This window comes from Opisthocomus hoazin, chromosome 26, assembly GCF_030867145.1.
Source record: "Opisthocomus hoazin isolate bOpiHoa1 chromosome 26, bOpiHoa1.hap1, whole genome shotgun sequence".
NCBI classification, from domain to species: domain Eukaryota; kingdom Metazoa; phylum Chordata; class Aves; order Opisthocomiformes; family Opisthocomidae; genus Opisthocomus; species Opisthocomus hoazin.
Window position 1 is genome coordinate 6453303 of NC_134439.1, and position 234200 is coordinate 6687502.

The following is a 234200-nucleotide window of genomic DNA, read 5'->3' on the forward strand; positions in this document are numbered from 1 at the left end:
AGCTGTGGTCAGCTCCGAGTGGGGTGTATGGAGAGCACTGCACTTCGGGGCGGGTTCGTGCTCTGTCTGCTCCTGCGCTTAGGCAGCGCACGTTGTGGTCGCAGAACCTGAGATCCAGCCCAGCTCTGACGTTCCCTGAGTAAAGAATCATCCTTGTGTTCAAGCAGTGGGAAAACCTCAAGTGAGGAGGAGTTGCAGTAATGACTGGCCACATCTTCTAAAACCTTGCTTGCTGTCTCCTGCTCACTTAAAGAATGTGGGATGTCTGCTAGTCGAGACAAAGAACAATCAGAGAAGCTTTTACAAGGCGATGCTTTTCAGGAGTCGAAATAATTTGGCAACAGTTCCGCTTTAAAAATCTAAGGGAGTCTTCGGTAGGTTATTTTCGCCAGAGTAGTTGTGGTGATCAAAATGTTGCATTCAGAGGTATTTATGACCTCAACATTTTTATCACAGTGGAAAGAAGATAAAACAAAACTTTTTAAACAAATTAAAATGGACCTTAATACTCATTTTGTGAGTTTTGAAGAAGCCACACTTTCCACTGAAGTTACATTCTGTAATGGCTTTCTGCAGAGGGCAGGCAGGAGGTACGCAGGACTGAGGGCCTGAGAAGCACACAGGGAACCTGTTACCAGCCCGGGTTCAGTACTGAAATTCAGAACACTCTGCTTTTCTTTTGTGGTAAAGTTACGTGAAATGAATAAATGGTCTCAATCAGCTTCCCAGTAGAGAAGTTTGTCCCTCCTGAAGCTCTGATGAGTGTCTTGAAAGCAGAAACAAAGTGTAAATACTGTAGTAACTCTGGTAGAGCTCTGATAAGTGAGGAGTATTCATGGTGTAGAGTAATAGCTCAAAGAGTCCGTTAGCTGGGAGTGACCCGAGCAGGTACGGATCTGTCAGAGCCCTCCTGACACCTCTCCAGCAGAAAAAGCGCTTCTGGCGCAGGGTGAGAGCGCAGCGTGCCTGGCCCAGCGGAGCAGCAGCAGCCCGGCGTGTGGAGGCAGGGCTGGGGACGGGCACTGCCCAACTGCTGCTCTGCCCCTGCGTAGTTCCAGGGCCGCACACAGCCAAGCTCCGGTTTCTATTGCGGCAATAAAACCCACAAGTAGTTGTCAACGTGAGTACAGATGGAGCGAATGCAAATACAACTGTGTTCCTATTTATGTAAATTGTACAGGGAGTATCAGTTACTCGATTTGGCGAGTTGACACAACGAGTTGCATTAATAATTGGTGCAAACTATGCATAGCCCTTCCTTTGGGTGACCCACTAATGTCAAGACCAGCTTCTTGGAATGCGTGTGGTGATTATAGTTGCAGCCCAGAGAGCACAGTTGGTTTCACAAAAGGCTTTTTGTTGCTGCCTGGCTTGATTTCAGTGATCTACTCTGGGATCACCGACCAAAAAAAGCTTTGAACTTGGGTGTTTTCAATCTGATATTCCAAGTTTGGTGCTTGCTGCGTGTGTAAGAGCCAAGAGCAGCGTGTGACCAATAGCGAGTTGTAAAGAACTTGAACCAGGCAGTCCTTTGGCAACGTGAGCTTCAGTCAGGGTCTAGAGACGGGGACGGCTCATGCCACCACAGCTGATGATCTTCAGCCTCATCCCACCAGCCCAGCTCCAGCCCCTGTGGCATGTCGCTGTTTTAACAGAGGAGAATTCTGACCGCTTTACCTCCCCCCTGCCAGCTCCAACTTTATGCAGCTACAGCCTGTGCTCTCTCATCCTCATCCGTTTCCTAGAAATCTGGGTCCAGCCGTCGTGTGCCCCGCTGAGCTCCAGCACAGGGGGGTGGGCGTCTCTGCCGTAGTGCCTTAGGTTGCTGCTGGCTTTCCCGGGGTCGCTTGTCTTGGCTGAAGGTCACCCCTCGAAATGAGGATCCCCTGCTTCCATCAGAGCTGAGGTTTGGTGCCCGGCTCTGGGCAGCTCCCCTGGAGCGCCCGTGCGGAGTAACTCAGGGGCTTGGGGGTGGCCTGGAGAGCGGCATCCCCCGGGAGCTGCACGCCTGTCAGAGGGTGACCCGGACAGGGCACGGTGCAGGTCCTGCTGGGAGGAGCTCCTCTGGGACGTAGTGTGGGTAACGATGGTGGAAATGCTCCCTTAGTGTGGATGGGAAAGACCTGAGCTTTGAAACCCAGCGTAACTGGGCTCAGACCCTGCTTGTTTCGCTGTGGCATTCAGAGCCAACTAGAGCCAGAAAGTGTAAAACGGGGTTCTCGGCTGTTTCATTCTTCAGAACTTCAACCTGAAGCAACCGGCTGAAAACTTCACCATTAAAAAGTTTCACTTCCCAAACAGCGCTGCTCTATAAATACCCGGTGCAGTGGGATATGACATTTACTCCCACACACGAGACACAGCATGCTTTGTAGCTTGCATACTCCGGGCCTTAACCCTTGAGCTGTCTTTGAGCAAACACAAGGTAAGGAGCCCGCCTCTTCCACGGGACAGACTCACCTTGCAGCCTGCGAGCTGCTGCGGGTTGCAGTGGAGTAAACGGCGGTAGAACTGCACCCAGGATTATTGTACTTCGTATGGAAAAACTTCTTCAAGCTGTTTGGGTACCATGTGGGAAAGATGTTGCCGTAGGAGTAGCAGTGCTTTATAAGCACTCTTACCGACAGATCTCAGAGCACTTTCCTGCCCAACCCAGAAGATACACTGAAGGTAGTTTGCTTTAGTTTCCAGTTCTGCTATTGATTTAAGATCCTTGGCAAATTTCTTAGCTCCCAAGTTGCAGTCCCGTGTAAAACAGGTGATACTGCCTTTCTCCCGTTCTTTACATGTTGTGTAGATACGTACTGGAAACTCAGCCGGCAGGCTCTGTCTTCGCAGGGTGCGCTGACTGAAGTGCTCAGGTGCTGGTGTTTTATAAGTATCCTGTATAAATAGATAAATATCCTCTCTCTATAGATACATCTGTATATCTCAGTGGGAGTACTTTGTAATGTCCCTTTCTTACTGAGAAAGAGAATGGTAGATTTAAAAATTAATGGGTCATCTTATCTCATCTTCTTGCGCAACAGAACTTCAGGCAAGCCGTCTATCCCAGTCAGACTTGAACTTGAGCAAGGTTAGCAAAGCAGTCTCGCGCTGCTGCAGCCGTACCGCTGAGGGAAGAGGAACCCAAGATTTTAAAAGCCCTCGCTTGTAGAATGTTGGCACGTGGCTGTTTCTCCAGTGCCGAAGGACTATGCAGAAGGGGGTCCACAGAAATGAATCCTGACATTGGAAGTAGGCTGGCTCCGTTATCTCACTGGAGACAGGGAAACAAATTTAGGCCTGTGTGGAACGGGTCTGGCTCTGATCTGGGCTGCACAACGCTGAGGTGGTTCCCTTCAGGTGAATGGCATATTCATGGCTTGTGTCAGTGAAAAATAAGAAACAGCCTCGATGCCTCACAAAAGTTTTTCATCAGCTCTTTTGAATACTGAGCAGTTCCAATTAACTGGAGTTTGGCCCCTGCAGGGAATACGCTTGTGTACAGCTTCCTCTTGTCTTTGCCAAACTATGATCAAATTGCTTGTCTTTCTGAACAAGTTCTGCTTTTGGCTCTGGTCTATCATCAGGAAACACATGTCAGCCTTTAACAGCTGTGTGTCCTGTTCAGAGCGAGCTCTCGGTCCGAGTCGGGTGCGTACGGAGCAGGGCTCGGGCTTGCTATCGTTTGCTCACTTATGGTTGGGAGTAGCGGGTAAACATTGATTTTTGCCTCTCTGCTGTTGAGGTCATCTGAGGATGTCAGCGCTCGCCAAACCAGCTTTCATGAAGCTGAATCTCCATCAGACTCTTCTGCAGGGGCACCGGCTCTAGCGTATAAAAAGAGGAAATGGGTGCTGGAAAGATAAAGCCAAGACTGTTAAAAGCAGCTTCTGATTTTGGGTCTTGGCTGCTCAGTTAAGGAAATTTGAGCATTTTTTTTCTTGTAGATTACAAGACTTCTCTTGTAGTGATGACTCCTTCTTGGGAGGGAACTTAAAGGGTTTCCAGAATCACTTCTCTGAGAGTGGCAGATTGCATTAGCAACAAAGATGCCACTCACATAAACCTTATAGCATCTCAGATATTAAATGACATGTTAGAAAATAAGCACAAAATCTTTCTGAGAATATTACAGTATTCATGTTTTGGGTTTTTTTTTTAAGCCCCAGCTCTGATAGTTAAGCAGTAAATGAAAAATTCAAATATTGCTTTTTTTAAAAGAAATTTTTTATATATAGTTTGAGACATCTAGCTCATGAATTCTAAGAAGTTGAGAGGTTGACAGTACTACTTTGATTGAATACTCCTTGCTTTAACCGGTAACTCCTTAACCCAAAATGAGCAACAACTTCCTCCGCGGGAGCTGGCTGTAATTCAACTTATTGTAGCCGTTTGTCAGAAGTACACCCCAGCCACAACTTTTATTCATGAGCACTTAGATCTACATACCCAGTACTTTTAGGGGGGGAAAAATTGTGCTGGATTTTCAGCCTATCTTCTAGAGGGGCTTTATCTTCACGGATGTGATGAGATCAGTAAGCGAGAAGTTAGTGGGGACGCCTGTCCCTAGCAGCTAACAGGTCAGGGCTGAAGCGAGAGTGGGTATTCGCTCTGCAGGTTTTGCTTTCTGCATAAAGAGGACTTTGTCCTTAGATAGCCGGTCTGGTCACATCCCACTGTAATTTTGCTACGTGACACAATGCAGATAAAATGTTAATAATTATTATTAGATCCCTGGCAGTTAATGTTATCCGCTCCCAAGCTAAGAAGCGGCAGGCAGAGTCCAAAAGCCGCGTCGACTTGCTGGGTTTCCGAGCGGTGGAGTGCAGGTCGTTCCACAATAATACGCGGCTTGTTGCGAGCGTGACGCCTGGCAAAAAGAATTTGGCTTCACATTGCAGCCAGGGGACCTGGTGGCTTACCTTTCACTGCAGCCCTGCAGCGCGTCTGCGCAGTGCTCCTCACGCTTGAAAGCGGTGGTTCTGCTGCAGTACATCTGCAGGCTTGCTCTTTGCGCGGCAGAACGCGTGTAGACACAGGGCTACCTGGGTACTAGCGCGTCCATTTGTAAGAATTAATCTAGTTAGCCATTTTTAAAGTCCATAGGATGTGGACAAAAACTGGTTGGCTTACTCAGGTTTCACAGTTGCGTCCTCCCCAGACTGCAGTAGTCGATAAATGACCATTTTCGTGTCCATTTCTCTCTTTCCTCGGTATGTAGGGAGGGTAGGAAGGTGCACGGCATTGCATCTGTACTCCTGCATCTCAGACGAGATTCTGTCAGCGTACTGGGACTGATCTCTGCTGGGCAATTAAGCCACATGAGGCTGAAGAAATTGTGCCTTTTCCCAGCGGTGAGGGCGTGCAGGGGGGCTGTGTTACCTGGAGCAAAGCCTCAGCCAAGGGACAGAGGGAGGCGGAGGTGGGCAGGGCGGTCGGGTGATGGGCTGTCAGACCCAGGCTGTCTCTAGCAGGCAGGGCGCCCGTGTCCTGCGATGTGCGGTGTCTGCAGGTGCCGTGACGAGAGGACACCGTCCCCCTTCTCTCATCGTGCCCAGTGGTTCCGTTCCCTGGCAGGCTGAAGGCAGCTGTCACCCCCGGGTCTCGCCTTAGTGAAGAAAAGGGGCTTGCTCTGGGTGCAGGAGCTTGGAAGCACTTCTGCTCCCGACACTAGGCTTTGGAACAAACTCTCCAAGGGACAAATAGCGTGGGCTTGAACCCAAACTTCTGCTTCAGGTGTTTCAACTCTGCACCCACCTCCCTACGAGGAGAGGCTGAGGGAGCTGAGCTTGTTCAGCCTGAAGAAGAGAAGGCTGCGAGGGGACCTAATAAATGCTTATAAATATCTGAAGGGTGGGTGTCAGGAGGATGGGGCCAAGCTCTTTCCAGTGGTGCCCAGTGACAGGACAAGGGGCAACGGGCACAAACTGAAGCAGAGGAAGCTCCAGCTGAACATGAGGAAGAACTTCTTCCCTCTGAGGGTGACGGAGCCCTGGCCCAGGCTGCCCAGGGAGGCTGTGGAGTCTCCTTCTCTGGAGATATTCCAGCCCCGCCTGGACACGGTCCTGTGCAGCCTGTTCTGGGTGACCCTGCTTCAGCAGGAGGGTTGGACTAGATGACCCACAGAGGTCCCTTCCAACCCCTACTATTCTGTGATTCTGTAATTCTGTGATTCCTGCAACAGGAATGGATCCAGCAACATGGTATGGGAGCGGAGAGGAAATCCTGAGAGCGTTGGGACAGGGAGCCCTCGTGGAGGCTCAGCTGTCGGTGGCTGCTGTTGTGCAGCCTCCCTTCTGGAATGTCCCCTTTCATCCCAGCCCTTGTCCTCCACTTGAACCTTCAGAAATCCCGAGCAGTCGATAAGCTCCCTCCTCTTACAGGCATTCAGATGGTCTGAATTAAAACCCAGCAGCTGCTGCCTGCTGTGTTGCGCTTCCACCCCGTTTCTGCAAAGCAGCCGTGCCCTTGCCTTGCGAGGAGGTTGGCGTAGCTCCGTGTTCACACCTCCTCACAGCCCCACCACGAGCTGCAGCAGCGGCAAGGAGCTGCCACGCTCTGTATCCTCTTAACAGATTTCTTTACTTGGCTGCTACATCCCAGTCCCCCACCCAGGTTCTTGTACCACTCCAGACTGTCATCCTGCCCACACACCCCTGCCACCCACCCGGGAGCTCCACTAGCTGCTTTCAGTGCTGCTCTAGAACAAATTAACAAAATGGCTACATGCAGTTCTAATGCAATTGCACCCATCCACCCATCCACCCACCCACACACCCACCCATCCACCCATTTGTCCATCCATCCATCTGTCCACCCATCCACCCACCCATCCACCCACCTCTCCCTCGCTTTGTTTCCCAGTGAAAACCCTGCCCATAAGAGAAGATAACCCTCACAAGCCTCAGAGCTGTAACTCCCTCTTTGTGATGCCTTTCATTTTGAACTTCCCAGGTGAAGGACAGTCTTGGGGGAGGGAGCCCAGTGTTGTCCTCATCCCTACCGCTATATGTGAAGAGAGGTGGAGAGCAATCCATCCAGGGTTCCTTCCGCAAGGTGTGTCCCTGGGGGGAGCAGCACAACTGCAGGGCCAACAACTGGTGCCCAGAGCTGGGCATGAAACAAGGTACAAGGCAGGTCCAAAGTCAGCTCATCTGCAGGACCGTACAAGAAGACATTCCTCCTCCTGAAAGAAAACACCTAAAAAAGAGAATGATTTCTTTCACCAGGCTTTATGGCTAGAGGGGGGGGGTCGCTACCTAAATATTTACAGACAGATCAACCACAGAATCACAGAATATGAGGGGTTGGAAGGGATCTCTGGGGATCCCCCAGCCCAACCCCCTGCCCAAGCAGGGTCACCCAGAGCAGGCTGCCCAGCACCGCGGTCAGGTGGGGCTGGAACATCTCCAGAGAAGGAGACTCCACAGCCTCCCTGGGCAGCCTGGGCCAGGGCTCCGTCACCCTCAGAGGGAAGAAGTTCTTCCTCAGGTTCAGCTGGAGCTTCCTCTGCTTCAGTTTGTGCCCGTTGCCCTTTGTCCTGTCGCTGGGCACCACTGAACAGAGTCTGGCCCCGTCCTCCTAACCCCCACCCTGCAGATATTTAGAGGCATTTCTAAGGTCCCCTCTCAGCCTTCTCTTCTTCAGGCTCAACAAGCCCAGCTCCCTCAGCCTCTCCTCATAACCTCATAATTGGGGTTTATTGTAGGCAGGCAGACCACAGCTAATATTAGGACCTGGCAAAACATGCAAAAACCAACACCTGGAGTATCTTTGCTTTCCTAACGCAGGAAGTGCCCTTTGCAAAATAGCCTGGGAGCACACAGGCACCATTTGTCCGTGCTGATAAACGCAAGGCCTGCGGTTTCGCTCTCTGTGAGCACCCTTTAGCGTCTGTGCCAGTAGATGGGACTTCTTCAGAGTACCCAGCAAGAGGAAACAGGCAGGGCCTCTTGCCTCTGCTGTTTGCTCCAGCCTTGGAAATTCTGGTAGCAACAATTAGGCAGAATCCTCGTTAGGCAGACCACAGGATGGAGCAGGGACATATCACAAAGTAGGTCTTTACACAGACCTGACGCTTTCTTCCTTAGAGCAATAGTGCTCCAGCAAAAGCAGCTGGCTCGGTCTTTGCTTATGAAATTAATTATGATAAATCAAAAGTGTCAGGGACTGGAATTTCTAATCAAATTAAGCCAGACTGTTAAAAAAACTATTTAAATGGAAATGGATAAAAATTCAGTTAGACATTTGGTATTAATCTTACAGAAAAATGCATGCAATGCTTTAAAGTTAATTACATATTAATCTGCTGCAGAATGACAAAAGCCCTTAAAGCACGCTGTAGGACAGAGATTTTGTCTCTATTTATGACCAATCCAGTAGATAAAAAGAGAATTCGTACCAGCTAAATGGCAAAGGCAACACCAAGCCACCTCCCCTTGCTTCCTCCAGGACTGCCCGCCCCACACCTGAGACCTGCAGCCCCTCAGCCACGCGTGGGGCAGCAGTGGGGCACAGGGAGAGCTGTGGCACCCCGATACCTCGTGCTGCTGCACCCCTCAACCTTCTGCCCGGGGACAGAGGCAGCGCCGGGCATGGTCTGGCTCACTCACCCCCTATGGATCAGGCTGCCCAGCACCCTTCCGCCTGGCACCGCTCTGCTACGCCGGAGCCGGGCAGTTTGCCACCTCGCACGCTCCCAGCTTCAGCAGGAGCCAGAGCTTCTCCCTCCACAAGTGGCTGTCTCCCAGATATCCCATATCTCTCCCTGGAAACATCCAAGGCCAGGCTGGACGGGGCTCTGAGCAACCATGTCCCTGTCCATGGACTAAATGACATTTAAAGGTCCCTTCCAGCCCAAACTGTTCTACGATTCTATGATATAGCCCGGGCATGTTTCAGCACGATCGATACCTGCGAGGTGGGTGCAACATCTCAGCCTTTGCCAACCTTTGAAGTTCCTCCTCTTGCTCTTTGAAGCACTGCTCAACACATGCCTACCCGTTCTGATGTTAATAGTGCAGGTTAGAGTCAGCGGGGAGATCGAGATGCGCTTGCTGCAAGGTTGCACCAGAGAGGTGGTTCCATGATCTGTCGTGTTTTCCAGACGAAGCTCAGGGCTGGTCATGCCTGCAAAGAACAGCCAAAAGCCTTCAAGCTGCAGCATTCCAGCCCACAGCCAACGCCCGGCCTCTAGACTTCAGCCAAAGGGGCGATGGTTGGTTCCCCACAGTGCACACACACGGGTGAAGTCACACGTCGCTCTCTGTCGCTGGGCTTGGCAAAGCCGAGGTGCTCGTGTTTGTGGGGCGTGCTGTTCGCTCGAGGAACCCGGTAGCAACAGCAACAAAACGGTAATGGGTTTGAAAAACACGACGAGAAACCCTGTGGTGAGTCTGCTGGATCTCCAGACAAGCAAATTCACACTCTTCAGAGGACGTGGTATTAGCTCGAGGGCTAAACCTACCCATTCCCACACCGTTTCTGTTGTCCTGACTCATTGGACTAACCTCTCCTCCGCAGGGAGTTCTTTTGTCACAAAAATGGTTCCCCATAAGGCCAGCTGGCATCCTGAGGCTGTCTGAATTTTTTGGTCACTGAATAAAATGAGAAAGGAGTCAGCTCAGACTGTTACAAATCCGAAGCCTTTGAGTAGTCCTAGACATTTGCTGTTTGCTGTAAACATTTGCCACACAGTTTTCGTGGGGAGTCCTTTTCCCAAGATCAATATTTGAAAAGAGGGTGAAGCCCTCACAGCAAACATTGCTGGCCTGTAGCATGGAGAAGCGAAGTGGTGCTGCTGGGTTAAATTCCCCCAGTCTCAGTGGAAGCACCCAGGATGTCTCCATGCAGTTCTCCAGGCAAAGTCTAGGAGCAGCATTTGTATTTGATTCATTCCCGTTGTAGGCTGGACTTCGGAAGATTCAAGCTGAGCTTTAGGGAACCTCTCTGAAGGTCACCGTAACCTCAAATTTTCCATCCAGTCCTTCGCAGTGGTCGAGGTGATGTTGCACCTACTGGGTGCAGGCAGGGAGGGGAACAGAAGCTCCTGCTGGGGTCTGGCAGATTGAGCTGCTCCTTTTCTGCCCGATCTGTGCTTTTCTGTCGGTCACATCAGAAGGAAGTTTTGGAGGAAAAGGAAATGGAGTCAACAAGAGCTTTCTGGACAGCGGCGTGTACGTGGCCCGAGCTCCCTCCCTGTCTCCGGCTGGGTTCCTGTCCCCACACTGTTTGGACACAGAAAGGCAGGGTGTTCTTGGAGGTGGTCTCCGGACCATGAGAGAGGCCCAGGTGTGTTCGCTGATGAACTTCTGTTGCTGTCAGATGCTTGAAACAGCTTGAGCCTCACCCTTGAGTATGATCAGAAGGGACCTGGTCACACGGTTGTTGGGATGAGGGTGTGGGTCTGGTGCTGCCACTGCGAAAGGCAAACTGGGAGGAGTTCAAAAAGCCTTCCAGGAATGATTGGAGGTGGGACAGACGCGCCTAACAGACTAAAGCAAGGCTATGTTGAGTTTGTTTAACTAAGAAAAGGTTAAGGAGTGACTCAGTCACAGTCTCCAATGAAGATTCTGATGTTAGAGGGTAGTTATTTTAACAAATAGAAGAATAACAAGTGTCAACAGCCAGAACGAGAGAGGAGGCAAATTCAGGCTAGCGTGAAGAGCAGGATTGGCGCGTTGGAGCCACGGCAACAGCTCTCCATCAGCGAAGTCCTGAAATCGAATCCAGTGTCTGTCCAAGCTGTGGGCTCGACCATCTCCCGCAGCTTATCCTGCGTTAAAGTGAATGGGTCTTGTCACAACATGGAATTGCAACAGAAGATAAAGTGATCGTTATATCCTGTCCCTGCCTCGCGTCCTGCTGCCCTGCCCAGGGTCTGACTCAGAGACTGGCTCTCTGTGTTGGCTGGTGCCACACCAGACGCGGAAAGAGCCCCATTCATCGGCGGGATCCCGAGATGCTCTTGCAGCAGACGGCACTGGAAAAGTTGTTGCATTGCCAAGTTCAGATGGGAGCCTGATTTTGTTCTCCCTGTACACAGGCTTAGACATGTCTTAACCCAGCAAAGAATTATTACAGATAAGAGAAACAACTCTCTTATTCAGTAGAAAGCAGCTTCTACCCTGTGAAGAAATAGGTTCTTTTTTAATACAAACTTTAAAAAGTCACCTCTGGAAAAAAAGAAACCAGTGTCTTTCACAAGAAAAACAAGTCTAGGGAGACTATAACGCATCTTTCATCCCCTTCCTCCCACAGGACACTCATTTCCCTCCCCCACCACGTGCGTTCTCAGGGTTCTGGATACAGGAGCCTGTGCTGCCAGCTCGGACAGGGCTGCGTCCCCTGGAGCCACACATGCCCTCCCCCATTCCACAAGCAGAAGGCAGCGTTTCTCTGCCGGTTTCACCAACGGGCTGCGGAGGCTGTTGTAAAAAATCCAGAGATCGCTTGTGCCATTTTTAGGACTGATCCCTCTGCTCCTGGGCTTCGGGAACAGCATCACAGCATCACAGAATCACAGAATCACAGAATCCCAGCACGGTAGGGGTTGGCAGGGCCCTCTGGGGGTCCCCCAGCCCAACCCCCTGCCCAAGCAGGGTCACCCAGAGCAGGCTGCACAGCACCGCGGCCAGGTGGGGCTGGAATATCTCCAGAGAAGGAGACTCCACAGCCTCCCTGGGCAGCCTGGGCCAGGGCTCCGTCACCCTCAGAGGGAAGAAGTTCTTCCTCGGGTTCAGCTGGAGCTTCCTCTGCTTCAGTTTGTGCCCATTGCCCCTTGTCCTGTCGCTGGGCACCACTGGGAAGAGTCTGGCCCCGTCCTCCTGACCCCCACCCTGCAGACATAAAGAGGCATTTCTAAGGTCAATCAGCCTTAAGATCTCAGCCTTCTCTTCTCCAGGCTGAACAAGCCCAGCTCCCTCAGCCTCTCCTCGTAGCAGAGATGCTCCAGTCCCCTCCTCATCCTCGCAGCCCTCCGCTGGACTCTCTCCAGTAGCTCCTCATCTTTCTTGAACTGGGGAGCCCAGAACTGGACTCAGTACTGCAGATGGGGCCTCACTAGGGCAGAGTAGAGAGGGAGGAGAACCTCCCTCGACCTGCTGCCCACACTCCTCCTAATGCACCCCAGGATCCCATTGGCCTTCTTGGCACCCAGGGCACGCTGCTGGCTCATGGTCACCCTGTCACCCCCAGGACACCCAGGTCCCTCTCCGCAGAGCTGCTCTCCAGCAGGTCCGCCCCCAGCCTGTCCTGGTGCCTGGGGTTGTTCCTCCCCAGGTGCAGGACCCTGCCCTTGCCTGTGTTGAACTTCATCAGGTTCCTCTCTGCCCAACTTTCCAGCCTGTCCAGGTCTCACTGAATGGCAGCACAGCCTGCTGGTGTATCTACCACTCCTCCCAGTTTTGTGTTGTCAGGAGACTTACTGCACTCTAACTCTTCGTCCAGGTCATTGATGAAGATGTTATCTCTGTCATCTGCTCTGTATTCATCCAGTTAATGGCACAGAGCCCACCGTGGACATTCAGACGAGTGGCAGCCAGCGGGATGTGTTCTCCTACCCACCGCACAGGCAGCATCGCTCACCTGGATTCATTCAGTCCACGAGCCGGTCTGGGAGTCGGACACTGGAACCACACGGGCTGCGTCTGTCCCAGGCTGCAGGCACGTGGCACGAGGACTTGTTCCAGGGTTGCCTCGAGTTTTTCTTGGAGAACTGTGGAGGATTTACCTTTCAGGGAAGGCGTAAGGACGCCTTGGGCAGGACGGCGCTAGAAAGTCAGGCGAGCTTCTGAGCTGTGCTCACTCCAGCTCTCAAGCAGAGGTCTGCTGGAGCAGGCAGGGTTGATTCACCTATTGCAGGGTTCGTTTCGTGGCCTGGATGTTGAGTTTGTGGACGCTGCAATGGCTCCAGACTGGGGCACACAGGGGTCAGCGATGGCAGATGGGTGGCCAGGCCGTCCTTCCCTGTGCTGCCGCTCTGCATCTCGAGGGGGTGAGGACAGACACAGTACCCCTGGGAACGGCAGGCAGAGGTGGATGGGAGGTCGCACCCCAGCTCAAGCTCTTGGCCGTTAAAAATAAAATGTTGCATTAATGAGGCAGATCGAAGACCCCTCTGGCAAAGCACCTTGTCACCAACCGGCATCAGGGCGAGGACTCCCCATCTGTACCTTCTGGAGCTGAGGGATGGGTTTGCTACGGCTGCTCCACCTGTACCCTCTGGTACTGCTGTGCCGGGGGGGAGAACCCTGAGCAGCCAACAGGTCCGTCGGAAGGAGCCCGAGAACAGGCCCTTTCCCAGCAAACCCTCCTGCTTTCCAGCCATCTGCGGCTTCGGGACTTTCTGAACTGGATGTTGTCTCTGGACAGGAGCTTGTCAGCCCCCGTGGGAGCTCCCGCTTTTCGGGGCGAGCACACAGGAGCAGACTGAAAGGTCTCTGCGACCCTCCAATCTCCAGCATCGCTGCGCCCACCAGCCGCTCTCAGCAGCTTCCTTTCTGCAGGAATTATGAAAATTGGCACTTGCGTGTTTTCACCGGCGCGGCAGAGTCAGCCGGCTCTGCTGGCAGTGCCAGGAGGGGAGGCCACGCTGGTCACGGTCACGGTCACGGTCCCGGTCCCGCCGCCTGCCCCTTCCCAGCGTTGGTGTGTGCCTGAAAAACAAGCAAACCCAACCAGCTCAGGTCTCTTCCAAAAACAATGACCTCATGTGGAAGCCATCAAGCATGTGATTTCCCAGCCCTGAAAGCGAAAGGAGCCTCTCTCCGGGAGAGGGAGAGAAGCTGTGCGAGAGCCAGCGGGGACGCGGGAGGAAAGGCTTTATCCGCTCCCCGGGGAGGCTGTGTTCGAGCGGGGCTCCTGCCACGGGAGGTGGGACGGCAGCTCGGGACTGCTGAAGCACCGTGCAGGAGGAGAGCCTGCGGAAAACACTGAAAACTTTGGATCTGTCTTCAGATTTTGAGCCCTTTTCCTGGGAAGTTGGCTTCTTTCTCTCAGAGCCGTGAAAGTGTTGATGCACGTTTCCAAAGAGGGTGTTTAACGGGAGCGGAGTGGTTCTGCCCGCCCGGTGTAGTGTGTTAGGGCGAGGGGACGCCAGGACTGCTCAGCTTGGGTAACCCCACGCACCGCAGAGCCTCCAGCGCCTGGCTCCCACGGCCGGGCGGCGCAAACGGCGCTGCCGACACCCACAGCAGCAGGACGAGGCTTTCTTCCACACCCAGGTTCTCACCAGTGCCGCCGTTCCTTGTCCCGTTGTCCTGCAGCCTGGTGATTCCGGGGAGGGAGGAGCGGCGGGGGGACAGCAGCTCTGCTCAGGCGCTGAGTGCCTGGCTGGACTCCCGGCCCACGTGGACATCGCACAGAGATCCCCGTTGAGCCGTGCCCTGCGAGCAGGCTGCAGGAACAAGGACAGAGGCCACAAACGCTGCAGAATAACTAATCTCAGTGAGGAAACCCGCTGGGATCCGTTGTCTGAGACAAATCCCAGTCTCGGGAGGCTCAGGTGTGCTTCCCCAGCCGGGACAGGCAGGTCTGCGACTCGCAGAGCGTGGCTGGGAGCAAGGTTTGCTGACACCTTCCAGCTTCTCTTTCCTGAAAGCTGATTGCTGCGGATTAGCAGATGTCTTTGTTGAAAGCCTGGGTACCTGCCAAGGATTACTGTAAACACTTGGCAGGGTGCAGCCTCTTGGCACGGAGGCGCGGTGTCGGAGAGGGGAGCCGCAGTTCACCTCGCCGGGTGGCGGCTTTGGTGCTCACACTCACAAATAATCTGTTAACTGGAAACGGCGGTAACGCAGCAACAGCGCTCGTCCCTGAAACGTCGGGTGGATTTTGATTTTCCCACCTTTCTGACCAAGAAGGGATCACAGAATCACAGATTCCCAGCATGGCAGGGGTTGGCAGGGACCCCTGAGGGTCACCCAGCCCAACCCCCTGCCCAAGCAGGGTCACCCGGAGCACAAAGGGGTTACGCGCCCATTTACTGGGAGCGGGGACGGCTGCTCCCAGACCGCGGGGTTGGACACAGACCCACACGATGGCCAGCATAAAGACACTGTGGGCGTGGTGCTGGGTGTCAAAACCAAGAAGAGACCGTGACAGAGACGGATAGGTGATCTAGGGGCTAATCCAGGCCTGGTCGGCCATGGCCAGGGGTTGCTGCTGTGGTGCTGGGCACAGCTCACGCTACGTAGCCTCAGGAGAGCGCTCGGAGAGAAAACTGAACGGGTGCCTCTGCTGTCACTTGGTGAGGATCTTGGGTGCTTGCAACTGCGCTGGGACTAAGCGAGAGCGCGAGAGGACTCCTGCACTTGGGGCTGGAGCAAAGACCTGCGCCATGCATTTGTCCACACGTCGTCACTGGAGGACACTGTGCTCCCAGGCAGAACGCCTGCAGGAGCATCACATTCAGCCCTGACCCCCGAGCACCGAAGGCCACCCTTAAACCCAGTGTTTCACCCCAGAAGAACCGACCCTGAAGAAGACAGCTGGGTGATGCAGGACAGCCCTGGATTAACTCATGTTTAAAGAAAAACATTTTACAGAAAAGGCGTGTAACCCTATTTCAGACTGCTAGTGGCTGAGCCTGCCAACACCTTAATGAGTGACTCCAACAATTAATTACCTCCCTGTTAAAAATGTGTGCTGTGTTTCCAGTCTCAATATGCCTCGGTCAGCCAACAGTGCTGGCTTGGATTTTTCTCTTCTCTGCCAGGTGGAAGAACCCTCCAGTGTCAAACTTCTGTTCCCCCATGGGTGCTGCCAGAGATCATGTCTTTCTTGAGCTGTGGGTAGCACCACGGATGAGGGATCCCAGTCCCGCTCCAGATTCCCCAACCTGCCAACATCGAGCTCTGAGGCTGCCTGTGATCCCTCATCCCACCTTCTAGATCCCAATTTCCCCATCCTGCATCACAGAGAGTTGGGTGCAGAGGAACCTGATGAAGTTCAACAAGGGCAAGGGCAGTGTCCTGCACCTGGGAAGGAACAACCCCAGGCACCAGTACAGGCTGGGGCTGACCTGCTGGAGAGCAGCTCTGCAGAGAGGGACAGGGAGTGCTGGGGACAACAAGTTGACCATGAGCCAGCAGTGTGCCCTGGTTGCTGAGAGGGCCAATGGTCTCCTGGGATGCATGAAGAGGAGTGTGGACAGCATGTTAATGGAGGTTCTCCTCCCCCTCTACTGTGCCCCAGTGAGGCCCCATCTGCAGTGCTGTGTCCAGTGCTGGGCTCCCCACTTCAAGAAAGATGAGGAGCTACTGGAGAGAGTCCAGAGGAGGGCTACGAGGATGAGGAGGGGATGGGAGCACCTCTGCTATGAGGAGAGGCTGAGGGAGCTGGGCTTGTTCAGCCTGGAGAAGAGAAGGCTGAGAGGGGACCTTAGAAATGCCTCTAAATGTCTGCAGGGTGGGGGTCAGGAGGATGGGGCCAGACTGTTCAGTGGTGCCCAGCAACAGGACAAGGGGCAACGGGCACAAACTGAAGCAGAGGAAGCTCCAGCTGAACCCGAGGAAGAACTTCTTCCCTCTGAGGGTGACGGAGCCCTGGCCCAGGCTGCCCAGAGGGGCTGTGGAGTCTCCTTCTCTGGAGATATTCCAGCCCCGCCTGGACGTGGTCCTGTGCAGCCTGCTCTGGGTGACCCTACTTCGGCAGGGGGGGTTGGACTGGGTGATGCCCAGAGGTCCCTTCCAGCCCCTGCCGTGCTGGGATTCTGTGATTTACACAGCAACTCCCCCATCCTGTATTTAGGCACTGTGTGCAGTTCTGGGTCCTGCCAGTTAAGAAGAATGTGAAGGTCCTCGAATGCATCCAGAGGAGGGCAACAAAGCTGGTGATGGGGCTGGAAGGCACATCTGATGAGGAGCAGCTGAGGACTCTGGGCTTGTCTTGTTCGAGAAAAGGAGGCAGAGGGCTGACCTCATTGCTCTCTGCAGGTTCTGGAGGAGGGGAGGTGGAGAAGGAGGTGCTGATCACTTCTCCCTGGGATCCAGGAGCAGGACATGTGGAATGGTTCAAAGCTGCACCAGGGCAGGTTTACCTTGGCCATTAGGAAGCATTTCTTTACCAAGAGAGTGGTCACACCCTGCAACAGGCTTCCTAGAGAGATGATCAGTGCCCCTGCCTGTCGGTGTTTCATTTGTTCAATGCCTTTAACACCACGCTTTAACTTCCGGTCAGCCCTGAAGTGATGAGGCAGTTGGACTAGATGATCGTTGTAGATCCCTTCCAACTGAAATATTCATAGAATCAGAGAATCATCAAGGTTGGAAAAGACCTCTAAGATCACCAATTCCAACCGTCACCCCAGCACCACAATGCCTGCTAAACCTTGTCCTCAAGTGCCACATCCACACGTTTTTTGAACCCCTCCAGGGATGGGGACTCCACCACTGCCCTGGGCAGCCTGGTCCAATGCCTGACCACTCTTTCAGTAAAGAATTTTTTCCTAATATCCAATCTGAACCTCCCAACACAACTTGAGGCCATTTCCTCTTGCCCTATCACTGGTTCCTTGGGAGAAGAGACCAACCCCTCCTCACTACACCCTCCTTTCAAGTAGCTGTAGAAAGTAATAAGGTCTCCCCTCAGCCTCCTCTTCTCCAGACTGAACAGCCCCAGCTCCCTCAGCCTCTCCCCATCAGACTTGTTCTCCAGACCCCTCCCCAGCCTCGCTGCCCTGCTCTGGACACGCTCCAGCCCCTCCATGTCCTGCTTGTGGTGAGGGGCCCAAAACTGAACACAGCACTCCAGGTGCGGTCTCACCAGTGCCCAGTACAGGGGCACGATCCCCTCCCTACTCCTGCTGGCCACACCATTCCTGATCCAAGCCAGGGTGCCGTTGGCCTTCTTGGCCACCTGGGCACACTGCTGGCTCATGCTCAGCCGGCTGTTGACCAACACCCCCAGGTCCTTTTCCGCTGGGCAGCTTTCCAGCCGCTCTTCCCCAAGCCTGGAGCGTTGCATGGGGTTGTTGTGACCGAAGTGCAGGACCCGGCATTTGGCCTTGTTGAACCTCGTACAGCTGGCCTCGTCCCATCGATCCAGCCTGTCCAGATCCCTCTGCAGAGCCTTCCTACCCTCCAGCAGATCGACACTCCCGCCCAATTTGCTGATACTGAATGAGAGACTACTGATTGCCAGTAGTGATTGTATTGTAATTGTAAAATAGTAACCGTAATTGCAAAAGTAGTAATTGCTATTCTATATGGCCTTCATTTGTTCTTCTGTGCTACGCAAACTTGTGTATGACCCTCTTAAACACCTTCTCTTTGTTCACGTCCAGTGACGGAGGTGGCACCGCTCTCGTTTCCAACCTCCAGCCTCCGGCTGCCGCGCAGCGTGGATCCCAGCTCGTCCCTGGCACCCCGGTCGCCATCTCCAGCTGCCCTTTGCCCCCTGCTCCGGCCTCTCGCTCGGGGGCTGCTTGGGGATGCTGCTGGCAGGAGCAGACCCTGGTTCCCCGATGGAGTGGCTCCATCTAGTGCCACCACTGCTTGTCCTCGGCCCGGTGGGACAGCGGGACCCCTGCCCGGCGTCGGGATGGGGTGGCCAAGCCGAGGACCTGGGTGCAGCTCGGCTCCTGGTGTCATCTCCTCCAAAGGTCCGAGCTCAGCTACCGTGGGTTGTATCCCTGCGGGCATTATGGGCTGGCAGAGAGGTCTGGTGCCGAGGAAGAGGCAGCGTGAGCTTCTCCTGATGCTTTTAGTGAGTATGAAGGCTACCAACCATGCGACATTCTCCCTTGGCCTCCCTGAACATGGGAGAGTGTCAGGAGGAGGGACCAGGGTGCTGGGGAGCCGTGGGGGGTCTGGGCCTTTGCTGGTCACTGCTGTGTGGTGGTTGGACTGGTATCGGGGGAGAGAGACGGGAGGGAGGAAGAAGCGTGGGGAGAAACTCTTACTGGGCATTTTATATTGGGAGCTGATATCTTCCAAAGTGCTGTGGGTGGCCTTGCTCTGGTCAGAGCATGGTTGTTGGACAAGAACAGGTCCCTGAATAGAAGGCAGCCGACAGGGATGGGGACACTGGGAAGCAGATGCCTGTAGCAGGACCCAGGGCAGTGTGGTGTCAGCCGCCTGTCCTGCCTGTCCTGCACAGCTCGACAGTGCCCAACCCTGCAACCCCAAACAGAGGAGCTGGGGGGAGGCTGTAGGAGTCACTGGCGGGGCGGTGGCAGGACTCATTCGCTGACTGCTCAGATAGTTCTGGCTTTTCTGGAGCACAGCAGCCCTGTACCCTCTTCGTGACTCCTACTACCCAAAGCACTTCCCTCCTGCTCTTCCCTGGAGCTTCCTGCAGAGAAAATATCTTCATTACTGGTCTGGATGATGGGGCACAGTGTTTACTGACCACACAGAACTGGGCGAGTGGCTGATGCACCAGAGGGTCATGCTGCCATCATGAGGGACCTGGAGAAATGGGCGGGCAGGAACTTCATGCAGTTCAACATCTCTTTTCTCGTTCACTTTCCCTCTGACCGTCGGGTTCTTCTAGATCAAACTCACCATCCTTGCGTCCTTTTTGTACCACGCTTTCTGTCCTTGCTTTATCTGGTGACAGCAGGCTCTGGCTGCCTCACTCGCGCCGACGGAGACATGGCGGAGGTGGGCAGGTGGGGCTGGGGAGGCTGAGCCCAGCTCCCTTTCAAAGGGGCTCACTGTGACCTGGGACAACAGTGTCCCCTCAATCATTTCACTGCTTTAAATCCATAAACCTTCTCTGTCCGAGCCCATCACGGATTCGGTGATCACAAATTCTGGTAGCCAGAAGTAAAGTCAGGCAAGTCCGGAGCTCCAAGGTCCAAGGTTTCATGCCGACCTGGCTGGAAACCATGGAGGTGCGCATCCAGGACCTCGCTTTGCCTGTTCCATTTCTTCCAAATCTCTGCGAAGCCACACCCAGCTCCAGTCCTTGGTTTTGGGGTGGGTTTTTTCAGTTCTCCCATGTAGCCATTCATGGCTTTCCCAGGAACTGGAGCACAGAGGGACCGAAGATCATTGCCAGCAGCCTCCGCTGCGCTTGGCCGTGGTTGACTGGTGCCTGGGACTGTTCTCCCACAGCCAGGAGAGCTCCAGGCTGGCGGCTGCTGTGCTTGCAGGAGTTGGAAGGAAGCTGGTTAACAGTTGCAACACATTTTTTCACGACTGATTGGGAAAGTTCATGCCCTCAGGGGTCCTTTTGCTAGAATGGCACCATGTCTGATGATGGATGGGTGACGTGTTGAGTAGTGCTGATACCATCCAGCTGAAGTCACTGTGACAGGTTTTTAAAGATGCAGGGATTAAAAAGATTTTAAGATAAAAGGAAATACCTATGCAGATTTTTGACATTCTTTGGCACTGGGAGCCCAGGTATCTAGGAGGGATCTTCCCAGGCATTTCGCTGCGTCTTAAGTACCTGGAAACCTGCCCCTAAAACTAGAATGTCCAGGTGGAAACTGTGTCCCATTGCAGCTGGGCTCACTTGGAATGGAATGGAATGGAATAGAATAGCATAGCATAGCATAGCATAGCATAGCATAGAATAGAATAGAACAGCATAGAATAGAATAGAATAGAATAGAATAGAATAGAATAGAATAGAATAGAATAGAATAGAATAGAATAGAATAGAATAGAATAGAATAGAATAGAATAGAATAGAATAATCCAGGAAGAAAGCAACACAAGGAGATTGTAATTAGCCTTCAGTACCTTTTTTTGATAAGTACACCAGGAGCTGCTTTTTTTTATGGTCAGGATAAGCAGCCCCGTATCAGGGAACTGTGGTGTGGTCTGGGCCCCTTCTCCTGTCGCCAAGAGGAGGGCAGGGAAAGCGGCTGCTGCTGCGGGTGAAGGTGCTCTGGTTTGTCGCTTGAGACATCTGCAGGAAGCAGGAGAGCTAGTGGATAAAGAAGACTCAGTATATCACCCATTTTCATGAAAGCAACCAAGTTCAGGACCCTTTGGGTCACATCAGTAGGGACAGGAAATTCTGACGGAGCAGGTTGTTTATTTGGTGCAATCCGTTTGGTTTCTGAAGGCTGGACAAAGGTGGTTGGTCCTTCTAAAACTCTTTCTCTGCTGCCTTTGCTCACTGTCCTGCTGGCTTCTCTCCTAGCTCCGCGCTCTTGCAGTGCTCACACGATGACAGGCGAGTTTGCAATCCCTCGGCAGATCCTGCAGCGGGGCTTCCTCACCTCCAAGGACTGGGCACTTGCTCCTTCCTTGCTACGACTGGTCCTGAAAAACCTGCCTTTGCTTGCTAGCATTAAGGATCAGCGGAAATCTAGAAAATATGATCTGCGAGGGAAGAATTGGGTTGTTTGGTCGAGAGAAGCGAAGCCTCAGGGAAGATGAGACAGCTGTGAACTCACTGACCTCCAGACTCGCCTTCGGCAGCTGCGTCTCCGGCACTGCTGCGATCACCACCCTCCAGCAAATAAACGGCTGCTGCGCGGAGGGAGGGAGTAAACTCTTCTCTGTGTCTGCCTGGAGAGGATGAGAAATCGTGGGATGAAGCTGCGGTAAGAGAGCTGTAGTTCGAGGTTTGGGGACTAAATGTAAATACAGCGATGCGCCAGAACAGATTGCCTGATGTCAAAGCTCCATTAGTGGAAGATTCGGGGGGGGGAAGCCCCCCACCGATCAGACAAACATCCATCAGGAAGGGTTGAAGTTCCATCCTGTGTTGGAGCAGGGGGATTAGACAATTTGTCAAGGCACCCCTCCAGCTCTGTGTCTTCTGCTTCTCCACTTCTGTTTTCAGCAGCCGCGCGGCTCCAGGCAGTCATCTACCTGCAGTCGGCTGTGAACCAGCTCCTGCTCTCCAAGAGCGGATTTCTGGACACGGTGTTTGCTCCCATCAGCGCGACAACCCAGCGCCGTGCGGCAGGGGAAGCAGTGCTATGCCAGGCTGCCTTGGGCCCAAGGTGTGTGGAGGGAGGATGGAGAACCACCCTGGGAACATGTGGAGGGACCATAGAGCTGGCTGAGCTTTGTCAGAGGTCTCCACACTCCAAAAAAGCTTCCTTTTCTTTTTTTTTTCTTTTGAGGAGTTTTAATGAACACCATTTGGATGTCATACAATGGGGTAACAGGGTAACTAACCCCCGCCAACACGGCGCGTGAAGTCGGAGTTCAGGAGCTTGGGATTTCAATGGTCAGCCTGGGGTTCCATCACTTCTGTGCTTGTCAGGGCTGGTTCAGGCTCAGCACCACATCTCCAGGTGAGGAGGGATGAGATTTTTATCCAGGCTACTGCAAAATCGGCTGCAGTTGTAACTGGTGAACATCTCAAGATGTTTCCCTTCTGCTCGGATGGCTCTGGTGGTTTTGCCTGGGTTCTCTTGTCTCATCAGCTTGGGGAGTATCAAGCGTATATGTAGGTACGAAGTGGCTCATAGCGAAGCTTTTGCCATAGGGCAAGTTCCTTTCTCCCCAGGAAGGTGAAAACAAAAATGTTGGATGCTGCTGAGGGAGAAGGCAGTCCCGTAACCCACCACGCTGCCTCCGGGTCCTCCGGCTCCTCCACCCAGAAAGGAGAACATCCTCAGGAGGATTCCCAGGAACAGAGTTGGGAAAGATTTCCCTCTATTAGATGCAAAGGCCTTATGAAGTCTGCTTTATCTGCGTTCTTCTGCAGGATATCGTGCTCTGTCGCACTCTGTCCTGAAAGGGGATGTGAATGGTGTTCTCCCATTATAAATTGCTATGAATTTGTGCAACAGTCACGCTAGAGACTCGGGAAGTCTCATTTCTCTCTTCATAAAGTTTCCTGGAAAACTCCATATAAGAAAACACAGTGTCCACTTTATATGATTACAAAAAGCCTGGGAACTCAATATTGCACTTTGTTTACAGTTGAACATCCTCCTCGTTGGCCAAAGACCAGAACGTTACTGTGTGTGTGATAGACTGGAAATTTTGATGTGATGTGTGATTTTCTTTTCTACTTCCCTTTTCAAAAAAATAGAGAAGAGGGAGCAGCATACATTACCCACCAGAAGTGATTAATGCTGGGGAGGCCCACGGTAGCCATTTACCAGCAGTGAAACTGTAGAAAGGAGGAAGGTGACCTGCCTAATGAAACAGAAGAAGAAATATCAGGGAAAACTAAGAAAGAAGAAATGAAGTATCAATATAATTTATCAAACGCAAACCTCATGCTTTTAAAGGGAAATCAGCCAGATGAGTAGTTAAGGCATCAGAGAACATCTTTCAGAGGAATCTCTGTTTAAGCAATCTGTGTTGGCCTCAAGTCCATCCTTCCACCTCGGGGAGAAGCCAGGTCGCAGGGGAGTCTCTGCCTCATCTCCGGTGGGCTCCAGAGATGTGATTTGGATGTGTCCAGACCCACCTGGGTGGACTTTAAGACAGATGTCCTGGCTGAACTCAGATACGCACTGGCACGCAGCTGCCGTTGTGTGCACTGGAAATGCCCGAGCTCAGCCCCGCTGGTCCCCAAGCCGGCTGGGTGCGGGGTGGGTTCAAGCAGGGAGGGGCAGGCAGGGATGCTGCACCCCACGACCCCTCATCTGGGCACCGCAGTGATGGGGGACGTAGGTGCCCTGGCTGCTCCTGGCTGCTTTGCATAGGCAGGATGGCATCAAGCCAGGTCCCTTTTGCTGTCCCCAGCAACCTGCCGGCCGCCGCACGGCTCTTTGCCAGTGCCTGGCGTCGGCACACGGCCGACACGCACCCCCCACCCCGACCCGCTCCAGCTCCGGGAGCCCAGAGCACCCACAGCCCCAGCCCTGCCCCACTGGCTCTCTGCGATTAGCTCAGACGCCATCAAATCTCTGAAAGCAAACCCTCGGCTGGCTCTGACTCCCCGGCAGGACTCCTGCCCCGGCACGGGGGTGTGCTCCGCGGCTGGTTCTCAGTTCATCGCCCTGCAGCACCCCGGCGAGGGGCAGCGTGCTCGTCCCTCCGCACGCCTGGGCCAAGGAGAAGCAGCTCTTCAGGGTTTTTCCCCGTCCTTTCACACTGAGCCACGCCGGAGCGCGAAGCGGCCCCGCTGCTTGTTTTTCCAAAGCTGTTTGCTGCCGAACTGAGGATCGTCTGCTTAGAAGCCTCCAGCCGGAGCTGTAAAACCCACAGCTGTGTTTTGCAGATGAGAGACTTGGGTTGGTTTCAGATCTTGTTTTTGGAAAGGCCGCTGAGATCCCGAGCAAAGGCAACACAAATGGCACGAGTCCATCCTTTGGAGAAGCAAACTGTGAGAGCCGTGGTCCTGCTTCACAGCTCTTGAAGGACACAAGTCTTTCTCTGTTGATTTTGGATCTACAGACTGAAAAAAGCACCTCTTTTATGTTTAACCCTTCCATTTCTTCAGTCCGCCCAGGTTTCTATCACCAACATAGTTAAAAAAAGACAATAATAGACGACAGTTAAAAAAAAACCATCCTGAAAAGCCCTTTCAGGCCCAGTCGCTTGGGGTTCAGCCTCCTGCTTCTACCAGAGCTGCTTTTTGGGATGACAGAGGATTTTTAAAGGGTGTCCACACGGTGCGTGCAGTGTCAACAGGGCGCTTCCCCTCTGGGAATAAATCATTGCATTCCATTTTCGAATCAAGGCTTTAGATCCTGATGTTTCCCTGTTAATAGGCTGGAGGGAGGAGGCTGAAACTGAGAACAGAGAGTGCAATTGCAGAAGAAACAACAAATATGGACTATTACGTGTAGCTGCTGGGGTCTGGTACACAGAGTCACAGCATTTCGAAGGTCCCCTCTCAGCCTTCTCTTCTCCAGGCTGAACAAGCCCAGCTCCCTCAGCCTTTCCTTGTAGGGGAGATGCTCCAGTCCCCTCCTCATCCTCGTAGCCCTCCGCTGGGCTCTCTCCAGTAGCTCCTCATCTTTCTTGAAGTGGGGAGCCCAGCACTGGACACAGCACTGCAGATGGGGCCTCACTGGGGCAGAGTAGAGGGGAAGGAGAACCTCCCTTGACCTGCTGTCCACACTCCTCGTGATGCACCCCAGGATCCCATTGGCCTTCTTGGCACCCAGGGCACGCTGCTGGCTCATGGTCACCCTGTCGTCCCCCAGGACACCCAGGTCCCTCTCCGCAGAGCTGCTCTCCAGCAGGTCAGCCCCAGCCTGTGCTGGTGCCTGGGGTTGTTCCTCCCCAGGTGCAGGACACTGCCCTTGCCCTTGTGTTCTTGCCCTTGGCTTCCTCCTCTGCTGAGCTTTTGGGACAGGTCCAACAGACCCTGGCCAGGAATGCTGTGGGGAGAGTCACCATTGCCTGGGGCTGTGGGGCAGCCTGGGTGTTTAGTCAAGGTCAGCTGCAGCTCTTACTTCTACCAGAGCTAGGACTTTCCTATCGGAGTTTACCCGAAATCCATGGATTTGAGCCAACCCTATCCAACCCAAAGAATCAGGGCTGCTAGAAAACAAGGGCTGGGGCAAGCTGAAGCCCCTCAGCGTGGGGATGACAACGAGGAGTGCATCACAGGCAGCACAGGCAGCAACCAGGGCATCAAAACTCAACCTTCTCCTGGGCAGCAGCTCCTGAACCCTCAGTTCCTGGACAGGACTTGCTCCTTGAAGGCAGCCGTTATCCTGATATCTAATATGGAAACAGCCAAAGCCCATTGGGAGGTGACAGCCCATCGTGCTACACTGGTCTAGGTACACACAGGAGAGAGCAGAGAGCAAATAGGAGCAGCCTGGGGACACAGCCAGAGCTACCATCACCCACACCCATGAGCTGCTTTACACCAGTGACGCCCGCTACCATCTCTGCCACCACGCGGTCCAGCAAGTCCCCCAGACACTGATGGTGGCCCACCAGCTCGGAGGCAGGCAGACCTGTCACCACCTCCCACTGCAAACCCACTGAAGAGGCATTGCACAACCTTCAGCTCATGCCAGCATCACAAGATGGTGAGGGCCAGGTCCCTCTGGAAGGATCTGTCCCGTTTCCAGCCTCCTGCCCGTGCTCCTGGGAGGAGCAGCTCAACAGCTGGAAAGGCTGAGGCAGGGAGGGTGTTCCAGCACTGCCAGGAGCTGGTGGCACTTAGCTGGGGCTGAGAAGCCCCACACGGGACTGAAGGTGGCCAGGCATTGCCAGGCATCCCACCCATCCCCATGGCTGGGTTTGGAGCTGCAGGCAGGAGGCACAGGGGGACCGGCACGTGAAGGGGCTACAAGGATGAGGAGGGGACTGGAGCATCTCTCCTATGAGGAGAGGCTGAGGGAGCTGGGCTTGGTCAGCCTGGAGAAGAGAAGGCTGCGAGGGGACCTTAGAAATGCCTACAAATATCTGCAGGGTGGGTGTCAGGAGGACAGGGCCAGACTCTTCCCAGTGGTGCCCAGTGGCAGGACAAGGGGCAACGGGCACAAACTGAAGCAGAGGAAGCTCCAGCTGAACCTGAGGAAGAACTTCTTCCCTCTGAGGGTGCCGGAGTCCTGGCCCAGGCTGCCCAGGGAGGCTGTGGAGTCTCCTTCTCTGGAGATATTCCCGCCCCGCCTGGCCGCGGTGCTGTGCCCCCTGCTCTGGGTGACCCTGCTTGGGCAGGGGGTTGGGCTGGGTGACCCCCAGAGGGCCCTGCCAACCCCCACCATGCTGGGATTCTGCAGGCTCCATAGAGAGCCTGGAAACAAATCTCTCAGTGCCACCACCTAACGAGCATCACCAGGGGACGCGGCTGCTCTCCAAGCTTGATGTTCCCCCAGGACTTGGAATAACGACCCCTTTCTGGGCCAGATCTGGTGCCAGGAGGCCTCCAGCTGCCCCCGGGCTGTCAGAGCAGGGAGGTTTCTCTGGCAGGGCAGTGCCCTTCGGACCTCCCAGGGTGGCTCACCCGGTGGCAGGGCTGCTCTGCAAATGTTCACCGAGGCGGCTGTGTGCAAGCACCCTCCCTCTGCACCCTTCCTGGGGCACACGGGCCACCAGACCCATGGTGGTCCAAGGCCAGCTGCTCCTCTCGATGCTGGCAGCTGCCAGCCCAGGTAGGAGGCTCCGCTAAACAATGCTAATAAATACTTTATTTACCAAAACCACATTAAAATACTCTTAAGACTGTCCTGTCTTGCCGGGTTCCTTCAGTGGTAGCTCACAGCTTGGGGATCCTGGAGGAAGCTTGGAGAGCTCACGCAGCAGCACCAGCTTCATGGCCAGCAGGACGTCCCGGTGGCTGAGGTGGCCTCTCTGGCCGCGGCGGGACAGCCAGGTGGCCTCCAGCGCCACGTCCCTGAGCAGCTGAGGGCTGCCCAGGCCAGCGAGGGCGGCAGCAGCCAGGCAGGAGGCTCCGGTGGACGGCGTCTGTGTGGAGAGCAACCATGAGAGCATCAGCACAGGGGGCTGCAGGCAGGGCTCAGGCAGAGCCCCCCCAGCCCCATCCACCGCACCCTCATTTTAAGTCAAAAGCTTCCAGGTTCAGCTAACAGATGAGCATCCAGGCTTGGATATGTGGAAGACCAAGCTAAGCTGGGGCTGTTTGGTCTGGAGAAGAGGAGGCTGAGGGGGGACCTTCTCGCTCTCTACAGCTGCCTGACAGGAGGGGGGAGTGGGGGGGGGGTTGGTCTCTTCTCCCAGGTAACAGCGATAGGATGAGAGGCAATGACCTCAAGTTGAGTTGGGGGAGGTTTAGATTGGATATCAGGAAAAATTTCTTCACTGAAAGAGTGGTCAGGCCTTGGACCAGGCTGCCCAGGGAGGTGGTGGAGTCCCCATCCCTGGAGGGGTTCAAGCACCGTGTGGATGTGGCACTTGAGGACATGGTTTAGCAGGCGTGGTGGGGTTGGGGTGACGGTTGGACTTGGGGATCTCAGAGGTCTTTTCCAACCGTGATGGCTCCAAGCTTGGAAAGCAGGTGGTTGCACCCAAGCCCAGCTGGAGCGTACCTGGTTGAGGAGCTTGTGGATGTAGGTGGAGTAAGCCACCTTCTTCTTCTGCCTGCAGGGACGGAGGCAGAGGAGGCTCTCCCAGGCACGCCCGGCCGCTGCCTTCGTCCTCATCCTCGGGAGGGCCGAGGGGTCCGGCTCCATCGCTGCTGCCCGCACGCAGCACTGGTTTCACCCCGCTCTCTGCGCGGGGGGAGCGGAGCTCGGCCCCGGCAGCAGCACCCCACCTTCACCCCGGCACCTCGCCCCACCCCGGCTTCCCAGGCCGTGCAATTAGCGTCATGCAAATTAGGCACTCGCAATCACAGAAAAATCATTCAGCATGGGGCGTGAAACAAGGCTGGAAACCTCCCCTCCCGCAGAGCTGAGCGCACCCGGAAAGCAAAGCACAAAGAAGGGGTTTGGGGGTGTTCCCCCCCCCACCTGCAGGGGCTGCCCCAGCCCTGTCCTCCCCCGGGAGCAGGGGGGGATGGGGGGGGGGGGATGCTGTCAGCTGGGGGCTGCAGCCCCTGGGCACCCACCTGGGGATGAGGATGGGGACTGGGACAGGGAGAAGGACAACGATGGGGACAAGGATGGGGACGGGGACGAGGGACAGAGAGAGGGGATGGGGATGAGGATGGGGACAGGGACAGAGAGAGGGACAAGGGACAGGGATGGGTACAGAGAGAGGGACGGGGATGGGGACAGGCAAAGGGATGAAGGACAAGGACAGGGATGGGGACAGAGAGAGGAACAGGGGACAGGGATGGCCACCCCACCCCGTGGCTCCTGCACCCAACCCAGCGATTCTCACCCAAAACGCTCCTCCAAGCGAAGCTGTGTCTGCTCCCAGGTCTTCCCCCGGCCTTGTTGCCCTAATTAGTACCCTGACCCTAATTAGGGAGGTGAATTGGAACCAGGCGGCTGGTCCTGGGTTGGCAGCAGACCTCGAGGTGCCCAGGTGCTCCTGCGGGGTCTTTTGGGTGGTTTTTTTCTGGGCTTATTTTGGGGGGTTTCTGGGGGTTCTGGGGGTGCTGGAGTGAGCGGGGTCTGGGAGGGCACCCAGGGGTGCTGGGGGCAGGATCGGGCCCTGGGGTGGGGGGTTGTCTCCAGGGTGCAGGACCTGGCCCTGCCCGGTGGCACCCAGCGGTGGGGGGGGGGTCTCTGGGTGCAGGACCACCTTCTGCGGTGCAAGGCGTTGGGGTGCAGCGAAAGGGGGGGGCAGTGGGTGCAGGATGTGGCCCCACCCTGAGGAGGATAAGCTGGGGGGGTGTCCCCGCAACACCCCACCGTTCAGGGTGTTTAGGGGGGGTGCTTGGGTGCAGGACCCGAGTGGGGGTCGTTCCGTGCAGCCCACGGAGAGGCGCGGGGGGGCCCTGGGGTGCGGGATCTGGCCCCGCTGCACCCATCCCCCCGACCTTGGTATTCAAGACCCCCCCCCCGGTAGGGGCTCCGCGGGGTGCAGGATCCATCCCTGAAGCACCCTGAGGTGGGGGGGTGTCTCCTCGGGTGCAGCCCCCCCTAGTTGGGGTGCAGTACGCGCCTCTCTCCAGCAGAGGGAGCGCCTGATCCCCCCGGCGCTGGGCGAGGGGCGGGGCCGGCGGAGGTGGGCGGGGAGGGGGTTGCGTGCTCTCCGCGGGCCGGCAGGGGGCGCATGGCCCGGGTGCCCGCCTGGCGCCCGCCGGGGCCCCGCCTCACAGGTGAGGCGGGGCCCCGGCGGGCGCCAGGCGGGCACCCGGCGGAGCGGCGCGAGCCCGGGCCGTCCCCGGTCCCCGCCGCCGCCGCCGCCGCCATGGCGGAACAGGAGAGCCTGGAGTTCGGCAAAGCCGACTTCGTGCTGATGGATGCCGTCACCATGCCCGAGTTCATGGCCAACCTGCGGCTGAGGTGAGCTCCGGGGAGGCGGGCGCGGTGTGAGGGGCGGGAAGGGCGGTGGAACGACACCCCCTGCCCCCCCCCCCAAGTCTCCTCAGGGTGTGTGAGGGGTTGGGAGGCCTCGTCCTCCCCGGTTTTACCCCCCCCCCCCCGGTGTGGGGGTGTGTTGTGCCGGGTTAGCGAGCCGAACCGGCGCTGAGGGAGGTGTGAGGGCAGCGGCCCCCTCAGCTTCAAGCCCCCGCCTCGCTGCCACCAAACTCCTCGAAAAGAGGGGAAATTCGCGTAAAATCTGAAACTTCGGAAAGCTGAGTGAGTGCGAGGGTGCCCGGGGTGCAGACGGGGAGCACCAACCCTGCCTTTGGGTCGGCGGGGGGGGTTTGTGTCACCCCTTTGGAAAGCCTCCATCTTCTTCTCCCAGGCCTCGGCGCTGCAGCCTCCGGCACCGACACCTCCGCGCTGACAGGTGCCTCGCCTGTGCTGCCCTGCGTGCAAAGTTGAGAGGGGAAAATAAAACAGCAATAAAAGTCACCAAGTCCAAGGTTGCTCCAGCCGTTCGCTGGTGCGGATTCACGGCGTTAACGTTTCGTTATCTTTGTGGTTTTATTTCCCTTCTAGAAGCGATGGGCTTTGGGAAGATCTGCGTTTTCCTCCCTGTTTCCTCTGTGAAGTACGACTCAATCCCGAGCAGCACTGATAGAGAGCACAGCCGGTGGGGACCCTAAGTCTGCGGCTGCCTTTCACTTTCCATTATAAAAGATTCATGTGAGCTCTTCCTGATAAACTCTTATGCCTCAGCTTGTGCAAGGATTTGAGAATTGCCAAAGGGAAGCCTTTGGGATAAAAATGTGACTTATTGGTGGTGCCTCATCCCATCCCAGTTTTGCTCGGGCTTTACCGCCTGTTCCTCTCCTGCCCCTTGCATTCTGGTGGGGGTGGAAATCAGTGACTTGTCAGGGCTGGGCGGTTGTTGGACGTGCCTGTGAGTGGCTGTGGCAGTAGCCAAGGGAAGAGAGGTGGGCTAAGCTTCCTCAGCTGGCATAAAACTACTGAGTATGGAGAAAATTAAGCTCTTTCAGGCAATTGTATGTCTCCTCTGGATGAAATCTGTGGATTTTGAGGTTTGGCTGCGTCACTGAGTGCTCAGGAACCTTTGTGCTACACAACTGGCTACGGGAGTGTACCCGTCTTCTGCCGTGCTGCAAGGTCAGGGCTCAGGTCCTGGGAGTGTGCGATGTAATAACAACCAGCATATTTTGTATTATTTTTTATTTTATGTTTTGGATTTCTATTTGAGTAGGGAGGGCATTTGTGTTTAAATATTATGAAAAACATAATGTGAACTGTTGAGCTTTGAACGTGAGGAAGTGTCAGATTTAAATAAATTTTGCGGTGCCTCTAAAAGCTTAAATTTGTTTCTCATTTGTACATGCCATGACACTCTAGTTGTGTTACAAAGGGCTTACAAACAAAGTCATTAGCAGGAAACTTGCACGTAACTTTGTTCTTTGGTTAATGTGTACTAGGAATCTAATTGGAAATGGATTGGTAGATAACTTAAAAATCAACATAGCGTGCATTTAGGAATGAAATTAATTTATGGAGAGGTGCATTGCATCAGCAAACTTTGCTAATTTTGTACAAAAGAGGACAAGTAGAACAAGCTGGCAATTCTGGATCCTACAATTGATACGTAGTTTGATTCCACCCCCCCACCCCACCCCCCCGTTGCATGCAGTCTAATGCACCATCAAGTGTCCCTTTAGCTCCAGTACCCTGGTCACTGGTACTCAAAACTGGGCTTCTCCTTGTGACACCAGTTCAAACTCCGGTTTCTTTTGCACGGAACACGTGTTACTTTGGCCGTAATCTGCAGTTTGCAGGCAGAGTTCTGCCTGTGCTTCAAGGGTGTCTCGTGTCTGCGCTGTGGGCAAGAGTAATCTTTTGTTAAAACAAAATTAATACCGTTAATGTTTCTAACCTTGGTGCTGTCATCATCCCCTTTAGGCTTGTGTGCACTGGGACATCTGGGAACGCTAATCTGAGTACACCAAAAGTGTGGCTTTTCAGTAGGACAGCGAAACTCTGCTAAGCCCAGTTTGGTGCTGCTGGTGGAGCTGTGGCCCTGGCCTGCGGCCCCCGCTTCGCTGCTGGTGTTACTACAATTCTAAGCAACATTTGCTTCTCTTATTTTTACCTGTTTGGAGATGGTAATTAACTCTTGCTGCTGATACATGTTAAATTGTGTCAGACCCAAATTACACTGGAGATTCTGACCTGTTCAAGGGTTGATTATGTCACGTTGTGTTTTGTCACATTGCACGGACGGCAGGAGTTGCCTTTGTGCCTGTCGTGCGCTGAACAGAATGGAGAAATTGTTGCTTCTGTGTCATTAACTTCAAGTGGCGGGTTTGTTCAGTTTACATTTGGATGGACTCCACCCTGTTCCGTAAATCCAGATTTCTGCCAGAGCTATTTTTGTTCGGGGTCACTGCCTGACCCGAGACGGGTTGTGCTGGATTTAGTTCCCAAGTGAGCCCAGATGTGGGTGGAATTGAAATCATACCAGTTTCGGTGCATGCAAGGATATTTCCCCAAGGATGTCTCTAGTGGGAAAAAGAGAGATGGTGAAGTTGCACTTTTTATTACTTTAATATTTGAATTTAGTGGTGTTGACATGGGCTGGATTAGTGTGGCTGATTTGTGCGTCGATGTGAGTACCCGCCTGGGTAGGTGGATGGACGCAGTGTGAATTTACTACCTCATTTCCTAATCCCTGCCCTTCATGCCCTGTTGTTTTTAGGTTCGTGTACTGATTCAGCCAGGATGTCATGGTGTTTGTATTTTTTCATGGCCATGTTTTACAGCTACTTAGTAAACTGGCCATTTCAGGTGGACACTCAAGCAGTCACTGTGTGTTACACATTAATTGTAAATAAAAGTCATCTGGTCCTTGAATTCCTCAGTTCTGAGTGGGCTTCGTCCCAGCGTCTGGCTGTGATTCTTAGTCATCAGAATAATTAAAAAAAAAAAAAAAAAAGGCAGGACTATTGGAACAGTTAGTGTGGAGTCAGTAGCTGGCTTGCTTTCTTTATAGAAAAGCTCCAAAGCTTTGGCAGATAATTGTTCCTTAAGTGGTTGTAAGGGTGAATTATTATTACCAGCCGCATTTGAGCAGTCTGCACTTGAGCAGATCGTCTGGCGTTCCCTTCAACCAGCTCGCTATTGACCTTCCTGGGCAGGCTGATAACTGCAGCAGTAGTGGGCATTTCAATTCCTATCAGAGGATGTAAGGTTGATTGGAAGACTCCTTAAAACACGGAGTCTTTATAATGTCAAACAGCTCTCCGGTCCTCGCACTGGCGTTCGAGAGCCAGTATTTAGCTCTGCTCCCAGTGTTACCCGCCTGGAATGTAAGGGAGAACGTCCTGCTCCGGACTTGTGGAAGCGCTTTCATTTCAGTGGGTGGTTGGGACTTAACGTGGCTGTGACTGTTCCACAGCAGGTGGAGGGGGACGGTGCTGGTGGAAAGGGAGCAGTGGTCCCGCAGGAGTTGCTCATGTTTTGCAGAAATTGTGGCGTAGATGAAACTTGCGATGTGAACTTTTCGGTAAGGAAGAGAAACACCAAACTGTACATCACCTTGTTTTTCATCACACCATAATGAAAATTTCAAGTGATAACAGTTATCATTTTTAATTTATTTTCTTGTAAGGAAGAGGGCAAGAAGGTTATTTTTCACAAGTATGAAATACTGTGTTTTGTATATGATTTTCATGTATTATCCTGCAAAGACCACTTATTGCACTACCCTGTACAACTAGCATTTATCTTCATAAACAAATCAAAACTCAGAGCTTTAACACTGGTATCTATGGCGTGCAAAGAGGTAGCTTGAATTATCTGTTCTGCAGTCTTAGTAATAACTTCAGGAATAACTTCAGACTAGCTTCTCCTCCCAGGGTCTCAGATGCTTTGCAGGAGAGTAAGACGTGATGCGCGCCGTGCCGGGCGGTGAGATGATGTGTGGGTAAACCCAACGCCTCTGCATCGCAGCCGAGGCGCGGAGTGGAAAGCCACGTTGAAATGCAGGAAGAAAGCAGACCATTCTGTATCACAGCGGCAGGGCAGCGTTCCGGGTAGTCCCATATGAGCTGTGTGCTCAAGGGCTTGCTGTTCTCCCATCTAATTTGTGAGCAGGTGCTGCTTGACTCATCTCTTCCTGATTTCTAGCGAGTTGCTCATTTTTCATAAGCGTTGTGCAAATCCCCTCCTGGGAACATAATAGACCTTTGTTGAGGTTATTAAAGAATTCAAGGATGCATAAAAGGAAGACGCTGAAGGCTCCTGGTAAGGTGTAATGATCATAACATGAATTTTGTGTTGTTTTCCTCCTGTTTTTTTGAACTAGTTCCAGCATGAAACCCAATGTGGAAGGCTGTGCTTGCTGCTCAGATATCCTGGTCATCCCAACCCGCCTGAGGATGTGGTGCGAAGAACTACAGTTTGATAGTCCTTGCAGTTGTCTCCCTGCACACATTGTGATTTCTGACCTCTTAAAGCAACACTTAATAAAAACACAGCTCTGTATTTAGTTAAAAATATGCAAACGTGTTTTTTCTACTGTTTCTCAACTATTTCTTACAGTGCAAACTCCAGCGTTTTCAAAGCTATCCTAAACTAAGGCAGCCATTCTAAATTCATATTTATTGCAGATACTTTTGAAAGACAGATAATATTTGTTGTGATTAATAGTATTTTTGGTATCAAGAATCTGTAAAGAAAATCTATTTCTCTGAGAATTTTCTGTAAGTGTTTGCTGCCGAGGCAAGTGTTTGCTGTGCAGGCAAAGGTGAGGCGTAGGCTGTAGTCCTACAAGAAAGTTGTAGCAAACGGAAACAGGGAACTGAGCTTCAAATGCTGCAGAGGGCTACCTTGAAGGGATTTTCTTGAGACAGTTACGTGTAGGCTATGCCTTTCGGGCCTCTTTCTCAAAAAAATAAAAAAAGAAAAAGATTAAAAAAAGACATATTTTTCTTCTGAATGATGTAGTGGGTTGAATCTGTAGTATCTGTCAGTCTTAAAAATGATCCAGCTTGTGTTTTGGATGGTCGGTGAGAATAGCTGTTAGCCTCTTGGGCTTACAGCAGTCTCCTGAGGAGGCAGTTTTGGCTACAAGAAGCTGAAGATGGTGCTGAAAAAGTATAGACTTTGTAATTGCCCCCGTGACCTGAAAAGGAGCTGTTATGCAGTTGTTAGCAGCCCCTTTCAGTAGGTGATATCAAAGGGCGGATTTTGTGTAAATACGCAAAATTCACTGATCTTGCAGTTCTGAAAGGCCAAACTTGTTTTGCAGTTTAGTATCCTCTGGATCTGGAGACTGGGTTATTTTCCTTCTATCTGTCCTCAACAGGTCTGGCAAAACACACAGAAGTTCTGGGGTTGACCAAACACTTTTATTTGTTCCCGTCTTCAGAGGATCAGTGTCCCCATAAATACACTGGAAACAGTCCTTTCTCAGCAGGATGTGGATCGTTGATAGCATTCGGTTCTTCACCTGTATAGCACCCTGTCTGCTTTTCTGTTGAGTGAATCTTACTTAAAGCATTGGAGCAAAGGGTGCTGTCAATATTGTGTTAATGTTTTTACACCAGCTTTCTTATCTTTTGAGCACCATCTTACACATTCATATTTTTGGTTGAGGTTGTGGTGGGAGAGGTTTGGCTTCACACTGTGTAATAAAGTATCTTTAATCCTGGCAGAGGAAATATTATGTGCATGCTTGGTTTCCTTCATGCTTTTGGTAAGGAAATATTCATGCTTAATGAACAAGCTTTTCATGCCTTTAAGCCATTTTGATTTCCTCATTTTAAATAGATATGAATATTTGAATTGTTCATGTGGTGTTGAATTAAGAAGCTGCTGGGAAGAGTTTGCTTTCTTGCTGGAGAGGGGTGCCTGCCACCACGGGTGCTGCAGGACGCTCCCCACTGCTGCTGGGACGGCCGGTCAGCAGTGAAGTCTCATCAGGGCTTCTTGGCTTCTGCAGAATTGCTCAGCTTGCAGAGAGCTGTCGTGTCAGAATTCGGAATGAATGGAATGATAACTCCCCTTAGCCCATCAAAATTTGACTTAGGAGCTTGGACAGGGTCCAGCTTGATCTTCATAGATGGAAAAGGCCATTGATCTCGCTTACAAAGCAAATCCTAACTACGTAAGTAGCAAAAGGGAGGATCACGGCCAGCCTGCTGATTTCTGCAGGGACTTCCCGTTCAGCTTACGGAAACCGATAGCTGCTGCGGGTGGGCTCTGTGTTTCCCGACAGCGTTCGTATGAACGAAGCATTGAATGAGACGGTGTCCCGCCTGCAATTTGTTTTGCCTCCAAATGTGCTGCGTTTACATAGTTTCACTGAATCTTCTTTTGCCACGTCTGTCCCTCCGTGACTTAATGAATACCTTCGTTTCTCAAGAGTGAAATTTTACAGTAGTCTTTTTATAGCGGCGTGGGTGAGGTAGTGTTTAATAATTTTAACACGTGGGTGTTGAATAACATACGAGGTCAGATTTATGAATGAGATTAGTCTTTCGGGTAACTTACAGTTTTAAATTCTCATGCTGGTAATGCTGTGCACCAGACCCGGCTGGTCTTGGCTTGCCAGCTGACACCGAGCTGCATTTATGGTACTTGTCAGAGCACAGATAACAAAATGTGATTGTAGCTAGCTAGCTAGCAGTGAGCTGGGGAGGAACATTCACATCACACGGCATCAGGTGTGAAGAAAAAGCCCGACAGAATCAGTTTTGTAACCAGAACTGTTTTGAACTACTCAATAGGAGACGCTCCTTATTGCATCTTTTTTTTAATAATTTTTTTTCTGCTATTTACACAAAGGATATCTACAAAAAGTCAGCTGGTAATTTAGGAATTCCTCAGCAGCCTTTTTACTTTCATCCGTGCCTCTTCTCTATGATTATTTTGTAGATTCTGATGCAGTAATACAGGTCCTGAACATCCTCAGAGTGGGTGGTGCATCTGTTTGTGCTATTGTAAAGTAAAATTCTGTTCTTGGTTTTGACTACCACAGGTTTGAGATGGCCTGTATAACCTGCATCGTCTTAACTAAAGTAGTTTATCATCACCTTCTGAATTTCACTAGCTAAATGTTGGCTAAGATCTGCCAAATTCTTGTAGTAAACATTAGCTAATATTTCCAGTGAGTCTCGTGGTGTTCTTTAGTCAAGAGTCCTTTGTATTGACTTATGTTCAAAAATCTGCCTCTTTAGGTGGTTTTACTGGTCTGCTGCTCCACCAACCCCTTGCATTCCTTTCAGGCTGAGCAGGCGTTTACACTACCTGAACATGTCCCCTTCACTCACTCAAATTCCTTTGAGAGATGCAGATCTCGCTAGATATTTGACTGTTACATCATCACTCTTCTTTCTCAGTCCCTGGGTCATGATTGCATCTTTTTATGGAATGAAGAAGTTCTGAGAGGGGGGAGAAGAAAGCAGATGTCTGAACGCTGGTTTGCCTGTTGCCTGTAAGCGTTAAACAAGGGAGCTGCGTGTCCCTGTGTAGCAAATGCTCATTTCCAGTTCTCAGCAGAAATACAATTCTAGAAGAAGATTTCTGTTCCTTTCGGGGCTTTTTGGTTAGCGCCGATGAGATCTCAGCTCAGCTACTGCTATCACGTACTGATGTTTCTCTTAAACAGACCAGGAGAAGAAGCAAGTTTGCATTGTGGTGCTTTCAGATGCTAAGAGAACAGCTTGGGTATGAGGCTGTTCTATCTTCGGGAGTGAAAAAGGAGCACTAGATAGATTTAACGTGTTGAAAAGACTTTTTTTCTTCAAATCTAAACCATTAAACTGTTCCTCAGATAACCTCTGTCTTTTTCCAGGAATGAGGTTTTTCTCGTTCCTGGGAGTTCTTTCAGCTAGCGTTCTTCTCACCTGCCCTGCGCCGGGCCCAGCTGCTGCAAGCTGACTTGGGACGGGTTCTGTTTGTGGGAAGGGGTTTCGATAGATAACAGGTAACATAATGTCAGAGCCCAGCAAGGAGAAGGTGAGGGAGAAGGGGGTGGGAGGATCATGTGAAGACCTTTTAAATAAAACAGTTGTTAATGGTAAGCCGGAAGACCCACCACTGTAATCATAGGAGGTCTTGCAGTGCCTTACTTCTCGGGCTCATGAGTAGTGTGACTAGTGTTGGGGCGTAACAAGTCTGTTCTTGCTTCAACTCTTGGTGGTGATGGTGCTTTCTTTTCTGCCCCCTCTAATTTCAGAGCATTTTTCTGTGCAGGCTTTAAATTTTCTCCGTGAACACTGTTGGAATATTTGTGTCTCATGACTATTGTGTTCTGTCCTGTTTACCTGTCTGCTGAAGTGTTTTGCAGCACGTGTTTCCTGGTTGCTGTGATGTTGCTAGCCATCCCCTCTGGATTTAGAAGTTGGCAGTGGTCTGCCCTGTTGCTGCCATTTGCCTGCTTTGGTCTGCCAGCCTTGAGACAGGTGGAACTTCAGACAACGGTTGGTGTGTGACTGTTGGGCTGGCCTGATCCAGAGCATTCTTTCCAGAAAAATGTACCATTGGCTGTTGGGTGAAAATATGGCATTAAACCAATTACATGGTCCCTAGACAGCCGCTTACCAGCCTTGATATCATTTCTCATCCTTGGATGTTTCTTGCTGTGCTCCAGGGTGTCAGCTGTTGACTCTCGGTGTCCCTCCAAGAACCGCTGTCCCACCTGACCCTGCCTTTCTCCTCTTGCTGACTTCCTGGCTATTTTTTTTATAATTGCAGTATCCTGTTGGTCATCCTTGGTGACTTCTGTCTCTCAACTTGCCTTCAGTACCTTCTTTGTACAGATGGACACCTCTGCCCAACTTTCCCCCTTGCTGAAGTGTCTGTTCATGTGCCTTCAGCTCTCCCAATGGTGGAGATGTCTTCTCTGATCTCCATGTGATCTTTTCAGCCTTGCTCAGTGAGTCAGCTGGAGTTCCTTAGGCTGGAGCGAGTGAGCTCTTCTGGACAGCAATTCACTTGGTCTGCCTGCACCAACTGACTTGGTCCTTTCTAGGCCTTTGCATTCGAAGTCAGATCTTGTTCTTTCCCCTGCAATGTGTCAGACCCCCGTCTGAGCTATACACAGAGCTAAATCTCTTGCCTAGAGTCACTTTTGCACTGATTTTTGTGCTCACTCCTTGTCTTACACCTTGGCAAACCCCCCTTTCCCACATGTGCTTGTTCAAAGTATATCTGCAGAGATTGTTTCTGCTTTCTGTTTTATCTGCCTCACATATCTCTCTGCCTCTTTCCTGTTGACCTCGGAAACACAGCTTATCCACTGCCAATGTTTACCAATTTCTCCCACAGCACTGATCTGTTAACATGTCTGAGAACTTTCTGACAAGCATTCGTGTACTTTCTCCCCAGTTCCTCCTTCTGACATGGAAGAAATGCCATACAAATTTCAACAAAGACACTGCCTCTGTATTAAATGTCTAATTTATGGAGCCTACACAAACTTTGTCATGGTAGGAGGTTTGGTATGCTGTATCTGCTGATTATCGTGTTGATCTGTTCAAGTAGTTTCCTGGTTCCATACTGGGTCCATGCCTGGGGGAGTTCGTGCGCTCTTGGGTTTGGACAGAGCCTGGCCCCATGCCATCCTGTCTGAGGTTGTTCAGGTGGAGAAGAATTTGCTTATAGTATTCTGATTTCTTCCCATCTGAGGCTGATGTAACTTAATTTGGGAAGCCTTGAAGGCTTGCTACATCTTCCTGTGAAATAAAGACTGGAGAAGATTTGTGGCAGGACCCTCTGCAATATGTGGTATTTGATGTGCTGCAAGAGGTGAATGTTTAGTATGTCTAACTCCATCTCCAAACATAATGTTTTAAGTTTGCATTTTTGTGCTTGCCCCTGTACACATGCAATCTTGCGTGCTCTATTTAGAGCAAGCTGACTTTAGCAGTGTGTCACTGGAACTTCTGAGGACCTTTGCATAAGTCTTCTTATTATGGGGCTCCTGATGAAAAGGTTTTCAGTCTTCTTCTGGTGTAGAGGAGGTGTGCATTGCTACCCCTCAAATGAATTATACTTTGGACACCAGCTGAAACTGTCTGAAAAGGTTCCCTTTTCATATCCGTCTTCCATTATAAGCATCAGACTGGTCAGTGCCTTCATCATTGTACTGGGTTTTATTTGTAGTGCCTATGACAATCTTGCAGTAGGGAAACTAAAGGGGGCTCAAGCAATGTACTGCATCGTTCTGTCTGGGAAGCAAAACAGCCAAGGAGTAATGAGAACCCGTATTTTAGCAGCTTACTGGATGGCAGTAAAGGCTGTCTCATGATGAACAGCAAAGAAAAACAAACCAAAACAAAAAATTCTCTTTTCCTACTGTATGAACAGTGCAGCTTTCTTTCAGGAGAGCTCCTCTATGGTATATTGAGGTGGTAAAATCAGGCGTGTCGGCCTCCAAAAACTCTGATGGTTGTAAAAGCCTTTACATCATGGTTATCAAGAGCACAATGAAGCTTTCATGTGGCTAGACATCTTTCAGCTGTTTACAGTAAAACTTTTAGTCATATTGCTAAGCTTCAGCTAAATAGGCTATTTTGTTTACAAGAATGAATGATAGAGTAGATTTCACCTTCAAAGGAAAAATCCAGCTACCATTGTTTGAAGGCCTCTCTTCCCATGAACTGTTTATAAAGCAACTGGATAGCGAGTTTATAAACTTCTGAGGCTAGATATAGTGTCTTCCACTTCTTACTACCAGCATGTTTTCTGTTTTCTTCCGTCTCGATCCTGGGTGTAAAGACCAGGGGAGCAAATGAAAGAAGACTCAAAGAGCCTTAAGTATAATTTTGGGCTCCAGAAAAATCCCAGAACACCAGACCCTGAGCACCGGGAGTCTTTCAGTGAACTTGCTTAGAAAAACTGTTGCCTCTGCATATTGCAGGGAATATACTGTCTTTTGTGTGCTTCTCAAAATATCAAAAAGATGCCGTGCTGCTTTTCCTTTTGCTTGCAGAGCCATAAGTACCCCGGTATTCTTTTAAAGCTGGATGTAAACAGCTCCTTGGAACAGTAGCTATTAAACTTTGTTGAAAAGTGCTTAGCAATGACAAAAAAATGTTATTTCCGAAAGGATTGCTGTAGCACTGAAGGTTTTTTTTGCAAATGAAAGTCCAAATTTACCACAAAAATGTCCCTGTAACCTCTTATAATTCAAAACATATTACTTGCTTTTTCAAAAGCACAGACAAATTACCAAGGAGACTTTCTAAAATAAGACTGAGGGTTAGATGTATAACTTTGTGGACAATACTTCTTGATAATAAAGTGTTTCCTTTTTGGAGTTTTGTCTGTGTCGCAGTAAGAAAGTAACTTTGCTTTATGTGGTTTATGCACTGACCTCTTTTAGGTGAAGAGAACGCTAATGATGTTTTTGTATGCCTGCAGGCATCGGTATGTAAAAAGCAGTGTATTCACTTCCCTTTTTTTCCTATTAAATGTAGCATTTATGTCTCTAGCAAAACAAACAATAGAAATCTTGTCTTCGTTTGTTCTTAATGTGGTTTTTGGGCCATAGTGCATCCTGGCTTTCAAGGATGCAGACATTCCTAAGTTAGACATCTCCAGTCTCTGGCAGCTAATTCTCCGAATCTTTTATTAGTAATACTAAACTTAAACCCCTCTGAGGAAATGCCAAGAAAAAGTAGATACGTGTAAACCTTTTTAAGCCTGGTATAAAACTATACAAGCTGGGCTTGATAGGAAACTGAAGGCAAGTTGAACAATTTTGCAATAATTGGGAATAGTTTGCTTAATTTTTCCAATCAGTTGATAAAAAACATGTTTTCCATTAAGGGCTTACATTTTTGGAGATCTACAGGGGGGCTGCTTATTGTCAAAATGAGTCTTGCTTTTAAGCAAAACGTTTTGGCTGCCTGCTTTATTTTTTAGGTACTGTCACTCCATTCCTGTGGGTAGTGGAGGGGTGACTGGTGCCAGTCGCCCCGAATGCCTGAAGCGACGGCTGTTGCGGGGTTTGGATGCTGAGCGCTTCTGTCCCGAGGAGCAGAGCAGCGCTGGACTGCCGGCTGGTAGGCAGGAGTACAAAAGCCAGGAAAGTGTGATGGTGGACACTCATCTTTTAAAAGATGCTAGGTGTACCGTGCCCCATCATGCAGGAAACAAGCAGCCATGTAAATCTCAACGTTTTCATTTACTTAAAGAATGCCTGATTAGTTTTCTCCTGCTTTTCTGTTCGGTTTCTGGATCTTTGATCCTCATCAAAGAGCCAAGGTGGCACCTGCTGCTCCCAGTACCAAGGAACAATTGAAGCAGCTGGCTTAGAGCAGATAGACCTTCACTGTTTCTGTGAATTCTCTGAAGTGATGACATTGTTTTGGGGCTGTGGTTGTTGTCCCAAAAATCAGGGTACGTTTACCTGGTGTACAAAATCCAATCCACACAGAGTCGAGATACTTGTTTAATTCATTTCTGCGCAGAGGGGGGTGCTAGGTGGTAGCTCCACAAAGCTAGCACACCTGGTTACAGTCGCATCACATATTTATAAGGTTAAAAATGGTAGTTCCGCCTATCAGCCATACCCTCCTAACTACTTGGTTAGTTCTCTTCTCACCTTTGTTTAAAGATACAGTTCTCCTTAAATTTCCTATGCATGCTCGGTGAGTAAGAGTCTTCATCTGGGGAGGGGGTGTTTTCAGCACTGGAGATGTGGTTTTCACATTATAATGAGATAGTTGACTTTAGGGGCATTGATTTGAGGAATTTTGCTGATGCCCAAGTATGTCTGTCCCCTTATCGTGACAACTGTTCCCTGGTTGTGGATTTGCAAGGATGCACATCACCTTATCTTGAGGCCTGATGTCAGTATCCTGTAACAAATCCTCGAACAGTTAGTCATCAGTACCCCCTTTGAGACTTACAGAAGGGGACCTTTATGCTTTTCCTTGTATTAGTCTCACTTTCTCATAACTTTGTCTTCTTGGACTAGAACAGCCTTTCCAAACACATTGCATTACTATATACATACATACAACAATTAACAAACTGATAATTAGTATACAAACTAACATTTTATCCATTTTCTTGATCATTTTTTGTTCCATATCTAAAGAGTTCAGTATGTTTACAAATGTACCTTAAAACAATAGGAAATAACAGCAGTATCTTCTACAAAGAAAAATTAATCCCTGTGAGGACTCTAGCTCGAGATAGGCCTTTCCTGAGCTCTAAGTGTGATTCATCACACCCTAGAAAGCTTTAGTCTGAGATCTCCTGCTGGTTCCGCAGTCCATGGTCCTGCTGCTGGCGCTTTCTTTACTCGAGTAGAGTGGGTACACGAGTCGACTCCGTTCACCTTCACTGGTGTAAGGATAATAAAACCCACAGAAGAGATAACAGATAATTCACCATTTCCCCCTCTCCTTCCCCGTGCACCTGATCACCATGTGCAGTGATAACGTTTACAGGATAAGGTTTTCCATACAAAATCTCAAAGGGTCTCGCCCCTTCCCTTACTCTTGGTGTTGTCCTGATTCACAGTAGTGCGGTAGGTAGGACATCTATCCATATAAGATGTGTTTGCTGGCACAGTTTAGAAATCTGTCTTTTTATAGATGGATTCATTCTCTCTCCTTTCCCTCTGGACTGTGGTCTCCAGGGGTATGCAAATCCCAAAGTATTTGTAAAGATTTAGACACTCCCTGCGCTATTTCTGCAGTGGAGTGGGGCCCGTCATCAGAAGGTGCTCCCTTAGGAATCCCAGATCTTGGGATTATCTCTTTTAACAGTTTTGACAACTTCTCTTGCTCAGTTTGTATGACAAAGGAAACCTTTGGGCCAACCAGAAAAAGTATCCACCAGAATTAAGGAGACACTTATATTGGTTGCATTTTGGTAATTCAGAAAAATCTATTTGCCAGTATTCCCCTGGGGTAATTGCTCTTTCCACCTTTCCAGCTGGTGGTTTTCTTTGTATTTTTCAGATTGTTTGCACAGCAAACCTGACATTTCCTGGTTACAACATTAGCTAAGTTTTGTGGTTTGGGGCCCATGGCATATCTTTTAATACTAGTTATCATTGTGTCAGTGTCCCATATGTCTTTCTTCATGTAGTTTCCCAAGGAGATGTTCCATCATTCTAGCTGCCACAAGAACGTGTTGATTCGGAGTTACTTACCACCCACCAGCACTTCCAGTGCATTGCAGGAGCTCCACTACTTGATCCTTGTTCTCTGATTATTGAGGGGGTTTCATGTCAATCTTTTTGCAGGGTATCAATGCTCCCCTTATTTGACCAGCTAAGGCAACCCTCTTTGCTGCCATGTCAGCTCTCTGATTCCTCCCGTCCCTTTTGATGAGCTTTGCAAGGTATTATGGCCACCTCTTTTTGTTTGAGAACAGTGTGTAACAGTGTTATAATTTCTAGGCCATATTTGATGGGGTTTCCTTGTGAACTGAGCAGTCCTTGTTCTTTCCATGTGGCTCCATGAGCATGCACCAGCCCAAAGGCATAACTGGAATCTATGTATATATTTACTCTAAGTCCTTTATAAATTTCCAGAGCTCTCGTCAGGGAAATGATCTCTGCTTTTTGTACTGACGTGTTAGCTGCTAATAATCATGTTTCCAGCTCCTCCTGTAGTGTCACTGTGGCATATCCTGCCTTCTGTTCTCCATCCGCTGCAAAGCTGCTCCCATCCATATATATTTCCAAGTCTGGATTTAGTAATGGGATATCCATTGTCTGGCCTGCTAGAGTATACTTGCTCCATGGTGGCTGGCTAAGCATGTTCCAGTGGCTCTTCTTCTTTAATTGGAGGACAGCCTGAGATTTAGCCAGTGTGCTAGGGGAAATCCAATGATGTACCCAATGTGGTACATAGGCCGTAACTGATTGTCCCAACGTCAGCTTTCGAACTTCCTCTGTGAGCAAGACCACCACTGCCACTGCCAGAAGGCAAGCAGGCCATGCTCTGCTGATTTAATCTGATTGTCTGGAGAAACAGGCAACTGGCCTTTTCCAGGTTCCCAAAGTTTGTGTCAGTGCTCCCAGAGCAACATGTTGTCTCTCAGGGACACACGACGAGAAGGGTTTTGTTAAATCAGGCAGTCCTAATGCCGGAGCCTTCATCAGTTCCCTTTTTATATCATCAAACCCTTTATGGCATTCTGAGGTCCACTCCAGTGTATTTTCTGGACCTTTTATAGCTGCATACAGAGGTTTGGCCATTAAACCATAGTTAGGTATCCAGAGTCTACACCATCTAGCCATTCCCGAAAATCTCCTTAGTTCTCTCTTAGTTCTGGGAGGGGCTATTCTGCAAATAGCTTCTTTTCATTCCACTCCTAGTTCTCTGTTTCCTTGGGATATTTCAAACCCAGAGTAGGTCACCTTTTTTTTCACTGCTTGGGCCGCCTGCTCTGAAACTCTGTATCCCACTAATCCTAAAAAGTTTAGTAAACTAGTGGTTGCTTTTTGACACCCCTCCTTTTGATCCAATTAATAAATCATCAACATATTGTAAAAATGTAACAGACAGGTTATTACCCTGCCAGGTTTCCAGTTCCTTAGCCAATACGTTACCAAACAGAGTGGGATTGTGCTTGAATCCTCCTGGCAGCACCGTCCCACATAGTTGTGTCTGTCTTCCTGTGGCAGGGCTTTCCCACTCAAAGGCAAAGATAGTTTGGCGTTGCTCCTCCACCAGAATGCAAAAGAAAGCGTCCTTCAAATCTGAAACTGTAAAATACAGGTTATTTTCTGGTATTGATGACAGCAAGGTATATGGATTGGGTACCACTGGGTGCACATCTGCTGTTATTTTGTTAATCTCTTGAAGGTCTTGCACCAACCTTTAATCCTGAGTCCGAGGTTTCTTCACAGGCAAGATCATAGAATCATTAAAGTTGGAAAAGACCTCTAAGATCATGAAGTCCAACCGTCAAAAGATAGGAGTATTAAGTTCAGATTGGCATTCCTTTAACTGTCCACAATCCAAGAAAGTATTTATTAAGGGTCCTGACCCCAGTCCCATTTCCGGTTTCATTGGATATTGTTTCCTTCTTACTGGCTGTGCTCCCACCTTTAGTTCTGTTTTAACTGGAGTTGCATTTTTGGCATGCCCAGGTTTCTCTGAGGCCCACACCAATGGAATTACCGCATCCAAATGTCCTCTGGTATGCTAGAATCTCTCGGTACTTCACTGTTCTTGTCCGTTAGTAGAAAAAGTTGGGCCTTCCATGCTACGTCCTCTGGTACATGCAGTTGAATGGACTTGTCAGAAAAAGTTACTTGTGCATCTAATTTGCATAATATGTTGCATCCTAATAAGGGTGAGGGGCATTCTGGCATACAGAGAAATTCATGAGTTAATTTCGTATTTCCAGTTGTACATTCGATAGGTTTTAGAAATAGCCTCAAAGTCTGCTTCCCCATTGCACAAATCATTGGTGTATAAGCCTTACTCAAAGGTCCCTTAGCAACTAGTGATCACAGGAGGAGTAGCCCCGCTATCTGTTACAAAGTCTATTGTTTAGTTCCTCAGCCTTACTGGAACCAGGGGATCGGCTGGGGAAACTTCCAACTTTGTATCTTCTTCCCCCAGTCCCCTCCAATCCTCATCAACATCCTCCAAGTGCAAGATCTGCGTCTCTCTTGTCCCCTGATCCATTCCTCCCCTGTTGAGTAGGACACCTTTCTTCCAGTGTCCCTCCTTCCTGCAAATGGCACACTGGTTTGGACCTAATGGGGGGCGTCTAATTGGAGTGCGTCCACATCCAGTCCCATTCCATCCTTCTCTTTCTTGACCTCTTCCCCCACCCCTCCCTCTAATACTGTTTCCATTTATTGCTGCCGCTAGTAAAAATGCCTGTAATTTCATTCTATTCTGTTTTTCTTTCTTCTCCTTTTCCTCCCATGGTTATATACCTTGTAAGCAAGCTCCAGGAGTTGACATTGACATTCCTCCTGCACCCTCTACCTTCCGTAGTTTCTTCCTAATGTCCAGTGCTGACTGTCCAATGAACAGTGTATTAAACATCTTCCGATTCGCCTCCTCATCTGGATTCAAATCTGTCCCCTTCTTTGCTACCTCACATAATCTTTCATAAAAGGCTGAGGGATTTTCTTCTGGACCCTGTCTAACTTTGTTAAGTTTAGATAATTTTTTAGGTTTTGCTGTTCCATGCTGAAATCCATACAATATCAGCTGTTGTTACTGTCTTAGCGTAGCCTTTGCTGCAGCTGAATCAGCATTCCAGTCAGGCTGTGTTTTAGGCGTGTAATTGTCAGGGTTCTCCCTCTCGTATCTCCTTCCCCCTTCCTCTTTTGCCTTTTCTATAACCACCCTTCTTTCTTCAGCTGTAAAGAAAGTGTTCAAGAGAGCCTGCTGGGTTAAGATGATAGTTTCCAGAAGCTGGTGCATTCCTTCTGGGTTCTCTCTGTATGAGCCTGCTGACTGCTTCCAGTTTAACAAATCAGAGGTAGTAAATGGGACATGCACAAAAACCAGCTGTCCCTCCACTCCTACCGCTTGCTGTAGGGGTGGCTGTGTCACAGGGTGCTGTCTCCTTATTCTGCCAGATACCGGGCTAAAATTCGCATTCCCCTGGTACACATCTTGGGGTGGGGAAGGTAATACCAATTCACATCCTCTGCTGCTTCTGTGTCCCCCTTACAGCCCTTCCCTTTACTGCAGCCCTCGCATCACTTTTCCTTTTTGTTTTCTTTCCTTGTTTCTGCTCCCAACACATATATTCCATTACTTTCCACATTTAACAATTTACTTTTTTTGTGTGTGTTTCATGATCATTTCTCAAAGAAAAGAATAAATTGACACATGATACTTCAGCCCACTTATTCATCCTTTTACAAAACAACATCAACTGCAAAATAGTGTTACTTCAGAGTTCCGTTTTCTGGCCACTTTTCCTGATCATCCAGATCGTATGTAGGCTGCCATTGCCTAAATACCTCAGCGATTTTTCTTTAGTTAGGGCATCCTCACCAAACTTATTCCCGTATTTCAGGATGCATCCAAGAGGGGAACACTAGGAAACCTCTGTGGAAGTGGTCGTGGTCACACACCATGGGCCGTGATTAATTTCAGAGGCCAGCCCGGATTTGTTGCTACTGAATTTGGGGAGAAAACTCGTTAGTCAGTCTTGGTCTCCTCCTGTCTTTTTTTTTCCCCGTAGCTTATTCGTAACTGGTAATTCAGCTGCTTTGCTAAGAGGCTGTTTACTAAAGTTAGTGACTAGACCCGGTACAGGTAGACAGGTCAGAGTAATTTCACTTGTTTTATTGTACAACTAGTGTGGGAGCAGTACAAATGTATTGTGTAGCAAACATTGTAGTTGGATCATGGAAGCTGTTGAATTGGATCATAATCTTTTAGAATGTTAAACCCCATCTGATGTGACATTTTAACCTTCTGCCTTTCCTGTGTTGTCCTTGTAGCTAGAAAAATGTAACATAAGTTATATGTAGTAAATTTAGTGAATTTTGAAGACATTTTGAAGTGCCTTGACTAAATTAAAGGAAAAATATGCTAGGGTTACATTTACTAATGTACACTATTAAACTAAAATAAATTGCAGGGTGGAACAAATTAACAGGTTCTTACTGGGTTCGTCTGTAGGTCTGGTTTATGTCGTACCAGGGATGTGGGAAGGCTTTGAAGAGCTCAAACACTCAAGTAGTCAGGATCAGTATTATGCGTTTGTTTTATCAAGACACTTTTCCTGCCTTTTTGAAGTCTCCTCCATACCTGTATGTCAGTTATGCATCAGAAATGTTGTGCTAGTAGTAATTCCCACACTACTTTCACATCCTTTGTGCAGTGCCAAAGTATTTTTCACCTCAAGTGCCAAATTCTCCACTGCCTTGATGAGCATGGTACGCCCCATAACCAATCTGGGAAAGCTTCGGGAGGGGGGGACGGGGGACGACCCCAACCCTTTTACCTTTCATTTGTAGATATATTGGCTTGTCTTAGTCCAAACCAGTTTAAGATAAATGTGCAGCCTCTGTTTATCTCAATGAGGCATTTGATGTAGAAGGTGATAGCGCTAATGGCCAGATCCCAAGTAATTTGCTGTGTAACAGCCTGTAGGAAAATTGCGCAATTGTGCCCACCCGTCTGGTCATCACCGGGTGTCCACGTGTGTAGTGGGAGCCTTTGAGACACTCCCATTTTGACATTCTCTGAGCACTAGAGCGCAATGGATATTTTGCAAACTAAAAATTCCCATCACTCAAGACAGCAATTCCTGTGTAGTTTTGACCTAGGTTTTGGTGCTCTTTGTGCACTCCAGTGCCATGAGTGCCAAATAGTCCTCTTTTTGTAGTGCAGTGATGAAAGAATATGAAAAAAACATCCTATCCCTTATCATGTACAAACCATCCGTCTATCAGCGAGGACACTCGCTGTGTGTGAGTGGTGAGCAAGCGGCGCTGACAGACTCAACCATTCACAGGTTTTGCTTTCTGACATAGAAGCCTTTGGGATATGCTGTGGTTGCTTTCAAACTTTACAGTGGTGAAAGCTAAAAACCTCTCTTACTAAGAGTGAAGACGGTTGTATTCATTTTACTCTAGGAGGATGTATTTAAAAAAAACCAAACAATAGTTATCAGGAGACCCACGAAATAAATCGCAAGTGAATATTATTTCTCAGTCTGTAATCTTGCCTTGTGTTTAACTCCCTGCTCAGTGCCACCGACCCCTTGGGTTGTCCAGTATTAACTTGTCCTACCATAGAGTTTTCGCACCAAGGATTTTGCCTTTGAAATTATGTTTTTCACTCGGAGTGGAAGAGTGGATTGGTTTTCAGTCTCACAGAAATTCTATGTGAACTCGGGGAACATATCAGCAACAGAAGGATTCTGTGGAGCAGGTAATGTCAGAATTCGCTTTCACAGGAACTTTAATGTGATGCAAGAACTGAGGGCTTTCCGTGGGGATGTCTCTGCCCTTAGGTGCTTTCAGGTGCTGGTGCTAATGCCTGGGAACTGCTTTGGCCAGAAAAAGGATCTGTTCCTTCTCTGCTCAGGATCCCCAGGAATTTCCAGGGTGGGAACCGGTGGCACAAGGTGTTGCCGGGGTTCCTGGGACTCCTGCTCACGTGGGGTGACAGACCTGCTTCCTCCCTTACCCCTTCCTCAGCACTCGATTCCCACCATCTGCTCACGTAATGCTGCTGTCCCATCAGAGAGCTCATAGAAGGTGTCAACTGAAATGCTCTTTTCTGAGAATGTTTGTGTTAAATTTTTCTTTCTGGCATAGGTACCTTACATGTCAGTCTTCAGAAATGTTCTTAAGGGCCTTGCTGTTCAGCCAGCACTCGACCCTCTGGAAGCCACAGAAGCATTGCTTGTGTTACCGTGGTGCAAAGTCGTTGCTTTGCTGTTACGTTCGGTAATTATGCTCACCATTAATCATTTTCTGGTGCTTCTGGATCCCGCTGCACTCTTTTGCTTTTGGATTTTGCATTCTCAGAGTGTAACTAGCTGTTCTTCATGTGGCTTGGATTTTTCTTGCTATGTTTGCCTTGAATTACATCACAGAGAAGAAGTTGAAATAGTAATAATGAATCATTTTCCTATTAAGTAGATAGCATCTACTTTGTCGTGGTTTGACTTGCTTTCTTACCAAGTGTATTTTGGGATGTCATGAAAACTTATTTATTAGATCGTACTTGTATGATCATGTATGAGATTGTTCCTCTTATTCCAAATATAACTGTCCTGTGTCCTTAATCAACGTTTGCTTTAAAATTGTCCAGCTAGCAATTCCCTGACAAATTTGGCCATCACCAGTGCAGGTGGGGTTTTCTTCTTATGGACTTAGTTCCTTCTTTTCTGTGTACAGATATGACTGTGCTAGGAGAGCAGTTTGGGATTTCCTCCAAAGATGACTCACACTTGCAAGATCCACGTATAGCAAACCTAGGATGTGCCATTACAATGTGTATTATTTAGGCTACTTACTGTTTTGTCTAGTAGTCACTGAACTTTAACTGGAAGCCTTTGTCTGTGAGCTTGCTTTTTCTTCCCCCACTTGTCCACATAAAGACAAACAAAAACCCCAGGTGAAGGTGGAGTGTGTCTCCATTCATGTTTTTGCTGCTACCCTGCCCTCCCACCTGCCTTGATTTTATAACTGGGAGTGGCGATTGCCCAAGGTCGTCTATCAGAAAGCAGTAACGCATTGTTCCTGCCATTGACTCTGCCTCTTGGCTGGTTTCTGTAGACTGTGTGCTTGCAGCAGCCTGTGGGAGTACTGGTGGTTAATTAGTGTGAGCCACACCAGCGCAGTTTTTAATTTCCTAGATAGTCCCTGGGTAATCTCCATTTCAATGATAGTTTCGCTGTTGCAAAACTACAGCTGCAGCAAGGACCTGGTTTTGTATTGGTGAAGTACCGTGTAGTTGCGTTTCTTGGGGCCTGTGCAGATCTTGTAGCTGATGGGATGGGGCATAAAAGAACTGAGGGAAAACACTTTTAATCTGGAAACTGCGCTGTGCAGATTCCCCAGAGTGCAAGCCGCTGGTCTGGTCAGGTACCGAAAACAGTGCCCCAGCCATGAGCGTGGTGATCCCTTCTGAGAGCATCGTCTGCTGAAACACCCAGGAGGATGGCAGAAGTTCCCAATGCTTTATCCAAAGCAAGAGCTTCCTGCCACAAAATTTATCACCAATAGCAGCATCTGCAGTTGAGTCTTGCGTGGCAGTTCTTGAATACTGAGATGATGAATGCACTGCTGGAATAGAAGAGTTTAAAAAGATGTGTAGTTTCAGGTCTTTGGTCTGCTCAAGACACTCTGCCATTCTATTTCACTCCCCAGTGTTTTGTTGCTACCATCTTTGTCCTCTGGCCCATCTTGTCCTTTAGAAACAGTTTGTTTGGAGCCAGGAGCAGTGGTCTTTGCTGTATGTGTGTCAGACAGGTGTTTAAAGCAGAACTGCCTTTGAAATTAATGAGAAGGTTAAATGGGAGGCAGTTGCCTCCTCTTAGGGATTAAGTGAGTGAAGCTAAGCACTAGGGCCTAAATAAAAGTGTGGGCTATATCTTTCCAGGAGGAAATTAGCCTTGTTAGGATGCTTCTTCTGAGATTCTGCAATTTACAGAATTACTTGCTAATATTTACAGGTGTTACTTCCTGAAAGGAGATTGTTGTCAATACTGTAGTGTTCCCTTGGGGCTTCAACAACAGGATGACCTGTAGGAAACCTCAGCTGGTTCATTCTTCTCCATTTAAACTCCTTCTGTCAAAATGACAATAACTCTTTGGATGGGGAAATGTTTTCAGCAGGATCCTGCCTGCTCAGCGGTGGTCCAGCTTCCCTGGGGTCGGGTGGGTTGTGTGGCGGGGAGGGACGCTGCTCATTAGATGCACTCCACCCCTGCAAGCTCCCGCTCCCGCTGCTGCTCTTCCCTCGGCGGCTGGCACAGACCGAGGTTACGCCAGCGCGTCGGCATGGCCTGCGGTTGCATAACGTACAGCAGTGGGCGAACCAGCTTTAGCAAAACAGTCGTCTTGGACAGATGTTGCAGTGAAGCGATGATTAATCAGGGAAAAATTTTAACAACCTTAAACGGCAATAAATTTATTTTGGCAGGTGGAGACTGAGAAAGTCATTGCTGCCATGTAGCGGAGTGTTACTCTGAAGAGTTAGAATCACTGTTTATCTGCTATAACACTTTCTCGTGCTGTCTCCTGTCTCAGTCTTTTACTGGAGCAAGAGCTTCGGTACTGAAATCTCCTTTTTACAGGTATCTTCCTAACATGTTTGCCATCCATATGAGAATGTGGAATGACATTTTTTCAGACCCTCGCTAAACATCAGAAGTACCATTGCTTCTTGCTTCAGAGAATGCAATGCACATACTTGCAGATAAGGAATGAAATATCCTTCTGAACTGACATGATGACAGCTATAGCTTTAGAATAAAGTTTGTCTTTTCAAGACGTATGAACTGGCATTGCAAATAACACTGAATATCTTCTGTGAGACTGTACGGAATAAAGTGATGCATGAGCCTGCCAGACTGAATTTTTTGAATATTCTTGTCATAATCTTCCTGGAGGTGAAGCAGTAACTGGGTTCAACTGAGAGATTTCTTTAACAGTGTCCTGGATTAAGACTGGAGCTTCTTAGATTTAGTGAGACAGTAACCACATTTAAAAGATCCTTGAGAAGCGAGTGATAAGGGAGAATGCATTACTGCGATAATTTTGGCAAGATCTGAGATGTGAATTATTTTTGATTCAAAAGCTCCGAATTCTCAGCAGCTCTGCTGTTGTATTTTATTTTGAACAGGAGTTTAGTTTTGACTTCAGGAGTAGGTTGCTGGCATTTCTCTTTTTTAATATTTCCTTCTTGGCCAACAAGAATTATTGTTGGTGCATCCATAAATTTCATGGAAGTTTATTTATTTTACTGAGGCTCTGTTCAGGGCAGAAAGCATTTACCTGAACCTAAATTTTATATGCTCTAGAAAACTTTCAGCCTCTCTCTCTCAGGTTGCAGTGGTGAGGTAGGAGGACTGTGTCCAGTTCTGGGCTCCCAGTTCAAGAAAGATGAGGAGCTACTGGAGAGAGCCCAGCAGAGGGCTATGAGGATGAGGAGGGGACTGGAGCATCTCTGCTATGAGGAGAGGCTGAGGGAGCTGGGCTTGTTCAGCCTGGAGAAGAGAAGGCTGCGAGGGGACCTTAGAAATGCCTCTAAATATCTGCAGGGTGGGGGTCAGGAGGACGGGGCCAGACTCTGTTCAGTGGTGCCCAGCGACAGGACAAGGGGCAACGGGCACAAACTGGAGCAGAGGAAGCTCCAGCTGACCCCGAGGAAGAACTTCTTCCCTCTGAGGGTGACAGAGCCCTGGCCCAGGCTGCCCAGGGAGGCTGTGGAGTCTCCTTCTCTGGAGATATTCAAGACCTGGACCCGGCTGGACGCGGTGCTGTGCAGCCTGCTGTAGGTGACCCTGCTTCGGCAGGGGATTGGACTGGGTGACCCACAGAGGGCCCTTCCAACCCCTACCATTCTGTGATTCTGTGATTCTGTGACTAAGAATGCCTGTTGAATGTTTATATAATGTTATTATTGCCTGAGATGCAAGATGTAGGCAACCTGAAGCCACAATGACAGCCCCATTTGTGGTCGTGGCATTGTCCCGTGTTCCTGATTCTTTCTTCAACCAAGAGAAGTGGTAAAGTGGATGCTGTTTTCTTACCAGTGCTGCACTGGAAGTAAATGTAGTCAGCAGACAGGGAATACACAGCCACTGAAGACCATGTGGTTAGAGTAAGTGTTTTCCTTGTAAAAAAATAATAGCATATATTTTATACAGTCAGTCCTTTTGCAAACAGACGAGTTGTTAGTCTGGCAGGATGTAATTCCATTTTCCTTAGTAGGTTGATTTCCTTTTGGCCTGGGTGTGCTTAAGCTCGTCACTAGTCTTGTGCTGAATTGATGTTGACTCTGAGGTGCTTTTTTGAGTAATTCAAGGGAAGGATATTCGTGAAAAGATTGTGATTTGCTTTTTATCTATAGTAAAGGCAGGCTGTCAAGAGAACTTAAAAATACTAAAAGTATGGGCCCATCTGTACATAATTTTCAAAATCACATTTCATGGCTGCATATGATGGTTGTAGTTCCTAGTGCAAAGAACCAGCTGGCAGATGCTTTTACTCCATTTTTTAATAAGGTATGAAGGCATAGCACACATCTGAAACAGCTGAGAGATTGGTATGGCTTAGAGAGTTTATAAAGTTTGGTTAAAGTCTTAAAGCAACTCTAATTTAAGGCATGTTGATTTCTTCAGAAAGCTTTTGTTAGTTTGGATAGAGGCCATATTATGTAAGATATAATTATTTGGCATCGAAGTAGTGATTTTAACAAGGAAACAGTTTAAAGCTTGCTGTGGTCTCTGTTGTGGCAGTAATATTCAAAGTGTCAGTGCATACGGGAATAAGGCACAGGTGAGGTATGTTTATAAAGGCACCATTTCCTTATTTACTATATCACAATAGCTGTGTCTCATTTCCCTCCAGTTGCCTTGCTGATAGGTGGCTGTCCTGAGTGCCAATAGTCAGGAAAATGAGAAAACCGTCAGGAAAAACTTCTGTTTTCATGTTATCCAAAGTGCTTTGAGGCTGCAACTTGCAGCTCCCGCGTGTCGTCTTCTTGTGTATGAATGCCATGAGGTGCCCCGCAGTCAGCGTGGGCTCCGCTGAGCAGTGGTGCAGCCCAAGAGGGGTGTTTTGTGTGCCCTTACCCAGGATGAGACCGGGACAAGCCTGCCATCAGAGAGGTGTTTTGAGGTTCAAGAGGTGTAGCACTGCTGGCTCGGGAGCCACAGCTGAGGTGTTGTTAAATCCTTTTTCCTGATACTGAAAAGAATTGTTAGAACCTCCTTAAATTCCCTTTAACCAGCTGCTTCGTTTTCCTTGGTTTTTTATCTTTGCCCTAAATGGAATCAAGGCAGTCTGGAACAACGTGTGGAATCGACAGGCCATTTTTTGTTGCATACAGTTTTCCTTTGAGATGACCTTTAAGCCTTGGGTTAGTTGCATTTCCATTTAGGGAATCCTTAAACTATTTCATATTATTGAGGGGGGATTAGGCTTAGATAGAATCAGAATTTTGAATGTTTGTTTTCCGATAGTAAATTGCCTTCTTGTGTATCCTCCAATACTTGACACAGAAAATACTGTAAACTGGACTGCTTTCAGGGAGGTGACAGCAGAGACGGCAGCAGAAGCAGCTCTTGGGATGAGAAGATCTGTGGGGCAGAGCGGGGATGTGCCAAGCACAGTGGCAAGTGACTGCTGAGGTCTAGTGCCCTGCTCATCTCCTGCTCAGCTGCAGCAGGAGAGAGGAGAAGAGGGCTGAAAATGTTCCGTGTTCCCTGAAGGACGCTGGAGACACAGGATTTCTCAAGATCCTGGACACATTTTAAGGTTTGGAGAAACTGTGCCTTAGTGCAGCACCAGGAAAGGTTCTGGAGAGCAGCTCCTCACTGGGTCATTCTTGACCCCTTCCTCACTCATTCGAATTCTGGGAAAGCAAAGCTTGACGAGCACTGCATTGGATCAGGAGCAGCGAAGGCTTCTGCCTGTGCTCATTAATGCATCTTGGAGTTTCACATTAGTGTCTAGTCCTGTTTTGGAAACGTACTTCCTTTTTCTCCTCTGAAGTCACTTCATGATTTGCACGAACGGTTCAGGTGATGTTTCGCTGCTGCATTGAACATGAAGTTCGGTTTCTTCTCAGCTCCCCAGTGTTCACGTCCATGTTAGTGAACAGGAATTGGAGGCGGTTCTGGGGCTCACTTGCTGCTCTCCTTGCAGCCGTGGGCATCTGTGTAAGAGGCAGCTCGTCTTGCCCAACCCCTCCTGCTCCGCCTGTGCTCCTTCCCTCCCTGCCCCAGGAGAGCGTGGCAGGAGCATGGAGAATGCTCTGGCACCAAGGTCCCTCTGTCCTAAGAAGTAACAACAGGCCTGCGTTGTAGTTCCGTACCTGTGTGGAAGTTTCACTGAGTTTCTCAGCCCTAAGGCAACGTAGGGAATGTTACCAGCAGTGGAGGAATTAACTTGTAAAAGTGTTTTTGCTGTTTAAAGCTTTTACAGTACTCTGTCTGCGAGGTGGCATCAGCTGCCATCTTGGGAAAGGTCGGATTAGTATTACATGATCAAAATACTTGTCATGTATTTACTGCGGGTTTACTGGGCACTAAAGGGATGAACCAAGTCAATGAACTGCTGACAGACCAGCTGCACAAGCCTTGGACAAACTGGCCGAGGGGTTGATTTTCAAAGTTGTGCCCCTTTTACTGAAGATACCAGCCTCAGACAGATGTATTTTGCTATGGAGGAGGGTACAGGTCTTTCTGCTGGAGCCTTTTGTGGTCCACAGGTCGCTCGAAATAGTTTACAGCTATTTTTGTTGTGTTCGCTTCCTTCGGCTCTATACAGGATGCTTGTTCTTTTAATGTCCTACTTTTTATTATGATTACAGATTGTGAGTGCCAGCTGTGAAGGAGGCAAGGCCCGTAATTGCAATTCTGCCTGGGAGTGCCTGGCAGCATGTGTCCTTCTATAATGTCAGACTTTGTTATTTGAAACAGACTTTTGTTTGGATGCCTCACTGAATAATCTGTCGATAGCTGAAATAATACCTTGATCCGAGAGTAAGTGGTGCTGCCAGAAATCCCGCTTGCTTGTCTGGCTTGTGCCATGCTCACAGCAATTAAACGGTCTTTGCTCACGCTGCAGCTCGTTTTGCTCGGGAGTTGCCCTTTCTGCTATAGATCTGCGCGTGCTGGCCGGATTGAGTTAGTTACCGATTAATGCAATGTATGCAAACAACTGCTTGCTCTGCTGTCCTGAGCCCAAGGCTGTCCACGCTTGGGGTTCTCTCTTTCCTCCAGCGTGTGCTTCCCGGGGGGATTTAACGATGGGCTCGCCGATGCAGACCACCTGCCTGACGTTTGGCTGACCCTGGCTAAAAATCACAGCCTCGCTGGACTCCTCTCTTCATCGCTTGCAGTTGTGGTGTGAAGACAGTTGTGTCTAATGATATTCCCTCTCCTCTTTTTTTTATTAAGGATGGGTACGATGTGAGGGAAAGAGAGGAACACGAGGGGGCCGTGAACCAATTCCAGGGTTCATGAAGCAGCAATAAAGGTGCTATTATAAATGAGGAATGGCTTGCAAAGGGTTGCAATCTGCTAATGTGGGTGACTGGGTTGATACCACTGATTTAATAAAGGTTCTTTAGTCTGTTTAGATATTTTGACAGTCGTTTCAGTTTGAATATGACAAATTGGTCCCTTGTGAATTTTTGATTATTTCTCTGGGTCATTCTAATAGTTGCAAAACCTGGCAAATAACACTCTGCTGCACAGCACACTGCTATTTCTGGTCAAACTATGAAGATAACAGCCTCAGTAATTGCAGTGGCATTGAAGTAATTGTCATCCAGCAAGCTGTAATTTGAAAATGGGTACCACTGCTTGGCCAGTGTGGTGACATAGTTTAGAAGCTTTTAAAGTACTACCTTCTGATGCCTTTGTTTTGTTACATACTGCTAATATCTGATTAGCATGTGATGAAAACAACACACGTGCCCATCTTCTTAGCCTTTGCGTTATAATTACACATGTACAAAGCAATCAATGCTGGGGAGAAACTGAGAAGTGCAGCGAGAGCCTGTGTTTAAATAACCAGTCGCACACTTTGTGCAGTTTTTGAACATGCCATATGGTGCGTGATGATGGCAGTTTGTGGATTAACAGTCAGTCAGTGCATTATGAAGCCTATGGTACCATACAATTGTGTTTGTTTACCCTCCAGAGGCTGCTGTTAACAAGAAGAAAGGATGGTCTGTTTACCAACCTTTGAAGAAAGAAGTGTGTTATGCAGTCAGTGTAGTTTCACCATGCTGCTCATACCAGTGGAGCTTAGTTGCTGTTCTCCTTTGAGATCTCTTTGGAAATTGAGTTGAAGCAGATGATCAAGGAGAGGGACTTCAGGAGCAAAGCAGTCTGGAACAACCCCCTTAAAACAGGAGTACGAATACTGCCCTTGCTTGGGAGGGGGTGGTCAGTAAGTAAGGAGGCCAGAAATAAATGATCAAAAAGAATCCCAAATTTCTGAAAGTCTCCCTAGTTTGTGGAGGTAAGGTTTTATGTTGTGTGTATACTGTTATACTGTTTGAAACTGAAATGGTGCTTTATGTTGTCAGTAACATATTCTTTTCCTACTTAATGAAGGAGATGGAGAGCTTAAAAACAAGATAGTCAATCAGCAGTACAGTAATGTTTAGTCTGAGTAATATCTGGTTTATTTCCTGTACATTTAATCTGCAGTTGCCCTGGAGTGGATGATCTGGTTGCAAATTAACCACCCCGTTGATAAAGGTGTACGTGAGCTCCATCCCGAAGCAGCTCCTCCTGGCAGGGCACAGCAGCCTAGGCGTGGTGCTGGGAGAATGTGCCCGCGCTGCTTTCGGGCTGGGGAGTTGTGTCACTGTTGTCTCACCTTGTGGTGCGCCAGCTAACAAAGCTGCCGAGCTGAGGCGGCTCCACGCAGAGCTGGCCTTTGCCTTTTGCCACCATGTTCTCAGAGCAGGGACCACAGGGAAGAAGCTGCAGAGATTTCCTGCACAGAGGTGAGCCCCACTTCTGCAACGTGGACACCATACAGGAGCTAGTGATGTTGAGATCTCTTTATGGAGTCAGTGCAAACCTGGTTGATGCAGTTGATGAATCAACCCCAAAATTTCACCTGCCTGAACGTAGGTATCTAGTGGAAGGCTTGTGGCAGTGTGCCCATTAGCCCAGATGCTGGGCTGGCAGGCTGGAAGTGCAAGCGCTGCTCTCTGCAGGGGTTTGGCAAGCTGGCTTTGTCCTGCAGGGCTACTAAAATGAAAAAAAACGTAACCTGGCCTACATTAAGGCACCCTGTGGGAGAAGCTATGGTGTGTGGTGCAGAATGTGGTCTGTTGGAGAGCTCTGGAAGTGCATGTGCAAAGACTGGTTGAGAAGGATCCTCTCCCAGGACTGCTGCAGATGCTGGGCAGTGTGGCTGGCAAAACTTCTGCTTGGCAAGGAGCTAGCAAGGACGCTGTGCTTGTGAGCTGCTTTGCATTAAGTGGCCTGTGGAACAAGAATCTCTGTGCCACGGGTCACAAAGATGATGCAGACGTTACTGAGGTTGCCCTTGTGTAAAAGCAAGATTCATAACATTAATGATGGCACGAATGGGGGAGGTGGTGCTCCTCCTGAAGATGCCTGGATCACCTCGTGGATGAAATCCAATTATACCAAACGCTGAGCCATTCATTTGTAGATGAGTAATGTACTGTAAATTGCAAGGTCATGGATGGGCAGCGGAGGATGATCAGAGGACAGACACCATGCGCTGCGTGATACCAGCCACCAGTCCAGTGTGCTGCTGGAAAACATTCACGAGCCTCAAGGATGCAGTGCGAGGAGATGCAGTCAGTAAAGAGAAGGAAATGTTGGCATCACTTCATGAAATCTTAGCAGGCTTTTGTTTTAATAACTATGAAAAGTTTTATTTCTCTGTATTTAAAATAGGATAAATTAGAAGAAATAGAGATGGTTCTTGTGATGAAGAGTTACTAGTGGTTTGTGGAAGGACAGTAAATAGTTTGACTTGTTTAAACTAGAAGTGGAAGCAAACCTCCAAACCTGAGCTGATGGAATTACGCTTTTTCTGGTCTCCTCTCCCTCCAGCCTTCCTTCTCTCCCCGCTTCTCCTCACTCCCCCCTGCCCCCACTGAAAAAGGGGAAAGAGAAAGTATGTAAGGAGTAACACGGGTAAAGCTGCACTGGATGGTAGAGGGGAGATTGTGAGTTATGATTGCTGGCTGTTTTAACAGATTGATCCTGTGTTTTAGGGCTTCCACTTAGTGTTTGCAGAGGCCACGCAGGAATCCTGCATCTTGGCGCGCTGCTTTGGCTGGTGGATATCTATTGTTCTCTTCTTCAGAATCGGATGAGCCACAGCCCAGCTGAGATCTTTTCAGGGTGGACTGCCTCTTCAAGTGGTGTTAAACTGTTTTGGATCCCTGGTCTGTCTTGCTTGAGGTTACCTCAACAGATTTGGACTAAGGAAAGGATTTTTCTTGTATCAGGTTACTGGAGAGTTTAGAAGGGTTTTTGCATGGCCCATTTCCTAGAACCGTTGGCATTTTCACTGCTGTACTGTAATTATTTTGGGACTGAGACAGAAATTTCACTAAGCGGGCAAGTAGCTTCAAAAAACAAAGCTTGCTTGCATGAGAGAGAAGTGGAGGAAATAATTAGCTGGTTTTTATCTACCTGGACCTGGGACTTCGAGAGAAGTGAAGATACAGTGTTAATAACTGTCCTTATTTCCTGGTGTTTGCTTATCAGCATTGCTGACCTTGTGCACTGTAGCAGCAACTTATCAAAGCTTCTGGTTTTTCTGTACATGGGACCATTTCCTTAACTGTTAATGCGAGTCTGTACTCCAGTTAAAAGGCTCAAGAGGAGTGCAGATATGAAGTGTCAGATTCCTTTGTTCTCTCTCTCAAAGGACAAAGATGCGAACAGGAAATAACTAAGCTTTATTTCTTTTCCTGTAAGTCTCTCTTGAATATATTTAGGAGGAAAAGAGTCATTTCATAAATACATTCCACTTTCCTTGTGACAAAACCAGGATTTGTAGTAATTTTGTTGGCACTGCATGAAAATGTTGTGAAGGAAACACTTGACCCCGGTCCTTATCTGCAAGTCCATCAAACCATTTCATTGCATCCCAGAGCTATAGATGTGTTTTCTTACCAGACTGTATCAGTGATCATTTTATTCATCCGATTCAGTTAGAGCAGCAGGCTGGAAGAGTGTGTGCAATATTTGCTAGGAGGAGCTCTGTGTAAATATAAGACTTGAAAGTTAGTTTTACATATAGATATATAAAAAGGGATATATATAAAAAATAAAAAGACCATGAAAATATATATTCAGGGTGGATTTGGACGTGTACACACAGAGTATATAGTAGTGACTTCTGCATTACAATATATTAAATATTTAAAATGCAAGTACTAAGGGTTGTATATGTTGTGGGTTTAAATTCTTTCATGAATAGGTGTGGCGGGCAGTGTTGTGCTTGAGCCAGATCCGAACAGAATTTCTTTAGATGACAGCAAGCCACTTGGGGGTGAGGATGTCAGCTTTGCTGCTGCTTCTCGTTGGAGAATCCTGTTTTACGTGGGTTTTACAGAGCTGAAGCCATGGTATGTGTGTGCAGATACGTAATGATTGACAGTTATATTCCACTATGGATTGCTAGTAGATGCCTAAATGTATGGCTTGTCAATATTTTCCAAGTAGCAAAGCAAAATATTTTGAGAAACTTGAAGCACTACCTTGTTTTCAGAAGTCCTTGGAAAACTGGCAGTGGATCCATTTCCCTCGTTTGTTATTGCCTGCTGGGGGATGATCGCTGAGTGTGTTGGGGAGCTGATGGGCGAACACTTCGAAGTTTATCATTTCTACTAATTGAGTAAGATCTTTATTATTCCAACTGCGCAAGTATTGATGAGATATCCGATCATCTCTTCTGCAGTAGGGATGAATGTGAGAAGGGTAACATGAATCTCTTAAAAACCATAGAAAAATGACATAGAAAAAAATTTTTCCATGTAATGGATGATTTCATATGTATCTCTGAAAGGTTTAGAGAGCTTGACAGTTTCTGACTGCCAGACTTGTTGATTCAAAGTGTATTTCTTTGTGTTTCATTGTAATATGTTGCTGTTCTGCAAGGACTTAGCAGCTGATTGCTCACAGGAGGAGAAGAGAAACATAACTTCATTTGGAGGAGGATGTGTCATAGCTCTGAACTGTTAATTAAACTAATTTCTAAAAAAAAGATTAATCTAAATAGGGCTGATAGCAAAATTAATTTGAAAACCTGTGCTGCTATTATTGGAAATAACAATTACTTTCAGCTGTTATTTAAAGCTCCAACCTGTATGGCATAGCCATGGAGCAGAGTTGTCTGGAAGGGACCCGGGGCGGTCATTTCATCCAGCGCCCTGCTTTAAGCTGGGCCATCTGCTTTGATACTTGTGGCGAAAATGAATGTGATAATCCTGGATATAAGCAGTGGTGCCGTTTTACTCTGTGCTGCTGGTTTGAAGTGTGTAATTAGATCTGCCAAAGCTGACAGTATGCACTTGACCCCCGCTCTGGGCTAAAATTGTGCTTTCAGTAAATAATTAGTGGCTGAAGACTTTGTTATTAAACTTTTTGATAAACAGTATAGCATTGCTCTGACTTTTGGTGATTGTCACTAACTAATGCTTATTACCTAACCAACGATACTTTACAGAAGTAGGAGCCTGCCTTAGTTCTTGGGCTGATACGTCGTCTGAAAAGACGCCCTGTTAAATCATTTCACAGGACTCTGAATTCCACTGGCTTAGAATTAAAAATACAATGGTGTGGTCAAAGTAATCTCATCTCGTGGAAGATGAGTTGTAGGTATTTTACAGGTTATCTGCATATTAGTTCTGAGTGGTATTTGTGCTGTCTCAAAATATTGTTTGAATAGCCTTTCAGCTTCTGAGTGGGAGCTATCTTGATGGAAAAAATATGTAAAATCTAAAGGAAGTAAATGAACACAATCCTTCCGGTGATAATTTAGAATGATAAAACAAGCAGCATGTAAATCAAGTAATCTGTTTTAATAATCAAACCATTTAAGTCCTTTTCCATATTACTAACGTTCGCCTTGCTGTTATCAGTGTTTAACGACTCAGTAGTTGGCATTTAGAAATTCACTCCTGCTGCAATAAATGATGAATGCATAAATAACAGCACTCCTACTGCTCAGATGTTTTTCCATTCAAAGAATGGCAAGTGAAGTACTTAAGGTGGTTGTGCAAATTCATTTGCTTATCTTGCCTATCCTACCCTGCACTTCCATACCCACCGGGGTGTTTGAAGAGTTCTCTGTATCCTCCCTACTCTTCTTCCCTGTTTGAAGTTGTCCTTCCAGTGAGCGGGGAGAAGGATCCTGATGCTGTATCTGCCAGGTCAGTCACACTCAGGACTCCAGCTGAAAGCACTGGACTTGGTTGTAGGAAAAAAACCCCTTTATTTCTAAACCAAACTTTCTGTAAAATATTAGTTGCTCTTTAATTGGAAGAACAAACCTGGTGTATTTACTAGGCCTTTTCAGCACTGATACGCATACTTCATCTCGTTTCTGCAGAGCTGGAGGGTTTGTCTGCCAGGGCACCTGCTGCTCGATTCTTGCTAACAGGGCAGAGGCTGAGAAATGGCGAAGTGGGGATTTCACTGCAGTTCTGGTTCAGATTGCCGTTAGGTACATGAAGCTTTTCCAATACAAAACAGAAAATACAAGAAAAAAAATTCCCACAACAAACCTGAGCCAAATCTATGACCAGAAAGTGGGAAGCTTTTCCTGACTAGACATGCTTTCATGGAAGCACGAGGAGAAGTCCTTTCTTTCAACCTGAACCGTTAATGGACATACTGTGAAACACTTTTGCTTTGTGATTTGCAAACTTAGTTTTCCCCTCCATTGCTTATGGCTCTTTGTTCACGTTTGCTGGCTGAAGTTGTTGGTGTCTGTCCCGCAGGGGATGGTGTCAGTGATAATCTGGACTTGGGGTGGCTGAGGTCGCGGCTGTCCGTCGTTGTCCCTTCAGCAGACGTGGCAGAAGGGAGGCTTTGGCAAGGGAGCTGGATGGGCAGCTGTAGGTGGAATATCTTCATCTGCTGCTTGGAGACTCAGCAGTTTGTCTGCTGAAGCCCTTAGTTGGTAATCTAATGTGCTGTTAGGACGGTTTATGAGCCAAAACCACAAGAGCTGTGTGAAGTCACAATATTGCTGTAAAACACATAAATGCTTAAAGAAGTCTGCCTGGTTTCGTGGCCAGAAAACAAACAGTCCCGTTCAATGTCTGTGCTTAGGTGAGGTGGTGCAGATCACTGGATCAGCGCGAAAAGAGACTCTAATTATGCAGAAACGTAAGTCACATTTGTGCATTATTTGCATATTTTGCATTATTCTTTTTGCATTATTTGCGTGGCCTGTATTTTATTTCAGATCTAATGTTACCAAAGGCCTAACTAAGCCTTTTGGAGTGCTCGCAGATGGTGTACCGTATCTTAATTCCGCAAGATGATTCTTGCGTTTTTTGAGCCCTGTATCAGAACAATGGTGTATTCAGGAGACTCCAGCAGCATTCACAGATCAGCACTGGACACGAGCTTAACAAATGCAGAATATTCCTTTACAGCAGAACAACGAAGCTTCTGAACATCAGCATCTCATGGCCAGCTGACTGCAAATGGAGTCTGCAAGCATCTACAAAGAAAACCTGTGAAATACTGTGATTGTGCCTTGGCACCTAGGCTTGTGGAATAAATACATGGTGTAGGTAGACATCAACACAAAGTTCTGTTCGTTGTGCAGTGTAGACAGAAAATTGGGAAGGTGGTATTGTGTACCATACATGTGTAAGAAGGAGATGGTTTAGAAAATAAGGTTGAAAGTCGTCATCAGTACAGTTGCCGATGTGGCTTCAGGTTGTGTTTGTTTATAGAAGGATGCTGTTGTATCAGGGCCATCAGCAGCGGTGGGAATGGTTTTTGTTTCCTGCAGTTACTGGAGAAGTTAGGAGGAAGTAACAGGGTATATCAGTTGTGGGTTTTGTTTTTCTGCATGTTTCTTGATCTTTCTGTTGGGTTGCAGGATTTTATAGTTCCTGCAGCATCCCTTGCAAGAAAGGTTGTTACTCAGAAGTATAAGGTAGTCCTTGCCTGGGCCCTATTCCGACAAACCTACCATTGCAGAATTCGTGCACCACTGAACCAGGGCGATGAAGTCAGTCGGTATATTCCGCATGATGCAGATCTGTCCCGCCACCAGTCATTGGTCTGGTTTTTGCCTTTTGTGCTGCAGTTTTGTCCACTGATCTATTTGAAAGTAGTGTACCTTTAGCACGGTGGTGTATCATCCAATGAAGAAAGCTGAACTCCCAAAACTGAAGGCTGAAATAATCATGGTGTGGCAGGTTATGGTTAATATGGACACGCGGTTTGGAAAGAGGAGGTGGTGAATGCAGGTAAAGCGTCTTTTTGTAAGTGCCTGAATGCTTAACTTCAGATGGAAGGAACATAATGGATCATGAAGTCAGTTGCTGGTCACTGCAGGAAGCCAAATCTTCTAAACACATCCATGGAATAGGTGCAGCAGTGTGCAGCAGGGCTCCCTAGGCCTTGCAGCTTCCACTGAATGCTCTTCCAGGACCACTCCCTTGACAGGAGGCTGGCAGTTTCAACCCGTGTTGGCCAGGGTAAGTCCATTCCCATTTTCCTTTTGTATGGGCCTGTGTAGTTTTGTGTTTAGTTCTTCTGGCTACCTGGCAAGATGATATTCATCTACCGATGTATTTATAGAGTGATTACTCCCACCTTTTCCGTCTCCTCAGTAGTTTTGAGTGTTATGCATTGAAGTTAGTTCTCTTACGTGACAAGCTCTAGGCCCTTCTGCATACGTGCTCCAGTTGACTTCAGGTGTGACGGGAGCAGACAGAAGAACCTTCCTGAGTTTTGAGCTTTCTTTTTCTTTTTACTACCCTTTTACAGATTTTGTGCTTGCATTTGGCAAAGTAAAAAGTTACGAGATTACAAGTAGATGGCAGTCTCTTGTTTGTTGATATCTGAAGCCTGTTCTGCTCTTCCCTGGTTAGATACAGGATCACAGGATAATTCAGCCTCGGGAGGGTTGTTCAGGGCAGCCGCCTGCTCAAAGCAGAGTAGTATGATTACTGCTTTAGGATTTTACAGTGTTCCAGCCAGACTTTTCACATGGAAAGTGGGAGTGTGTTTTATCCCTCTATGCAGAGAAATCAGGAGCAAGCTTCGTTCCTCTACCTGTGCTCAATAGCAGCTTTCTCATGTGTGGATGGGAATAAAACCACAAAGCGTTACGTTGTCCCTGGAAGGCTTTCAAAGAACTTCCTTTGGTCTCGTTATCTATTTCAAGTCTGCTTGCGCCTTCTGCTTCTAGAAATGTAAAAAGAATATGCAGTGCTTCCCTGCTGTAGGAGAGACAGCTCAGTCTGACGCAAATAGAAATGAAAGTTCAGTGACTCCTGTGTTTAGTGGTTTGGCATTTTTTCAGTGCAAGGTTAGTAGTTTAACTTCATGTTTAAGGAGGGGGATTTTAATATTATTCTGATTTCTAGCTAGCTACATGTCACAGTTTTAGGCTTTATTCAGCATTCATTAGAACTAGCTTAGCATCCATCTTCCATTTTGCTTTCCCCCAACCTTACGTAGTGGGTTTGCAGAGCTGCGTAGATGACTCGAGGGTCAGCTGTGTTGGAGCTGAGTCAGCCTTGTCAAATTACAGTCAGTTTGCTTAACTGTTGGTTGGTTGGGGAAGATGTGGCACCAGTCACTCATAGTTTACTATTTTCTTTTTGAAAAAAAAATTACATCATTACAAAGGACTCTTTTAACCTTATTTCCAAAGCTGACTGTGAAAATTGTAGATGAATGAAGTATTCCTCACCCTGCCCTTTCTGCTCCCTCCGTACAGGAAAGGAGTGGTGCAGAACGCGCGCTGAATGGCATTTCCTATTTTGTTAAACTGGCAACATCTGAAAACTGAATCCATGCAGGACAACTGCAAGCAAAAATTTCACCTGCACATTAAATGAACTTAAACTCGAGTTTTTCTGGCCCTCAGGATGGATCAAAACGTTGCAGACATACATATTCAGAATCGTGACAGACTTGGTTGTTTTCCTAGCGCAGGGAGGTAAGACTGCCTGGACAGTTTTTTGATCTGTTTTTCCAAGTGCAGTGAGAATATTTTAGCTATAGTTCTGCCAACGCAAATCCTGTTTATCTGAGCTCTCTTGTGATGAGGCTGATTCGCTGTAATACAGTTTATGAGCAATTTACTGGAAGACTTGAAAGTCATTCTTTCCTGCTTGACAGCTGAGTTTATTTCAAGATTTACCTAAAGCAAAGTCTTTAAGTAGCACCGAATTCTCAGTAGAGGGACCTGGTATCATGTGTAAAAAGCACGATTGTCTGACACACGGGGTGAAGTGTGCTTAAGCAGTCATCTTCCTTGCCAAAGCATGAGAAGAATAGTTGTTCCTTTGTGTCAGTGCAGCTGGCTATACATTCTTGCATTTAAAAACAGGTAAATACAGTTTCACTGCCAGAAGTCTGCTTAAATTCCCTTCCTTAGTGAACACATGCTAAAGGCCCATCCTTGACTATCCATGTGTGCCTCTTCATCAACACGAGTTTTAATTGAATGTCTTCATGCGTGTTTGTGATGAGAGTGGAGTCAAAGCCTGCAGTAATGGATTTTTAATGGACAGACTTGGTGGTAAAAAATAACTAAGACCTATGACCCCCTTTGGGGGAAGAACTCAAATCGCACGGGGTGTTTGCGACAGGAAGGGGGATTGTCCCTCTTCTGCGGGCCAGAGGAGTGCAGCTGCTAGATCATTCTTCTTCCCATGCACAAAGGAGGAAGGAAGAAAAAGCATGCTCATACCCAGTATTTCGATTTGTTTGTGCTTTGGAGTTTATGAATAAGTTGGAAATAGATAATAGTTTGAAACCATCAGCTTTTATTCTTTTAACTTTCAGTGGTACTAGCTTAGCCGTTGACTGTCCAGTGCAGGCTGATGCATCTGTAGCACCCCTGTAACTGTCCTGAAATATTTGCTTTTGCTTCTTTTGTTAACGTTTGCTTTATGCTACGGCTGTACAGTTAAACTGAAAGGCCAGCTTCAGTTGATGGCTGCGTTGTGACTTGTTGTCATGAAGATGTTCAGTTTCTGGAGCATCTGTGTAGCATCAGGGAGCAAGAAGGGCCGAGACCAAGGAGGTTTACTGAGCACCTGCTAACATGGGAAAGCTTTAGTGTGTCTACATGAATGTGAAGCAGAATATGATGTCAATCTGTGATCAATGGTGAGAAAGGAGTAGTTCCAGACGAGAGAAGATCTGTCTCCTGGATGAAATAATGCATAATATCAATAGGTACACTTCAGCTCTCCTGAAGTAACAGAAAGTGAGACGACTTGACTTGACATGATTTTTCCAGCAGTTGCTCTGCTCCTCAGATGTTAGACAGATGGAGGGAGAGACTGGCAAACGGTGTTTCCGAGGAGCCGTTTCACACCCCAGCGAAGCCCAGGCTGTGATCTCACTGCAGACGATCCCTGGTAGCTGGCGTAGGTGATCTCAGAGTCTGCCGAAGTCTGGAAATAGCAGTAAGCCTGCGGAGTGCTGCCTGCTGTCTGTGATCCCGGCAAGTTTCTGTTTATCTTTCAGTACTGAGGAGGTACCATGTAAATGATTAATTAGAAAGTCCCTTTTATAATTTGAATTGCAGCATTTGGAGTGGCGATTGCGTGGTAGGGTGCCTTTGTTCAACGGTCTGCGTTCTGCAGATGTTGTTTTGGAGTATGGGTTCCAAGTCTTGCCAGCTAACTCTTTTCTTTATTTGTACTGAGTGCATTTGAAGTTGCATCATTTCCTCGGTAAGAACAATTTTATTTTTGACTGGAGTGTTTGTCAGGTGGGAGAAATCCTGAATGTGAGTGCTCTCTGGTGGTGAAGATTTCTGCTTCAGTTTTCTGATTTTTGCAGTGTATTTTCCAAAGGCAATTGGATGTGAACATAGGATGTCTGGACTTAAGCTTGTATTTTTTTTTTTCCAACTCCCAATAAGTAAAAACTACAAAGCAGAGTAAGAGCCTTTTTCTTTCCTTTACAGTCTTCTTTCCTAGACAGTCATTTCTATCCCTTTAAATTATTTATATTCTGTGACCTACTGGTTTATATTTTCTCACTGTCAATCGATGTTTTAACAAGGCAATAAAATCTAATATAAAAACTTCTTATGAAAGAGCTGATGTTCTTCATCAAAATAACACACAAGGATTAAATACTGTGACTTGCTTTTTGGCTGCTGAGCTAGATTTCAGATGCCAGGATAAGAAGTGGATAATTCAGAAGACGGTGATACAGAAATTACTGAAATCTTTTCTCCTCTAAGTTGCAGCACCACGTGATGTGATTTTCACGATAGATACAAACCGAGGTTTTGCTGTGGGGCTATCGACACCCAGGAGAAGGTACAGGGGTTCCTTTTTATCAAGTGTGCTGTAGATCGCTTTTAATAACAAAAATCCACTCCTATGTGTGGTATGCTCGGTACAGACACGATTACCCTGTTCTTGATGTTGATGAGCTTTCCCTTGATGGAGAGCAGTGCCCTGGCTGATGAGCAGAAGGCACCGGATAGCTTCGTCGCCTGGTGTTGTGACCTTGCCTTGCAATAGAACAGCGTGTTTAACACAGCCTGTGCCTCCCGGTTCGGACTGCCGTCGTTGGTTGTTTTCTTAAGTTTTCATGAGTTCTTCTCGGGCAAGGAAAACCCAGAATCTCACACCGAAGCAATGCGGCTAGGAAAACAGCCGCTGTTGTTCTTGGCCTGCTGCTGGGCCGAGCCGCGCTGTCCGATGAAAAGAGGCTTTATCAGCAAGGAGGGGCGAGGAGCGACAGCTCCTTTTAGGAACATCTAAGCACAGCGCTGGAATTTTTAAGTCCAGTGCTAAGAAGTAAAAAAAAAAAAAAATGGAGAGAGAGGTAAACAGGGATGCCAGTTGTTCATAAACTGTGTGTCCTTAAAGCCAAGCTTGAGAGATGCCCATTTGTCAAGCCTGGCGATGGATCCTTCTCCCTCGTCTCCATCAGCCTTTTGCCACGGAGATGGAAGACGCACCTCATCAGAGGCTAGTAAATAGTAAAGCCTTTTATAACTTGACTTTGAGGCCGAACGTGAGATGTGTCGTCTAAGCCCGGAGCTGTCGGGGAAGCATGCAGGCAGTATGTCAGCCTGCTGTATGTGTCAGTGTCACGGCTGTGACACCCCCAGAGCCGCGCCGCGCCCTGTCCAGAGGTCTCTGCGGGGCGGTGGGCTCTGACCCCCGGCGCTGGACTGGGCTGGCAGGGGCAAATCTGTAGGCTCTGCTTCCGAGGCAGTCGGGGACACTGAGCTGTCGAGGGAGGAAACTTAAACTGTGCTCTGCCACTGAAAGTTTACATAATTCATTACTTGAGGAGGAGGTCAGAGTGTTCGGTACTGTCATGGTGACTTGGCACCGCACTTCGGTAGGGATGCCCTTTTTTTTCTTGGCAGCTAAAAGAAACCCCCTTAATCTCTCTGTGCTGACTAGGAATCCCTCCGTCGGGTGTCTGGCAGTACAGTGGGGCTAAAAACCTCCTCCAGAAACTGCTGTATCTTTATCATTGCTAGTGCCCTCAGCGGTAGTTGTGTGCCTGCTGTGCAGTGACGTTTGGAGAGCCGTCTGGAGGTTCTCCATCAGGCAACTTGGCTTTTTTGGGTGGCTCAGCTCCAAAAGGATGGAAAGGATTCTGCTGATTTTGTTGTCCTTGTAACGGCTTCCATGACATATGTATGTCCGAGTGTGATTGGATCTCCTGGATAGGAGCAGCGGTGTGTGTGGTTGGGTTGTCAGAAGCTCTCGTATGTATAGGTAGAGTCCCTTGTGCTCCTGAGAGGGCTGAGGACGAGCAGCCTGCTATACCATCGCTTCGCACCCACGTCTGACTTGCGGGTTTGGGATCTTCCAAATACCACAATTCCCAGGTGCTTTGTGCTTCAAAGAATTGAAATTAGGGCCGGAAAATGCGGAGTTCAGCTGACTACAAAATGACCAGCACTGAGTGCGTGAGGCTCCCTGTGCAGTGGAGTCCATCTTCTGGTTTCCCAGGGAATAAACATGGGGTTTTTTTAAGAATTAGGCTGCGATTCTGTATTTCATCCCAGGCTTGTGTGCCTGCTGTTTCGTGGTGTTCCCTATGTGTTATCCATTGTTTTTGTTGCAACAGTTGGCTGATGAGCTGTAGTTGATATTGCTAATTAGAAAGGCCTTCTATTTTCTAAAATATTTTTGGTAGCTTCCAAACAGCATGTATCTCTAAAATATGAGATACCTTTGCATGTTAAGCTCACTATTGTTTTAGGAAATGCCTGTCAGGACTACCTGCAGTTCAAACTGAATGCAGGAACCAAAAGATTATTTGCAATTCTTGTGTCTTTTTAGTGAAGTATTTCTGGAGGAAGCTGGCATTAGAGGCAAAATCACTTTTAGAAAGTGGAATGCTGGTTGCTAGATTGTATTTCTGAAGTTTTATTACACCTGCTAAGAACTAACACTGCCAAGATGCTGCCGAAAATTCTCACATGAACAATTGAAAATGTCAAGCCTGTCACCACATGGGGGTGGTAATAAATTCAATAAAATGATGCTAGAATTTGTGCCGGAGTCGCTGAAGGCTTGGGGAGGCAGAGGTGGTCTGGTGCCATCTAATGTAGCGAGGCTGAACCACAGGCTGCGGGCCGGCGTGCGGGGCGCCCGGCGCCAGGGCTGGCACGCCGGGCTCGACGCCTGCAGTCACAGAATCACAGAATCACAGAATAGTGGGGGTTGGAAGGGACCACCCTCCCCCCTCCTCCTGAAAAGCAGACGCTGGATGAATTCTGCGGCTGTTAATCTGACATTCCTGCTGTGCTCTTCTGCGAGATAACTTTTGATAAAATGTGAATTTCTCGGGAAATAGTTTAAACACTTTTTAAACAAACGTCAAGTTATTTTCTGTCTTGTTTGCGGGAAGAATGCTGATGGCCAGGTAGGGCTTGGGAAGGGCGTAGCTTAGGGTTGTTTGCACACATTCTCGAAAAGCTTTCGCTTCTGGTGTAGCGGCGGTGATGATATCAAAGTGCATTCCAGCGAAAAGGATGGAGTGGAAGCTAATTGCTGGAGCTGAAAGGCTGTAATTTGCTTCTTGGCTTGTATCTTTGTTTGCTTTCTTGTAAATATTATTAGACCTCTAAGTGATGGCTTCAAAACTTCTGCTTCTCTGGCCTGAGCTGGGCTATGGACAACTGTAGAATGTGAAAAAAAGAATTTGCCTTTATATCCGCTTTGTGAAGTAGATTCTATTGAAGTCATCACAAACTCATTGTCAGTTGTAGAAACAGTAAATTATATTAACTTCAATCTTGTGAAAGAATTTCTTAGAAACGTTTGTTTCTGGCAGCGTGTTAGTGGCAACAGAAATACCTGAATATGCAGAAAGCCGGCTTGATTGCGATATAGCGATAGTTTGCTATATGCAGAAATACAGTCGGTGTCTGCACCTCAGTAATGTGATCGGTCATGCATCTGTAAGTGAAATAGCAGCAGAAATTTCCTTTGCAGGTGGGCATATTCAAAGCTAGGTCTAGTTCCTAGTCCATGTACCATCAGGTCCTGAAGTAATACGCTAACATGCCATCCGGGCCACACTGCTCAGATAATGCCTGTCCTCAGTGTTGTGTTATAACATTCCAGCACGATGATGGATTGAAGAGTTCACCTGAGGAAATGGGCAGCTTGCTTGGAAGACACATTCTGAAGCTCTGTGTTTGACTAATTCCCTTCCTCCCTTTTGTCTCATGCTGGGTAGGTTTGAAAAAGGACGGATTTATACGTTTATTGGGGAGGTGGTCGTTTCCATGAATCCTTACAAAAACTTGAACATCTATGGGCGTGACATGATTGAGCAGTACAAAGGAAGGGAACTGTACGAGAGACCTCCTCACCTCTTTGCAATTGCTGATGCTGCTTACAAAGCGATGAAGAGGCGATCAAAAGACACCTGCATTGTAATATCAGGTAAGCCGAAAGAGCTTTTCAGTATGATGGGTGCTTGATCTTTGTGAAATTCTAGGCAGAGAAAGAAGAATGATTTGGCTAATGACAGCATTTTATAAAAGAAAACTTCATTAATCTTGAAACTGCTTATTTGCATTTGAATCCATGTGTGGAGACCTTGGCAATTATTTCTTACGGAATTCAAGAGCTGGTGTCAATCATTAGCTTCATCTGTGCATGCAAAGTGATAACTTGAACACGAGTGCTCTGCTTGCCCTGCCTGTGTGAATGGAGATCAGCGAGAACAGGGCTCCTGTCGCTAGAGAACTGCGGATTTTTGTCCCTTGGATGACTGGCCAGTGTTTTGTTCTCTGTTTGGATGGCCGGACTGATTGCTTGTCATGGCTCTAACAGTGGGAGCAGTGCTTGCACTGTCAGCGGTCGCTATCTGGATCCTGGCACGTCGTTTCCTTGATGTTCCCGTGCTTTAGCAGCTCTGAAAAGCGAGAGCCCCAAGATGGTGTGCTGAACAGTAGCCTCTTGTATGGCAGTTCCCGACGCTGCTGCCAGCCAACCCTCTGCACGCCAGGCTTTCTCCTCTAACAATATTCCTTTTGATCCCGTGTGCCAGGCCTGTTACCGACCTGTGAAATCTTACATCATAACTGCTTCTAAGTCAGCACAGCAGCAACAGCCAGGCAGGGTTATGGCTACATTTAGACTTTAAAATGCACGCAAATAAGATTACTTTAAAAACAAAACCAAACAAGAACAAAAAATCCAAACACTCTCCGGGTAGAATTGACATCTACCATTCAATGGGTTGCTTTGCTTTTTCTGATCTGTTGTGTCATCTTTGTATTTATGCCCTCAGGTGAAAGTGGGGCTGGGAAAACTGAGGCCAGTAAATATATTATGCAGTACATAGCAGCCATTACCAACCCCAGTCAGAGAGCAGAGGTGGAAAGGTAAGGGCTTTGCAGAAAAAGAAGTGACATTGTTTTGTTTATGGATCTCTTTCTGTGGACTGGGCAGCACCATGTCATTAGATGGTCTCTTTTACTAATTGCATGCCGATTTTACAGCATTTACCTGACTTCTTCAGATACTACTTTTACTCTGGGATTTTTGCAATATTGATTGCTAAAATCATGTAAAAAAGTTTATTTTGAAAGCTTAAACTTTCAAAATAAAACAGTCTCTAGAAGTCATGTTACCTGTGGCAAATCATCTGAAATATGTGTACGTTAGGATAGCGTGTTGAGTGCAAGGAGCAGATTCCCTGACCTTTCGGGCTTGCATGCTCCTGGATTGCAAGATGTTCCTGTCAGCCTTAGAGTATAAGTTTTTGAGCAAAGCATGTGACTTTCTGCTGAAAAAGACTTAATATCTACCCTGACAAAAATTTGAAAATTACTGGCAAAAGAGTCCAAGGAATTGGTTTCAAAACTTACATATCTGAAGGAACTGAATTTTTGATGCTATTTTCGAGGGGGGATCTGGTCTTTGGTTCCCATTTGCTGGGCTCTAAGGGACGTTACCGAAAGCTCCCGGATGATTTCCCGTGGGATTGCTAGTGTAATACGCGTCTGCCCCATCAAAGAGCATCTCTGCTGCTACTAAATTCTCCTCGAGAAATGCCTGCAAAAAAAAATTCCGTGGTTTGAGTATATGAGTCTGGACTTACCTTGTTCTCTTTTCCATTTATCTGTACTACAGAGTGAAGAACATACTCCTGAAATCCAACTGTGTGTTAGAGGCCTTTGGGAATGCCAAAACAAACCGTAATGACAATTCCAGCAGGTTTGGAAAGTATATGGATATCAACTTTGATTTTAAAGGAGACCCAATAGGTGGGCATATCAATAATTACTTACTAGAAAAGGTAAGCCACGCTCACTGTTAAAGAGTCAGAGGCTTTTGTGTGGTTACTTTTGCAATATGTGCTTTGCCATTAGAAAGTTTTTCTTTCAACTTGGTATGTCAACAGCTGACGTGTGAGGGCACAGAACCTCATTAAATCTGGGGCTTAATTTTTCTTCGAGAGTTACTAGAAGTAACTGAAATGCTGCTGAAGCACTGGCAGTGCTGTTGCTTTAACACCACTGCTTTCGGAGCTCACCAGGTAAGGGACTAGTGTTACTCAGAAGCTTATGTGCATACAGGTGCATGTACTTTGTATCCAGAATAGAAGCTGAGATTAATTTAACATCTGTAAAACTCCTCCTTTCTAAGTTCCCGCATTGAGATCTCACTGGTGAATGAAAGGAGAAGACACCTAGGTCTGTGAGTAGCAATGGTATGCTAGAGAAGTGTTGTTCTGGAGTAATACCACAACCTTGTGTGATCTTTTAGTAACTTTGTTGTTATATATTTCAAGTAATCCTAAGCATAATTAATTTTTTCATGTTATTAAGTGGTGGCTGAAAACAATGGAATATGTAAATCTCTGTGGAGGAAGTGAGCTTGATCTATTAACAGTTCTCGTTATGTGGGAGACACGCGTCTGGCTTTAATTTATATGTTTGACCACATCTGCTAACATGCTTTTTTGTTTGTGTTTTTTACTTTTCCCTTTATTTCCCTAAAGTCTGTTTTCAGAATAAACACTTTATTTTAACAAACAGAACAAACCCAAACATTTAACATGTGATACTTTCATGCAAAAAAGGGGTGGGGCTGCAGCTGCAGTGACTTAAATCCTCATCATTTATTTCATAGTCTTGATTTCTACCAAGTTAAATTTGTTTCCATTTTGAACGTAGCTGAGGTTCTGGTCTGAACACGAGCAGTTAACGGACAGTGACTTTGCACTGCAGCGGGAACCCGAGCCTCGTCACTCTCCAGAGTTGAAGCTTGTAGAATAAAACAAGGATACGTTTCTTGTTGGCTGAATTTCTGCTGCATTTAACTTTGGGGGGTTTTTTTGATGCTGTTGTACACCGATTTGGAATGAGTGCTCTGAAGATGGAGCTGTTGCTTGCTCCCTAAAACACTGCCCTTGTGTTAGAGCAGAGCGTTCCCTTGTGCGGTGGCTGGGTGCTGATGGTCAGCCTGGCCTGGGGTTGCAGAAGTGGTTGCCGTAAGGTGCTGACTGTGGCCCATGGAGCATTTGTTTGTAGTCAGAGTCCTGTTTTTCATTTCCAGCGATTAAATAACTCTTAAACTAAAATTACGTTGTATTTGACGGCTCCAGGAAAGCAATTCTGTAGTTGCCACATGGGATTCCTGGTGGGAAGTAGGACATTGCAGCTGTTAGGCAAGCTGGTCATTTTGATTATAGACTTCAAACTCCATGGTCATGCCTAGCTAATAATGTCCATAACAGACTTATTGTAAGATAAGGTTAGTGTGGAGGTGTCCTAGCAGTGGGGAACCGATGCATCGGGGAGGTGCTGGGGAAGCAGGCCGTCCGCATCCAGAAATACATATCTTTGGATTTTGTTTCCCCACAGTCTCGTGTGATTGTGCAACAGCCGGGAGAACGAAGCTTTCATTCTTTTTACCAGGTTTGTATTCATTTGCTGAAACAAATGACTTCTCTCAAGTTTCCCAGACATGATAGGCAAAATATTTAAAGCTTTCACCCGCTTGTGTGTTTTGCAAAGGGTTCCCTTGTTGTTGCAGCTTGGGTGATCTCAGGTTCTTTAGTTCTTTGAAGAGGCCTGGTCTGGGGAAGGAGCATGGGAAGATTTATTTTTTTCTATTCTCCAGTCCCGTATTAACACATTTGTAAACTTAAAAGGAGGCTAACTAAACAAATGTGGTACAATATTGGACTTTGACTCGCTGTTTTATTTGTAGTAAGTCTAATCCCTTTGTTTTCTCTTGAGGCCTTTATTCCGTATGGAAGTAATTTTATGACACCAAGTTGACTTTTCTGGGGAGGGCGGTTCTTTTTAATGTCTTCCATATTGTATGGGGGTTCCCTTGTGTGCCCTTTGGGGGAAATGGTTGGCCTATTAGTATAACCTTTATTCTCAGTTTTGCAGTGAGGGAAACGAAGGTTTATTTGTTTTTTCCCCACTTATTCAGCACTCCATGATGGCGTGTTAGCACTTTCTCATGAATGTGTCATTTCCGTGTTGGAAAGTCTCTGTGTACAGCAGAGAAAGTAAACGTGCTTGCCAAGACACACCTGTGGCGTGTCACAGATGTGAACCTGCCTGGTCTGTGAAGAGGTTCAGGCTTGTGTTCTAAAAGGTTGTGTCACTCAACAGGGCAGTCACTGAGGCAATCTCTCTGTGGTGGTCAGAGCCCTGCACCGATGCAGACTGTGTATTTTGCCCATGTTGTGCTTGTGACTCTGCATACTGTAGCAACAGTACAGTGGTTTTATGATTTTGCTTGTCAAGCAGATCAATAAGAAACAAAAAGGATGGATTTTATTTTTTTTACTCACCATTTCTTAAAATACTCTTTGTACAGCTGCTCCAGGGGGGTTCGGACCAGATGTTACGCTCTCTGCATCTTCAGAAGGATGCATCTGCATACAGCTACATCTGTCCTGGAGCACAGCTAAAGGTGAGGGTGTTGTCAGGGAGTTAGAGGTAACTTGTCTTGAACTTGTAAATGCTTCTTGAAATACTTAAAGTACTGCTGAGCTAGCAGAAGCAGAGACCAGTATTTACAGGATGCATATGGAAAGGTGACACCAGTGGGCTATTTGTAATGACCCTAGAAGACCAAGCATACGCGTAGTTGTGCATACTGCATTGTGTCTGCTTATAAAAAGCAGTAAAATGTCGTAGGAGACATCGTCTTTGTTAACAAATGCAGGTGTAGGTATTTGACCCATTACCAGTGACATACTCCTCGTGCCCCACAATGAGTAACTTCAGCTGCTTTCTAGGCCAAAAAGCCACGAGGACTCATTATTTTACAGTGGGACTATTGAACTTACTGAAGCATTCATTCTTCGTACCTGCCTTGTCCTTAAGGGGGCCTGTGAGGCGAAAGAAGGGAGCAAACCCAGAGAGTGTTTAGGACAGCGCTTCAAATACATCTGGAGTTGTCCCTGAGGTTGTCCCTCTGAAGCAGGGTCTGGACAAAAGGCTCACTGATTTCCTGTTTGCTTTCTTGAGGTGCTCTTTGGCAAACCAACCCACAGACCTGCTCAGATGCCTTCATCAGTTCCTCTAGAAATCTGCAGTGGAAACAAACCCAGATGATGGGGGGGAGGGAGGCAGAAGCTTATCTTGAGAAAGATGGTGACCAGAAATTTACTGCTGATGTTTGCAGCTTCTACTCAGAGGGTCTGTGACCGCAGTACTTGTAACTATTGTTCTGATTTTTTTGTGAATCACTTCTGCTCTTTCACAATAAATTCCACTGGGAGAGTACTGAACTATTTAGTCATGCTGTGATGGATTTCTGTATCTCGTTGCTGCTAGTATACATGTGTGTCCAGTACAAGCGTACAGTGTGGCATTAGAGTAAGCTGAGAAATCTCATGACAGCGTCTTGCATCTGAAAAATAGCAAAGTACATACCTGTTTCCTATGTGCTTGCAGAATCTTTGCTTTCTCACAGCTCACTTCCATTAAGCCCCTCACGTCTCAAACATCTCTTTCCCCTCAGTGTTCCATCAGTGATGGTACAGAGTTCAAAGCAGTAGCTGATGCCATGAAAGTGATAGGCTTCAAGCAAGAGGAGATTCAGACTGTCTACAGAATTGTGGCAGCCATTCTTCACTTGGTAAGCTCTCTGCCCGCAGGTGTGAGTAGGCTGTTCTTAGGAGGGGTCGAGCAGTATCCTTGTACTTCCAGCAGCTCTATTTTTCCTGCTGCAGAAGCGTTTGGAAGATCTGTTGGCTGGAAAAGTGTATATGGTTACAACTTCCAGTGGTGACTGAAATTCCATGATGAAATAAGACACTGCAGTAATGATGGAAGATCACATTTATTCCTGCAGATTCCAGATCCCAAACAGACGTACCACTAAGTACTGGGAGCTGTTAAATATTCTGAAAAGGAACTGTTTGGGTTTGGCAGTGAGAGGGTAGGGAGCTCTCGCCTCGCTATCCGTCTGTCTCCTCTTGCCCTCACACTCGCCATCACCACTGTGGTTTTGCTGGAGGAATGGTGCTTCGCTTCATGGTGGAGGCTTGAGGCAGAGCTGGATACAGGAGACCTTAATTCTCTGTATTCCGATGTGAAGGAAATCCTTCCGTCACCCATATTCTCCTGGGACCCACAGAGCCTCCTGCCCTGCACAGTGCCCCTGTAGCTCGGCGCTGATGTTTCCTTGAGGAGAGAGGCACTGCAGGTGGGCAGGAGGAGGATGGCAAAGAAAACTGCAGCTTGTTGGCAATTCTTGCTCCTCCTTGGGATAGCTGTGCCCCAGTGCTGGGGAAGGAGTGGAGGCAGAGCCCAGTCAGGCCATGCAGGCAGGGTGGGAGATCACCCCCTCCTGCAGACCGTGCAGTGGTGTTGCTGCTTAATCCCGGCACTGCAGGTGTTCGGTAGCAAATCTGGTGGGCAGTGTGCTGTCAGTCCAGTCCTGTCAGCCGTCCTGGCTTGTCGGCTGCCCAGAATATTCACCTCACCTTTGTGGGCAGTGGCATTACGGTAAGAACTGCAGCCCAGCGTTTCTGTGGCGAGCTGCGGTGAAGATGCAATGCTATATCCAGCATTTATGTACTTAATCCAATCTCTCAGCACTGGCCTCTGAATCTTGAGACAGTGTTTGATTAAACCTCTGGAAGTGTTTGGTGTGATTTTTTTTCCAAAAGCTGAGGTGAACACCGAGCAGGAATGCTTTTCTTGGAGTCAGGCTTTGCTGCTTCCACTGGTGTTGGAGCTTTGTGGGTAGGAGGGTGTGCAAGGCCCACCCTCCTGCTGTGTTAGGAGATTTACTGACTTGAATAGCGGGTGGCCTGTGGATGAACTTGGGGTGTACTGATTCAGATTAATAAAAGACAGGTTGAGAAATCTAGTTTTTTTGCTATTTATTGCAGGGGAACTTGAAGTTTTCTGTGGATGGTGATACAGCTGTAATAGAAAATGGCAAGGTTGTGTCGATCATCGCAGACTTGCTGTCAACAAAATCTGACATGGTGGAGAAGGCTCTTTTGTTTCGAACGGTAGCGACAGGTCGGGATGTCATTGACAAACAACATACTGAACAAGAAGCCACCTACGGCAGAGATGCCTTTGCAAAAGTGAGTTTAAATTTCCTTTCTCTGCATCTGATTGCATATGTGACAGTAACTCAGATGCATTTCTTTTGCTTTTGCCTTTTGGTTGAGTTGCAGTTGGTGCAGCACAGAATGGTGGTGCCTGCGGAAGCCATTCGATATTGAATTGCCTTCATAATTGCACATTTTTCAATGCTCAGGTCCCAGCAGGGTTCCTGGGTGGATCAATTAATATAGTGCTTGCTGAGGCACAGGAAGTCCATACTTCATGCGGATTTATTTCTAAATGTACGCGCTCCTGTGTTCTGTAGGGGATTGCAGAGCAGCACCATCCCTGCCCTTCCTGGCTCCGGCACAGCACGCACCGCAACCAGCAGTGCTCTGCGGCACGCGAAGAGGGGAGGGAGCTGCGAGCATGGCTTGCTGGCATTTGCGAAAGGAATGCATTGTACAGGGCTGAATGTTTTGTGAAATACCATTCTTGACTTCATTTACCAGTTATATTCAAAGAGTAGAGAGTGGAGCTGTGACATCTAGAACTCAGGCTGGAAAGGCAAAATGCTACCTTTTTCTTTTTTTTGAATGGTGGATACTGATAAGCAAAGGAGCGACAGTTGTCCTTCCTTCCCTGATACCTGTGCCTCCAGAACATTTCCTTTTTGAAAGGTGAACAGGATTATTTTACTGCCGTTGTGTTTGGTTGTTAGGTTTCTCTAACTGACCTCTCACTTGCTCTTCAATATTGTTAAAGAATTATCAGGCATGGAAGTTATTAGGCAACTGAAAACCAGGTTGGAATCAAATTAGGGGAACTGCTGTACCTAGTGACCTCACTAGGATTTAGACTTCATGTAAAGGAGTTTTGGAAGAAAGAAAAGTGTTCACAGAATATTTTCTTCATGTGAGCAGCTGTTCACTTTTAGCAGAACGTTATCTGTAGCTTTTGTGTAGTTAGGGCAGCATCTTGAATTAAGCTTTGTAGCACCACGTGTTGCGTTTACCAGAAAGAACGGCGACAGATGCGGGCAGAATTCCTCAGTGTTTGTGTCCTGGCAGGCTATATACGAGCGGCTCTTTTGTTGGATTGTGACACACATCAATGACGTGATTGAAGTGAAGAACTACGACACTACAATACATGGGAAAAACACAGTCATTGGCGTCCTGGATATCTACGGCTTCGAAATATTTGACAATAACAGGTGAGCCAGGTTGTTCAAGTGCGGTGCTGCACCTGCTCCTTCCCCAGAAAACTCATCACCTTTTTTTCTTCTGTTTTTGCAGTTTTGAGCAATTTTGTATTAATTACTGCAACGAAAAGCTGCAGCAGCTCTTTATTCAGCTGGTTCTAAAGCAGGAGCAGGAGGAGTACCAGCGAGAGGGAATTCCCTGGAAGCATGTGAGTGAGTTGGCAGGGGAGGGAGAGGTCGGTCTGAGGTCAGTGTACCAGCACAAGTCCCAGATCTAAAGTTGCTCCACATGTAGGCTTCTGTCAAAGGCGACAGGGCATCTGTGTCCACACCAGCTGTACCGTCAGACTTGCTGTCTGGAAATCGGGCTGTGGAGCAAGCTAACCAATTATCTTACAACATTTCTTTATTTGCCATAGTTTGGGAAAGGAAGTGACTCCAGGTCTGAGTTAAAACATATTGTGGCATCTCTGTGATGCCACACACATCACTGTGTGTTTCTCTTCTAAGTGCTTATGGATTTTGTGTAGGCGTAGATATTCAAGTGTAAAAATCTTGAGTTCTCTGGTTCAAATTCCTTTCATAATGCCGAGGGCAAGATGCGCAGTTTTCACTGCAGTGACTGGGCACAGCTGAATTTTAAAAGACATTTTAGAGTCTATTCTGTAGCAGTTGATTTTTTAGCTGAGGTCTCGAGATTAGTGTGAGGTGTGGGAAAGATCACCTTCTCTGCTGTTCAGTGGTAGCAGAGTTGAGTTAGTGATCAACATATTGCAAGCTGATGGCTGCTGCTGTGAATGGCGGGCCCCATTCCCTCTGTCAGACACACGGCACTGTTCTTCAGTGACCAGCACCGGTCTCCTCTCTTTCCCTAGCCAAAGTCACAAATATACCCGATCTTTGTGTTTTGCAGATCGATTACTTTAACAACCAGGTCATCGTCGACCTGGTAGAGCAGCAGCACAAAGGGATCATTGCTATTCTGGACGATGCCTGCATGAACGTTGGAAAAGTTACAGACGAGATGTTCCTCGAGGCTCTGAATAACAAGCTGGGGAAGCACGCGCATTTCTCCAGCAGAAAGGTAACGTCTTCCTCTGTACCATCAAAACTTGCTCTTTTTCTGCGTGATACCTTTCCTGTTTTTTTAGGCGTAATAGAGTAAGAAAAAAGACTTGAAGGGTGGCTGGGGTTGGAGTCGTTACCTTCGAGTATGAAATGCGGTACCCGAGAGCAGCAGCCCCCAGACACAGAGCAGGCCGTCGGGCCTGGGTCCAGGTCGCGCCTCGGCCGGCCGCGTCTCCGGCAGAGGGAGCTGAAGGATGTCCGATGCGAGATCAGTTTTATTCCAGGCATAAAAGAAGCCTGAGCTCGTGCCTTGACATACCATGATGTCATCTGCAACCAATCGACGCGCGGTTTCGGCCCACGTGATGTTCTTCCCAGGCTGCTCTAATACATAGCGACAGAGAAATTATTCACACTTCTGCTTTATTACAGCACTGTGATTTTTTTTCATCGTCATTGGCTACAGAACATGTTCATCTCGGATTGTACCTATGATCACCCAGGCCCCTCGGTTTGCTTTGTTTTTGGTGCAATGTGCAAATTAAAAGGCTTTATTTATTCCTCACTCGGCAGCATATTGAAAACATGGTCAGCAGCCTGATGAATTTGAGAATCTTTCACTCTGAGTAATCAAATAAGGGCCTTTCATTTATTGATGTCTCTGCTGAGAAAGGTTGTTTGAAATAAATCGCTCAGAATGCTGCTTTCCCTCTTCTCCCTCCCACCCCAGTACGGTGTTTTATGTAGGTCAGAAATACAAAATTAGCAAGGGGTTGTATAAGATATGTGCTAAAGGCTGCCTCCGGGGAGGCTGAATATAAACAATAGATGTGGCTGTGGCTTGTTTGGGTGGAGGTTAGGAAGAAAGTAAAATACCGACTTTTTCTTCCCAGATGTGGCTTTCCCTCAGTGCCCTTAGCTGCAGCACGCCTGTCACCTCATCTGTCGCACGCGCGAGCTGAGCCATCTCGCCTTCCGCAATAACCTAGATTTTACGTGCTTAAGCAGCAGATGCATAGCATATTCTGAGTAAACTCATTGGAAAACAAGTATTTTCATGAAGCCTAGTCTGGATTTCTACATTTTAATGCAAATCGCTTCCTGTAGTAGTACTAATGGTTGTGGATAGTGAAGCCTGGGGGGATGGAGTCTTAAATCCTCTGCAGTGGGGCAGTGCGGGAAGTGGTCCAGTTTCTGGAGCTGTCGAGTCAATGGATGTAAGCGGGTAGAGAAAGGAGCTGAGTTTCTGTTCTGTCCTTGGTCCTGTGTCTGCTAAGGTGGCGTGGTTCCATCACGGAGAGAGCAGGTTTGATGTAGTGGGGCAGGGGACTGAATTTCATAAAGTATATGAGAGGCTATAAAGTAAAAATTTAAAAAATCATAATCTGTTTGAGTCCTTACTTTCAGGAGTCCCTTCACAGCATAGGAAACATTAAATGAAAATATTGCCAGTTGCAGCATTCCTCAGTAGGGGGTGACATTGTCAGAAAACTATTTGCGCAGACTAGGAGGGACACAACGAGTACTGCTGTGAATAATGTTCATAGAGAGTACGATGTATCTTCCTGGCTTGCTAATTTTTAGTTTAAATCAATATAGCCTTGAAAAAATTGACCCATAAAACTCTCAGCATCATAATTTCTTTTTTCCCCCCTCTCGCATCTTTGCAGATGTCCTTTACCAGTATCAAATATATGTTCCTCAGTCCCATCTACAACTGCTGTAGGAAACCTGAGCTTCCTAAGCCAGCCTCTTCTAGCTTGAATGAAAGCAAAGGACTTGATTTCATTTCATGATTTGCTTTTGTAGAGACTGCAGTAGTTCTGTCCAGCGACTGTAAAGTTCGGCGTAGATCAAAGCTGTTCCTAAAGAGTTAAAGTATGTGTGCTGCTGTGTTATGGGAACAGCTCCCATCTTTCAGCCTCAGTTAATGCTTCACTGCTGCCCTGTAGTGCGTGTTGCACACGGGCTCCATGTGGATAAGCTCTAAGGGGCTGCTGTGCCCTAAACAGTAGTGCCCTAGTTTGTGTACTGCAGGTCTGATCTGCTGCTGTCTGCTTGGTTGTCCTGGTGAAAGCCAAACAAACCAGGAAGAATACTGGCAAACACTTCCACTGTGAGTATTTGTGGCAAAATTTTATGTTCCTAGAGCATGGGTCGTCCTTCTCTGAATTGTCTAATGCTAATCTAGATCTGTAGACGTGCTAACTGTGCTGACAGTACTTCTCAACATTACAGCTTCACTTTCTCAACCTCTTTAAGTTTGGGTTTTTTCAAGTGACCTTATACTTCTGAAGGATCAAGTGCAGTGATAGACAGTCTGTGAATTCCTAAATCTTCAAAGTGTGGCAAGTGTCAGTCTCAACAAACTGATTGTGAAGGGAAGAATATGAGAAGGTCTATTCCAGTCCACCTGCCGTAGTATCTTCCAAGATACTAGGCAATAGCGAAGGTCTAGTGGGAGAAGAACATAAGACAAAGATGTAATGATGACTTGATATGCTCCCAGTCTCCAGTGATCTGCAGTCCAGGAACCTCCTGAAGCAGGGGTGATGTCCTTAATAGGTTTTTTCCTTCCTTTATAAAAAAAGAAAAAAAAATTGAGAAAGAATTGTACAGCTTAGGCGTCTTCACATGGATATCTTTCCTCCCTCTTCCCTTTGCCTTTTAGGTTACGTCTGTTGCCTCCTAGTGCTTGAACAGCAAAACATGGTTTGCTGTCTTCCAATACATCATCTGCATGTCGTTTGCCATCGTCTCATGGCGCTTATTCCATAACCTGGAGAGACTTGGTTCATTTGGCCCTTCCTCCTGGAGCAGTCAGTCAGTACTGTTGATTGTTCTTGTCCTTCATCAAGCCTCTTCCACTTCTCCTGTGTCCTTTTTGAGATAGAGAGTAGTTAAGGTCCGTGTTGGGTTGGGAATGGACAGTTTGAGGCCCACCATTTGCTATGAACTTTGGCTTTTCTGTGTGCATAACTGGATTTATGTTCATTTGCTCTTCTTTGCCATTCCATTAGCCTCTCATGTCTTCCTGCAGTTCTTCGCAGCCAGCCATTGTCTTTACTTCCCTGAGCACCATCAACAAGCCTGATGTGGTACTGTTCACCTTCCTGTTGCCCTCAGGTCGTAGCTCATTTAAGACAATGTTAGCAGCATAGATCTCAGCACAGGCCCCTGCAGGATTCGTTTCCCGCCTTTCCAGCAGTTATCTGTCTGAGGACCCTTGCTCTTATCTTTCATAGCAGCTGAAATTCTTTCAGTTGCTAGTGAGGAACCTTGTGAAAAGTATCGTAGAAATCCAAGCAGACTACCAACTGTATCAACACACTTGTTGGTTTGTTTTCTTTTCCCAGTAATTTCAACTGATCTGCACAGTAGACACGAAGTTCAGAGAGAGTCAGGCCTTACAAAAACCCTAGCCTCACGTTCAGCCACCTTCCAGTCTCTTCGGTACTGGATGAGTTCAAAGTGAGAAGCTCGTGCAGCCAACCGTGTCCTGTCTGATAGCAACAGTTGCTTCGTTTCATGATGGTTTCGCCTGTCGTGTACCTCTTCTGTTGACACGTTGGTTTGAGATGTATGTTTGGATGGTTGAAAAAAGGCATTACATAGTCCCTTGCTGGTGAACACAGCTGCAAAAAAAAAAAAAAAGACTTTGTTTTCCTGGTATGGCCTCATTTCTTCGTTTTCTCTGTGTTCCTTCTACGCGTCGGTCATCTGTCAGCTCTGCAGAGCCTGGCATGCTTCCTGCTCCGGCTGTGCTGGACTTCGTACACCTTTGTATCCCTCCGTGTACCTTGTTACTCAGACTGGTTGGTTTCCTCCTTGTGATTTTTTTGGGGGGGGCCAATCCATTTTCTACTCTTGGACACAGGTGAAGTTTTTTGGAGGTTATCTTCCTGCTTCTGATAATATCTCCTGCCCTGCACTTTAACCGTGCTAATTTCCTCTTTTATTTTCCCAAGACTTCTGGTGGAAGTATTTGCTCATAGCCCGTGGTGTTTTTAAATGGTGCCCGTGCTTCCTGCAAAGACTTAATTCATCTACCTGCCCCTTTTGGCTTAAACAAAAATCCTCATTTGTATCTTGTCCTCCTTTTTTAACTAAGCTCAGCCTGATGGATTTTTTTGGCTTCTGTTACTCCTGAAGGGGTTGAGTGTGTTATGGCCAGTGCTGAACGGCTGCCGTGTGGGCGCGTGGCACCTGCGTGGTGGCGAAGGAATGTTGTGGGACGTCTGAGCTGAGAGCAGAGGCTTGGAGCTGGGGCCACGCCGGGTGGGTCCGCGGGGGTGGCCGCTGTCTCGAGGGATCTGGGCCAGGACAAGCATTGCTGTTGTAACACTCGTATTTGGATTGCTGCATTTCTTTGCTGAGGAGGAACATGGCAGTGGGGGGGAAAAAAAGGAAGACTTAAAAAAACAAAGTCATAATTAACTCTTAGGTGCAGTGTTTCTCTACAGGCACAATTGTTCTTTTTGCTTAATGGTATTTTTGAGGCAGTATCATTTTTTTAAGAAGGCTATAGGCTCTTGCAACTTGATTTTGTACAAATATATGTTCTTACAATGCAGCCATGAAAAAATATTATAAAGCAATGTTAGAGCTGGATTTCACATGTACACATGCATATGTAAAGTTGAAGAACTGTGGTTTCCATTTCTATTTCCAATGCATGTTGCTGTTCCATGAAACTTGAAAATCCATGGGTGATGTTTTAATGTGTGCAAATTTATTTTAGCTTTGTGCAACTGACAAAACGCTGGAGTTTGACAGAGACTTTCGAATCAAGCACTACGCTGGAGATGTGATGTGAGTTTCTTTCAGAAATAAAGTTGCACCTCCTATTTTTGTCTTTTAGCCAGCTTTGAAGTGGTACAGTATTCTAATTTAATGCTGTTTCTGGTATGAACCAGAATAGCTGTCATAGAGAATTACAGAGTGCAGCGATCGCTTATCAATTAAATCTTGTGCTGGTTACTTGCTATACAGAATATGATTTTGTACTTGGAATCGAAACAAAAGGAGACTGGGGGGGGAGTGAGGGGAGAGCAGTGCTTGAGGAGAAAAAAGAAGAAGAAAAAAAAAGCCAGCACTGTTTATGCAAGAAAGCTATAGTGAGCTAATAAAATCTGGTTTAGACATCTGTTTCGTGTGATTGTGTAACTCTCTAGCTTGAACTTCTCAGATCGGTTTGAGTAGACTCAGAACAGAGGGCAGTGTTAAGGCGAAATGAGTATTGGTGCAAGGAGCCTTGAGCCAGGTTGAAAAGTGTTCTGTGCCTGAAGCCTACAAAAATGGCTACAGTATGGGACAGTAATGTGGAGGAAGGTTGAGTAGAAGAGAAAGATGCCCAGATGTTAGAAACTCTTCGCTGGGAAAGCTGTTGTCTGAAATATCGCTGGAGTCATTTAATGGTTTAGGATTGGCGTAACTCCCCCTGCCAGCAGAATCTAAAGGGAGTTAATGAGGAAATAATTTAGGATTTCTTTTACATTGGGATTAAATTGACTTTTGATTGATAAGGGTAAGCAGTGGAATTGTGCTGGAGCCCATTTGGCACAGCTATAGTTTGTTCTGGAGTCTTTGCTGAATGATTGCTCGTAGAAATCACTGATTCCAAAGCTTTTTGCCAAGGAGGAGAAAATACGAGGTGGCTCAACCTTCTGCACTGCCAGGGGCTGAAAAAAATTGTAAAAGAAAACGAAAATGTGGAAATATTTGCAGATACTATTTGAGCCTGAACGGTGTTATCTGGAGCAGTAAGATTTGGGAGTGGCTCCCTGCAGGGATTTGAACGTTGTGGGGCTCTGGGTCGCAGTGCCTGCGGTTTAGGTGCAGGCTGCCTGGGGGACCTGAAACTCTGGAAGCAGCTGGGTGGGAGTCACTGAATTGGGAGAGTTTGGACCTGCTCCCTGAGGACAGAGCGCTGTCTGTCTTGAGTCTTGGAGAAGAAGTGAAACTCTGAAACAGTAATCTTTCAGGGTGGCATTTCTGTGGCAATAGAGAGAGTCCAAACTGTGTGTGTGTGTTGATTTCCAAGAGAGTTCCCCAGGCACTGGGTATAGGCTGATCCTGGTTTCAGGCACTCGCCCACTAGAGAGTCTTGCTTGACACCAAGAGAGGGACAGACTAGACGTATTGAAAAGGAAACAATTTCTGTAGGATATCACAACACGAACACATGTTTGTTAGCACAAACACATGCTCTGAATTTGGAGGCAGAATTCATGAGTGTAACTCTGGAATTTGGGCCATCTTCAGGACATGGTTTAGCAGGCATGGTGGTGTTGGGGTGATGATCGGACTTGATGATCTTAGAGGCCTTTTCCAGCCTTAATGATTCTATGATCTTGCTCAAGTCCTGCTAGCTGTCTCAGCCATCATGCTCTTCATCTGCATAGTTCAAACAGCTTTCTGAAATGTTACGTGTGCTGTTCCTGCACCGGAGGTGGAAAGCTGGGCAGAAGGATCTAAGTCTCACACAGTGTTCATGCAGCAAATTAGTGATAGGTTGGGAAACAGAGCTGGATTCCTGATTAGCATCTGCTGTGTCTGTGGGAGTGCAAGGATGCTGATTCCACACTGATACCAGCAGCTCAGAGGAGGACTTTGCTGCTTTGCAATTAACTCTGTTTTCCATTTTTGTAGTTACTCAGTCACTGGATTTATTGACAAAAACAAGGACACTTTATTTCAAGACTTCAAGCGCCTCATGTACAACAGGTAGGAATAAAAGTATTAATGAGGTGAATTTAAATCTGATTTGTGAGAATCCTTTTCTATAGAGTGGATGCCAGCAGACATGAATGCTTTCACTGATGCTGTGTTTACTGTGTGTGCAGTGCATGTGAATAAACACATTGCTTTGGGATTTCATCTTTGTATGTCTACCGCAGCCTGAAGGCTGATGGTTGGATTTTTCAGGATGAAGTCCTTACTCTGTACATGCTGGTTTTGTTCTGATATAACCTTTAATTTAACTAAATTTAAAGTGTTTGTTTGAAACCAACTCATTGTGCAATCCAGATAGCCATGCAGAGATGACCTGTGCTGCTGGATTTGTCATTAACCAGGTTTTTGGACCACCTGCAAGTGTACCATTACTGATCTCTCTTTAATCAATGCTAAAGACACTGAGAAGCATTTGGTCGACAGCAGCTATCACCGGCCCCAGCCAGAACAGGGACGTTGTGAGAGAAAGTATAGGGGTGAGGGTGAAAGTAGGCAAATAGGTTTGAATCTTTTTTGTATGTGCAGTGACATGAAAACTTTAAACCGTGTAGTCACATGTTATAAACACTAATTAGGCAAGTAGAAGTTGCCTTTGACAAGCAAATTTGAAATCCTATCAAAATGTGTGTGTGTATATGTAAGTGCCCCAGAAAGCTGTTTTCCTTGACGGCTGGCATTAAATATGTTCTAATTCTTTGGTGACTGTGGCCTGTCTCAACCTTTCAGAGACTTTGCTCAGAGGTAGAAGTCAGCACAAAGCCTGCAGCTGCATGGACAGCTCTGTTTGCCTGCTTTAAAAGCTAGTGCAACTATTAACTTAGTTTACAGTCCTGTTCTGTTTACTCAGTGCACTCCCTTGAACAGTCTTGCTGTTTGTGTTTGGAAGACATCACATTAACCAAAAACCTCCAAAATATTTGCTGTATGGAGGTTTTATTAAATTTAGCCTCAGTTTCCGTGAAGTCTTTGGTAAAGATGGTTCACAAAGACCACTTACAGCATATTAAAGCATGTGATAGATTTACTATTGGATTGCTGTAACTGCTTTCAGCTTTTGTCTGTTCCAGAGCTCTTGCCATCCATCATGGCCGTCTTACCTCACCTTCAACCCTTCAAGAAAATATAGGCTAAAATGTATAAATTATTTTCTATGTCAAGAATGGTGCAGAAATACAGCTTGAAATCAGATAGCAAGTTTCAAGGGAGGATGTTGTGGGCCGTGGTCTTACCTTTTTCTGTTTTGATTAAAATCTTTACGTTTGTGTCAGTAAGGCAGACTCTGCTTTTGATAGATCACTTCTGCAGGAGTTTTACTATCCCATTAGTGCACATCTTTATCTGAAGAGGAGAATGCCCTTGTCATTTTTCCAGAATATTTGGTTGTAAGCTTGAGCCGTGTATTTATTGCTCAAGAGCAAGAGGTGTTTTGCCCAGGAATGTCATATTGGTTTGGCTGATATATTTTGAGCTGAAAACACCACTAGATCTGGACAGAAGCAAGCTGTTGGATTTTGAATTTAGTGGAAGTGCTGTTAGACTGTGCAATTAAAGAGACTGTCTTTTAGCTCTAACCCTGTGTTGAAGATGATGTGGCCTGAAGGTAAACTGAGCATCACTGAGGTAACCAAGAGACCTCTGACAGCTGCTACTCTTTTTAAGAACTCCATGATTGCGCTAGTGGACAACCTGGCATCGAAGGTAAATATTTCTGTTTCAAAATCGACTCCAACTTCTGATTCGTTAGGGGGTAGCAGCTCCACGGAGAGACTGACGCCTTCCTATCACTGCGATCACTCGGTAAGCCGAGCGCATCAGTGGCAGCTGAGCTTTGGTTGTAGCAGTGGGCAGCGGTGAAGATCTCACAGGAGCATTAGCTGCCACCCCCACATAAAGACGGTGGATTTTTGTTTCCTCTGTGACCAGCGTATCTTTCATTTGTAGGAAAGGCAGTCTCTCTTAGATAATAATTATTATATCAAATAAATAATCATCTTTAACAAAGCTCTTTTGGCAGAGGGCCCAGGGGATGTAGTTTCACAGTGGAGAGATTCTTTCTTTCTGACTTTTAATGCCAAGTGACTTCCGTGAAAATACAGGCAGAGCTGTGTGGTTTCCTTCTTTCCTCCTCTTTGCTGTGTCAGAGGATGAGAAGTGAAGCCTTTAATTTTACTAAATAATTAAGTTTTATGGTAGAATGAGTTGCTCTGGCAAAGCACCGCTTTCTGGGAAGGAAGGTAGGGAAGAGGATGGACTGGGAAGGGGGCTGTGTGAACGCGGTGCAGCCGAGCGGCAGGATGAGGCGAGCAGTGCGATCCCTCATGCGAGCAGAGATCACTGAGAAATATTTGGGTGTTACTGATGCCAGGTGCCCTTGCTGGACCTCGTAACCTAAATTTGGTACAATGATGTCAAGAACCCAGAGAGATTTCTCTGTGTGTTGTGAAAATAAGTAGATGGGGAAGGAAAAAGGCTTGTTGTTAATGCAGTTCTCTGTCGTACGGAGCAGTCACGTTGTCTCTTGACTAGCCAGACGGGCAGGGAACCTGACGCACCGCAGTGAGGTGTTTGAGGCAATACAGACAGAAACTGCTGGGGGTGTTGTGGTGGAGAGCTGTGATCGAGGGGGGACAGCAGGCAGCTGCTGGTGGGGAGCTTCAGCAAGCACTCATGGAAAAACTTCGGTGGCTTGTTTATTGGAAAAATTATCGTAGGCCACCTGGTATTTGTAAAGATAGAGTAGTCAGGAGAATGCCGTGCACTGTGGTGGTTTGAACAATTGCTGCAACGCACAGCAGGAGATGAAGAGTTTTAATTGCACATTATCCATCTTGAGTCAGTAGGTACCAAAATTCATCATTGAAGGCTGGCTGGCTTATGTGGAATGAGTTCATTTCAGTCTGTTTGTCATCAGTATCTCTGTCGCAAATGCCAGCCTTTTCCAAGGTTAGGCCGTAATCAGGAACTGTTTCCAAGTCAAATTTAAGCTCGCAAAGTCACTAGGAGGTTCCTGTGTGTGTCTCGCTGTAGTCCTTTCCCATTCTTTACCTCCTCTGAACTTTGACTGAGAAACTTGCATTGAAGGTGTTGGGGTTTTCCTGATTTTTGGTTGAACGGCAATGGAGAAAATTGTCTTCGAGCACTGTATTTCCCAGAGAGGGATGGATCCCCTTGGAGGGAAGGCTCTCGTTAGATGGGTGTATTTGTCAGGACTTAGCAAGGGCTCTTGCCAAGCAGGAAGGAGCCAAGGGCTGTCGTGGCTGTGCAGTGTTTTATGGCCAACTTTTGGCATCATGGAGGGCTGGAACGAAGGGAGTGGAGTTCACACTTCGGAGTCTGCCGTTTGGAAGTTTACATGGCTAATGCTCCTGGCAGAACAGTGTTTGTAGCTACTTCAGTTTGCAAACTAAGTGATGTAGTTGAGCTTTAGGTTTTTTTAGTGGAGATCCTGGCTGTTACACATCTTAAAAACCAAAAAATTTGGTGAGCTCCATCCTGAAGTGAACCTTTATGTGACTTTAAAGGGTCTAAATTTTGGTGTGTCCTAGAAAGGAGAGGTTGCTGGAATCAGGGTCCTGAACACGATCATTGTGTACTTCAAATGGTAAAACAGAGTGCAGAGAGGTAGCGCTGCTGTTTGGCCATTCTGCCTGTCTTTGAGGTGACTTTTTGGACAGTTAATCATATGCGCATGCTGTCAGCAAGCTAAGAACTGGGCGTTCAAGCCGTGCTGTGCTGGAGAATGGCTGTGCACAAAGGAGTGGGATGCTCTGCCTCTGAGTCACTGCCAGTGTGGATACTTGTCTCGGCTCTCTGACTTCTGCGGGGGGCTGGAGAGCGGGTGGACAGTTGCTGTTCTGGGGTGGTGAAACCACTGTCTCTTCTGGGGACACCACTCACTGCAGTTACGGGTCCTGTCATTCTTCCCTTGGGTCGTGTTACTCATTTTTCCCGTGCTTAGCTTGGGACCGGAGTTGCACTTTTGGGGATCAACACTGACAACGTCTTTGTGTCTGACTGCGGTTTGGACCCTGCAGGACTTTTTTTGGGAAGCCTGGTAACAGCTGGTGAAAACAGCTCTCTGAAAGCAGCCTTGCACAAGCGGTGGTAGCTGCTGTGGTCTACGGGCGTCAGAGGAATAAGGTTCCACAGGGAGAGGTAATATCAGTTCATGTTTTTCTCAGCTGTTTCTCAGAAAACCAAGATGAAGATAGGCTTGAACTGTGTTGCAGTTTGAGCTAATGATTTATTGGCATTACTGGAGTGTGCCCAGTACATAAGTGCAGTCAGTGCTGCTTTTCTCATTCCGGCCTCCCATTCCACCTGGGCTGCTCTTGCTTGCTTTAAACCATATTTACGTGCTCTATTTCTACAGTCCTCAAACAGAACGGCAGTCCAAGAGCTGCTCTGCATTGATACTCATTTGGCCTTCCTGGAAAGCTGCAGGTTTTTTGGCAGTATCACAGTATCAACAGTACCTTTATACCTCTCATTTGGAGGAATAGTCTCCAAAAGGGCTAATTTGGTGGGCAGGAATAATAATAATGTCAGAAACAAAGCTCAGGGTCTGTGAATACAGTACCTGCAGCATTAGTTGGTTATTTAACTCTTCTGGTACTTAAAATAACCACCTTTAAAATTCTGTTTTGTTGATATTCCGGTTTAAATCTGGAATTTGGTGATGAAGCAGAGTTCTGCGGTCCCTGAGAGGAAGGGGCGGGTGGTGTGGTCGTTAGGGTGTCGGAGGCTGCCGTTAGGGTGAGTAGCGTAGAAGTGTTGTTAACACTGCAGGAGCTGTTCACAAATATAGTTTTAACTTCAGCTTGTGCATACACGTGTCCATACAAGTATGAAGACTCAGGAAATATGTTTTTGGAGGGTGCTGCGTTGAAGTGGCACTTAGCAGTACTGGTATCTCAGTAACACTGAAATCCTCCGGGGTTACACTGAGAATCTTCTGGGCAGAAACCTCTGATAGGTAGAAAAAAGTGCTTTTTGTCAAAAAACAAACCAACCAAAACAAAAACTAGCTTTACAGAGTTGCCCTGTAACATTTCTCAAGCGCGTGTTTTACTGCCTGTGCCGTTTGCTTGAGGATTTGGTCTTTCTGTGATGGATTCCTGTGGGTGGCTTTTCCTTTAAATGCTGACACGGGAAGTCCTTTGGCTGACATGGCTGTAAATGATGAGCTTCTCTAGGAACTCTCTGTGGATATGCATCTCTTTTTTATTTATTTACTTATTTTTCTTTTTTTTTTCCCCCCTCCTTCTCTGTAGCTCCTTTTGTCTGACTCTTCTTTCTTCCATACCTCTCCTCTCCTATCCAGGTTGACAGGCTCATCTCTAGTAAGTTATAATGTCATCACTGTGACAGATTGGACATATCCAGTATGAATTTGTCAGTCCTGTGTCCTATCTCTTCCCTCATCTAATGAACTATAAAGTATGGGAAAGAAATCTCTCAAGAAGGAGTTTGTTTAGGGTGCAATGACTTTAAACAGGTTTGTTTTCTTTTTAACACTTAAAAATCTAAAAATCACTCAGCTTGATTTGAAAAAAAAATCAGTTGCATTTAGCATCTAAACAGCTTTCAGAACTGGGCCCTTTGTGTCTCTGTATTTCAGTTCTTCCATTTATAAAATGCAGCTCCCGGGCTTGACAGCCTCATGGTGCAATAATGGGAGCTGCATAATTATCCCCCTGAAGAGCTGAGGCTGGTGGGATTGTAAGCATGGAATAATCTACTTTAGAATTTACCCTAGTAGCTGTCATTGCTGAGAGGCTTTAATTACACTGTAATTGCACTGATAGATGATCTCCTGTCTGTGCAGGAACTTCCTATTTCTGTTTTCCAAAAGGAAAGCAGCGTCTTGACTTCTGCCTTTTGTATAAAATGCAGATACAGTCACTCCTCTTTGTTCTGGGCTAGAAGTCAGAGATTTTTTACACTGAAGTTTGTTGTGGTTTTGAATGGCAAAGACATGAATGACAACCCGCGCAGCCAGCTTTGCAGCGATGAAGGGAGTTTGTGTGTTAGCAATAATGAATGGCTGTGGACTGGACACTGTAATTTCAGTAATGAGCGAGTGACAGCATTTCCCTTGAGGCAGAGGGGTGGGATGCACTGTCTTGACTTCAAGCTCCTAATGACTTCTTTAATTTGGTTCTTGTGTTCTCGAGGTGTTGCAATTCTGTTGATCAAACGTAGAATATTTGTGATACAGAATCACAGAACGATTTGGGTTGGAAGCGACCTTATAGATCCCTTCAACCCCCCTGCCATGGGCAGCGACCCCTTCCACCAGCCCAGGGTGCTCCAAGCCCCGTCCAGCCTGGCCTTGAACACTGCCAGGGAGGGGGCAGGCAGCCACAGCTTCTCTGGGCAACCTGGGCCAGGGCCTCTCCACCCTCAGAGAAGAACATTTCTTGCTTCTATCCAATCTAAATCTCCCCTCTTTCAGCTTAAAGCCATTACCCCTTGTCCTATCACTCCATGCCCTTATAGTAAGTCCCTCTCCAGCTTTTTTGTAGGCCCCTTCAGATACTGGATCATTTAGGTTGGAAAATACCTCTAAGATCATAGAGTCCAACCATCATAGTGTCAGTCTCATCAAAGGATTTATATTCATCTTGACATCAAATGCAGCACAACGGTATTGAGGGCAGAGCTGGCGTGGTCTGGCATCGTTCTAGCACCAGTGACCCTGTTGCTAACACTGGGATAGGTCTGTCCTTAGGGTGACCAGCATGTGGATGGAGACATGGCCCAAGCTGAATATTAGCAAGAGGGAATGGGGAGAACTGCAGACCATTCACCTTCACAGCTGCAGACTTTCACAGCTTCTAAGTTCAGGTATAATTCAGGGAGTTCTCTCTATATCCTTCATCTTCCCTAAACAGCTGATTTCCAGTCATGTAGGAGACTTGTTCAGGCAGGTGAATGACCTGGCCTTTGTTTCTTGTCGTACAACTGAGAGATTGCAATACAGAGCTTATAAATTGCAGGCATCAAGTCCAGCAAACTCACACTCCTCATCAGTGTTGTTTGACACGTCACACCTACTTCAACACCAATTTGAAGTCGGAAAGGGCTGCTTCTGCCTTCAGAGTTTGACACACAATGTCTGAGAGAGCGTGAGGAGCGCCGATGACAGCTGCGTTCCCCTGGCACAGCCAAGCTCTACAACTGAAGGAAAAATCATCACCCACGCAGACTGCAAGTTCTGAGAGCTGGTAGGAGACTGTTGAGTGAATAAAGACCCTTGTGAACCTTCTTACCTTCAGCACAGAGATAATTTTCAGGAGCAAGCCAAAAAAGTTAATACGTAAATGTCTTAAAACTCTTTAAATTGTACCAGCACATTGTATTTCACCATTCTCTCCTTAAGGCAAGGCAAGCAAAGAGAATAGGTAGGGGTTGTGTTGAATTACTGTGGCAGAAGAAAGTGCTCAGTGTAGTGGTGACCTTGGTAGAAGACCTCACACAGCAGAGCTGTTGCTTGGCTTGCTGGTGTCCTGGGAAGCTGTGTCCTTAGTGTTCTTTCCTTTTGGAGCCCACCACTCTCTGAGATATGGGAACAGCAGGATGAAGAGGTCACTGCCTTAGCAGAGGGCTCAGCCGGTTATTGGGAAGCAGGGCAAGTTTTCTCCATTGCGTGTGGCTTTGCCTCAGTCTCCCTGGTAAGGAAGGAAGCCAAACGAGACCGTGAAGGAGCTATCCCTGACACATTCTGGGGAGAGATGAAGTCACCAGGGGAGAAGGGAGGTGATGTAAGAACGTATATTACCCACACACCTTGCCGTTTACCCGCGCAGTCCCCATACCTGCTTACGCACTGCTGGGTTGCTGCGTGGAGGGTAGGCAGCGCAGGGGTGCTGCCAGCTCTTGTAGGGGTGGTTGGCTTAGGTTCCGCTCGCTCTCTTCAGTGCTGTATATTCCTGCCCCAAGGACAGCCCTCCAGGAGAAAAGCACGGCCTGATGCTACTGATCGCGTGCTAAAGAAAGCAGGGAAACGTTCCAGTCCAACACCTTCCCCAGAAGGTCCACTGGCTCCTATCAGTTCCTGGGACACGGGGCTCTACGTTTCCAAGGCCTCCATGTCTTCGCCTGTACATTACGTGTATTTAGCCATGTCGTGCTCATTAGTGAGTGGGAGCTCCGTGTGCCTGTCACTGGTGCTGCGTACCTCCAGGTTATGTCAGGACTAGTCAGGGTATTCAAGTATGGTCCTGTTTCTTCGACATTGCTGGAGAGAAAACAGCAATTTTGGGCCTTTCATATTATCCTGAGATTAGCTAAGTGACCTAAAATCATAGAAAATAGGGCTAAATCATAGACAAATCATAGAAAATAGGGCTAAAGGGGAGCGTGGGAATTTATCTCCTGTTTGAGGACAACTTTGCCTCTACCTTTTCTGTGCAGGTGCTTGTTCAGGTAGTTCTTCTCCAGTGATGGACGTTCGCCTCCTTTCCGCAGGCGTTCTGCTCCCATTCCTTGTTCTCCTGATGCCTAATTTGAATTTTTATGATGTAGTTAAAGGCAGTGCTTCTTTGACCTAAAACTGAATATTTACTTTTCTTCATATCTACCCTTGAAGTGTATAAAATCTAACATTGGGATGGTAATGTGGCTCCTCAGTCCTTCAAGACTGAAACCATGTTTCCTCTGAGTCATATTTTCTGGATTTTTGATCTTTCTTGTTCTTCTATGAACTGACTCACCGCCGTTTGCATCCCACTTGAACTGCAGTGCACCGAACTGAACGTAATGTTCAGAGGAGGAGAGATCTGTTGGGTGTTTTGGTCTTGCAGTTTTCCTGTTCCTGTGCTCCTGCTTTAGAAAAACATCAACTTGACTCAAGTTCAGCTAGAAATCCTAGAGTTTTTTTTAGCACTAGTTACAAATCAGTTTTTCGTTCTTTTATTATACAACGATTTCTGCCGAAATGTGGAACCCTGCATTTGTCCTCACTAAATTAATACTCTCCCCCTCCCCTCCCCAACCACTCCTCCCATTTGTTAATGTTGTGAGTGCTTGCACTCTGAAACCTCATACTGCCTACAGATTTGGTACCCACGTTGTGGTCTTTCCCTCAAATCACTGTTGAAACCATCCGGTCGTGCTGGAACAGAGCAGACTCCTTTGGAGAACCCGGAGGGTTTCCCTTTGGAGCAAGCGCTTTGGTTACTCAGAGCACAGTTTTACAGAGGGTTTCACAGCCAACTGTTTCATCTAGTCCAGCGTTGCGGAAATTTCGTTAATTATCAGTTGTGATAACGAAAGTTGAAATCTTCTAAAGTGAAGATTTCAGACAGGCTGCTTATCTCCCTTTGTCCTAATGTCAGTATTGCTATAAGCTGATTTTTTAAATGCTCCCATTTAAGTGTGCCTTTGACATGTCCTCTGAAGGAAGTCTCTGGGCTTACTGGGACGTTCTGAGCTGACTGGGATCCTTGTTGAAGTCCCCTCCTTGGCTAGTGATGGCCAACCTGCAGAATATGCTACTCCTTTTGCAAGGGCCAGTTAAAAAATAATATATATTATTGTTATAATAATAGGATTTTACCTTGAAAATTAAGGTGGCCTTTATGATGCTGATTGCTTTCCCCCCCACTAGTAAAGTTAGAAGTGGGACAGCAAGGGCTAGCAATGAAGAAAAAGAAAGGAATGGACTTCAAAAGCCGTTGTGATGAAAGCACACACATTTAAAAGACTTGTAGCCGCCCTTTACAGGCTGGTGCTAGTTATAGACCATGCTGCCCTAAATGAAAGTTGCCTTTAATCTCATAAAAATAAAAGTAAACATCAAAACAGTCTAGCAGGGCTGTACAGGGGCTTATCTCATGGGTGGGGGCTGGCTGGCAGTGGAAGGTGTGCGGCCCTGTGGGACTCTCCCCTGAGCTGGCCCTGTCAGCCCGGCCAGCTCGGGGCAGGACCACCCGGGCTGTGCTGGGTCGAGTAAAGCCACCAGTCCCCGTTCAACGTTCTCCCCTGCCTGCACGTCCAGGGCGGTGCAGAAAGAGGAGCTCACGTGCTGGCGGCTTGTGTTTGTCCTGTGGAAGGTGTGGTGCTGAGCTGGGACGGAGGGTGGCTGGGTTCTGCCCAGCACAGGGCAGCGTTCGGTCATTTCCATCATTCAAGCATGTTGCTGCAGACTGTAGAGGACTTGATTCAACGTAGTTGAAATATCATGGAGTAATCCGTGCTGCTTTTAGATGCTGATGCTGGAAAAGCCATATCTGACAGTCAGGGCAATGAATTACATTGTTCTATGTTTTTATGAAGACTGCCTTTGTTATTGTCAAAGTCTGTAGAGAAGGGGGATGTGGAACTGGTTCTGACACAGAGCAAAGGACAGTCGAAGTGGAGCGAGTAGCCCATGGATCCTGCAACAGATGTCGTTGCAGTGCGTGAAGGGGAGGAACGTGTTATGTGCCACCCTTGTCATTTCTGTTCTAACCTTGTAATTCCTGTTAAGCAACCAAACCTTGCTCAGGTGCCTGGGGTGGGCTGACATCTCAATGCTTTCGCGAGGAAGCAGTTGTGTCTGCACAGACTTTTTTCTTTCTGAGTGAAAATTTGTTTTGGTTTGATTTGTCGCCTTAGGAACCCTATTACGTCCGTTGCATTAAGCCCAACGATAAGAAGTCACCACAGCTTTTTGACGAGGAGCGTTGCAGGCATCAGGTCGAATACCTTGGCCTTCTGGAGAACGTGAGAGTCCGCCGAGCAGGCTTTGCCTACCGCCAAACGTACGAGAAGTTTCTTCACAGGTAAGAGCAGCACTGGCAAGCGACTCGGTTCAGCTCTTTGCAGGACAACTCAGCCGCTGGAAGAAGGTGTTTGGTTTGGCCATCTCCCCTTGCATGAAGAGTAAATCTTGATTCCTCTGGGCTTGTGATCCTCAGTCTTGAGTGTATGGGTGGTGGAGTGGTTGGTTGAATATCTGCTGTTGGGTGTGATAAAACAGGAGTCTGGCAGGGACAGGGACTGTGGCTGCGCTCGTTTTGTGGCAGCAGATGTGTTTAGAGGTGTGTATGTGGCACTCAGGCTCAACTTCTTCTCTGTTAAAAGTTGTTTGCTGTATTACTCTCTGCACCAGGAACGTGTAATGAGTTTCTGCCCCAGAGCATAACCCTAAAACCAGAACCAATTAGCTGCTCTTTTCTCTGAACATTGTCTAATTGTTGCAGCGAGAGAGACAGACGGACATTGTGTGTCTGGGGAAGTGCTTGGTGGCGCGCAGTGACATTACGCATGTGCAGGAGGAAACCTCTGGACTTTAAAACTGGAAGTCTGAAAAAGGCACAGTAACATGTCTCCATTAAAACATGTGTTTGATACAACTTGCCCTCTTAATTCCTACCAGACTTGTGACAAATGAATGATTTTAGATTGAAATTTGTCTTACGGCTTCAGTAAATTAGCGCAAGTACTAGGAATTCAGCTTCTTGCTGATGAGACAGTGAATTGAGTTTTACTTCGTTATTGAATCAGGTGAGAAAAAGGCCGAGAGGGTAGAAAAAAATTGAACTGTTCAAGTAGGTGGGATGTCATGCGGTAGAAACAAAGTGCTGTTGAAAGATCTTTTGCTGCTCACAGTGGAGATCTGCCTGGACGTTTCGTGATACCTGAAGTGGAACGAAAGGCTCTGGCTTCTAAATACAGCCTAGAGTGCTGTGTATCAGTTTTCTTAAACATTGTGCGGTGGTTAGAGTGTGCTTTCACCCTCACATGTGGAATTCATTACAATTTACTCTTAAGATTTGTGTAATTACTATTAATATAAACAGCTGCCTTGTTTTTAATGAATGTTTGATGAGCTCCTGTAAGCTTAAGACCAGAAGTGGTGTTTACAGCCAGTAAACCAAATTAGCACATGGCAACTGGTACAGCTTCCAGGCTACTGTAACAGGTGTTCTGCCGGGCCGCGGAGCGGGATTAACATCTACAGTGTGAGGTATCAGACACTGCGTTTGCATACTGTGGTATTGCTCCAAGTCCAGTCTACACTGGCTTTTCCAAATTAAAAAAAAAAAATATCTTCTGGCCTGGATATTGTTTTTATTTTTTACAAAATCCTTTGTTCCTTGTCTTTGGGTGAGACATACCCTCTTACAGGGGCTGGAGGCTATGATTTGTGGTATAAGCCGCACATTTTTTGAGTGATTTTTGAACAGGGATCACAAGGGATTGGTGTTCCTTTATATTAACAGGCTTATTGGGAGCCTGGGAGCAGGCAGGAGACTCCAGGCCCTTCAGCTCTGGACTCTTGTGCTGCATGTGGGGCTCCTTTGGAGGCAGATCTAGAGTAACTCAATGAGAGGCAATTTTGGGACATAACTCTGTCATCTGATCTTATAAAAGTTCAGACCCGCAAACAGATGTTTAACTCCCTTACAGGCCCCTGAAGTTTTCAGATTTTCTGAGCCCAAAACAGATATTTGTGTTTTGTTCTGCTGATCCCTCTTAGAGGGGACAGGAGATACATATCAGGATATATATAGGTAGGAGATATACGTATATATGTGCAAGTGCAGGTATGCCTGTGTTTTTCATATATATGTATACATGTGTGTATAAAAACATACAAAAAGTAACTTTCTGTAGGAAAAGAGTTTGTTGCTACTTAGCCCTGAAGTACTCTAAGGTAGTTGATATCTCATCTACCAGTAGGAAGTGAAGCACAGTTAAAACCATTAATAAATTTCCTTTTCAAGCTTTCCTTGAAACAAAGAAAACTTTTATTTGAGCGCTATGCAAACCAGTCTGCCCTTACCAATTCGTAGAAAATAAGATCTAAATACTTTTTTGTTGGACAAGAGTTGTTACGCGTTCACTTGGTAGCTACATCTTCCAGTTGGGTGAAATGTGTGTCAAGACCATGTGCCTCGAATAGAAGTGACACATTCTTTTGTTCTAATAGATAACTCGGTATCAAAAAATAGGCTGATTGGGTTTCAGGAAGGGGCAGGGGGAAGAGCGGCGCCGGCGAGGCATCTGCAGGCATGGCCGCGTGTGAGCGTAACCCAACACTTTCACCATGAAGGCATCCACATGCCTATTTCCAGGCAGGGCTAAACATCGCGTGTAAACGACACGGAGATAGCTGGGGCCTGGGACAGTATGGCCCTGCTTCACGTGCAGACCTGGTGTTTTTCATTAAAGCTTCATAATTCGGTGACTTGCAAAAATCTTCGTCGTTAGGAGAGCTGAACTGGGAGTTGTAAAGTCCAGTAGCAACCTCGTGCATGTCGGGTGTTTCTCTAGCGAAGTATGGAGTAGAAGGAGGAGAAACAAAGGTGGTGTAGGAATGGATGTTTGTTGTTGAAGTGACCTTGAAAGCTGTTGGGATCTCCAGGCAGGAGAGGGGAAGGGTTGTGGTGCCAGTGAGCAGATCTATTTGGGGTTGTGCCTCGCTATAATTAGCAGCGAGGCTGGGATCTGGACTTGCTGCGGCATCGCGGTCGTGCGCTCCGCTGCGGGGAAGGAGTCTGTGGCATCGCGCTGCACGTGCCGCGGGGGGAACAAAAGGGTGCCCCGACGTTGCCACCGCCTGTGGGCTGCGAGCGAGGTGGTCGGCTTGCCTTGGGATGGCTTTAAATACTGCAGCCCTGGCGCTGTTGTAACGGGGGAGGAGAATTTAACATTTCTTTGAGCAGGTTTTCAGGTCTGTGACCATCCCATCCCTTTTTATTCCGGCCCCATCCGCAGAGCAGGCTCGTGTAATAGCACACGGGTGTGCACTGCCGCTCTCGTCATCTCCTTCCCCCCCCCCCCCCCCCTTAATGTAAATGTCTCAATCTTCAAATGGAAGATTTTCCTGATTAATTAATTATTGCAGGAACATTTTCCTCATGAGAATAGGAAAAAGAAACCAGTGTAAAATATTTATGTCCTATGTATACACGTATTTGAGAGAACGAAAGCTTTTGCCAGCCAAGTATAAAGGCAAAATCTTCTTTTGTGAGTCTGAAGAGGGGTTCTTTATATGCCCGTTATATTTGTCAAGAAGATCCCTAGTCCTCATGCTGTAACCCTCATGCTGATGGTGTTTACTGCTTAGGCTCAGTGTGCACCTCCATTTTTTCCCCTCTTCAGCAGCTTATTCAGAAAGGCTAATTCGATGAATGAAAGCAAGCGTGTGATGTACTTCCATTCAGGCTTAGTCTGTCGAGTAACTCCTTCAGTGCACCCACCCCCAGTGAAAAGGTTTATTGCCGCCTCGGTCTAACAGTAGCTGAAAATTCTGAGTGTCTGAAACATGGAGATTGATGTTGGGCTTGGATTGTGGGCTTTTAAACAGAAAAGTGGTTAAGATTGCTGCATGCTTGTTTTATTTAGAACATGAATGCGGGTACTATTACAGTGAAAATGTCTATTACATTTTTGATTGTGCCCATAAATCTTATGCAGAAAATTCATTGTTGCTTTTTGCCAACGTCTGTTCACCTAATCAGCACTTCGCAAGGCTGGTAGATCTGACAGAGAGCAGAGTCTGACGCAGTTATTTCCATGTTTGATTTGTAGTTGTCTTAGTTCCAGTCTTAGGGTAAAAAGGAGTTTGGAGAGTGAGGATGGGAGGGAACAACAGTCGTGGTGTTGGCACGAACTGTGGCAGTCAACTGTCTGCGACTTTGGTCAATAACGGAATTTGTTAGAAATGGATACCACAATGATCAGAATTTTTCAGTTGAAGTTTTCTGACAAAACACTCGATTACAATTGGCTTCTTATGCAGAATGTGAGGAAACAAAGCTTTTCTTCCTCGCAAAAACAAAACAAAAAAATCGATTGCTGAAAGTGTGAATAATGGGACTGCCAAGTCTGCAGGAAGGCAGCGGTGAGGCTTGGCGTGTTGCACGCAGTGAGCTCCTCGCAAGGGGTTGGTTTTTTCAGTGTCCCGCAAAATCATGCCTCTCTTGTGTCAATTTTCCTTGGATTGTGAGGGTCACGATTCCTACATCGGATGTCTTGAGCTGCTTCTGTCTAATCAGTTTTATTAGAATGTAGATCATAATTATTCCTAAAACGTGTTGAAGGTTGGCCTGCTTGAGAACCCAGATGACATTTTACATTTCTAAATTGTGCCTTGCAATTCCAGGTACAAGATGATCTCGGAATTCACCTGGCCAAACCATGACCTTCCTTCAGACAAAGATGCTGTGAAGAAGCTCATAGAGTGCCATGGATTTCAGCACGATGTTGCTTATGGCAAGACCAAGATTTTCATCCGCACACCTCGAACTCTGTTCACCTTGGAGGAACTGCATGCCAAGATGCTTGTGAGGATTGTCCTCTTCCTGCAGAAGGTAAAGCTTAATTTACTGCATTAAAAACTCCGTTCAGGTGCCTTGCAACACCTTTGCGGCCTTTTCAGGCTCACTTGCAAAAGTGACAAGTCTGCACAAACGCTAGAATGCTGCGGTTTGGTTACTGCTTAATTTCTTTTAGAGCTCTTTCAGTAGTGCTCTCTGTAGCTGCATTGGAGGTTTGATGTGGTACAATGTACCGTGGGCTGTAGGACCTGTAAGATTGTTGGATACTGTTTAAAAAACCTGCTCTTTACTCAGTGACAGTAGGCTGCCTAGAAACTTAGAGGAACTTTTATGGGTCAGTGTAGAAGAGCGATGCACAGAAGGTATTGAGACAGGCTTACATGCGTAAAAGTTCATTAGTGGATCCGTAGCTGATGGTGTACATCGACTTTAATGGTAAAACTCTTGAGGGTGCAGGACCAGATGACCCACAGAGGTCCCTTCTGACCCCTAACATTCTGTGATTCTGTGAAAGGAGTGAGAGGGAACGACAGAGTGAGAAAAGGGATGGGGAAAACTCTCCCCCATGGCCAGCTAAGAAGAGAAGGGACAGGATCCCTAGATGAGCAGCCTCCCTGAGCGTCCTTTCTGGTGCAGACACGATCTCCCTCATCATACTATTCCATAAAGAATTACTGAGATTTTGTCAGGACCTGTGTCAAGTCCCTGTTGTTTTTTCTTATGATATTGTTAGTGCTGACTGGAGCATACAACGCCTGGGGACAGATGCTCGTGCATGTTGGTTTAATTAAGCTTTGAGCATCCAGATTACTGAGTCCCCTAATGTAAACCAAAACATGCAGCCGCGGGAGACAGAAACAAGGGGTGATTTGCACACTGGTGACAATCACTTCCCATAAGAGCCTGCTGTAACATGCAGTATTGGGGTCTGCAGGTGCAAGCGTAGGAGAGTTACAGCACAGGAACAAGTGAAAACACTGCTGCAGAGGCTCTGGAAAACAGAGCTGGGGTGAACGAGTAGCAGAGGGAAAGGCACCCCACAGAACAGAGAGTAGGAGACCTGAGCATTACAAAGGGTAAGACACCTAAGGCGCTGTGCAATAGGACCTGTGCCCTTGTCTTTCCTCTCTGAACACGGGATTTGAGCTCGAGATCTTGCTGGTTTTACCCTCAGGATAAAGAATTTTACATTCTGTGACTTCAGGGCAAACACATTCTCAGACTTTGCTCCCTTCTAAGCCCCGGGAGTTTGTTGTGACTTGCCAGCTCCTAAATCATTTAAGTGTTTTTTGGGGCTACAACAACATAATAGAAGCTGGTTTTGTAACCTCAAAAGCAACATACACTGGGGGGGAAAAAGTACAAAAGCTAATTTTTAGTACTTGCTGAGACCTTTGTCCTATATGTGATCTGTCTAGCAAAGAGCAACAACTTTGGACTTTCGCAGCTGCAGGAATGGTGGACCTGACTTTGTCCTGACTAGCAGGGAGGGTTGACTAGTTCAAGATTTTTAGAAATGTATTTCTTAAAACACGTTTTTCCTTTGTTGTTCTTGGAACTCGGGAAACAACAGAACTTCTGAAACCCTTTTTGCCCGTCAGAAATAGAAACTTCTTATAGATGGGTATAAAAGCTACACAGAGAGAAAGTCTGCTCTAGGGCTGTGCCGTTAACACAGGTTTGCACAAACTTTCTGAACCTGATGGACTGAATCACTTTTGGTGAAGAGTAAGCCCCTGAAGGAGAAGTTATCCCCTGCACGCTGTGATAGTTTTGTGAAGCACTCGTGTTTCTTGTGTTTGCGGTTTGTTTGATATGATTCCCTTTCTGGAAAGCAAAACAATTTGACCAGTATGGAAGGAGAAAGCGTCAAGTCCAGGGCTGCGTCTCTGTTGGTGTTTGTTGTGCCAGATTGCATGGTTTCTGTTTAGTAAGGAGGTCTGTACATTTCGTGTGTGTGTATGTGATCAGGTTTTCTGGAAATGCAAAGCTCAGGCTGCTTAAAGGGGGCAGGACCTGCCTGGTTTTGAGCTTTGTGCTTCAATGGTTTCTTTCCATTTCGTAGCAGTATTCTGCTTGCCCTGCTGGCGAGCTTCACGACGGCTTGCTTGGACTACTCACCATCTTCTACCAAGTCCCTTCCCTGGAAGGGGCAGCATACTTTGCCAGCAGCATATTCTGGCTTGTTCTTCTGCAGTGAAATGGGGCTGATCTGTGGGCCCCCTCTCATACACCTCTGTTAATATTTTTCTGGATTATTAGTTGCCCTTCCACCATGCTTGCTCCCTCTGGTTTCTCGGGAGGAGTTCCCCTGTTTGCAGCCACTTTTCTAAGCATGTTGGTCTCATTTGGTGCGTTCAGCCAGTTCGCTGGGTCATGCCAGTAATCTGGAGTCTCTCTGTCTTCTCATAGTGGTATGAGGCGAGCTAATGAGTTCCTCATTGAATACAGCTGCAGGGGGGACACCTTGCTCCCAGGTGACCCCACTTTTCATATTAAACATCTGAGGAATTGAGAGGTGACCTTTTTTGAAAATGAAAGGTGCAGTTACTGAAAAATCTTGAAAGACCCAGCCTGTCTGTGCTGTGGAAACAGGTGATGTCTCGCTGCAAGGTGAGCACTGAAGGTCCTCCTGCAGATAAAATCCACCAAACAGTGGGAGGCACAATTTTGACAGCAACATGTCAGGTTTTGTGAGTTTGCTGGCCTTTCCTTTAGATGGAAACTTCAGAATTATAAAGTTTGGGCTGTGAACTGGACTAGGCTCAACAACCTTGGAGGAGAGCAGGGCTAAAGAATTTTGCCTCTAGAAGGTAAGTCCCTGGTTAGGAATAATTGATCAACTCTCTGGCTCTGTGAGTGATTTTGCTATAATGGTTTCATGGCATCAGGCATGCTGGATTATGTATAGAATAACTACAGTGCTTTTGGGGCTTCTCTTACTGCAACAATCAGCAAAAGTGACAGAAGTTAAATTCCTGGTCCGCGTTGCCCTGTGGCTTCACAAACCTCCCCCCTCTATTTTCTCCTCTCCCTGGAGTGGAGAGGGACTGATACAAGTCTACATGGAGATGTCTTTCTCTCTGCACACAGTATTCAAATAGGACGGGTGGAGTCTTCTTTTTGTTACCTCTCCGAGAGATCTCTAGTGAGATTCTGATTTCCCTGGTAAAAGATTAGTGGGGAGAACACAAACTCCTTCTCGAGTGCTCAAGGTACTGAAGACTTTGAAGAAAACTGGATGGCCAGAGCTCCTTTTCTCCAGCTTAACCCCACTGTGGTTCACCTGTATCTCTCTGTACTTACTGGGTGTTCTTCAGCCAGGCTCTGAAATCTTTGCCAAGTGATGGAGAGGAGCTCTTTAGAGCCTGGAGCTTGCAACTAAAGGCAAGAAACACTAATGAATCTAAATGCTTACTAACCAGCTCCTCAACAAAGGGGCAGGTGTTGGTGTACAAGACGCCTTGTGCAGTGTTAAATCTGTCTGGAAAATGCTTGAATTTTGCTTCCATTTTCTGTATTTCTCTTGGTTTACTGTTAGATCTCATCCTCTGCTCTGTATGGGATCCCTCCTGTGTTCAGGCACCAGCCGTGCTCTGCTGCCAGTAGATGGCGCAGTGGGAGACTGGCAGCGCTGGGCAGGGAGCAGTCGCACACAATAACAAATAAAATCAGAGGAAGGATCGGAAGAGGCCTTCTCTATACTCTGAAAACATCAAGGCAATTTTGCCAGTATCTTAATTTCCGTTCTCAACTTGCTTTCAATTTTTCATGAAAAGCTCACAAAAATGTAATTTGTGCTGCATTTTCCTTACTTTAGTTTTGCCTTTAAGAATCAAAGGCCGAGTAAGGCAAACTGTGATTCTTCTGAGAGTCGCGAGATTAGATCTAAAAGGAAAGAGAGAGGTTAACTTGATTTTAAAAAAAATATTTGAGCTTTCTGTTGCATGAGAGTTCCTCAAATTTGAATTTAGGAAAAGGAAGAGACAACTGGAGATACAATGTGTTATGACAGCAGACACTTGTGTGATAAAAACTGAGGGAAAATGTGAGGCGTAGCCAGGAACATTTTTCTTTGCACAGGAATGCTTTTAAATGAAAGAAGGAACTGCGTATAATGCATACAGCAATTCAATTTCTTGGTAGTTTTACGTGTACATCTTCATTTCCAGTGATATATGTTATGTCGTGTATTGCTCTCATACAAATCGCTAGACTTTCAATAAGAGATTCAGTAATTATCTGAAGAGCTTCATTGTGTGGGTAACCCTTAACCCTTAAAATAATGCCAGTTCCTTTGTTTAGCAACGATAAGAATTTGCTTCATATAAGATCTGGTTAAATTGAATTAAAATCGACTTCGAGTTTAAGTAGATAATTTTACTTTCTTTTGTTCCACGTCTCCTGAATGTCTTCTCCTTTAGCTTTATCGTCAATGCTCCTTTTTTTTCTGTGATAAAATGTTAGTGGGATTCCAGGCTGTGATTTTGCTTCAGACCGAACCAAGTCAGTAAGCAGATGTGATGTGATTTAACCGTGGCAACTTGCTGGCTCCAGGAGGATTTAGCGAGTGAGAGCGGTCCGGTATTAGAAAAACCCATATGGCAGTGGAGACGTCGCTGTCGGAGTCAACTCGAACGGTCATTTTAGAAGCACCAGCTGAGAACATCACTGCTTGTTATGTGGTGCGTGGGACGTTATTTACTATACCTGTGGTCCTGCCATCTATATGATTGTCTTCATGAATGCAAATGGGCCAGCTCTAATGTTAATAATAAACCTAAGAAATTAAATTTAAAAAAAGCTGCCATAAAACCCCGTTGCTTTTTCTGCCCATGGAAACATTCCCACATACTCATTAGCTTTGCAGAATAGTGCTTTGTTCGAGAAAAAAAGCCCAGCCAGCCAGCACGTGCAGTATGCAAAGATGATGTATCTTGTCAATATAATTTAGTGCACTATTTCAGGGTAATTTTATCAGACCAGTACAGCTGCATATGGTAATCGCTTCACTAAATCTTTACTGCCTAATGCAGGGGAAGCAAGAATTACCCTTGCGTTGCAGCCCCTCCTCGGACAAAATCCCGTGTGGATGGAGGCCCGGGAGGTCGGTGCGGCGGGAAGGAGGCAGTGCTGGCCCGGTGCCTGCCGTGGGTATCGCGTCCTCGTGGCGTGGCCGAACGGCAGCGTGCCCTTCGCCGCGGCGCTGGGCTCTGCAGAGGCTGCTCTCGGGAGAGCTGTCGCTCGCAGCCCCGCAGCTGCCATCACCATGGCAACGTTCCCCGAACCCCGGCGGGGAAGAGCAGAAAAAGAGAGCCGTGGCTGACTTGTCATAATTTAATGTTTCACCTTCCCTTTCTTCTCCATCCCCACGAGCCCTTGAAGCATGGTGCGCTGGGGACCGTTCACCACACAGGGAGGCTTTCACTCTGACAAAGAAGGCGTTTTCATGTTGGATTATGGACGGGCAGTAGTAACGTGATCAGGGCTTCGGTTCAGCGACCCAAATAAAAGGTGATGCAAGGCGTTTGCCATCCGGACTCAAGGCATTTACCATCTTGAGGGAATGTGTTTGTCCTGTTTTGAATATAAGTGGAAATAGATATATAATTACATGTGGATTTGTACCCTGAACTGAGGCTTTGATCTCGAGAGGCTTTGGCAGGGAGACACTGTGAGAGGAGATGCTGTAGCTCCTTCCAAAGCAGCAGCACGTGGGTGCTGGGAAGGACCGAGTGAAATGAGGAACTGGACGTGTCTGCTGTGTTGACAGTGCCACTTGCCGGTGCGGGCAAGCCCATCTCTTAGCGGGCTGATCCGACGCCTTCTCCCATGCTGTTTGCTCCCTTGTGCTGGTAACATCACTTGTCTGCTTCCAGTGAATGCACTGAGGCATCTCAGACTCAAATAAAAAACCCAAAAAAACCCTAAGCCCACCCCCCAAGAAACAAAAAAAGTCTAAAAATATGGTCCAGCAATAAATGGATGGCAGGGCAGCTGCCTCTTCTAGTGCTCTTGTGTCGCAGCTTTGAGACCTTGGGCTTCACGGCCGTGAGTCACCTGAAAACTTGGTTTGTTAACTCCCATGCGTGTGGGAAAAAACAGTGCCAAAAAAACCCCGCCGAGCTCCTCCCCAGGCCTGTTGCCAGCATCACAGAGAACGTGGGTGTGCTTTGGGGAGTGCATGAGCAGCTTCAGGAAACCCAGTCAGAAACAGAGCGCCCAGCAGCAGCGGCAGAGCAGGGCACTGCCCGATTCTGTACGAGTTTGATCTCGTCTGCTGCTTTCTCGCGGCGCTGCTGGTAAATTCTCCTGAATGGCGACCGCAAAGCCGGCTGCGGAGCCTGCAGTTAGGTGTTGATGCTGCCCGCTGCTCGCTTCATCTTGCTTGTTCAGGTTTTGCTTTACATGATTTCAGTTTGCAGAACGTATCGGAAGGACTTTGAAAGGAATCTCAATTGGTTTGCCTAATGGAGCAGAGGAGTTGAGCGGTGCTGTGTCCCTCTGGAAATCCCACTCTCAAATGGGGCTCCATTTTTCCCCTCTTGAATGGGCTTCTTTCGGCAAACGTGTCTGCAGTCCCTTGGTTGTTCAGCAAACTTTCTGTAGTTCTGATCTTGTAAATTGGCTATTTCAGGTTCTAACTCTGTCCTTTCATGGTTTGGGTTTTTTTTTCAGGCTCATCCGTGTGCATCACAGACGAATAGGAAACACGAGACTCTGCAACCCTTGCAGCTGATGCTTCCTTGTTGTTTTCATGGAAGGGAATTGTTTTTTTGTTGTCCCTGAGCTTTTCATTTTTTAAAAGGTGCTGATCTGCTGCACGTCAACATGTCTTTAAGCCTTGTTTGAAGTGTAAAAATAGTGCCAGTGTGGTGTAAAGAAAAGCAAGCACAAATAGCACTCAGCAGCCTTAACTTGGAAAAGATCTTAATTTAACACGATAGTGAAAATACCAGGATCATGTGAACTGTGCCTATAAGAAGGCAGAGATGCACAGACAATTTCTGCGCGTATCTTCTTTCCCCACAGGACACGGCAGTGAAAATCACAGTCCTTCAGAGGGGGTTTGCTGCTCTTTTGTGGGGATGGGTAGCGAGCTACTCACGCTGGTTATACAGCTCTGGGGCAAAGATAAGCTTAGAGTGGTTGACCTGTGTTTGCTGGGATATTTCTGGATTTATTTTTCTTCACCATGTTTAAAGCTGTCCTCCCTAGCAGAAATGCATGGTTTATTGTCATTTGTGTCCTTCAGACAAGGGCAAGTAACATTTTCTAGGTCTTTGCATGGCTCTATTTTCCCTGTATCTGCTCTTTGTTCTGGAAAGGCAGAACGTTGCTGTCACAACTTCAGAAATGTGGATAAAGCTTAATCCACAGCCACTTCACTGAACAGAGGTAGGATTTAAGCCGTAGCAGCTGCTGTGCGGCGTCAGACTGAAGGTCTGTGGGGACCGCGGTCTCGGCTCGGGAGATGCCTCAGGAGGACAGCAGCAGGGCGCGCGTGCATCTGGCCTCTCCTTTATACTTTCCCAGTCCCTTCAGGCACTTGGACTTGGGATGACCTAAGCTGGGCATGGGGGTTTTTTTATTCGATAACACCTGCTGGATTCCTCTTCCCTGAGCTGGTCCTCAAACATGTGCCACCAGCTTTTATGCTTTGTAGCTGCCTTTGGCAAGCTCAGCTAACCACTGCATGCTTGGTTGGGGTCTTTGCGTCCGCCACCTTCGCTTGATGCCCACTCACAGCTCTACCAACGAGGCAGGACTCTGCTCAGGACTCTGAACGTCTGTCACATCCCCTCTCGGTCCTCTCTTCCCACAGAGAAGCATCCCAGCCTATTTAACTTCTCCATATTTGGAGATTGTTCTGTGCATCTGTCCTTGCAGTCTTTACCAGCAATAAAACATTGAAGATCGTGAAGTGACCTGTATTTTGGTATCTTCAGCAAGAAAAATTCTACCTTGAATTTTCATGGGATGAGAGAAGGTTCTTGCCGCCTACTAATGGCAGCAACCTTGTTCAGGTGATTGCAAACTTCTCTGCTTCCTTAATACTGGAGCTTTGGCAATTCTCTTCATCTGCTCATGTAAACTTACCTCCTTTCTCCTGGTCACTGCCAGAGGCAGGAAATTCTGGAGGGTGCAGCCAGGCTGGAGGGGGAGAATGCCCCTTGTCAGGAGAGTGGGGCACTGCTGCGGGCACCGCGTGGACCTGGCAGCTCCTCATGAGCAGGATGGCAAAGAGCTTCCTTGAGGCTTCTGGGCTGAACTGCAGCAGCTCAGGCTCGGCCTTGGAGGAGGACGGGTGCAGCAGCGTGACGTTGGCTGCAGCCGTTGCTGAGCAGCAGCAGGAGCTGCAGGAGACACCCAGAGCAGCCCTGTCGGGGCTCTGCATCCAGCACGTCGTGTGTACGCGCGTGAGTCGCGCGGGTGCGACTTGCTGAGAACCACTGTTCCTTTGATGATTTTTATGTTTATTCTTGGACACGCTCTTGTTAGTGCAATCTCATTAATCTCCGAGTGGGACCCTTCTCTCTTTCCTAGCTCTTGGAATATTGTTTCTATTAAGCAGAGCAATAGAATGAACATTGTTCAGCTGACTCATGTGAAAAGAGAAAATAGCATTTAGTAAATGAAGCTGCTCTTCCCACTCGCTGTTTATATGCTCTGTGATGGGATCTGTTAGAACGGGGAGGCTTTGATTTAAAACCGTTTGCCTCAAACCTGCCATGGGATCCGAATCTACTTGAGTCGGGAAAACGCAGATCGCAAATCGCGGTGTGTGCGAGTACCCGGCGGGTGCTGCGCGGGAGCGTTAGCCGCTCCGCCATAGCTGTGCTCTGCGAGGAGACGACCCCTTTCAAAAGCAATCAGGAACAGTATAATTAAAGCTTGCTTCAGATTGGAGCATTTATTCAAACTGCAGTGCCTCGGAGGACCCGGTGGCAGAACTGCATGCTGCACTATCGCCTTCAATATTTAATAACCTTTCCTCTTTGAGATCTCTTAAAGCTGTGCAGGAAGGTTCATGCCTGTGTGAATTTCTGGCTGGGTTTTGTTTTATTCTTTTCAGTTTGAATGCCTGGAGGGCAGCTGGAGCTAGGGCAGCATGAAATATTGATCACGAAACAGTTCGGGCTAGTGCAAAGGAGGCCTGGTGGGAGGAGGTGTGCTGTGTTACAGCGAGCGTGAAATAGTTTGCCGAGGTTTAGGTAGTTGCAGAACTGCTCAAAAATGTAACGCTTGTGTTTAATTTCGATGAGCTTGGCTTGTTTGCTGAATTCTGGGCATTTGTTTCCTCGCTCGTGTGTTTAGATTGCATGCTGTGTGGGTTTTCTTCTACATTTGCAGAGACTGCGGCATCTAGGTCAAATCTAGATTATCCCTTTTTCCATGGAAGAACTACAGGCGAGGCGATCTCGGCACTCGGGGCCCACCCTGGCTGCTCTGCTGGTTTTCCCTGTGCTCTGCAGGGCCCATTGGATTGTTCCCCTTTCTTCCTTGGTTTTTTTATTTTCTTAAATGGGAAATTCTGAGCTTGGAAGCAGGCGGCTGCCTGCAGACGAGCCTGTAATACGTCGATTGATATGTAGGATTTTCTGCTGCGGTGATGCCCTTGATCTGTGTTAGGTCTCTTTAATCTTAGAAACTTCACTAGAAGCTCACTGGGGCTTTTAAGCTGACTCTAAAGGCATGTCCAGGTCTCATTTTCCATTCATTTGAGTTTTAATTTATTAAAATCTAATCAAAAAACATGTGAATTAAACATAGTGCAGCAAAGATTTCAGTACTTCCCGTAAGACAAGACAGGACTCTTGGTTTGGATGAATGCTCTGTTTCTTTTTGTGGAAGTCCCAGTTTCAGAAGCTGCCAAACCAGCTGCCGCGCTGGGAGGAGGGGACCACCGATGGGCTCACCAAGCACCCAGAGCTGTGCAGGAGGATCTCTCATGGTCCCAGTGGTCGCTTCCACCTCGCTGGTCATACCAGAAGAAGTGAAAGGGGCTGTGGTAAAGCAAACAGCAAGGAACTCTTGTCACCGGAAGCAGCCATAGAAATATATATGCTTTCCAATGTTCAGGAGTTTTGACTGAATTTCTTGTGTTGCTCAGACTTTGTTTTCCAGCCTTTTCCTTTCTATCCATCCTCCTAGCCCTTTAGTCATAATTTCACTTGCCTTCTTTGTTTGTCTTCACCTGACCTTTTGGAGGATGAAGCATAGAGGAAGAGGCAGAGGTATTGAAAGAGACATGGAGAGATTGTTGGTGAGGACTGGATGAGGGGGAATAGTTTTAATTTAGAAAACCCCAAAGCCTAGAAACACCTCTTCTTTCCATTTTCAATGTAACCTTGCTTTATAAGTATCTGCTCTTGAATCTTTACTTTGCTCGTGGTCTCCTTCCCTGCGTGCACACATTGTGAGGGCAACACGTGCTGCCGCTCGCTCCCTGCCTATGCCCTGCCCTGCCTTGTCTCCTTGGGCAGCTCTTCTGGCAGAGGACAGTCTGTTCCGTAGCACGTCCTGCATGATGCCTCTTGCTCTCGCTTGGTCACTAGGCACTGTACTAACTGATGACAAAATCGATTCCTTGGGGGTCTGCTCTTCAGAGCATCACTTTGAAAATCGTCAGCAAAGAAGCTTTTCTGCCAGCCTGGCTTCCTATGGCTTTGTCCAACGCTGCTGATGCCCCACAGTGACGACAATCGGTTTTCTTCTTGCGACCGCTTCACTGCCAGTGCTCTGCGATGTTCCTCATCGTATTCTCCGCTCCTTCCCTTGTGTCCTGCACACATCTGCACCTTCTCATCCCGCTGAAATACCACCAGATCCTTCTGGTATCCTCTACCTGTGTGGCTTGGCACGTGGTCTCGTGTGGCTGCGCCTGGCTAGGAGCTTCACATGTGCTGGTTGGGGTTTGGAGATCAAAGAAGGCAGATGGCTCTTGAGCTCATTCTGAAGCGTTTCCAGCAATGTCACTCTAATTTGAGGCTTGCTCTACCCTGCTGTTGATTTTTCCTGAAAGATATATGGGCTTGCCTCTTTGAGTCTTCCGTTCCTCTGTCAGATGTGGTTGAAGCTGGCTAGAGATTCAGCAGATAATCAGGGCAGTCTCAGGAGGTCAGGCTGGGACGGGGTTATCTTCAGTCTAATTTCTAGGGAAGCCAGGTTAACCAGAAGTGAAACCCACGGAAAGGTGGCAAGAGAGGTATTGTTTTATTTGTGCCCGTAGGAGGAATGATGCGGGGCACTGCGATTCTCAGGCTTGTTGACCATGTCCTTGCAAGATTTGCCACCGAGTGCTGGAACTACCAGCTTGCTGGTGTGTAGCTTTTGGTTTAAGTTCAAGCTGAAAGCTGTTCACTGGTGGTTGAGCTTCAGAAAGGTGATGCGTGTGAGCAGTTGGATCCTTGCTGAACTACATATGAAAATGAGTTGGATGTTATCTTGGGTACAGAGGGCCGAAAGAAAGTAGAAATCCTGGATGCACAGATCTTCCTTTGGGGTTTTTGGCATGTGGGTCTCCTGTATTTGGCCATGGTTTTACTATTGTCCTCCAGCATATAACAGAAAAGTAGCTTTTGCAACATGATAATCTGTGTAGAGTAGCTGCTAAATTCAGGAATAAACTTGACAATGGAAATTTGATTTTTAAGTTGTTTTCTTCATTTTACAGTGCTTAAAGTTCTTGAGTTATGAACTAGAGGTGGGGGGAAGAGTCAGAAAGGTACCTTGAGAGAGGTAGTGCTCTCCCAGTGTTCATGTACGAGAATGGGGGGTGTTGGTAGGACACCCTCCAGCATCCTCGTTTGTCTTGTGCATGATTCTGACCCGTTGCTCACAACTACACAGTGCAGAGCACACAAAGTGGCTGTGGAACGAGGAGCTTGTTGCTCTGACAGCCTCCTCTTGTTTGTAGATTTGAAGGGTCCGTGGTTCTGGAAGAGACTGCAAGACCATCAGGCAGGCAGCTTGCCTTGGCAGTTCAGCATCACTGGTGGGCTGCCCCGCAGTTCAAAAGAAAAACACCGAGCCAGAAAAACAATGAATTTAAAAAATATTTGTAGCCCGCTCCCTGGGAGAAGTTGGTTCTTAGCTTTGGCTTTCTTCTGACTTTTGGGAGGAGCTGCCTTTGCGGCACTTAGGAAGGTCCTCGCTAGGAGTGAGGTTATCCAGTTATGACAACTTGATTTGAGGACGGGCTTTGCATTAATCGTTCACTGCTTGCGTGTAGCCCAGGGGCCTGCCTCGGCTGGGTGACTGGATTTGGAAGGCTGCTGTTTGTAGCAAGTGTGACGCTTCTTGCTGTGAAGCCAATTTCTGCAGCGATGCAGCTGATACAACATCGGGGCAATCTGTTACAGCACCTTTCTTCCACGGATGTCTGACTGGTGTGAAAAATAACCACAGCACGAGACCTTCCTCAGGAGCATGCCTGCTTCAAGCACAAGGGAGGAAAAATCAAGACCTTGTTCTGTATCTAAAAACAATTCAAAATGTTTTGGGGAAAAACTGACAGAAGTGAAGCTTTGTGAAGTCTTTAGAAGCCTGCACAGATTTACCATGTGTGGTTTTTTTCTGGAGATCCCTGCTAATCCTCAGACAGCTGTTTAACTGCAACATGGACCCCGTTGTTCCTCATTTCTATTCGTATTAAATTAAAAAAAGAGAAGTTGGCGGTAGGTTTTTACCCAGTTAACATGTTTACTGTCCATATGTTCCTTGCAAGTACGTTTTGTGACACTTTAAAGGTCTCAAGCAATCCAAGTCTTCACTTTTCTTTAAAAAAGGACACAAATTACTTCAATACTCTTTAGATGCTCAATTATGTTATGCTAGTTGCTGATTCTGTCAAATCCATACAGTTTCTGAATCTGTTATGCCCTCAGATGTGGAAATGCTGGGTTTCTGTCAGCCTTTACACACTTTGGGTGAACTCCAGGCCCTGTGCAAGTCGTTTTTAGCTTGTGGCTTCAGGAAGCCCTGAGCTTCTCGAGAGCTCTGGTGCCCTTTCTGTAGCAATGTTGTTGTGTTGCTTTGTGATATGCAGGTTGTGTAGAACTGAAACTGCAATTATAATGGAGTGCACTAAAAGGAAATAGTAAGAACAGCATATGTGATGCAGAGGATGCTGCTTTCCCTCAATCTGTCTAATGATTTCGAAGAAGAAAGCAGGAAAGTGTTATATATTATTTTCTATGCATGCAGTGTTGAGATTTCCAGTACCAGTCCACTGTTCACCATTTAACTCGTGCTTTCCCTGCCTGCCGGTTCTGTTTGGTCAGTACAGCAGTGCTGATTTTCTGCCATGGTTACAGGGACGGCTTCTTGTGCTTCCTGCTCTTGCCCTTCCTTTCGCTATCCCGTGTCCTGCCTCGCTTCCCCAGCTCTTCCCTTCCACCGCTCAGATGGTCTCTGTTCCCACGCCCTCCTTCGGAAGGTGGCTCCTGGAAGGTGCTGGGGTCTGGTAAGGAGCACGCTGCCTTCGCTCACCTTGCACGTCTGGAGTTGTTCCCCTGGTTGCTCGCTTTGCTTCATTTGCCTGTGCTTTGCTGTCCAGGATCATTTCCCTCCTCCTCTTCCTACCAACAAAATGCAATGTACGGTACCCAATGCGTTGGGCTCCTTCTGCTTCGTGGCTGTATGGGACTTAGCAGCTGTGGTTTGGCCTTCACCGTGCTAAAGATCCACCGAGTGGCACAGGGTTTAGGGTGATTTCATCGTGTTTCGAGGACTGGTTTCTATCTTGGAATCAAATGTTGGATGTTGTAGGCTTACAGTCATTTGGACACGATAAAATACAAGTCGAGGGATGGATTGGCTCAGCCTTCCCTCGGGTGTTTGGGCAGCATTGCGTAGGGTCGTGGCTTTGCTCTGGCGTGCTAGAACACGCGTGCTTTACGGAGCATCACACGCAGCAGTGAAGTGGTGGGTGCTCAAGCAACTCCCAGGCTCTGCCAGAGCCACGTGAATCATGCGTGTTGTGAACGGGAGATGTGCCACACAAGCACAGTGAGGCCAAAGGAGAGCGAGGAGGGGTTACTCTGACAGGTAGGAAGAAGAGTCGTCTGCTTTGCAGGGGTTTGGAACCCAAAGGCTCCATTTCCTCTTGAATTTCGAGTGTGTAGGGAAGAGCAGCCCCTCCCATCTGCTGCGCTGCCTGCTACATATAGTTTTTCTTGGCCACATATCAGGATTATCAGTAAAGCTGTCGAGAACCTTTGACATCAGCTTCGTAAGGCGAATATCATGTTGGAAATTGCCTCAGGTAATTAATTAATTCTTCTGTAAATAGAAGGCTTGATATGCATCAGTGGTGCTGTGGGATGTTTCTCAAGAGGGAAATAAACTCTCCAGCAGGGCCCATAGCGAGCAGCAAAGCGCTCTTCGTATGCAGGAGGCTCATTATCCTTCCAGTTTAATTTTACAAGGAAACAAAAATACAGTCTCCATCTTGGCGGGTTATATTAGCGGGAACGTACGGCTGTTGACGAACCCCTCAGGGACGCGCGTGTCGGCTGGAGCGCTCGGGTGAACACGCCTTGCTCTGGTTGCGGGGCAGAGGCAGCCCAAGCTGCCCAGCCCGGCTGAGCGCTGCCGTGCTTCGTCGTGCGCGGGCTCTGCAGCTTAGGAGTCGGAAGCAAAGCACAGTCGTGTCGGCACTGCGAGCAGTCTTCCTTCACCGAGTCCCAGAGTGCTTCTTTGCACGGGGCGTTGGAAGGAGAAGTCCAGAACGTGGGGTGGTTTCTGCCTGTGGTCTCTCCAGGCACACAGAAGACTCGCAGCGGTGCTGGCAGAGCTGGCCTCCCATCCGCCAAGCTGGGAGGAGATCACTTGTTTGGCGTGTTTGCTTGCTTCTCAGCTCACGGCCAGAATAGATATTCCCCAAAGTGTTTTCAAAGCAAGCTTTTCTTAGAGCTAAAGCTGTTTCTCAATACACTGGGAAACGTGGTGTTTTTTCAGTCATGTTTTACTGAATTTGGTTGGCATAGAGAAGTCACTTCCTTTAAAATAAAACTAATGTATTTATGGATTTCAGCGGAATAGGAGGAGTACAGAAAGGAAAAAAATGTCCTCCTTTTTATTGCTAAAACTGTCTTCTCCACTGACTCCTAGGTTTGGAGGGGCACTTTGGCTCGCCTTCGCTATAAGAGGACAAAGGCTGCCCTCACGATACTCAAGTATTATCGCCGCTACAAAGTGAAGGCCTACATCCGTGAGGTTGCACGACGCTTTCACAACGTGAGGCAAATGAAGGATTATGGCAAGCACGTGCAGTGGCCCACTCCACCGAAAGTACTGCGCCGGTTTGAAGAGGCACTCCAGACCATTTACCATAGGTACAAAGAAAACCTCTTGTCTTTTCGGTCTGACCTAGAGCAGTGAACAAGCTACTGCTTGTTCCATGAAAGTTGGAAAAATGACTGAAGATCATTAACTGGACGTCATAGATGAAGATGTGGCTTTTGGTACCCTTGACCAGGCAAATAATTATTCTGTTTCAAAGATTTAGTCAGGACAGACATTGTATTTCCTTCCCTGGCCCCTTTCTGGTTGGTTTCAAAAGAAAAGAGCAGCTGCTGTTAGATGAGGGGAGAGAAAAGGAAGCTTTTCGACTTCATCAAGACTTCGTACAGTAAGTTAGTACCTTTCTGCAATAGAATAAGCAATATTCTACTCTCTATGCATATTCTGTGTGCAGAAGAGGTATTTATACCTTTATTCCAATCTCCTAATATCTAAAAGCTAGTAACTTTTTCTCTGGTAAGTTGTCGACAAAGAAGTTATGACTCCAGTTTGAAAAATGGTGACTTATGAAAGTCACTGAGCAGGAGGACTGTTGGCTGGGTGGGGCCTCTGGAGATCTGCAGTCCAGCCGTCTGCTTGGAGGGGGATTACCACCAGCACTAGATCAAGTCAGCCTTGGTTTTTTCCCGCAGCTGACTCTTGAAAGCCGTCCACAACTGATCTGGGTAGAGAGTCCTGCTTTCTGAATAAGCTCAATTATCATAACTATGAAATTTTAGTTGCTAGAAGACTTTTCACAGCATTAATCCTGGAGACCTGATGTTGCTGCTGACGGCTGGAGCATGCTCTGGAGTAATGGATGGGCTGCCCTGCCCTGTTTCGTGTTACAGTTGGTCAGGTTTCAACTGGAGGGCCAAATTCAGCTATTAAAGGAGACTGATGTTGTAAATGAGCCAAAAAATGGGCTTGCAAAAACTTTATTGCAAACAGATGTGCCAGTAGCTGGCTTCTGGGTACAGGACTAGAAGTCTACCAGCCAAACTTGTTAGGAGTCAGAGATAAGTGACTTTAAAATGATAACGCTTCCAGCTTTATGAATGCAATGGAAAGACTTCTTTTTGCCCTGACATTTGTAGTCTGGGGGTGTCCTTGTTGTGCTGCTCTGGCAAAAGTAGTCCTTATAGTGTGTGGTGCAGACTATGGCACTGATTCGGGCGTCACGTGGCAGGTGGAGAGCAGGTGAACTCATCCGGAGCGTCCCACCAGAAGTCCTACCTCAGCTGAGGGCCAAGGTTGCTGCCATGGAAGTGCTGAAGGGTCACAGAGCTGATATTGGCCTGCAAAGAGCGTGGGAGGGTAATTACATCGCACTGGTGAGTACAAGTGAAGTGATCAGTGCCATGCCTGGGGCTTAGGATGCTGAAAGGGTGGAGATTTGAAAAAGTAACTGTTGGTTTCTTGGGAGGGAGACGTACTTTGAAATTTCCTCTGTAAGTGGGTTTGTATAGTTTCAGAGTCTTTGGCTTCTACTGCGCTAGGAGTGATTTTTCTGAATACTAAGCCTGGCGTGAGCATCACAAGCAGCATTAAAAGATAATGTGCAATGCCATCAGCTGGCTCTTCAAATGGCCGAAGCTAGGAAAGAAGTCGATGTAAAACTAACATTCTGGATATAATGGGATGTTAAGAAATACCATAAAATGAAAAGGAACAAAGAAATTCTCTCTAGGCAAGTTGCATTGCTTGCTTTTACCCCGTCCTTCCTTTGAGCATTTTGTTTTGTTAAGGCTTTTTTTCAGAAAGCACATAAAACTCCCGATGCTCTGCCGCTCTCCGGCGAGGCAGAGGCTGGAGGAAGCCCTCGGATGAGGTGTGCGGCTGCAGTCCGCTCTGGCCTGCCCTGACGTAAGGCAATGCCTTTCTCCGGTAAGCGAGAAGAGTGAGGTGCCTGTCTTTGCTCTTTCAGCAGCCGGATAACGCTCAGACCACGGCCTCTTTCATCCCTGTCGCCAATGAACTGAAACGGAAAGACAAGTACATGAACGTTCTCTTCTCCTGCCACGTCCGCAAGGTAACCGGCTTGTGCGTGGTCTGCAGACACCGGGACTGGGTGGGGACACTCCTTGTGGTCGAGATGAAAGCTTGGGAAGCCAAAGGTGAGGAGGCGAGCCTGGGGAGGCTTTAACCGACGGCGGTTGGAAGGAGCCCTGTGCTGAGGAGCAGCATCAGTGAGGTGGTGGTGGGTGCGTAACTCCGAGCCGGCTGCGCCGCAGGGTGCTTTGTGCCAGGGGCGGCTGCGGCCTCCGCATGTCGCAGGCGTGAGTGGATTCCCTTGGTCCTGGGCAGCTGCTGTGGATCAGACATCTTTTGTAGCAGAATGGGTTTCTTGTTAAACTGGTTGGAAGGTTTAAAGAACTAATTAAAAAAAGTGCTTGCATAAATTTTTATGGGAAGTTCATAATGATCTAAATCATGCTGGTTTTAAATGTCTGTCAGGAGAGGACATTTTGAATTTTACAAAGTCAACAGACAAAAGCAATTTCAATGGCCGGCCGGGGCTGCTGATGTTCAAGGGTTTTTAAGAAGCTATATTTTCCTTTTATTTCTAAAAATGTGCTATTGCAATTGGTCCCCACTTGCCAGAAGTGGAGCATGTGCGTGATTATTGATTATGAGTCTGCAAATATTGTATTTAACAGTAACAACAAAATGCATTTTGCAGCATAAAAATTCATTTTGCAGCATAAAATCTCACTTTATAACAAAACTTCTTTGCTAGTGGTAGTGAGTTACATTCTTTATGAAACAGTGATGAGTGTGTATAAAAATAGAAATCTCTTATTGCTGTCCAAACAGACATATTTCAGCGCAGTATTCTGTTATTTGTAACAAGTTCTCTTCAGTAGTGTGGTTCGCTCGTTGAATGAGCCGCTAGAGTGAGCACCGGTTTCTGTCGTCAGGATTAGAGGAGCATCGGGTGAGTCTGTACCCACACCTCCTCCTCACAATCTCGCTGGAACCTCCGTTAGGGACGAGGAGATACAGGAGGATTTCGCCCTGGCTTTTTTCACTGTAGGCTGAAAGCGAAATAATTCCTCTTCTAACTCATTTAATGCACTAGTTCCAGGTTGTTGCTGTTTCTAGCTAAACTGGAATAATTGTAAAAATACAGTGTTCAGCTCTTAAATATGAGATCATAGGAATTGTTGTTTTGAATGGGAGTGGAATGACGGTGAGGGGAGTTCCTCGGGAGCGGTGTATAATATATGTGTACCTGCTGTGGGAGTTTAGTTTTGCTCACTGTTATGCAACTTTTAAGCTGTTAAGTCCTCCTGTTTCTCTCGCTTGCTCCCGATTCAGCTGTGAAGGACAATCTGCTGGGCAGGCACAGGGGCGGGCAGGGTTCTGAAGCACAGCTCCATACCTGATCCCGGTTAGTAACGGCAAGCGCAGAGCTCCTGACCACGGTTTGCGTTGTTTGTGGAGTAGGCAGAAAGCCTTGAGCGTGCGAACAGGCCTTGCTTCTGTACATCCTGTCGCTGTCTTCACTTGTTGGAAAAATCCGTTTTCTGCTGCGGTTTGTTGCGTCGGTGTCCCAGCGCTTCCATCATAAAAGCTCTCTGGAGACAGAATAGGTGTTACCTGTCATAAAGTGGATTTCTTCCCGAGCCTGAAAGGCTGCTTTCAGAGGTGAAGAAAGCTGTAGCTATTTTAGGTGTTTAAAAATGTAGCTCGGCTGAAATCAGAAAATACTGCAGAGACTGCGAGGTTAGAGACTTGCGGTCTGCTGTGTTTTAAATGCTCTTGTAGCTTTTTGGATCTTTTTAAAGGTTAAATTGTTGGTCGCTTGCTTCTATCAGAGAGGTCAGGCTTAATCCTCTGCTTGCCTGCCCAGGTAGGGATACCTTTGCGTGGGTTCTGAAATCACTGGTGAAGGAAGCAGATGCATGAGCACGGCAAGGCTACGCGGAGCCGAGCCGGCCTGCAGCCGCCGCAGAGAGATGTGCCCGGAGCCGCGGGGGAACCGCTGCGCACCCGCAGCCCGGCTGCGCCCCGCTCTCTGGAGGCGTCAGTACCTCTGCTGCTCTGCATTCCTAAGGAGCTGTGTTAGACAGAAAAGGTGTAGCTGAATTCAGTGAAAACGAAGACCTTTGGGTCTTAAGGAAGCAAATAGGAGCACCTCTCCTCCGACAACTGGATAAATTCATCTCAGCGTTGCTGTTGGGGACAACACTGCAGCTTTGCAAGGGCCTTAATGATGAGTGCAAGCCCAGGGATTTCAGTACATGTCCATGTTTAAACTCAAAAGCAACTGACCCCTTTCAAATCCATGCTTGGGTGTAATATCTTTTCGAGTGAACCATGTCTCTTCCTGCTTGTATGGCCAAGAAATGTCCAGGCAAGCTTGAAGTGAACAGAGGGGAGAAGACAAACAGTCCTGAACTTTGAAAGCTAACAAGGCAAAGATTTGACATTTCATGATTTACCATTTCACTTTCCAACCCATGCACTGCTTGAGGTGACTGTTGTGCCTTAAATTTGAACATGGGATTTGCAGACTAAGCAACAGTGAAAACTGGTGTGGAGCCAGTGAGCGACTCCATGCTTTGACTACAAGAACCCAGTCTTCACCCTGAAAACAGCATTAGCCTTTTACTCTTCACATAAAACAATTTATCTCCTAAGCTGTCTTTTTAAAACAAAGATGTTTCCCTTGTCTGAAATAGAAGCTGTGGTATTCTGCCTCTTACCCAAAAAGTAACAGTAGCCTGAGGACCAGCTTTCAGTGCCACAGGGTGGGGGGAATGTCTTCTGATGCCACATTCTTCCCTTTTCTTTTGTAAAAAATAAATAAATAAAATCAGCTGTGTTTTTTTTTTCTTTTAGCCTTATCCTTCTTTAACTTCCCTGTGTGATACCAAATGTCATCTGCACAGGGGTGGCACTTGGCGTTAGCACGGCCAGGCTGTCGTGGGGGTCAGAGCACTCGAAAGGGAGCAGCTTTCACTGCGGGAAGTTTGTCGGATTCCTTATGCTAAGCCTGGTTCGTTGTGGATTTGCAAAGTGGCTGTTGCTGGTTGATTCTCAGCAGAACTTTGGCTTATGCAATCCTTTAGCAGGGGGCTGAAGAGTGAGTTACATAAATGAAAATGTATTTAATTACCAGTTGATTTCATTGCTTCCCTTAAATAATGTTCTGCAACAAAGCACCGGTCGCCAGAATAACGTTGCTCACCTTCATTCGTGGTGTGTGTTCATGATTCAGCTTATTTGAGGATTCTTGAGCAAACAAATGTGGTGTTTCTGCTGGTCCCTTAGTCAGGCCGAAAGGCGTTACAGGTAACAAGAGTGCGCTTTGGTGCCTTGAGGTGGATGTTGTGTTTCTGGAGCAGCATCAGGGCTTCTGTGGCGGCTCTCAGTAAGGTACCGAGTCATCAGGCCACGTGTGCCGTCGTTCTTGGCTGTCAGCAGCAGCTCTTGAACATTTTCAGATAATTGCAGTCTAATACACTTATTTCCTTGGAAAGAAAAGAAATTAAAAGAAGAAGTATTGGGCAGCTTGAATAGACACAAGTGAAGTCTGGAGTTCGTGTATTTAAAAATGCTTCTGCGTAGAACGTATCTTATGACCTGTAAGATATTTGCTAACCGCCAAATTCTTTGAGACAGATTTTGGGTTTTTTTAGCTGCTGATTGACATTCTGCTAGTGAAGTCAAGGCAGTAATACCAACTCCTGCCAGCCAGGGAACTGCTCTTGAAGAATTGATAACTGCTGCTGAAATCTTCTTTAGCTTGAGTGCGTGGGGTCTTAATTGCAACAGCTTGAGATGAATAATAACGGGTGAATCTGTTTGGACCGGAGCTCTGATAGCTCTTTTTATAGAAGGCCTGTGAAGAGACGTTGAAGCCTCGCTGATGGGAGGTGCATGTGCTCGCTTCCTCGCAGGAGGTATAGCTAGGAGCAGGTCATTGCTGCCTATGGAAAAGTACATCTGTTCCGAGCAATGTGGTGGTCTTCACTTTTTCAAAGGAAATTTTCAAGTTTTTTACCTTGGAAACCAAGTGGATATTTCCTGCATATCACCAGGTTTTGTTGTATCACCTAGGAAACAACAGTTGCTCCCTTTTTTTGTTGATTTTATATTTCAGAGGAAGGCTTTTCTTCCCACTTTCTCCATGTCGTTCGTGGCACCAAGCTCCTTTGAGAGGACAATCTCTTCCAAAGCCCCATGCCCTGCAGCGTCTGCAGACCCAGGGCAGAGACCTGAGAAGCTCATCTGCAGGTTTTTCTGCTATAGGCTAGGCTTTCGTTTTCCCTGTAAGCTAGTCAGGAAGCTAAATTAAGACTGATTCACATTTGGATCGACAAAGATATAAATAAAAAATGCCCAGAAGGTGCAGAGAACACAATGCTAGGAAGGGCTGTTCTCCGGGAGGGTAGAAGCTGTATCTGAGAACAGAAGGCCTGTCTCTGCTCCTACAAAATCAGAAGAATAGTGGCATTTGCAATGGTGCTGGCGTTTGTCCGAATCTCTTCTGTGCATGCTTCCCAAAGTGACAGTTTACTGCTAAAAACACAGCATGTATTATTTACATAAATATGCCGTGAGACACCTGAAGCAAAGCGATTGCTTGGAAAGAGCTGAAAAGAACAGGAGTTCCAGGGCAGCAAGACTTTGCTTCTCACATGAGATAAGCTGCTGGACTTCCCCTTCGGCACGTCTCTTTAGCTGTTCAGCTGAATTTGTTGTTCACTGCGAGCGCTAAAAACAGTGGGTAACCACCAGAAAGAAGTGGAATTTAAAACGTGCTTGTAGAACTACTGCAATATTATATCGGTTTGTCCCCGTGGGCTCCGTGCTGGAGGTGGGCACGGACAACAGGGAGGACGTCGTGATGGGAGATGGGAGTAGCAAGTGGGATCATGGCAGTGAACACGTGGTGTGGTCAGAGACTCTTAAAAAAATAAACCAAAAAGACATGTTTGGGAGCCAGGGCCACACAGCGTCAGATCTGAGGTCAGCGTGGGGCAGGTCACACCTCACAGACTGGAGAAGCCTTTGCTTGAACTCCAGAGGTGGGGAGCGTGGCGTGCTGCAAGCTGCACGGCCAGGGTGCGGTGTGAGGAGCCTGTGCTGCTCCGCTCAGACGACTCCCTGCGTAGCACCAGGCACCCCTAGCCCGCTTTCTTTGGGCCAGTCAGTGTTTCATAGCCTTGGTGGTTTTTTCTCCCATTCATCTGCTTCCTAAAAGAATCCCAGTTACTCAGCATCACTTCCTATGAGATTTTCCAGGCCCTCAATCGTTTCCTTCGCCTTCTCTGAACCCTTGGAGCCTCCTTCGCGTTCACCGTTCCCGCGCTGTTCCAAGGGAGACCCTGGCACCCGGGACGTTGTTCCCCGTGCTGGTCTTCACCGCGCGCTGACGCCTGGCTTGTTTGCAGCCACCTCGCGTCTCTGTGCCAAGATCTATCCAGAGCTGTCTAAATTCATCTTCAGTTACTTTTTCTGTGTTGGGGCCGTTAATTTAAAGCTGTCATTTAGCTCTCTAATTAGCATTTTTTGCCTTTATCTGCTCTGAACTTTGCCACTCTGCTGCGTGTTGACTGAGAATATTTAAGTTCTCCTGACTTCACCTAGGAAAATCCTATTTATGTTCATCCACCTCATCACGTCTCACCCTTGTCTACCCTTCTCAGTTGATTCATAAGTATCTCTGGGACTGCGATACACCGATGACTCCATTCTTACCTCAGTGAAAAATACTTTCTACTTTGTATTCTACTTTGTCACTTACTTTTGACAGAACTTGGCGGCTTGCCTGGTGAATATTTAGCACCCAGCCTCTTGGGGCATCTGAAGGTCTAGATGGCATCAGGTGTTCTCCTTTGGTGTAGCATTTCTTGGACAAATTAATTGTAACGTTAGCGCGACGTGTTTCCGCTGTGACAACCGCACTGGCTGGAGCCGAACGCTACCAGCAGCCTGGAAGGATATTTGTGATGAGTTGTGGGATGGGGGGAGTTGAAACGATCTCTGTTTAGAAAGGAGATACGAATAAAGGCCTAATCCCAGGGGATAAAACACTTCTCTGGAGAGACTGTGATTTTTGTTTCCTGCTGTAACGTGATCCTTCCGCTTCTGCTTTTGTAAAGATTCACACGAGTTCGTAAGGGGGGGAATAGTCGTTCATTAGCTTCAGTCTTCCTGGGTCTTCCCAGATCAGATGTTACTGTGAAGGTACAACGTTTGGTATCTTGTATCCTTTGAATGAGTACATTTTAATAAACAGTTGCATATTTTTACAATAATTTTCCAGAAGTTCTTCTGTGGCATTTGACAGCGGTTTTGGGGACTGAATTTGTCAGGTACTGGAGGGATGCTATTGCTGGAGACCTGATTGGTGGCAAAAAATAAACATCAAGTCAGAGCTTCAGAATACCTAAAATTAAGGAAAATTAAATAATTACATGACCACTGTATACGGCTTGCTGCTAGGCCATGTCTTTTACTTTGTGTCATTGGCTTGTGCCGAAACAGTCTGTTCTTCCACTGTTCTTACTACATGGTGTGTGTACTACTGGGTGTATGAACTCCCCAAAGTACTGGGATGTGGGGTTGTGCCCTTGGCTGTTTTCAGCTGTGCTTGCCGAGGGTTCACATACGGCTGTCTCCCAACGGTTAGTTTTTACCTTATCAGAACTGTTACGTCTAATTGGTATTTAAAAAAAAAAAAAGTTTTCGGGTTGATCCACACAAAAAATGTAAATACATTGCAAGATGGAGGTCATTTCCCCATCCACTCAGTACCTGGCCATGCAAGCACTATCCCAGGTGGGTAGTATTTTGAGTTCAATTTGAAGTGAACCAACTTCTTGAGTATGCCTAAAATTCTTCTGTGAGGGTGAGGACATACATAGACAGATAATCTCTGCCGCTGTTGACTGCCAGTGAGATTACAGGTGATAATATAGAGGTTTGCCTCAGCAGGCAACTAATGGTTCTTCACTGAATTATAGCGTATATCCATAATTGGTCTTAAATTTACAACTGTGGAGCCCAGTGGCAACACTAAGATATGAAGATATTAATGTTTCCCAATGGCGACACTAAGCCGTGTTTGCTGAGCTGCCAGAAACTGTCGGAATATTTCAGATGCCGTGAAGTCTGTTTTCTTGGTAGCGTATGGGCTGACGAAGTGGCTGAGTGGGTTAGGTGGGAAGGGACCTCCGGAGGTCGGTGGTCCGACCTCCCGCTCTGAGCAGGGCTAAATTCAGAGTTAGACGAGGTTGCTCAGGCTCTCAGTCAGCTGAGTTCTGAAAATCCCCGAGGGTGAAGGTTACACGGCCTCTCTGAGCCCCGTCCCAGGGCTGCCAGCCTCCAGGGGAGATGCTTTTCCCATAAGTCCAGGTGGACTTTCTGCTGCTGCACCTTCTGCCCGTTGTCTCCTGTCCCTTGGCTGTACTTCTCTGAGAAGTCTAGCTCCATCTCCTCGGTACCCTGCCTTTGTCAGAGGGTACAGTCATCTAGAGATTAAAACACCTTTCCCTCTGTTTGGAAGCCAGTATTAGAGTTGTGTGAAGCGCACTATAATTTTCTTAAAGTACCTTGCAGGAGTGGGAGTCAGGAGACTGGAGTCCAGATTCAAAACAACCTGAGAATGGTACAAGCATGTACAAAACCCAAAACAACTAAATATCTCGCTCAGTGATCAGTTAGCTTCAGGGGTGCCCAAATGCCTCTGGGCGCTTTCTGGTTTGGTCTGGAACTTTGCGGGCTGCTGTAGCTCTGCTCTCCGCGCTCCTGGAACAGCCCCAGACAGCATAGCTGGGCAGGGACCTCCTGTTGAAAGAATTTCTTTTTGAGGAGCTTGAGCTCACTGGTGATCCTTTGACATCCTTGCCCTGAATACCATGTCCTTAACAGAATGCAAAGTCAGGTTAAAATGAGTTGAGTGATGTCCGCTTCCGTAGAAAAATCTGCTGCTCACAGTGCGGGTCTGGCCCAGCTGAGCTGAGCTCACAGCTTGCTGCTGCTGAGCAGAGCCGCCCTGTTTTCGTCCTCTGTTCGTCTTACCCAGAGCCGCATCCCCTTCCCCTCGCCGTGGCTCTGATGCTCGCTGTGCCCTGCCCTCGCCGAGTTCTCAGAAAGGGCACCGTTTTGTCAGGGTGGTGGGTTGACAGGGGTGATGAGCCAGCTCAGGGTATGGGGCTGGCACCTCCTGGAAGGGCCGGCAGGACGTTGCTCGCAGTGGCTGTGAGCCAGACCAGACTGGGTGTGCTCTCGCTCTGCCTCTCTTGCGTGGGACGGCGGAGGGTTGTGTTCAATTCCCCTCGCAGCCTGAGGGCACTCCAGCTCCGGTGTCTCTTCTGCTTGCCAAGGGATAACCTTGCCTTGCTCCCACCAGCTGGTTGCCTGGGTCCCTGCGTATGGGTCTGGCTCTCCAGGGCTCCTTCTGTGCTGTTCAGTCTCTTCTTCCTTCTCGCAGAATGGCAGGACTTCAGCAAAACCCGCCGAGCGTGCCCGTACTCAGCTAACACATCCACCAACGGGCAGGGCAAGGAGTGTTGTCCGCATTTCCCACTGCTTGGGCAAGTTGCTTACCTATGTCCAGATGTTTTAAAAAAGGCAAATGGGAGCTGCTCACATTTAGGATGGTCCAAAGCATCTGCATTCAGATGTGTTGGAGCGGGTCCAGAGGAGGCCACGAAGATGATCCGAGGGCTGGAGCACCTCTCCTCCGAGGACAGGCTGAGGGAGCTGGGGCTGTTCAGCCTGGAGCAGAGAAGGCTCCGGGGTGACCTTAGAGCAGCTGCCAGTACCTGAAGGGGCTACAGGAAGGGTGGAGAGGGGCTTTTCACAAGGGTGTGCGGTGATAGGACAAGGGGGAATGGCTGCAAGCTAAAAGAGGGCAGATTTCAATTAGATATTAGGAAGAAATTCTTCCCCATGAGGGTGGTGAAACACTGGCCCAGGCTGCCCAGAGAAGCTGTGGCTGCCCCCTCCCTGGCAGGGTTCAAGGCCAGGTTGGATGGAGCTCTGAGCACCCTGGGCACCTGGAAGGCACCTGTCCCACGTTGGGTTGAGGCCATGGATTTTCCCAGGTTGTCCCAGCCTTGCTCGGTGACTCTGGGAATGTTGCTTCTCCGAGATTCTGCGTTTCTTTATTTGTAAAATGGGATTGCAGAGTCCATCTTGCCTTTTCACTGTTCCAAGATCTGTGGAGAAAGCATCTTTGAGAGCTACGTGAGTTTCGCGTGTTTACCGCTGCAAAGCGTTATTCTGCATGTTCTTGCAGCGATTCGTGGGACTGAAAATTTGCTTCTTCACAGGTCAATCGCTTTAATAAGGTGGAAGACAGAGCAATCTTCATTACTGATCGACACCTTTACAAGATGGACCCCATGAAGCAGTACAAAGTGATGAAGACCATCCCCCTCTATAACGTAAGTACGAGGATGGAGAATTGCATCTCGGGCTCTCGTAGTCATGGGCAGCGCATCTACCGTTTAGCGCCATTCTCATATCCATAAAATGCAAAAAGACCTTGGTTTACAATTTTTTATGTATTTAATGTCTTTAAAACAGTTATAGTACAATTATCTACAACCGTGATGCATCACGTTAGCTTTTAATTTCAGTGCATAAAATAAAAGCTAAAACGCAGACTGCTTATCACCCTGTCTGCTGTTCATTCTGCCCTTTGGTTTTTTATTTGCTGCGCGCTGCAAGATCTTGGCCCCATACAGGGTTTGGCATTTCACAGCAGCTTATGACACAGTTTCTGTGTCTCTGGGGGTTGGTTTGATCCTTCGTGTCATGTTTGAATTTTTTTTTTATATATTTGTTCGTGTTGAATGTAAATCTTATCAAAGCTACATTCGGAATTGTAGTGAGGGATCTGGCCTTCGGGGTAGCAGACTTCAGCTGCCAGTGACAAAGCAGCAGATTATCACTGGTAGAAAGGGGGATGGGGGAGAACCTCGTCTTAGCTCTTCAGCATGCTGGAGTGTGGATTCAACTGCTTGTTTGTTTTCCTCAGCCTGAGGTAACACTACTACGGTTATCTTAAACCTACAGGACCTGGCTGGGTCGCTCGGAAATGTCGCACGCAGATTTGTTGGGACATTTGCATTTGGAGAAATAATCAATCTGGCTGCCCCGTATTGCTAAAAGAGCAGAGATGGGATTAGGGTAACGGTCAAAATCTGATCTGCAGATGTGGAGTGAATGATTAGCTCAGGCTGCATCTGTAAGGTTGGTTTTATAGGTCCTCTTCCAGCCTCCTTGCTGGTCGTCCACCTAAGCCGTGCAGCGACCGCCCAGCGCAGCGCCTGTGGAGCAGCGTGCTCGGCTGCCTTGTTTGGCTGCTCTGAGAAGAGTGTTCGCTGTCACAAAGCCACGTCTCCACAGCTGTGTCTCTTGTTCTGAAAAGACCTTGCTGCCAGGGAGTCAGCAGCTGCAGGCCATGTTCCTCAGCTGATGTTCTGTTCTACTGACATTATCTCTTAATTGTGCAAAATGAAATTGTCAGCAGATTACGCTGCCAAATGGCTGACTCTTGCTTGTTCAGGTACACAGAGACTCTAAGCAGAGGGTTTTTCCTACACAGGTGGGGTTTTGTGGAGTATCAAGGTGAACTCCGGTGGACAGAGTGGAATTTTGTCCACCACAATTTCTCACTATTAGTTTTCTGCCCTCTTGCCTTATGCAAAATGGCTAGGCCACTGCAATTCACTTATTACATTAGTAATTACAGGTAAATCCGTGTTATTATTTAGCTTTAGAAAAACGTCTGCTTTACCTGTGTGTCTGATGGGTGGAGCTTGTACATTCACGTCACAGCACGAGACCAGGTCAGTGTGTCGGTAACCGAGACGTTTTCCTCGGAAACCCTCAATGCCTTAGAAATTAAAGGAGGCGAGCAAGTCAGATACAGTTTGTAGGTTGCCTGTAGAATATCTCTTACTGAGAAATGTTAGGAGTTACTGTTTTTCACAAAACACAGGTGTCTGAAATAGAGTATCCATTCACACAGAGCTCTGTAGCGCGGGCTGTATGGTGGCTGGCTGCTTTGCCTTTCCTCTGGCAGCAAACCAGTTAACGAGCTGTGCATATAGGTCTCTCTCTCTTCAAACACATTTCCGTGGATATAAATCAGCTTTATTTGCAGATGTGCAGTTATTCCCTTTAGCAGCCTACCACAAGGCTGCTTGACTGAACATTTGCCTTGACCTGAGCACCGTGAAGTGGTCCTGGAGTACTTTGCACAGGAGGGATGGATCCGAAAGACCCTTCACGGCCTCATACGGGTGTCAGAGTAATGTTCCAGAGTGGAGATTTGATGAAAGCTATTTCTGGGAAAGGCTGTAGTGATAAATTTCTGCTCTGTTGGCCACAGCCTCTCCTACCTGCTTCTCCTGCACTGTGGTCCTGGGGAACAGCAGAAAATCTGCACGTACACACCCGGATTGCACCGCAGTGCTCGGGCGAGCTCACTGATCCCGGTGATTCGCTGCTGACCCCTCACTGCGCCGCGGGAAGAGGGGAGAGGACGAGGGAGTCTGGAAATGTGTTTGGTTCATACCCAGAACGTGAAATATTTGTATTTCTTTTGCCAGGATTTCTTAAATTGAACTCTGGCAAATAGTTAATGCTATAATGCAGCTGCTTTTTCCTTTTTATAATTATGTTTTACATTTTGTAACTTATTGATTTGAATGTGCGTTGTCTGTCACCTCCTGAGCTGCCTGGCACACTCTCGTTTTTCTGCGTGCCTGATCCCTGCTTGCGTGGCAGCCCTTCCAGTGTACGGGGAGGTGGCGTGAGCAGCCGATTAGCGATACAGAGATTCCTTCCCGTTTGGGCAAAGAACAGTTGTTTGAACTGATACGAACATTTCCGAGAAGCAAATGGGTGGTAATTACACCGGCCGCGATGTGTATCGGTGTATCAAATATGTCCTGCTACAAAGATCACTGGGGAGGATGGATTGCCCTTCCGATGTGTAAAGGTGAACCCGGCTGAAATTCCTCTGCCTGTTCGCTGTGCTGCTCGCTGTCAGCATTTCAAAAGCCCCCTGTCAACATGGCAACATCCATGGGGATGGTGTTTCCATGGAAATCTCGTTGGAGACGGTCAGCTGATGTCTGTTATGACCAGAAACTAGTTTTTGCTGAAGAAATCACACCCCAGTTCCCAGTCTCCTTTGACTGTGTTTACGTGTAACTGGTTTCGGCACAGCCCCTGACGCGTGCCTGCTCGTCCCGGGCTCTGTGTTCTGGTGTGTTGTGTCCTGCCTGCGGAATCTGTGGTTTTGTGCAAATGATGACGAAGCAATAACTTGCCTTTCAACCCTGACTGTTTCACTGTACTGAGATGCTGCTTTGGGGGATTTTCTGTGTGCGGGCGTTCTGGCGGATGCCTCAGAAGTACCAATATACAATTATCTTTTTTGTTCTTACCTGGGGAGAAGATAACACATATTGGCAGAAAGGAATTAAAAGGCGACTGAGCAGCAGAAAGGATCTTGCAGCTGCCTTTCCCAGTACAGCAGTGAATACAATAAAGGATGCTCTGTGGAGGCTGAGAAGTTTCTCTTGATCTTCAAGCAGAGCTAATATTAGTGTTTGTAAATATGGAGATAAGCACCTTCTCTATAATTACTTCTTTTGTGTTATTTTTATAAGTTCAAATAGTCGTGTGGGGAGGGGTGAAAAAAGAAAATTTTGAATGGCTCTTTGACTTCTAACACAGTTGTGTTGAATAATTAATGTTTAAATAGGTTTTTCAAATCCAGAGATTTCAACTTGTTCATCTTTCAGACTCCGTGCTCATTGAAAACCTGGATGGCAGTGGTCCCTCTGGTGCTGTTGTGCTCACAGGATGTTAGTTAAGCATGCAAATTAATTTTAAGGGACACTATAAACCCAGGCAGCTGTTAATGTCTGTGCATGAAGCGTAGCTTGTTTTTAAGTGTTCGTAACCTCAAAATAGCATGGAGGGTAGGGAATACCCTCCGCCCGTGTTGGGTGTGTGCAGCAGGGAGCAGGAGGTCTCTGCTGGGGGTTTGGAACCCCAGCGGTTACCGCAGCTCAGACAGACTGCTGTACGCTGATCACACGCCAGCACAGTGGGAGTGATGCTGAACTTGGGTAGCGTTTCGTCCAGAAAACAGGGCTTGCACCGCACTGCGGAGTGTTGGTCGTGGCGTGCCTTCCTGGGCCGCTGCTGCTGCCTGGCCTGTGTTAGCCACCCAGAGCTGCAGCAGGCTGCTTGGAGAGAGCGCGTGGTGACTGCGAAACCAAGCACACGGATCCCGACTGTTTCGGAATGTGATTCGTGCTGCTGAAAGGAGTGAGTAGTCTCCAGCTCGGCTGGTGCTAATATCCTTTCCAACACAGGCAGTGGGGTGACACAGAAAGCTGTTTCCTCTAAGAAGGGGATGATGAGACTTTCATTTCCACCAAATGGTACATCGGTGCCTGTCGCTTCTAGAAGAACGTGGCTTCTCTGCACATCCCTGGGTGACTCAAAGGAGTCGTACAGCCCTCGGGACAGGGAAGCTCTGCTCTCTTCTCTCCCTGTACTCACCATTCCTTTGTCTCTCTGCCTTTTCTTTTTTGTTTTCATTTTTTTAGCGCTGGTTTGTTAAATGTACTTACCTCTTGATGTTTCTTTTGCCATCCTTCTATTTTGTTTTGCCAGCAGAGATTTGGTTTTTACGTTTTCTAATATTCATCTGAATAGCCTGTACCCAGATTGCCGATGCTAAAAATGTGCAGCTTTTGCTTTGCTTTGTGAGATGATGAGGACAAAGCTTTTAATGTGCCAAGTAACAGTTACTTAACAGACAAAAAAGAAAAAAACAAAACCAAAATAAAGCAAAAAAAAAACCCCACACACAGAAAACAAGACAAAGACCCCACACCTTTTTATTTTGTCAGAACAGCAAGACCTTAATCCATGCCTAAATACTGGAATCATCACAGCCCTGCAGGGTGTGCAACTTATATTCTTCATCAAGATGTTCAGCCTTTCAGTAAACTTAATTCTTACATTATTTCCGTACAGTTGCATTCCCAGCACCGCGTATGTGAATTTGAAGATGGTTGTTGGCCGTGCTCATGGTTATTTCTGTTCAAAGGAAACCAACAATAAAAGCAGGGCTGTGGCTCTGCCCCTGAGCGATGAGGTGTCATCCAGTGTGAGATTTTGGGGACAGCAAGCTCCCGCTATTGCAAATGCAGCTGGGGCCCTCTTTGATGGGTGGCCGGTGGTTCGGGGTGGGCAGAAGGACGCTCCAGGTACACGGGAGGGTGCTGCTAGTGCCAAGAGTCGCTCAGAGGGAACCCAGTCTGGCTGGTGACATTTCCTGGTGCCTTCGAGACTGTTGACTTCCAAAAAAAACCCTGTCATTGCACCTTGACTTTTTCAGCGTGTGGGAGGGGTACTGAGGACCTGCGTGCTGCCGTTGCCCTGAGCTCTGGCTGAGAGCAAGTGTTGCGAAGCAGCAAAGATAGATTAACATACACAGCATTTTTCTTGTTTTCTCTTCGCAGTTGATAGGACTGAGTGTCTCCAATGGAAAGGACCAGCTCGTGGTCTTCCACACGAAAGACAACAAGGATCTCATTGTCTGTCTCTTCAGTAAAGAGCCCTCTAACGACAGCAGGATTGGAGAGCTGGTGGGAGTCCTGGCAAGTCACTTCAAGAGGTCAGTGGTGGGGATGGATTTTGTTGAAAACTCAGTCTAGCGTGCCAAATCAGAAACTTCCCCCGAAGTCATTTTGATGCCGGTCTTGAGCTTTGTCTGTGTTACTTCACGGTATTACTAGGATGCCAGAACATCTTTGTCCTTGCAGTTTTGGGACATGCCTTTTTAGCTACAACACTTTGCTTGCCCTTTCTGCCTTCCCTGTATGTTTATTAGAGCATGGGTTTTTGGGGACGGATATCACTGGCGGTGCATTTGGAGTGTGTCGCGGTGTGTCCATACTTACAGCCAAACTCTGAACGTGTAAAATTAAGATACAGCTATTCCTTTCTCAAATGGCTCCCCCTGCTCCCAGTGTGATTTATTGCTCGAGCTGTAAAATGTCATCCCTGTTTCCTGAAAATTGTCTCTCTTGTAAATCAATGTGCATGAGCTGTTTTACTGGTGAACTGAACACTGAAGTGGTTATCTTGCATTGAGCTTCTTGTAGCTACAGCTGAACTAGCAATAATCACCTTTATACCGCAGAGCCAGTTCGGGACGGTCCAGACAAGCGTCACCGCAGTGACTGCGTTGCAGGCCAGCACATGACAGGAACTCTGTAGAGAAATGGGGTGGGGGGGGAACAGACCTGCAGAGTTGTTCCCCGACTCCTCCAGACCAGATTCTTGCCAGGACTGATGTTGATCAGCATCACATGCAGCGCTGGCTTTTGCTGTTCACAATACCATGCTTCATTTATGATCCGTGAAAAGGGGGCTTTATAGGTAAATACTCATAAAGATATGCAAGTAGCAGGACAAGGAGAGTGAATTCAGGTTACGTTAGGTCCCTGGGTAATTTTTTTCATGAATTCAAGAAGAGCGTGCGGGTTTAGCCACTTCTCACACTGCTGCGCAAAGCTCACTGCTGTCTGTCCTGCTGGAGCAGGCAGGTGCTAAATTCACTTCATATGAATTCTCGGCATCGGCATAATGTGTTTGGAGAAATTCAGTGCTGAAAAGCAACAGAAAACATTCTCTGGTTTTGCTTCTACCTAAATATAGTGTGGTTTCAAAGGCAGCTATTCCTGAAGGCTCAGGAGATACACGCCTTGTAAAGCAGCGCACTCCATTTTGGGAATCCTGTGAAGTAGCTGGAGTTGGTCCGTGTCTGGCTCGTTATGAGCCCAGGTGACATCATCTTCAGATGGCTGATAGTCCTCGGAGCCTTAACGAGCCTCTAATGTTGGGAAGAGCCGCGAACCCGTTGATTACGCCTCAGATCCTGTATGTTCAGTGTTCAGACTGCCCTGCTTTGCTGTTCCTTTTGCTCGGACGTTACTACGAAGTTCCCAGCCTATTCGTCACGCATCCAGTGTAGCTCGGGGGGGACACATGTTCTTCATTTCAAGAAAGCATATTTTAAGGGTGTAAACTATTGATTTTCAATTTCTTACACTGATTTAACAATGGCATTTTTATCTTTAAAAAGAATTCATTTTTATCTAATCACTGTCTGTAGCAGAATGGCGGTTCAACATGCTGTTTATTCTTCACTTAACACAATATTAGCATTTTTTTAGTGCTTCAGATGATGACTCAGCACAGCTGGTTAAATGGGAGAGCTGATCTAAAGGCCCCCTTTTCTCCCAACATCTAATGGAAGTTACTGGTTTAACAATAATGTACAGGAACAGCTCATGTTTAATTTTCCAAATATCCAAATGTCATGGTTTCCTGCTTCAAAGCAATATCTGTAAATCAAAATAAAAGGAAATACTCTTGGTTTCAGCCACTTTCCATTTTCTAAGAGTAAGTAAAGAAATCCTGTCAGTGAATGGGATTAGCTGATCCCTTGCTTGAGAGGCACTTTGGGAATTCCTCGTTAAACGGGATTAGCTGCAAGTCACCGTGTGCCTCATGGCAAGCGTCGGGTTTCCCTGTCCTGCCTGTCAGAAGGTGATGGCTGTGAAAAGAAAGTGGAGCCAGCAGTAAAATCTTGAGCCTGAAAGTTCACATCGCTGGGTGACCCTGTAATGGGACTTCAGAGCTCTGCTCCGCCTGGGCTGGGGGGAGCAGCTCCCTCGGGTGAGGGGGGTCTCGCTTGCTGTCCTCTTGGAACATACAAACTCATTTCCAGCCACCCCCATATCAGTCCTAAAACCCCCGTTACGAGGTTTTAGCAAGGGTAAGGTTGCACAGCTGCCCTTGGTTATGTGTAGCGTAGTAGGTAATGATATTTAAATACTGGAGTAATAAAATAATGTAAAACTCGATGCCGTTCTGTGTTAATGTGTAGGAACGAGGAGGAGGAGGCTGGTGATGACATCTGTTCTGAGGATGCCTAAACCTCCTCATTCAGGTGCTCGGTTTCAGGTTTTATTGTTTTCCCAAACTCTTTGAACTGGGAACTTCAATGCCTGACACATCATCTGTTGCGAATTTTTGGAAATCTTCCCCAAAAAATAGCTGAGGCAGAAAGTTTCGAGGTGATGCCGTTAGAAGCTGTGTTCTGGCAGCTGCTTCGGAGAAGTTACGCTGTCCCTGTTCTTAGGCAGAAAGGCTTCGCGGTTGGGAACATACTGCCTGAGGTCACATCTTTTCGCTTCGCCGATGGAAATCTGCCTGAAGCTGCATCTTTGACAAATTATTCCTGGTAGGAGTTTTCTTGCTTTCAGGTTGTGGTCACAAATGAGTATTTATATAGCATAAAAGTAACACGATGCTTCTATGAGCTATAAAATTTTGGAGTAGCGACTCTGCTCGTTAAGACAGTGAATTAAATGTAGTCGAGTTAACGGATGTTTGAGTCCTAACATCTCAGCTAGATTTTTTTTTTTTTAAACAATGCAGTTATTTAGGTAACTGAATTCCCAGCAGAAATTATGGGAAAGCCAGCTGAGGTGCTGATGTAGCGGCCACAGCGAGTTCGTGTCTGCCTGCAAAGCAGTGAGTAGACGTGTCCGTGAGCTGGAGTTCACCTGGGTGTTCTCCTCGCTGTTCTCTGGCTGCGGCTGTCTCGCCCTCACTGATGGGCATCTCCTGCTGGAGCCCTGTGCCTGCCAGCTGAGAAGAGCTGTGGGTCAGCAGAGCGCAGGAAACAGCTGGAGAAATCCTCTAGCAGCGCAGTGGGGGGGGCAGTCCCTTGCAGGAGCAAGCGTGTGAAATTTGGATCATGGGGCTCTCTTGTGCTGCTTGGCAGGAGGAGAAGGTGCTCTGAAGTGATGAGGGCAGCGCGTTGCTCTTGTTGTTGGTTTGCCAAAGCTCTTGCTTACAGGGTGAGGGATGCAGCTCGCAGAAGCTGTGGATGTGGCCACAGTGTCCCTTCGCGTGTTGGAGCCCATACGCCAGAGAAAGGGACCTGAGGAGCTCTCGGAGGAGTGAGGGTGGACATCAAAGGGGAGGATTCTCAGCCAGGAAAGGACTTCTCCTTTTCCATCTTTTACAACCACATTGCTTCACGGTCCTTAAGCCTCTAGAAGGTGCCTCAACTGATCAGTCCAATGGATTGAGGACTCTTGCTGGACGTACTTCAAAGCTGTATTTCACTGGAGAAGACCTGGCTGTAGCTGGTTTCTGAAGCACTAGTGGCTGTTACTCTCCTCCTCTTGCGGCTCTCACACGGCGCGTGTCGCCTCCTGTGTCTGGTCTTCCCCGCAGCGGGGGAGTGCCATGATCTAAACACCATGGGTTGTAAACGCAGCTCAGATGTCACCACCGATGGTGACCGAGACCCATCCTTTGTTCCAAGCACTGCGCTCCGTTCTGCAGCACGCCCTAGCTGACAGAAGTGATTCTTCTTGTCTGTGTTAAAACGCACTCAGAGTTTTCTGTCTGCTTTACCCACACAGTTCAGATCAGTGTGTGTCAGTGGCCTGCTCTCTTCCATGCTTTCTGTTCCGCTAACCCCAGCTTGTCTGCGGCCGCAGTCGCTGGTTTTCTTCCAGGATTGCTGAGGGGAAGGGGGAGTTAAAAGAACAGTAAAAAGCAATCCCTGCAGAATTCCAGCAGAAAATCACTTGCCTGAGGATAATTTTGTATTTTCCATTGCACTCTGAGACCTGTCAGCCGATTTTAATTATGAGTGTGCACTGGATCAGTTTTCTTTAGTTCTGGGTTCTTAGACTGGCGTGCCTTGGAGCCAGCTGCATGGGCGCTGCCACGCCGCTGACCAAGCAGTAGCCCACCAGAATGGATCTCAGACCAGGCTGTAGGCTCCGCTCAGGCCAGTCACCCTGTCCCTCCTCCGCACAGGGCACTCTGGCTTGGCACGAAGGCGTCTGGAGGAAGACTGCGTTCCTCGGCTTTCTCTTTCCCGTGCCTCACGTGTCGTCGTTTTGCTCCGTCTGTGCCTTTCGTTACGTTAGCTGAGATGGCAGCGCTTTGTCTGATTGCGGAAGCGGAGAGGTTTGGTCATTGGACTTAGTGTCATACGTACATGTATCATCTGTGTGTAAGACAGGAGTGAGAGTGTGCATGTAGGATTTATACATACATGTGTTAAAAATTGGGGGAAATTTATGTATATACATATATTTATATAGGCATATATGTAAAAATGTGGAAAGTATATGTACGTATATATAAATATATGTAAAAAAAAAAGGAGGGGAAATCTGTGCCATCAGCCTTTCCAAACAAACTGAGAGAGAAGCACGTCTGGTGTAAGGTGCAGAGTTTGCCCAGGCTTCTGTATTAAGCAAGATTTGCGTGGGGAAGTGCAGCCGTACAAAGTGCACCTTCCGTCGGCAGCGCGGTGGCACACGGGGGTCTGGCTGGGACTACGGCTTTGCTGGGCTTAACGCGGTGAGCAAACGGATCCTGGTCCAGAGAGTTCACGGTCTAAGCAGGCCGGGGAGCCGGGGGGGGAGCAGCAGCGTTGCGCTGCACGGGGGGAGCGGGGGCTGCTCGCCCCTCGGCACGGAGAGAGGAGAGGCCCGAGCTGTGCTTGGGGCAGTGGCATGCCCAGCCTCGGGGCGACCGCTCATCTTAGCCCTGCTTTCGGTGTTCAGAAAAGCCTGTGTTTGGAAAGGAAAGTGCACTTCTCGCTGCTGTCCTGGTGTTCAAAGCTTCAGCCGTCAATACTGGTTTCACTGGGATGGCGTAAGGCTTTGGGTGAGTGCGGTACCCCCGAGTCCCCCCAGCGACAGAACTCGCGCGTCCGAATAAAACCGAACCAGAACTGCGGGCAGTCTGGGGAGGCCAAAGGCGTTTGGTACAAAGGGAAGAGCTCATAGATGTTTTTTCTGTATTATTGCTCTTTGCAACAGTTCATGTTGTGGCAAACAAAGCTTCCTGCAAACACGCTGAAGTGAAAGATTGTGAAGTTCGCCAGTATCTAAATGGTGGTGTTTAAGGTTGAGCGCCGCGTGCTGCCTGCTGCGTGGGTTTGGTTGATAGCAGGAATGCCGAGGTGTTTGTGGGATGGGTGGAAGGGAACGCTCTGTAAATACACGTTTTCAATCCGTTGTGCAAGGGTGAGGGCAAGCGTTTTACACATTTTTGATGTTGTCAGTAAAGAAAGACAGAGGAGAGTCAACATGATTTGATTTTGCTTGTTTGGGAGAAAATCCTCTGCTCAATTATGAGCATGGTCTGGAACACAGATTATCGGGTAGGAGAGCCCAGTTTGATTAAAATCAATTCAATATTTTTAATTTGAATTTTTTCCACTGATGAGAAGAAACAGACTTTCCAGCTCAGGCCCAGGTATCATGCAAGAGGTTAAAAACACTTCAGTTTGTCCTAAAGATGCTCTCTCTTTACAAAACTGCGCTGATTTTAGTTGCTGTAAAATTGCTCCTTTCTTTTAAAGCTGTTTACCTTTCCCTTGCAGAAACCTTGATTAACTGCTGAGATGAATAGATTTACATGCGAGTTAGAACAGCAGCGTCTTCTCTGGCGTCAGCGACAATCGAGAGGAGGTGATGGGGATTCAGACTCTCGGTGTTTTGGGCCAAAGAAAGAAAGAGGAGCCGAGACTGGCGTGTGGTGCTGTGCTGCTCACAAACCGACCTCACCCCAAGGAAACAACCGTTTCGACAGGCAGAAAGCCTCCGCACAAAGGCGGGGTGTTACAGCCGCTGATACCAAATTAATCTGTCACTTCAGCTTTGTGAACGCGATGAAAATTAGCCGCTGGCTGACAGCGGGTGTCAGCAGCGCCGGCAGCCGGGCCGGTGAGGAGTGCCCTTTAGCTGGAAGTTTCCATCGGTGCGGGCGGTTTCTGGTAGGCTAGAGGAGATCAGAAGGAGCTGGGCGCTGCTTCGGCAGGGTGGGCTGGAAGCAAACTGCTTCGCAGTCGCTGTGTGATGCTGTGTGATGCTAACCCGTGTTCGGTGCTGATGCCGCCGTGCCGGTGGCTGACACCATTGTTAGCGGCGGCTGGAGCCTGACAAAGGACCGGACTTTATTCCTAGCAGACTCTTCCCTAACATTTCTTTCAGTGCTTGAGCTCGGTTTTTATACAGGATTTCTGTTCGTAATGAATTTCGAGTATAATTCTGCTGGGGTCTGGGGGGGGAAGCCCTAACCCGCAGTTAGCTGCCAGCTTTTTACGCATCAGGTACTTGACCCTGCAGAAGGGAAGTGGCAACAGGAAGAATAGTTTCCTTATACAAAATAAATTATAAAAAATACATTATCAGGAAAAATTGGCTTAATTCTCTTACCTTGTTTTAGTGACTTAGAGACATTTTCCAGGATTTAGCTAAGATTTACCTTTGGCTAACATACAATCTTTAGAATCATCTTTGGTAATTCTTGTGTGGGTTTGTCGACCTGACAGTTGTAGCTTGGGTTAAGAAATGATGGTTTTCCTTTGGAAAATACATTGCATGGGTAAAGATTTATTGCTTTCGATGACTGCAAGGCAGGAACAGGAGGAGTGCTAGCACCCCGATGAAACCCACTCTCTTTTTTAATTCTTTTATGTTTTGGAAAACATTTCTTGAGCTGTCGGTGCGGCTGAGTTTCTCCAAACACCTGTCCTGCTAGCAGGGAGCTCAGTAAGGGACTCCGCAGAGGGGTCGGTTCCCTGCTGCAGACTCGCCTTCCCGGCACTGCTGCTGCGGCGGGGTTTGGTCCCTGCCTCTGACAGGGCCTTTGCCTGGCCGGGCAAGCCTTCCCTGTCTCGCGTGCCAGTGGAAGAGCACGTTTTTGTTAGACATGTCAGTATGTTCCTGAAATGGCAGAAGTAGGTTTGTCTCCCGCGGCCCTGGGTTTGTTATATTGAGAATAAAATGAGCTCTAGCGAGGGGCTTGGGCTTTCAAGAGGCTGAGTTTAGTTTTTGCAGAAATATTGTGAACCGTTTATTTGTCTACTTGGCGTCTACATCTAAAAGTAAATTCTTTTCTCTGATAACGTGAATAGCAGTAACTCACTATATTTTCTGGCCTTCCTTCAAGGACTGAAGAGGTTTATTGGTCAGTTTTTCCTTCCCTCGCGTGCCCATGTCCTCTGCCCATTGTCAGCATGAATTCGGTCTAAAATCCGCTGGGAAGAGGACTCTGCTGTGGCTGAAGCAGGCTCAACTTGCTCTATACCAGCATCTCAGTCTAACTTGGGTGCTTTCCGTTCCGTAAGCAGCACCTGGATGCTGAAGCTCCATGCAGATCTTCAGCGTCCTCCTGGGACGGAGAGCTTGGTAGAAATCGGAAGTTGTCGGAGCCTGATGTGCTGTGAAGGAGATTGACTTCTCCGATGGTTCACTTGCTTGGCATTTTCTGGAATCATGTTGTATTCGGGAAGTCTTATTCAGGGCACTCAAAAAATCATTGATTACTCTGAAAATTTAGAAGCAGGTTTCCGCGGTAACTGTAATTCCTGTGACAATAGCTCTCTGGTCACCCCAAGGTCCTCTCCAGCCCACCACACCAGTGTGATGCATTACTGATGGTTTGTCTCATTAGCCTTTTGCAGAGTGTTTTTGGAGTTGCCCAGTTCATTCCCTATCTCCAGCTAATGGATCTACTGGGCTAAAACACGTGAAACCATTCTGTTCTTGGACATTCTATAGGAGCAGTGTGAAACGGGAAGGATTATTTGTGATCTGGAGGGAAAAGCAGCATTTAGACTGTCAGAAGCGGTGATATGTACTTGGCAGTGTCCTAGATTAGAAAATTCAAACCCATCCTCCTCCTCTCTAGGTGTTATAGAAGCCATCATACTTCTAAGTATGAATGCTTAAATATTTTAGAGGACTTGACATTTTCTGTGCCCTTTTATGAGGCTCTGTCCGGTTCCTTCCTGCGCTTGAGGAATTTATGATCAGAATATAAAAACAATTAAAGAAATCACACCTGAGTGGTCACTGTGGTGCAGCAATTCGGAGTTTCTCCGTTCTCCAGCTGCCGTGCCAGAGTTCCAGTCGAGCTTCCCTTTCGATGCTGGGCACTGGGGGTTCTCCCCAGAGAAGGTGTTGGGTGTCGTTGTGGGAACAGGTGAATGGGAGCGTTCCATCTTACAGAGAGGTTTCTGACGGGCTCTGCGCTGCGTGCAGTCCATGCGTTATCACACCTTTCTGACCGTATGATTATTTTCAGTCTTGAACTCCAGCTCTTGGCAGTCATTCAAGACTGTGGAAGTTTGACACGAACCATCACCTTGCCTGCTGCTAACAAACTGACATAAGCAGAAAGCGTCCTCTGAAGAGCCTTCGGCGGTACAAACCGCAGCACGGAAATCCCAAGCCGCGTCTTGAAACCGAGCGCAGGGCTGCGGGAGCAGTCTGACGCGGCAGTCACGCTGCCGGCTCTGCCTACGTGGTTGCACAAGGAAAGGTTGTAAATACTGATGATCTTGCTGTTGGTTTAATTCTCAACCAAAGCACTGGCTACCTGCTGTTCCAAGAGCCTTTCCTCTCCAGAAAACAGATGGCCCCACGTTGGCTGGCCTTACCGGGGCTTAGTTGCACCAGCAAGTCAGTATTATCAAGCTGTCAAAGGACCCATCTGCCCCGAGCAGCTGTCCTGGCATCCGCCAGGCTCTGTGCTGGGAACCTTCCTGCTCCGCAAATCTCAGGCATATAAAACTTTTATATTTTTGTTTTATTGGGGGGGGGGGAGGTGTAATTCATGCCATCTGCCTCCTGTGCTTAAGCAGAGGGTTATTACGTTGGAAAACAAGCTACTAGAGAGAAGTAATCTTTTACGCTCCCCTCGTAGTCTGTGGTCTGCCATAACTACACCGCATATTTTGCTTAACTTGTTTTTAAAAATGTAGCTTTGGACTCAAAATGGGTACAGATATGGTTTTGGTGTCCACACACAACTCAAACTTGTGCAAACTCTGGTTTGCTCCGTGCCTGCCCTTCCACTGATGGTCAGATCCTGGCCGAGATGTGTCACCTGGTTCCTTCTCTGGGATGCGGGATGCTGCTGCCGACGGCGCTGCTCGGGGTTGTCAGCACCCGGGAGCTACTGGCTGCAAACCTGCGGAGATTAAAAAGCTCTCATAGGTGATGCTTCAATATTAGCATAAGCTGATACATTCCCCACATTTTTATAGTGAGGCACTCACGGGGGGGGTTCCTACCTCGAATCTCATTATTGCTGATTAAAGGCGCCTGGTGGCTGCCTGCGCATCGGCTCTGTGGACCAGACCCAAGCTTCTGAGCAGCTTCGCCTTTGAACTGCGAGTGTTTAATTTCGCAGAGAGCCGCTAAGTGTTAAAAAAAGTGGTTTTGTAAAGATGAGGACAACAATTATTTTTAAGGCTTTAATATTTTCAAGAGATAAAAATTTAATAAAATAAATAGGCTCAGTGGATTTCTCTTGTATTTGAAACAATGGGGGAAAATATGCTTTTTTCTCTTGAAGCCTTTGGTTATTTGATAAGCCTCATCAGAAATATTTCTGCTACTTTTTACATTCTGGAATGAAATAAAGTATCGTGAAAGTACACATTAACAAAACTTTCCTTCTGGTTTTCCATGTTATAGCACTTTCAGCAGAGCCAAAAATTCGTCTTCTAAACTTGCTTTCCTTCCATTTATCTGTTGCCCAGTTCATTTCATCTTGTGAACTCAATATTTGAATTGTTCTCGGAAAGGCACTTGATGTTGCCGAGGCTGCTCTTTCAGAAGGAGCGAGTGACTTTGGCGCGTAACGGATATTTTATACTTAGAGGGTGGGTTTTGTGTTGTGTTTTTCTGGAAAGTGTGGAGCCACTACCTGATAAAATCTGGATGTGATAAAGACCCCTGGCTTGGTGCTCGACATTTTTGGAAATGCCTAAGGAACTTTCTTTTTAAATAGAGAATATTTGGTAAAAATATTGGGTCCCAGCAGTTCTTCCTGAAGCCAAGGTCAAAGAAATTAGTATTTAAATGTGGCTGTGCTAACACGACTTTGCAAAAAAAGAAAAAAAATCCCTTTTATTTCTTGACAGACTTTATAGCTTTTATTTTGTCTTTTTACAATGGATCCAGAACTTAACATCTGAGCTCAAGTTTTAAAGCTCCTGCTAAAATGCAGGATGGAAAAAGAAAAGCCAGTCTGGAATCAAGCTCACAGTACAGAACTGAAGTATATTTACTTAATATATTGAGCCTGGTGTATTGCTCTCCTTATAGATTCTCCTTTGCCAGCTTGCAATTCTGCTGCTGTGCTTCTTACCCTGATATCTGGGTGAAAGAAGCGCTCGTGTGTTTTGTCCGTGGCTCTCCTCTTTCCCCTTTCGTGTGCCGAATTTCTCAATGAAGCTGTGCTGGTTTTTGTATCTAGGACGAAAAAGATTTGCGTAAGTCTAGTTACGATCATTTTTGTGGTTAGTTTTAATGTGTTGGCTTCATTTCAGTCCTGCAGATACCTAAATCCCTTTTGATTTGCTGTTACTTAAACATTGCTTTTTTTCCTCTTTTTCAAAACTGATGTGCTGAGAACGATCCGAAGCCAATTTCCCTGTAAATCTGCTTTGTTCATAAAGTCGGGCTGAAAGTGTTTGCTCCTGCCCATAGCTCGGTGGTTACACATAATAATTCATTATCCAAATAAGATGGTTTAATGCTAAATTAAGTGGGGGGGAGGGGCGAAGAGGAGAGTGCTGGTGTGGATTCCCCAGTTCCCGCTTCTCACCCAGCGCTTGTGCTGGAGCCTCCAGTAGAGCAAACCCTGCCGACGCGTCCAGCCTGGCGCACGGGATGCCCGAGGGCTGGCCCTGTCCCGCTCCTCCACGACCCGACCCTCTCGCCTGCATCCGCAGCGCGGCTCCAAGGGCCCTCGTGCCCTGCGCCCCGCGCTGACAGAGGTAACTCGTGTCGGGGATGGCTCGGAACCTGCTGTCGGGGCGGGGGTTGGGACTGCCGTGCTAGAATCGGGTGCGTGACCTGGATAGGCTGGAGAGCTGGGCAGAGAGGAACCTGATGAGGTTCAACAAGGGCAAGTGCAGGGTCCTGCACCTGGGGAGGAACAACCTCATGCACCAGTACAGGCTTGGGGTGGACCTGCTGGAGAGCAGCTCTGCGGAGAGGGACCTGGGTGTCCTGGTGGACGACAGGTTAACTATGAGCCAGCAGTGTGCCCTGGCTGCCAAGAAGGCCAATGGGATCCTGGGGTGCATCAAGAAGAGTGTGGCCAGCAGGACAAGGGAGGTTCTCCTTCCCCTCTACACTGCCCTGGTGAGGCCTCATCTGGAGTACTGTGTCCAGTTCTGGGCTCCCCAGTTCAAGAAGGATGAAGAGCTACTGGAGAGAGTCCAGCGGAGGGCTACAAGGATGGTGAGGGGACTGGAGCATCTCCACTACGAGGAGAGGTTGAGGGAACTGGGCTTGTTCAGCCTGGAGAAGAGAAGGCTGCGAGGGGACCTTAGAAATGCCTGCAAATATCTGAAGGGTGGGTGTCAGGAGGATGGGGCCAAGCTCTTTTCAGTGGTGCCCAGTGACAGGACAAGGGGCAACGGGCACAAACTGAGGCACAGGAAGTTCCGTCTGAACATGAGGAAGAACTTCTTCCCTCTGAGGGTGACGGAGCACTGGAACAGGCTGCCCAGGGAGGTTGTGGAGTCTCCTTCTCTGGAGATATTCAAGACCCGCCTGGACAAGGTCCTGTGCAGCCTGCTGTAGGTGACCCTGCTTCGGCGGGGGGGTTGGACTAGATGACCCACAGAGGGCCCTTCCAACCACTACTATTCTGTGATTCTGTGATTTCCAGGCGCAGGGCTTCAGCTGTGCCCGGGGATGGACATCCAGGTGATGGGAGCGTGCCCCGGATGGCTTCTCCCTCGGTATTACCGAGTTTCTGCAGTACAGCACTGCTAAGGACAGGCTCTGAGCAAAGCCCTTTCCAGTGTTATCTCTTAAAAAGTAGAATTTCTTCCTTTCTGAGATGCTGTCTTTGACACCCCGCAGAGAGCGGTGTGAGATTTAGGACTGCTTCAAGGGTTTCTCCTTCAGCAGCAGGCGTTACCACGGCTTCCTACTGCCTCTCCATCAGCTGCCAGCAGCGTCACGCGTGTGCGGTGTGTAAATGCGTACGGTTCGGGTTGCATCGTCAGGGCATGCGACGTCCCGAGGAGCTGGTGTGGCCGGGATGAATCCGTTCCGCGGAGCCGGCTGGAGTGCAGACATCTCTCCCCCCGGTGTGGTGGCTGGATCGCGCCTTTGCGCATCACAGACTCCGAAGGATCGCGCTGTCGGGAGCTGTGCTGTTCCCAGTTTCTGTGGCACGCTGCGCTGTGAGCTGTGTTATTGCTTCGAGATGCTTTAAAAAACAATAAAAATCCCACGTTAGAAAACGTCACCTTACACATCTGGCCTCAAAAAGCAGTGCTGGTACCAGGCTAACGGGGCAGGTCATATTTAGAGCTGTAAAGCCTGGAAAGGATCAAAGTGACATGCTGCTTTGCCTTAAAACCTGGGTTTTTTGAGGCAGAACATCAAGTATTGAGAGACGTGTGTGTGGGTAGAGACAGCAGGCGACTCGCAGCACAACTGCTGCTTTACTTTGGAGGGACCACATGAGCTCAGACCTGAACGGTGATGTTTGAACGGTCACAAGGAGGATCTGCCATAACAATCCTTTTATTTAATGCTTCAGTCAGTGGCTCCAGCACTTCTCTTGCCACCCAGCTCGAGCCTAATTGCGCTGTAGCCGGCTCTCGGGCAGCTCCGAGGCAGCTCCATGGTGTCCTTCAGGCACGCTGCAGCAACCTGCCTCTTGTTGGGAGTTCACCGGGGAGTGCCTGCCATGAGACGCCTTCAGCAGCTCCGCGGTGTGCGGCCGACAGCTGGTGCTGAGAGAAAAAACAAAGAGCGTTTTCTTCATGCGACGCTCACCGGTTTGATGAGTAGTTGGCAACAGGCGCTTCACGGGATGGTGTTTTTACACATGTAGGCATGGGGAAAAGTTTCTCCAGTATCCTCCTGGAGAAGCTGGCTGCCCATGGTTTGGATGGGTGTACTCTGCACTGGGTAAAGAACTGGCTGGATGGCCGAGCCCAGAGAGCGGTGGTGAATGGAGTTAGATCCAGCTGGTGGCCGGTCACGAGTGGTGTTCCCCAGGGCTCAGTTTTGGGTCCGGTCTTGTTTAACATCTTTATCAATGATCTGGATGAGGGGATTGAGTTTGCAGAGGACACCAAGCTGGGCGGGAGTGTCGATCTGCTGGAGGGTAGGAAGGCTCTGCAGAGGGATCTGGGCAGGCTGCATCGATGGGACGAGGCCAGCTGTATGAGGTTCAACAAGGCCAAATGCCGGGTCCTGCACTTTGGTCACAACAACCCCATGCAACGCTCCAGGCTTGGGGAAGAGTGGCTGGAAAGCTGCCCAGCAGAAAAGGACCTGGAGTAGTGGTCAACAGCCGGCTGAGCATGAGCCAGCAGCGTGTCCAGGTGGCCAAGAAGGCCAAAGGCATCCTGGCTTGGATCAGGAATGGTGTGGCCAGCAGGAGTAGGGAGGGGATCGTGCCCCTGTACTGGGCACTGGTGAGGCCACACCTCGAGTGCTGTGCTCAGCTCTGGGCCCCTCACTACAAGCAGGACATGGAGGGGCTGGAGCGTGTCCAGAGAAGGGCAGCGAGGCTGGGGAGGGGTCTGGAGAACAAGTCTGATGGGGAGCGGCTGAGGGAGCTGGGGCTGCTCAGTCTGGAGAAGAGGAGGCTGAGGGGAGACCTTATCACTTTCTACAGCTACTTGAAAGGAGGGTGTAGTGAGGGGGGTGTTGGTCTCTTCTCCCAGGTAACGAGCGATAGGACAAGAGGCAATGGCCTCAAGTTGCATCAGGGGAGGTTTAGACTGGATATTTGGAAAAATTTCTGTACTGAAAGAGTGGTCAGGGACTGGACCAGGCTGCCCAGGGCAGTGGTGGAGTCCCCGTCCCTGGAGGAGTTCAAAAAATGTGTGGATGTGGCACTTGAGGACATGGTTTAGCAGGCATGGTGGGGTTGGGGTGATGGCTGGACCTGATGATCTTAGAGGTCTTTTCCAACCTAGGTTTCTATGATTCTGAGTTTTGTTTGCAGAGCCCCTTGCCAGCTCCCCGCAGTCTGCGGCTTGAACGGGTGATGAGGGGGACGCTTACGCTCTTGCATTGCAGCTGGTTTCCTTCGAGGGTTTCGTTTCGCTGCAGCGCTGCGAGGTGAATGCAATCCCGATGATACAAAACTGGAGTAGGAGAAGCCCAAACAGCACCTGCTGCTTCCACCTTCCGATCGCACCCGACGCTGCGCTCTGCCTCGAAGGTGTGTGAGCTTTGTTTTCCTTGGCCATTTTTTTTCACTCCTAGGGACAGGTGCGGTAGAAGGAGCCCCAGTTATACGCCGAGCATGGGGAACAGCCAGGTCTTCCTCCGGGAACAGAAAGCTCCTGAAATGCTGAAACTTTATAGGAGCATCGTTTTCTAAACTGCCCACCTCTGCTTGGATCCCCGAGGACCTGGAGAAAACCAGCGCCGCCTGCTCTCAGACTGCTCAGCAGCCAGGGTTTAGAAGCAGCGTGCTGGTTTGCTCTTTAGAAGGTGGAACTGAACAGAGTGTAAGCTTGGGTTTGAAGCAGCGTTACGGCAGCATTACTGCCGTGCGTCTGACACCGAACCCAAGCTAGTCCCTGCTCCCCGCTCGTGCAACCGCAGTCCGGTTTGGTCGAATATTTGGGAATAGTTTTTTCCCCCTTGATTGTCCCCTTTTCTGCCCTCTGGAAGCTCCCTCTCCAGATGAACCGTGGTGGTGCCAGTCGGCTGGCAGAGCCGGGTGTTCGTATGCCGGAGGAGAAGGAGCCACACAAACAGGGGACCTGCGCAGCTTGCAGTGGTGGTCTGGCTTTGAAGCCGGTGGGATGCGGTGCCCGACACGGCAGCGTCTCGGATCCAGCGTGTTCTGCCATGGACCTCGGTGCGAGGGCACTGCGGGCCGCTCCGCGCTGAGAGGGCTGAAAATGGCAGATGGTGCGGCTTCGCTTGATGGGTTCTCGTCCTTCTTCTGGGGTTTGAGTGGCCACTGCAGTTTGGGCCTCTGTCTGCATGGTGAAACTCTTCTTCTGGCCTTGGCGTGTCCGTCCGTCTGTCTGCTCTGCTGGCCTGGGCTTCCCTGCGGTGGCAGAGAACAGCATCCGAGGGGAGGCAGCTTCTGCCATGGGCGTCCTGCCTCTGCTCGTCCCATCCCTGCTCTGTGCCATCTTTATGCAAACACACAGAGCTCCCCAGAGCTCGTGGAACAAAGGGACAGTTTGGTTTGCTTCCCAATTCTCTCTTTTTTCTTTTTTTCTTTATTTTCCCACCCCAAATCACACGGTAGAACCGGGCAGGGAGGGGACTGGGGCGAGGAGTGCTTTGAGATAGATCTCCTCAGCGCAAGACACCTGAGAGGTGGGAGATGAAGGCAGAAAGGAAAGCGGCTGATGCTCCGATTCCGTTAAACCCCCTTGGCATAAAAGCACAACCTGCGCTTCCCCGTGTTCCTTGGCGGCAGCCGCCTCTCCGTACGCAGCTCCGTGCTCGGAGCCCAGCTAGCAGCTCGGCCGGGCGAGCGGTGTGGTGGGCGTGCAGGGCGCGCTCGTCTCGGAAGACTCGTCCGTGGCGGAGGTGCCCGGCGGGTTTCAGAAAGGCAATGCGCCTTTTCCTCTGGAGACGCTGCCCACCTTGCTGCTGTTGCGTGGATTCGTTTCTTCTCCAGCGTTTCTCGCAAAGAAGGACTCCAGTGGCTGGCAGCGAACAAAACCAACAGCAACAACAAAGATCCCTCATGATCATATTTACTGGTGACCTACTTAAAATCCGCTTTCCTCTTCCTCATTTAGTGTGTGTGCTAAAACGCTGGCTGGCTGGCAGCCTCCGAGGAATTGCTAGCGGAATGATAATGAATGCAAAATGTGGCCCGGCAGTTGTTTAACGACGCTTGCTGGAAAGACGTGTGTTATTTTTATTTATTGCATCACTTAGGCTTTTTTTTTTCCTCCCCACTTGTGATGTGTTATTCCTGTTTTTGGTCACGCTGCTCAGAAGCCTTGGTGTTCTGATTGCAGGCAGTGCTGTTGTTTGAAGAGATGCCATTAAATTACGGGATGCCTTTGTCTTTTGATTTTTTTTTAATTTTGTTTTTTGGTTTTTTTGAGGAAATGAGTCTGCTGGCTCTCGCCTGGAGAGCCTGAGCTGTGTTGTCAAAGGCCTGTGTTGAGCATCAGTTTTGTTCTGGTGAAAATGATCCAACAAAGGTGATTATTTAACAAATGCTTTACACCTACTCCGCCACAGAGTTATTGTAAACGGCTTTGCAGTCCAGGGTGGAAAGTCATCAGCGTTGAGCAGATTGTGCCTCTCAAGTTTTCGGCTCCCTAGTTTTCCTCTTTACAGCTTCATTGAGGGGACGGCTCGGGTGTTCCTGCTTGCTCACCCAGACACCAGACCGGTGCTGTTAGACACAAAACCCGTAGTTGTACTGGCACACGCATGTGTCTGTGTGGATACCGTGATTAAACTGTCTGTTTTGGGTACTGGTGGTTGAATGCAGACAGGGTGTGGATAAATGCATCCTGCCTCTACAAAGAAGATGAGCAGGGCGGTGTAGGCATCCGCCGCAACCCGTGCGTGAGGGCTCACACCCGGAGTGTTCGTTTCCAGCGACTCAAGAGGCCTTCAGTCGCGTGACGCATGCCACGTGTTCGTACCAGTCCAAGTTCCTTTATCTAGCGTCGAAACAGAATTTCTAAGCAGGTGTGTAGAAACACAATGTGAAAAAAAAATTGCCACTGGGTGGCTTCTGCGTTTCGTGGCGCCCGATAACTGCGTTGCTGGAGCGAAGCCCTGCTGTCTTCAGGCGTCTGGAACAAACTCAGCTGCTCGCGGGCCGGACAGGACGTGAAAATAACCCCTAGCGCAAAAGCGTTTGGTGAGAAAACAAGAACTATGCGGCGTGTTTGAGATGCTGAGGGAGTGCTTGCCATCTCCTCGCAGACAGTTCTGGGTTACTGCTGCGTGCTGCAGTCGCAGGGTAGGACGGTGCCTCTGTGTTGTCCCTACAGGAGGTGACACTAATAATGGCAGGGGGGGAGAAGAGGTAATTAGCTCCGCTGTACTGGTAAAACCACTCAGTATCTATGGAAATTAATGCAGTTTCTGGCCGCAGGGCTCTAGCTTAATATTAGACTGTAAGTAATGTTTTGTCCTCTTTTAAGTAGTAAGGAGGAGCTGGTCAGGATGGAGCCTAAACAGGAGAACAGTTCCATGCTGTTGGAGTTGCTGACTGCTGATTCAGGAGGAGGAACCTCATCTCCTGGTGCAACTCCTTAGTCAGCCGCTGCCTGTGGCTGTTGTGCCCTGTCCTTTGGGTGGAATAACTTCTGCGTGATGCCGGCTCTTCATAAAGTGAGTTAGAAGCCTTTGGAGTGGGTGTTGCTGCCTCATTAGGGAAATTGGGATGCATGTGCCTGTTGTCAGGCACGAAGAGCATGGCATGATAGTCCGCACCGCTCTTCCCTGTCGTGCTTCCAAACCAGTAGGGAATAAATAGGGACTGACTGGAAGAGCTGCCAAGAAAAGTTCCTGCCACAAAACGTGGCTCACTGGAAGGAGGAAAAACCAAGATTACAGTGAGGAATATTGTCTGCCTGGGTCTGTGGCCACAGGAGTTAATCTGGGCAGATTAAATGGAGTATTTAAAAGCATACAGAGCAAGCAGGTGGAAGCAAACAGCTTTAGTGTTGTTGACCAGAGAGTCTTTGTTACAACCCGTGGGCTTTTAACGTATACCATCTTCATACGTACCAAGTGACCTTACGGTGCGTAGGCTCGAATGGCTGATTTCACCTTAAAATGCACATAGGGCGTGTTCCTCGTTAAGGAGCATGGATCAGCAGTAGGGTCTTATCTCCTTATCTTCCTTAATTTCACTTAATCTCCCAGAGCCTGTGATATAAATTAATATCCCTAGTCCACAGGGTGCCTTGCATAAAGCATTTTTACATATAAATGGCACAATATATCCTGTAACAGCGATGTGATTCATGGGCTATTACATGTTAAATCTTAGGTGGAAGCCAGCTAACTAATTTATACAAAGTAATTAGATTCTGAATTAAATGCATAAAAGATTCCCCCCCCCTTCTTGCTTTTCCTTGTGTGAACTCAGAAGATGAGCTGATACTGGAGATGGGGAAGGTGTTCCTGCTCCGTTGCCCCGTGCTGGTACCTGCTAGGCAGGCTAAGGGCGGATTTATGGAGCTGGCTCCGTCCTGACGCTGCCCGGCTGGGACTGCTCGCCGGCCGAGCTCCCTTCCAGCAGTGACTGGTTTGCCGTTGGGCCTCAGGGCGACTGTTCCTTCTCACAGAAATATGTTATCTTTGGGTTTGCATAGATTGCTTTGGCAGTGTAAGATGTTTCACTGATGTGCAGGTAGAGGACAGCCAAAAGCTATGAAATAAAGCCCCCGTCCATGCTCTTCTACGCCCTCAGCCCACCGCCGCCCCATCCCCTGGAGCTCTCCTTTGCTCATCTCGCCGTGGAGGTGCCGGTCAGAGGAGAGTTCCAACATCTGAGCCGAGGGTCCTGCGGGACCTTGGCTGATGCCATCTCTGCTCCTGGAAGAAGGATGCTCCCACCGAGCTGCCGGTGACTGCGCTCCGTCACCGCTGAGCTGCACCAGCTCGTGGCCAGGTTGGTGTGAGCCGTCACCTCCGCCCTGCACACGCACTGGAAGCTGAGCCCACGCTGAAGATGGCTTCAGACCAGGCTACGTCCCCCAGCCTGGGTTTGCAGATTGGAGTCCTCTGGCTGCTTTGGGCTTGCAGAGAGGCTGCTGGCTGGGAAGGCTGAGCTTTCACCACCAGTGACCGCCTGTGAGAGAGGGGTCAGCTGTGTTGTACGCTGGGATATTTAGTATTTGGAGTCGGTAACGCAGGCACTTAACCCCCAGTGCTATCTTGTCCTAACTGCAGCTTCAAAAACTCCAGAGCAGTCTCCCCAGCCAGCCAGCCTGGCTATATTTAGCTTGGTTTCCCAGGGAAACGTGGTTTTATGTGGCTGCTGTATCCTCAGATTTGACAGTGAGGGAGAGAGGTAGCAAAGATCGTTCTCTCTGAAGTTATGTGAGAAGCACTCCTTTTGATTAAAGAGACAAGCTCCAAAATCTCTGCGCAGCCAAAGGCAGGGGAGTTCAGCCGTCCTCCATCCCGCCGGGCAGGTGCTGCCTCGCTGTGCTTCGCCAGCCCGCCAAGAAAAAGCACTGTCACCGCGTCGAAATGCACAGCTGGATGTGAGGGAAGGGTGCTGAGGGACAAGGCAGCGGCGTAAGGAGTGCGAGCCGTGTTTTGTTGGGGTTTTTATTTTTTAGGAAGGCAGGCCGTAGCCATTGCTCTGCTCATAGAGCATCGTGCTTGACGGTTTTAATGGAAGGATAAACGATGCTTTTGGGGTGCCCTCCACCATGTGCAGGGTATCGCAGCATCTGCTGAATGGATCCTTTTGGGTTATTTTAATGCAGAAAAGGTGAAAGGACAGATATTTTGGTGCCTGAACCCAGTGACCCTGGGCTGCTGCAAACTGTTCAGCTACAGAGATAGACACGCAAGCACTGCGGGGACTTGGCGTTAGCATCCAGATCCAAGCAGTGACACTTCCTCCCAGGAACTTTTGAAGAGGGTAAAATGAGTGAGTAAAACACTTAATCATAGATTTGTCACATCAGCAGCCAGCGCATGTTCTGTTTTGCTGTGCTGAGCGAGCCAGTTTGAGGGTGATACGGGAGAGGAGCTGCTGTTTTCTGGTGTTAGTCAACATCAGGTGCGTCCCCACTGCAGGCACACGCTGTCGTGTCTCGACTCGAGCGTGAAGTGGGGTTTTAAAGTAGACGGAGCTAGTAGACAGGAGTGGAATTAATTTGCCTAAGCAGAGGTGTTCAGTGCCATTTTTAAATGTCTTGTGGTATGTCAGGAGTCTGCGCAGGGCTGGTGGATGGGACACAGGACCTGAAGGAGACTTGTGGCACTAGAAGCCTGTGTTTGGGACCTTCATTCCACCATCCGTCTTCAAATCTGCGCAGAAGACATCTCTGACGCTTTTAACTGATACTGCTTTGGGACAAGTGGGATAGGGGTGCCATTTCCCAAAGCGTTCATCACCTACTGATATTTGCTGTAGTTTTACACTTGCAGTTTGGAGACATGTTTACCCAGCTGCTGGACTGGGCTGAGTTTGGCTCAGACTGGAATTAATTTGCTTTATAATAAGGATGTACATGAAGACTTTTGAATGCTAATAGTTCTCTTGTGCCTCTCCTACAGTTCCACTGGTACTGTGTCTTGCAAATCGGCCAGGAGAAACCGTGAAGGACAGGACAAAGGAACAGGACACATGTGGATGAGCTCAGAACAGGGCAGGAAAAACAACCTGGAGGGAGTACACTTAAAAGAAAGCTTGGACTAGTCCAGTCCTGATACCTCAGTGTGACTAAAGCGGGACTGCAGTGCCCAGCTTAACTCCACGCTGTACTCGGGTACGCATTTTGCAAACAGTAGATGTTAGGGATAAGTCGCGTCGTGCTTGACAGTGAAGAACAAGGATCTCCCACTGGTGTGAAGACACCTACTGCAGCTGGAGGTTGAGTAGCTGAGTAACTGCACGGGCAATGGTTAGTGCTGATGACTCTTGGTGCTGGGGGCTTCAACTTTGCTTTTCTTGCGTGCATGCGAAGCTGAAAAGGAGTGCTGCTGGTGGTGGCAGCTCGGCAGGAAAATCTGCCTCTCCGGTCAGCCCGCGGCACCGGTGTGCTGGGGTCTGCGGGACCCGCCGGGGAGGCGAGGAAGGGTGAGCTGGGGCTGGAGGGCACGAGGCGTCGGGAGCCCTGGCGTGTGCGTACGAGGAGCGGCAGGGCTTGTTTAAATGCTGGGTTAGGGAGCCATGGGACACACAAGAGGAGAGGGGAGAGGTGTGTGTTTGCTGTGGCTGTGCCCAGTCTGAGACAGAGCCGGGAGCTGCTGCCATCCCTGCCTGCAGGCGGTGTTGGTGGGTGCAGGGTGTGAGAAGCCTTGATGCAGATAATGAGGTGAACAAGGCAGGGTCATCACGGTTACTCCTGTCTAGGCTGTTGCCACATATTTACTTTAAATAAAATGGAAGTGCTTTTGTATTTCTGAAATTTAAGATACCTGGTGACTAATGACTTGGAAGTTACACCCCACACTCTGTTATCACCTCTTTTAGCTGTGACTGCCAGGCCTGAGCTGCTTCTCATCCTCCCACCTGGCTGTGAGCGTGCTACAGCCACCGAGCACATCTCCCCTTCCCGGCCTGGCTGGTCCTTACCCCTGTGCCGACGTGTAATGCTGTACTGCGCTGACGTGTGGCAGAGGGAGCACAGGGGATGGAGCCACTTGTAAAGTGGTTGGAGATGTGTGGCTTTAGAGATGTTAAAATTGTAAGCCTCCAATATTTCATCTTCAGAGCCAAGTCGTGGAAATGTAAATGCAGGTGCTTGTGCTCCCGGCAGTTTATGGGTGCACCCATAAATCAGGGCGTTTGCTGCCAATTTGAACCATTTCCCTTGCCCACGGGATTAGAGGTGTGTTTTGTTCCTATTTACGTTGAGAAAAATAGCAAAATTAGTGAATGTTATCTGCACGCAGAGGAAGTTAGCGCTGGTGGCTCGGTGTTTCTAAACTCCCCAGGGCTCTGGATTCGTGGTGCAGGGTAGGCTGCTCGTGCAAGCCGTCTGTCCGTTATGATCACACATCTTCTGCAGCTGACAGCGATGTTGCTGTATGCTGGTAGGTACAGCTAGATAGAGTGCGAGATGGCAGGATGGCCAGCGCGACCTAGTTTTTGGGTTTGGTGGTTTATTTGTTTTTTTAAAAGACTTACTAAAAGAGATAACTGTCAACTGAGCTTCGAAGAGATGCTCTATTTGCAGATTTTGTTCCCTGACAAGCCAGCTTCCGTTGGGTTTGGTTACAGAATTCAGCCAAATTCAGCTCAACACAAACTCGACTGCGGATTGAAAGGAAATTTGTAAGAAGTTCAGTGAGGTCCATTGCAGAGTTCACCCAGTGGTTTTCTTCCTATATGTGTAAATCAGCTTAAAGCCTTTGTCCAGAGGAGGAACCTGAAGTGCTGGTGTGTGTTACACGTTGCTAAGGTGGCTGGTGCCAAGGGCTGACCACTTGCGTTCGGCCCAGCTGCAGGCATTTCTGTAGCGAAACCCGGGATCCTGTACTGCGCTTGCACAGTTTCTGGGCTTTCATCTGTGGTGACTGGTGTTTTCCTTCGTTACTGCTGCTGGGGAGGTTACTGGGCGGCTCTGGGACAGCCCCCAGATGGGGACACGCAGAAGCCCGGCAGATACCCGAGTGAGCCAAGCCGTGGAGCGCCGGAGCTGGGGCTCGGCCGTCGGGGTCTGCTTACTCAGGGAGCCTTGGATGCTTGGAAAGGAATTCAGTTCTAGCTTTAAAGCTTATTAGCTCAGAACAAAGATATCTCCAGTCCTGGGTCAGAGAGGGTTTATGAATAATAAGGAGAGAAGGGATTAAGATGCAAGCCTGAAAAAGGCACGTTACAGGTTAACCTTGCATTTGTGTTTTACTTACGGAGGCTGTGCTTTTTAACAGAGGCCAGCAGTGGAACAGATAGAACCAGGTTGCCTAAGGATTGGGTCCTTCTCTTCTAAATACCACCCCTGTTGGCATAGCAGCGGATTCCTCCTCCCTCTGCTTGTCTTCCCACGGCAGCCTCCCAGGCAGGAGACGGCACGTTACGCGGCCAGCACAGAGAAATACAGGTGCTTGCTTGACAGCAGCCAGCAAAAAGGACATGGAAGGGCTGAGTTTGACTTGCCTTTCCATCAGTGAGGTATTTATATGGATATCTCTGGCAGTGAATTTTTCATTTCTTTTATTGACTAGTCTGCTCTCCGTCAGACTTGGGGGCGGAGTGGGGACGGACAGATGGACAGGCAGCCTGGTTGTACCAGCAAAGGCAACCAGGCTGAAGTGCGCCTTGTGTTTCAAAAGACGAAATTGTATTTCCTCTTTCACTCCCAAGCCACTAAAATATCAAACCTCAGCGGAGGGGAGTTCGGGAAGGAAAAGGTTAAACAAACAACAGCTTTTTGGTTTTTTTACCAAGAGCTTATTTTTAATTGTAAACTTTCAGGGGAAAGTTCTTGACTTTCCTCTGCACTTCTAAAAGGTCAGGTCCCCTCCCAAGTGGTCCTCGGTGCGAATCTCCACTACAGAGTCCTGCTTCCAGTCTGAGCCTTCGCCAGCCCAGCTGTAGCTGCCCACGTGTGCTCTGCACCCGGTTGTACCCTCGCCCTTCAGGGCAACCTCGTGGTAAATTGCCATGGGTCAGACTGAATTCCTGCCTGTTAGGTCTTGGGCTGCCACATAATTTTCTCTCTCCTTCGAATACGCCATCACTCACAGCACGCTGCTCTCCGTTTCTCAGCGCGGTGATCTGACCGGACCTGGGGACCTGGGCATCCAGGCTGGGATTTCAAATGACTTCGCAGGTAGAAATGTCGGGGGAGATGGAGGGCTGAAGCGGTGTGGAGTGCAGGGGAGCTGCTGGGAAGGGGACAGCATCCACCTCTCTGAATGCTTTGTGCCCTTTCTCTATGAGGACAACTGTCTTGAACATCACATGTCGCTCCCCCATGCCAAAAAGCTGTGCCAGGACAGCTGTGCCTATATAAAAAGTATTTTTTCAGCACCACGTCAGTCCCTTTGTGCATCCTCCCACCTCTTGCTGGCAGGTATTCCTGGGAAGGTTTGTATTTAGTCTAAGCCTCGCTGAACTGAATGCACTGGGGTTGCACTGGGTTAGCTAAATAGGTTTAATTAAAACGGAGTTCCTTTGTGTCTAGACAGGTTGTGAATGCGGGTGGGTTTCATCGTGTAGCCCGTCAGTGGAGGATCCTCAGCCGTAGCTTTGCCTGGGATGACGACGCACTCCCTGGCCCCGGCTCACTCGAGGTGTGCCGTGCTTTCCCCAGACGCTACTGAAAGAGGGCTAATGGGCTCTGTTTCATCTGAGGCTCTGTCATCCTCCTGGTTTCCTTTCCAGCAGACTCAGAACTGCTTTTTCAAGGTACTTGCCCAGCTGGAATATCCCTAAATATACATAAAGTCCCAAGTCACGTATTCACAGATTCCCATAAGCGAAGCACATCAGAATGTTTAAGCAAGGGCTGTATAAATTTTTAAACAAAGGTAACAAGCCATGGAAGAGGGGGTAGGTGATGAAATGGAGGTGAGGAAAGAAGCAAATTAGATCCCTGATGTGTAGCTGCCCTTTCTCCAGCTTCTGAGGCATCCTCACTGCTAATGAGTTTGATTGCTTTGGCTGTGTCAGCTGAAACACCTTTTGCTGCCGGTGCCAGCGGGCGTTGTCGCTGTTGATGGCAGCGAGGACTGGGAAGAGACGGGGTTGTTTTCAGACCACAGGTGTGTACGTGTGATTATGCGTAGCAGTGTCTGCTGAATTTTCCAAGTCATGAATTTCAAAATGAAAAATACAGAGGTTTATTCTGCAGAGCAGTCAAAAGGCAAAAGGCTTTATCCAGCCACATTCTCCCTTCATGCCCCCGTCTCGCTGGCACCCCCGAGCCAGTGGCCGTTTGTCATAGGGAGTGACCCGCACCCAGCCTTCATCCTGCGACCCGGTAGCAGGAGGTCGTGCCAAGCGATGCTTGCCTGTCTCGGACTGGAAGACCAGTGCCTGACTCCATTCCTTTTCCCAAGATGCAGGACAGGTTTACCATCAGCTTGGGTTCCTGCTGGTCTGTGTCACCCAGTTTATACCGGATGGGCAGGAGGACAACGTTACAGGGAGGAATTTCCTTCACAACCACGGTGCGCAGTGCCTGGCTGTGGCTTGCCATGCGTGCTCTGAGATACGGAGCAGTAGGGCCATTTCTCAAATTATTCAGAAGATACTTTCAAACAGCTGTTGATCTTACCCTATGTTGTAGGTAATGATACAGAATGTAGTAACTCTGTGAATTAAACTCACAAGCTCTTTTCTAAGGAAAGAAGAGGGGATGCAAAGGCAAATGCCTGGAACGCCGGGTTTGTGCGAGGCTCCCGGTGTTGGCAGCCTCTCCAGCAGACCGACGTGGGGTCAGCACTCCTGAAGTTCTGCTCTGCTCGGCCTCGTGTAGGCTGGGAAATTCTGACATCATCGGCTCGGCTCTCTCCAGCTCGCCCGGGACTCTTCTCCCTTTCGGCATCCCTGGGAGGTTGGTTGCCAATGATGTGTTACTGCGTCTCCTGCCCGAGTTCAAAGAAATTGGGTTAATGAGCAGAAAGCAGCGAGCAGCAAGTCAGCCATCAAATTATGTTGGCGCTTGTTTGCTAGCTACTGAATTTCCCACTTCATCCGTCTTTGATCCTTGTGATGCAGGCAATTAAATACAGCAGCGACAAACATAGAAAAAAACTATGGTGCGCTTACAAGCTAAATCTAGTCCTTTTGTGGTGTTCAGATGAGGCTGGAAACTGTATGAGAAGGGGGGGGAGACCCAAAATTAGTGGAAAATCTTTTCTCTGGGAAAACAAGCTGGACATGAAGAAAGGCTGTAATATCTTAAAATCCTCAGGTACTTCAGCAGGCTTGGAAAGAGTCAGCAGCACGGACTGTCAGAGGAGCAGCGGCGCGGGAGAGCTGCTCGGAAGGACAGCGAAATCAGAAGTGATTGCGACTGACGGCTGCGGCTCTCACGGTGCTGAGCGAGATCCTGAGCTGGGGCTCGTGCAAGATGCTGCTTTGGTCTGGAAGAACAGGATCAGGGAAGCGGCATCGGAGCCCGCTGCTAGAAAAAGGAGCTCCTCTCGACTGCTGCTGTGGCATCGTGCGGGTGATGGCGTAGGCCTTTGGAACAGAAAAGGGATGCTCTCTCCATCTGTTGCTGGAGTAACATGCGTGATGGTACAGACCTGACCCACGAATCCATCGTTTGCTTTCAAGGTGTTTAAATATTCACTCGCAGAGCTTCCTCTACCAGGAACGGGGAGAGAGGCACAAATATATCGGGGAGTTTCAGGCCAGCATCCTCCAGCAAGCTGCCCTGCAGCAGTTCTGCGCAGGCTGTGAGCAGCACCGGGCTGCGAGGTTGGCCCCGGGAGTGTTTAGCCAAGGAGTGCCAAAAATCGCTGTACGCAGAAAAAGCCGGGGTGCCGAGGCTGCTGTCAGCGTGAGACGCGCTGCCCTTGCTGACAGGCTGCCTTCCAGCTCCCGCGTCTGCCGTGGAAAGGGCTTCCACCCGGCCGCGGAAAGTAACGCGTTAAAGCTGCGCCACGTCGAATTTTAAAACGCGCTTCTAAAGAGAAACATCTGACGAACTGCTGGTGGGATGTTTTCATTTCGAGCTGCTGACAGCATCCACATCCTGTGTTTGGCTTTGGTGCGTGTTGTCAGCTGAGCTCGAGAGAGTAGGAATTAGAGGTCAAGGTCTGACTGAAAGTAAGAATTATGATGGAGGGCATCTTAATTTCAACGCCTGACTTTATTCTTTTTCAGCATTATTAAAAAAATTCAGGGAGCTTGTGGAGTCGAGCGCATCCTGTAAGTGCGTGTGTTGGGAAAACATATTTCTGCAAAGAAAGGCTGTTGTGTTCTCCCATGACTCAGGCGTGGTGATTTAGAGCGCAAATAGAAATGATACAGCAGAGAGAGGATGTTTCCTTGGTAAGGAAGGTGACGGTGGGGGCGTGCTGCCGCTTCATATCCTTGCATGTTAAAGTATAAAATTTTTAGCTTATGCAAATGTTTCACTTCCTCCTCGTATGGCAGCGGTAACTTAACTGATCCCAGCACCGGAGATGATAACTATCATAAACTCTTCTGGTCTAGTCAACAAGATGCTGGCGTTTACTTGAACGCTATTAATAATCTTAACTGGCAAGGATCTTCATTTGTAAAATGGTATAATATTAGTTATGTCTTGTGTTTGTAATGGGCCGGTTATCAGAACGTGCAGATGGGGCTGGCTCTTCATATTTGGGATTGAATCATCTCTGCAGCCTTGACTCAGCTCAGCATGGAGACAGAAGCTGGGCTGCGCAGACGCTGGCGAAGGAGCCACTGCCGTCCTGCCCGCAGTCTGCCTGTCCTGCCTGCACTCTGCCTGTCCTGCCTGCAGTCTGCCTGTCCTGCCCGCGGTCTGCCTGTCCTGCCTGCAGTCTGCCTGTCCTGCCCGCGGTCTGCCTGTCCTGCCCGCAGTCTGCCTGTCCTGCCTGCGGTCTGCCTGTCCTGCCCACGGTCTGCCTGTCCTGCCCGCAGTCTGCCTGTCCTGCCCGCGGTCTGCCTGTCCTGCCCGCGGTCTGCCTGTCCTGCCTGCAGTCTGCCTGTCCTGCCTGCAGTCTGCCCGTCCTGCCCGCGGTCTGCCTGTCCTGCCCGCGGTCTGCCTGTCCTGCCCGCGGTCTGTCCTGCCTGCGGTCTGCCTGTCCTGCCCGCAGTCTGCCTGTCCTGCCCGTGGTCTGTCCTGCCTGCGGTCTGCCTGTCCTGCCTGCAGTCTGCCTGTCCTGCCTGCAGTCTGCCTGTCCTGCCCGCGGTCTGCCTGTCCTGCCCGCGGTCTGCCTGTCCTGCCCGCGGTCTGTCCTGCCTGCAGTCTGCCTGTCCTGCCCATGGTCTGTCCTGCCTGCGGTCTGCCTGTCCTGCCCGCAGTCTGCCTGTCCTGCCCGTGGTCTGTCCTGCCTGCGGTCTGCCTGTCCTGCCTGCAGTCTGCCTGTCCTGCCTGCGGTCTGCCTGTCCTACCTGCAGTCTGCCTGTCCTACCTGCAGTCTGCCCGTCCTGCCCGCAGTCTGCCCGTCCTGCCTGCGGTCTGCCTGTCCTGCCTGCGGTCTGCCTGTCCTGCCCGCAGTCTGCCTGTCGCCGTCACCTCTCCAGCGTAAGCAGGACAGCTTTTGTCCTTCCCACCTGTCTGCAGGGATGTGTTGGTATGTCCCGTGCATCCCACTGCAGTCCTCGGTGTGCTCAGTTTAATTTAGAGGAGTGTGAATCAAGGTACCCTTCAGTGTAAATACAAATTCAAACTGTGGTTTGGTTTTTTTTAAAAAAAATCTCAATATTGCAGACTATTTTAATCAGCTTTATTAACTCTGCAAACACAGGAGTTCACTCCCTGCCAGTTAAACCGTGGAAAAGAATATTTTTCTCCAGCTGGCCCGGTGGGTCGGGCGGCTGCTGCCTGCCTCGGGCACGATCCCCATCGCCTTGGCCCACCCCAGGAGGGGAGCAGCCCCCTGGCATCGCCCGCCCAGCGCCGCGGGGAGAGGACACGAGGCCGAGGAAAGCGGTGCCTCGCAAGCATCTCCTTGCCACGCAGCCGGAGCATCTTTTGTTTCAGCCTTTCTAGGAAACAGCTGGAGCAGAGCCAGCGAGGGAGGGAGGGCAAGGGCGGCGGGGCGGCCGGGGTGGGAATACTGGGGTGCACAGGGGCTCCCCCGGCAAAGAGGAGTGCAAAATGGCGATCCTTTGTACGCCGGACGGCACGCGGCGGCGCGGGCTGCCCGCGCTTGATTAGGGGTGACAGTAATTTCGGGGCCAACGAGGTCCCCTGAGCGGGGGACGGTTACCATGGCTACAGCAGCAGCATCTCAGCCACTCGCTGTCACAGCCGCCTTGGTGATTTAATGAGTTCATTACCAAATCCTCAGAAATAATAATAATGGTAGGAAGATGGCTCGGCGGCGGTGGGGCTCACGAGGCCCCTGGCCGGTGGCGGAGGGGCTGCGTGGTCGCTGCTGCCCGTTTCTCCGCGTGGGAGCCGCGCTCGGGTTCGCCGGAGCGGGGATGGGGAGGAGGAGGAGGGCAGCGGAGGTAAGCCGCCTGCGTCCTCCTGGGCTGGAAGGGAGCGCGTTTGCTCTTATTTTTAGCACCGTGTGCTTCGGTGCGGCGTGCTGGAGAGAAACCCTGAGCATCAGAATTACTCAGTGCGCTGAAAACTCCCCCTCATCATCTGCAGCTGCAGCGAGCTGACGGAGGCTCTGCAGACCGTACAGAAACGGGGAAATAGCACCAAAAAGCCTGTTTCTCACCAGTACCATGAATTGGGTTGTTTCTTTCGCAGTGTGTGATTTAACAGCAAAAGTCATCTTGCTTCTCAGACTGCGGCCAAGCTTTAGCCATGGCTGTAAGTCTGTGCACACCGTATGGTATGATATGATATGATATGTACGGAGTCATTGTCCATGCTGAGCCTTACCGTGGGGTTAACGTGTCCTTTCCAGTTATTGTAATGGTTTTCTCCCTTCCCTTCCTGTAATATTTTCTCTCCCTTTCTGAGCTAGAGCAGGAGAGACAAATCTATTTCTGCATATATAAAGGTTAAATTTTTAAAGGTAACTAAATGTTTTAACACATGGAGACAATAACGCCATCCTGTTAAAAATAAGCAAACTCCTCCGCCGTAGTTATGGGGCAATTACAGAAAAAATACATCCACTGGAGCACTCAGCTGCCATTTAAAAGTAAAATGAAAATTTAGTTCTGTTTGGCTGGTTTGACAAGATTTATTGAAATGTTTCATTATGCGGCAGGTTCAAGAAAACCTCTCTCCAAAGTACACATACAATTTAGAAAATGAAAGCCTGAAGTTTATTATTAGAAGGTGGGTTGGATTTTGTAGGGCTCCTGCAAGAACATACATCATCTTGTACATTTTGGATATTTTTGCTGAAGCTATTAAACTCTTGGCATACAAACCTGTTATTAAAACAGTGATTTAGGCTACGACAGGATAAATACTTTGAAGTCTGTTTAATGGACTTAGTTCATTCAGAATTCAGTCTCGGGCCTGAGACTGAAAAGAATTTAATTCACAATTTTTCCCTTCTGCGTGTTTGCGTGTGCCCGCTGCTGGAACGCCGGGGAGCGCTGGGCAGGGGTCCCCGCGGGGCGGTCTCGCGCCAGCCCTGCCCGCAGCCCGGCAGGGTCGCAGCCCCTCGCAGCAGTGGGGCCAGCGGGTTGCAGTGCCAGAGTATTTCTCTTTTTTGCTTGCATTAGAAGCTTCGAGGGAGAAATGTTTCACTTCCCCCGTTGCTTCCGTGGCATCTCGTTCTGCGTCGTACTCTTGTTGTGGAAATGCAGAGTGTTCTCCCACTTCCCTCATATTACATCTGCGCTGAAGGTCTCGCTCGAGAAAGAGATGTGAGCTCTGTGTCCACGTTTGTGTTCGGCTAGTATGTCTACCAAGGCGAAGATGCTGCTCAGATATAAACTGAGATCTGTTTTTATCCAGTCCACATTACATTTTTACTGTCCCGTTGTATTTTTTTTCCCCTCCTGTTCACGTTCCCGTGTCTGCGTTATTTTCACGTCTGATGGCAGATACGCCCCGTGCTTTGCAGGCCTGGAAAAATGCTGGGTTTTTCATTAGGTGATTTGCTCTGTCCCTGCAATTAACTTGGCGTGTTTGATCTGACCTGCCAGTGAAGCTGCGTGCAGAGATGAAAGCGGGTGGCGTGCGTGCTGGAAGAGACGGGGTGCGCGTCGGGTGCATCATCGCCCCTCTCCGGAACACCGGCAGGCGCGAGTCTGAGCGCGTCGCGTGTCGGCGTGGGGAGACACAGTACAGGTCGTGCTGGTCGGACTGGGCTGCCTCAATCCATAGCCACGGTCGCCTTTCGGATAGGCCAGCGCCAGGGAGCGGCTCTTGGGGGAAGGCACTTCCCCAGCAAAGTTTCCTGTGCTGCCAGAGGTTATCCGAAATTCTCGTTTTTGGGTTTTTTCTCCTCTTTCAGACAGTGCTCAGGTTGTCCCCCATCACTGTGACCTCTTTGCATTATTGGTGTACTGGGCTTTGGATTTTTTTTTTTTTTTCCCCAAAAGGATTTTGGTAGGGCTGTGCCTGTGTGCTCCAGCTGCTTCGGAGCATCCTTCCCGGCGTGGGCCTGGGGTTTGTCTGCCTCCCGCCAGCGCCCCTTGCAGCGGTGCTGCCCGTGACTCTCCCGAGGCCACGGCCAGCATGGGGTGAGCCCTCAAGGTTTACCTGTACGTGCAGAACACCAGGAGTCATCCCGACGTGTTGCAGAGCGGAATGACCCCTTTGAGTAAACCCCCAAAGAGAAGGTTTTGAGAGATCTGTGGCCAAAATCTGTTTGGTTCCCGGCCTCTGGCTTAGGTAGAGTAGATCTCAAGAGCACACAGTAGATTATTTCACCTTGGGTGTTTGGCCGTTTGCTTGGCGATATCTTGCATGAACGTGTAAAAATGATTCAATGTCCATTTGTTGATGCAGACTGAAGGTCAGCCGGCCAAACCAGGATCCTGAACTTCCCAGAGGAAGTCCGTTTGCACTCCCCCCTTCCCCAAAATACCTCGTGTAGGAGCTGGGGCAGTGCAGTGCTCAGAGCTGGTATCGGTCAGGCAGGTAAGCAGAGACTGACATTTATTTCCTATTGTTGGTTTTAAATTTCTGAGGGAGAGAAGAACAGAGTGTTCCATGTGTAGACAAAGGTGCGTGCAGGATGCCCCCGTGGAGTTTGCTTTGGCAGGGTTGGCTTTGCCACCTGGCGTGGATCAAGGTCTGATGTTTTCTTTTCCTCTTCCCTTGTGAAATGCAAACCCACGTGGGCGATCGCTGATACCCGCAGGGTAATCCCGCAGGGAGCTGCAGCCCAGGAGGTCAGCACAGAGAGAACAACCTTGGCTCTTGGAATTTGAGCTGGTTGTTTGAACTGAAGCGTAATATGGTGTATAGGTTCTCTGCGTTAATTTGATAAATATTAATTGCCAGCATCAAACAAAAAGATGGGATCATGTAGAGACCCCCTTTATAATCCCCCAGCATTAGGAAAGGCGTGTCGAGGAAGTGCTTTCTTCAGTGTCTTCATAAATTCCAATTTCTTGGGTGACTGAGTGGTAATGTAAACTAAAATACAGCAAGACTTCCAGGTAGAGCCGTGAGCTTGGCGAGCGGGGCCTGACAGCGCAATCAGTGCAGAAACTTCCCTGCAAATTGGGAGTGAAAAGGAGAAAAATCAACTGGCCGTGGGTGGCGTGAGGTCTGGGGGCTTTTTGTTCCTGCCGCTGCTGCTCTTTTCAAACAAATGTTAATACTCTGATGTTAGACTTCTGGTGTTGCCACTACGAGCTATTCCTTCAGCATCCCGACCCCGAAAAGTAGGTATGTGTTGGGGCCACTTGAGGAGCGTCTGGGGCTGGAGGAGGGTTTGCTGTAAGCTTGGCTGTGAAGCTGCGTGTTGGAAAAACCTCTCCAGACTCCTTCGCCTCCAGAGTTACAACCGTGGATGCCTGGGTTGCTTCAGGACCGCGCTTTCACAGTTTTAATTTTCAGCTAAATTCTTTTCTTTGGAGTTATCGGCTTCTTTTTTATCAGATTTCTTCTACGTAAAAATCAGAAGAAAAAATGGAGGCGGCCCCATAGCCAGCAAAGGCGCAAATCGGCAGCGGGAGAAAGCGGCTGAATCCCCATCGCAGGCCCCCAGCCCCAGAGAAGTTGTGGCTGCCCAAGCCCTGGAAGTATTTCACAGCTGGCTGTCGTGTGGTATCTGCAGGGAAAATCTGCTCCTGGACCACGTTGAAAAGACCCTTGCTGAGATGCTGAAGGCTGCTGGAGGTCCATGCCCTAGGTTGTGGTGTCTTGGTGCGGGTTGCTTGCTGTAGCCATTGGGTTCAAGCGCACTACTCGTGCCTCGCAGCACGGGGTGGTGTTCAGATTTGGTAAATTGAGGGACGGGGAGGTGATTCAGAGAGTGCAGGCACTGAGGTCATGGACTGGGAAACAAACACTTCCCATCTTTCAAGCAAAGCTCTTCAGCTTAGTTGGTCTCTGTGAATGTCCTCTGCTGAAGCGTTTGCTCCTTCAAAAGCTGAAGCACAGATAATGCCTTTAGAAACCAGCATAAGGGTTCCTGACTCATTCCAAGGCCGATTTCTTTGGAAACTCTAAACCTGCTTGAGTTGGGGCTTGTAAAGACAAGAGGGAATCTCTTGGGGCTCTCCGGACGCAATCCTGAAGAGTTCTCCAGGATCGCAGAAGGACGTTAAGTAGAATTTACACCCCATCTCCTTGAAACATTGTGCTATGCACAAGGATAAAACCAGAGTGATGCTGCTAACAAAACTGGAGGAAGTTAAACGCAGTAGCCAGTCTGGTACCTTTAGAGAGAGAGAATTCTGTGAAGATGCGTGGTTTGGCAAGTCCCTGATAATCTTCTTCAAAGAGAAATGGTGGCAGGTCATTTAGATCTGTGATCTCTCAAACCAGCAATCCGCCTTTATAGCGTGATGCTCCTGCAACTTCAGGATGCCAAAAAAGGTCTTCTGACAATCTGACCAAGGAAATTCTGTGTATTGATGAGAGGGAGGATTTCTGGAGCAGACTATTTACTCACAGGAATGAGACATTCCTTAGAGTGGTGGTACTCGCTTCTGCTGTCCGTAGTTTAACGTAGAAAATTATATGCTGGAAATGTTTTCAGAAACCTACAAGAATGACTTAAAATGCAGAAAAACAGACTGCAGTTAGCACTTGATAAGGTCAATCTATCAGTTTGTAGAAGATTAGTTTCAGAGTTGGGTTGACTGTTATCTATAAATACTAGACAAAAACATTTCCCTCGTTATATGGAATATCTAGCGCAATTTCTTTACGGCCATTGACACAAAGTCTTGAAATCAGAAGAACAGCCTTGGTCATGTCTGAAATGAGACATTCTTGTTTCATTTCTCAGTCTTCCAGTCTCAGACCCATCCAGTATCCCAGTCTGACCTGTGCTGCTGATGGAGAGGGGACAGGGAATGCCAGACAGTCCTGCAGCGGTGATAATCTCCCTGCTGAACCTTGGGGCAAAACTGCAGAGGGATCTTTTCAGGTCGTTGAGATGAGATCTGCCTGGTGGTGTTCTGAGAGACGGTGACAAAGGAAAGGTCTTTGAAGTTGTCAGGAGGTGGCCTGGCTCTGGAGCAGACCCGGGGGCAGGAGAGGCTGGGCGATGGGGAGCCTCCAGGTCCCAGGAGACCACGGCTGGCAGGCCTCCAGCAATATGCATATTTGTCGTGTTTGTGGCTCCCTTCCTCTTTGTCCTGATAATCCGCTGGGATAACCTTGGCCATCGGCACTCTCAGCTGAAGAGCTGCTGCCTTCGTTGGACAGTAATTAACTGCTGCAGTCTCTGAAGCTACCAAGCGTTTCCAAAGGGCTTAGGAGAAGCCACCTTCTTCCACTTGCTCCGCCACCAGCTCTCTGCAAAGACCTTGGCAGGGAGCTCTAAAACCAGCAAAAAAACCCTCCAGTTGTGCCAGGCGGGGCTGTGCTCGCCGCCTGCCTAGCTGGCCAGTGCCACCCAGAAGCTGAAGTGTTTTTCAGGAGATCAGTCGGAAAAGTGGAATTTCTTCTGGAAACGTCACGTGTCCAGCACCCTTGATGGAGGTCTAGGAAAGGTTTGTTCATCTGCAATTGGGCTGGAGTCCAAATCTGGCCCTGCCGAGTCTGGTGATCTGCAGTCTTCACGGGAAGGAGTATCGCGGGGGATGAAATGGAAGGAAGGCCTAGGCAGGGTGAGCAAAGCGATGCTGGTGTTACTTACACGAGTGCTGTGGTCACCAACAATGAGGGTTTTGTGCCAGCCGCTGCCGCGCACAAAGAGGAGCCCTGGCCCCGATGATGACAACAAACTGGCTGGTGCTCACTGCCAGGGAACAGCAAATCTCCTCTGAAAAGGGAATTTGCCAGCGTCCGGGTACAAAGAGTCTCCACTTCTCCTTAAACCGTAATATCCTTATTTTCAAATATTTGTCTTGTCAATCTGCTCTTTAGCAGATCCGCAGCTTTCGTAAGGGCTGTCTCAAATGCCGTGTGTCACTCGGTCAGGGCTGGCCAGGAAACCGGGCACACCACCAGCGCGCAAAGGCGGCGGTGCCTTGGCTGCCATGCTTGGGTGCGAGCTCAGGCTCTGGGCAGTGCCGGGTGGGACGGGGTCAGGAGGCAGCCTTGGCCTGCGAGAAAGAGAAGAGCACGACCTGTCTGGGACAAAACCCAGCGAAGCTGCGTTAAAAAAAATCCCTCTGGTTTGCCTTTGAAAATGGAGCTGATGGAGAAGAGCTGTCGCTGCAGCAGGAGAGGCAGGAGCGTCGGGTGGGAGCAGGAGGCTGGTGGAGCTTCGGGTCATCTGTGGAGGACAGGGAGAAGATGGTCTGTTGTTTTTTCTCCAGCACTGTGTGAGTGGTTTCGAGTGAGCTGAGCGTGAGCAGAGGGCAAGTTGCTCCATGCTGGCGTCCGTCGGTTGACCAACGCTCATCAGAATGGCGGGGGTGGAGAACAGGGGGTGGTAGCCCCACGGTGTGCCTGGCCCGTGGCCCATCGCTCCTCTCCCCACGCCCTGTCCACTCTCGCCCACCTCCCCACCATCCCACAGCGCTCCTGGCTTTTTGCTATCCGCTGCTCCTTTCTCGTGCTGTCCAAGAACTGCATTTGCTCTTTTTCTTTAAAAACCATCGTTATGTGAGCGTGGTGCTGCGCTCACCTTCCGCGGGCGTCACAGCAGATTCACCTGAGCAGCACCAGAGCCCTGCAGAGGCCCTGCCCTGGCTTTGTGTCTGGTTTCATTTTCACTTGATGAAGAAGCTACTTGAGCTAAACCAAGCTGCTGTTCAGCCACATCGCCAGCTCCGCTTTATCGCTTTTCAAAACAGATTTTGGCTGCGAGCGTGGCTTGGTGCTGGGGTGACACAGCTCTGGCAGCCCGCGAAGGCAACGCCGAATGTGAGCCCGCCTGCCTGCAGCCGCTCTCTGCCCAGGGCTTTTGCCACCCGAGGAAGGTTAATTTGGCTTCTGGGTGTTGCCCCCGTGCCAGCCCCCCCGGGCGCACACCTTTGATCAGAGGGTGCAGCTGAACCCCGCGGCAGCGCAAGCCGGCAGCCTCCGTGCGTCGTGCGCAGAGCAGAGCCGCCGGCGTGCCGACAGCCCTCCCGCAGCCCCCTGGGCGCCTGGCAGCACGGAGGAGTTTTCCAGCAATTCGGGAGGAGGGAAGTGGAGCGGTTAAATTCTACTGCAGCCTGGGAAGCCGTGGAGACGCGTCCTTGGGAGCGCTGGCGAGGCGGGGGGTTGCAGCATCCCTCCGGGTATCTCGGGAGGGGGTTTGTGGTGAGCGCCCGTGGCTGGGCGAAGCTGTCCTAAATCCAAGCTCAAAGCATCCCCGGAATTCCGTGGCAAAAATATCTGCCTCGGATTCCCTTGCGAAGCAGGTGGATAGAAATGTGCTAAGAAAAAAGCTGACACAGAGCAAGCGCTGCGCCCTCTCTCTCTGTAGCCAGAGGCAGCGTTGACCATCAATCACCATCGCTACAGCAACTTATTACTTGACATTTTATTAACAAGAAGCCCATTTATGGCTTGAAAATGCTTATTCACGAAATCTGTTTGCACTTAAGATTATATAAGGAGGCACACGCTGTATCGCCTTCACATTATCCAAACCCAATGACTCATTAAATTTAACCAGAGCGGGCGCTGAAGCAGCACGTGCTGTGTTAAAGCCGTCTTAATTTCCAGTGTTCTGTTTCCCCTGCTGTGGCTTGTGCCCCCAGTTTTCAAATCTTGTCATCCAAGTGTTAATTTAATTTCTTCTGTCTAGTGGCACAAGGGCAGGCGGGCTGGAATAGTCTATTTTGGGCTTTTAAAAGCCATCTTTGACCTAAAAAAAAAAAATCAAAGTTTGTTGGAAGATGATTTTTCTGGACTCTTCATTTGCCAGAGGCATTTTGCCCCAGGTAATTAGCATTAACCTTGAGAGTACAGGCTGCTTATTTCAAGCATTTTTCCATAGTAAAACCAGAAAGGTTAAAAGAATCAGGGAAGGTAGGGTTTCAGCTGTATTTATTCTAGTCTGAGATCAGTTTGTAAATATAACTCGAAAACTGCCAACGCTTGTTAATTGTTCTTGTTAATACTTTGTGATCTGCCCATGATTTTACTAAATCAAGTTGTTCAGTTAGTAATCAAACTAATCACAGTACTTCAGAATTCTTTTAATTTGAAGTCGCTTTAGACGCTGCAGAGTTAAGAACCGTGCTGTAAGCTCATTGTCACAGGAGCTTGCTGCATACTTGCAGTTTAAAAGAAACAGCATTTTGATTTGGGTTTAGTAAACCGGTGGAAAACCGGCAGTAAATCTCTGTGGCAAATTGGATGCATTATTCTGGATTTTGAGAACAATTGAAATGGAAAGTATTGACTAGGCATAGGTTTAATTTAGGTTTTAATGATCATTTTTGGATAAGTACTCTTTAAATCCCTCCTACAAAGCAATCAACACTCCAGAGGTAAAATTCCGCCCCTAGGAATTGAGGAGGAGGCAGCTTTAAATAGCCCAGCACCCTCTGCTCCCTTTTGTCTGTGTCCTTGTGCAACCAGGCAGCAGACAGCTCATCCTCTTTGTTTTTTCATCTCCTTTGGATCCTGCAGATGAGCAGAAGAGATAAAGGAAGGAGTCTCCACTGGCGGATCAGCCCCGAGCCTAGCGTTTCAGCGGGAGGAGATGCGGGCAGTTCCTCCAGTCCTCCTGGAGCTGAAGGCTCTGCCCTCAGGTCTGAAACCAGCTGGGTGTCCCTCTTGGCCAAGAGCCGTGGCCGTACCCTGCCCCGGCCTCCCCGAGCGTCCTGGCTCAGGAGCTGCTCCGGGCGTCAGGGGTGAGCTCTGGCACGTCCCTGTCTCTGGAGAGCACCGCGGTGGCTGCCTCCGCACAGCAGTAAAGCCATCGGCCCTTTCCATTTTCCCAGCTTTATATTTTGGCGCCGGTCTGGGGGTGCAGGAGGTGCTCCCCTTCGCAGCGGCCTGCCTCCGTCCCAGCTGATGAGGGCTATTCCTTCTGAAGCTTTTCTGTCCCATCTTGGCTCCAACGTTTGTGGAGCTGGTAGGCGGGGGATGTCAAGCAGTCCTGTGTCTGGAAGCCACTAGGAAAATCTTAAATTCGTCACTAGGACAAACATCTCCTTGTCCTGAAAGGCTGTGAGGTGGCAGCTAGTAGGCAACAACTGTTTTTCACAAGTTGTCCTCTGCTGATGCCTTCAGCCAGCGCTGGCCCTGAGCAGCCTCCCCGAGCCGTCAGCTATAACAGGGTTTCCTTGCTGTCCCAAAATTAGATCTGAGTTTCAAGTTGGCCCTACCTGGGATGCGGGCTGGAGCAGGCGACCTTCAGGGATCCCCTCTGGCCTGAATTATTCTGCGAGCTCCTTTGGCAGGGTCCAGCGGCGGAAGAGCAGGCAGTGCGAGACTGAGCCGGGGTCCCCTGGGAGCAGACCTAGCTGGAGCACCGCTCGCTTTCTGGGTCAGGCAGAAGCTGGGCGCGCGGCGGGGGGCCCATGTGCACATTCAGCCGCGGGCGAGTGGCTCAGTCTCGTCGATAACAGCTCTTCTGGACAGCTGAACAGTATTGACGGGCAGCAGGAACCGCTCATCCTCCAGAGCTGGAAAAATAACCTGTAGCCAGTGAATGAAAAATGCATGAAAAAAGCTGGGGAGGCATCTCGGGCTCTCCTGCCCTGAGAGAGCAGCACGGCAGGGACAGGTACCAGCAGGAGTGTGCTGTTGAGGTTTTCAAATTCATCACAAGCCCTGGATCTCTGTAGGGTTTTTTCTTCCTGCTCTGACCTTTGCATGTAGAAGCTAAAGGGGAATTTTTGGAAAATCCCTTTTGAGGTTGTCAGTCTACTCATTGCCAAACTGCAGCCCATCACTTGCCTGGTGGCTTCTGCTTGTCAAGTAAAGCTGGAAAGCTGAAAACAGACTGAGGGAGAGTCAGCAGCCGTGGCAGGTGTTAATGTCACACATCTGTAGTGCTCACGCTGTGAAGAAGCGTACCCAAATAGCGTGATGCTTTGAAGGTGCGAGCCAGCTGGCTCCAGAGCCGGTGGCCGCGCGAGTCCATAGTGCGGCTGGGGCTGGGCTGCGGTTTCCTCTGCGAAAGAGGATGCCGAGCGGCTGGGTGCCGGCGGAGAGGGACGCGAGCTGCTCTGCAGTTTGGCTGGCTTCCCCCCAGGTAAATGTCTGCAGGACGGGAGGCTCCAGTTCTCCTCTCAAGCTCAACTGGGAGTGCTGGATCAGTAGGGCAGGTTGGGGATTTTGCAGCAGACCAAGAGAGAGCATGTGAAGATGGTTCTGGCTGTAATAGGAAGAGCACATGGATGCTTTCAGCAGTGAAAATAACGACTAATAGCCCAGCCCAGACTAACTGCATCCTTATTATACTTCTGAGATTCTGTTGAACAGCAGCAGGAGCTGAAGTGAAACTTGTGGTCCGTATAAAGCCAAGCACTGTGCGACAGCTTCGGGCGCGCTCCTGTCCCGGGCTGCAAATTAGAGGAGCAGTTAGCGCCGTTCCACGGTAATATCTCATCTGCTTCAGGATTTTTTCAATTCCGAAAAGCAACTGGCTTCTTTTAAATTTATGGTGTATGCACAGGGGATTTTTTTGTTTGTTTGTGGCTTTGAACAAATTGTGTTTTCTAGTTCTGCCTGCTGTTGGTGAATGTTTTCATGGAGGGCTGGGAGGAAGCTGTGCGCCTGGCTGCCCAATGCGACTTTGGGGAGGAGAAAGGGTGCAAGGCAGCCAGTGAGTAAACTTCTCTTTCCTCTGATCACTTCTTTGAATGTCTCATGTCTTTTATCACGCAGGCAAGCGGCTAGCGTGCTTGTGTCTGAGGAGACTGCAGAAGGGGGTTTTGGCAGAGCAGGGACCGGCAGCCCTGCCTCTCGTGCTGCCCAGCCCAATTTCATCCAGGATGCCTTTGAAATTTAATACAGCTCTTCAGCGTGCTTCCTTACGCTGCTGTTAACAGCTGCTCTGACTGGCGTAGGGCGGCTGGGCTCCGGCTCCAGCGTACTCTGGAGAATGGTTTGGAAGTCATTGGCCATGCTGTCGCCGGTTGACTTTCCATGTTAGGCTGTTAATCAGCTCCTGTTACCACTTGCTCCTTTATCTCAAGTGGAAGCTATCTCGGGAGCAGATCTAGAGTGCGTAGGGTTCAGTTATATGGTTTGTCTGTGTGAGGGGAAGATGTGATAATTAGCCCGTGGTTACCCACGGAGCAGAGCAAAGCGTGCAGGGTGAGCTTTTCCTTCCCCTCACTTCACACCTCTGTTTTCAAACCCTTAATCCGAATAATGGTAAGCGTTTGGATGTGTGACTTGTCCCCTTGGCCAAGACGACTGAGGCACTTGTTACAGTGGGGCTGATTTGGCGTCACGGGACATTGTGCTTGTGCAGCAAGCTGCTGTAGCCCCTGCCTGGGGTGGGCAGAAGCACCTGCAAAAAAGCGAGGGTGCCGGGTTGCCTCGCGTTTGCAGGGCTCTGCACTCTGGGAGCTTTTGCCTGTGTGTGCAGCAGTGACCGCCTTTATAAAGCCAAAATCAGACTTGGTTTTGATTGAAGTAACACACAAAAAAATGCAGCTTTGAAAGTTGTAGCAGGCCTTGCGGGCTGACGAGTGCTGGCGGCAGCCTCGCCCGGCGGGAACCAGCTCGTTCCCAGGCAGACGCTCTCTGGGGACCTGAGGCTTTGGTCCTGCTCCTGTATCATGACATCTTCCCCAGGGACTGAACCTCACCTCTCATCCTGCAACAGCGCACGTGGGCCACAGTTTCAGAGAGCTCAGAGATGATGGAGGCTATGGAAAACCATTGCGAAGGTTTTATTTGTGAGTGTAGAGCTGCGGATTATTAAGCTTTAATTCTGCTGACTTTTTGCTGGCAGCAGCTCAGTTCCTTGTGGGAGGGACAGAGAGAGCAGAAGAGTAAGAAGCAGCTCCAATTAGTGACCTAAGTGTTTACACTGGCTAAGGAGCGCTTAATTACCTGTCAGCAGCTTGCTTTCTCCTGGTCACAAGTGTTTACACATGGAGCCAGTGATTCCAGCTGTTTCCCTCCTGTGCGGCAGGAATTCAGAGATAATGATGTGCAGCAATTTAAAGGTAGCTCGCTCTTCCCTGAATACAAGTGCCACGTGAAGATGCATGCACCCAGGAGAGAGTCAAGTGAGTAGCATGACCTTTGGGAAACGCTGGTTTAAAAAGAGACTTTGTCTCCTTTCAGCATCGGGACCAGGGCATGTTAATAGCACGCCACGAGCTCGACCTCGCTGCGTGTGAGCAGGGCTGCCGAGGCAGTGCCATGCAGAAGCAGATTTATAAGCTGTCAGGCCATTTTCAGGTGGGATTTTTGCAGACTGCCTCGCTAAGTAGCTCGCGCTGGCTGCCATGCGGCGCTGCACCCGACCTGGCAGCGGTGGGTTTGCTGTGACCTCTGGTTCTCCGTGATCTGAAGAAGCCGGATGGCTCTCCGTGTCTGTGGCAGGATTTTAGCCCCTTGCATGAGTTAAGGAGGGCTTTCATTGCTCTCAAGGTCAGGCAGACTCATCCTAATTGTCTGACCTAATCACTCGCACTGCACAAGTCATGGAAGTTCACCCAGCAATGTGGAAGATTGCTTAATACCCAGCTCTTGGCGTAGCAGGGACGGCGTCACCCAGCTCATCGCCCTGATGAGCAGGATCTGCACCAAGCCAGGCGAGATCAGGAGAGCATTAGCGCTTTCCTCCCGAGGGGTCGCACCTACGCTCCCTCCTTTTGATCCTCTGGCTTTGCGTGGCGGGTTTTTAGTTTTGTGTACAGCACATTTCCAAGCTCCGTGGTCCACTGACCTCGCGCTCGTGCTTTAAGAGCTCTGACTGCTGCATCATCCTGCCGTCGTCTCTTTATTTCTAGCTGCTCTATGAACAGATGCGCTGGGTGTTGTCAGCTGCTTTCCTATCGGTATATTCTGCATATAGATCTGTGGAGCCAGAGAAGAGAAGCTCTGGGACTGCGAAGGGGAAGAAGACCGGCTCACCCGACTGCAGACAGGAAGGGAGAATCATGGGACTCCGGACAGATCGGTTTCGCAAAAAGATTGGTTTTATCTTATTTACTGAACCCCTCATCAGCTGCCTCTGTCACTCACAAACCAAAGATTACCTTGCAAAAATCCAAGGTGCTCAGGTGCAGTTTTCAAGCTAGATGGAAAAACATTTGTTGTTTGTGATGTTAGCGGAAAGTATTTGAAAGTATGAAGGTGAGTGTAAGATAGTCCTCTTGCAAGTTATGTCTGGAGATGGGGAATTAATTTGCCATTTGGTAGCGCTGCCGTGGAGCTCTGCAGCTAGCTCACGTGCAGGCGTATCCTGCGAGACTAGAGGAACGAGGCTTTTGCCAGAGATTATTTAACAGTGGTGGCATCTTATCTTGTCACTGCAATGGCTCTTCAGAAAACATATAGGAAGCCTCTTGAAATGATGTGATAGCATTGGAACAAAGAGTTAATCTATTACTAGTGGAAGCATTCGCTTTGCAACTCATTTTTCCCCATGCGCAGCTCAATTTTTCAATTTATCACAGAGAGCAATGTGAAAGATTTAACTCTGGTAAGCCCAGAGGAGGATGGAAGCTGATTAGAAACTGGGGTGGGGGAAGATATTTTGCTCAGCTGGAATGACTGCAGCAAAATAAATTAATACTGAGTGCTTGAGCCATAGATATTTGATTTGTTAATGGCTTTAGCTCTGCAGGCATTTGGTTGATGTAGCAAATTTCTCGGTGCCATGTGTAAATCTGCTGATTTCTCCTAGCATAGACTCTGAAATATAGAAGCATAAAATATTGATGATTCTGCCTACTATAAGATGGATGTGATAATGGTAAGCCTACCACCGCTTGGTACCTCCAAACAGCATTTGATACGGCTCGGGGATTGTGGGTGTTCATCCTTGCCACAGCCCTGTGAAGTGATCAGTGTCCCCGTTCGACTGGAAGCTGAAGGATAGATGATGCCGGGTCTTATTCATAGAATAACTCCATTTTGCCAAACTTGCCTGTATTTGGAGAAGTTTCTATAGGAGCGCAAGGCTCCGGTTTCCTGCGGCGGTTTGTCGCGCAGTGCCCGGGGGGTGCTGGCGAAGGAGAGGGCTGAGCCCGGAGGCAGGAGGGTCCCGAGCTGTTCGGTGCGACGGCGACGTTGTTGGAGCCGCTGCAGTGGTGCCGCCCGTGACTGCCGGTACCGACAGCCCTTGGCGTCAGTGCCGGTCTGCGTGAAGCGGCCGGTCGGGGGTGGGAGGGAAAGCGGCTCAGCCACAGAGACAGCGTGTGAGTGAAAACTGTACCCTCCGCTGCAAGGAAAGGTAGGAAGAAGGATCGATTTGTTTGCAGCTGAGAATGCAAACTGTGCCAGACAGTAATTAAAAGCATTTCGCTGTGCCCAGTAACGTGTCTGCGCTCAAAAGCTCGCATCCTGAGCCCGCTCGGGCACAGACCCCTGTTTACGCTGGGGAGATGGAGGGCACCGACTGCCCCGCTGCCGGGTCGCCAGCAGTCGCTCAGCCCTCGGCCGGCGCTCGCCAGCGTTGCTCTCCGTTGGCTCTGAATCACCTCTTGCGCCTTCCCCGGGCCTCGCCTTGCTGAAAGCTGCGTGATGGGCGATCGCTGAGAAGCCGGTCGAATCGGGCAGGGGTGTTGCTGCAGACGGTGATTTCTGACGTGAGCTCACCCTGCCTGCTGAGCAACAAGTTGCATTTCAGGCAGTGGGGATGTGCTGTGTTTCCAGGCTGGGTAGCTGACGATAAATGTTGCAGTGTGTACATCCACGCTGTGTTTACATAGGTGTTGTCCTCTGGAGTCACCTAATACCCTGAAATGAAAATTATACCTTGTTGCAATGAAAATGCAAATGCTGATATAGTGGGAGTCAGCCTGGTAATGCGCATTTCCCCTCCAAACCTCTAATTTCTGTAAGCAAAAATCTTTTTGTTTATGCACCTGTTTTTCATGCTGGCTTTGCCACAAGGAAAAGTATTTTTCACATGATCCAACATGGTTATTTCAGCTATTTCTGCAAATCCAAACTTCTTGTTGAATAAGTTAGGCAAAGGAAAAGCAGAAATAGGTCAGGTATTTAAATAAGACGTAGTTGTCTCTCTTCACAGCAAGTTGCCTTTTTTCCTGCCTGTGTGAATTGTGCTAATGTATCAGAGAATAAAGGACGAGAGAACAAAGGCAAGCAGAAGTGCCAGCGTTTTTATTCTGGGATTGCAGCTTCAGAGCCCTTTACTTGGCAGAAGTGATACCGAGACCACGCTGGAACATCTCAGCAAATGCTCCTGAAATAATAAAGACTGAATTGGCTGCCCAGCATCTCTGAACACACAAGATCCACTTAAACTCCTGCCTGTCATTTTGCTCTCGCATACAATTTTTATTTCCCGGTATGGCCTAAGTCCTGGTTCTAAGAAGCGTGCTTGATGCCTTGCAGGGCATCATGAATCCGTAATCTTAAGGACACACAGCGAAAGTTTGGTGCTCTTAGGAATCATCGAGCTTGAAATGCAGAGAAGTCGGCTGCCTTTCATCATTAGTCATAGGGTGATATTTTTCAGCTCGGTTCTTTGTTCCGGGGAGTGCCTGTGGCTGATACCAAGCTCCTGGCAGGTCGGCTGTCACGTTGTTTTAGGCTAATCTGACTGCTCTTGGTCCTTGGAGAGGACGTTAGGAGGCCAGAATCCAGTTCCCTTTTAAATACCTGCGTGGTACTGTCTGCTACTGGAAGGACGTTGTTTCAAGCCTGTGAAGCTTTGCGATGGAAGGAAAGTCTTTCTTATAAAATCCGCCTCATCGTTTGTTCTCCCCAGGCCACGCGTCTCCAAACCTGACTCGCCCCGATGCTTCCGGCTGGAACCGTAGTGACTTTCATCCCGCCTGAAGTTCGATTAGACCCCACGTGTTTCACTGGGATGCTGTTCAGCTGGAGCTTCCTCTGCTTCAGTTTGTGCCCGTTGCCCCTTGTCCTGTCGCTGGGCACCACTGAACAGAGTCTGGCCCCGTCCTCCTGACCCCCACCCTGCAGATATTTAGAGGCATTTCTAAGGTCCCCTCGCAGCCTTCTCTTCTCCAGGCTGAACAAGCCCAGCTCCCTCAGCCTCTCCTCGTAGGAGAGATGCTCCAGTCCCCTCATCATCCTCGTAGCCCTCCACTGGACTCTCTCCAGTAGCTCCTCATCTTTCTTGAACTGGGGAGCCCAGCACTGGACTCAGCACTGCAGATGGGGCCTCACCGGGGCAGAGCAGAGGGGAGGAGAACCTCCCTCAACCTGCTGCCCACACTCTGCTTAAGGCACCGCAGAACAGTTGTAAACGTGTTCAAACATCATCCCTAAAATACCGTCCGCCTCTGGGACTCTGCTGATGCTCCACGGGGATGCTGGCAGCCAAAACCCAGCGCGCCGAGTCACTCTGTGATCCGGGTTCCTGAGGCCCCAACCTCTTCCCAGTGGCTTTTTGAGTAGCACCAACCTTGGTACGATCTGCTCCTAAGCCTCCCTCTGCCCTTCTGAGCATCCTGCTTATTTAAAATCCCTTTTTAAGCCCTGCATCCGTGCTTTGTCTCTTCGGGCTCGTCCGAAAGGCCCTGGGTGTGCTCTTGCCCCCAGAAACAAGAGGGAAGTAGCAGCTGGTGAAAAAGCTAAAACCTGTATCCAATGATGGAGCAATCGAGAGGTCTGTGCCCTGAGTCACTCTGACTTGTTGCTTCCCCTTCCCCCCCGTCATCCTCCACCTGGTGATGATTCCCTGCCTTGTTCCGCAGGGTCCAGGACGTGTTTTAAACTGCCTTTGGTTTGGGAGGCACCTGGCACGGCGGCGTGTTCGCAGGAAACACCGTGCTGGTTGCCGTATCCCTGCTGCCGCGTCCTTCCCCGTCAAATGGCTCCCAAGGGCGGCAGCGTAAACCAGGGGGGTGGAAAAATCACTGCGTTCGAGTGATTCGTCTGCTGGCCGTAGCGAGAGGCGTTTTTCACAGGAGGGAGACCTCAGCAAGGCTCCTCAACGTCAGGTTAGAAGCCTGTCGTTAATTGAAGGATGATTCAGCTTCCTCAGCTAAAATGTCACAGCGTGGATGCCGGGAGAGGAGGAGCCGTCTTCCTCGCTGGCGTGACACCGCGATAACCCCAGCACACCCCACCCCTCGGCGCTCCCCTCTGATAAAAAATTACGGTTTAGAACGAGCTGGTGGCTGGGGGCTGGATAGCTCGGATACCACCTGCCTAAATGACTGGGGAAAATGCACGTGTGTGATGCTGGTCACCTGCGGAAGGGCGACCTTTTGTCGGGCACTGCATGGTGAAAACACGGGGAGGGTGGGCAGGGGCATTGCTTCTCTCTGGGAGAAACGCTGCGGGAGAAAACGGCACAGTAACACCTCTTCTGTATGGCGTTCTTCTATCCCCTGAAGCTTTAGCTAATTTCTCTCTTTTTCTCTTAGAAAAGGAGAAAAATGTAGGTTTTCAGATCAGATCTGGAAATAGGCAGGATTAAGCACAGCTGTTCCAGGTCAGAGGCGCCGAGGAGGGGAGATGTCTCTCGTGCTGACAGAGCAAGGTTATACGGACGGCCAGAGGTCCGTGCCTCCTCGCTGGAAATCTGCCTCCGGGGTCAGGTTTTCTTCAGCGTTGCTACTGGACAGAGTGGCCCAGAGGACCGGGAAGCCGCTGGCGTTTTCACATGATGTCACCTCGCCCTGTGCAAAGTAGGTCATGGTGACACCCTGCCTGAAAGTCCTCCGCGCCGCTGCTGCAGCGGTGGTGAGCAGGGCCACCCAGTAAACTTCAGCAAAAACCCTCAGAAAGGGGAATTCGTGCAGAATTAGCTTATACAGGGGTTATCCGGGGTGCACCGAGGAGCAGTCGTAGGAGGCAGTAACTGAACCCATCTCTCGTTGCTCTGCATCAGCCCCTGGTTGGCTGGCAGAAATGAAGCATCAGATGGGATGATGAATATCCAGGTTGCCATAGCGACTGAGAGCCGTAGTGCTAAAAGCAGTCGTTCTCCATCACCCCCTCCCTGCACGCGCACACGAGCTGTCACACGCCGTTCAAAGGGAGCCGGGTGAATTATGCCCGTGCCGGGGCCGCGGTGCGGTGCCGAGCGAGTGCACCTGGCAGTGGATGTGCCCCGGGATTTCAGAGCCCTCCCATTAAATTCCCGGCTCCAGCTTTAATGAGCTCAGCGGCGCTGTGTGCAGAATATAATGGAGCTGAGCTGTTTGCCTGCGCAGCCGCTCGCCGTTTCACGGGCTGCAGGGCGGGAGCGCAGCCAGGACGGCTGGGGACGATGACAGCCAGGTCCCCAGCACAGCCACCCCGCAGAGGCGTTCTGAGCTGGAGCCGTGGGTGGGATGCGGCGACACAGCCCCGGGGCGCGTGGGGAGAGCCCTTGCGCCGTCGTCCTCGTGGCTGCGAGCCCCCGGATCCACTCGTTTCCCACGGCTCCGGTGGCATCGCTGCCGGCAGAAGCCACGCTTGCGGCTTCGCCGTAGCAAATTGCCCTTCTGCTGATCTGTGCTGGCCTCCTGGCAGCTCCGCTCGCACGGCTCGATCCCAAAGAGCGACCAAAACAAAAGCCAAAAGCAGAGAACTTCAGAAGTGCGCACGCTTTTGATTTTTTTTATAATATTTTGAAGGGGATCTCTATGAAGCTCGGTGGCAGCTTCCCACGTTTTGTGACTTCGGACCTCTGCCAGGCTCTGAAAATACCTGTTGAATTCCCAGCCCTGCGCGTACCAGTGGCGAGGGCAGAGCGGCTCATCCGTGGGGATGGCTGTGGGTTGCGTCTGTGTGGAAGGCAAACAACCCGGCGCCAGCAGCACTTCACTGCGGCGGCGTTCCCCGGCGTAATGCACCCGTCGGCTGGCTCAACCGTTGTTTGATCCTGGAAAGTTGTTGCCCCCTTGTAAACCTGTGGTGAACAGTTGAGTAATCCCACACTTGCTGTCCTTACCATCAGCTCCCTGCACCTCGCGTTCCTGCAGGAGTGGAGTGAATACGTCCCCGGTGACTGAAACGTGCTTGATTGCCTTTGAAGTATAGATTTCCCAATTTCTTCCTTCCTTAAACGTCAAAAATTCAGCCAGCAGAATTTTATCAGCCTCTGCTAAGCAGGCCAAGAGCATCCTTTTGAGGGATGTGCACGCCCCGACAAACACGAGTCTGGTGAATTCAGCCCGCTGACCGGGTGGGGGGCGAGGACCAGAGCTGGAAAGAAAACGTAAGGAAAGACCTTTGCTGCTTCTCAGCCTGCCCGGGAATCGAGGTCCGTAATGTCCTAAACGGGAAGCCAGTCTGCGCTCATCTTCCAAAGTGGTCGTCTTTTATTTATGTGCTGGTGCATGTATAAGGCAGGGTTCTTGGCATAACCCCGAGAACAGGCCAACATTTTGCTTTTACTCTCTCTCCAGCCAAGGACTTTGAATCATATTTTTGGAGTAGTGGTTTTTATAAAATATGTAACGCTCCAGAGTCTTGCGGCCATGTTTTCTCCTACTGAAGCAGAAAGGCGGGTGAGAGCTGGCTCTCAAAATCTTCTCCAGGACTCAGAATAGCTGAGAAAATAGGACTAATTGGAGCCTTCAGACGAAGCTGTAGTTTATATATTGGTGCTGCGCCCCAGGAAAGCTGTTGATGCTGAGAACTGGGTCAGTCTGAGCAGGTGAAGGCAAGCGGCACGCGCCGCCAGACTGTGCCGTGTGTATCCATCAGCTTCAGGAATGAGATTTCTCTGTTTATCTGAAAACAGGTGGGATGTGAACTGAGCTGCGGAGCACAGCGGAGCCGCGCGTGTGGGCAGGGTGAGGATGTTGCGCAGTCATAGAAGTCATTTCTTACCTAACGAGATCACTCGTTGCGTAATTCTGCACCAGGACTGGTTTCCGCTCCATGCAGGGCCCGCATGGCGCTGGTCCTCTCGCGTTCCTGCTGGAGCCTCACCGGTGTCGGAGGAGACGGAAAGGACGCGGGCGCCTTCCTCCTGCCACCGCGCTCCCACCTCAGCGTGTGCCACAAACCCCCCGTGTCTCCTGCCCAGCTCTCCCCTAGGGCTATGAGGATGAGGAGGGGAATGGAGCATCTCTCCTACGAGGAGAGGCTGAGGGAGCTGGGCTTGTTCAGCCTGGAGAAGAGAAGGCTGAGAGGGGACCTTAGAAATGCCTCTAAATATCTGCAGGGTGGGGGTCAGGAGGACGGGGCCAGACTCTGTTCAGTGGTGCCCAGCCACAGGACAAGGGGCAATGGGCACAAACTGAAGCAGAGGAAGCTCCAGCTGAACCTGAGGAAGAACTTCTTCCCTCTGAGGGTGACGGAGCCCTGGCCCAGGCTGCCCAGGGAGGCTGTGGAGTCTCCTTCTCTGGAGATATTCCAGCCCCGCCTGGACGCGGTGCTGTGCAGCCTGCTCTGGGTGACCCTGCTTGGGCAGGGGGGTTGGGCTGGGTGACCCACAGAGGTCCCTGCCAACCCCTGCCACGCTGGGATTCTGTGGTTCCCCATCCTTCTGCTTTCCTCCACACGGCTGCTTGTCGCCGGTCTGTAAGTCTTCAGCTTGCTGAAGATTTGATGAAAAGATCTTCAGCGCCCTGAAGATTGATGCAAAACTTCCAATTCTAGCTGCAGAGAGAGTGCAAAATACACTGAATTTTGGAGGGGATTTAATTCCTATGATATCAAACTGCACCTGGGGACCAGGGGAGGGAAAAGGGGCAGCGTGTGGAATTTAGAGTTCCCTGCCGTCCCGAGCACCCGAGCTGGGCCTGCGGGGCGTTGGGGTGCCTCCTGTTAGGGTGCTGGATGAACCACCCAGCCATTGAGGCACAGCCCTGGGAGGTGGGTGCTGCTGTGGCACTGCCATGGTGGCTGGGAGCTGCTTTCTCCACCCTGGCTCGGGGGCCTGAAAATTTTTCGGTTTGCCTGCTGGAGGAAATGAAATATTTAATGCATTTTTGGGCTTTTTTTTTTTTTTTTTTGAAAGCTGTTTGTGTTGATGAGATTCCCTGGGAAAGACACTATTTAAGTAAACATGCGTTTTTCATCCGGAAAACCGTTGAGCAGCTTTAGCAAGTTCTTCGTAAGGATTAAATTACATCACTCATTGAATGCCGATGTCACGAGGGGAGAAAAAGAGGCTGCGACTTCTCCTTTTGAATCGCGTAGATGAATTCTCAGCTTGGACAGGAGCAGAACTCGGGGAGCATCAGCGACGGCTACAGGAGCCCGATGCCTCCCGGCTGCTGCGGGCAGGGGGACGGTGCTGCCCGAGCCGTGCTGCTCGCAGCCAGCGGGCCTGGGCTGGGCTGGGCAGGGAGGGCGTTAATTAGTAGCCCAAGTGGGGTAACGAGATCAGGATATGGCTTATATAGCTGAGTTTAGGTGCCTAAAGTGCATGTCTCCCACCCCAAAGGCCAACACCTTCAACTGGGAGACGGTGGTCGTGGTAGGGCTGGGGTCTGGGAGTCGAGCGGGTGGGCGTTCGCCCCGGTTCAGCTGGGGGGCGAAGCTTCCCTTTGAGTCTGATCCCTTTCCTGAATTTCACGCGATACGGGATAATTACATTCACTTTTTATTTCACTCAAATTTCCCAGGGATGGAGGAAAGGGGATGCTGGGGTTCTCCAGGCAGCGTTGCTGGTCCCGTGGGGAGGGAGACTGTTTGGCTGGGACCTGACCCCTATTAACCTGCTTTTAGCTGCTTAGGTCTTGCTTCGAAACCTGGCTGTGAACCCAGGTTCCCGATGAAGGAGAGCAGCCCTGGCGAGGGGAGGAGCAGCCCTGCCCGTGGCCCTGGGGATCCCCCTTGCCCAGGAGCACCTGAACCAGCGGTTTCGCTGCCAGACACAGAAACGTTTTACAGCTCGCTGGCCTTCCAGAAAGCGCTCTCTGGCCAGCGACGATGGAGGCACAAATGCCCCAGTTATGAAATAAATGAAGAACGAACCGCCGCTCGCCAGTGCTGCTCTGGGCCCGCCTGACCTTGGGTTCAAGCAGAAATAAATGCATTTTAAGAATGAGCGAGCCAAACGTTTAATGGACTAGGTCTACACCTCAGCTGGAGGGGAAGGAATATACCTGGATCTGCTGCAGGCACGCCATGAGAAAAGCATGTCGGTGGGGTGGCAGCTGCTGTCGTCGTAGGAAAGTGGCTTTTATGGTTCAGACAGGAACAAAAGGCACCGTCTCGGTGCGCCGGCCAGGTGCCGGCAGACCCGAGTATTAGTAGCTGACTTCACTTTGCCTTGCTGTGTGATATTGGACACATGCAACGGTTTTCACTGGGAATATACAGATTTTAACAAACCTTGTTTCTCATTAAAAGGGCAAAAATAGAGTTGCTGACGCAGCTGGCTAGCGCGAGGATGTAGTGTGTGGTGCTGTACGGCTCCCAAAACCGAAGGCGAGCGGCTCTGTGGTTTGCACTGGTAAATAGATGTCAGCGTGAGCTGCACAGCGAAGCGGCACGGGGGCAAGTCGGAGCCAGAAAAGGTGGAAAGCCACTTTGTAAGTGGAGTGGTTGGGTTTTTAGTGGAATGATGTGGGATTGCAGGGTGTAGCCTGGTCCTTCTCTCGCAGATTAAAAAATTGCTTTTGAAATGCCACTTTTTCTAGTTTCGGAGGTGATCTGCCTGAACATAGACCACAAGGTACAAAACTGTGTTAGAAAGAAGCCGTAAACATTTGCTGGTTTTGAAGGCTGAAAAAAGATTCATGGTATCAAGTGTCACTCGACTGCAGATAATTTTGAAAAATCATGCAATGAGAAAGGACCTGCCAGGGCCATGTTTAACTCAGCTGACTTTTCTTGGCATTAAAATGCCTGGAGGACTTGTTCTGACCTTCAACGACGGAAATTTGCCTTGTGATCCTGACTTGAGATCTCCTTTATTCGTGTCTGACTTCTTTGTAGTCCCTCTTTTCCCTAGCTTTGACCCGTCTCCATGTCGATCTCCACCGAGAGCACCTGATGCAGAAGCGCGCTGCCGCGCCAGCCGCCCTGCGTCCCCGGAAAGCGAGGGGCGGTTTGTGCAAACATCCTGTTTGCCTCGTGCGTTTGCGGTGTGGGACCTCGGAGGGTTTCACAAGGCAGATTTTGAAAAACCCGTGGTGGTTTAGGATGTTGTCGCGTCCCTTCGGCGCACGTGTGAGTGATGCGGCGCACGCTGAAGGAGCGGCACGCTACCTGCCGCGCGTGCCCGTCCCCTGCTGATGCAGCTGCTCTGGAGTTACGAGCGGAGAGGAATGAGCTGCACCCGAAAATGGGTCCCAGTTAATCTCCTCGCCTTGAGCTTCTCGGTGCTGGTAACCAGACCCATGGACAGAGGGCTGCCAGCTGCAGCTTCGGGGCTGCACTGGAGAGGGATGGGGGGATTTCCTTTGCTGGTGTCCAGCAGCCGGTGCAGGAGGCAAAGAGGGCATTAAATTATTTTCTCGGGTACACAGGATAGTAAGTCACTGCTTTTAACCTTTAGCTACGTAAGCCCAGATGTTTTAAAAAGAGCTGGATGGGAAAAAGCGTTTTCTGCCTTTGATGGCGGAGCAAAGAAAGGTGAAGTGTGCCGAGGAGTCGCAGGGGTGACGCTGTCAGAATCACCCGAGGCTTGCTTAGGGAAATGAACGCTCCAAGCGTGGAGGTCTCCTCTGGAAGTGGGACCCGGTGCCTTGGGGCTGCGCACACTTCCAGTGCCACTGCCTCCTCCCCGAGAGGCAGCGGGAGAGCCGGGAAGATGGAGCGTGCCGGAGCGCCGGCAGCCCGCGGGCTCCGAGTGCCTGCAGCAGGACAGCTCTGTCCCCGGAGTGAAATACCCGCCCGGATTATTTACGTGTGATGCCCTTCAGGCCCTGGCTCCCAGCTCCCCAGAGCAGGGGATGCTTCTGCTCGCAGCCGGCGTGGACCGTGCCGGTGCGGTGCACGGAGCGGCTCTCCCCACGCCGTGCTCTGCTCCTCGTGGAGGCTCCCGCAGGGTGATACAAAACGCGCAGGAGGTTTCGCTGCAGGTTTCGTGCTTGTATGTGTTGAGAAACTAAATGTTCCTGTTTTTATGTCCGTTGAGGTTATTGTGGGGTTAATTTTCACGGTGAGAACTGTGGCTTTTCCTTTGAGCCCAAATGTGCCCGGTATCATTGTCCTGCAAGTTGCAGAACACCACGAGTGGTCGGACGAGATAGATCTCCCCCATCCCTCCCCTGCCGAGCACGCAGCCTGCCCAGCCCGCGTGCTTCAGACCCTCCCTTAGAAGACACTTATCTTTTCCCAAAATGACACCTGTTGTAACTGAGATATGTAAATGCTTATTACCTATGTTGTACCCCATGTCATTGTAGACCCTGCTCGGGTTTTCTCACCTCTGTGCCACCCGGCAGCAGTGAGTGCCACGGCCTGCAGTGATCCTCAGCAGCGAGATCACACGTTGCCAGGAAAAGCTACGTTAGCCCACCGTGAAATTCTCGGTGCCGCTGTTTGTCTCTTTGGCGGTTGTTAGGAAGCACAGCCTTGAAAGCTGCCCTTTTTTAGACCTCTCTAGTTTCTCTCGACGCTTCTTTTCTTCACGCAGAACATAGCTGCTGCTTTTTTGGTTTCTTTTTTATAGCCTCCCTTCATCTGTGAGCCTTTTTATGGGTTTTTTTTCATCGCTGAACCCCCTCGAAGTCTGCAGCCGGCATCCAGATGAGACTACAGCGTTGCCTTACCTAAGGTGCTGCAGTTTTTGCAGTATTCTCCATCCCGCTCCTAATCCCAGAATCCCAGCGTGGTGGGGGTTGGCAGGGCCCTCTGTGGGTCACCCAGCCCAACCCCCTGCCCAAGCAGGGTCACCCAGAGCAGGCTGCACAGCACCGCGGCCAGGAGGGTCTGGAATATCTCCAGAGAAGGAGACTCCACAGCCTCCCTGGGCAGCCTGGGCCAGGGCTCCGTCACCCTCAGAGGGAAGAAGTTCTTCCTCGGGTTCAGCTGGAGCTTCCTCTGCTTCTTCACACCTTGTTGGCAGCTGCACGCTCTCTGGCAGCCTGAACCACGCAGTGCACAGTGACGACTTTCCAGAAAGAGGCCTTGAGCTGAACTCTAGAAAGATTTGATCGTTTAGAGAAACCCGCTCCCGAATGCATCCCGTGCGGTTCATTACTGCTGAGCCCTCCTGCCACGCTGCGTTGCGTGCTTCGCCTCATCTAAATCCCTCTGGTTTGTTGTCGTGAAAATCAGGCACTTACTGTTGTGGGGTTTGCCATCTTCTACCCTGAAAAGATCTTAGGTCCTGCTCCCGACTGCCTTAGCTGCAGCCACGGGCATGCAGCAGCTCATCTACAGACCCTGGACAATCCGTGGAAACTCCCGTTGCTTCCCAGCCCTGTGGGCAACGGGGCTGCGTCTCCGGAGCACCCCAGCTCCCTGGGCACGGCGTCTTCCCGGCTCTCCGCAGCCGCGGTGCTGCCTGACGGAGCTCACGGCTGCAGAGGAAGAACGTCCCCTGGGTGGGTGCTCTGCTGTGTTTTCATGCCTGTTACAGCTCCTTGCGAGGCGTGCCGGGTGACCTCCGTTTGCTCTTAAGCATCTCGAATGTTTAACGTTGATTTAGCAATACTTTTGTTTAACTTTCTGGTCTTCGACAAAACTCCCCCTGATCCTTCTCAGCTCTTTCCCTTCACCGTTTTGCTTCCCACCGCTTATTGGTGTCGTAGATGCTTTCGTGTTATCCGCAGCGCTGACAGATGTCTGGGGCCATTTATGCGCTGCTTGGCTTGTGTTTTCCCTCAGGTCCTGGATTAAATGCTCAGTCAAAACTCGAATATTTCATGGGCCAGTAGTCTCCCTCCAGTTGGAGTCCTCGCTTCTCTGCCGGTTTCCCTTTTGCCGGCATTCGCCCTGAGCAGCTCGCGCTGTGTTGCCAGCGATGCTCTCGCACCGGGCTGTGGTTCTCCCATCAGCACAGACGCCGTGCGTGCGATGCTCGCGGCGCTTCGCACACGCGTGCTCACGCCCAGCGCCGTCGCCCCCACTCTTTGCCATGAACTCCACTAACGAGCGCGAGTTGGCAGATGAGCGAGGTGAGCTGATACGGGCAGTTTGCGTGCTTTGGTGGCTGGGAGCAGATGAAGGAAGAGAAGTCACCCAGTCCTGCAGAGTTCACCGAGCCGTGACACCCGAATCGCAGAGAGAAGCCCCAGCCCACACAAGCGGCTGAGGTCAGTGGCTGTGGCTTGTACGGCCAGGATGTCGAGAGAGGCTGTTTCCACCCAAAAATACGCTTTGCAGTTATAGAAGAAGACCTGTGTTTCAGAAAACACCAACACCTTGGTGTTTATTATATGCAGAAATAATTATCATAATTATTACTGAAGTGAGTCCAGCGGAGGGCTATGAGGATGAGGAGGGGACTGGAGCATCTCTCCTACGAGGAGAGGCTGAGGGAGCTGGGCTTGTTCAGCCTGGAGAAGAGAAGGCTGCGAGGGGACCTTAGAAATGCCTCTAAATATCTGCAGGGTGGGGGTCAGGAGGATGGGGCCAGACTCTTTCCAGTGGTGCCCAGCGCCAGGACAAGGGGCAACAGGCACAAACTGGAGCAGAGGAAGCTCCAGCTGAACCCGAGGAAGAACTTCTTCCCTCTGAGGGTGACGGAGCCCTGGCCCAGGCTGCCCAGGGAGGCTGTGGAGTCTCCTTCTCTGGAGATATTCCAGCCCCGCCTGGCCGCGGTGCTGTGCAGCCTGCTGTGGGTGACCCTGCTTGGGCAGGGGGTTGGGCTGGGTGACCCACAGAGGGCCCTGCCAGCCCCTGCCATGCTGGGATTCTGGGATTCTGGGATCATGTGGTTTATTATATACAGAAACAATCCTGTGCTTCGTTCCCTTTTTCTCCTTTACGTTTTGCCGGCAGTGTCGTGCCTGCCTGCTGGGGGCTGGTGTTTCCTCCCTGGCAGAGTCTCAGCCAGCGCCTGCATCTCGCTGTCTCTTCTAATGGAATCATTGTTAAAAATAAGCAATTTTATTTCCCAGAAGATGCCCAGCAGCAGCGTCTGTCATTTTGTCCTAATTGACTTGACTTCTGCCGGTGCGCGGGTTGCGCCGGGGCGTGGTGAGGAGCCAGACGGGGCTGGGCTCGGGCAGAGCTGCGCCTGGTACCTACGGTTACATGAGCACGGAGATCTCGTAGACGGTCTCCTAAACGTGTGTCTGTGCGAGACAGACAGCAGAGGTGTCTCGGGAGCCGGTTAAGGGTTTACTAAAATAGAGGCTGATGTCTGGAACAAATTCTCCTACGCAGCCTGTAGTAAGGGACAACCCAGCTCCGGAGGCGCCCGGCCGTCCCGCTGCCCATCTGCACCTCCGCCGGGTGCTGGGGTGCACTCAGCGCGAGGGTGATGATGGCAGAAGGACGAGGGTGAGGGTCTTCTCCAGGCAGCAAAAACTTTCCAGCTGTCTTCTGAGGACGTGATGTGAGGGCAGGCATTGCCGGTTGAACGGAGGGGCGAGCTTGGTTGTTGCTCTTGATAAGAAATTGAGTCTGAACCAACGCAGGATGGTCTTGAATCAGCTACAAGATGAAAAAAAAGGACTGGCATTTGGACTCCCAGGGTGGGCTGCTCATCTGCAGTAAAAGACAGATCCTGAAGGTTGGAGAATGTGGGTTTAGCTCTTGATTCTGACACTGTTTTCTGTGACCTTGGGCAGGTCACTTAGCTCCCTGCGCTGTGACTGTGTCTTCAGCCACAGAGGAGTCAAATGCATTCAGTTCTGCCCTTAAGCCTTGAAACGACAAGGTCCTCCACCTCTAATGGGAAACCCAGTTGTCCTTTAAATTGTCCGAAGGCCAGAAGATTATTCATAAGTAATTAGTAAATTCATAAACGCTCCTTAAATAGTAGCAACCATTGCAATACTTCAGGAGTTAAAGCCTGGATGGTGAATAGACGCGTGATTCCAAGCTTGAATTGAGTAGCGCAATCTTTCTTCCACTTTAAATTCACCATAACGACCTTTTCCTGACTGAATCTTCTTACCGAGATGGAGACGTGGAAGAGCGAGGTACCGTGGCGGGACAAGTTTATGCAGTAAAAACTCAGTTTTTAGCCCAATTTTGAGTAGAAGTGAGACTTGTCTCTGCCTCTGCTGTCATTGGTGTCCTGCTCGGGGTCTTGCAGAGCACCAGTGACCCCGAAGGGTGTTTTCACAAACTGAAGCAGAGGAAGCTCCAGCTGAACCCGAGGAAGAACTTCTTCCCTCTGAGGGTGACGGAGCCCTGGCCCAGGCTGCCCAGGGAGGCTGTGGAGTCTCCTTCTCTGGAGATATTCCAGCCCCGCCTGGACGCGGTGCTGTGCAGCCTGCTCTGGGTGACCCTGCTTGGGCAGGGGGCTGGGCTGGGTGACCCACAGAGGGCCCTGCCAGCCCCTGCCGTGCTGGGGTTCTGTGGTTCACTGCGTGTTGCCCATGTCTATGAAAGACTTTGTTGGACTTCCAAGATTACGCTGGACCGTCTCCATTTGGGATCTAAATTCTGCAGGCACGTGGGGAAGCATCTGCCCAGCTGCGCTACTGGCTAAAACCTCGTTGTAGCGGTGAGATTTGGAAGGTCGTTTGGTCCGGTCTGCTGGCTTTCTCCCTTGCGGTCCGTGAATAAACCCTCTCACGCCAGGGCAGCCCGCAGCTGTCATCTCCCCTTTTTGCCGCTGCACCAGCAAGTGGGATGCTGGTGTGACCGAGGGACTGGAAACCAAACTGACGTTTCCTCCAAGCTTGGCCTCGCTGGTGCCTGACCGAGCACGGGAGCGGCATCCAAGAGCCTCCAGGTCCCAGCGCGTCGAGCTGCTTGCGGAGCTGGCGGCAGGGTTCGGTGCAGCGTTGCCTAGCCAGGAAGACCGAGGACGGGGTTTGTAATCCCTGTGGGGACTTGCAAATCCCTGTGTGGGTGGTTCTGTGGGTGGTGTTCAAGAGCCATCCGGCTCCCCCAGCAAAAGGTTTGGGGGCTGAAACCTCTTCACACACGAAGCAAAGCGACATATGATCAAGAGAGGATGAGTACTGTCATGGTGGGGGGAAGTAAAGCCCTTCTTTAATGGAAATATTACATGGAGCAAAGATCAGAGCATCTTCTCCAGAGCCCACTATCCCAGGACAACATTAGCTTCACGTAGACGTGTCTTTAGTGGATTGTCCTCATTCCAGCAGCTGGGACCTAGAGAGACTGAGCTTCTTGATGAAACTCCCACAGCCACAGGGCTCAAAATACATCAAGGACCTTCTGATTTCCAGGCATGGGTCCTGCTCGTGGTCCAAATTCAGGTTAATGACATTTCTCTCCCCTGGTTTGGGCTCCTTATGGCTGTGCAACAGCGTCAGCAGAGTTTGGCTGTCAGCAGCCACAGACCCTCTGTCTTCGTACCTATAATTTGATGAGGGCCATGGGAGAGGAGAAGGAAAGTCGTTCGCAGTTATCCTCCTTACAGACACTGGATGCTCTCCGAGCACGTGATGGCAGGAATCCCCGAGAGGCTCCTCTGCGCGTGCGGCTCGTTCTGCTAAGACACAGTAAAAATAGCAAACTAAGCAGGGATTTGAGCCTCGACGCACGGAGGCGAGAGTAAAGAAGAATTAAATACCTGGGACAACGTGAGGGCTCTGTGTGCCGCTGCCCTGCCAGCACCCCTCCAGCCGAACGCCCGCTCGTTTTCCTGGGAGCGGCGAACTCCTGCGTTACCTGGAAGCGGCATAAAGAGGCGGCTCATGGGGTGCGACGCGTCCCGAACGGTCTTAACAAAGGGAAAACGAAGCCTGGGAAGGACTTAACGCTGCGTCCGTGAAAATGCTGTCACAGCTCAAGCGAGGGGAGACCTCGGCTCTGGGAGCGAAGCGCAGTGAAACGGAAACCCAGCGCATCCTCCTCAGCGTGTTGGAAGCATGGAGAGGCCGTGGAGTCGATGCCACCGTGTCATTAAACCACTCGATATTGTGCTAAGAAATGCTGGAAATTGGGGAATCTGATGTGCTGCTGGGGTCGCAGGAGGGATTTCCCAAAGGCCGAGTCCCTGGGTGTCTCATCCCGCTGCCCGACGCTGGCGGGGGCTCGGGGGGACGGGGCTGCTGCGGGCGTTTCTCCGCAGGGCTCGTGGCTGCAGCTCCTGCGTCCGCACCTCGCCTCCGGCCCCGGCCCCAGGGAGCAGCCGGGCATTTCTCTGCCCGCGGTACGAGGAAAGTTATCTGTGATATGAAATGGTGGCGTTTGTGGCCTTTGGCAGAGGGGGACGGCCTTGCCGGCCGTCGCTGGCCCGGCGCGGAGATGGACGGCAGCCTGGCCGTGCTGTCCTGATGTCAGCGACCCAGGCAGCCATCGGGGCCGCAGAAACTCCTGATTAGTGCTGAAGCTGGGTGAAAGGGTTACAAAGCTGGGGACCAGTTTGCAGTGATGGGTTTGTCCCAGTGCCTGTGCCCAGGGCCTCGTTCAGGGTGCTCCGACCTCGGGAGGCTGCACGGTTCGTCTGTCTGTCTGTCTGTCTGCCTGCCTGCAGAGGGAATAGAAAAAAAACCAGCCCTACCTGGGGTTCTTCTAGCTCTTTCATGCTGTACTTTTGATCTCTGAGCTCAGAACGAGGGATGTCATCATGGTTATTCTAATTATAGTGATGGGAGTGATTGCCCGCGAGGTCGTCTGGCTCCGGTCGGAGGGTGGCTGAGCTGGCCACGGCCCCCGGGCCTGCCACAACCCGGCCCATGGAGCGATACCCCCCCCATCGGCACGGATCCCGATGCCGGCATCCCTGGGTGCACGTCCCCCAGCGTGGGACACCTTCACGTGCGGGCGCGGGGCTCAACCCAGCCCGAAAGCCGGGCTCGGAGCTGCGGCGTGGCTCAAGGCACCGTGCTGGGGTTGATGCAGGATGCGTCCCGACCCGAAAACCCCTCTCCCTGCCTGGCACCGAGGGCTGAGCGACAGCGACCGCGTCTCACCCCTCCTCCCTGACTCCTCTTTCCCCTGTTGCCTTCGCAGGGAGAAGCGCGCGCTGCAAGTCAGCGTCACCAACCCGGTCCAGTGCAGCCTGCACGGGCGGAAATGCACCGTCTCCGTGGAAACCAAGATCAACCAATCCCAACCGGATTTCACCAGGCATCGTTCCGGTTTCGTCCTCTGCGTGCCGGGGAATTAGCATCCCCTCCGCCGGCGCGGCCAGCCCGGAGAGAGAGGAGATGGAGCGGGGCTTTGGCGGCCCTCCCCGGGCCCTGGGCTTTTCGAGGGGGTGAATTTAGAGATGCTCAGCCGTGACTCGGTCGTGTGCCTGCACAGAGCTCTGCAGCCAGAGGTTTCGCCAACCCAGATTCAGGAGAGGGTTTTAGTACCACGTCCCACGAAGGCTTCAAACCGCCAGTGACCTGTCTCCATCTTACAAAGCAGGCCGGGGTAGCAGGAGGGTGCTCCTGAACTGGCCCAAAAACAGCATTTATGGGTACTGACACCCTTTCCCCTGTTGATTTCTCAAACCCTCTCCACTGTTCCCTCCTGTGTTTCTTTTTTGTGTCATTTTGCGATATTACGCCGCCTCCGCCGGAGGAACCGAAGACACCCGGCTCAGGGAGTCTGGTCCCGTCAGCCCAAACCCCGACGGACCCGGAGCCGGGTTTGGGAAGGAGGGCCGGCTTCCCGCGCCGGGGAGACACTCCGCACTCCGCAGCCCCGCCGGCACGCACGGAGCCGGGACGGTACGTGGAGCCGCACCGCTGGGCTCGCCGCCTTCCTGCCTGGAGGCCGTTCCCCCATCGCGGCACCGTGGCCGGAGGCAGCTCCGCCGGCGGAAAGGAGCGTGGGACTCACGGTGCAGAGGGGGTTATTTTTTTTTTTTGATCCCACATTGCTTTTGCCTTAATTACCCTCTGTGCTCACCTCAGTCCGGTGGGTTCCCACCTGGACCAAGTGGCCTTGCTGAATTTTTATACGCTCCACGTGATGTCGCGTTAGTCCCAGCGATGAGGTTCGGGGAGGGCTCAGAGGCCCCGCTGCCGGTGGCTGAGGCGAGAAACCCGTGGAGCTCGGGGCCGGGGCCGCGGCTCCCTCGCTTTGCACTATTTAACGCTCGCTCCGGGCACGTCCGTCCGCACCAGGCGAGGGGCAGCAGCACAAACCCGACGGCAGCCACCCAGGCTGGTCCCTTCGGAGAGCTCTCCCGGGTCTTCCCGGCGGCGGTGGTGGATGTCGGGGCGTTGGGCGTCACCTTGGCTCGCCTGGGGCCATCACGTTTCCCCAGGGCTGCCCGCCTCCCGTAACCCCCAGCTCGGTGCTTGCGGGAGGGCCGTGTATCCCAGCGCAGATTTTCTCTCCGCTGCTGCGGTTCCGGCGCGGAGGCGGCCGTGCCGGGCTGCTGGGACTGCGCGTGCCAAGTCCTGGCGCTGCTGGTCAGGTCAGGATTGCCTGGGGGCCGCCGCTCTCCAGCCCGGCCGGCAAACTGGGAGCACGCGTTTAATGGAGCGTTTCGGGAATTGGAGAGCCTGGGAGAGGCTCGTCACCCATCGACCCGGTAACGAAAGGCTTCCCGAAGCCGTGCCGTGGGCACGGGGCGGGGGGACAGGTCACCGCAGCGCTTGTACCCCCCCCAGCCACCGAGCCCTGAGGGGTGCCTCGAGGGTGGTGAGGGTCCCGCTCTGCCCTCGGGTGCCGCGAGCCCTCGCGAACACGCGGTCCCCGGCCTTGCGCCAGCCCCTGCCAGCATCCCAGCCCTGCATCCCGGCCTCCGGCGCTTGCTCCCGGGATGCGGCCCCGGGATGCCCGGCGGGCTCCTGCGCCGGGGGGCTCGGCCCGTCAGGTCTGCCCCGAGCCCTGGGGACGGAGCTCTGCGGACGCCGGCCAACACCAGCTCCCACCACCCCCGGGGCCAGCGGGAGCCTGGAGGTGACGTCCCACCCACCCTCGGGACCCCCGAGGACCCCCCGCCACCCCGTCTGATCCCAGCATCCGCTCCGATCCGCGCCGACGCCAGGGGAACCCCAGCTCCCGTACGAGGCTCCCGGGGAAGCGCCGGAAGGAGAATCCTCGCCGTTGCTGTGCCTTTCTGTTTGCGCTGCTCGCTTTTTGCATCCACTGGTCCAGACGCCCCCCCCGGCAACGCTAACCCGGAGGCAAGGTAGCGGCAGGAGAGCTGATCGCTCTCCCTCCAGCGAGACGGTTGTACCGAGTCATGATGGACAGCGATGAAGCGCAGGTTTAGGAAATTCCTCATGCTGTGAGATGGCAATATTGTATGTGATGAGATGTGTCTTTATAAAATATATTATCTGTTCCTGCTCTGGTTTTATATATATATATATAAATATATATAAAATATATATATATTCCTGTTTTTTTCCCATAAATTAACTATTTCTAAATTGAATTTTGATTTTCAGCCTGGAGCGATAATCCAATGAACCTTTTTCTTTTTTTTAAATCACTGATATTTTAACGTGTGAAAGCAGAAAAAAAACAAACCTACTATAATGGACCTGGGGTTTTGTTTACATAATTTACTGTAATAAATAAAAAGAAAACCAATTAGTTGCATCCCACTATGGCAGTGCCACTTTCTGACCGGCGCGGCGGCTCGGGGAAGAGGATGCTCATGGTGGAAAGCGGAGTTTTGGCGTCCCGATAACCTGATTTTCCACCTCTCGCGGGCCGGGCGCGGCGCTCGCCATCACCCCGCGCCGCCTCGCCGGCCCCAGCGAAGGGGTGACCCCGGTAACGCGATTAAACCCGCGCCTGCCGTAAACCCCTCGCTCGTCACCGCAAATCCAATTTCCCAGCGCCGCGGCGGGGACGTCGGAGCTGGGGGCTTGCAGAAAAGACTCCGCCACGAACCGCTGCTGTGTAATGGATGGTCAGTGCATTTTTATTTAATCAGCACAGTACAAAAATAAATAAAAATAAGGGGAGGGGATTAAATTACAGGCACACTGAGCCCCGTGACACAGTCGGTCAGGTTATAAACCACACATACTTACAAACACACTATACACATACATACGAAATGAGACAAATATAAATTAAGAAGTAACAATACCCACCAATTTGGTCAACAAAGATCTACAGAAGAGATTGCACTAAAAAAACGAACGTACACATGTGTCATTAGCGGGGTCCAATGTACAGCGATGGAGAGCTTCAAGTGAAAAATAAAAAAATAAAAATAAATGGCACGTTATTTCTCCCTCTCGTCTGTGAGCTTCACGCCCGATGGACCGGAACTAAACTAGAACTGTGCACACGGAGAAAAAAAAAAAAAAAAAAAAGAATAAAACCCAAAAGACGTGACTCAGTCCCCGGGCCTGATGCGGGAACACCGGCTCAGACTGCGGCACCGGGGCGGTGTCGGGTCTTTGTGCAGGGGGGGCATTTGTACAGCCGTCTCTCGTTAAGGTTTTTTTTTCCTTTTGATTATTATTTTTTATGCGGTTTTTTCCTTTTTTTTTTTTTTCTGAAGACACAAAACGCTCCTGTCTGCATGCGCAATACCACTGGAAAAGCAACAATGAAAGAATAAAGAAGGGGAGGGTCTTTCTTTTTTTCCCCCCGAAGGTTAGTAGTTTGATTTTTTTGTTTGTTTGTTTGTTTTCTGGTTTGTTCTAAAAGTATCCGTGTAGCAGCATGTCGGCTCCCCTCGCCCGCGCCCTCGGGCAGCGCCGGGTCGCGACACCCTCGGGCAGCGCCGGGTCGCGACAGTCGCGGGCAGCGCCCGGCGGGGCGAGCCGCTTCCCACGGAGGCCGGGGTGCAGCGGCGGGCTCTCCCCTCCCCCAGACCCGCTCGGGAAATTCCAGTCTCTTCACAGAAAATAAATAAGGGGGGGGGGTTGGGGGTCCCCGGGCCGTGCCCGCGTCTCTGTCCCGTTACCGGCCGCGCCGGTGCGTCGCGATCGGCCCCGCTCCGCCGCCGCCGGGGAAGCCTTCACGGCGTTTTTTTTTCTTTCTTTCTTTCTTTCTTTCACTCTTCCATTCTTTCTTTTTTCCTCCTATTGGCCCCCCCGGGGTCACCTCGGTGCTGCGGTGACCGGCTCCGCTCCGCAGGTCTCGGGGGGGGGGGGGGGGGGCTCGGTTGGGGGGCTCCCCCCCGCCTCCCCCGGTGCCGGAGCTGCAGCAGCCCCGGGCCCGCGGGGGGGGGGGGGGGGGGGGGGGGCGGGAGGGTTCCGGGGTGGGATGGGGGGGGGGGACCGGGGGTCTGCGCTCCTCTCCGGCGGACACACGCATCCCCCCCCCCCCCCCCCCCCCCGAGGCAGCAGCTCCCCCCTTTCCCCGCCTGGAAAAGCCCCCGGGCAGCGGCTCGGGGCCGGGAGCCCCCCCCCGGTCGCCCCCTCCCCCCCCCCCCTCCCCCCCCCCACCCCCGGGAGCCGGCGGGCGGGCGCTCACCGGTCGAGCCCGATGAGCAGCCGGCCCTTCTCCTCGGCCCCGCTCTCCTTCTTGAGGTCGGCGAAGACCTGGGTGAAGTAGTGCGGGTCGGCGTTGACCTGCAGCATCTTGGGGCTCATGAGGTCGATGATGGAGAGGCAGCGGTCCCAGAAGGCCTCCTTACAGCTCTCCACCAGGAAGGGCTTCAGCGGGTAGGAGATCTCGTTGCCCATGTAGGAGTAGGAGAGGTACAGGCAGGTGAGCAGCACTGCCTGCAGTTCGTGGTCGCTGGCCACCTCGGCCGAGATGACGTCCCGGCACAGCATGTAGAGGAAGACCACGTTGGCCGGCGTGATGAAGCCCTGGTCCTGCCAGCCCTGCAGCAGCAGCGAGCGGTCCACCGAGCGCAGCCAGAGCACCGGGTCGGTGGGCGAGAGGTGCTTCAGCCGGTAGCACCGGCGGCAGAGGAACTCGCCCAGGCAGCGCAGCAGCTCGCTGGTGGAAGCCTGCACGACCACCCGGCGCGGGGTGGCGGCGGCGGCGGCGGCGGCGGCGGGGGGGGGGGGGGGCCGGAGGGGCCTTCTGCGCCGAGGAGAGGGCGGCGGCGGCGGGGGGGGGCGGCGGAGGGGGGGCGAAGGTGGCGAGGTTGGCGCAGGAGAGGGACTTCTTCAGGTTCTCGTTGTTGAGGTGGGTGACGTTGCTCTGGTAACCGCCGTTGGGCTGCACCTTCTTGGAGCTCTTCTTCTTGGCCGAGACGGCGGCGATGCGCTTCCAGGGCAGCACCGAGATCAGCGAGTGCCGCTTCAGGCCCTTCTCCTTCGCGTTCTTGCTGTTCTGCACCGCCGTGTAGTGCCCCACCGTGGCCGCCCCCTCCTCGAACAGCGGGGCCTTCCGGTAGCTCGGCGACAGCGACAGCACCGTGCCCATGGCGCCGGCCGACCGGCGGGCCCGGCCGCCCGCCCCCGGCCCCCCGGCCCCGGCCCCCGGCGCGGCCCCGCTCTCGCTGCCGGCTCCGCCGCCGCCGCCGCCGCCGCTCAACGCCTCGCCTGGCCCCGCCCCGCCGCCGCGCGCGCGACCAACGGCGCAGTGCGCGCGACCGCCGCCGCCCCGCCCCTCCACGTGCGCCCGCCGCGGGGCCCCGCCCCTCGCGCTGCCCTCGGCGGTTGAAGCCCCGCCCCTGCCCGCCAAGGCCTCGCCCCTCGCGCTGCCATCGGCGGTTGCACCCCGGCCCCTCCCCGCCCAGGACCCGCCCCCTCCCGCTCTGGCCACGCCCCTCGCGCTGACCGCTGCCACTGCAGCCCGGCCCCTGCCCGCCCAGGGCCCGCCTCCAGGCATCCCAGGCCCCGCCCCTCGCGCTGCCCTCAGCGGCCGCAGCCCCGCCCCTGCCCGCCCACGGCCCGCCCCCCGCAGCCCGGGCCGCGCCTCTCCGCACCCACCCGGAGAGCGGCGGTCCCGCCCCAGCCGCCCAGGCCCCGCCCCCTCGCCCCGCCGGCCCCGGGCGAGCGCGGAGCCCGGCGGGGGGAAGGCAGAAAAGCGAAGGGAAATACAGGTAAAAAAATGAATGAAAACGCCAAAGCCTCCTCCCGCCGAACCCCCCCGGGACCCGCCGCGCCCCGCCGCTCCGGTGCCTGCCCAGCGCCCGCCGGGGCTGTGACGGCCGGCTCGGGCCGGGGGCAGCACCGCAGCCACGGCCCCGCGGGTCCCGGCCGAGCCCTCCCCCCGCCGGCTCGGCTGTCCCGCGGGCCCGAGCTGCAGCGACGTCCGGAGGCGGCTCCGCCGCGGCGCGGGACCCCGGGTGCTCCACCACCCACCCCCACCCCCCTCCCCCGGCGCTGCGCTAATGAGGGTCTGGCTAATGACCTCAGCTGAGCCCGGCCGCGCTACCGGAGCCACCGCTCCCGCCTGTCCCGTGCCCACCACACGGAAATCGCCAAAACCCCCCCCCAAACCCTCCTGTTCCAGCCAGGCGCAACCGTCAGCACCCCAGTGCCCGGGGACCCCGAGCCCAGGGCAGGGGGGGGACGCGGGAGTCACGGAGTCAGTGAGGTTGGAAAAGACCTCTGAGATCATCAGGTCCAGCCGTCACCCCAACCCCACCATGCCTGCCAAACCATGTCCCCAAGGGCCACATCCACACGGTGTTTGAACCCCTCCGGGGATGGGGACTCCACCACTGCCCTGGGCAGCCTGGTCCAGTCCCTGACCACTCTTTCAGTACAGAAACTTTTCCCAATATCCAACCTGAACCTCGCCTGATGCAACTTGAGGCCGTTGCCTCTCATCCTATCACAGTTACCTGGGAGAAGAGACCAACCCCCCCCCACTCCCCCCTCCTGTCAGGCAGCTGTAGAGAGCGAGAAGGTCTCCCCTCAGCCTCCTCTTCTCCAGGCTGAACAGCCCCAGCTCCCTCAGAGTTGTGCTCCAGCACTGGGGCTGACTGCCCTGGGGATACCCAGTCTGACTGTTAAAGACCGAGGTGGAGAAGGCACTGAGCACCTCAGCCTTTTCCTCACCCTTGGTGGCAATATTCCCCCCACATCCAAGAAGCGGTGGAGATGGAGACTCCCTGGCCCTCTCTTTGTTGTTGCTGTATTTGTAAAAACATTTTTTGTTGTCCCACCCAACAGCAGCCAGCCTGAGCTCTAGTTGGCTTCTGCCTTTCTGATGTCCCCTCTGCACGAGCTGACGAGACCCCCGCACTCCCCCCGAGCCGCCTGCCCCTTCTCCCGTAAGCGGGGAGCGGGAAGGGCTGTCCCCACGGCCACCGGCCCGCGGCAGGGCCACGCAGCAGCCCAGGCCCAGCCCAACGCACGCTCGGGGTTTAAAGCGCTTGGAAGGTAACGAAAAAATCTCGCTTTGGGCGAAAGCTCTGCCGAAGCTGCCGCTTCTCCCCGGGCCGGTGCCGTGCAGGGCCGGGCGCCCACGGTTGTGGGCTCGGGCTGCAGACGCACGGAGAACCAGGGGAGATTCTTCTGATCCATCTTTCCCAACCCTCCCCTGCCAGGGCCGTGGTTTTTTGCAGAACCTTGAGCTCCGCGGCCGCAGCTTGTGCCGCAAAGCCGACGCTCGGCAGCGGGACGCGGCGGTTTGAAACCCGGAGCAGGGCTGGGGAGCCTGCCCGTGTCCCGACCCCCGCTCAAGGGCAGCTCCCGTGGCCGCTGCCAGAGGACAGACCCGTCCCAGAGCACCCAAAAACCCGCACGTCCTCCAGCCTGGGGCGGGAGCTGGTTTTTAAGGGATGGCAAAGAGGTCTCCTCTGCCTGTCTCTTTACAAACAGCTTCAGCGGCGTTTCTGCGCCGTGCTCCGAGTCCAGCCCGAGCACCGCTGCTCCTACAGAGAAGCCCCTTTATCCATGAAAAATATCACAGGGACCCAAGCAGCACGAAACTCACGTCTGTGCGCAAGCCTGATTTTTAAGTCAGGCCTTTGGAAGTTTAAGCCAAAAGGGTTTAACAACAAGCCCTGCAGTTATGAGCTTTTTTGGCCCTAATTTTAACACACTTGGAGGTGGAAGGCGGGCGCTCCGACGCCTCGGAAACCCCAGCTTCGCACAGGCGTTCGAACGACGAACGTGCAATGAAACCTCCTTGGCTGAGGTGTAGACCTAGTCCATTAAACGTTTGGCTCGCTCATTCTTAAAATGCATTTATTTCTGCTTGAACCCAAGGTCAGGCGGGCCCAGGGCAGCACTGGCGAGCGGCGGTTCGTTCTTCATTTATTTCGTAACTGGGGCATTTGTGCCTCCATCGTCGCTGGCCAGAGAGCGCTTTCCGGAAGGCCAGCGAGCTGTAAAACGTTTCTGTGTCTGGCAGTGAAACCCTTGGTTCAGGTGCTCCTGGGCAAGGGAGGATCCCCAGGGCCACGGGCAGGACAGCCCAGCCGGCCCCGAGCCGGCGTCGCTGCGGAGCTGCTGCATCGCCCTGGCTCCCGCTCAGGTCTGTCTGCTCCCCCCGTCATCACCCGCTGGGTCGGGACTGATTCTGTCCCCATCAAGGGACAGCGGCTGGCGCTGGACGCCGCTCTCACCTGGACACACAGGACTTCATGGCCATCTCCACCTTTCTCCAGCTCAGCACCTCGCGTGTCACTGTCACCGCCGCAGATGTGCTCTCCAGCTCCGCTTCCACCCGCGGATTTGCCCTCGTTCACCTCCAAGTCGCAGCCGCGGTCAGCGGCTCACGCCCAGGGCTGAGCACCCCCGGGAAAAGCCCCTTCGGTGCCCTTGGGGTGAAGAGGGCAGAGCTGCTTTTGGGAAATACAAGCGGTTTGCAGTTAAAAAACCTCTGGAGAAAACGAGAAAAGCACTACCCCTGCAACCCCAGCCACGCAGAAGAGCAGCAGCCGACTCCTTCGCGGTTCTGTACCTCCGAGGCCAGGTTTCTTTCCACAGGACCCGCACAGGACCCCAGACGGTGTCCGAGAGGCGCAAGGTGCAGCCGTGCAAATTAAATCGGTTCAATTCCTGCCTAGAAACCCTCTCCAGCCTTCAGGGGAAGCCACGCGCGGTGCTCTACCCACCGCCAGACCCTCCAGTACGGCCTCAGAGTATTTTCAAAAAAGGCTACCAGTGCAGGAGCCACCTGTAATTATTTTTCACCATAATAATAAAAATAAAACTTCACTTGGCAGAACTCAGACTTGCTGCGCCAGGAACAGGCCACGATCCGTAAATCTACACCTGGTCCCTCCCACCACACGTCTTGGGCATCGCCACCGCCAAGGCTTTCGGGAGCTCCGGCCAGGAGCGCAGCGGGCGCCGCAACCCGGCCTTCGCTCAGCGACGAGGGAAGCGGCAGCGAGCGCGCCCGTGACCGGCCCGGCAGCTGAAGACAGGAGACGGGTATTTTTTGAAAAAAAAATTCTTTTATTGGAACTCATCTGAACATCAGATATACCTGGTGTTGGTTAGCAAGAACCGTTTGTACATTTGATATTGATGGTGCCAAAAACCCAAACAGTGACTGACTGGATGAGATGGAAATTTAAAAATAAAATAAAATGTCAGAGAGGTTAAAATGTGAACAGAAAGCAGAAAAATCAGCCAGTCTAAGATTCAGTGGGAAGGCAAAATATTTCCTGATAAAACAGAACCCTTTTACAAAATATAAATTTTGTAAGAAAAACGTGGCGAGGGAGAGAGAAAGAGAGAGACGGGAAAGGGAAAAATGAAGATTAGCAGGACAGAGACGCAGAAGCTTACACTGCCCAAATGGCAGTAAAACCTAGCTAGTGACCTCACCACGGACTGAAACATGCCGGAACACACCGTGCTCCACCCCCGGGCCTCGGAACAGCGAGGAGGACGCTCCCCAGCCAGCGCCGCGCTAGGTTATCCCAGAAGGGCCAAGCTGTCTCGCATCGGACGCTGGAAAAAACAAAAATTCCAGCAGCGCTACGGCAGCGGAGGCGCGGGGCGACAGCCCGAGCGGCGGCGGGCGCGGTTCGGCTCCCGCAGCCAGGCGAGGACTCGGGGAACGCCTGCTCGCCTCTTCTTCCTGCCGCTGCGGGCGGGCGGGAGGGATCAAACATTTAAAATCTAGTCTATTTTAAAACAATAGCATGCAATACAGGCCTCCGGGGGAAACCTGCGCTGTTCCCTTTATCAGAAACTGGCCTAGCGGCCGCGGCCGGCCCCGGGCTCTCGGCTGCGCAGGGCAGCTCTGGGCGAGCGCAGCGCAGCGACAATTCTGAAGCAGGTTCCTCGGGCGCGAAAGCCTTCAGGAAAATCATTGTGGAGCTGCTTCCGAGGGGATCTGAGGCTTTTTAAGATTTAAAAATAAACCAGCAGTCTGTACATTTTGGGGTTGGTTTTTGTTTGGTTGGGTACAAATGGAATCGGCTCGGCTGCTTCTAGAGCCTCCGGAAGTCTCGGATTTCAGAGCGGAGGGAGAGACGAAGGAAACTTCTCTTGGGCACCTACTGGTAACAAAGCTTTGTCCCTGCTTAGCTCTCTGCCATCCCTCAGGAAGTGGAAAGCACATGTTTAGGTAGTGTAAGCCTTTTTCCTTTTATTTAGAATACCCTCTTTGTGTTTAAACAATGTTCCCCCCCCAAGATACAAAGTTCGGCCAGTAAAGATTACATGGAAACTGGAACACGCATCGTATGGAATACAAGATGCACTGGGTGAGGAAGTTTAAAAACTTTCCGAGCGAAAAGTAGAACAAAGAAGAAAAAAAAAAAAAAAAAAAGTCTCCTAACAGTTTTCCCAAAGGTTTCACTCTCCTGTCACACACACTCTCCAAAGGACAGCTAGCAAATCCAACTCTGCAAGAGAAAACAGAGCCACGTCAGTCGAGCGGAGGGAAAAGCGGGCTCGAGGAGACAACGCGCGCCGTGGCCGGGGAGGAGCGATGGGGCCGGCGCGGCTGCGTCCCCCGGCTCCTGCCGCCACTCACCTATGTTAGCTTCTTGGCTTTGTTGTAGAGCGAATCCACTACTTTGCTCATGTTCTGAATAGTCTCGAGGGCGGCTTCGTAAGTCTTGTCTACGGGGGGTTCGTCGAAGATGATGAGGACTCCCTCGCCTTGGTCGAGGATGCCTGCGGACACAAAGCTGCGGTTACCGGCGCGACGCTCGCCGGCGCCTTCCCGGCAGCAGAGTTGGGGACCTGCCCAGCACGCGGCCGCTCGGCTGCGTGGCCTCTGGCAGGGGCTCGTGTGCTGCGCCGGACCGGCTGACGGGATTTTGTCTGGACCGCGGCAGCTTACCTAGAAAAAAAATCAACGTCCCGGAGAGGGGCCCGAAAAGACACCCCGGAGATGCTTACGCCTGCACGCTCCCTAGCAGCTACCCTGCTCGGCGAGGCCCCTGCGCCCAGCAGGACGGCTCAGCACAACACCCGAGCAAGCGCAAAACCAGCACCATTTTCTAATTAAACCGTTTGCAGGTGCCAGATGGGCACTGCAGCTGGGTGCTGTGATTTTGGAGCTATCCTTGAACCAATGTGCTTCTTCCAGCCATCCACCTGGCTCAGCCAGACCAAGAGGGCTTTCTAAATCAACACCAGGGACAACGCAAAGAAGAACAGAGCTGTCACCTTGAGGGTTTGCCAGAGGAGCAGCCTCCTGCGGTCCCAGACAAACCCAAACCAACCGACTGCGCTGTGCGGGTGCCCCCCACCAACGCACAGAACGCTCTCAACACAGCTCATCCGCGAAAGGGGACCACAGACTCCAGTAAGCTCCAAGGCAGAGGCGGCCATCGCTGCTGGACAGCCCGCCAGCGGACCTCACAACTGTCCTCGGCAGCAGCCGCAGCAAGGAAGGACTGAGCAGCAGCTTCTGATTTGCAAGAAATTAAGCCTCGAGCTTAATGAAGGCAGACGGAGCAGCAGGAGCAGCCTTTGCGACATGAGAGGAACAAATGACCCCGCCGCGCGCTCCTCGTCCCGCAGCCGTCCGTGGCCGAGCAGAGCGCTCCCGGGAGGACGCTCAGGGATGAAGAGGAGCCTGCCCACAGCCCGCTCAGACACGACCCGGCCTCGGGCGGCAAGGCAGGCAAGGACGCAGAGACTCACCATGAAACTTCTTGTCCAGGATCATCTGTGACAGTTTCCTTTCTACCTCAGCCTGAAATTGAAGCAGAAAAATTAAAAGTCTGCCAGAAATATATAAAGAAATGCCAACTTTACTACTCCCCACTCAACGGCCCTGGCGGGATCTAAGCTCTGCTTAAAAGCAGCTATTTTATCACCGAGCACGACGTCAGGGCAGCGCTCTCCTCGCACGCTGCTCCGCCACTGCCGCGTGCTTGAGATGACGCAGGAAATCAAGCAGTAGATTTAACGACGAGCACCGCGACGCCTTGTCCCCGCTCCCCAGCAGACAGCGTACCTGTCACTGCACGCAGGCGCTGCTCGCTAGGGGACGGGGAGCACTCCAGCCTGGTTCAGCAAATACTGAGCCAAGCGCTGGCCAAGCTCTGTGCAGCCCCTCGGTGCTGAGCCCTGCCCAGCGCCAGGCAAGGCCCCGCAGGAGTCGGCCCCTCTCCTGCTCTTTGGGCAGAGGGCACGGAGCTGCAGCCAGGCAACAACTGCAGCCCAGCTTTTACTCAAACTATTCAGTGTGGGTCGAACACCAAAGGCTAGCCTAGGAAAAGGCTGCACAGACGGACACGGAGGACAGATGATGGAATGACCGTGAAGGTAGAGCTCAGGACAGTTCCAAAGCTCTGGCCTTCATGGCAGTATAGTCTCCTTCTCTGGAGATATTCAGACCCCACCTGGACGCGGTGCTGTGCAGCCTGCTCTGGGTGACCCTGCTTGGGCAGGGGGTTGGGCTGGGTGACCCACAGAGGGCCCTGACAACCCCTGCCATGCTGGGATTCTGTGATAGGACATAGCCACTACAGTGGATTCTCCTAAAACTGGCTGGGATGATCTTTAAAGCAGTTATTGCGATAGTCAATGTGACACATGCAACCCTAATGAAACTTCAATCAAAGCAATTAGCTGGATTCTGCATCTTAACGGTCTGAGCAAGATTCCTCTGGGCACGCTCACGGGGATTAAATGCAGGTCAACGGGGAAGACGGAGCTGCTGGTGACATGAGCTGTTCTTACAGCAGGGGAAAATCTGTCTCCAACAAAAAGCCAGCGCTAACCCAGGGAGCGTGACCCAGGTGAAGGAAGGCGACGTTACAGCCAAGTCTCCGCGCAGAGGAAGCCAGTCCGACGGCTCCTGGAAACCGTCCGCGTCAAACGGAATTCCCAAGAGCGACATTTGCCTGTGAACGCGGTGGAGCTGACCTGTCAGGTTTAATTGCCCACATTTATTTCCCACTGGCAAATGCCATTTGACCTCAGTTCCTTGGCCCTCTTAAGACGTGCCACTGATTTCTAATGTTCTTACCTTTGAGAGCTTGATGAGGCTGGATATGTGTTCAATCTACAAGAGAGACCAGCAGAGTTAAGTAAATCCTTAGCTGTACTTCTGACGCACAACGCGAAGGCGTGGGGCTGTTCCAAAGGGCAGCTCCAGGGCCTGTAAACGCTCTGGCCTAAAAATCTCCAAGCGGCTTTCTCCACCTTGCAGCTTCACGTCGCTCACATTTCATATCCGATTCTAACTGAAGATGGACTAGACACCTCAAGCCATTTCACTCTCAAACATGAAATGACGTTTGCTCTCTAAGATTACCGCAGCTTTCCCACCGCCTGTCAGAGCCCTGAAAAGCCACACACTGTTACCTTCAGCGTTAAAAGCACGCCCACCTCTCAGCGTGCGTAAGCGAAGCAGGTGGAAAGGGCAAGGACTCTGGAACGTGGTTTTCCAAAGCTCCCTTCAGCCCCCTCCTTGGTTTTCAGCTGAACGTGACGAACCCCGAGCTCTGGAAGCGCGGAGCCGCTCTGAGTAAGCAGCGCTCTGTGTGGGAACCAGTCCCTCGCCCACCAGCAGCAGGGGCCAGAGGTACCAGCGCGCCGGGGTGCTTGCTGGCAACACCTACCTGTACTCTGGAGAAGGGTTCGATGACTCTGATCAGATTCTGTTCCAATAAGTTATCATAGAGCTTCGCCAAGTGAGTGTTTATGATGGGGTCGTCCCTGAGCTCCACCTTGTAGTCTGTCAGAGCCTGTGGGAACAAATAAATCAGGCAGCAACACGTCTCCTGCCCTCACAGCCCTCCGAGTATCGAACAGTCTTCCCTCCCTGCCCAGCAAAGCAGGAGCGGTTAATCCAATCCGGTAACGTAGCTGAAAGGCCCGGAGGTCAGGACCGCCTAGCAGCCTTTCAAGCACCTTTCATCTTTACGCTGCTGGAGCTCAGCAAGCCAGAATCTCTGGTTCACACTCAGCAGACAGCACGACAGGATTGTCTCCCGACATGGGAATCCACTCTGCCTCTGTGGTATTCTGACTGAAGCCAGGAAAAATTTCAGGGAGATACACACTGCAGTGAACAGCACCAAGAGCACAGGAAACTGCCCCAGAGTTCACTCTCCCAAAAAAGTGGAAAAAAACCTAGTTTCAAGCAAGCTATTACTCCCCATGCTGCGAAAACCAAACGGCTTCATTAGTGTGGGGTATTGGCTTGACGCACTGCTGCTTTCTATCAACGTTTTTCTCGTTTCCCGCTGTGGGATGTAACAGCTCCTACAACTTTCCAAACCCGCCATTTCTGAATGTTGTGTCCAGCCAGGTCCCGTTTCCCGTCTCCTGACTCACCTTCTCAAAATCTGCCAGCGACCGGTTCTTACTGGCCTGTGCCACACATTTTAGTGCTTCTGTCTGCGGAGAAAGAACACGACAGTAAGGTATCCTCACGGATTCTCCTCTCCGTGCTGCTACGCCAGCTGCGCCGTACGCTGACAACACGCTTCAGCAGCACAACGGGAAGGCTCCTTTTGCTCCAAAGCCGCGCCAGCGTCACCTCCACGCGGGCAGAGCCGGCGCGGCTGCTAACACGGAGGACGCGCGGAGCAGCTGCAGGACACGGCACCAAACCAGCTCCGCAGAAACAGAGCAATCGCGTTCTCCAAGCTGGAGAACATCAGCTGCAGCTCCTATCAGGTTGCAGGCCGGGAGCACGTCTGATCAGACTTGGAAGGACAGTGCACATTTCGGCACTTGCTTAACGATCGTGGCCATTTTCAGCCCTTAAAGCTGAGTTTCTTCCCTTCCGCATGCCACGCTCCTCCGCCACGCAACGGGAGCACAGCAGAAGTCCTGCGGATACCCCGTCACGGACAGCATCAGCAGAGGTTTCTTCTCTACCCCACAGCTGCTGAAACCAAGCAAAGACTCCGCCACAACCAAACTACCGCGTTTGCACCACAGAACAGTGCCACCAGCAGAAGGACAGCTTCCAAGCGGTGAGAGACACGAGACGAGCGGGACAGCCCGGCACCTGCGGTGCACGAGGCCCAGGTTCCTGCTACCAGCCCTCCCAGCGAGCTGTCCCCAGGGCTGCCCGCTTTCTGTCCCCTCCAGTTTCCACAGCAGCTGCAGAACCTGCGACCGCTGCCGTCCCAGGAGGACGGCGCAGGAACAGCTGAGGTTTCCTCCATGGTAGGCTGCCCTCGTGCTCTGGAAAGGAGCCTCCAACCCAGCTGCCACTCGGGGAAGGGGATGAAGCAGGACCAGGGCTGCCCTTCGGGATCCAGCACGGATAACACAGGGATACCCGTGCTTCAGACTCCTTTCCACGCAGCTATGCCCGCTGACCTCCTCTAATGAGCTTCCCCAGCTCTCAGAGGCAGGTGAGTATTAGCTCCTGCGTCAGAGTAAATAGCCAGCTGACCAAAGCCACCGCGGGCATCAGTGTGTAAGCCCAGCTCAGACCCCGGCACGCTTGGCTTTTGGCCCTGTACTTGGTATATAAGCTTCCCTGGATTCCATACGGGGGTGGCATTCACAGGCTGGCAAGTTAACCTGTCAGAATAAACAGCTGACTTCACAGCTCCCCAGCTGCCTGGCTTCCACCTTACAGTCATCTAGGTCTCAAGCTGCTCAGCCACACTGCTGTGAATGGATTTCCAGGACTTGCCACACCACCAGTAAAAACAATGAAAAACTTGGATTTAAATACATCAGATCCATGGCTGCAGAGCCGCCGGCGAGTGTGGAGACACGAGCACCTTACGGCGTTGGGCGGTTAGAAGTTCACAAAGAAAGCAGGGAGGAGAAAAACAGAGAAAATGAAGCAAGCAGGCCAGCTTCTCAGCTTGTGAAAAATCACAGTACTCCCTCTGAAGGCAACTCACTTAGGGTCACTACTTACAATCATTTAATCGGTTCTGGGTCTCGTTCAGGACACTCAGGAGCGAAGTACATTTTGGCATGAAAAGACCAAAGCATTTGACAAAAAGAATAACACAATATTCTCAGAGATAACAGGAGAACAGAAGGATGAAGTTTCCATACCTGTCTCCCTGCATACCGCAGAGCAAGCTTGCCGCTCACTAATGCCTGCACATCTTCTGGGCTAGAGAGGGGAGGGAAGAGAGCATTTATTCAGCAACTTGGTCAGCTTAATTCTGCGTGTCTCAAAAATTCCCAACTGATAGCAAATTACTACACTTCAAGTAACATTGGATCAGAAGCACTGATTAGCTCACAAACGAAGACAAACAGCAAGCTTCTCTGCTTGAGTTCTTTCCTTACAGTCTTACAAATGGAAAGCCTCTCGCATTTAAATGTAGGAAGCGTTCTTCGCAGAACCATTTGCCACGTACATGTTCAGCATGATTTTGCACAGCAACATGTATTTCAGCGCGGTGATGGCTTTTGGGTTGTCGATTGAATCGTATCCCTCAAACGCCTCGTAAAAATATGAATAGGCTGTTTTCCAGTCCTTCTCTTCTGCTGCGTGGATAATACCTGTTGAGAGAACACACAGGCAGGCATCAGAGTTAATTCTGAACGTGACCAGAAGAGGACAGAACAATTTGGTTGCCTGGTGCTTTATCTGGTACTTCAGTAAAGGGAATCCTTTCTTTCTGTGCCTCCCTTTCCCTTTATCTCTTATCAGAAGAACATCCATGCCCTCTCTTAAGAGGATGTGTTAAGAAAGACATGTTCGGGGCACATCAGGAAGTGCCTGCAAACGAGGCCAAGAGCAACGTTACAGTTACACTACAAGGTGTAACGCTGTAGGATGTAGGGAGGTTATGGACCCTCCACCACTGGAGGTTTTCAAAAACAGGCTGAAAAAACCTGTGTCGGGAAAAAAAGGTCATTGTAGCAGATCCTGCCTTGAGGCAGCTGGGCAGACTCGTGCGTATCTTCAGGTCCCACCTAGAGTCATTTTCCATGATTCACTCGGGGAAGAACAAGTATCAGTCAACTGATGCATCGTGACGAGTCCTCGATTCTCCCCGTCTCCCGCAGGGCTTTACCTGACTGCATGTCCAACGCCGCCTGCAGCTTCGGTGGACAGTAGATCGCGTTGGCTGTAGTCCGTGCAGAGGTTAAGGCTGCTCTTGCTTTTGGCAGATTGCTCAGGGCGTGGTAAGTCTTACTTTCTAACAGCTGCACCTCCACCAGCAGTGCCTTGTCGTCCATCTTTTTCAGTTCCCGAAGAAGCTGGGAGCCTAGCAGCGGGGAAGAACGAGAGCCTTTGTAACCTGCTCCGCACCCGCTATCAACAACTCCCCAAACCAAGTCTTCCCAGACGACACCCTTCTTCCCCCCCAGCAGTACTGGCTTTGAGGAAGGGAGGCTATGCTTACACAACCTGTTCTTCCAAGAAGAAACAAAGCAGAAGAAATAATAGTGGGTCAGCATCAGTCCACAGCTGGAGAAGAATGAATCAGTTCTGTGTTAGGGGTGGAAGGGGACAGTGAGAACACTTGGGGGTGTGGACAGCATTTCTCTGCCACCTCCCCAAGGGCAGCGGGCACTCAGCAGAAAGTCAAGGACGGGTTGTGCAGTTCAGGTTGTCACTCTGGTACCCCTTTCCCCAGACGACAGCGTGATTTACCACTCACATTCAGAGCTCCCAGCAAACCTGCAGCACTGCCCGTTCCTGCATCATTCCCCTAGGGTGAGACCTGAGGATTTTCAAGCAACTCCTAAGAATATGGGTCGAGGAAGGAATGTTTTAAGCACAAGACATCTACAGATCAAATTTAGGAGGTGGGAAAGGACAGCCTGAGAACTGCCTAAATAAACTGTCCCATTAAAGCCCTCTGAGGACAGAAAGAGCCAGCCTCAGAAGGAAACTTCATGCCTTCTGTCCTCCTGCTACGAACTAAAGAGCTAACTTCAGGCAAGCAGAGATAAGAACCTCATCTTCCTTGCTGTGCTTAGAAGCTGAAAATCACAACTGAAACAGCACAACTAGGTGGGAGAGATTAAACTCAGCAACATCCCGTGGAGACTCTGCTTGCACCTATTCCCCGCGGACACAACCACGTCGACGGCAGCCACGTCGAAATGCTAGCGCACAGCACTGGCACCTCGACAGAGCTTTCGGAGAGGCTGTCCTACAGGTACGTGCCTGCACAACTCCCTAAGCCGCACCACCATCATCCAGGTGACTAAGTTAATTAAGCACAGCTTTGGAGTGTGGACTCTGATCAGTTTAAACCCGAGTTCATTACACATCTGTATGCAAAGTAATTCTAACTTGATACCGAACTCCATGTATCAGAGCTCTTAGCATAACTTGATATTCTGATCCAAGTCACCCAGGTGACTCTGGACATGACACACGCTCTTGCCACCACACTGTTTAAGAAGTTACAGGTCCCTGGAGCGGCATCAGCACCGCCCAGGTGAGGCCTCCTGTCCGTGCCAGCGCAGTCAGCCCTCAGCCCCGCTCACACCCACGCGCGGAGCTGGCAGAGCAGTCGGTACAAACGCCCTTTAGCCAGCTTAAACCTCATCTTAGCTGACTGCAGTCACGTGCAAAATGAGCGTTTGTAAAGCACCGACGGGAGCTGGGACCTGCTTTGCTCTGCTTTGTAGCAGAGCAGGAGAGTTCACACGGTTCATTACCATATCTCAGGTGGTGCAGAAGCAGATTCTTAAAGCCTTTACACTGCTTCACAAGAACTGGTCTAATTACACCCTCCGAGGTTTGCCATTCCCTGGCATCACTACTGCTTTTACCGAGGCTGTGTCTGAGCAGACTGACCAAAGCTGGTCTCTCCCTTCAGCCTCCCTGACCCCTGCAGCACACCACAGCATGTTCCAGCAGGAGCCAAACCTGACGGCCCTCACCTGGCTACAGCTCCTCTCTGCATCCAATTTATTTGCAATGAAGAACCGGTGAGAACGAAGAGATCTCTCAAAACTTTTATCACCGAGCTATAGCAAAAGGTGGCAGAACTGGTGCAGCACTGAGAAATTAATGCCCAAGTCCTACAGAACTTCTGCAGGATCACGTGCCCCGTCAGCCTCCAGACTCCTTTCCAGCACAGAGCTGCTACCACCACCTAGTGGGAGACTCACCTAGCTGCAGCGCTTCCTGGTACCGCTTGGTATCGAAGTACAGCGAGACCAGCCTGGCCTGGAGAGGAGAAAAGGAACCGCTGTGAGGAAAGCCAGACAAAGGTAGTACAGATTCATTCTGTAAAATGGAACTTTATATTCTCAGCCGCACAGACCTGACTAAACTAGCTGGTGTTCACTACGTTACACGGTCCAGTTCTGCACGGTCCACCGTTTGGCAGACTGGCTGGTCTAAACACAACCGGTAAAACCCTGTCCATTCAACAGGAGTCGCTCACTTTCGTGTCATCGCTATCGCCTCCCATCACACAAACAAAGATCTGGACAACACACTGCAAGTTCCCTACTTCTACAGGCATTAAATCCGATAAAGGGAAGACGTTGTCGCACAGGTTTGGGACCCGCAATGTAACATACCTCCAGAGCCTGGCGTAGGAAAGTCCTCTTCTCTGATTTGGCCCATTCAATACACTCTAAACACAGATCAACCTTAAAGGGAGCAGAAAGAAATTTGTAAAGCCTCCTGCTGCCCCTCTTTAAAACAGCAGTATGGTTCAACCATTGCCTACAAAGCAACCAAAACACAACAAAGCCTGAGTCTTCACAGTGGAGGTCAAGGAAGTCGGTCATTCCCGTCTGAACAGAAGCATTGCTGAACATCGAATTAGCTTCCCTTTAAGATAAGCCTGGAGATCAGCCTTCACCCTTCGTGCCTACTAACGTCTCTGAACGACACCTTTAATATTAATTAACACCTCATCGATGAGAACTGCAGCCCGGCAGCGGGAGGTTAAGGCACTTCTCTCCCGCCGGACCCCGGTAACCACACACGGCACTCCTCAGCCTCAGCCCGCATCCTGCTGACGCCAGAGCTTAACCTCACAGAAACCTTGCACAAAACGATACAGAACAGCTTTAGTTTGTGCTACATATTTTCATATTCTATTTACCAGACTAACTTCCTACACTCTGTCACAACGTTCACAGTATTACAGTAGCTATAACACTCCTTGCCAGAGAAAGTAACATTCAGAAGGCAAACTGGTTTAAGCTTTAGCCGCCATAAAAAAAAAAAAACACCCAACAGACCACCTTCTTTGATTGCTTTTCTAACGCATTTGGCTTCCAGTAACTTTTTCTGACCACCAGGGACAATCCTCCCTTACTGGAATATGAAAATGAAGATTTGGCTTCCAAAGTTCCACCAGTAAAAATTACTGCTGAAATCCTAAGAGCATTTCTCAAACAGCTGTGTTTTTGTTTGAAATAAAAACATCTGGGTACATGAGAACTGATTCTGCCTTAGGGCAAGGGATGGACTAAAAGACTTTAAGGTCCCTTCCAGTGTGTTTTGCATCATTTCATTTGGCCATAGAGAAAAATGTAGTCTTAATTGCTCTAGAAAGAAAGAAAAACCAAGTGCACGTGTTTTAGGGCCTAAATATGTCAGACCATGTGTGTCCTTTACAAGCAGAAAGGAACAGAGGTGCCAGGCTCTGCTATTTACACCGAGTTAGGTGCCAGCAGCCAGTCAGTGAGTGCCACTGGATGTCATCTATCGCTTCAAAGCGGAGTAAAGGAACCCAATGGCTTCTCATATTTTTAAGACTGCTGAAATTCCCTTGCTCAATAAAGCAGTCATGTTCCACCCCAATTAGCAGAGGGTTTCGATTTAGTACTGCCCAATAATATACAGTACATCATCCTGCGGTGCTAGGCTCAGGAATCCCAGAATCCCAGCATGGCAGGGGTTGGCAGGGACCTCTGTGGGTCACCCAGCCCAGCCCCCTGCCCAAGCAGGGTCACCCAGAGCAGGCTGCACAGCACCGCGGCCAGGCGGGGCTGGAATATCTCCAGAGAAGGAGACTCCACAGCCTCCCTGGGCAGCCTGGGCCAGGGCTCCGGCACCCTCAGAGGGAAGAAGTTCTTCCTCGGGTTCAGCTGGAACTTCCTTTGCTTCAGTTTGTGCCCGTTGCCCCTTGTCCTGTCGCTGGGCACCACTGGAAAGAGTCTGGCCCCGTCCTCCTGACACCCACCCTGCAGATATTTAGAGGCATTTCTAAGGTCCCCTCGCAGCCTTCTCTTCTCCAGGCTGAACAAGCCCAGCTCCCTCAGCCTCTCCTCGTAGGAGAGATGCTCCAGTCCCCTCATCATCCTCATAGCCCTCACTGGACTCTCTCCATGAGATGATCAAATGCCTTTTCCCAAAGTCTCTGGATCGCAGCTCTTTCTGGAGCAGCTCTGTAGCTGTACCACACTGCAGGACTTGTCAGCTCCTCATCACTGCTTATTAAATGGGGACATTTTATGACAAGCCATTATGAAGTCGCAATTTATAGTACAGTGATAGCTGGAACATTAGGAGCTGGAGAAATCTCCGATTTCATTGCTTTACTGGACTCCTGGGAGTTTTCTTTACATACGTGACACCGAGGAAGCAAACGTTCCTCTGAACATTCCTGAGGTGCTGGAAGCACTCAGGATTACTCCATCAAGAACCTCATGGGTTAGGTGTTATAATTCCTCAAGGTTTGTTTTTGGCTTCTGAATATGTCTGCAAGCAAATGTTTTGGCCGTATTTCCATCGCTGTTACTCCAAGTTCTTCCCCCGCCATAAAACGCCACCTTTTGGGATCGCACCCAAATATTGTCATTTACACAGAGTTACCTTTAGAAAAACCTGAAGCCACTCCTCTTCTCCTGACCCCTTCAGGGGTTCCCTTCTCACCCGCACATCCCACCCCGCTTCCCTCCATCTCTTCTGTTAAAGAAGAGGGGCAAAAGATTCCGGCCGTCACCGTTTACGGTAACTTGACACGCAAGCCACAACTGAACAGCAAACGAAGAACATTTGCTGGGATACCTGAACTAAAGGGTGATACCTCTGTGCTAATTTGGCTAACGAGAACGCCACCGGCCTCTCAACACGGCAGCAGCTCTTCTAGGCCGTGAAGGGTCCGTGGCTGTGTGCAGTGTTGTGTGGGCTCTGTCCTTTGCCTGTTGCTCAGACCCTCCCTGCCTCCCTTGCCATCCAGCTGCTCCGGTGTCCAGCACAACCCGTACCACTGCGGGTCAGCGCCGCTTGTCAGTGGCTGCTCATCATTTACAGGTTGCTCCTGTCCTTCATACCCATACCCAAATAACCAATAAGTCACCTGGACAACAACAAAAAAAAAAGAGAGAGAGAAAAAGAAGAAAACCATCTGCATTCTATGGAGCAAACCCCAACTGTGGGCTGCCTCAGCTGCATGGGTTTTCTGGTGGAGAAGTTCACCCACTGGAAGCAGTTTACACTTGGTAGCTGCAAGATTTTTTTCCACTCCCACTGCAGGAGTAACTCCCATGCCTCAGAAGCCCTCCGTAGAGTCAGACGCCCACCGCACTGTGTCCCCATGCTGTGCACCTTCACGGCTCCCGGTGAAGGACGCTCAGCAACACTCACCACCTAACCCCCCCAAGCCCTGAACAGACCTTGAATGAACGCTCCCTCCTCTCGCTCTGTGCCGTCACACGCTCACCCGCACCACAAAGCCCTGCTAATGCTGCGCACCTAACAGCGAGCAACACAGATCAAAGGAAAACGCCCAGGGTGAGAGTTACTCCTAACCCGCAGCAGGACGAGGCTTGCAGAAAAACATGGTTATGAGTAAATTACCTAATTTTTTATTAATAGAATATATCCAAATGCATTAAATGAATGTCTCCTGACATGAATAATTCTTCAGCGTGAAGCAAAGTAGGTCAGATAATGGCGTTCCAGGCTTTTGAGGAATGCACTAGCGCTGAAATTTCAATCTCACCTCCTGTCCTGTCGCTGCCTCCATATCAAGGAACAGATCGAGCAGAGATCGGACTAAGCGGGCTGCCTTGGCTTTGCTGATGGAGTTCAAGAAGGGTCGAACATACTTCAGAAGTCCTCCCAGCTCTGTATACAGAAAAACCAAACCATGAAATACAACCACACGGCCAAGAGTCGCACCGCGGCTGGAGTACCCGACACGCCTCTACACTGCAGTATTTATTGCACCAAACATTTTATAAGCAGTCTCTCAACATCATTTACAGGAAAAGAGCGATAAACGTCACCTGAAGGAATGCCTTGCAGTAAACAGGGGGACTGGCAAAGGTGGCTGCTGGGCTCCAGTCTCACCCGCAGAGCGTACGTTTCCCCTTACTTCGGTTTGCCCAGTTATAACACCATTTGTAACTACGCTTGCCTCAGGCACGCTTTAAAAATCTAAGCATCTGCTAAATGCTTTGAGATTTTTCTATAAAATGGGCAGGGTTTACAGTTTAAGCATGTTTTTATTAACTCACAGTTTGACATCTGCCATACCCAGCCACCCCCAGAAAGCCAGACACACCCTGCGCTTCACTGCTGAAAAAAAGGACATTTAACACTTCAACTACCCCCATTACCTAATTAGCTCTTACCTTACTTCACTAGATTTCTGTTTCTACTAGTCTCCTTACTGGTTTACAGCTGAAGCTAGTCTCAAGCTCACACAGAAAAGGTCTTTCTCTACGAGGAAATACACTACAAACACCATTCCTACAGAGCGCAGGGACGCGCCAGTCCATGTCAGCGCAGCCGGCGCTCGCGGGAGCAGCGGGGAGTTGCGTGCTGGCATCGCACCGCGCAAGCTGGCAGTCTTCTCCCGCGATACACGACGCGCGGCCGTCGGGCCAGGCTGCGGCGGTGCCTGTGTACAGCGGGGGGAGATGCCACCTCCAGCAGACCAGCACCGCGCCAGCGCGGGGCTCCGGGCTGACTCGCACAGTGCTGGGGTCGTAGGGGAAATCACAGCTTGTCTGCCCCAGAAACCGATCGCACCCAAACATCAGCCAGATTTCCTACTACCACGTTTACAAGATTTGAGAGTAAAAACAAAAAAAACCCGAAACAAAATCTGTAATGAGCATTTCAGAAATCTTCAATACCAAACTGGTATCGGAATCAAAAACAAAAATAAGAGACTAATCTAATTTTCTTTCCGTTAATATACGGAGGAACATCAGCAGAATCGCAGTTTGGGAGGATTCCAATAAAAACAGTTGTAAACAAGGCTTCTTTCACATTTCGTTTAGCAGCAATGCAAACGGACTGTGGTTTCTTACACCGTTACGAAGTGGAACTCGCGGTGACGTACAGACATTTTCATACACCCGAAAGCGCAGCTTCAGAACAAACGACACTCACCTCGAGAGCGCCCTGAACGCTCAGATTCGTTGCACCAGTGCAACCCATCGTGACTCTTTCTACAACGAACCACTTTGACTTTGTACAGGGAGTAAAAGCAGACACTATGACTGCCATGCCCAACGTTTCATAGCTGTTTTAGTTTCTCTCTGTCTGAGAATGCATGGGCAGGTTTTGCTAGAGGTAAAGTACAGCTACTGTAGTACCTAAGACTGAGCCCCGCTGACTGACAGCTTCACTCAGCACTCAGCTTTCACTCCGTAAGGAGCACTTTACCTACTGCCCCGCAGCAGACACGGCTTCCCCCATACCACCTTCACCCTGAGGACCTCTCAGTCTGCAACACCACTCATGGATGCAAATCCCAACGATTTTAATCAAAGGCAAACACTTTGGTTTTGCAGACAGTAAGCAAACTACCACGGCAGCAGCAGACAGCTGCTCCCAACACCTCAGCTTTGCACAGAGCTGCTCTCCAGCATCCCTCCTCCCGACACGAGCTGGGCAAGGTGGGCCCCAGACCACCCCGTCGGCTCGGAAGAGAAGCAGCACTAAGGCTGGAGATGCCCAGAAGCTGGTTCTTGGGCTCCTCCCTGTGCAACTAACACAAGCACTTGAGAACACCACGCTCAACACAGAGAACAAGCCTGCTTCTCACCAGGTCACAGCACTGTACCCTTAGCTTTGAGCTCTGTAACTAAGAATTTGCCGGTTTTTCCGTCTGCCTTATCGAGGCAGCGAGACTCTCCAAGATCCATCAACTCTCAACTGCTACAAGGTACCGCTCCTCTTCCCGCGCACCGCTGCTCTACGCCAGCTTCTCCGGCCCAGCGGGATCACGGGTTTAGTGCACGACAGACTCTTCCACACAGGAGAGGAACTTTAGCAGATAAAAGGAGAAATTCACATAAAATATAATGCAGTACTTTTCTTTCCATGGACTTGCCCAACAGTTGCCTGAGACCTCAGTAGAAAGCAGATTCGAACTGAACAGCTAGAACATCTCTGCGCATTTTGCAAACTACACATCTCAACATGCAAGCTCAAAGTTCCCATAGAAATTTCTCTTTCCTACCAACGTAACTGTCAACTATTTTTAGGATTTTTTTTTTTTTTAAGTAAATGCAATGCTTGGTAAAGGGGTGTGACTGACAGCTCTGGAGAAGTGATGAGCAGCAGCTCTGGAAAATGAAGTCTGCTGCTCCTCCTCAGAGACAGTGCTTCCATAAGCCAAGGTGCCATGCACCTGAATTCCTGACCCCAGTTATTCCAATCCTACAGTTTTACGCAACACTATAAAAGTATAGAACTGTCCTAAAAAAAGAAGTCATTAATCTACCAGTTCAACCCTTAACTTCTATGAAGCAGATAAAGAGGGTCATTTGCATTATCGTTATTTTTATAAACAAAGGCCATAGCTCACTAGAGGTTAGTCCTGTAAAAACTACAGATCCATTTCACGCTCTCAGCCAGTCATCAGCACAGCAGCCGTAGCTTTCAAACCCCACCAAGCTGCAGCTGATTTCTTCCCTTGGCTGCAGCACACGGAGCCTTTCAACTCAGTGGAAGCCGTCGCTTGAAAGTAGCCAACGAGCCACCACAACACCTCGAACCCGTCAAAGAAGTTCCACTAGCTAAAACTAAAATGGTGGAGCAAAAGCTACAATGATGAGATCTACTTCTTCTGGGCCAGAAACTGCAGAGTCTCAGCAATCCCCTCGTCAGGTTAAGCAGCAGCAGATTCGCTCCCCTGTGTGTCTGCCTGGTGCCAGCACCTTTGGGAATGGCTGTACCTGGTGAAGATGCTGCTGACCCTGACTGCTTGTCGCTCCTACTAGGCTCCTTCGCCCTAGAAAGCAGACAGAAAGGGAAGGTGACAGCGTCTTTCCACAGGACTAGCACATCTCCAAGCTGCGAGATCCCATTTCTTTGTCCCCCAGCTTCACCACACGTCTCCAGAAAGCACAACCTGGTGGTCTCACCGCCATCTACACACACACAACTGGCTTCTTAATGTCGCCAAATTCTTCTTCTTCTCTCCAGAATACAGTCGCTCTGCAGTTTAGTGTTCCCTTTAATACATTTCAAATACATTTCACATTGGGTCCTTCATAAACCTGGTTTTGATGAGTTAACACTGTCATTTTTAATTACTTAGCCTTCCCCTTCAAAAAAAAAATTCTATTAGCCAGCCGCCCTCTGAGAATACACTGAAGTTCTTTATACTCAGGTAAGACCAAAGTCTTAGAACTTTACTCAAAACTCAAAGCTGAAACTCAGAACTACTCCCAAGCTCTGCCATCACACGCCAGACAACTCCTCTCTCAGGCTTATGCCCACCAGCAGCACAGCCATGCAGGTACCTGGAGAGACTCTTCTGACCGTTTCCCCCTTGTCCGCCCAAACACACACACCTTCCCTGGCGCAGGACCAAAGCTGCCTTTAGTTCTCTCTCCAGAAGCAAACACCAGCGTGCAAAGGGCACCCTCACAGCACAGATGCCTATACCTGAGTTCACTGACTTGAGGCCCTTTAACGTTCAGTTAGAGAAACAGGCACTTGTACGGCACGCTTCGCTTGTTCTGCTCCGAATTCCTACCGTAGGAAGAGATGAGTTGTGTGCTGGAAGGGCTTATTTTTCTCCACTGACTATAAAAGTCCACATTAGGCAACGAGACATGGATGCCTGTAGTGAGGTGAATGAACAGCACCTTTGCTTCCAGCCCTGCTCTAAGCACAGCTGATCTGCTTCGCCACAAGCTCTGTTCAGCTGCGAATCACAGTGGGATCGGTGTCCAGACCACTCAGACACACGTAGACACGGACAGATCAGCTAAACGGCCAAGCCAAAACAGACATTTGCAAAGACTGGACAGTAGGGCACCAAGCGTGTGTTTCAGAATAAATATAAAACCGTGATCTTGAGCAGCCGCTCTCCGAGACCTCAGACGGCTTTCCACGAACTCCTCCTAACCCCCTGGTGCCCCAGTTCAATGACAGTTCGATCAAACCTTCTGCTGGCCTGTTCTCCCCAGACAGTTTCAGACTGATAAAGCACGCATGCTTCACTTCACATTCTGAATTATTGCTGTGCACTGTTAGAAAACATCGGGGCTACACCATAGCCAACACTCTTTGTACGGACGCGGTGTATCTGCTCCTAAAAGGCTCGAGGTGAAAGGCGCTCAGAAAAGGCAAGGAAGCAAAAGAAACAAAACTGAGCTGCTGAGTGCACAATAAGAAACACGCTGCCTCGAGCTTTCCAGGAAACTGCAGACGTGAACGGATTCAACTCAGAAATCACTGAATGGAGAACTTCACTCGGCTGCTGTGCTTTCACACAGCCACAACAGCAGGACTGTCCGGCCTTGCTCTCGCGAGGAGCCGGGCGAGGGTTCCCTGTTGTAATGTTTCAGCAGATAAATCGATTAATTGAGAAGGAAGCTGCTGCTGAGAAAGGACTTTTTGGGACAAACTTTCCAGTTTGAAACAAGGCTCTGAGATCATTAAAAACAAAACAAGAGAAACTTCTCATCTCAGACACGACAACTTCACAAAACTTTCGTCACTTGTACTGAAACGGCCGCACGTCAAAGGGTCACACCCCAAACCGTCCAACGCACCAGCAACCTTTGGGAACACTGGGCCAAGTAACACGAGATTAATATGTTATGTCATTTATCTAGTTATTTAGTTTGTGTCCTGTCTCTGAGAGAACATTTCCCGCCAAAACCTGCTTTTACTCCTACAGCATGAAGTGCGGAGGCTAGACTCATTCGAGTGTACCTTACCCGAGCCCTCAGTTACTTGTTTCAGGCTCACCTTCTGCCTGCCCGGTCTTGGCCAAAAGCGACCCCAGCTCCAGGATGCTCTGCTCTTTGACTTGCACCGCTTCTTCATCATTTTCCTGGACATCGCGTTTCACTGGAAAAGAGTGGAAAAGTTACCTTTAATACTATTTCAGTTACAAGATAATCATTACTAGTCAGCTCCTGGAAAGGCACCAAGAAAAAGTAACTGTTACAACAGGCAACAGCCAATTCAGCCCGGCCTGCAAGATCTGGAAAGCAGAGTATGTGGGAAGTTGAAAGCACAGAATCCCAGCATGGCAGGGGTTGGCAGGGCCCTCTGTGGGTCACCCAGCCCAACCCCCTGCCCAAGCAGGGTCACCCAGAGCAGGCTGCACAGCACCGCGGCCAGGCGGGGCTGGAATATCTCCAGAGAAGGAGACTCCACAGCCTCCCTGGGCAGCCTGGGCCAGGGCTCCGTCACCCTCAGAGGGAAAAAGTTCTTCCTCGGGTTCAGCTGGAGCTTCCTCTGCTTCAGTTTGTGCCCGTTGCCCCTTGTCCTGTTGCTGGGCACCACTGAACAGAGTCTGGCCCCGTCCTCCTGACACCCACCCTGCAGATATTTATAAGCATTTATTAGGTCCCCTCTCAGCCTTCTCTTCTCCAGGCTAAACAAGCCCAGCTCCCTCAGCCTCTCCTCGTAGGAGAGATGCTCCAGTCCCCTCACCATCCTCGCAGCCCTCCGCTGGACTCTCTCCAGTAACTCCTCATCTTTCTTGAACTGGGGAGCCCAGCACTGGACACAGCACTGCAGATGGGGCCTCACTGGGGCAGAGCAGAGGGGGAGAACCCCCCTGTGTAGTTTATAAAGAATGCTTCATCTACACTTCACGAAGGCTTTAACCCAGCTGATAGATACAACCGCACGCCACAACTGGAATATAATTTAAGTTTTGAAGTAGTCTCCTTAAGCTTGTCCAGCTGCCCAGGTTTTATTTAAAAAAACACCACTACCCCTCAACAGACCCTCGCCCACTGAAGCCACAAAACCAAATGAAAGAAATTTAACGGGATTTCTGGGATTGAGGTTTCCGACATTGCCGCTTTGCGTACAAAGTCGCGATCCCACAGTCAAAACGCAGCACAAGAACAGCGTCGGCTCGGTGAGCTGGGTACGTCTGCCCTCCTCGCTCAGGAGCAGACCTGGTGTTAGAGCTGCTGCAGGAGCCAGCGCCCCTTCCCACCCTGAACCCCGACAACCCCATCGTCACCGTGTGCCAACGCCAGTAACTCCCGCTCCGAAGTACGCAGCAGGGCCGAACGACACACAGCAGCACCGCACTTACGCTTACACATCAATTCCATATACGTTCTCCACCAAGCAATACACTTTCTTCCCTGCTACCGTGCAAATATCCATCTCCACCATCCCCAGCGCAGGTGAGTTCGCCCAACTTTTACACAAACAAAGCCAAAACCCCTCTGCAGAGCCGGCAGCGGAACTGAACTCCTCCACGCTCCCCCTGCGCGCAGACCGCAGCTTTCAGCCCCGTCGTTCGATGCGTGCGGTGTCAAACGCAAAGTAACTCTGCTCACAGGCGGCAGCGCTCCCCGGACGGCTCCGGCTTGCCCCAGCCGGCACCACGGGCTGCTCCTGCCGACCGGGCGGGAGCTGTAGGCGTGCTGACAGGCTTCAGAGCACCAACCACTAATTAACCAGAGAGACACCGAGAGCGGCGAGCAACTGCTACAGGCCACAGAGCAATTCCAGCGTCCGGGTCGGGTACGGAGGCGAGGGAACGCTTGGTCAGCGGGGTGACAGCAAGTCACGGCGTCTTTTCAGAAACCACCCCGGGTGGTGAGCGTTGAGGATTACGGTTTTACAGAGCGGTTCCCGAGGCACCCCCTCTGCCCACCCTCTACGCCCCGACCTCCAAACAGAGACGGGCACCCACGCTGCGCCCGCCAACCCCTCCGTGGGGCCGGCCCGACGCCAGCGCGCCCGTCTCGGCGGCAGCAGCAGCGCCCGCAGCCCCGGCCACGGCCCGCCCGAAGCCGGCTCCAACTTCCCGCGCAGCTCCGAGCCGGTGCCTTCAGCGGCGGGCGGGCTTCAGCGCCGGGAGGGGGAAAACCACCGCCGGCAGAGCCGCCTCCCGGCCGGCCGCGGCACAGAGCCGGGACGGGAGGGCTCGGAGGGGACCGGAGGGCTCCCGCCCGCCGCAGGCCGCTGCCCGGGCCCCGAGCGGGGAGGAGCAGCCGGCCCCAGCCGCGGGGCCCCGCCGCCCGCTCCTCCCCGGCAGCTCCGCGGAGTCGGCGGCGGCACGGCCCCGGGGCGGGCGGAGGAGCCGCGGCGGCGGAGCGGGGCCGGGGGAGCGGGCCCAGGCCTCGCCGCCGTCCGGCTCGCACGGTGAGTCAGCAGCCGGCGGCGGGCGGGCGGGCGGGAGGCGGCGGCGGGCGGGCGGGGGGCGGGCGGCGGGGCGGGGGCGGGCGGCGGCGCCTCACCTATGGAGTGGAGGATGCCGATGGAGGCCTCGCGGTCGGTGGAGAGCAGGGACTGGGCGCGCTGGAACTCCAGCACCGCCGCCGCCGCCATCTTACCGCTCCCTCGCTCCCTGCTCACCGCCAGCCCGGAAGCGGCGGACGGGGCCACGCCCCCTTCCGGCCCCCCGCGGCATGACGGGAGTAGTAGTCCTGGTGGGGAAGGCGCGGGGCGGGGCTGGGGAAGGAGGGAGGGGCTGGGGAGGAGGGCGTGGTTCGGAGGGAGGAGGGCGTGGTTCGGAGGGAGGAGGGCGTGGTCTGCTGAAGGAGGCGTTGCCTTGGGGGAAGGGGGCGTGGTCTGGGCAGGGGCGGGGGGGCCGGGGGTTGCACGGGGGCGCCGGTCGCGGGGGGGCCCCGTGCGGGACCTGTGCGGGGTCCTGGGCTCGGGGGGGCGGGCGGGGGGGGCTGCCGAGGGGTGCGCTCCCACCCGAGGGACCCCACGCCCGCTGGAGGCGGGGCTACAGCACGTCCCGCCCCCCCCGGCGTGACCCCATCGGCAGCCGCGTGCTGGGGATCCCCCTCCCCACGGCCTCCCAGTGCCCCCAGCCGGACCCCCCGCCCCATGCCCCCCCAGTACCTCAGCCGGATCCCCCTCCCCACACGCCCCCCATACTCCAGCCGGACCCCCCTCCCCATGCCCGCCCGTACCCCAGATGAATCCCCCTCCCCACGGCCCCCCACCCGGGTCCCCCTCCCCACAACCCCCCATACCCCACATGGATCCCCCTCCCCATGGCCCCACCCCAAGCCCCAGCCAGACCCCCCTCCCCATGCCCCCCCCGTACCCCACCCGGATCCCCCTCCCCACGGCCCCCTCCCCATGGTCCCTGGCCTGGGGAGCAGAGGGGGGCCCGGGCAGGGACAGGTCACCCCCCAGGGCAGGTCACACGGCGGGGGGGTCCCTGAACTCGGGGGTCACCCCCTCGCTCCGGCCCCCCGCACCGCTGCTGAGCTCCCCACAGCCCACCCGTGGCCCACCCCGTCCCCGCTTCCCTCCCCACCTGGGTCCCGAACGCGTGGGGACGAGACCCCGCAGAGCAGCCGCCTCCCCGCCTCCGGAAAACCGAACTGAACGCCATGGGACTTCCATTTTCCATCGAACTGGGAATAAACCCAGCTCCCCAGTCTGGCTGGGGGGCTCCAGGGGCCGCGGCCGAGTGGCCTCGGTGGGCCTGGGCAGGATGACCCCCGCCCGAGGGTGGTCGGCGGTGAGCAGGGGTGGGGGGACTGATTTTTCCATGAACATACGAGCTGGGAAAGGCCAGCGGAGGGATGAAACGGGTGGAGATGGGTCTGGGGTTCGGGTAGGGGGTACGGCCGGAGAGGGCTTTGCTGCCAGGCTGTGCCGTGGGGCGGCGTGGGGGTCCCCTGTTCGCCCCGTCGGGGGGTCGGTGGGCGGCGGCGTGGCCGTTCAACCCCCGGCTCCGTCCCCCAAGCTGGGCTGTCCCCACCGAGCAGACCACAACCACGGGTCTGGCGCTGAGCCCCGACCCGCGGCGCAGCTCGTCGCACCGATGGCCGGCGGTTCTCGCCACGCCAGCGCGGCTCGAGCCCGGTGTCCCCACGACCCCCGCTCAAAACCCCCCCAAAAAAACGGAGGGAGCGACGCGTTGCGGGGGTAAAACCCCGCGGCTGCGCAGGGGGACTGGAGCGGGTTCTCGAACCCGGCACTGGGTTTAAACTGGTCCGCCCCCGAAGGCCAGCACGAAGCGGGGTCTGAACCACAGGGTGCGACAGAAACCCCCGCGTTCGGCCCCGAGCCCCATCGAGCGGGTGGCGGGGGGTGTGCGGGCAAAGGCCATCCGTCCGTCCAACCGTCTGTCCGTCCATCCAAGCATCCACCCATCTGTCTCCATCCGTCCGTCTGTCCAACCGTCCTTCCATTCAACCGTCCACCCCATCCATCCGAGTGTCCACCCCTCTGTCCATCCGTCCGTCCATCCATCCAATCATCCACCCATCCGTCTGTCCGTCCCGCCCGTCTGTCCATCCATCCAACCGTCCACCTGTCTGTCCATCTGTCTGTCCATTCAACTGTCCATCTGTCCATCCAAGCATCCATCTGTCCATCTGTCCATCCATCCCCTCCGTCCATCCAACCATCCACTCATCCATCTGTCCGTCCGTTCACCCATCTGTCTGTCCATCAACCGTCCACCCGTCCATCCGAGTGTCCGTCCATCTGTCCATCCGTCTGTCCGCCCGTCCGAGTGTCCATCCGTCTGTCCATCTGTCCCTCCGTCCATCCAACCCATCCACCCACCCACCCGTCCGTCCGTCCGTCCCTTCCCCTGCCCGGGCTCCCGTGGGACCGGGTCAGGGTGCGTCTGCCTGCACCCCCGGAGGAGGCAGGTGAAGGCAAGCGGGTGCTGGGCCGGAGGGCGAGTTCCTTCCCTACCTCGTTAAGCAGAAAACCAACCATAATTAATTCGAAGTGGTGGTCTGGGCCAAGGGAATGTTTTGTTCGAGCCCGAAGCCGGCTGTTTTTGGGGTGAAAGTGGGGGAAATCGGGAGTGCGAGTCCGGCCGCGCCGGTGAGCCGGCAGCCCTGGCAGCGCAGGGGTTGAACCCCACGCGGGGTGACGCTGGGTTTTGGGGTGCCCTCTGATGGGTGGCCCTGGAGGTGGGGGGGACGTGTGGTGCCATGGGGGGGGGGGGTCGCCCCCAATTCTCCTTTTTGAGGGTGCTGCCCCCCCCTCCGCTGCCCCAGCCCTGGGTTTCCCCTCGCTCTCAGCTCAGGCTGGGTAATGGGAGCCGGATTTGGGGGGCTGAGCTGGGCAGCAAGGAGGGGGGAACCCGAGGGTCCCTCGGTCGGTGGTGGCTCCTCCTGTCCCCCAGACAGGGCAGGGTCAGCCCCGCTGGCCTTTAACCGCCCCCTTTCCCCCCCCACCGCCCGAAGAGTGTGGCGTCACTTACTGAGGGCATTCTGCCTGCACATCAGTAGGGACCAGAAGTGAACGTCAGGGGCAGCGCTCCGGCGTGGGGACGGCCCTGGGCTGGCCTGGGGCCGTGTCCCCCCTGGCGGGGATGGCTCCGGTCCCCACCGCCCCCCGCGGCTCCCCCCGCCGAAGGGGGTCCCAGGGACAGCGGCGGGGCCGGGCTGCCGGCATCTGTCCTTCCCCTGGGCAGCCGGACAGACGGCCGCCCCCGCCGCCCCCCCGCCTCCCCCCGCTCCAGCCCTCCCTCCTCCATCCCTCTATCCCTCCCTCCTCCAGCCCTCCCTCCTCACTGTCCCTGTCCCGGTCCCTCCCTGCTCCCTCCCTCTTTCCCCTCCCACCCTCCATCCCTTCATCCCTCCCTCGCGCCCTCCCTCCCTCCTGCCTCCTTCCTCCATCCCTCCTCTCCCTCCCTCCAGCCCTCCTTCCTGCCTCTCCCCCTCCCTCCTCCCTCCCTCAATCCCTCCCTCCTCTAGCCTCTCCTCCCTCCCTCCATCCATCCATTCTTCCCTCCTCCATTCCTCCCCCTTCTCCTCCCTCCCTCCAGCCCTCCCCCCCTGCCCCCTTCCAGCCTTCCTCCTTCCTCCTTCCCTCCCTCCCTCCATCCCTCCCTTCTCCCTCCATCCCTTCCCTCCCTCCCTCCTGCCTCCCTCCTCCATTCTCCCTCCTCCCATCCCTCCTTCCTGCCTCCCTCCCTCCTCCATTCCTCCTTCCTCCTTTCCTCCCCCCCTCCCCTCCTTCCCTTCCTCCTCCTCCATCCCTCCATCCCGCCCATCCTTCCCTCTCCTCCTCCCTCCTTCCCTCCCTCCCTCCCCTCTCTCCCACCCAGGAGGGACCCCAGGGCCTCACCTCAGCGCGGGGGGGGGGAGAGGGAGGGAGCCCCACCGGCGCCTGTGGGCACCCACAGCCTGGGGGTGAGGGTGAGTGCGTGTGTGTGAGTGTGAGTGTGTGTGTGCACATGTATGTGCATGTGTGTGTGCATGTCTGTGTGTGTGCATGTCTGTGTGTGTGCAATGTGCACATGCGTGTGTGTGCATGTCTGTGTGTGTGCGTGTGCGTGTGTGTGAGTGTGTGTGCACATGTATGTGCATGTGTGCATGTGTGTGTGCATGTCTGTGCGTGTCTGTGCGTGTGTGGTGAGTGCGTGTGTGTGTGCGTGTGTGTGCGTGTGTGTGCACACGTGTGTGTGCGCATACCTGTGTGTGTGCGCAATGCACGTGTGCCCGTCTGTGTGCGTGTGCACACGTGTGTGCGCATCCGCATGTGCGTGCGTACACATGTGCAGCATCTGCGTGCGATGTGGGTGTGCATTTGCGCGTGCACACGCGCCCATGGGCGCATGCACGTGTGTGTGTGTGCGGTGTCCGCACGCAGGGCGGGTGAGACACACGTGTTGGGGGGGGTGCGGTGCGGGCGGGGGGGATGCGGTGGGCGCAGCGCAGGGGTGCAGCGTGGCCGTGCAGTGTGGGTGCTGTGCCGGGGTGCAGTGTTGGGGTGCAGCGTGGGTGCCATGGCGGGGTGCAGCGAGGCCGTGCAGCACCCTGTGCATGGCGTGTGCGTTGTCTGCGCATGGCGTGTGCATGGCGTGTCCGTGGCACGTGCATGGTGTGCATGTGGTGTGTGCGTGGCACGTGCAAGGCGTGTGCAAGGTGTGCACGTGGGGTGGCTGTGAGACGTGCATGGCATGTGCGCCGGGCGTGTGCATGGTCTGTGCCCGGCACGTGGCGTGTGCGTGGTCTGCTCACGGGCTGTGCATGGCGTGTGCATGGCATTTGCACGCTTCGTGCAACACGCGTGGGAGGGGTTGCGTGTGGCCTGGGTGTGCGTGTGTGTGTGGGGGGGTGTGCATGCAGCGTGGGGGGAGTGTGCAACGCTCACGGGGGTGCGCACATGTGGGGGTGCACGCACACGCGTGGGGTTTCACGTGCGTGTCCGGGGGGCGTGCGCACCGGTGCAGGCTGTGTGCACGCATGCAGCACGGCGTGTTGGCGTGAGTGTGCGTGGTGCGGCTGCATGGAGGTGCGTGTGCATGCGTGTGCATGGTGTGTGCACGCACACACATGGTGCTGGGGGCGTGTGCTGTGCGGGGTGTGCGTGCACAGGCGACCCGGGGTGCGTGTGCACGCGTTGCACGGTGCATGCAACACGCACAGACACCGCGCTGCGTGCGCTGTGGGGGTGTGCACGGGTGTGTGCATGCACAAGTGTGTGGTTTGCACGCGTGTGCCCATGTCTGCACGCATGCGTAAGCGTGGGGCGTGGTGTACATGCGTGGATTTGCGCGTGTGCATGCACACAGACGTGGCGCGTGCACACACGAGCGTGTTCCTTGCGTGTGGGTGCAGGCGGGGGGGTCTGTGGAGTGCGTGTGTGCACCCAGCCCGCACGAGTGTACACGCGTGTGCTTTTCAGCACGTGTGGCTGTGTGTGCACGCACTGGGTCCACACGCGTGTGCACGTTGTTTGCGTGTACCTGTACCGTGTGTGCACGGGGCGTGCCGTGTGGCTGCACCACGCGTGTGTGCATACGTGTGCATGCGTGTCCCCGCGTGTGCGCACGGTGCCTGGGCGTGCCTCGTGTGCACCCCACGACACACGCGTGTGCACCCTTGGGTGCCCGGGACGCTCAGACGGGCGGGGACGCGGCAGTGGTCCCCATGGCGATGACGCCCACCCCAGGGTACCTGCGGTCCCCTCTCCCAGCCAGCCAAGCACCTCCGGCTCCTTGGGTGGTCCCCCATGGGCACGTCCCCACCACCCCCCTGCCCCCCCCCAGCCCCAGGGACACCCTGGCAGGGGACACCCCGGCAGGGGGACACCCCGCATCTGGCTGGTGCCAGGAGAGGCCTCGGTGGGGCCTGGACCCCCTCGTGAGGGTCCCAGGGAGCTGCTGGCGTGGGGGAACCTCTCCATTTTGGGCGGGATCCATCATCAGGGCAAACCTCTGTTGTGAGGAGCCTTGTTGGGGGAGATCTCCATCGTGGGGAAGAGCTCTGGTGTTGGGTGAACCTCTGTTCGGGGAGAGAACATCGTGGTGGGGAACCTCCGTCACTGGGGAAACTCCCATCATGGGGGAACCTCTGTCATCGGGGACACCTTAGTCTGGGGGGAACCTCCACCATGAGAGAATCCTCCCACCATGAGAGAACCTCCATCATGGGGGCAACCTTCCTCGTGAGGGAACCTCCATCATGAGAGAACCTCCATCATGGGGGGCAACCTTCCTCGTGAGGGAACCTCGGACATCATGAGAGAACCTCCATCATGAGAGAACCTCATCATGGGGGCATCCTTCCTTTGTGGGGCAACCTCCGTCAGGGAGATCTCCATCGTGGGGAAACTTTCATCATGGGGTAAACCTCCATCACAGGGAAATCTTAATTTTGAGGAACCTCCATTATGGGGAAATCACCCATTCATGGGGGAAACTCTCCATTATGGGGAACCTTCATCTTGGGAGAACCTCCATCACGGGGAAATCATCCATCATGGGGGAAACCCTCCATCACGAGGAACCTTCACCCTGGGAGAACCTTCATCATGGGAAATCACCCATCATGGGGGGAAAGTCTCCATCATGGGAGAACCTTCATCCTGGGAGAACCTCCATCATGGGGGAAACCTTGGCTGTGGTGGAACCTCTATTGTGGGAGAAACCTGGATTGGGGGGAAAACCTCCATTTCGGGGGAGCCTCCATTGTGGGGGGGACCTCCATCATGGGGGGACCTCCGTCATGGGGGGATCCTCCACCGCGGGGAAACCTTCATGGTGGGGGAGCCCCCGTCGTGCGCGTGTGTGTTCACACATGCACACGAGCACGCGTGTGCGTGCCCGTGCCTGGGTCGCCTGCCCGTCCCCGCCTGCCCAGACGTCCCCAGGCCCCCGA

General features: G+C 50.3%; 3 protein-coding genes across 6 annotated transcripts; 1 reads left to right on the top strand and 2 right to left on the bottom strand.

The window, feature by feature from the left end:
* The first annotated feature begins 29524 nt into the window (after positions 1-29524).
* Positions 29525-199873, top strand: MYO1D (myosin ID). Of its 4 annotated transcripts, none has more exons than XM_075443750.1 (22): positions 29525-29680; positions 72821-73029; positions 73883-73976; positions 74728-74893; positions 76464-76517; positions 77437-77532; positions 78589-78705; positions 79967-80170; positions 81203-81348; positions 81431-81545; positions 82250-82420; positions 87146-87216; positions 89056-89130; positions 90705-90837; positions 99742-99908; positions 104240-104447; positions 119532-119755; positions 120892-121036; positions 121630-121734; positions 130997-131110; positions 136226-136380; positions 196600-199873. In XM_075443750.1, exons 1-22 carry the CDS (start codon positions 29586-29588, stop codon positions 196754-196756), a joined length of 3021 nt encoding a protein of 1006 aa, XP_075299865.1. In that variant the 5' UTR covers positions 29525-29585; the 3' UTR covers positions 196757-199873. The 4 variants fall into 4 exon arrangements, with proteins under 4 accessions (XP_075299865.1, XP_075299866.1, XP_075299868.1 ...); XM_075443751.1 differs by having other exon boundaries at positions 121633-121734; XM_075443753.1 differs by lacking the exon at positions 196600-199873 and adding an exon at positions 162376-163455.
* Positions 199874-200834: 961 nt separating this feature from the next.
* CDK5R1 (cyclin dependent kinase 5 regulatory subunit 1) lies at positions 200835-201937 on the bottom strand. Its single transcript, XM_075443754.1, is given in 2 exon segments — positions 200835-201522; positions 201524-201937. Coding segments are annotated over 2 exon segments (909 nt in total). The 5' UTR covers positions 201883-201937; the 3' UTR covers positions 200835-200972.
* A 3862-nt stretch (positions 201938-205799) lies between these two features.
* PSMD11 (proteasome 26S subunit, non-ATPase 11) lies at positions 205800-227487 on the bottom strand. The gene is made up of 14 exons (XM_075443904.1): positions 227343-227487; positions 224875-224976; positions 219653-219777; positions 216270-216341; positions 215853-215910; positions 213794-213988; positions 213131-213275; positions 212820-212880; positions 211122-211184; positions 210404-210529; positions 209809-209844; positions 208476-208527; positions 207355-207497; positions 205800-207223 (listed from the first exon to the last, which is right to left on the bottom strand). The coding sequence occupies exons 1-13, from the start codon at positions 227431-227433 to the stop codon at positions 207355-207357; spliced, it is 1269 nt and encodes a 422-aa protein (XP_075300019.1). The 5' UTR covers positions 227434-227487; the 3' UTR covers positions 205800-207223.
* Between the last annotated feature and the right edge of the window lie 6713 nt (positions 227488-234200).

Coding starts and splice junctions, on each gene's coding strand:
- MYO1D (XM_075443750.1), top strand. CDS start 29,586: ATGGCGGAACAGGAGAGCCTGGAGTTCGGCAAAGCCGACTTCGTGCTG. Junction 82,421..87,145: donor CGCATTTCTCCAGCAGAAAG/GTAACGTCTTCC, acceptor AATTTATTTTAG/CTTTGTGCAACTGACAAAAC. Junction 99,909..104,239: donor TACGAGAAGTTTCTTCACAG/GTAAGAGCAGCA, acceptor TTGCAATTCCAG/GTACAAGATGATCTCGGAAT.
- PSMD11 (XM_075443904.1), bottom strand. CDS start 227,433: ATGGCGGCGGCGGCGGTGCTGGAGTTCCAGCGCGCCCAGTCCCTGCTC. Junction 219,778..224,874: donor CAAGACCGGGCAGGCAGAAG/GTGAGCCTGAAA, acceptor TTCTGTATACAG/AGCTGGGAGGACTTCTGAAG. Junction 209,845..210,403: donor AACCCTTCTCCAGAGTACAG/GTAGGTGTTGCC, acceptor TCTCTCTTGTAG/ATTGAACACATATCCAGCCT.